General features: G+C 36.6%; 8 protein-coding genes, 1 long non-coding RNA gene and 2 other non-coding genes across 31 annotated transcripts; 8 read left to right on the top strand and 3 right to left on the bottom strand.

The window, feature by feature from the left end:
• The first annotated feature begins 8,910 nt into the window (after nucleotides 1–8,910).
• On the top strand, nucleotides 8,911–13,712 carry LOC126966707 (uncharacterized). Its single transcript, XM_050810915.1, has 2 exons — nucleotides 8,911–10,538; nucleotides 13,500–13,712. Exons 1-2 carry the CDS (start codon nucleotides 8,942–8,944, stop codon nucleotides 13,628–13,630), a joined length of 1,728 nt encoding a protein of 575 aa, XP_050666872.1. The 5' UTR covers nucleotides 8,911–8,941; the 3' UTR covers nucleotides 13,631–13,712.
• Nucleotides 13,713–55,318: 41,606 nt separating this feature from the next.
• LOC126966690 (uncharacterized) lies at nucleotides 55,319–77,276 on the top strand. Of its 18 annotated transcripts, XM_050810851.1 has the most exons (9): nucleotides 55,319–56,247; nucleotides 57,901–58,050; nucleotides 62,588–62,707; nucleotides 64,038–64,147; nucleotides 66,818–66,902; nucleotides 69,666–69,826; nucleotides 70,860–71,548; nucleotides 73,322–73,596; nucleotides 75,069–77,276. In XM_050810851.1, the coding sequence occupies exons 1-9, from the start codon at nucleotides 55,972–55,974 to the stop codon at nucleotides 75,327–75,329; spliced, it is 2,127 nt and encodes a 708-aa protein (XP_050666808.1). In that variant the 5' UTR covers nucleotides 55,319–55,971; the 3' UTR covers nucleotides 75,330–77,276. The 18 variants fall into 18 exon arrangements, with proteins under 18 accessions (XP_050666808.1, XP_050666825.1, XP_050666824.1 ...); XM_050810868.1 differs by lacking the exons at nucleotides 55,319–56,247; nucleotides 57,901–58,050; nucleotides 62,588–62,707; nucleotides 64,038–64,147 and adding an exon at nucleotides 64,201–64,268; XM_050810867.1 differs by lacking the exons at nucleotides 55,319–56,247; nucleotides 57,901–58,050; nucleotides 62,588–62,707; nucleotides 64,038–64,147 and adding an exon at nucleotides 64,322–64,389.
• Nucleotides 77,277–81,456: 4,180 nt separating this feature from the next.
• On the bottom strand, nucleotides 81,457–90,592 carry LOC126966708 (poly(A) RNA polymerase, mitochondrial-like). 3 transcript variants are annotated; one of them, XM_050810916.1, is made up of 7 exons: nucleotides 90,404–90,587; nucleotides 90,152–90,327; nucleotides 89,660–89,980; nucleotides 88,431–88,559; nucleotides 86,187–86,398; nucleotides 84,465–84,697; nucleotides 81,457–82,086 (listed from the first exon to the last, which is right to left on the bottom strand). In XM_050810916.1, exons 1-7 carry the CDS (start codon nucleotides 90,483–90,485, stop codon nucleotides 81,467–81,469), a joined length of 1,773 nt encoding a protein of 590 aa, XP_050666873.1. In that variant the 5' UTR covers nucleotides 90,486–90,587; the 3' UTR covers nucleotides 81,457–81,466. The 3 variants fall into 3 exon arrangements, 2 of the variants coding, with proteins under 2 accessions (XP_050666873.1, XP_050666874.1); XR_007729773.1 differs by having other exon boundaries at nucleotides 82,004–82,086; nucleotides 84,465–84,711; nucleotides 90,404–90,592; XM_050810917.1 differs by lacking the exons at nucleotides 86,187–86,398; nucleotides 88,431–88,559; nucleotides 89,660–89,980; nucleotides 90,152–90,327; nucleotides 90,404–90,587 and having other exon boundaries at nucleotides 84,465–84,711.
• Nucleotides 90,593–100,865: 10,273 nt separating this feature from the next.
• LOC126966752 (ribosome-recycling factor, mitochondrial) lies at nucleotides 100,866–101,946 on the bottom strand. The gene has a single exon (XM_050811027.1). The coding sequence runs from the start codon at nucleotides 101,820–101,822 to the stop codon at nucleotides 101,070–101,072; it is 753 nt and encodes a 250-aa protein (XP_050666984.1). The 5' UTR covers nucleotides 101,823–101,946; the 3' UTR covers nucleotides 100,866–101,069.
• A 3,118-nt stretch (nucleotides 101,947–105,064) lies between these two features.
• On the top strand, nucleotides 105,065–243,401 carry LOC126966700 (uncharacterized). Its single transcript, XM_050810903.1, has 4 exons — nucleotides 105,065–105,083; nucleotides 108,815–108,836; nucleotides 240,120–240,213; nucleotides 240,488–243,401. Exons 3-4 carry the CDS (start codon nucleotides 240,172–240,174, stop codon nucleotides 243,008–243,010), a joined length of 2,565 nt encoding a protein of 854 aa, XP_050666860.1. The 5' UTR covers nucleotides 105,065–105,083; nucleotides 108,815–108,836; nucleotides 240,120–240,171; the 3' UTR covers nucleotides 243,011–243,401.
• Trnaf-gaa (transfer RNA phenylalanine (anticodon GAA)) lies at nucleotides 108,657–108,729 on the top strand. The gene has a single exon. It is a non-coding gene; the product is annotated as a tRNA-Phe (tRNA).
• On the top strand, nucleotides 109,464–109,535 carry Trnat-cgu (transfer RNA threonine (anticodon CGU)). Its single transcript has one exon. It is a non-coding gene; the product is annotated as a tRNA-Thr (tRNA).
• On the top strand, nucleotides 150,523–153,463 carry LOC126966799 (uncharacterized). The gene is made up of 2 exons (XR_007729819.1): nucleotides 150,523–150,646; nucleotides 153,283–153,463. It is a non-coding gene; the product is annotated as an uncharacterized LOC126966799 (long non-coding RNA).
• LOC126966725 (interferon regulatory factor 2-binding protein 2-B) lies at nucleotides 230,109–235,896 on the top strand. Its single transcript, XM_050810990.1, has 4 exons — nucleotides 230,109–230,962; nucleotides 232,419–232,634; nucleotides 232,904–233,142; nucleotides 233,282–235,896. Exons 1-4 carry the CDS (start codon nucleotides 230,296–230,298, stop codon nucleotides 233,405–233,407), a joined length of 1,248 nt encoding a protein of 415 aa, XP_050666947.1. The 5' UTR covers nucleotides 230,109–230,295; the 3' UTR covers nucleotides 233,408–235,896.
• Nucleotides 243,402–248,589: 5,188 nt separating the features above from the next.
• Nucleotides 248,590–275,236, top strand: LOC126966717 (acid phosphatase type 7). Of its 2 annotated transcripts, none has more exons than XM_050810932.1 (10): nucleotides 248,590–249,257; nucleotides 253,120–253,314; nucleotides 254,643–254,764; nucleotides 256,306–256,490; nucleotides 257,947–258,147; nucleotides 260,152–260,270; nucleotides 260,576–260,711; nucleotides 268,770–268,831; nucleotides 270,384–270,475; nucleotides 273,393–275,236. In XM_050810932.1, the coding sequence occupies exons 1-10, from the start codon at nucleotides 249,137–249,139 to the stop codon at nucleotides 273,495–273,497; spliced, it is 1,338 nt and encodes a 445-aa protein (XP_050666889.1). In that variant the 5' UTR covers nucleotides 248,590–249,136; the 3' UTR covers nucleotides 273,498–275,236. The 2 variants fall into 2 exon arrangements, with proteins under 2 accessions (XP_050666889.1, XP_050666890.1); XM_050810933.1 differs by lacking the exons at nucleotides 268,770–268,831; nucleotides 270,384–270,475; nucleotides 273,393–275,236 and adding exons at nucleotides 266,999–267,060; nucleotides 267,477–267,568; nucleotides 267,984–268,219 and having other exon boundaries at nucleotides 248,609–249,257.
• LOC126966726 (speckle targeted PIP5K1A-regulated poly(A) polymerase-like) lies at nucleotides 274,281–281,790 on the bottom strand. The gene is made up of 3 exons (XM_050810991.1): nucleotides 281,433–281,790; nucleotides 281,185–281,349; nucleotides 274,281–276,526 (listed from the first exon to the last, which is right to left on the bottom strand). Exons 1-3 carry the CDS (start codon nucleotides 281,446–281,448, stop codon nucleotides 275,478–275,480), a joined length of 1,230 nt encoding a protein of 409 aa, XP_050666948.1. The 5' UTR covers nucleotides 281,449–281,790; the 3' UTR covers nucleotides 274,281–275,477.
• Between the last annotated feature and the right edge of the window lie 6,568 nt (nucleotides 281,791–288,358).

Below are 288,358 nucleotides of genomic sequence, written 5' to 3'. Positions count from 1 at the left end.
TATTATAACATCTCTTTAGTGTTCTTTAATTTATATTCTGGCACACAAAATTATCGTTTGAATAAATATTATTGAACAAGTCTTAATAAATCTTGTAAAACTGTTTCGATCTTCAAAAGCGATCATTGTAAATTAGATCGACCGTTGAGTAGCAGTATTCATAAAATAGTTTAAAAAAAAACTAAAAAACACGCTTTGGTTGTAATTAATGGTTGAAATTTAAAATGAACTTCAATTCCAGCCTTATCGACGATAGATCAAAAAATTATTTAAAAATTAACAAAAATCTTATTTTGCAAATTGATAAATGGAATAATTTTATCAAATTAATATATTGTCTTCGGTCCTCGATAAATCTACTAAGTTTGAACGAAAATTGGCCGTTTAAAGTGGGTCAAAATCGCGCCCAAATTAGTCGATTCATACGCCGACATGTAGGTTATTATTTATCTTTTCTTAAATTGAATGTGACTTAATACAACATTTTATGTAATTTTTTTAATTCAATTATGCATACCTTTAATAAGAAATGATAAATAAGTTTTAAAAAAATAAGTAGGATCATGGGTCTTTATCTATGGGGTTCCTATCACGTAGGATGGAGATATTTGTAAATTAAATGTTTAATTTAAATAAAATAAATATTTTCGTTAATATTATGCATACATTTAGTGTGCGTGACAAAGCTTACTACTAAGGTCTAACACTCGCAATTTGTATGATAATAATAATAATAATTTTTTATTTGCGAAAACTGCCACCAAATTTTTTACAAGTATAATACATACGAACAATAAACATTATATAAAGAAAAGAAAAATAACAATACAAATATTAAATAACAACAAAGAAAGAGATATTAAAATGCTTTAAAACATGTAAGGATTATTTAATAACTAGAATGATAACAAACGAGGCAGCAGCGCGATTCGCAAAAAGGAAAGTTCTCAGCAAACGTTAGGACGTATTTTCCTAACACTGATATTATGAACTTCCTATATTTTTTATGGCACTTAGTGTTAGTGTGCGTGAATTGCTCAAAATAGAGGTTAATTCTAAATTAAATTTTTTTCGACGTTTTCACAGCTGTCATAGTGTATCTAGACGTATAAATGATCTAAGTATAAAATGTACGTTACGCGCTACTTCTGAGAAATATTAGCAACAACATTGTAAGGAAACCGCAAGTGCTAATTACATTTACAGATAAATGTTACACACCAAAACATCTATTTACCAACTCTCTCCATTTTCTCTTTTAAATCTCTAACGTTAAGCCCAAAATTAATAACATTCCGCCATCGATTTTGTTCGTCACTAACAGATATCTATCAATTCAGTGGCTCATCTCTGCATTCTGGTATTATATAAGCAATAAGTTTATCACTGAGAGAAAATTTTGAAACATGTTCTAAGTAAATAAGACAGGCATCTAACTAGGCCACTACATAACAAGTTCGGGAAGGATCACGAAAAAGTTAACTTCTTTGACGTAACAAAACAAAATCCTATTTTTTTTTACTATTCATCGTGCTATTTTACGTTTGTAGAAAGAACAATATTGTAATAAAGAATACTGTACAACGTCAGTCAGTCTTCAACATCAGCACCAGCATTCATAAATGAAACTGCGGCGCCTAGAGCCAATTCACCATCAATTTTGACTGAGAAGGAATCGGAGGAAGTAATTGCAATATTCAGACAATCAGCAGAAGTAGCTCCTACATCTCAAGATTCGGATGTCCAATAGTCAAATGATAACGGTAGATTCTGAATCACGACAAAAACCGAAAATAGTTTCTACCTAAATTAAATGATTCGCCCATTTCCAAAAGCTGCAAATAGAAAAATCTTCGTCCTGGTAGTTATCCCGGAAAAACTAAAACTAGATCTAAAATTAATTTTTGTGGCAAATATGTCAATGAAATTTGCTTTATAGTCTCATTAATTTAATATTAAAGATGTTTAGGAATAGTTTATTTATCCTGATTGCTACACTTAAGAAAAGGAATTGATGTAGATGTATTTAATTATGTTGTTTTGAATTTAATTTTTTCTAAATTATGACAGTTATTTTAATTTTTGTTTTATTATTTTACCTATTTTTAAACCCGGGTAAAGGCTCCCTACTTAGGGTTAAGTCCACCACCCAGGCTTGAGGTATTAGCCGAATGTCACTTTGGTATAAATCGTTAATTACTCATTAACTATTAATGATGTATCAAACTTTATTAGGATAAAATATAGCTAAATAATGCAGCTTATGATAAAACTTATAGAAAATAGCGATTTGTAGATAAACAAAGATTTATGAGTATTTTAGTCGAAGACGGGTAAACTCTCCCGGATTCCCCCTACACATTGTTGTTTTGAACAAATTATATATTTGAATTTTGTTAAAAGCTAAGGAATTAATAAGGTAAGTACAAGTTTCTGAAGGAAACGACGAACTCGTTATGTTAAGCTACTTAACAGTTAATTTCATTAATTGCCATCAGCAAATATTTACAAAAAGTATAATTTGAGGTATAGTAACGGTACATTCAGGTTTCTACGGGACGAGGGGTCATTCACCGCCGAATGTTTACCAAACTTGACTCTTATTTTTGTTATAATATTAAATAGCAGTTGTCCGCGACTTCGTCCGCGCATAGTTTCTGATTTCCTATAAGATTATTTTCCTGCTAGAAGGGCATTCAAACTTATCGACATAAGTCCTACCGCTAGTTAAAACCGCACTTCATAGTTCATACCTAAACAGGTCGCAATTTACATTTTTTTTGTAATAAAGAGCTGACAGTTCTATTTTTTCCAAACTTCCCAGTAAACCAAATTTCAATTTATACGTTGTTATAATCCTTCACGTAGGTACAACTGGTCGTGAAAGAAACAATTTCTGAGATGTAGGTACAACGGCTGTTTTCAAAGTTTGATTCTGGCTTTATTATTATAATAACATTTTCTTAACCAGAAAATTGTTGCTAAGTTTAAATTTCAATTGGTAATTCATTGAAAAGAAAGCCCTATTTTTTTAAAACTTCCCTGTTAACAACATTTCTTGTTCTTCTTTCGGGTTGAATAAAAATCTGGTGAACTGACTCTGGAGCACGCCACATACAACTGGCCATGCAAGAAACAATCATTCCTGAAATCTATACCGGCTAGTTTCAAAGTTTGGCCCTGTGTTTTATTAACTATGCTACGCGATGTAGCATAGTTTAACCGGAAATTGCAGATGTTTCAATTCAAATTGGTAATCTGATGGTATCAAATGAATCCTAGGGATACAGACTTTTTCCTCTTGGTTAACGCCAGTAATAAACGGTGGCTTAGAACACATGTTTATGCAAGGTTTTGACCTGAAGTCTGGATCCATTGCAAAGTTTTGGAGGGTTTATATTGCGCATTAAAATAATTGAATCGCCAACTTTTAGGTATAGAATGTGAGGTGGTATTCCTAGTGGCTCAAAAGTGTGGAGAAACTCTACAGGATAATGCACAGCATAACGACCTTACAATACAGTGTCTAAAGATTCATATTTTATTTGAACTAACTAAAGAATATTAATTCTGTTGGCTGAGTCGTTTCTTGGAGAAAGAATAGCTCAATTTACTCCAGACTGAACAATATTGGGGTAGATTCTGTCTGTTAATTTATTTTATTTATTTATTTCATATAGGAAGACCAACAGTGTACAATAGTTTTAAATAAAATCTAAAAGTGACAAAAAGCCAATTAAAGGTCCTCACGGATAGCGACATATTAGTTTAGAATAGTTTCGAACACTTCAGTTAATACTGTCAACGATAGTGATAGATATACTTATATAATAAATTATACATACTTATACATTATTACATACTTATACTTATGCCCTAACAATTCCATGAAAGAATTCGTTACTCAACATGTGTCTAGCCGATGCTACGCTTGTGCAGAATAGGTCTAAGCCTACTCTCTTATCGAGTTTATTAAAGTTACTGCTCACTCGCCACAAGTAGGAACTTTGCCTGTATTTGGTTTTAACTAATTGTGTATGCATAAGAGGATTGAAACGCAAAAGGCTAACAGGGGTATCAAATTTTATCAAAGTTAATAATTCGGGACAGTCAATTAAATTGGAAGTAATTTTCAAGAGGAAAGATATATCTGCTATTTCTCTTCTCAAGGAGAGAGGGAGTATGTGAAATCGTTTGCAAAGATTATAATAGTTATCTTATTTAAAAGAAATTTTGAGTCGAAAACATAAATACTTAATAAAAGCTAGTCAGATCTCTCACAACATGACCAAGATTACTGGGAATGTTTATTTTACATCCCTCCTTCAAAATGTTTCCATCACCAATGTCTAGCAACAAATTGCTCCACTAAGAACTCCTCCGCCTTTGATTCATGTTGAAGATAGACCCCCATATTTACTTTTAAGGACAAAATATTAACTTTATGCCATAGAACTGACGACTTAAGGCAAGCCTTCACTTCATCTGCACGTGTCCCTCGTAAGACATCAGGCAACGTTTGTCTGAAGTTACCAGCCAATAGTACCGTGACTCCGACCATAAGTAGGTTACAATTCCTTATATCTTGGACAGTCCTATTTAGAGCTTCAATGCCTTTCTTATGGGCCATAGTATACTCATCCCATACAATAATTTTGGCTTCTCGAAGCACTTGTGTCGTATTCAGGTTCAAAGGTAATTTGAAAGCAGAATGAGCCGTTTTGCCTAGATCAAGCAATCCTTATTCTAAATGACTAAGTATAACAATTTTTTTATTTAATAATTTTATCATCGAGAGGCTACCACTACGGCCGAACTTCACAATACTTTTATCTAACATTTTAATCCTAATATAACGCCCTTAGGTGGGTTTTCATAAAATCTTTTCTTAGCTGATACCTAAAAAGACCTACTAAACTTCAATTTAACAATAATTAAATATTTTCTAAGCTTATACGTACTCCCTAAAAAGACCTACCAAACTTCAATTTAACGATAATTAAAAGTTTCCCATACAAAATTTCATCCCCAATTTAATCACCCTTAAGGGGAGATTATGTATAGGTCAAGATAACGTATAGGTACAGATTATCATTATTTATAGCGAGTAACCTAAATTACGATTTTTACGTCCCTTACTTAAAAAACATAGGACTTTCATACAGCCTTCAAACCCCCATTTCACGCCGTTTAGGGTGGGGGATTTTCGTAGCATGCTTTTATCCAGCACTTGTCCCCTAAAAAAAGTTGAAATAACTATATTTATAACTTTTCAATACAAACAATACCCCCCGCCCCTATTTTACCATTCTTAAAAGGGGATTCCCTAATATATAATACAGCTTAGGCAAAAGTTTATAACGAAAAATTTCAAATTATTTTCAAAATCTTTTGAAACCCGCAACCCCGAATTCCGAGCTTAACGCCATTTATAATACGTTCATTTACCGTTGGATTCTGGTGTCTGAACTAGTTTTCTATAAATCTCTAGTTTTCTATAGAAATCAAAATATTATTTCAAGTACGTATAGGTATAGCGATTTAATTACAACCGGGCTATGCGATACCAAAAAAAATACGTAGAGAGTGTATTTGTTATAAATCATTTATATAAATAGGTCAAAGGTAGACTACACACTTGCCATATACAATGTATTAGAGAATCAGTATTGCATTCACCGTCAAAATAAACGTCTCAGAATGGAACTGAAGAGATGTGCGAAGAATCTATAATGCTAGTACAATTCAAAATTGTACAGCAAATCTTGTGAGTAGAACAATTCATGTTTACGTTTATATCTACATATGTGGTTATCTATTTAAACTGTTCTGTGGTCATCTACACAGAATAGGTTTATCTACGCCAATTAAATTAATTATTTTATGTACTTGTGTCTTATGTGATGTGTTCTGTTTTTGAAAAACTTCAACAAGGAAGTGTGTTCCATTACAAAATAGCTTTAAAAGCGATTAATTAAATTGTATGCAGGTGCTTTTACTTACAACAGAGGTCAATTATGTCGAACAAGATGCCTCCTGAGAGGTTGACAGCTTTCACGACGTCCTCTGAATCAATAATGATTTCTTGTAATATATCTATATCGGACCTCTGTGGCATTTTTATCTTTTTTAGGAACCTTTTGGGGAGTTTTGGTCGTGTTGAGAGGCAGGATGTTGTTGTTTTTGCTATGTAATCATATTAAGTATTGCAAAGGTATGTATAGTTATAAACATTGTGATGTGAGGAATAAATGAAATTTAAATAACGGCACATTTTTTTTGAAGAGGAGGAAAATACATTTACGTAGAGACGACACATATAGCCGAACGGTTAGGGACGCTGACTTCTAAGCTAGAGGTCCCGGGTTCGAATCCCGGTAAGTGCAATCATTTATATGATGAATATGGATGTTTGTTTCCAAGTCATAGATGTTTACATGTATTTATGTATGTTTAAGTAAGTTATTGTATTAAAAATTGTGTTGTTTTATACCCATACTACAGGCTATGCCTAGTTTGGGGCAAGATAATTTTGTGGGCGGGAGCATTGTAGGCCGAAAATGTAGCTCACAAGTGACAGGCGCGGGGCGTCTCGGAAGGAGACTCGAACATCCGACCGCCTGCTCACAAGGCTGGGTGGAGAGAAGATCACTAACGATCTAATAGTTGTGAGTTAATTAATGTTGTTTTAAATATAAAGAAACGTCGAGGTAGGCCTACTCTCTACGAATACTGTACCCATACGGGACCTGATTAAAAGTACTAAGAATAAGAGATGCAGAACTGTTCGTTGCGTTAATGTACGTCCGTTCATCGTTCATCTGTTGGTTGTATCAATGTTCAATGGATATATTGTTGTATAAGAACGTCTTTGTCAAATGTTAAATGTTTAATTTACCAGTGGGAGGCTCCTTTGCAGAGGATGCCGGCTAGGCGCGCTATGCGCCGTATCTAGTGATATTACTGGGCAAATGAGACTTAACATCTTATGTCTCAAGGTGACGAGCGCAATTGTTGTGCCGCTCAGAATTTTTGGGTTTTTCAAGAATCCTGAGCGGCACTTCATTGTAATGGGCAGGGCCAGTGGCGTAACAATAGGGTGGCTGGGCTGGCAAAATACCACGAGCCCCCGACCCGAGAGGGCTTCGGCCCAAGAAGCCGCGAGCTCAAAAATATTTTTTTACATTGTACCTGAGTATTTTTCTTAATTGAAAAGTATATTTTTTATAATTTCTGCTTAAAATCCAGAGTAAGACAACTAATAACTACTTATAATAGAATTTCAAGTTATTCGTTAAGCATTTCAACCTAACTAAACAAAAAGATGTTGATTCGAAAAGCTAGCGAATAGATGATGAATATATTGAGATATTATGTTCTATGGTTGAATGTGAAGTCTAAGATAAGCATAGGGCGCAAGAGAGGCGGCCTATATTGGGACATATACAACGTGTAATCGAGTACGCTGAATATCTCGAAGTTTATTAAAATTAAACTGAGTAAAAATGTGATGATTTTTACTGATAGAGGCCCCATAAAAAGAATTTGCCACAGGCCCCAGATGGTATAGTTACGCCACTGGGCAGGGCGTAAAAATTTCCATCAGCTGAACGTTGTCCTCGTCTCCGCCCTTTTTTCATAAAAAAATGTTGACTAGAATAATTAAATATGAACGTCGTGATGTATACCGCGGACTGCGGGTCATCGATTATATCTGGTGGGTCAGTGGTGTCTGGGTCACCGACGCGCCGGGCCGCTGCTCCTCCAGCATACCAAGTGAGCTGGTGCACCAAACATTGTTGTAGCGATAGTCACGGCTTTGAGCTGCCAATTGATGAATCTGAATGCCATATGTGCAATGTTTCTGCACCTATTTGAAGCCTTTAAGTATATCAATTAGGATATTGTGTTACGTAACTACAATTATAATAAGTAATACAATCTTATATATTAAACAATATATAAAAAGTAATTATAAAAAATATTCAAATACGTATCTACAAAATTACATCATTAAATGTACCGACAGGATTAAAATTTCTTTACAGTAGGTGCAAATCCGACACCCTAAAGCCAGAACGTTACTAATTGTGTGTTTGCCCAGATATTTAATTTTGAAAATTTTTTGACTCAAGAATTTAGTTAAAACATACCTAAATAAGTTACTAAAAATTTCTCAAAATTTGCTTTTGATGTAACATTAATAATGCCATGAGCATGCTATACGAGTAGGTACTGATTTATTGTACTGATTACAGAGGACGATTTACTTATCACAGTGCAGTTATGATCTCAGGTCTGTCTAGCGAAATCATTTTTCACACTTCATGTTGTGTTATACGTTAGTTTGAAGTTTATTCTAGAAGCTTCGCAAATTTGGTTTTTATCCACTTTCTATTGACGCCTATCACATGATTGCGGGTCAGCTCGATGGCGGATGGATATTTTCACCAGTTTACAGAATATGTAGTATGATATCCAAATAAATTCTTCTGTTGTTTCAAAAGGCGACAGAGATCTTATATCTGTGAAAATAGTTTTTGTTTTGCGTTAAGGACAGCAATCAGTGAATTATTTTGCTTTTCAAAATCCATCAGATTTTGAATGACAGATTGCGGAATGGCAGGCAAGTCTCGTGGCACACAGGTGTCACTCGTCTGCCTGTTTGCCATTACTATAAAAACCGTCATACTATATATATTACGTAACTATAATCCCAACCATTTACAAACCAAAAATGTAAACTACTTTTACTATTGCCGCTGGAGAAAAGCGAGTGGAGGTCAGCGGCGCTTGCCGATAGTTTATAACACAAATAGTGACAAATACATTTAGCGTGGCGTTCCTCCGCGCACCGGGTCGGCGCCGGCACCGTTACTCGTGAGGACCGGTATATATGGAGGACGGCGGCGCCCGGCCCAGAGTACGAGCCCGTCGCGAGATGAAACTGTACGTGCTCCTCGCTCTCTGCGTGCTGCAGACGCACGCTGCCTCCATCAGCGCACCAGAAAAGAAACTCGACGACCTTTCCGACATCGACCTAGAAAACGTCGTCAGCGAACCTGAACTCGTACAGCAGACGCACGCTGTCAAGGATATTGACAACAGTCTCAGAAGTAGCCCCGTTAATATACCCGTTAAGGTAATCGTAGAAAACGTGAAACTAGACGAGAATTCTAACGACTACGTCCCTGATAACGATGACAGTATCAATCTTAAGCGAGCTCCTATCGACCTAAAGAACCCTGGCCCACCGCAACGGCAGCAACATGAGACACAGAATCCTGAACACTATACCGATGGTCAGAAAGCCGTTTTTACTATAAAACAATCGATTGAAGACACTCAGAAGATATTTAGCAGCGGTCTGAAAGGTATTTCTGATAATTTCAAAAAATTATTCGCAAATGACGAACAGTTATCGACCATTCAAGAAAACATAAATAAACTTAAAATTACGTTTGGAGATCATATTACGAAATTGAACGACACGATTCAGAGCCACATCGCGCCAGAAAAGGTTTCAAAACCTGAGGACAATTTTCAGGTTGTTGAAGCCCGTCTCAAAAATTTGGCAAGCAATTTCGATTCCGGGGTCAGTAAGTTAAACGAAGGCGTCGAATTACTCGCTATTATCAAGGAAGAAGACGAAGCCGCAGCAGCAAAGGCTGAAGGTGACGGTGCACCAGCTGAAGCTCAACCCTCTCAGCCATCTAGCTCTACCCAGGCTCCAACCGAAGAACAAACTAATTTTATATATCAATTTTTAAACAATTTTCAGAATGGAGTAGTTGGATCATTTACAAACTTACAAAACGCTGTACAGAATTATTTTGGCCAGAACCCACAGTCAACCTCAGAACAGCCACCTGAGGGTGTACAAGCTGACACTCCCCAGGGTGCTTCAAGTCAAGGAGGAAACTTTGTCACAAATCTATTCCAAGGTATCTCATTCCCGTCCTTGCCATCATTACCTTTCTTGGGACAACAGAACCAACCACAAAAACCAGTTCAGGCGCCAGCGGGAGTAGCGGCCGATGAACCCGCACCCGTCCAGACCGGTTGGAGGCCGCCGAACTTGGTCGAGCAGGTACAAAACTCGTGGAACAATATTGTCAGTGGCATCCAACAAGGACAAGCACAGCAACAAGCGCAGCCGGCTCCTCCACACTTCTCCGGTGGACCCATTGCGCAGACTATACAAGGCATAGTTTATAATTGGAATAGACCCACCAGCCCACCCCCTGCTGCGGCCGCGGCCGCTATCCCAGAAAAACCGGCTCAAGATAATAGTCAAAAAAAGCCAAATGAAATCGGGAGTAATTCAGTACCAACTTCTTCATCAGCGGCCCCAAAACCAGAAGAGCCAGCAAAACAAAGCGGGCCAGTCCAGCAGATAGTTCAAAACAACCCAATAGTGAAGGGCATACAGACAGCGGTGCAGAGGCTGCGGAACCCCGAACGACCGAGAGATGAAGTGCCGGCGCCGGTGGCTATCGACAGTGACGCCACAAAGGGCCACGGCGGCTCCCATAACGGTGAGATCGATAATTATCCATATTAAAAACACACTACAAATTAATCTTCTACAAATACTTACTATTTTTAACTATTTTAGCCTGTTCTTGCATCTTTTAAATTTCAAGTTTTTGATTTATCTTTTATAATCCCTTTGTCACCGAAACTACTAACTCACGAAAATCACCGCGGTAATCGTCTGAGCATTGTGAAGTTCACGTGCTGGCTTTAAGGATTGATTAACTCAGTTAAAAATACTATCAGTCGTGGCACCTGATTTAATTTTTTACCTTGGGATAAGGGATTTGGGGACACTAACAAGATGCATCAGATCCAAGTGGTTTTGACTCTGAGATTTATTACATAATTATTCTTAAAAAATAATTTAATTACAATGTGACAATGGGATAGTTATTCCTTGATATTAACTTATATAATATGTATTATAAAGTCTTACTCTCTCACCTATGGTAAAAATCAATATTAAATATCAGTTGAAAGTACATCCAACTAAACTTAACTGTCATTTTAATTACCGCTAATTACTATTTTCTTATGTCCTATATAATAATCTTAGCAATTTTCCTCTCTAGCGACTGCATGGGCGACCTTTGTAAATGGTCTAATAGGTACTATAGGTGCTGTTATAAACTCTACTACCACTTCAGTGTCAACTGCAGTTAACAGTGCCATTAATACATTAGGCACCAATATCCAGGTACAACTGAATGGAGTTGGGGAAACTCGGGGTGAATACAAATAGACTGTCAGTGTTTATACTGGGTTCAATTCAATGTAAGATACTTTACTATTGAAAATAATGAATAACACAGACAAATGAAATTTTCAACTTCGACATTATACACAAAATTCAAATTCAAATATTTTGATTCAGAATAGGATATCACTTATTGAAAGTCAAAAACTACCAACCACTCCAAAAAGAATGCCTCAGACCTGAGAAGAACGGACGCAACAAACTCAGCGGGCTTTTTTTACAGAGTACTATTGTACAATTAGACTTATCATTTAATAGCCTGAGATCGTTCCATTCCCAATCTGTGGAATCATAAAGAAAGTACATCCCTAGTAAACTAATAGCAAGCGTTAAGAATAGCGCAATTGCAGTATACATTATGCAGGCGCTACATAAACCAAAGATTAAGCCTTAATGGGTTCGTTTCTATAATCAAATACTAGTTGTTATTAATTAAAATAAATATAGAACCTTATAAGGACATATTAAACATTAATATAATTGATAATTGAGCTTATCTTAAGCGGCATCATCTTCACATACCAGTGACAAGAATTTGGAAAAACGTGTTTATTTCTCAAAAAAATGAACGGGTTTCGTCTCCCATTAAATGCCAATGTAATAAACTTCATCCAAGACGACCTAAGGCCTTAGATGATTTATACGTCTAGATAGTCTCTTGCTGTTAGACAACCGATAAAAACAGGCCAGGAAGATTAGTGTGCGTGACAGGCTTCCTCTTACACTTGCGTTTTGTATGAAGCTTTATGTTAGTGTGCGTAAATTGCTCAAAATAGAGGATAGTTCTAAAGTCAATTTTTTCGGCGTTTTCACAGCTATCATAGTCTATCAAGACGTTTATATGGTCTAAGCCTAAGGCTACCGCCACTTTTCTGTCGTTAATTAGATACCTACCCCCTAATTTAGATATTTTACCCATCCGCATATATCAGATAGTCAGAGCTCTTCATTATTCAATTCAGCATCACGGACTAGTAAAAAAATTTTTATGAGAATTGTCATCGTCTGTAACAGATCAGTTTGCATCTCAAAAGAATATTTTAAAAATGCCGTCGTGCGCTGTGAAAAAGTGTAAAAACGATACTTTATAAGTATTTGTGGCCATATATGATATATCCCTCGTAACCGCACACACACTAGCATAACGGTGCTTCACTTGATAATATCACGGCGCGGAGTCCTTCTTTTTTTACTCGTCATAAACCAATTAGAATTTGGTTGTACCCGCTTATGTGTATTATATTAATAATTATTTTGCAATACTTATTTGTATTCACTCCGAAGGTATTCCATCAGGATCAATGTTGCGGCGGTACACTGTGACGTGCTAAATGTGCTACATGTAATAAAAATAACTAACATCGCTTTATGCTTCTATATAAAACAAAGTGTTAACATTACTTACTTTGTATTAAATAATACCTATGAATTCTATGTGTATACTTTAGGTGTATGATGATTTATTTTACAATGCTATTTGTATATTTTATTAAAAAGAGGGCAAATAAAGAATGCTGGGTGAGTTTCTTGCGCCGTTTCTTCTCGCTCAGAGCGCCATTTGTATCCAATGCTGTGGGAGTGTATAGAAAAGTTCCAGGCCCAAGCAAGAGAATTTACCAGTGGGAGGCTCCTTTGCACAGGAGCCAGCTAGATTATGGATACCACAACAGCGCCTTTTTCTGCCGAGAAGCAGTAATGTATAAGCTTTATTATGTTTTGGTCTGAAGGACGCCGTAACTAGTGACATTATTTGGCAAATGAGACTTAACATCTTAACGCAATTGTAGTGCCGCTCAGAATTTTGGTATTTTGCTGTTGGGTGTTTTCGCTCCCGTTCTCAACATATTATACGAATCCTATTTCAAGGAAGAGTGCTATGGTAAACTAAACCTACAATTGGTATATTTATAGCTCATCGACGTGAATTTCAGTTTCTCACATATCCGGCGGTAACGATCGATTTTGTAGCCTATGTCTTATCCCAAGCTCTAGTCTATCGCTGTATCAAATTTCATCAAAATCGGTTCGCTAGCTGCGGCGTAAAAGCGTAACAAACAAATATACATAGATATTTATAATAGTAGCAGGGATTTTAACTACGTAGGTACTTGGTACATGATCTTGTACCTGCACTTGGGCGGTGCATTCCAAAATAAACTATGTATTTATATTGTTGTTCATACTATATTCTTATTGATTTCAGGGGATATTGACAGCAACCGGATAAAAACTGTTGAAGAAGAGATCAATAAAATTGAGGAAAAGCCATCAACGAGCGAAGAGCAAGCTGCCGATGACATTTTGCCGTTAGCAGAACCCGCCAAGACTGAGTAGAAAGTAGTGTTATAAGTTTCTTAAATTATTTAAATGTAAATAATGATATTTCTGTCTAAATAAACGGAAGTTTTGTAATTTACTAATGTTACATTTATTCATTGTCCATTAGTCAATATGGTTCTAGTCTCTGTTGTCTGAGTGAAGCAAAATTTTGGTAAGGCTGTTATCCCAAGAAACCTTCAAATAAGCGCATAAGTGAAAACATTTCATGGCGGTTTATATTAAGCTCATATTTAAAAAAAATATATACATCTACAGAATATGAGAAGATATTTCATTTTTTCTTTACATTTCTATTTTTTTAAGGCAGTGCGAAAAAAGTCACCAAAATACCTCTAACATTTACAGTAGGAGCCTTGCTATTCGTTCATTCTAGATAAAAATTGTACGTAAGTTTATTAATTGTACACCAATACTATTTAATATAATATAATTTTGTTAGTTTTGTAAAGAAAATTGTATTATGTTTGTTATAAATTCAAAATATTTCTTGTTGAACTAAAACTATGTCGATCTTGTGCGAGACAGGTAACATAACTCCGCTCGATTCCTCAAGGCCATTGGCTCGATCCCCAGCCTAACTAGATAACTAGTTTTGTGAAACTTTATTTTTATTAATTAATATTCATGCAAAATTTTAATTTAATCTGTTTTGTAGTTTTTCAGGGTAAAAAACCCAACCGACAAACTTAAACAGACAAAAATTCGATAAAGTTGTAATGTTTTATTTATTAAGAGCATTGGTAACAAGACCATCAGCTCCAAAATACAATAAGAAGAATATTTATATTATTTTTCAATATACTCGATTACAAGAATAAGCACCGTTAGGTTTATGAGCAAAAAAATCTATATTCATTTAACTTATTTAATTCCCCCGCATTCCCTCCCCCTTATGAGTGTAATTTCGTGAAATCCTTCTTAGCTGACCACTACTTGCCCAAATTTCAAGATGATGATTCAGTACATGGTGCATGGGTGGAAATCTCTTATATAGACTAGTTGTTACCCGCGACGTGACGCCTTAGGCAGCTGTAAAACTATGTCTGATAATATTCGTGCAAAATTTGAATTAAATCTCTTCTGTTGTTTATGCGTTCTACCCGGACATAGGTATAACCTACTTATACAAATTACAAACTAACCAACAAACGGACAAGCAGAAAAAAAATCTATAAAGTAGGTACTTTTTTACCTTACCGTTTTTGATTGTTTAACACACAGCAAGTTTTGACTTTGTTACGATTTCATTAGATGTAGGTATTATTAGCACCCGAGTCTTCTCTCAGCTGATCTACTACTCGATGAAAGGAATATTCCTACTAAATTTCAAGTCTCTGGATATGATGGTTTAGGACATATCGTGATGAGTACATAAGTGGAAATCTCTTATATAGGTACTTAGTCTGGCCATAAATACTGTTACAATTAAAAATAAACAAAATATTACATTTTAATGTGGAATCTGTCATTTTTATATGATTGTTCATTGAGTTTTCTCATTTTGGCGCCAGTAGATTGTACTATATTTTCCGATAAATTGAGTGGGATGTCAAAGAGAACCGAATTGCTGTGATTGCATTGAAGTAGGTATGGAGCCAAATGCAATTTTTAAAACTCTCCATACACTTGGTAATTGTAAAATGTTTGTGTACCGGGCTATTAATAGATACAATGAGGCCTCCTGGGGTCCTCTGTTTGTGACAGATCTGGCCGCCCACGTAGTGTTCGTACGAAAAAGGTGGTCAAAGCAGTAAGGGAAAGAATTCGAAGAAATCCTGTCTGAAAGCAAAGATTTTATCTCGGGAGATGAAGATAGTACCTAGCACCATGTCGCGTATTTTAAAACATGACTTAGGACTTGCAGCCTATAAGAGACGTACCTACTGGTCATTTCTTAACTGATAATTTAAAAAAGAATAGGGTGGTAAAATCGGAACAACTACTGAAGGGGTACGCACAGAGAGGTCCCAGAAAAATTTTGTTTACGGATGAGAATTTTTTACAATAATTAATTTAATAAAGCTCTAAGAAAGCTTCCCAATTAATCGACAGAGTGCAACGTGGGCACTATCCGACTACAGTGATAGTTTGGTGGTGTATTTTATTTATTTATTTGGATTCACCAGTGGTAATTACAATATTAAATATATAATTATGTTAATTAACAAAAGTCTTATAGCTATAAAGAAGTGACTGAGACATACTTTTGGGAAAAAGGTATCAAAACATCTGCACAAGTGTATTAAAATACCATTCTTGAGAAGGTAGTGAAGCCCCATAATAACACCATGTTCAATAATCAAGAATGGTTCTTCTAGCAAGACTCGTCGCCGGGTCTTGATTGAAAACGAACGTTTGGACTTCATCAGAGCTAATAAATATTATTTGCAATATATTTTTTTTGTTTCAGTATTTATGGCAAGACTAGATATTAATGGATAGATCAAGTTAAATATACAAACAAAATTTATGAACGATGGGGAACTTGACACCGCGATTCTCGGGTTCCGTCTGAGCGCTCTTCCACTGAGACAACCGTTCGAGTGACGTATCGTTCATAAATCTTGGTATGTCATGTTCTCTCAGGTTGTGGCTTCATCTACAGAATCTACTTTACAGTTGAAAACCTGCTCAACCCCAATATTTGCATATTAGGAAAGTGACTTGAGATGTCGCTCTTCGCAAATCTAAACAATTTGTTATGATATATAAAAAAATATTTGTTTTTTTTTTATACAAATATATAATATATTAATTATTAATCCCAGAAGTGAGGGTTATCACTTTAAAATTAAATAACAAATTGTACCTACACAAAGTTAAAGCAAATATTATACATTTAGAATGAATGCTAGGTAAAGCTTTTAAGTTAAAAAGAGGTTTGGGGCAACTTATTGATATTCAAATGTTCACTGCAGTGTTGGAAAACATATTTCGTAAATAAGACTGGACCTAATTTAGTCTCAATATAAATGAAAAGCTGTACCATTTTTGTATTTCCAATGATATAGTTAGGTAGTTAGTTACATTTAAAGAAAACCCACAAAACATAAGAATTTTTTTTGGAAAAAATTTGTGAGGATGTGGTACTTGTACTGAATTTATTAATAAATTTAAAAGAAATTGACATGTCAAAGTTTAAGTCGAATAAACTTTATCCAATTAGGCTTAGACTTAGCTCTTTGAATCGTCACTATGATGAAAATTATAACCTACCACTTGAATATGAAGAACAATACACCTGATTAACTATAAAAAAATAGATCAGTGCAAGTGGAGATGGACTGGTAAAAGGACAAGTGGAGCAAATAGGTGGCAGAATGGTACGTTACACTATTAAAGCTCCATCCTACGTATTTTCTACCACTATTATGTCATGTTATTTATAGTTATTGTTGTTTCGCATACCATTATTGACTGATTAAATTGTAAATATTATGTTGTAATGTACTGTGGTTAGCTAATAGCCTTGTTGTCAATGCTCTAAATAAATTAAAAAGTGTAACTAACGTCACGTTCACACGTCAGTCACACTCACGGCTCATGGCCTCACACTGAAAAATCAAAACAAATATAGAGGTTATGTTTTGATTCGAATTTAAATAAATTAAATTCATAGTTATGAATGGATTATCACTTAGGATTAGTGGTGGTGGGAGGAAACCGAAGAATACATTAGGATTCTTGCCTATCTCATTCCCTCAGGATGCTGTACAAGTCTACAGTAAGTACAAAAACTAGAAAACAAAGATAGTTCTATTTTATACCCAAAATAATATTTAAAATGATACCATGTGTACCCAATAAACATGCTTAAATTAGTATTATTGCAAATTTTTTTTTATTTATTAGCAATACGCATTCACGTACATCTGTATGTAATAATATTAATTTATTTAGTTCATATTTAGTTTCATGGTATCCTATACTGATTGAAAGAGGCAGCAATAAGAAAAAAGTTACCTAAATAATTAGGTATTGCATTATATTCAGGAAAACTAAAATATTCATAAAAAATAAACTATTATTGTCACCATTTTTCTATTTATTAGCAAAACATACACATTACACATACTTACATCTGTGTGAATTTATACATTAATATTTATTTATTTAATTTCATTGTATCCTATACTGATTAAAACAGGCAACAATAAGAAAAAAGTTACCTGAATAATTATTGGATTACAATATTCAGGAAAAATAAAATATTTATATAAAAAATAAACAAACTACTAATTACAATAAGGAATTTGAATTTGATTTAAATGCATCTTAAATCTGATACCAACCAAACATAGGATGACATACATTTGAAGTCAAGAATAAATATTAATTAATCACCGAATTTTTGGAATAAAAAAGTAATTAACATAATCTCTATATAATGTTAATGAAAAAATATCTTTACAGTCAACAGTTAGATTTAAATAAAAATTAATTTAATCTATCCAAACTGCTTACTGAACAAGCACAACCATTGCATAATAATTATGTTGATGTTAGATTTATTATTGAATTCATTGCCCAACACCAACATTTGAAATCCAACACATTTGTTTTCAAAATCCATTGCAAAACTGACATTGCCTATCCCTATTAAATACTATAACTAATTTAATGATATATTTTTAAACACAGGTAAAGACAACAAGTATCAGAAGTTTTTGGAGTCAACAGATGCTGATAATCAATTAACTTTCCTAAAGGGCATGCTCAGTGAAAATTGTGAATATGTAAGGGAGAATAGTGGAATTAAATTTTTAGTAGTTGTGTATTTATATGCTGAAGCAAAACATCCGGTAAAATGTTTTCTCTCAAGGTATGATGTGGTTGTATCTATAATTCAATCAAATTCTTGTTAAAGGTTATTCAATGTTAACTCTTATTCATTTTCTTATTAATCAATATTAAGGTTTTTTTTTTATGAAAATAATGGACGAGACTATCAGTATGTTTAGTTGATGGTTATTGATACTCCCTGCTCATCACCTGGAGACATAAAATGTTAAGTCTCATTTCTCAGTAATTTCACTAGCTATGGCAATCTTGAGAAACACAATAATGCTTACACATTACTGCTTCATGGCAGAAATAGGCGCCATTGTGGTCTTATCTAGCCGGCATCCTGTGCAAAGAAGCATTCTACTTATAAACTTCTCAGTCCAGAAACATAATTTTTGAACCTTTTTAATATCCAAATGTTGTGATTATTATTAAGTGTAAATTCCGTTTAGTTATACTTCAATCAATTCTATTCAATTATACCACTTTGTGATATATTTTATAAGAACAGCTTTTGGTTCCTAGTATAAACTAATCATAAGATTATATATTAATAACCGGACACCTGTATATGACCAATTTTTGATAGATGGATTTTGTATGGATATAATGTGCAGGTGTTTACTATTTTGGTTTTCATTTTATATTTGTAGATATATTACAAGAAATAACCAGATACAGGATGATTTTTGCGAACAACTCACTGAGATGATTAAAGGAATGATCGAACATAAGTGTACAGAACATAAAGAATATTTGGATGTATTGATGAAAATAGCTCCATGTGTTGAAAATTTTCCACCAGGTGCTGTGGCAATACACAATCTCCAGACACAGCTAGTAATATACATGAAGAACTGCTTGAACTGCTGTATAAATACATTATGGTGAGAGACATTTAAATACTATAAGTCATGGTAATAAATTGGCTTCTTTTTCTATTCATAAGTAATGAGTCGAGACCGGACTATATGCAAATGCATATTGCATATGCTTTTGCATATTTAGTACCTTTTCAACGTTAGTTGCATATTTTAGAATTTTTTTTTTTTTATGGAATAGCAGGACAAACGAGCGTACGGGTCACCTGTTGTTAAGTGATCACCGCCGCCCACAATCTCTTGCAACACCAGAGGAATCACAGGATCGTTGCCGGCCTTTATATTATGCATATTTACGCTCGATCTCGCCCATCGTTCGATGCTTTTCATAGTACGCCCAAACATTGCACTCAAAAAATTCTGCCCAGGAACCTCAGTAGACGTAGAACGCTCCTTTTCCGCTTATAAAAATTTATTAAGCGATCATAGACGACCTGTATAGCCGAGTGGTTAGCGATCCTACCTACTAAGCTAGAGGTCCCGGGTTCGAATCCCGGTAGATATGGATGTTTGTTTCCGAGTCATGGATGTTTACATGTATTTCTGTATGTTTATATGAATTTATGTATGTTTAAGTAAGTATATTGTATTAAATATATCATTGTCTTGTAACCCATAACACAGGCTTAACTTGGGGCAAGATAACTTGTGTAAAAAGTGTGTCAATATTATTATTATTATAGATACAATTTGTCTACAGAACATTTAGAACAGTCCTTAGAAGTACATATTTTTAGAGGTAAATCTTAAATTACATTGTTACTTAGTAGGTATATCTTGTAAAAGTTTCTTTCACAAATACGATTGTCAGTACAAGCCTTTATAAAATAAAATAAAAATATGACTTTTATTTTTTCCAGTTTAATTGTATGCATATTTGGGTCCTTTTTGTAGCATATAATCCGGTCTCTAGTAATGAGAAGTGTCATAATAAACGAGAAAATGAAATAAAAGCATTATTTGATAACAAAATAGTTTTAATCTCCTTATTAGTTGTTTATAATATATTCCATAAATAATAAATATATACAAGTCCGCAGTATTAACAATGATCATAATATTTACGTGATATTGTCTTATAAATCGATGAACACGCACACGCTCGAAAAAGCATGACTCATTATCACGTTCCGCCTTAGCTGAATGTGCAAGCGAGAGCGTGGAATAAGCAATAGAGAGGCACGATTGTGGTTACATTTAAATAAAAAAATATTTGGATTAACGAGTGCAAATAAATGTTAATTTATCGAAAAAAAATCTATTAACTCCTTTGTACTATACAAAATAATGTTAATTCAGGGATTATAATTAAATTCAATTCATGCAATTATTCATTAATGTTTTCTTATGACGTTATTATGTAAAATTATCGTCCGTAAACCGACTTTACAGACAAGCAATTGTTATCTCAAGTCACGTAATAATAACAGAAATTATTTATTTTCAGTGAAAACAACACTCTTTCTCCTACAGAGAAAAATGAAATTTACAATCAGATACATTTAGCATTACGTCTGTTGCTTTATATGGTACAAAAATCTAAAAAAGAAACATCAATAAATGATATATGGCATGTGATAAAAGTGCTATTGTTTGATGAAGAAGTACCAATGGACACAAAGTCAGTGTGTGGAATACTGGTTGTTACTATGCACATGTTGTTAAATGGAAAAGAGTCGTGGAAAGAGGTAGGTTCTGTTTTATATGGAATAAATATAATGTGTCGAAATTAAATCAAATGCAAATTGGCGTCAATAGGTATAACGCATTATCAAAAAATCATTAGACCAATGTCACAGGTATATATTATCACAATTGTATTTCCAGAACAGCATGGTTTTGTAGGTCGAAACTCAACAGAAAGTCTTTATGAATTTCTTGGCCACCTCTATATTGCTATGGATAGTGAACGGCAGGTTAATGCAGTGTATGTACACTGATTATACAAAAGCCTTCGATAAAATTTCACATAGCATTCTTATAGACAAACTAGATCAGATTGGTGTACATGGTGATTTACTTCAATGGATATCCTTATCTTAAAAATCGCAATCAGGCGGTTGCAATGAAACGATACTGTTCATCATTTGTCACTGTTTCGTCAGGTGTACCTCAGGGTTCGCATTTTAGTCCATTGTTGTTTATAGTATTTAAAAATGACGTCACAACCAGCTTTCATTACTTCAAAAGTTCTCCTTTTCGCAAACGATATGATCATTTTCAGGTCTATTAATTAATAGATTACATTCAAATATTTTTATTCGAAATAGGATGTGACATCACTTATTGAACGTCAAAAACTACCATCCATTCCAAAATGAATGTCTCAGACCTGAGAAGAACGGGCGCAACAAACTCATCGGGCTTTTTATTTATCATCGAATGAATATTTTTTAAATTATTACTTATTATTTAATAGCCTGAGGGTGGTCACTCCATTCCCAATTTGTGGTATCATTAAGAAAGTAATTTATGTTATAGTAACCTTTACACACACAAACGTTTTTCAACAATTCTTTTGAATAACGTAATACTTTTGTTTTGAACATTTTCTCGGATCTTGTTGTAAAAGCATATACATCGCCCCACAAAAGACTTACTAACTCGACTTATCCGAGTAGTAGGCATTATAAGTTTATGTCTGTTCCTGGTGTTAACATTATGGTTATGACCGTTTCTAGCAAATTCACTTACGTGCCTATGAACATACATTACATTATCAAGAATATATTGAGAAGCAACAGTCAAGATGTTAATTTCTTTGTATTTTGCTCCCAATGATTCTTTAGGACCTAGCTTATATAATACTTTAGAGGACTGCAATCTACTTTAAAAAAGATCTGTGTAGGCTAAAATCATATGGTCAAGCGAATAATCTTTACTTAAATGTCAGGAAATTTTACATCATGTCATTTACCAGAAAAAAGAGTCCCATTCTCTTTAATTTTAATTTTAAACTACTGGATGATAATTTACTACTGAGAGTTAATGAAATGCGTGAACTTGGTGTTCATTTGAATAGTGTAATAACTCAAAAGCTTACAAAATACTAGGTGTTTGATAAGAGACTTTTTCATCGAAAAATTAAAAAGTAATACCCCCGAAAAACGGCGTGATATAAGAGATCACTAAACTATGATGTCGTACATAACATCATCGACTCTCTCCTACTTTCAAGTAAAGTGAATCTTGCTTGTCACATAATGCACGAAATAAACCTCGTTTAAATACTTTAAGTTAAACGAAGTATGCTTCAAACTTAGATTAAGGATTGAAACTCCAACTAGATACCGCAGACGTAGTACCAAAATGCGGCAACTTTTACTACGCCCAAATGAGCGTACTCGAGCCAGTCTCGAACAATGTGTGACGTTGACGTGCCACATGTTCTGCTAAAATTTGCTAATAATTGAAACTAAAATGTAAAAGGTGCGTCGTAAAACTTTGTAAAAAAATTCCAAAGATGCCATTGAGTGTTAAGATGCCACGCACACAAGCAGCGATAGTTGCCATAATAAAATAGCTATTGTTCTTAGGTAGTGCTTTATCTTATCTAGTTGGAGCAGAGCGGAGACCAATCCTTAATCTAAGGCTTCAAATAATTTTGTATCTCATGTATGTAACAAATTTAATTTAAAATAATATTGTGAATTATCTTTCACCTTAAATATAAAAGTTGTAAAACTTAAAAATATTGTAAAACTTCATTTATAATAGGTAGTTTTGCTATAGGTTGTATTGTACTTTTGATTGTAGTACTTTATGTTTGTTTATGTAGTAGGTTCGTAGGTACCGTTCAGTTTATTTTTATATGATTTTTCATATGATATTATCATATCGTGGTGGTAAGCTTAAATTATGTATTTGATATATTCTGTGGAAACTTCGTTGATTTTAGAAGTAATTTTTTTAATATTTGTAACTATTTATTGTAGTTTTTGTTTCCCTTGGAAAGCGTATAAATAAATAATATAGATAAAAATTCATGAAAAAATAATATATCTTTTTTGGTTCAACTCTCGGGTTGTTAAGAGCGCGGGTGCGTATTCTGAGAGGCGTGGGTTCGATTCCCCCATCGTCCATAAATTATGACAAAATACTTATATTTTTTTCTATAAAGTATTCATTATTTATAATGTTTGTGATAAATAAGTAAATTCATAAAATATACGAACTATGTGAATATTTTGTAAAAATTCGTTAATATTGATTATTTCAGGTAGTTTACAAAAAGTCAGAAGATGAGATTCTACAAGAAATACTTTTAAATGATTCCGCGAAACTTAGTATATACTCAGCAATAGCCACAGTTGTACCGAGCGATGTCTTGTATGCGGTCAACGAGTTCCATGAAATTGGTATTGTGGTTCTGTGTAGACTCATAATGGATATTGGCGAGAGGTAAGCTATTCAAGTTTGCATAATTATTAAATACTACCGATAGAAGAGAAAGTCGAATATTAAATAGGCGTCGAATACTACTATAGTGATAGGTATAAAGAGACTCTGCATAATAAATATAATACTAGAAGGGTTAGGGAACAAAAGTTTATTAATAATAAAATATCAAATTATTACGGTAAACGTACAGATAGATATATGGTACCCTATGTATTAAATAATATAGACGTATTAAGACAGACCCCCAAGATAAAAATTGGATTACTTAAGAAAAAGCTTAAGAATGTATTATTAGACAATATTAGGTAATAAGTATAGAAATATAATATATCAAAATAATATAGTTATTCGCAGCTTGCATTGTTATACTTTAATTATAGAACCATTTTATGTTATGTTTGTCAGTCATCATTAGTTTATTAGTAGGTTATGTATAAAATTAATGAGTGCATCTCGCCGATAAACGTAATGTTTGGCGAGTAAATAAATGTAATTTAAATGTAAGTTGATATATGTTAATTAATAAAATAAAAAAAATCATGAACCTTGCTGGAAATGTTACATTTATGAATGTTTGGACGATGAAGAAATAATGGATGTTGGCTTGTGGTGTGTGAGTGTGAAGAGTGGATTTTAGGGAGGAGATCATTAATCATCAGGAACCCGTATTCTCGTTTGTCCTACTCTTCCATAAATACGAATACATAGTAATTTCGCTGTGAGTGATGATATGCGCAAGCCGCAAGAAAATGTAATGGTATATGTTATACGCCCTGGCGGCTATGCGGCCCCTCTCACGTTCTTGAAAACCCAAGCCGCTATTGCCACACAGTATTTTGCGACACAAGGGATTACGACTCAGTAGCCCATTAATTTCACTAACCTTTACCGTTAGCGCCGGACCCCAAACAATTATTTAGGATAATTATTTACTTCATATAAAGCAAATTGGCTTTACTAGGGGACGCTCGACTACGGATGCAGGTGTTGAACTCATCAGGAATATTTTTGAGGCCTGGGAGGAATCACAGAATGCACTTGATATCTTCTGTGATTTATCTAAGGCTTTTGATTGTGTTCAGCATTCAACGCTGGTCAGGAAGCTATGCCACTATGGTATAAGAGGATCTGCACTCGATCTTCTGATCTCATATTTAAATAATAGGATTCAGAGGGTCGAGGTGAATGGCAGGAGATCTCCTGGGACTCCTCTCGGTATTGGGGTACCACAAGGGTCTATTCTTGGACCCTTCCTCTTCCTAATTTATATAAATGATCTACCTAACCTTGTAGAAAAACCACAAGGTGGTATTGAGCCAAGTTTTGTATGACGAAGTAAACAATGCTCTATCTGACATCGTGTACTGGTTTAGCGCCAATAACTTATTGTTAAGTAATCATAAAACCAAATATATTAAATTCACTGCGCCAAATGTCAAAAATGTAGATGCGAATATTTTATTAAATAGAGAGGTGGTAAAACCAGTGGAATCTGCTATATTTCTTGGCATTACTCTTGATTCCAAATTGTAGTGGGGCCCCCATATTGAAGGATTGGCGAATAGGCTTACTTCTGCAGCATATGCGGTTAAGAAAATTAGACGGTTAACTGACATAGATACGGCGAGATTAGTATACTTTAGTTATTTTCATAGTATTATGTCCTATGGTATATTGTTATGGGGCAGTGCGGCCGATATTAATACTATCTTTGTGCTGCAGAAGAGGGCTATTCGCGCGATTTATAACCTAGGCCCTAAAGAATCATTAAGAGAAAAATTTAAAGAAATAAACATTTTGACTGTTGCTTCTCAATACATTTTCGATAATGTTTTGTATGTTCATAAGCACATTGAGGAATTTTCTAGAAACTGTAACATTCATAATGTTAACACGAGGAACAAACATAAACTTGTTATGCCTACTACTCGGTTGGGTCGAGTTAGTAAGTCTTTTGTTGGGCGATGTATATGCTTCTACAATATGATCCCAGAAAATGTACGAAAAAAATGTGTTACGAAATTTAAAAGAATTGTTAAAAAACGTTTGTGTGGGAAATATTATTATAGCATAAACGATTTTCTTAATGACACCACGGACTGGGAATAAAGCGAACACCCTCAGGCTCTTTAATTATAAATGTTTATTGTACGATATTACATTGTAATACATATTTTATATTTAAAAAAAAAAGCCCGCTGAGTTTCTTGCGCCCATTCTTCTCAGGTCTGAGGCAGTCTCTTTTGAATGGGTGGTAGATTTTGACGTTCAATAAGTGATTTTAAATCCTATTTTGAATAAAAATATTTGAATTTGAATTTCATACTTAAATAAAATTTGAAAACAAAATTTTATGAACGATGCGGGGAAACGAACCCACGACCTCTCGCATTCCGTGCGAGTGCTCTTACAACTGAGCTAACCGTTCGAGTGACGTATTGTCATGAAATCGTGTATGCTTTGTTCAACTCTTAGTTTGTGGCTTCGTCTACAGGATCTACTTTACAGTTGATAACCTGCTTAAACCCAATATTTGCATATTAAGAAATTGACTTGAGATGTCGCTCTTGCAAATGTTTTTTTTATAGTGATAACCCTCACTTCTAGGATTAATACACAAATAAAATTTGAAAACAATTTTTTTTTAACGTAATTAGAAGTATACTTGACTTCAAAACTGTTATGTGTTCAGGAAATGCTCAGACCCGGCATTCACTCTCAGCGTCGCTCGGACGCTAGTGCAGATCAGCGCGAGTCTTGAGCAGTGTGCCGCAGCTCAGCTGGGACTGGTGGAGCGGCTGCTGCAGTTCGTGTGGGCCCACCTGGAGCACCACATGGATAGCGTGAAGCATCTGGCGGCACAGGTGCTTACCAGCGTCGTCAGCTACTGTGTGCGCCTGGAAAAGACAGGTGTGGCAGTTAGAGAGTGTGGGTAGTATATTATATCTGTCGTCACTAATTTACGTCACGTCGGATGAATCGCTTCTCCTTGAGTCGACGGCACTTCAGGAGCCCTGTTATTGTTAGCAAATCTATAATATTCAAGAATCCTTTAACTGCATATTATTTTATTTCAATGTATACGACGTTATGTGCGAATATTATTATGAATGTAGATATTAGTTAAATTTATTGCGTACAATAGGTTTTAGCATCTTTTATAAAAACGTTAAAAGTACGCGGACAAAATTATTTTTTCACAATAATAGAATGAATGAATGTAATACATTTCTGCCATCTCACGGAAATGTTTCACATTTATTCAACTCAGTAAAACTCCGGAGACCTAGCCTATGTTAAGGAATTTTGTATTGCTGCTTAAAAATCATTATTAAGCAGATAAAAAAGCCGAATCGCGGATAAAATGGTATTCGGTTGGGGTTAGGTCTGGCGATTGCGAAGACGAGGAAACAATACAAAAATAAATACCCAAAACATTCCAAAAAAGGTCTATTTTCCCACGCTTCACGCAATCTTAATTTTTTCTATCTTTCTGTCTAGTATTAGGATAAAACGCATTGGTTCCAGTGGGAGCCTATCCCTTGCACAGGATGCCGGCTAGATCATGGGTGGTACCCATTCCTGCCACTCCGGCTCCTATTCCTGCTATGAAGCAATAATATGTAAACTTTATTGTTTTTCAGTCTGCAGGGCGCCGTAGCTAGTGGGCAAATGAGCGCAATTGTAGTGCTGCTCAGATTTTTTTTATAAAAAAAAAGTTCACACCTATACTGCTTCAATGCTACGTACGATAAAATGTTAATGGCACTGCAGGAGAGCGTTCTGGAGTTCAGCAGTTGGTGTCAGCGGTCCGAACGCTGGACGAGTCCCGCAAGAGTCTGTACGTCGGCCTCACCGCACTGTCGGAGCAGCTGGGCCCCACGCGGCTGATGCAGGAGTTCCCCGGCGTGGTGGAGAGCAGTCTGCGAGCGCTCACTTCTCAGCCAGTTCAGGCCAGTGTGTGTGTCTGGCTACTGTTACTTAATCTGTTCTTTTTGTTAATGATCTGCAAGAACCATGTGTCGCAGAATTTTTTATATAACAGACATGTTGTAAAGATCTGACAAGTCATCTCAAACTTTTTCACACACTTTTTTCTGAAACTATAAGTAGTATACTGTTGAAACTTGGTAAGTGAGATGTATTCTGTGAATCGCATTAAGATTTTCACATAAAAATAGAAAAAAAAACAAAGTCACAGGATGCATTGGGCATTTTTTGTGATTTGTCCAAACCATTTGACTGCGTCCACCATGAAACTTTACTCCTAAAACTAAAGCATTATGGAGTGAAAAATAGAGCCCTAAATCTGTTAAAATCATATTTAAGCGAAAGAGTTCAGATAGTCGATGTAAATGGCAAACGGTCTTCGGGTAAACCTGTGGGAATAGGTGTTCCACAGGGTTCTATTCTCGGTCCTTTCTTGTTTCTTATGTATCATGAGATTGTATTGTTTGCTGATGATACTTCACTTATTTTTAGAGTGGTACTACGGTCTTCTTGGGTATCACGTTAGATAAAAAGCTTCAGTGTGGTCCACATATTGCCCATCTAGCAGATACACTCAGCTCTGCGGCATATGCAGTTAGAAAGATTAGAGAGTACACGAATGTTGCGACCGCTACATTAGTGTACTTCAGTTATTTTCACAGCATCATGGCGTACGGTATTTTACTATGGGGTCATGCTGCTGACATTGAAATAGTGTTTGCTCTGCAAAAGAGAGCTGTTCGTGCTATATATCAGCTTGGTTATAAGTCTCTCAAAGAAAAATTTAAAGAAATAAATATTATGACTGTTCATTGTCAGTACATTTTTGAAAATTTAATATAGGTTCACAAAAATCGTCTTATTTTTGCTCTTAATAGTGATTTTCATTATTATAACACTAGAAATAAGGGATTGTTTGTAACTAATTCTAGTAGGCTTCCTAAGATATATAATAGCTTTAAGGGTAAATGTATACACTTCTATAATAAAGTCCCAGCCACTGTTCAGGCATTATCTATAAATAAATTTAAATGTTTTATAAAAAAATGGCTCTGTCGTAAATCCTATTACTCCACTGCTGAATATCTAAATGATCGGACAGCCTGGATTATGATTTCTTTGTAGCGATAGAAATGACTGTACAACTGTACAATTTTGTATATTTTTATTGAAAAGAGCGCAAAAAAAAAGAATGCTGGGAGAGTAGAGAAAATAAATAGATATTTATTATTTATTATAGATATTTATAGTTTCTTGCGCTGCTTCTTCTCTCTCAGAGCGCCATATGTTTCCGAAGCGGTAGTAGTATCTAGTAGTTATTAGAAATGACATCAAAGAGAATTCTAAAGTAATCAATTTTGAGAGAATAAATGCCTTTTATGCCTTTTAACTGAAACTCAAAAGTTGTTTTTTCAACACACCCATACCTATCTGTGGATAGGTCTTAAAAAAAGATATTGAGGTTTTTAATATCATTTTTTTTTCTAACCTGAATAGTTTGCGCAAGTGACACTTACAAAGTGGTAAAATGTGACTCATACAAACTTTCACTGATAATTTCACTGATAATGGTTTAAAAGACGTAAAAACGAAAGTAAGTAGTGTTTTTTAATTGAAAAAAAATACACTATTATTAAAACATAGATCAAAGTTATAAATACAAGAACTTTTATATTATTTTACTTGCTGCTACGCATCCCTTCGAATACCCAACTATGTTTACATGCAACATACTCAATACGATAGTGTAAGTTATCTTACTGTACATCATCTTAATATATATAAATTACGTGTCACGTTGTTTGTCCGCGATGGACTTCTAAACTAATGAACGGATTTTAATTGGGATTACTTCATGGAGTGCAGTTTAGTCCAACTTGAGAGATAGGATAGTTTTTATTTCGATTTGGGACCCATAATTATTTTTATTTTCAATATTTGTTTTGTATGGATTTTCTATGAGAGAATGTAGTGACGCATGGTTTGACAGTTCCTCTGTGAACCAATTTAATTTAAGCAACAGAGAGTTTTTTTACGAAATAATAATATTATTGATGTTTTGAAATATTATTGGCAAATTCCTATAAAACAGTATTTTTCTTTATTATCTACAGAACGACATCTGTCGGGTCAGCTAGTATTATATATAAAATAACAATGAATTAGCGAATTCATTAAAAAAGCATGAGAGTGTGTTAATTCGCTCGGTTGTTTGATGTATGTTCGTCCGCCCGTTAGACACGTCCAGCGGTGGTCGTAAATAACAGGTACGCATTCACATCAAGTGCAGTAGCCTTGGTTTTTCTATTTTACCTCTAATTTTTTATCTACATAAGAAGAGCATAAGGGACTTCTCTGTTCTAACCAATAACTAAGTGTCCCTCCCATACCCAGTACAAATCTAAAGAAATTGTTATTTTTAAAGACACTTGTCAATACCTCACATCTGGGAATAATTAAATTAAATTTGTAACCAAAATTTATGAACGATGCGGGACACGAACCTGCGACCTTTCGGGTTCCGTCCGAGCGCTCTTGCAACTGAGCCAACCGTTCGAGCTCGAGACCCGCATCGTTCATAAATTTTGTTTACAAATTTAATTCAGTATAAATCTAAAAGAAATGGGCTATGTAACCGACCAACAGACAAAACATCATTATCATTCACAGCTAGAGGTCCCGGTTCCAATCCCGGTAGGTGCAAACATTTATATGGTGAATTTATAATATATAATGTTTGTTTCTGAGTCATGAATATTTATATGTATTTATGTATGTTTAAGTAAGTATATTGTTTTAAATATATCGTTGTCTTGTACCCATAGTACAGGCTATGCCTTGTTTGGGGCAAGATAATTTGTGTCAAAGTGTGTCAATATTATATTATTATTAATCATTTGCTTTTTGAAAGTTGAAATAAATTGCGTTACTGACCAACGCCATTCACTAATGGTACTAATTATTGAGCCATTTACAAGTGGCTGCTTCACATCATCAAGTTGCAGTTATCTCAGGTGAATTCCTGCACAGTTGTTTGTACTTCCTGCTACCGCCTTATAGGTTTATAAGGCTACGAAACGAAATAGAAAGAGTGTGAGTAGCGAGGAGAGGGAAAGAAAGGAGAGAGGAGAGTGTTGAACCGAATTCAATTTAAATTATTAACGCTATTAAAAATATTAAAAGGCATTTATTTTTTCAAAATTGATTCCTTTAGAATTCTTTTTGATGTAATTTCTAATATACTAGACCGCTACTACCGCTTCGGAAGCAAATGGCGCTCTGGGAGAGAGAAGAAGCGGCGCAACAAACTCTCCGCATTCTTTTTTTTTGCGCTCTTCTCAATAAAAATATAAAATATTGTATAGTTATTTCTGTCGCTATAAAATAATTATTATCTAGTCCCAGGCTATCCGATCACTTAGATATTCAGCTGTGGAGTAATAGGATTTACAACAGAGCCATTTTTTAATAAAACATGTAAATTTATTTACAGATAGTGCCTGACCAGTGGCTGGGACTTTATTATAAAAGTGTATACATTTACCTTTAAAGCTATTATGTATCTTATGAAGCCTACTATAATTAGTTACAAGCAATCCCTTATTTCTAGTGTTATAATAATGAAAATTATGAATATTGTTTTTACTCAATACACGAATAATAATCAAACGAGGTGGTAACTGGCACCAATCTAATTATTATAATTTTTAGTGATTATTTTTACTATATTATATCTTTTAACATTATAATATTAAAAATGACATCGAAATTGTCGTAGATCATTTATACGTATAGACTATGACAGCTGTGAAAACGTCGAAAAAAAAACTTAAGAACTAACCTCTATTTAGAGCAATTCACGCACACTAACACAAAGTGTCACACAAATCGCAGGTGTAAGACGTAACTTGCCACGCACACTAATTTTTTATTCCTGGCCTGTTTTTATCAGTTGTCTAACAGTAAGATACTTTATCTAGACATATTAATTATCTAAGGTATAAATTATTGGTTAACGTAAAGTTGTATTTTTAACTTTAACGTTAGCTAACTTAATGGACCAATTATTTATTTATATTAGTTTATGTAATTAATTATAAACGTAACCACTAAAATAATTGCATGTCTGTCAAGACGATCATGTGCCTACTCCTAAATTTGTATCATCTCTAGCTTTAAATGTTTCTTGCAAATAAATAAATTTGACATTGAGACCCTTTTCTGTCTTTCGTTCGCCGTTGTATGCCAGCCTGATGGACGATACGATCTGAATCGATAGGTGACAAATTTCCTGAGCCTCCTGCTGGGGAGGCATATGAAGACGCAGTCCAGGGAAGTGATCTACAACAGTTGGGTGAGACCCGCGGTGGTACTGGCTACCAGCCCGGGGGCAGACTCCAGCGTACTGCAGGTGTTGGACACTCTACTGACCACAGCCGTGCAGAACGATCACACGCTCTTGGAATACATGTGAGTATTACGAACTAAACCCTTAATTAGGCGCCTTAAGAGAATCCCACAAGTCCTCCCAAAATTAGTAATAAAAGTGGAATAGATCCTTCCAATACTAATAAAAACAATTTGTTATGTTTTTAAAGTGATAACCCTTACTTCTGGGATTAATTACACAAATAAAACTGAAAACAAAATTTTATGAACGATGCGGGACCGCGAGCGCTCTTTCTAATTGAGCCAACCGTTCAACTGCGGCTGTGGCTTCATCTACAGGATTTACTTAACTACCTTTTACCTTTGATAACCCCTAATATTTGCATATTAGGAAGTAGATCCTGCAGATGAAGCCACAACCTGAGAGTTGAACAAATCATACAAGATTTATTTATAAGCGATACGTCACTTGAACGGTTGGCTCAGTTGGAAAGAGCGCTCGCGGTCCCGCATCGTTCATAAAATTTTGTTTGTGTAATTAATAAAATTGTCACTCGGTCATTCAGGGCCACGTATTGAACTCTTATTTTAAAAAAAGGTTCTATTACAAATCCGTTTCTTTCTGTTGTTTAGCGTCAAACTTTAGATGTCGCTTAAATAGTTCGACACTGTTTAACCAAACAGGTGTCTGAGCCATGTTTTAGTATTATTTTTTTGTTATTAATGTTTATACATTATGTTATATTACCATAATATGTCTTTTAAATAATATCAAATATATTTTTTAAACCAAATTCAAAGCAATGCAAAGACACCCAGTAGTTGACCAGCCATCGTTTCCCTCGCAGATTGTCACACATAGAGCGGGCAGTCGACGAAAGTGATATGAAATGCGTGCTCATGTTGCTAAGTGTGGCTCGCAAGTGTGGGGTGACAAGCGAGGACACAGGGGACAAGTGGAAGGGGCTGGTGGGCTATCACCTGCTGGAGAGAGCCGCTGTCCATCCCGTCGACGAGGTAATTGAGAAACCCGGCTTATATTTGTAGAAGGGGTTGGTAATTTAAACGCACTTGAAATTGAAATATCTGTATTTTACAGTTTCCACTAATAATAATTATTATATTTAATACAATTTTAGCAGCGTTACCCCTTAGAATTCGCAATATATAATGTCGAGTCGAACTTAGCGCTCTGGCTTATATAGGGCACGACCGTCTACCGTGATGATGCAACCAACTGTTACAGTGCCAACTAACTTACACGAATCAAGTTAACTAAAGGTCTAAATATTATATGCTATTATTATTATTATTATTAATTATAGTGATAATTATATTAAAGAGTATTTAAATATTAACAGTACTTAAATAAATGTAATTATTAATTGGGATATCTTAGGACATGTCGTTGGTAGCGCTTGTTAGCACATCAAGCTGACATTTTAATGACTGGCTTAATAATGAGTATTTTCGTATATGTCTCCTCCACAATGTATAAAGTTGTCTTTAATTTATTTATTTAATGGATCACCAACGTAAGAAAAGTCACAGTGTTCATAATTACATTGCATTAATGATAAAATCTTATTTTTCCTACAATTAAAGGTAATGACAGCATGCAAATATGGTTTAAATTAGTATATAGCTATTTATATTAATTAGTTCTGTGAATGCAATATTCCAACCAATTTATTAGTTAAGTCTTTTTTTTATTATTAAAATAAAGGACGAGACGAGCAGGACGTTCAGCTGATGGTAATTAATACGCCCCTGCCCATTACAAGTGCCGCTCAAGATTCTTGAAAATCCCCCAAAAATTCGAAGCGGCACTACAACTGCGCTCGTCATCTTAAGACATAAGATGTTAAGTCTCATTTGCCCTGTTATTTCGATAGCTACGGCGCCTTTCAGACCGAAACAAATTAATGCTTACACATTACTGCTTCACAGCAAAAATAGTTAGTTAGCCGTTGTGGTACCTATAATCTAGCGGGGCATCCTGTGCAAACGAGCCTCCCACTGGTAAATGTCTACCAAAGTATTACATTTGGAAGCTGTAGGTATGTCAGATTTTATGAGCTTTAATTTAAAGTTGTTAAGACAATTAATGTCAATATTTGGACTTTTCTTTGTACAGTCATTATAGTGACGAGAAATGCGTACCACAGGTGAATCACGTCCCAGATTGGTGGTTTTACAAAAACTTGGCTCAAACAACTTGTCTTAAACCAATTCCAGACCCGAATACTATCGCTGTCGTTGATAGTGGAGTCGCCCAAGTCCACGGAGCCCATGTCGCGTGCTGAGCTGCAGCTGCTGCTGATGTTCTTGAAGTACAACAGCAACGCGCAGGCACCTCACTGCCGACAGCTCATGCTGGCACTCCTCAAGAAGGTATTGTCATTCTTTGGTGACTTCACTTTAGGTCCTGTATATCCTAGGTGCCGCAATACTTGAAAATCTTAAAATAATAAATCTTCATATTTTACTCCACATGTTCTCCACTGTGACGTAGGTTGGTTAGAATAAAATATTATTTCCTATGATTTTCTATATACATATGGACAAATCATTCGCAATAAGATTATAACACTACTAGTGGACCCAACAGACGTTGTCCTGTACACATGTTTTAAATTTGAAAAATCGGTCCAGCCGTTAGGAGCAGTTCACTAACATACACATGAGCAGGAGAATTTTATTGTATGGGCGGAATTGAGAATCTAAACCAATCTCAAATTCACTGAAACAAACAAAAAAGTCATCAAAATCAGTCCAGCCGTTTAGGAGGTAGTTCAATTGTGAATCTAAACCATTATCGAATCCACCTGAATACACACAGAAAGTTTCATTAGAATCGGTCCAGCCATCTAGGAGGAGTTCAGTGACATACACACGCACACAAGAATTATATATATAAAGATAGCAATATTAAGGAGTGGATATATTAAACTTTTTAAAATTTATTTGTGGCCAGTCTCATTTTTGGTCATAATATTCAACCCATTAGAAATGGAGCTTCATTGATTTTTTTTTTTACCCGCTGAGTCGCATTAGTAGGTAGATACCTAAAACCTAAAGGATATTCATACAACTAAGTAGAATAATTCTGCCCGCAAATTCCGTATAGAAAGGATATAAAAGAGCTAGATTGGTTTTGTCTATTCTAAGCTACTTTGAATGAAATAATACTTTGGAACAGTAAATTTCCAATTACATAAATTATGAAAAATATCTAAGAAAATACTACAGCATTAAGTTAATTGTTAAGACTTTTACTTGGTTGTGGTGGTTACACTTTAAAATGAAATAGTTTAAACATGAAATGTTTTTATGGCAACTGCTCCTCTCCAAATAACAATGTTTACAGCCTTTTAGAGACATAAAAATCATTAATACGCGGAAATGCTGGATCATGGCATTGTTCCACTCATTTTAGTTCATAGTTTTAGACTAAATCAACAATTTGATGGAACTCCTGGACTTGCCTGTCCAGACGCTGGTATGTAAAGAGCGTCGAATAATGGCGTCGGTAGTGATTTTAAGTTTTATTTTATTTCTTTGGGATAACAAACAGTTCATACAATACATTTTACAATTTCAAAGTACAGTATTAAATTAATTTCTAGCGAGAAATTGCACCATTATCCACAGGTTGAAGTGATATAGTTGGGTCATTTGTAATGAGAAAACATCATTGACATATTAATCAGTAATATATATTTTACCGGATTACATGTTATCTTACAATACTGGCAGTTCATAAGAAGATTAGACAGCAGTTACCGAGTGCTGAAGCGAAGCAACACGACTGTGGACCACTACACGCAGTTTGTGGAGCAGCTCCGGGAACAGTGCTTCGAGGACCTGGTGCCAGGAGCCAACCACAGCCGCCGCACTGTCGCGCTGCAGGTGCTGAGCTGGCTCCAGGCTATATCCTGGGACGGATATGAGAGGTGACGCATCATTTTTTTTTTCTGATAATATGGGACAAGACGAGCAGGACGTTCAGCTGATGGTAATTGATACGCCCTGCCCATAGCAATGCAGTGCCACTCAGGATTCTTTAAAAACCCAAACATTCCTGGGAGGAAAGGGAGGCTCCTTTGCACAGGATGCCGGCTAGATTATGGGTACCACAACGGCGCCTATTTCTGCCGCAAAGCAGTAATGTGTAAACATTACTGTTTCGGTCTGAAGTTCACCGCAGCTACTGAAATTACTGGGCAAATGAAACTTAGCTTTTTTTGTCTCAAGGCGAGGAGCGCAGTTGTAGTGCCGCTCAGAATTTTTGATTATTTTGAAGAATCCTGAGCGGCACCGCATTGTAATGGGCAGGGCGTATCAGTTACTATCGGCTGAGTTTTATTAAATCTAACAACTATTTAAGAATAAATAATGAAAACCTTGTAAAATGTAGCGGAACATGAATTCGACCCGCGGTTTCGATTTTCTTGATAACAAAATTACGAAGGCGATTTTTCGTTACAATATGCACGAGTTAGATATTTTTTTAAATAGCCAGATGTGGTAGATTCATTGATTTTGTCGGTGTTCCTGGACCTAATCGCGAACGTGAGTATTAGATTAATTTGATTGTAGGGACTCGGATGTGCTGTGTATTATCATTGATGCGTATCGCAGGGCGATGTGTTATCTCCTTTACTTGAGCTTTTAATTGGAAACCTGTTAAACCGAGAAACATTAGTTATGCAGACATAATCTTTAAATAAAACACTTAAAGGACTAAATCGCGTGTATTTATTGCCTCTCATGACGCTAAACTTCATAATGAAAACTATGACAAGTACTATCTTTGACTCATTTCATCTCCCCTGAAAACGAGATCTGGAAAGTTCTTGAAACGTCGTCTTAACTAAAATAAAAAACAGTCACAATTTTGTCAACACGCGTTTTTATCCTTTAAAAGTGTTTTTTTTTTATGTATTACACTTGCGTTAAACAAAGAAAATACTATGTGCAGACATAATCTTGCTGTATTTCTTAAATGACCTAGTGGTGTTGTGTGTATATGTCACTGACCCATATAAATACCATTTTTTGTGCCTATTTGAAGCGCCACTCGCGAGCGTCCAGAGAACTAATTTTGACGTATAATGCAAATGGCTGCGAAGGAACGTACAATACTCTGAAGTATGTTTACATTTTGAATTAATTTCGTTCGTTTTCCATATTATTTATACTCCAAGAATCAACGTAATGAAGTACACATTTTTTTTTTTTTCAAATAGTTTAGTACCGCAGACTCTGGCTACATGGCCAACAGCGCCAAAATGGCGAATATCAAACAGTTCAGTGGTTTAAAGTAGAGGTCTGTGGTATATGTGTATATTAGTTGTGTTGATCCACAGCTTGTGGTTGGCTCCCCACGTGGAGAGCGTGGTGCGGTACCTGGACGACAGCTACGAGAGCAACAAGGTGCTGGCGCTGGAGCTGCTGCAGGCGTGTCCTGTACACCTGCTGCAGGTCAGATCACTTGCACCCAACATATTGGTATGGCAGGCATCAGCGATGATTGATGATTGATGATAGGTGTATTAACACTCTTCACTGTTTTGAGATGATACCTTATAATTATTAAAGATTGTATTGAGTAACAAATTACTGTAATAATATAATTTAAAACATTTTAATCGACAACGTCACATTGGTGTTGTCAGTTGACTGTCTCTATTTTACATTTTAGTAGATTATTACAATTTAACAATAAGATTGATTATGATGATAAAATAAATCATGTTAATCAAATAAAATCAACCAAATGTCAAAATTAAAATTATAAATGTGTTGGTAACGCTAACAGGTGATTAGTGGTAGTGTCGTAGGGTGGGTTCACTTCCATAAAATATGATCGAGACAAGCGATTGCTAGGCCATGCATTATCCTTGTGAGCGGGAGCCGCTTATGCTATCTGGTCGATCCTGCCACAAAAAACACAGCTTTTGTTCCCAAACCACCAAATCTTAAAGAAACAATTTGTTAGGTTTTTAAAGTGATAACCCTCACTTCTAGGGATTAATACACAAATAAATTATGAAAAACAAAATTTTATGAACGATGCGGGACCAACTTGTCGAGGACCGGTGGCCATTGGCCTCCAACTCGACTCTTGACGACAGCGGAAAAACACCGCCGATCATCCCGCGGTGTCAGAGCTCTATGCCAGAGTTCAGACAGAAAACTGTTAGGTGAGCTCTGTTTTAGTTGGACGTCAGGAAGTCAAGCGGGGCGGTTGGCATTTCTCCAATCGTGCTTAGAACGTGTGCCCCTGAAAATCATGGAGAGCATAATTAGCCGTCAGCTCTTGGTATACCTAACACATAGATGGGCTGCGGCTATTGAAAGCAAGGGGGAAGGCCTGGCAGTAAGCCTGGATATAGCGAAGGCCTTTGATCGTGAATGGCACAAGGCGCTCCTCTCCAAACTTCCATCATTTGGGCTTCCCGAGAGCTTGTGCAAGTGGACCTCCAGCTTCCTCACTGGGCGCAGCATACAGGTCGTTGTCGACGGATATTGCTCGAACCCGAAGCCCGTGAATGCTGGAGTGCCCCAAGGCTGTGTGCTGTCTCCCACGCTGTTTCTTCTGCATATCAATGATATATTGGACACCTCCAAGATTCATTGCTATGCAGACGACAGGTCTGGTGATTCCGTATACACGGGCCATGCAGGTCTCTCTCGGGAAATCGTTGACCAGTGCCGAGAGAAACTTGTGTCTTGTATCGAGTCCTCTCTTGAGAAGGTCGCGGAATGGGGAAAATTGAACCTTGTCCAATTTAACCCCCAGAAGACTCAAGTTTGCGCGTTTACCACTAAAAAAAACCCCATTTGTCGTATCAGCGCTCTTAGACAACACTTCCCTCAAAGCCTCGCCTAGTATCGGAATACAGAGTCTCGAAATCTTGAGCGATTGCCAATTTCGTGGTCATCTGAAAGGCAAAGCCAAATTGGATTCAAAGAAACTGGGCGTCATTAATAGAGCACGGCAATACTTCAAGCCGGCCCACATACTAGCGCTCTACAAAGCGCAGGTCCGGCCACACATGGAGTATTGCTGTCATCTCTGGTCTGGCGCACCCCAGTATCAGCTCGATCCATTTGACCGCGTGCAACGCAGAGCAGCTCGAATTGTCGGGGACCCAGTGCTCTGTGAACGGCTGGATCACTTGGCGTTGCGTAGAGACGTCGCTTCATTGTGTGTCTTTTACCGCATTTATCACGGGGAGTGTTCCGAAGAGCTGTTTAACCTGATTCCTGCCGCCAAATTCCACCTTCGCACGACACGCCACAAGTTAGGATATCATCCTCACAATCTGGATGTGTGGCGGTCCTCCACAGTGCGGTTTTCAAGGAGCTTTCTTCCACGTACTACAAAGCTGTGGAATGAGCTTCCTTGTGCGGTGTTTCCGGGACGATACGACATGGGTACCTTCAAAAAAAGCGCGTACACCTTCCTTAAAGGCCGGCAACGCTCCTGTGATTCATCTGGTGTTTCAAGAGATTGTGGGCGGCGGTGATCACTTAACAACAGGTGAGCCGTACGCTCGTTTGTCCTCTTAATCTGAAAAAACTGAATCAGTTGGTTAGAGCACTGGCACAGAACGCCAGTCGTGGGTTCGAGTCCAGAATCGTTAATAAAATTTTTTTTTTCAAATTTGTTTTGAGTAAGAGAAACAAATACAGTACAACAACACAACACAGAAACAACTCAATGGGGAAAGATACGACGACTACCCTCCAAATAAAAATAAACAATAGACCCAAAAAATCAAGAAATACTATCTATAACTAATATACCTAACTTAAAATAACTATGGCAAAAATGTTGTCACAAACAAAAGGCAAAAATGGTTTCTTAGACAGTTTTTCTGTATGTTATGATTAGAATATCCCCAAACGGACAGTGGTTAAAAAAATATTTATATCAAATACTTTATATAAAGTAATATTACTGTATCTGTATAAAGGCTTACATAATTATTATATGCTGAGGTGGTTTGGACATGTCGAGAGAATGAATGAAGAACGATTGACGAAGAAAGTGTATAAGGCCAGTGTGAATGAATGTATTGGAAAGGGGGTAGACCTAGGCGGACGTTTCAAGATCAAATCAGGGACGTCTTGAAAAAAGGCCAGGTCAAGAGTACCTTAACTCGGAGAGCATGTATGAAAGGAATAATGAAAGTGGACGAAGCGAAAGAAGTATGTAAGGATCGTAGCAAGTGGAAAGAAGTGGTCTCTGCCTACCCCTACGGGAAAGAGGCGTGATTTTATGTATGTATGTATGTATAATTATTATTAAGAAAAGATATAGAAGAGAATAGATTTAGCCTTCCCAATAACTGAAATCATTATATATTTCCAGGATAGTAAGTATTCAAATAGCTTAAACATACAACGCATCTTCGAGCAAGCTTCCTGTGTCAAACCAACGGAGTGTACGTCGGCCGCGTACAAACTACTGTTGGTCATCAACAGGCTGTCCTCTACTCTACTAACTGATGAAAGGTAACACTAACTCTATAATATTACAAAGATATTGAAGGCTGAATATACCTAAAAGTATCTATAATATTTCCTAACTGTTTTAGCAAAGCTCCGAGTAAATTTCAATTTATTTGTCCTCACCATCCAGAGACTGGGATACAGTAGTCTGTATGAGCTATTGTCCATTACTAGTAGTGCATTGTTAGTAGTGTCGAATCGATACCTAAAATATGTCGTACTCATGACACACACGCACAACGTAGTAGCTGAGCTCAGGGTGGCGGGTTTTTTTTATGAAAATACGGGACGAGACGAGCAGGACGTTCAGCTGATGGTAATTGATACGCCCTGCCCATTACAATGCAGTGCCGCTCAGGATTCTTGAAGACCCCAAAAATTCTGAGTGGCCCAATTGTTGTAATTGTGCTCGTCACCTTGACATATAATATTTAAGTCTCATTTGCCCAGTAATTTCACTAGCTACGGCGCCCTTCAGACCGAAACACAGAAAGGGTGTCGATTCGATGCCCATCTAACAAAAAACATCCTGTTTCCAGTAGATATTTATTGTTTATCTTCATATTACTCTAACAGCTCGTCAGTCACACTCCATAACTCGTATTAATTCAATTGCATGTTGGATTTCAGTGTCGAAGTAGAACGACCGGAGCGAGCGTCGTACATCGCACTGAGTAGAATCGCATCGGAACTGGCGCAGCAGGTGCGAGTGTGCGAGGATAGCGTGGTGTGTGCGGCACGGGTCGCCCCCATGTACGGGCTGGTGCACTGTGCACGCTACGTGATGGATAGGATCGACGACCGGTCAGTAACGGCTCCGAACTAGCTTTTTTTGGAGAGGAGGAAAATATATTTAGAAGGGCATAAAAATAATAATGATAGTGGCAATCCTATATTTTTGTCTGAGGGGTGGATCTTTAATGAGCCTTTTTTATATTGTAATATTTTTGGTGGACTGCATCTTAATTAGGAGCTAATACAGCTCAGATCCACACTACGGTATTTGCTTTTAATCTCAAAACCCCTTTTTATTTCACACAAAAATTATATACACAGGAATATAGCTGTCCGCGCACTGTCAGTAGAATGAAAAATGGGATTGATTATATCAGGAAAATTGAGGGACTCGCGTACGATGAAGCCTAATTGTCAAGGGTAGTCCACGCCAGCACACTGATTTTCTCAAGGTCCACTAAAACACTTTACACAGCAGGCCTGGTATAATTTCACGGTATCTCACAGAATTTATTATGTTTTAAGTTAGAATCGCACTATATTTTAAGCCAAAACACCGGTGTGTCTTAATTAGCGGCTCGCGGCGTACTAATTATCCAAAGGAAGAGGAAATGAAAAAAAGGCGAAACATGGACAGCTTATTCACTCTCTGTGATTCGCGCGATATTTGAATTAAACTCAACAATATTGAAGACCCGTTACGGGGCTCATATCTCGAGTGTAAACTCCCCCGACTACCGACTAAAAACCTCTGTGTTAATAGCCCTAAAGGCTTTTACAATGAATCCTGGCGCAGGCCTTAGAGGCCGAAGTATTATTAACAATTGTTTGATAGTTTCCTGACCTTATGAAACGCTCGTTCGTTTAAATACGGGAGCACTTTAGACCCTTTTAATTATAGACCGATATCTATTCCTCTGACGTTTAGTAAAATAAAAAAAAAATGTTTTGATTTAAAAACAGAAACATTATGAATTCAATAACTTAGTTCATCCAAATCAATTTATATTAATTTGCGGTAGATCTACGACTGATGCTAGCATCCGTTAACTAGAGAACATTTATGACGCCTGGGAAGAGTCACATGACGCTTATGTTTTTTTTGTGACTTATATAAGGCTTTTGATTGCGTCCAGCATCAGACGTAACTAAGGAAACGGCATCATAACGGAATCCGTTGTGTCGCTGTAAATTTTAAAAAATCCTAACTTTGAGATCGAATTTAGAGAGTTGATATCAATCGTAAATTATCATCTGGTTGACATGTAACAATGGGAGTGCGTCGGTGCTCAATAGTAGGGCCATTTCTATTTCTTATCTCTATATGAACGGTCTACCGTACCTTGTACGAAATAATCATTTATTAAAGATAAGATTAGTCAATTATTAACCAAGGGAATATAGAGAAGGCCCGAGATACTGTTTTTCTGGGTATAACAATAGATTATAAACTACGATGGCGACTTTTTATAAGCAAACTGTCGGACAGACTGAGTTCTGTGAAAAAGATCCGTCATCTAACAGACGTGAAAACCGAACGTCTCGTTTACTTTTGTCTACAGCATCTTGTCATATGGCCTATTTTTGTTGGGTATTGCCGCAGATATTACTGCAACTTTATACTGCCGAAGAGAGCTGTCCGCGCTATATATGAAATAGGTTAGCGTTTATATTTAAGTTCTTGGTCAATTATAATGAAATGTTCTTTATAGCAGCTATCGAACATTTGCTAATCTTAAAGAAATATAATAATAAGACATATAATAATCTTAAAGAATATCTTAAACATCCTTAAAATATGTCCACCCGATAGATTTGATAAATTTTGTTTCATTTGTATTTTTGTGTGCTTTTGTATTATATTCACTCCTTCTTTCTTTATATACAAGTGGAAACTTTATTGGCTTGTATAATATAATATCGTTGTGTTGGCAGGTCCATATCGCCAGACGCGGCGTGGCGCGGCCTGGTTCACTGCCTGTTGTCTCTGGGCGGGCGGGCCAGCGCCGCGGTGTCGGAGGTAGTCAGTAACTCGTCGCCCGAGGGACACCTGCCCATGGACCTCACGGGGCACGACCTCAACGACGGCCACGCCGTGTAATTATTGTCTTACATATGTGATTTGATTGAAACACCGAACAGACTAATAATTATTATACATGATGGTTTTCTGAGAAGGGTGGTGATGGCTGTGTCGGAAACTACGTGACTATAAGAGAGAAAATTCGTGAAAGAAGTCATGCCCTCGATTTATAAGAAACCAATAACTGCATATTCAGTTTTTTTTAAATTTCTTAAACTTTTGACGGAAATCGATCCGAATTATTTTTCAAAAAAATACAGCCTGTATTATTGGACCAACGGACACTGATGCTGATAAGGATCAATCTTATTATTAATACTTTATTATTATTAATTTTATTTATTTATTATTATTAATAATTTATTTAAAACTAAATTTTGCAGTTATTGGTTTCTTATAAATTGAGGGTATATGATTCCTTTCACGACTTTTGTCTAAGTCTTTTAGCTTCCGACTTGGCCATCATCGCCCGCTCAAAAAACTACCCTGTATTATTAGCTCCCGAATTGCTAAGAGAGAAGTCAGTTGTCCAAGAGCTGTGTCAAGTTGATAAATAATATTATTAAGAGCTTCGTTAAAGCCTTATAGTTTGGCCTTTCTAATTTGTTTCGTTACAAACTTATGTGTAACGAACACACATCGTCCAACCCGAGCTCCTTTTTATGTGCCCATATTGTGATTGTTTACAATTCAATTAAAATTGTGTAAATCATATTATAATTATTAAGCGTCATCAATATATCATTTGGTCTATAGAAATCGGTTACAATCGAATTTAAAAACGGTTAAAATCGCAAAGCAGGACATAATTCTGATTTAGTGGTGAACGGGCACCCTGACAGGTCTATATTAAAATACCTAAAACTGGAATTACATTAACCTTTGAAGTTTTAATGTTGATTTCAATACATTCATATTGTGGCTATATATTTATACATGAATATTAAATATCTTGCTGGATCAAATTCACTTTTTATTGAACATGCAATTGAGTAAATAGTGTGATACTTCCTTTCATTGGTACAGTAATAGGCACTCTTGAATTTGATTTTGAAATAATAAGGAATCCTATACATACGGCACCGCTGTTGTTATAATTATAAAAAGTATGGTTGAAGACAAAAAGATAAACTAGATCATAAATCAATAGGGCAGTTTAGTAAACATGCATTTTGTGTATTTTTGTTATTAAGTGTCTTAATAATCGTATTATATTGAGGTTATATGAAGATTTCTCAACTTCAATGTATTTTAAGGTATCATCAAAAAATTTTCAAGAGTCTGGCATATTTGTTTTCATTGTAAACCTATAAAAAAATAACGTAAAATTAGTCATGCCACACTCAAAATAATTGTAGTTATAATTTTTCAGAAAAGTGCGCGTCGGCTCGAGTCACGTTTCCGCACAGATGGTTCTTCTTTGTGGGTGGAGGACTGTCAAGGAGGTAACCGCATAGATTTGTTTTGATCTTTATTTATTGAATGTAAATAATACGATCTTATGATTGTGAATATTGGGACCTATGGCACCGAATAATCGCCTATGTGATTATGAGACGATTGTTCCCTTGTATCAGTAGGAGGCTCCTTTGCACAGGATGCCGGCTAGATTATGGGGTACGTGAAGCAGTAATGTGTAAACATTATTGTGTTTCGGTCTGAAGGGCGCCGTAGCTATTGAAATTACTGGGAATTACTGTTTGACATCTTATGTCTCAAGGTGACGAGCGTAGTTGTAGTGCCGCTCAGAATTATTGGGCTTTTCAAGAATCCTGATCGGCACTGAATTGTAATGGGCAGTGTGTATCAATAACCATCAGCTAAACGCACTGCTCATCTCGTCACTTATTATCATAAAAAAATATATATCCTTCATAATTTTCATTTGTTTCCCGTACTATTGTCTAAAAGGCTGGCAACGCTCCTGTGATAACTCTGGTGTTGCAGGAGAATGTGGGCGGCGGTAATCACTAAACATCACGTGACTTGTACACTCATTTTGCCTCCTCTTCCATAAAAAAATTAATTTGTTTTGTCATTGTTGAACGTTTCCGATCAGGTGTCGCTGTTGTTCGGGTCGGTATCGTCTCGGCTCACGATCTCGGAGGAGCTCGGGTCGGACGAGCGAGACGGCACGCTGTCCGCCGCAGATGTGAAAAAAATGGGCGAGTACTTCAGCCAACTGCTGGCGGAGACGAAGCACCGAGGCGCTTTCGAACAGGCCTACGTGGGGTTCACACAACTACTCTCCAGGTACTGTTGAATATAACAAAGATGAACGCTTATGACAATCTTTGTGGGTTGACAGGTATTGTCAACCCACATGTCATAAAAAGAGATCAATCAGAACGCATCTGTTAAAACTGCAAATCACAAAACAATTTGTTATGTTTTTAAAATGATAACCCTCACTTCTAGGATTAATACACAAATAAAATTTGAAAACAAAATTAATGAACGATGCGGGAGTCGAACCCACAACCTGAGAATTGAAATAAAGCATACAAAGTATTATGACGATACGTCACTCGAACGGTAAGCTCAGTTGGCAGAGCACTGGTACGGAACGCCACTGGTCGTGGGCTCGAGTCCCGCATCGTTCAAAAAATTTTGTATGTGTTCAGAACAGAACACTAGCCTTAATTTCACATGCTAGTAAAGTTCTACTGCGGGCTTCATCGACATCTTCGGAGCAGAGGCCGCAGCAGTGCTGTCAGTCTGGGCTGGGGCTCACAGAAGAGATGGCGGCGGACGAAGCCTTCGGGGTCAACGGCGGCGCTCACACTCCACAGCGAGTGATAGTCTTGGCGTCAGGTGGCAACCGGCCGTAAAAACAAAGCCAATCAAATACCTCCATATCATGAAAAGTACAAATAAGAAAAGGGCAAACAATGCTAGGGCGTCCCCCCAAAGCGACGCAAATGTCACCAGAGCACCCGGGATATTCCCGACGATGCGCATAGCAAGCTGGAACGTGGGCTCGATGACAGGACGCAGCTTAGAACTCAGCAAAGTATTAAATCGAAGACGCATCAACATTTGTTGCATCCAGGAGACGAAGTGGAAGGGGTCCAAATCGCGTAATATCGGGTTTAACTACAAGCTGATATATCATGGAACAAGGGCGCAGAATGGGTTCGGCATTATAGTAGACAAACACTTTCAAGAACGCGTAGTTGAAGTAAATAGAGTAAGGCTAATGTCAATCAAGATTGCCCTGGACGATCAACCGTGCATGAACATCATAAGTGCATACGCCCCCCAGTCCGGAACCCCAAGTTCCGAAAAGGAATTTTTCTGGGACGAAATTAGGGATCTCCTGCAGTCTATACCAAACTGTGAGTCTAAGTTCATCGGTGGCGACTTAAACGGTCACGTTGGTGAGAAAACTACCACTTACCAGAGAATAGATGACAACTACGGATATGGTAAGATTAACCCAGAGGGAGAGAGCATCCTTCAAATGGCACTGGCACACGATCTTGCAATTATTAATTCTTTCTTCACAAAACCTGTAGAGCATCTAGTAACCTATAAAAGTGGTGGGGCATGCACTCAGATAGACTACATTTTAACTGATAGAAAACAACTAAAGACATGCAAAGACTGAAAAGTCATTCCCCGGGAACCTCTCACCTCACAGCATAGAATACTAGTGGCAGAGTTCAAAATTCCAAAAACATACAAAGTAAAGAAGCAGAACATTGTAAGAACACGGTGGCATAAGTTGGAGGGTGAGGAAGGTCTCAGATAATGTGAAGATATCGCACAATACCTCCAAGAGCAGCAGGATGATACAGCTGATGCAATGTGGACAGATTTACAATTATACTGCAATGAGAAAGCAAAAGAATATTTGGGAGTATCTAAAGGTGCCATCAATAATAACAAGGACACTAGCTGGTGGAATGAAGAAGTGAGAGCAAAACTGGAAACTAAGAAATCACTTTTTAAGCTATGGCAACAAACGAAAGACGATGCTGATCACCAGGCTTATAAAATTGCTAATAGTATTGTAAAACGAGCCATCGCACAAGCCAAGGCAACCACCAGGGATGATTTCTATGCTAAACTTGAAACTGCCTCAAACGATAAAGAAATCTTTAGGTTGGCAAAACGCAAACACCAAAGTAGTAGGGATACTGTCACAAATAAATTTATCAAAAATGAACAAGGAAAACTACTGACATCAAACGAAGACATAAGAGACCACTGGAAAAAATAGTACACAGAACTACTAAATGAAGTATTCCCCAGTGAGGCACCACAAGATATCCTTGCTACAGAAGGCCCGTGTATAAGCCCTGAAGAGATAACTCTGGCAATAAAGCGAATGACAAATAATGAAGCCACTGGCCCTGATGATATTTCTGCTGAATTCTGGAAGCGAATAGGAGATACCGGAGTACTGTTTCTGACAACACTTTTCAACAAGTTCCTGGGTGATGGAATTCCCGACGAATGGCGAAAGAGCTTTCTCATCCCTTTCTATAAAAATAAAGGTGATATAAGACTCTGCAAAAATTACAGAGCTATAAGGCTTATCTCCCATTCCTTCAAAATATGGGAAAGAGTCATCAACAAAAGGCTTCTTGAAATAACTAACGTCACTGAAAACCAATGCGGATTCGTCGCCGGTAGATCCACAACTGATGCCATACATTCAGTCAGAATACTGATGGAAAAGTACAGAGACAACAAACAAGACTTGCACATGATATTCATCGATCTAGAAAAAGCTTTCGACCGGATACCGAGAGCATTAATTTGGCACGCTCTAAGGGCCCAGAGTGTCCCCGAGCATTACATAATGATTGTCAAAGATATGTACCACCAAGTATCAACAAAAGTGTGAAGTCCAGCCCGGAACAAGCGATGAATTTTATGTTAAAGTTGGCGTGCACCAAGGTTCCGCACTCAGTCCTCTGTTATTAAATATTGTAATGAACCATCTCACCTCAAATTTGCAGCGAGCGCCACCATGGGACATCTTATACGCTGACGATGTCGTCATCATCAGTGAAGATGTGAACAACCTGCAGAAGACTTTAGAAAAGTGGAGAGAAGCTTTGGAAACATCAGGTCTGCGAATAAGCAGAGAGAAGACCAAGTACATGCATTGTAACTTTAGTGGCATCAACAGCAAGAACACCATCTGTCTGCAGAACACCCAGCTAAAAGAAGTGGACCATTTCAAGTACCTAGGGTCAGTCATCAGTAAAGATGGGTCAATAGACACAGATATCACCCATCGCATAAATACCGGGTGGATGAAATGGAGAGAACTATCTGGGGTGCTATGCGATAGCCGAATGCCCGTGCGCATAAAGGGACGAGTATACAGAGCAGCCGTCCGACCGGCTATGACATACGGAGCCGAATACTGGCCACTCAAAAAGCAGCACGAACATCAATTCCACTGCGTAGAGATGAAGATGCTCAGGTGGGCAGGTGGTGTAACTAGGCTGGATCAGGTCAGAAACATACACATAAGAGGCACCTTTAAAGTAAGACCTATCCCAGATAAACTGCAGGAGAGCCGTCTGCGGTGGTACGGACATGTTATGAGGCGACCATACAACCACATGAGCAGAAAAGTGTTAGATATTGTAACTAAACCTCGAGGAGGAGGAAGACCCCGAATCACATGGATGTCTATAGTAAATAAGAACCTGAAAGAAGCCCACATAAACAAAGAGACGACCCAGGACCGAGCCACCTGGAGACACATGATACGGAGGGCCGACCCCAAATAAAATGGGAAAAGGCCATAACAAGAAGAAGAAGAGTAAAGTCCTGCTGCATATAATCAACTCGGGACTTAAAGCTTATCTTGATTGGCAAATAGCACAGGAGCAGGCGGGTTTTGTTAAGGGCAAAGGCACAAGAAAGCAAATTCTAAACCTGCGACTTATTATTGAAAAATGCCATGAACACTACATCCCGGCGTATATATTTATTGTGGATCAAAAGTCTTTCGACTGTCTGAAGTGGTCAAAGCTATGGGATCATCATCATCAGGATCAACCGCAAGGCTTTTTGAGTATCTTATATATGCTTTAATTCAAAGATATTGTTGAAACATTATACCAACAATAAGAAAATATAAATTACTAGCTGACCCGGCAAACGTTGTTTTGCCATATAAATTGTATTGATCTTTTCCTTGCTAGTTGATAAGAGATGGCGCCAGTTGTATTCATTAGTAACAATCACACTTCTTTTATATTTTGTATAATTTACACTACAGTTTTTTAAATTATAGCCTATTTGTTATTCTGGTGTGTAAGCTATATTATTGTCAAGTTTCATCAAAATCTATTCAGTAGATTTTGCGTTAAAGAAGTTCAAACATACATCCAGACATACAAACTTTCACATTTATAATATTAGTTTGATTATAACTATAGATACCATCCAGCTAGGTACCGCAGGTAGCGCCGGTTCACGATCATGACGCGTGGACTAGCCATCACCTCCCTAGAACCTTATTTTATGGAAGGAAACGACACGCTCTAAGGCGCTGCCAAAAGCAAATAACATTTAAGTGAGCATGACAAGCAAGAAAGTGTATCTACATATTATGCAATAATTACTAAATATCTCTACTTACAAAGTTGAGCATTTTGGTTCAATTTCTCTCTCTCGCCACCTCGTTGACTTTCAACACGCTACGGGCTAGCCGTAGTATAGCCTGCCGCAAGTCACTTCAGCCCGTCAATGCTTAAGTAAAACTGCACAGGATAGACTTCGTAGATACAAGGGGCACACTAAAAGTTTTGTACTTCTAGCTAATCGGAACTATTTGAATTTCGAATGTTATATTTTTTTAAACGTTGCAACCTTCTTACGGCCGTCCCCAATATTCAGTCTATCTCTTACTTGAGATAAAAATCGTAACTATCGTTGACTTTTCCGTCCCAATAAACTTATCGACGGTAACTCACTTTATCCGGACACGCTGTCTGTCAATGGGACGACGTATAGCTCACCAGCGATAGAAGTTTGTATGTAAATTTCAATTCACGCGTCCCAATATAAGGCGATAAGAATGACTTATCGGGTATAATGGGACAGATTCAGATTATTGACAGCTAATTACTGACAGAAGAAGGTAATAATTAACGTCTATCTGTAGATAGTAGATAGTATATTGGGAACGGCCGTTAGTTATAAAAAAAAAACCAAATTGGCGGGTAAAATTGTCAATTATTTTTTTATCACGTTCCAGAGTGTGGCGGTGTCGCAGCGCGGAGTTGCACGGACTGCCGCGGACGTGGCTGGAGGAGCTGCTGCGGGCCGTGTGGGACCCTCGGGCCACCAGCTGGTGTCACACGCGGCGCGGGGCCGGCGTGCCCTTCATGATACAGGTCACACACACACACACACTATTCACCGATTAACTTTAATCTTATATCTTAAAACATTAAATTGAGTATACAGGGGATTTCGGGGGCGATAAATCGATCTAGCTTGGTTTCAATTGCCGAAAATGTCGTTTCTATTTGTGTTTACAGTAATCATCTATATCGAGGTTTCAGTTTAAAAAAAATGCAGTTTTATCTGGGTCTTAATGAGAGGCAGCTACAATAACATTAGAATTAGAATACAAAGGTAATTTCGCCACTATATACAAGACCATAATAGCTCAGATGGGACATTGGGTGATCCGGAAAGCAGAGGATCCCGGTTCGAATCTAGATGTCGTATTAGTTTTTTTTTGTTCAGGTTTTGTACATTCTTAAAAATCTGAGCGAGGCTTCGTCGTCCGGATATTATATTATGAACATAGCAACGATTATTATACAGGTAAATAAAAAACCGGCACATATATACCTCATTAAATCGTGTTATTTTTTTAATAATAGAAAAGTGAATATTCTTTGTTGTAAACTTTATTATTAATAATTTAAATTTGGCAAAAAAACCCATAATAATTGTTAGTAAAATATCCTAAATTATGTTAAAAAAATATATTGAATTAGGCGTTACTTTGCGGAAATCATACAAATATTTACAAGCATTAGTATCGCATCAATAGCTACTCACAGTATAACAAAGATGCGCTTCAAGGATCCTAAGTTCAATTACCATAAAATGTTTTTTCTTTCTTTGTATTTGTATATTTTTTTTTTTTGCTTAATTTTATATAATGCCGCTAATGAAAACCAAATTTGAATGTTGTAACAGACAACTAAACTCTATAGAATTCGTAATTTGTCACATATGCAAGAAGAAATACCACCACGCTTGTATTAACACTACAAAAATACTCTTCACTGACCTGAGTGAACAGTATAAGGCTACATGGTCCTGCCCAGCATGCGCCCGCCCCAAAAAAAATAATACCAATACACCGGTTAGGGGATCTCCGCTACCACGTGAAACCACCTCAGAAAGCATATTAACCAACGCAACCTCCGCCGTAACCTCCGCCGTATGTCCTGAAGCCTTACGTAGGATTATTCGTGAAGAGTAAAACTCGGTGCTGGATTCATTCAAAATAAATATTTTGGAACACCTAAAGTCTGAAACTAAGCAAGTTATTGATCAAGTGTCCTGCATCACAGCTTCCTTCAATTTTCTCGAGCAGAAGTACGAAGCTACTGTCACAGATCTGTCTGAAAAAACCAAGTTAATAAACCAGCTTCAAACTGATAACGTAAACCTGACAACAGTAGTAAGGGCTTTGGAAACCAGATTAGTTTCTATGGAAACACAATCCCGTGCAGCAAACATAGAAATTCACTGCATCCCTGAATTCAAAACTGAAAGTCTACCAACCACAATTAATCAACTTGCTACCGCAATAAATTTTAATCTATCCAATACGGACTTAGTTGCATGTTCAAGGATTGCTAAGACTAACAAGGAATCCTCTCGACCACGAACCGTCCTCGTGAAGTTTTCTAGCCCTAGGATTCGTGACTCATTTTTTGCCGCTGCTCTAAATTTCAATAGAAAAGTGAAGTGCAACGAAGACAAATTGAACACAAGCCATCTAGGTATTAGCGGTGAAAAAAAACCCATTTACATTGGTGAGCATCTGCCACTTGCAGTTAAAACATTGCACGCCAAAGCCCGCATAAAAGCTAGAGAACTTACTTTACAGATTTGTTTGGGTCAAAAACGGTAAAATATTTATGCGTAAGTGTCCTAATTCTAATTATAAGTATATTAAAGATTCCGATTGCCTGAACAATATTACTGCTTAGCTTGAATGGTTATCCCTCAGTTATATTCAAACAAAGTCAAATCCCTTAATTGCTACTATCAAAACGTTAGATTTCTAAACTGTACTCTACAAAACTTTCGACAGCGAGTTATTTGTAATAATTTTGATCTAATTGTCGTAACTGAAACATGGCTGAACTGTAGCGTTTTTGATTCCGAAATCCTTGATGATCAATATGTGGTTTACAGAAGGGATCGCGAAACTTCTGCCTTAGCGAAACATAAAAAGTCGGGTGGAGGAGTTCTCATAGCTGTATCTAAACTGCTCCAGTCTCAACGGCAGCTTGAATGGGAAAGTAATAATGAGGATTTATGGGTCTCAGTCAGTAAAGGAGGAATAAAAAAACTTAATTTATGTGGCATTTATCTTCCACCACCTGTTAGCAAGACAACAATTGAAGCATTTATTGAAAATGTCAATATGGTTCTAGATTCCCTTCCCGAATCGTATGAAGACTCCACCTTAATACTAGGCGATTTAAATTTTAAATCAATCACGTGGTTTTCTGAAGACGGTAGCACAAGTATTATCAACAATGGAAACTTTGCCATTAATAGGTTATTTATTGATTTTCTCCAAGTGAGTGGTTTCACTCAATGTAATGGTGTGCTAAACTTTAAGGGCAATTCTCTCGACCTCGTATTGGGCAATGAACATACAGTAACAGTAACTGAATGCGTATCTCCATTGCGGGATGTAGACCCATATCACCCTCCGCTTCATATTAATATCCGTACTAGCTTACCAAAATACAACAGTTTCATGAAATCTCGATACAGATACAATTTCTTCAAATCTAACTTTACAAATATTATAAATAACCTCAACCAAGGGAATTGGCTTGAAGAACTGAACAAATGCAAGAATGTTAATATAATGATTGAAAAATTTTATATAATTCTAGAATCTGTAATTAATAAGCACGTGCCTAAAACCAAACCACGCAGCTGTAAATATCCTGTTTGGTTTCCACCTAATCTCATACGCCTGCTTAGGCTGAAAAATAAATGTCACAAAAGATTAAAAAAATACAATAACCCAATGGATAGAATTGAATTCCAATATTTAAGAAAAGATTGTGACCACTTAATAACTACCTCGTACAATAATTACATTTGCTCAATCGAACAAAAAATAGCTAATAATCCCAAATACTTCTGGACTCATATTAAGAACTTGCGTAGGAGCACTAATAACTATCCCTGCACAATGAATTTAGGTACAATTACAGCCTCTAACACTCAAAATATCACTGATCTTTTTGCATCTCATTTTTCTTCCGTCTACGACAATAGCTCAACTTTAAATAATAGAATAACCCTAACTAACAGTGAACCTAAGACATATGTTGGAAATATATATCTTACTGCTGGTGACGTCTCTAAAATACTAAAAAGACTTTATTGTTCCAAAGGTAGCGGTCTGGACAATATCCCTCCACTCTTCTTTAATAGGTGTTCTGAAGTTCTCTCGGTTCCGCTAGCAATCATTTATAATTACTCCTTGGGCACCGGTACTTTTCCAGACAAATGGAAAGAAGCAAAAGTTGTGCCTATATTTAAAAAAGGGTCCAATAACTCCGTGTCTAATTATCGACCAATTTCAATTTTAAGCGTAGCGTCAAAAGTTTTCGAAAGTCTAGTAGATGAGCATATCACTACAGCTATTAAAAACAACTTTACTCCTCATCAACATGGTTTTATCAAAGGTAAATCAACGAATACTAATTTATTTAGCTTCACCAATGAAGTAATTAATGCACTAGACAACAATCAGCAGGAAGATGCAATATACACAGACTTTTCAAAGGCTTTTGATAAAGTTAACCACAACTTGCTACTAACACAGTTAAAGAATTTTGGGATAACAGATACCCTGTTAAACTGGTGTGAAACTTATCTTTGTAAGCGACCCAACACTGTTGTTATTAATGGATTTAAAAACCTTACCTTGCAACATCTGGAGTTCCTCAGGGATCAGTGCTTGGACCGTTATTTTTCAATGTCTTTATTAACAGCATAAGTAACATATTTCAATTTTCAAAAGTATATTTATTTGCCGATGATCTCAAACTATTACGAGTGATTAGAAACCCTGCAGATGCTCAGCTACTACAAAGTGATATCGATCGTTTAATTCAGTGGTGCATAATCAACAACATGCAGCTCAATGCAACCAAATGCTTTCATATATCATTCACGCGCAAGATCAATCCAATAATTAGGCAATACAGTATCCTAAATGAAAGAATCACTAAAGTCCATAGCATACGCGATTTGGGAGTAACACTTGATTCTAAACTTAATTTTATTGAGCATGTTGACAACATCCTTGCATCAGCCTCTAAGTCTCTAGGATTTGTAATGAGAAACGCCAAAGATTTTAGAAAAATATCCACAATAAGATTCCTTTTTAATAGCTTTGTGAGATCTAAGTTGGAATACTGCTCCCAAGTATGGTGCCCTGACTATAATATCCACAGTGACAGAATTGAAAGGCTTCAAAAGAAAATAATCCGCTACCTCACCTACCGTACGCCTGACGTACGAGACTTGTTCTCGTATAACGATCGTTTGCGTCATTTTCAAACCCTTTCATTAAAATCCCGCCGTTTATACTTAGATATGATTTTTCTGTACAAAATAATAAATAGTAAAATTGAGTGTCCTGCTCTATTGAGTTTGTTTGACATCAATATTCCCCATCGACCTCCTCGTAAGGCAACTGCATTGTTTAAAATCCCACTCCGCAGAACGAGGCTTGGAGCCAATTCAACTTTAGTAAGGCTTTCGCGGTCATACAATTATCTATCTTCAAGGATTGAGGGTTTAGACATTAACCATAATTTTGAAAATGAATTTAGGCGTAGGCTTTGTAATTTTTTAAATAATAATTTAATTTAAATTTGTTCTTTAAGTGTACTTTTCTTTTTATTTGTGTAGAAATAGTTGTAGAATATGTTTTAGATTTATATAATACGTTATTAGTATCTAGCCGACAATTAACGTCAAAAAAGTATGTGTTTTTTTATTTACTAATTTAATTTAAATATGTTCTTATATATTTTTCTTCTTATATGTGTAGAAGTAAATGTAAAATATTTGTTAGATTTATATAATTTGTTATTATTTTATAGCCGACAAACAATCGTCATAAAATTATGTTTCATGCATGTCTGATTGCCTGTAAGTAGAATCGCAATTATCATTTTTTTAAGTATGTTGTAATTATAGTGGAATGTATGTTGTAGTTTCTGTAGGTAATCTTAACTAAATAAATAAATAAAACCTCGTTATATCGTAGAGTTGTTATGTATTTATCAGTGCCGCCGTTGCTTGGAAGGTATAATGAATGGTTTCAGGCTCTAATTAGCAGCGGGTTGGGAGTGGGGTCGGAGAAGTTGTTCGGCGAGTGCGCGCGGCACCTGGTGCGAGCGGCGAGGGTCGGTGAGCTGCCCACGAGGCTGCACGCCGCCAACATCCTGCGAGCGTTGTACCGCAGCTCTGGGCTGCACGAGCTGGTGGCCGCGCACGTGGGAGACGGCTTCCTGCTGGCGCTGCAGGGCTTTGAGGGCGCCACGTGGGCGGTGAGTATCGTATTAATACGTCTAAGGATTATTCTCAAATGATGCCGAACAGTGCAGCAAAAAAATCAATAAGAACAGTAGTAAACAACTTGTTAACGTAACAGTGGATATACTCTCTATGTCCGATACGAAACTTCGTATGCGAATGAAATTTAAACGAAGTTTCGATTGTGATCCTACTCTATTTTGTTTTCGGACAAATCGACGAATATGTGAACGAATGGTGAACGTTTGAAATGAACATTAATCCAACTTATTTGAATGTTCTATTTCATGTCGGTGGGTAGTAACTAATAACAACCAAAAATATCTGTATTTCATATGCAATGTAAACATGTCAAATTAGTACTTCAGATTTTTTGTTTAAATTCTTTAAAAAGAGTTCTCAATATATGGTGCTATTAAATGATCTTTTAAAATGTTTTTTATCAAACCGCGCAATCGCGATACCCATCATCTATCAGAATGTTTCAAGTACATATCAGTTATATACTTATTTGTTTTTTTTTTCACATAAAATATTGCCTCTACATATAGCCATCTATCTTTTAAGATACATCTTTTCAAATGGCTGCACATACGGAGATGAAGCTATACCTTTTAATTTGTACACCTGAATACCTACTTTTAGTTAGCTGTAAGTGAGTCTTCCTGTTATAATAAAATAAAATAAAAAAGAAATTTTATTCTTTTATTAATAACAAAATTGAAAATTATTTTAGAATATTACTAAAGATAGGAATACCACTGTTAGAAAGGAATATGTAAGATAAAGTTCTACCTTTATCCTTTCTATCAGTTGTAATGCACTTCACGCCCTTTAACCTACCTGTAGAGCTTAATGTCAAGATGCTGCCGATTAAGAGGGAACCCCTCTGCTTCTTTCACATTGGAGTTCATCCTTTGTCAACTCGAAAGATTAATACCACCCCTGATACATAATTCATCAGTCATTACAACATTGTTGGTACCGACTGGTGGCATGGTCAGCGCAAAAGCGGCCTAACACATTTTTTATTTTATAACCTAATAGACGCATACCATTCAAAATGAGTGTGGTTTATTTATTTTTAACAAAGATTTATACCTTGAATCCACAATAAATCTGTGTGTTATAGCTCTTTTGCGTGAATGTCTAGTATTAACTGTCTGGTACTAGTATTTTCTTTGATAAACGTGAGTGTCACAGATTTAAATAAAACACTTTTAAAGGATTAAAACGCGTGTAATTGTAACTTTGTTTTTACATTAGATTTTTGCGTAAAAGTTACATTTTTATTTTAGTTAACCCGATGTTTCAAGACCTTTCCATTTCTCGTTTTCAGGGGGACTGAAAAAACACCGTTACAAATACACGCGTTGTTATCCTTTAAAAGTGTTTTATTTAAGTCTGATACTAATTATTTAAACTGTAATAATAACAACGAATATGCTGAGTAGCAAACCTTGATATAGAATAAGCCTTACTTTATTTTTTTATTTGGTCCTTAATGTATGTTAGTTTTAAGTAGATTAGGCATGTATCTTATATTCGTAATTATTTAGATTAGTTTTTTATATTGTCCTTTATTACATTTTGTAAATGTTTACCTGTGTTTGTAGTGTTTGTACCAAATAAAGATATATCCTGTACTATAATATTATAACTAACAGGAACGTAACGCTTGGACGTTGGTCTTGAGTGCGCTTTTCGTGCGCGCGTTTGGTGTCGAGCGTACACGCGGCGGACGAGCGGCGCAGCGAGAGCGGATGACCGGCCGGATGTTCTTCCTGCGCTACCCGCAGCTGTATGACTACATGCTGGTAATATCACGCAGAGACATTTATTTATTTATTAAATTCCGCCAACAAGGTATACACTAATATAAACGCAGTATAATACAAAAACAATAACATTCACATGGTAAGTGATGCCTCAATTATAGGCGAAAATGACATGCTATTCAATTAAATTAAGCCACAAAATAAAATAAGAACTATAATATATTATATTTCTACGAATACAATCTTAATATAAATTTACACAAAACATTATCGAAAAATAACCATTGAGGCCCTCCCTTGAAAGAACCGTTTTAATATATTTTTTAAATTTATGTAAGTTATGATCAAATATGTCGACTTCATCGTGATGACTATTATATTCCCTGGTAATTCTATTCAAGGGAGAGAAATAGCCTAAATTAAATAAACATAAACAGCCACTTTTATGAAATCAACTTTAATAATTCACAGAATTCTAACTTAAAATTCTGGAAGCGCTCGTGTAATTTCTCTGGGGTTGCAGACAGAGCGGCGGTGCTCACTCACTATCACGACGTGACCTGTACGCTTTATTCGCTTCCCCTTCATAAAAACAAGCTCTCTTTTCCGTCCATCTGCCAAGACTGCTTCTTAGGAATTACAGGGAATCTGGAAATTATTTCAATTAGAGATGTAATTTAATTAGCTTCCTGCTTAGGACGACCAATAATGTCGCAGGTACAGGTGATACGTAATTAATGGTATCCCGATACTTGCTAGTAGAAGTTGAAGTGGCAGTTCACGGTGTGTTATTAATTTAACGGAAGACATAAAAAGTTAGCAACATAAAAATAACTTTTATATACAAGTAATATAACGAATTGCTTGCCTAGAGTTGTAGACGAATCGCGGCAATGCAATCTGTGCCTTTTTGCGGCAAAGTACCAAAGCATAATAAGTACAAACTATTTTGAATACGAACCTATGTAGAACTGTGACATTTTGATCATCATAGTTGTTGTAACTTGTTTTGTATATAAATTCAAATTGTATACCTAATCCCAAACGCGAGAGATATCACTTGACAATAACAAACTGATAAAATATGAATCTTAAAAGTGATATAAATATCATACTTAGAATAAAACTTAATAATCGAGGAGGGATTTGACGACTAACTTTACGGGGTTGACAAATCGAATGTGCGTTTCACAAAAATGCATTCTCCTTGCAAACGTGTCGCGAGTGTAAAAGCGCTTTACAAGATATTCGCCATATTTAAACTCAATACACAGTTCAATACCCAAAACTACCAATAAATATTTTTTTCGATCAGATTGTTCGTGGATAGATGATCTAACTTATAAATTAGATATTAATAATTCAATTGAAGCTGTTGTACTATTTTTAACCGACTTCAAAAAAGGAGGAGGTTCTCAATTAGTTGTTTTTTTTTTTGTTTGTTACCTCACAACTTTCGACTGGGTGAACAACCGATTTTGATGAATTTTTTATTAAAAAGCTGGTGCTTCTCGAGTGATCCCATTGTAATTTGGTCCAGATCTGACAATGGAATCCATGAGAAAACCATAAAAGTCTTAAATTTTGCTATACATAGGTATAGCAAAGTGTATGATAAATTTACGAATAACGATTTCGATGATTCTTTTTTTAATGGAAAGGATATACTTTAAAGATACTTTGGTAAGGTTCTGATTACGGAATCCATGACAAAGTAACGTAACACTGTATCAAATTGCAAAGTACTTACGTTCATTGCTGCATTGAAAAATTTAGTATATTTATACATATTTAGACAAATTGTTAGTGAGTATACTTCAAATTCACGAAAAACCTTAAATTTAAAAAAAAAAAAACATAAAAACAAAAAAACAACCGCCTTCAAAAACACTATTCCAAAACAATAGATATAATGTGCACTAAAAAGTATAAAAATAATTGCGTATTTTTATACAATCCAATTAATTAATCTTATTCTAGTTACGATTATTGTAATTTTTGGAGTCGGTGTCATGCAAGATAGGTTTGTTACTACATACATAGTTATAGGTGAGATGTGCTTGAGTCGTGAGGATGCGAGAGGCGAGAGCGGGTTGCGGCGGAAGGACACCGATTCCAAAAATAACAATAAATGTAACTAGAATTAGATTAATTATTTAGATTGTATAAAAATACGCAATTATTTTTATACTTTTTAGTGCACATTATATCTATTGTTTTGGAATAGTGTTTGTGAAGGCGGTTGTTTTTTTGTTAAAAATTTTTATTGTAAAGAAATATTTTATACATGGTTTATAAAATTATGCTTTTTATCTTTCTAAGACGCAGTAATGCTCTATAAAATTTGTAATGGCGAGATTAAATCATAACATTACATGAGATTAATTTCCGTGTACCATCTTTAGTCACTAGATCACAAAACTCATTCCGCGTCTCTAAAACTAGGACCAATATTAAACGTGCGCCACTTCACAGAATATGTACACTACTTAATCTCACGTTGAATAACAATGATATGTTTTCGTCCTCCCTTTTTTCCTATAAAACTAATTTAAAAAAACATTCAGTTCTAATCAAACTTAAATCTTATTATTTTTGTTTCTATATTCTAATTTTACAATTATATAGCTTACTTTTACCAAGCTTTACTTACATTTGCTGAGATTAACTTTTATTGTAAATTGTACGTGCACGCTTGCACCTTAGTAGATGTCGCTTTTATCTTTAACATCTATGTTCGTTCTAAGGGAACAATTGTAATTATTTTAGTTAGTTATAATTTTTTTTTTATATGAGAGGGGGCAAACGGGCAAGAGGCTCACGGGATGGGGAGAGGTGAGGCAACCGCCCATGGACATCCGCAACAAGGTGTGTCAAGAAATGCGTTGCCGGCCTTTAAGGTGGGAGTATGCTTTTTTCTTGAAGGTCCCTAAGTCGTATCTGTTCGGGAAGACCGCTGCCGGTAGTTGATTCCACAAAGTGGCTGTGCGAGGCAAGAAATTTCGAAGAAAACGCGCGTTTGTGGAATGCCAGACGTCTACGTGATGCGGATGGTACTTTGCACATAATGTCCGATGGTGGAATTCGGCCGCTGGAATCAACCCGAACAGCTCCTCTGAGCACTCCCCGTGATAAATGCGGTAGAAGATGCAGAGAGAACCCACATCTCTACGCAATGCTAGAGAATCAAGCCGATCGGAGATGACTTGATCGTCGATGATTCGAGCCGCTCTTCGTTGTATGCGGTCAAATGGAAGAAGCTGGTACTGGGGAGCACCCGCCCAGAGGTGAGAACAGTACTCCATGTGAGGCCGAATTTGCGCCTTATAAAGTTGCAGGCGGTGGCTTTTAGTGAAGTACTGTCTCGCCTTACTGAGTACACCAAGCTTTTTAGAGGCCAGTTTGGCCTTCTCTTCCAAGTGACCACGGAACTGAACGTCGCTCGATATATCGACGCCAAGTATGCCAATACAGGCTGTGGCAGTTAGAGGAGTGATCTCGAATCGAGGGGATACGACAAAGGGAGACTTTTTCGTGGTGAACGCACAAACTTGTGTCTTCTTGGGGTTGAATTGGACTAAATTTTGTCGGCCCCATTCCGAGACTTTGCAAAGCATAGTCTCGATTTCAGACACAAGTTTGATCCGGTTCTCGTCGACGCTATCCCGGGACATGTTGGCACGGCCGGTGTAGGAAGCATACCCCGTGCTGTTGTCTGCATAGCAATGAATATTGCTGATTTGCAGCATATCATTGATATGCAGAAGAAACAGCGTAGGGGATAGCACACAGCCTTGCGGGACACCAGAGTTTATGGGTTTTAAGTCGGAGCATGCACCGTTGATAACAACCTTGATGCTCCGATCAGCCAAAAAGCTAGTGACCCATTTGCACAACTTCTCGGGAAGCCCATAGGATGGCAGTTTCGCTATAAGCGCTTTATGCCACACCCGATCAAAGGCCTTCGCTATGTCCAAACTCACCGCCAACGCCTGTCCCTTCGACTCAACCGCTTGCGCCCATTTATGGGTGAGGTACGCAAGAAGATCACCAGCTGAGCGACCCTGACGGAAACCGTACTGGCAGTCGCTGCTCAGCTGGTGCCCCTCTAGGTATCCCAAGAGCTGGCGGTTGATGATCGACTCCATTACTTTGGAGAAAATGGAGGTAATGGCAATGGGGCGGTAGTTGGACGGATCTGAGCGTACACCTTTCTTAGGGATCGGGTGCACTAAAGCCGCCTTCCATAATTTCGGGACTACGCCTGATGAGTAGGAGAGCCGGAAAAGACGGGTAAGGACCGGCGCCAGTTCCGGAGCACATGTCCGCAGCACTATCGGGGGAATGCCATTTCTCCGGGCGTGCCGGCCCAATTCGGTTGTGTCCGTGAGGACCCAACATGGCACTACCACTCCTAAAAATTTGAATGTGTATTTAATCTTGTTTCTGTTTTTGTCTCCAATAAAGTAAATAAATAAGATTAACCATAAAAACACTGCATCTCCAGCATATTAGAAAGTTATGATTATTATAAGTAATATGACTTATAAAGTAATATTATATTTTTTGCTTCCAGCAAAAGGTTAATGAAGTTTCTGAAGAAGGCTGCACCGGCAGCGGCAGCGTGTTTCCAGTTCTGCTTCTGTTGGCTCAGTTGCAGCCGTCTGCTCTCGAGGGTACCGTCTCAAACATCAAGGTATGTCCAACTTAGTAGCGTAGGCTTCGGTTTCTCTGATTTAAATATTGTTTAAACATTTTAGAATATAACATATCAGAATCATACTTACATAACGATATTACAAATAGATATTTAAAGCAGATAATCTATGTCTAGACTACATTATTTGAACAAATAGGATAGATATGACGATGACGTTAAACAACCGAGTGCGTGATATTGTAGTGCGGTCCGGTGGCAGGCGGTGGGACGGGCTTGCGGGCGATCGCATGGCTGCGGGTGGAGGGGTTATTATTTTTAAACGCCTGCAGTTTCTATTAATTTGCATTTTCAATGATTATCAACAAATATCAGGGTCAAACCTTAAAAAAGAAGGCATACATTTGGATATGTTTTTCCTATTTTAATCGCAAAATCTGCATATACACATGCAGATTTTCTGAATGAAATAAATCGTTTCACATAATTTAGGAGGACATAGGAATATATTGCAGTAGCTACCTATAACTTTTGCATTACTTTCAACCATCATATACATACATCCGTACGTATCAATTCTATAATTTCTTTAAATAATCTACTCTATCTATTCTTACAAACTATAGCGTTTATAATACCTATTGGTGAAATCATCATAAAAATTCTTACTACATTAACATACATTACAACATAATATAGTTGTTCGAACACTTATAACTGGAGAACAGCTGGTCTGATTTTCATGATTTTGAATTTGTTGAATTTGCCACCGTTCCGAATCGCAGAATAATATAAAATCGTTGCAAAATTGACGAAACAAGAAAACACTTTCTTTCATTTAAAATCATCATCACAATTTTCTAGAGGGTTATCTTTTTTCGGAACAGGAGGACTAAAGAGCGTATGGGCCACCTGCTGTTAAGTGATCACCGCCGCCGACATTCTCTTGCAACACCAGAGGAATCACAAGAGCATTACTCTTTAGATTCCTCCGATGATTTAATTAATTAAATATATCTCTGGATCTACTAAAACCAATTTAGAAAATTCTGTTACCAATAGAAATTAAAAATTTTCTGTCATATAATATTATATATTAACCCAAAAACGAAAATACCTTTTCATAGTAGTTGTATTTGTAAAATACGTCGGAGAAAAAACCGTTGAACACTAAAAATAAATCATATGACAAAACAACGTTTGCCGGGTCAGCTAGTAAAGGTATAAAGGGAAAACACGCTAATAACTCCAAATCACCTGGATGTAAGTTTATTCGTTGTGCCGCCAGTTATGAGATCAAATTTACCTCGGGCACGTTTCATGGCGTCTCCATTGAATTATTAATCGGTTCCATTGTTCGTGAGTACAGTTGACGTCGTTCATCCCCGGCGTGGTGCGGTGCGCGCGCAGCCCGGCGCTCCACACGCGGCAGGCGGCCGCCGCGGCTCTACCGCCGCTCGTGTCTCCTGCAACTAACTGGTAACTATAATAGATATAAGTGGGGTACCAGGGGGAGGCTCCTTTGCCGCAGCCCGGCGCTCCACACGCGGCAGGCAGCCGCCGCGGCTCTACCGCCGCTCGTGTCTCCTGCAACTAACTGGTAACTATAATAGATATAAGTGGGGTACCAGGGGGAGGCTCCTTTGCCGCAGCCCGGCGCTCCACACGCGGCAGGCAGCCGCCGCGGCTCTACCGCCGCTCGTGTCTCCTGCAACTAACTGGTAACTATAATAGATATAAGTGGGGTACCAGGGGGAGGCTCCTTTGCCGCAGCCCGGCGCTCCACACGCGGCAGGCAGCCGCCGCGGCTCTACCGCCGCTCGTGTCTCCTGCAACTAACTGGTAACTATAATAGATATAAGTGGGGTACCAGGGGGAGGCTCCTTTGCCGCAGCCCGGCGCTCCACACGCGGCAGGCGGCCGCCGCGGCTCTACCGCCGCTCGTGTCTCCTGCAACTAACTGGTAACTATAATAGATATAAGTGGGGTACCAGGGGGAGGCTCCTTTGCCGCAGCCCGGCGCTCCACACGCGGCAGGCGGCCGCCGCGGCTCTACCGCCGCCCGTGTCTCCTGCAACTAACTGGTAACTATAATAGATATAAGTGGGGTACCAGGGGGAGGCTCCTTTGCCGCAGCCCGGCGCTCCACACGCGGCAGGCGGCCGCCGCGGCTCTACCGCCGCTCGTGTCTCCTGCAACTAACTGGTAACTATAATAGATATAAGTGGGGTACCAGGGGGAGGCTCCTTTGCCGCAGCCCGGCGCTCCACACGCGGCAGGCGGCCGCCGCGGCTCTACCGCCGCTCGTGTCTCCTGCAACTAACTGGTAACTATAATAGATATAAGTGGGGTACCAGGGGGAGGCTCCTTTGCCGCAGCCCGGCGCTCCACACGCGGCAGGCGGCCGCCGCGGCTCTACCGCCGCTCGTGTCTCCTGCAACTAACTGGTAACTATAATAGATATAAGTGGGGTACCAGGGGGAGGCTCCTTTGCCGCAGCCCGGCGCTCCACACGCGGCAGGCGGCCGCCGCGGCTCTACCGCCGCTCGTGTCTCCTGCAACTAACTGGTAACTATAATAGATATAAGTGGGGTACCAGGGGGAGGCTCCTTTGCCGCAGCCCGGCGCTCCACACGCGGCAGGCGGCCGCCGCGGCTCTACCGCCGCTCGTGTCTCCTGCAACTAACTGGTAACTATAATAGATATAAGTGGGGTACCAGGGGGAGGCTCCTTTGCCGCAGCCCGGCGCTCCACACGCGGCAGGCGGCCGCCGCGGCTCTACCGCCGCTCGTGTCTCCTGCAACTAACTGGTAACTATAATAGATATAAGTGGGGTACCAGGGGGAGGCTCCTTTGCCGCAGCCCGGCGCTCCACACGCGGCAGGCGGCCGCCGCGGCTCTACCGCCGCTCGTGTCTCCTGCAACTAACTGGTAACTATAATAGATATAAGTGGGGTACCAGGGGGAGGCTCCTTTGCCGCAGCCCGGCGCTCCACACGCGGCAGGCGGCCGCCGCGGCTCTACCGCCGCTCGTGTCTCCTGCAACTAACTGGTAACTATAATAGATATAAGTGGGGTACCAGGGGGAGGCTCCTTTGCCGCAGCCCGGCGCTCCACACGCGGCAGGCGGCCGCCGCGGCTCTACCGCCGCTCGTGTCTCCTGCAACTAACTGGTAACTATAATAGATATAAGTGGGGTACCAGGGGGAGGCTCCTTTGCCGCAGCCCGGCGCTCCACACGCGGCAGGCGGCCGCCGCGGCTCTACCGCCGCTCGTGTCTCCTGCAACTAACTGGTAACTATAATAGATATAAGTGGGGTACCAGGGGGAGGCTCCTTTGCCGCAGCCCGGCGCTCCACACGCGGCAGGCGGCCGCCGCGGCTCTACCGCCGCTCGTGTCTCCTGCAACTAACTGGTAACTATAATAGATATAAGTGGGGTACCAGGGGGAGGCTCCTTTGCCGCAGCCCGGCGCTCCACACGCGGCAGGCGGCCGCCGCGGCTCTACCGCCGCTCGTGTCTCCTGCAACTAACTGGTAACTATAATAGATATAAGTGGGGTACCAGGGGGAGGAATGGCGGTTGCAACCCTTACATCCCCACCGTAGGCGACAACAACTTTGACATAGTTGAGATATAAAAAAATGTGTCAGCATCAAAATGAGATGCCAACCAAACCGGCCCAAGTTACACTGCTACAGAACTATATATTTAACACGTCTTTTGAATTATAAAAAAATGTGTGTGTACTTATGTATGCATGCAAGAAGTTATACTTCTTTGGCCTAACGAAGCAAAAATCATTAAAATGATTTATTCCTCGTGCTATTCTACGATTTTAGAAAGAACAATTTTGTAAAAATCTTGCAAAGATGGCTTTGATAATTAATTATTAAATAATGAATGCGGCTGTATGGGCTTGAACCCTTTGCCTGTCCACATAATGGACGAAGAGACCAAAAATAATAAGGAATGACGCATACATCAGAAAATTTTAGAAACCAACTTCATCCTGTTATTCTTGTGTTACAGTGATGCGCGGGCATCTTTCAATTTCACTCTCATCATTTTTTCATAACCCACCTAAAGAAGTATAACTTTAAAAATGTCCCGTTACCGGATTTGTAGTGAATGAATTATTTATTTCAGTTACACGGAGCAGATAGAGGAATTGTTAACTCTCGTGTGTGATGTAGGAATCCCCACCAACTATTGCCACGGGATATTGCTTCAGGTGAGGATAAATCACTTATTCAACATTTATAGTTGAGGTGTCAGATTAATATGGTGATTTTATTAATTTGAAATTGTACAAACTCTGCTTGGAGTCGGGTCGATCCTCACCTAAAACATAATAGCTGATATAATATGTAATTAGATAATTAATATAATAGTATTAAGCATTTGATTCGCATACGTAACTCTCACTAAGTTTTTGATTTATATTTTACATAGCTACTCGTGAAAATCTGTGAATGGCTTTCTGTTATTTTATCATGTGACTATTGTAAAGTATTCAACTTAGCTCTGTAGATTTTCCAAAAATATAAATAAATAAAACTAAAAGTTTGGTTTTAAAGTAAGTGTTTCTAAGTAAATTCAATATTTTTCAATCTGTGTTCGATTACATAAGAGAACGGGCTCTACAAATTTAATATTTTTTTTATGATAGAACTGCATTACAATAAATCAAAATAAAAGCCTTGTGACGATACGCCCACACATAAGACATTAAAATGTAATGTAAAATTGTTACCCCACAAATATGTTTAACAATTCTTGCAAATATTACAGATTTACTGAACAAGTGGTAGGCATAACTAAATACTAATGTGCTATTGTATAAAAATAGTGCTTTACTTATGAAGAGAAGAAGAAATATCTGAAGATAAAATTATTTTAACCATGGAATAAACTTAAACTTCTTTACTAAGGGAATGTCGCCATATCGCCAAAACGTACAATTATGAAAATTAAAATGAATTTATTAATAAGTGTAGACAGGCCTTATGAGAAAGCTCGTTGTCGATTGGCAATGGAGAGGGCTATGCTCGGAGTTTCCCTGTGAGATCGAATCATAAATGAGGTAATCTCTAACTCTCTAAGAGAACCAAAGTCACCGACTATAGATGGTTGCGAAACTGAAATGGCAGTGGGCAGGGCACATAGCTCGATGGACATCTGGCCGTTGGGGCAGAAAAGTCCTTGAATAGCGACCACGTAACGGAAGACGTAGTGTTGTTTTTTAAATGCAAAATTATATTCCGGACCAGTTATTTTTGAGGTTGTGGTCTTTGTGTCTGCTAGATTCACTATTGATGCATTTTGGACTGTTTGTGCAGTGCGGTGTTTTTACTGCATAACAGACATTTAATATAGAAAAAAAAATGTTTTTCTATAAAATTCAAAGAGCCTTTGTCTAATTCTTCATAGCAGAAGGTTTTAATAACTATATAAAATATTGCATTATTATATAACTCATCAGAGATAATATTGGAATCGCACCATATTATAAGTACATAAATATACCATTTGTTAAAACAACTTACATCCCAAATTGGTCTCAGCTCATTTTACTGATAAATTACTGTGAAAAAAAAAGTTATTTTCATTACCCAATACATATCTACTTTTTTTAGTTCTGGCAGTAGGTACCTACTCTAGGTGATGTAAACAATTTTGGGTATTTATATAATAAAAATAAATAATTTAATCAGTAAGTCGTTACCTTAAAATAAGTTGTTTATTAAAATATATAAATGTAAAATACATCGTGTATAACAAATATATTTAAAAGTTAATTAATTTATTATCTTAATTTATAACATTTAAAAAGTTCTATATTTGTGGCATACTTACAAAATAAAGATTTTGAATTTGATTTCTAAATTCTAACTATACATAAAAGCTGTAGTGATATAGAGCGCTCAACCTCTGCCCATGCGAACAAAATTGTAAGAAAGAGGCTCAAACTGTTCACTTTCTTTCAATTTTAAAATTTTGTCCGAAGCTATCAGTCATTTAATATCAGTCTATCTTTAAAGTTACTCATATGTTTGCACACAACACATTTGCCAAGTTGCAATTCAGTTTAATTATTGGAAATAAAATGTTTAATTTGAAGGTCTTCAAAAATCTAGTTGCTGTGATTAAACTTATCGACCTTTACGATAAATACATATATTTTTTAATATTTCGACTGGTTCGTCTCTGTTGAGGAAGGCGTTTTTAATAAAAAAAAAATGTGAACGCAGTCTTATCATATGTTTAAAAATGAAATGAATTCTTATTTCAGTGAAACGTTTTACCTCCATATTTAAAATACTAGGCTTGTATTTAGTATCGTGTCGTGGGATTTGATATGTAAATGATATTAAAGCTAGTAGATATTGGATCTCTGATCATAACGCTACTATTCTTATGAAAACTTATATTTTATGAGAAATTACAAAAAAAATATTTCTAACCTCAAATACGATAAAAAGCGAAAATGGAGTGGACAAAAAAGTCTGAACGATCACCGAAAACGATTGACCGAGGTAAATGATGGCATATGGGGGTCGAATATAGATAGCCATTATTTAGAATTCAATGTCGAGTTTAATTGTCATTTAACATCATCTACATAGATCCAATAATAAATACGTAGTACATGAGAATAAATACTGATATTATATTATAATAAAACTTATAATTCAGCTCAAGTGAAAATAATCGTGAAAAATTGACGTGTTTGATAGTTAAATATCAATCACTCATCTTTGAATTCGAGAGGTCGACTCTCAAGAATTGACCCAAGCTGCCATTTTTGACATATTATTCTTTGTTTTTATAACAACTTAGTAATGTGCTTAGAAGAAAGTTAGTAAGCGAGCTTCAGACTTGAGCATACATACATTATTTTGATTTTCAAGAGAATTGTGCGTTACCTTCTCATGGGTGCCAGGCGAGAGAGGATATCTATCACTCCACTAGTAATTTTCTAATTGGTCTGCAGTTAATAAGCCTGGTCTCGGTGCGGGGCAGCAGTACGGGCATGTCGCTCGAGAGTGCTGGGGGCGTGTCCCAGCAGATGGCGCTGTCGCTGCGGCTCGTGACGCATGCGTGTTACGTGCTCGTACACGCATATATTACTCTCGTGCGGGCTTTTGTACTACAGTAAGTGTTTCTGTTAGACTAACTGCTCCGGGATTCTATTATGACGCCTATAATAATAATAATAACTTTGTTTTCCCAAACATTACATGTTAAAAATATGTTCCTTAATTATATTATTAATTATTTACATACAATACAGGCAAGAAAGACAGCTAAACTAGTATGAACTATGTTTCAGCTCTCAGTGATTTCTCGGTACCAGACATAATTACCTACAAAGTCAAATCAAAATCAGATAAAATAAAATAAAAATACTGTCTCAATACAAAGTGAAAATAAAAGTTTAACTTCTAAGAATGTATGTATGTGTGTGTGTGTATGTAATAGGGTGTGATAGTGTTATATGTTACGATTTAAGGGCATACATTGATAATAGAAGTAGTAGTAGTAGTCTACGTACGTCGTTTACTTTATCATTATTTCTGTTTATTTTAATCTTGTTCGGCTATTGTAATTGTTTATATATTTATATAGAAATACAAATATTTGTTTACATTGTTGCATTATATATTTATATTACAGGCTAAATATAATGTACATAATGTAACAAACAATTACAGGCATCTACCACGTATTTCAATAATTTTCACAAAGTAAATATTAGTTTAATATTAATTTTGTTATTTGAATAGTATAGTCAAAAATTATATTGAACAATAAACCTGCAACCAATGCAAAGAACTGGTCCTGTATTTCTCTACGGACCACGTTGCGTCTGCATGTATTTTTGACTGAATTGCGGGCTTATGCTCGGTTAAAAAAAAGTGATATTTTAACAGCCACGGACTACATTAAAGATCAATCGACTGGAAATTCATAATTAATTATTTAAATTTAAGTTATTGTTGTGTTATGTTTGATACCCCGATATTTATATCGTTGGAGTCAGTTGCACCACACTACATGAACCTACACATCCCGATTTCCGTGATGTTAGACAGTTTGTTAGTGACGTCTTGAATCTATTTTGGAAAGCGGTCACTAATATCGTTCCCTTTCTATCACAGTTAACATTAAGATTGTTATTTTTCAGCTTCCCTGCTGTCATTACCACAAAATACGTCACTGAAATACAACCGTTGCTAGATGACTTACTATTTGGAGAATCGAAACGTCCAAAGACTGGCCGAGAGTTGTGCCTCGCCGCCGCCGTCAGACTATACCTCACTATATACAATCAATATGACACAAAAATAGATATTAAAGATTTAATCCATCGCTGCATGAGACATACTACTTATGAAGTAGTTCTAGAAATACTGGACTATCTGTTGGTACAACGCGGGGCTGTGGAGGTCGACGTTGTCGTGAAACCTATTTTGGATAAGCTCGACCATAACTATATTGTTGATTTGGAACATGTTTTGAGCAGTCAGTACTTGGAATGCCATCGGAAGGCTCTACATCTGTTAATACTAGAGAACCATCAAGATACACTGATTCTCGCGAGATCTAGGAGTGATGTTGTGCAGGATTTGATAAATTTGATTAACACGGAACACGAGAGTGTAACACATTTGTATCTTTTGAAATTGACCAAATATTTATCGAACGAGGATAATTTGGACTTGCAGGTGTTGTTGCCGGCGATAAGGGCGATACTCGCGTGCAGCTTCTCTGAGAACGACGTTGATACGAGGAGAGTGGTGGTCGGATTCTTGGAGGCGAACTTCCAACGTTTGTTGCGGACGGACCGGAGTGGTGCGAAGGATGATGACAGATGTAAGTGTGATCGTAGACAACCTCTCACCCAGTGAACCTCATCTGTGGATGCCCTACATTCTTAATCCAAACACATTGAGAATCCGTTTCAGGATATTAAGTTAAGATTGTGTTAGTTACCGCGTACTTAGTTATATATGACGTGCAAGCGTGAGCGGTTGTGATCGTTTGCAATCAGGAAAATGTAAATATTCCCTTGTATAGTTATTTAGTACTTATTATTTTCTTTAATTAACGCGAGTGTTACACTATTACTAATAAAACACTTTTAAAGGATTAAAACGTGTGTAATTGTAACTGTGTTTTTACATTAGATTTTTACGTTAAACTTAGATTTTTATTATTATTTTAGTTAACCCGTCGTTTCAAGATCTTTCCAGATCTCTCAGAGGACTAAAATAATTAACGGGTTAGCTAAATTAATAATACAGTTAATATTACTTGTCATTGTATACTGTTTATTTGTTACAGACATACCAAAAAGGGTATATATACCTAAAGGATACTTAAAAAAAAAATTTTAATTTTAACACGACGATGTCCATATATTCATTGATTCAATATTAATCATAAACAGCTCGTTAAATAAGCGCACAGTGTGCTTTATTGAATGAACACCCATATTAGTCCTCAGAGTGGCAAGATAATTCACGATTAAGTCTTCCACCTTCACGGGTTGTATTGAAATTGACCTGGGATCACGATACATTTGCATTATTTTAATAACTTGCGATAAATTTGATTAATTTGAATGCAATCGACCCTGAGTAAGAACGGTTTGTTACGCCAGGGAATGTTAAATGAACTGTCTTATTAGTATTTGTATTGTATCAACAAAAGGTTACTCAGGTGAACAGAAAAGGAAACTTAAGAATAAAAAGGGCAAACTCGATACTCACCTCTTTTCCATGATTCTGGGTTCGTCTATATTCGCCTGAGTGTTCTGGCAAACTATATTATACATTTACGAGAAAATTAACCATGAAATCACTACGACCAACAGTAATACCTGGATTTTTGTGTATAAGTTGCGGTGCTCAACCTTCGCATGCGGTTACTTGGCAGAATGTGTTTTTATGCCATCCGACCATAAAATTGCGGTTCGCGGGACAATCTTAAGTTGTACCGGCTAGTTATCTTGAATTTGATGTTAGGGTGTTAGGGTAAAAGTTCTGTCTAACTTAGTGCAACTGGCGTTACCAAGGTGCAGCAGAATGATTTCATGAGGTTTTTTCCTTAAAGAGCTACAAAACCCTACAATTGATTTTATGTTTTAAGGCGCGGTCATATTCAATATTCACAAAAATTGGTTTCTTGGAGAGTCGATTACAACATAACGCAATAAGAATATTCCGACGCAAAAAATACATTACAAAAAGAAGAACTTAAAGAAAAATTTGAACCGAATAGAATATTTATGTATAATTTGAAATGTCCAATAAAAAATTTGGAAAATCGTTCCCAAAAATAAACTTTGCAGTTTAAAATCTCTGAATTTTCAGCGATAACAACATTCTTTTTTTAAAGAATTTAATAGAATTAGTATTTTTCTAAAACTTAAACCGAACAATTATTCAATTTAATATGTATATTTTGAATAAACAAAAGAAAACCAGTAAAATAAATGCCCATTTGCAACTTAGCTTCATGATCAACTCAAATATTGTGCTATTGGTTGTAGCGTTTACAATCCAAGTCAGTCCCCGCCTTAAGAATATAATATATTATAATTGTCATTTATTTCTCCGATTATAGAGTAATGTATTGTTACAGTTGAATACACGGCGACATTGTGGTCGATGCTAGCGATCCTGCTACAGGACGACGACGCGCAGATCAGACAACGGATATCCGACCTTATCACGTCCTTGTACAGCACAATATCCGAGCAGCAACATTACAGTGTTATACCGACCAAGTGTACCGAGTATTTGCTACAGTGCATAACGTTGGAACACACGAGAGACGAGACAGTGGAGCTGTTCACGGTTTTGGCTCTTTTGGACTTCAAGTCCGAGGTGTACATGACTGATCAGATCAATGATGAGGTATGTTTAGATCATTTATAAGAAATATATAGAATACTAGCCGTTCCCGCCTGCTTCGCTGGGCGAATTTTAAAAGGAAATAAATTAATGAAGCAACGTTGGAATTCGAAAAATAAAGTAGCCATAAACCATCTGGGATCAATTTATATCTATGGTGGTAGTTTCATGTCGATACGATCAGTGGTTTAGGTGTGAATGAGCCTCAAATAAAGACCATTTTCATTATATTACATATATGATATATTAGATAGATATGAGTTTATTCCATGACATAACCGCGCCAGAGGTACAGTAAAAGAAATTGGAAGAGATTTTTAAAGATGTCACATGTACCCTCCACCATCTAGGGCATGCCTTCTGCACTCGTCGCACCTTCATTTAACTTATAAATGGCATCATTTAAGTTACACGGCCTGCAGGAGATGTACACTTGCATGTCGTCCGTTATATTATATGGACATTGCAAGGAATCTGGTTCTTAATGTTAGCAGAGTACAAGATATACAAAATAGAGCCCAAAATAGATCCTTGAGGCACCTCTTGTCTCACTACGACTAACTTATTAGATGTCAGAGATTTGCCGTCAGTTATCCGCACGATAGCCACTACTCAAATAACTTTCGAACCATTGGTCAGCTTAGTAATCGGAACCATAGTAGCTTCATTTGCCCTGTCAAATGCCTATAAATAAATAAATATCCAACAGACCAAAAAAATCTTGTACATTTGTTTGTCTTGTGCTTTGAGCTCATTGTCGTTTACATTAAGATATGTAGTACTACGTCGCTTTCTTAAACCTGACGATACGTCTGGCAATACATTATTTTCCTCTAGAAACTGAATTTGCTTACAGCCTTTCATCATGTCAACTTCACGTGGAATGCCCCTACTGTCAATAAATTCAGCCACAATGAGTAAATACAATTAACAGTGAATACCAACACCAGCTGTCAACATTAGCTGTATTGTTAATGAAGCAATTAATAGTAATGTTTACGAGTCTGTGATAGCAAAAACAATTTTATTTTACAAACAGTATTACATAATATAAATAGGTTAAAGAAAGTATACATCTATTTACCATTGACAGTTTTCGCATATTAGAAATTATAAGCGTGTTACAAATAATGAACAAAAAACAAATAAATCAAGAAGTAGTAATAACAATAAAAGTATATAGATATAATACAAGAAGACAAAATGAATTGAACTTATAGTATTCAGGTATTCAACACTCAAGAGAACGCGCACTCAGCCAACGCCTCGTCAATGTGCCGCTTAACACGTTTGGTAACGTATAAAATAGATCGAAATCGGGCAAGTCAACTGATATGTGATTTGCAATGTGAACTAATGTCCGGGAACGTTGCGATCGAGGAGCAGAGTCCTCCTGGTCAACAGATCCGTTACTGCGCAGCTACATCGCGTGAGGATAATTATAATTAGCTAAGTTGTTTTTACGATGTTCACAGTGCCGCGTGTTCGACCACAGCGAGCGACACAACGTGCACGCCGAGGACACGGTGTGGACACGCGCTTGCGGCGCCGCACTCGCGGGGGCTGGCCACGCCCCACGCCTCGCGTGTGGCCCCGCCCTGCGCGCGCTGTGCGGCCGACACTATGTGGACTACTGCCGTGCGGCCAGCGGAGATGGCTGTAGCGTGAACCCCAGAGTACGGATATTGACGAGCATTGTACACGAGCACACGAGCCAACCGACGAGCACTATATAGAATTAACAAACAATTTGTTATGTTTTGAAAATGATAACCCTCACTTCTAGTATCAATACACATATAAGATTTATCAACTGTAAAGTATATCCTGTAGATGAAGCCACAACCTGAGAGTTGAACAAAGCATACAAGATTTTATGACGATACGTCACTCGAACGGTTGGCCCAGTTGGCAGAACACTGACACGGAACGCCAGAGGTCGTGGGTTCGAGTCCCGTATCGTTCATAAAATTTTGTTTTCAAATTTTATTTATGTAGAATTAACAAGTCATGCAGTTAAATGATTTGCATAGATTAACGTTCTTTCAGTGTTGAGCATTTTGTTACTAAAACTTAAGATATCAGAGAATTAGTAGGAAGTAACACGTACTTAGTACCTTACACCTAACTTTACCTAACACCAAACCTAACCTTAGTAAATAACACGTACTTAATACCAACTGGACTGAGAGTTGGTACAAGAATTTGTGCAGAACTTCACGCAGACGACGAGAAAGCAGGATGGTCGCCGAGGTTCAGTAGTTACTTTATTCATTATACCTCTGCTAGATGGCTGATGGAGTCGTATAAAAGCCGTTCGTCGCCGCGGCGTTTGGCTGAAGACGTTTGTTGTGTTGTTATTATTCAGATAATAAAGTTTTGAACGTACGTCACATGTCGAATATTTTGAAATAGCCAAGAGCTGGAGCGCTCCATTGCGGTACATACAGATCCCCAGATATATTATATGAAATATTTGAAAGTGTATTAATTTTTTTTTAAATAATATGTTAAAGAAGTGTATTATATATAATATTAGACAATTAACTGACATAGATACCTATGTCTCGCCATGTTTACTTTAGTTATATTCATAGTATTCTTTCCTATGGTATATTGTTATAGGGCATTGCAGCCAATATTAATACCATATTTCTACTGCAGATGAGGGCTGTTTATGGTCCAAGTCCTAAGGAATCATGTGAGAAAATTTAAAGAAATAATCTTTTAAACATATTCTTGATAATGTAATTTCCATAGGTATATTAGCGAATTTTCTAGATAAACTGTGATAATCATAATGTTAACCAGTAACAAACTTGTTATGCATACTACTCGGTTAAAAGTCGAGTATAAGTATAAGTCCTTTGTTGAGCGATAAATATGTTTTTACAATTTTATCCCAGAATATGCACGAAACAAATGTGTTACCAAAAATTAAAAGAATTGTAAGATAGTTTATGTAGTCAAGGTAATAACATAAATGATTTTCGGAATGATGCCTTACTTAGGAATGGCGATAGGCGATCTTATTAATAAATTTAATTTCAAAATAAGTTCAATTTTTTTTTTTATAGTGGTAACCTTCACTTCTGGGATTAATTACACAAATTAAATTTGTAAACAAAATTTATGAACGATGCGGGACTCTAACCCGAGACCTCCCACGTTCCGTGCGAACGCTCTTCCATTGAACCAACCGTTCTTGTGACGTGTATAGCGTGACAAATCTTGTATGTCTTGAACGCAAGTAGTCGCGGGTTCGAGTCAATATCCGATCATAAATTTTGTTTTCAAATTTAATTAGTGTTGTAAATAATGTTTTTAAAAGAGTGGCTATATATCCATGGTAGGGGAATATGGTAACGAAAAGTGTAAATTTAATATTAACTAGTGTAATTCATTGTGACTGATGAAATAATGTGTTTTAAATATATTTTATTTGAACTAGTGCATATTAGAATAGATTAAGTAATAGAGTTCATATCAAAGAATTCTCTGAAGGATTTTTTACTGATTACAATATCAAATATTGTGAATGATACTGCGCCTTCGTATATTGTGTATATAAAGTTTTTTATACGAATAAGAATTGTTTTTACTCACATACTTTGGTAATATGGTTTATAAATTATTGTATATTTAATTACAATAGAATCACATTAAATTTTGTTTATTACAAACTCTTTACTATGATTATTGGGTTGTATGCTGAGTTATTCGCGCCATCTCGCCTTGCTGTCGGCGCTCCAATTTTCTATAATATAAAAATATTTCCGATCGCAATGCGAAATGAAGCGAATTATTATTTTAAGCACTTTTTCGCTTTAATATAATTACAGCATGGCTCATGCTCATAAAACACTCATACATATAGGTATTATTATATTATAGTGATAATATATTGTTATTCCAAATAATCGTGGCTTGGCCGAGGGCCGATGCCATTGTACCTACGTAGCGTCATAGTGAGATCAGCTTAAAACTGGATAAAAAATACTAAAATATTTATTTCATTTAAAAGTAGTTTCTTTGTACATAATTGACATAATATAGTAATGTGTATATAATAAAATCATAAAATGATTTCGTTTGTGACAGTGTTCGCGAAAAAATGTTTGGCTCTATTGCCAACTACAAGTTGATGCTTATTTTTTTACACGAAAAATAGGGCAATCACAAAGAATTGGTGATCGCAAGTTTTTCAACGTAATCTTTAAAGTTACGTGTGAAAATACTTAAACTTCTGTTAATTTCTGGAACTCTGTGAACGATATTTGGTGCAACTGTCTGATACGCCAAGGTGTGAAGAAACCATTAGGACTAAACATACACGGAGACCCATACGACATATATTTATTTCTTTGTAACATTCTTTTACACTTACGAGAGTTTCAGTTTCCCATTTGTATTGAAGCGTTAAAGGAAAAGAAATACCTTTTACAGTCGACACTGTAACAGTATTTTTAAATGTGTTCAAGTCAACTCAGATCAGAGAAATGATCTGACTGTCGGTCAGTGAAGGCACCGCTTTAGATGCGTTGCAGCGTAGCTACCTCTTGACCCATGTATGTCGTGGGTCACTTACCCGACGAGACGAGCAGGACGTTCAGCTGATGGTAATTGATACGACCTGCCCATTACAATGCAGTGCCGTTCCGGATTATTGAAAAGCCCAAAAATTTTGAACGGCACTAAGTACAATTGCGCTCCTCACCTTGAGACATAAGATGTTAAGTCTCATTTGCCCAGTAATTTCACTAGCTGCGGCGCCCTTCCGACCGAAACACACTAATGTTTACACATTACTGCTTCACGGCAGAAATAGGCGCCGTTGTGGTACCCATAATCTAGCCGGCATCCTGTGCAAAGCAGCCTCCCACTGGTTTATATTAAAGAGCTATATAATTATATTATCAAGGGCTAGCGTGCAGTGGCCCGTGGTACTGGGCCCTGCGCGGCCACAGCCTCAATCGGCGCGAAATTAGAAATATACGTGGCGAACCCCCCGCCTCTAATATAAGGGACATCAAAAACGGGCAACGCAGACACTACTTATTTTACAGATCTTGTGCAAAACTCGACTGTCGTTATAAATTATGTATGTATTCTATTTTATTGATACTGTTCGAAGGATTTGGAGAGAAAGACCTGCTGACTCTTTTGAAAACTTTATTCACTAACACTAGGTCCAACACAAAGCACTAGGTCCAAACACTAAGCACTAACGATGTCCTAGGTCGTAGCCAAGTCGTAGGTTTCACTGGTATCACTTCAGTAGTTTTCACTTCGTAGTCGCCTCGAAAGTAGGTCAAACTGAACTGAACTGGCTTGCCTCCCTGCGGCTATTTATATGGGCCGAGACGAGTCCCAGACTATTTCAGAAAGTTTCTTTCTAGAACGTACCTGAGTCGCTCGAACGTGATCGACCGGCTTGAATGATTCTAGAAAGTTCGTGCATGTACCCGGTTTTCGAGACTATAATTCTATATAGTTCCACAGTAGTTCCTTAAACGCCATCTAGTATTGAGTTGTTGTCTTTGATCTTTGAGTGGATCTTTTTCTAGTTAACGCTAGATGGCGCTAGTTACTTTGTGTGTACGTAACAATATCTAACAAATGTAACATTTTTTGATTTCCATAAAAAAAATACAATATAAATCCAATTTTGTTTATGATCTACATTTGGTCCTTATTTCACATTATACCTAATATACATTCATAGAATATATTATCACATAAAAACAGAGATAAATCATATTAAGTTTCGTGTTATGACTTTTACATAAAGGAGACATTTTTTTTGGGCCCACTGGATATGGTGATGTTTATTAATCGTATTATGCTAGTAAAATTATAATTAATTTATTATTGTCAACAGGCCATATTTTGTTGTAAAATCTAACCGGGTTCTTGAAATTATAATAAAAAGGCAAACGCTTGATACGTTTCCTGTATACAGTTATGGTCACCATGGCAATAAAATGCGTACAATGAAACATTTGTGACATTCATGTGAGAAAATAAAAATATTACTGCAAAATGGGTGGTAACAGTGATTATCGATAATCGGCTTTTGAAAAGTAACAAATATGTATTGGATCCATGAACCTCATTTCAATTATTATTTTAGAGATTATACTAATTTAGCATTAAGTACATAGTTAAATATTACCGTGCAATGGAATAAAGTAACATAGACAAAGTCTAAATATCTGTGAACTGTGCATCTGTCATTTTGATTTTTATGTTGTTATATTATAATAATAATATTGACACACTTTTTACACAAATTATCTTGCCCCAAGTTAAGCATATATAGCCTGTGTTATGGGTTACAAGACAATGATATATTTAATACAATATACTTATTTAAACATACATAAATACATTTAAACATCCATGACCATGTTGTCAAAACAGGATTCCGTATTTTTCGTTTCTTTCGAGTTGCGTGAAAGTTTTCTTTGCATTATTATAATTATTTAATTTATTTCATAGATTTTAATACCGCATTTACAGCATATTATACTCCAGAGAGTGGTTGTGTAAATTGTGCAGTACGTTCATCGTAATGTGCGAAAACATTAATTAGTGTCTGGTCCTCCGGAGAATACAAAATTTTGTTCGAAATAAGTACCTTCTTCCGGGTAGGATACAATCAAGGCACACAATTAGAAAAACTTATCTGGTTGACCCATCGATTTCTAATACTCGAGCTGATCTTGCCAGTTGCCAGTTGCAATGGTTTGGTGGGTAGACATTCTGTTGGTTGCTGTGAACATGAAATGTCTGTTGGGTGGTATTTAGGGCAGGGCATCAAGATGAGACTGAGCCACTTGCATCGTTTCTGGATGAGATTCTAATTATAAAAGATGATTTTAAAAATCATGATTACTCATAAATATTTATACTATATAAACAATGCGTTCTTTATTCCTATGATAAAGAGTGTACAAAACCTTACCTCAATAGTATTTACTTATTTTATTAAGACACGACTTTGAAGTTACAATGATGGTTGTTAAGTATTTTTGGCAAGGTTTCTGGTATAGTGGTTATGGTGATTGCCCTGACTGCTAAACTGAATTTTTGGGGTGTCGGTGTACACACGCTTGGGACTATTAATATACTAGTGTGATGAACATTTCTGTTCTGTGCATCATTGTAAACCATCTTTTATCAGCTGTATCCTTACTCTTCCTACAGGCTCTGTTTATTTTGATATCAGATAGTACTACTTACACTCCTACTTAATTTTGGCCGTTTCTGTTTTATGTCAAGATATTACGTAATAGCTTATTACTAACATTTATATATGATTTTTAGGTTATTTTGACGTTCACATTTTGTCGTATTTCTCAGTATTCCGGTTAGACCATTTCTAAATTAAATATACCATTGTAATCTAGAGATTATAAGGATATCAATATATGTTTCATTACTATACATCACATTTCGTGGTGGGCCTATTCCTCGAACAAAAAGAAATGTCTCCTTTTGAAACATAGAAAGCACATGTGTCATGAAATTAGAAAGAAGTACCTATGCTTATCTGAGGTCCGTATAATTATGTATCATTTATGTTTGCTTCAAGTGAGCATATAGTCTCCAACGGCAAAATATAACTAATATATTATTTAATTATTAGAGGAGGACCCTTCTTTTAAACCAAAGGTCAATAAGCAAACTGTAGTCTAACGGGCTATTAGTATGAGACAATCAATCCCGTATATAAATCATAAGACTTCGAGAAATGCAAATATTTTCAATAAAAATTATAGTTTAGTATTAGTTTTAGGAAGATTGTTGATCATAACGTAGTAGGCTGTGTCCTAAATTCAATTAAATAAACAACAAGAGATCACTACAATCATAATTTATTCCTCTTTATCCTGTACACTTCATTGGCAACTTGTGTGTTCTTAAACTTTAATTGTCTTTCCTTGGTTTCTTTCTTTGTAACCATTGCGTTCTTAATATCTTTCACACTCGCGTCTATTTGTTGATCAGTCTTCCGTTTCGGTTCCTCGTCTTCAGCAAATAAATCTTTAACAGAAACCAACCTGTGGTTATGTCCAACCCTCAGAAGTTTTTTTACTCCCCGGGTGCTCTGTTTTTCAAGCAGCCCTAGGAGCCCCCAGTCTTCAGTCTTCTTTCCGTCTAACACAGCTTCTAGATGCCAAGCGGCGTTCCTCACCTCCATTTTCAGTCTCTCGCACTCCTCAAAGCTGACATTCCGACTGACATTCAAAGCTTGCTCCAGGGGGTTCACTATGTATAAAGGCAACGAGTTGGGTTTCCTGATTGGTACACCTTCTACTATGGATATGGCCTTCTCTTGGAAATCGAACTGAGCATAATATTCGAAGAAGTGATAGAGCAAAGTTTCTAGGTTATCTTCACTTCGACTGCTGTCGGCAGGAAGCTTGTTGAGGTCGCGTAGGAACGTGCAGTTGACAGATTCTTCTGCTATTCGGATATCATCTTTGCCTGAAATAATTATAAAATACATTAATTTATCAAACACATTTGGATGTTAAATTAAATTATAAATAGTTCTAGTTAACACATTAATATTTTTTTAGAGTGGGCTAACGGGCAGTTAGAAACCAGCCGCCCATGAACTTCAGCAATATCAGTTTTTATCATATAAGGGGGCAAACGGGCAAGACGCTTACGTGATGGAAAGTTATTAGGAGACCGCCCATTAACACTAGAGATCCAAAAATGCGTAGCCGGCCGGCCGGTTAAGCTAGGAATATGCTTTAGGCTTGAAGGTCCCTAAGTCGTGTCGGTTAAAGGAAAATGCAGCCCGTAATTGATTGAGAATGGACAAAGTTTCTCGCATAACGCGCATTTAGAATGACAGACGTCACCATGATGCGGGTAGTATTTTGACGTACTCCTTACTCTTGCCACATTTAACGCATATGTTAAAAACATCATAAATATCAGTACAGTTCAGACAGAAAACTGTTCGGCGAGCTTTGCTTTCGTTGGATGTAAGGAAGTCGAACGGGCCGGATGGCATTTCTCCAATCTGGCTTATCTGGCTTAATCTGGCTGGCGTTGACGCCAGTTCTTACGCAATTATTCCGGCACTCAAAACGCGTAGTCCATGACTCATGGAAGTCAGTCCTTATCCATCCGACCCTAAATAGGAGACAATATCATGAGAGAGGACAGTACGGCTTTCGCCATGGTCAGTCGGCAGGGATCTTCTGTTATACCTAACACATCCGAACCTGAAGCCCGTCAACGCCCCAGTTGTCGCTACCGAATCCGTTAAACCGCTCTTCGACAGGACCTCCCTTAAAGTCTCGCTTTGTATCGGAATACTGTATCTCGAAATCTCGAACGATTGCCAATTCCGCGGTCATCTAGAGAGCAAAGACAAAATGGCTTCAAAGGATATGGGCATCATAAATAGAGAACAGCGATACTTCAAGCCGGCCCACTTTCTAGCGCTCTACAAAGCGCAGGTTACTGTCATCTCTGGTCTGGCGCACCCCAGCATTAGTTCGATTCATTTGACCGCATGCAACGCAGAACAGCTCGTATTGTCGGAGTCCCAGTGCTCTATAAACGGCTGGATCACTTGGCGTTGCGTAGAGACGTCGCTTCATTGAGTGTCTTTTACCGCATCTATCACGGGGAGTGTTCCGAAGAGCTTTTTCACCTGATTCCTGCCGCCGAATTCCACCCTCGCACGACACGCCACAAGTTAGGATATCATCTCCACCATCTGGATGTATGGCGGTCCTCCACAGTGCGGTTTTCAAGGAGCTTTCTTCGACGTACTACAAAGCTGTGGAATGAGCTTCCTTGTGCCGTGTTTCCGGGACGATACGACATGGGTACCTTAAAAAAAAAGTACTTCCTTAAAGGCCGGCAACGCTCCTGTGATTCCTCTGGTGTTGCAAGAGAATATGGGCGGCGGTAATCACTAAACACCAGGTGACATCTACGCTCGTTTGTCCTCCTTATTCCATAATGAAAAAAAAAAAAACAAAAATACTGCTACAATGTAATATATAAAATTCTCGTGTCATGGTGTTAAACATTGAACTCCTCCGAAACGGCTTGACCAATTCTCATGAAATTTTGAGTGCATATTGGGTAGGACTGAGAATCGGACAACATCTATTTTCATACCCCTAAATGTTAAGGGTGGTCCACAGATTTTGTTTTTTATTTTTTGACATTTTTTTTTAATTTGTTTGAAGTCAGCATTAAAAAATACATACAACTTCAAATTTTCACCCATCTACGATCAACAGTTACTATTGTATCGCGATTTTAATATCGGCAATACATCGTTTGCTGGGTCAGCTAGTAATATTATATATATTAGCAAAATATTTGATTTTTTAATATTGTTATTGGCTCACACGGTTATATTAAAGAAAAAAAAATATTCATATTAAAGAGACATTGCTGATTCCTGCATAATATCGTCCCAAATTGTAAATTATGTGATATCATTTTTGTTTTTTTTTTAAATGAAAATAACGACGAGACAAGCAGGACATTCAGCTGATGGTTACTGATACGCCCTACCCATTACAATGCAATGCCGCTCAGGATTCTTGAAAGACCCAAATTTCTGAGTGGCATAACAATTGCGCTCGTCGCCTTGAAACATAAGATGTTTAGTTTAATTTGCCCAGTAATTTCACTAGCTACGGCGCCCTTCAGACCGAAACACAGTGATGTTTACACATTACTGCTTCATGACAGAAATAGGCGCTGTTGTGGTACCCGTAATCTCCGCCGGCTTCCTGTGCAAAGGAGCCTCCAAGTTTTAAACAAAGAAGCAATTTCAAACATATCTCCTACATTAAAAGGGACACCAACAAAACACTCACCCGCAGCCGCGACCAACTTGTTGAATGAAGGCAGAATAAAGCCATCGTGTCTCCTCTGCTGCAGGAAGAAAAGCACCATCAGCGTGAGAGGGAAGTTAGTGATCCAGCGGCCGGGGTGCGGGTTGGTAAGAGACACCGTGCGCGCCCAGCGCCGCACTGCGAACGTGAGCGGCCGCACGCGCGGGTCTCTCTCGCCCAGCAGCCATAGCAGCTCCGACATGTACACGCCAGACCTGCGGCCACGCGTCTGTACTCAATGTTGCAACTATTACGGAACATGTCTGCATCTCAACGCACGGGGATTACAATCCGCTCACGTTTACATCTTATTCTCTAAATTAGTTACGCAACTGTTGTGTAATAAGGGGTATTAAAACACGAATGTGGGTTCATCACACGCGGCAATGACGAGTGTGATAATAGTACCACATGAGTGTTTTAATACCTAATAATCAACAGGTGCATACAAGACTTTATCTACACCCATTTAATATGAATCCTCTATAAAGTTAGCTTATCGCCAACATTAAAACACCCAAAGTCCTAATAACCATTACATCATCCAAACGAGTGTTGTAATGAAATTCAGTACAACATTACAACACTCGTTTGGATGATGTAATGGTTACTAGGACTGGCTTTTTTAATGTTAGCAGTAAGCTAACTGTTTCAGAATCTTTTATGGAGGATTCCTATCATGGGTGTAGATAAAAATATTAAACTTTTTCTAAATGTCACTAGAGATAGATATATTTCTATTAAGCAGTTACTTTTGAGTATTAAGCAAGGGTTTGGCCACTCAATGCCAGAGAATGATGTAACCTAATTGCTATATTTAGCGCTCAAATAGTTTTGAAATACATATCATATTATTATTTATATACAACTGTTATCATTTACTCGAGCAGTAAATAACTAGTTTGTCTTTTTAGATTTTGAAGTAAGGACGGAAGAATAAGGTAGTTTTTAGTTCGCATTACAGTTATAAATATGGTTTTGTTAATAAAACTTCTTAATAACTAGTCTAGCCATAAATATTATTACTTAAAAACTTCTTCTGTTAATTTTTTGTATTTAGAATGTGTTTATTATATTAGAAACATCGGCCGTTACTCACTATTTCACATATTTTCTTCAAGGAATAAATTTAATCACTAATATGGGGTGTAAATTATAACAGATTTGCAGTGATTGCCTAGCACAAAGTGGACCCATCCACCAACGGCTCCATAGTCGTCGGTCATTGTCAATTTGACACTTTTGACGGAGAATATATAGTAGATATAGGAATACATCCTCTCTCGAAGATATATTACGGCGGTTCGGATATATTTAACCGAACACGTCAAAAGATAAAATATTACAGCTTGAAGGAAATGCTAGGTGCTGCAACAGATACACCGACCCCTAGTTTTATAATAATGTTTTAGAAGATTGGATGAATTGAGTAGGTACCCGATTAATAAAATTATTAAAATAACTTGTGGTATTATATCTAGTCAATAGTTTTCGTTTACTGCATAAAAACCATGAAGTTTAGTCGTTCATTCGTTCGATGGTCTCCCAGCTCTATGAATTATCTCTGGTTACCTGTACGCCGTATTTGCTTAAAATTTAAGACACGTAAGAAAAAATAGACTTTATGGTGGTCAATAATAATTATGCGAGCAGCCCCTCTCGTATCATAATGTATGTATATATGTATAATTGTACAATACTTACATATTATTATAACATAGATCACAATCTAGACTGGTCAGCTCGTGTGAATACTTGACAATAGGCACCCTGGCGTTAAGGATCTTCTGCACCCTGGCGGCTCCGGCCACCCTGAGCTCAAGCAAAGTGCCCACTAGCTCCATGTGCCTCTGCCACGGACTGCGGCCTCCTTCACATTTCTTCTCCTGGTACACTAGGCGACGATTCGAGTCCAGCTTTTAGACATTTTAGTTTTCATAAAGAATTATTATTACAAACTTATATTTTTTAACAATGAATATATTATTTTATGTAAACTGTATAGTTTGTTAACTCTGAAAAGCGTATAAAAAACAGTAAATTTTAAACAACCCTACATCTAGATTCCCAATTCCCATATTTTGGAATGGACCCACTCTTTTAAGTGACTTTTTGACACCTCTACAGTAAAAAACTGTCACTTTTCATAAACAGGCTAGACATAATTGAAGATTATTAGATGAGTAGCTAGCAAGCATGAGTTGAAAAATTTTTTTTTTGAGGCTTACAGTGCTAGTATTAATAGGTAATATCTTGTGTACAGTAGATTTTTATTCTCTTATTGGTATTTGCACGCAAAATGGACCAAACTAAGTGCGGCAGCAGGAGCCCCTTTACACTAGTGAGTGTTTATTAACAATTTAACATAGGTTGACTTCCAATCAAAAAGTTTACTAATATTACTTGCTTTCATACTAATTTAACTTAATAACCTCTCGATAATGGATATATCCTCTCCAGAATTAAAAAGAAAGTAAAAAAAAATTGAAAGACATTTAGTTTACAATATGTTCACATGGAGCAATCTTAGTTCAATCAATTATGATCGACTTGAGATGTCAACGATCAGAACAGACTTCCAACAAAATTGAAGTGACAAAAATCGGTTCGATTAAAGTTTGAATACTTTTATCATTTTCCACTAACTGCTGCAGTTTACATTCAACATATAAATAATAATATAATAACCAAAACAATAACCAAAGTAATAACCAATAATGTAGTGGTAACCAAGTTAAAGGACAAAGTTTTCACAGAGTGGTAGCTGTGTTCTACTTTAAATGAGATTTGGACAAAGATTAAAAAAAATATGCAACAAGAATGTATAGACACTAACTTAAATATTTATTAATTGAATGCTTCTTTGGATATTAATTTAAAATAACTAATAATGTACCTATTCCTAGTTTTACAATGGCTGTAGAAAATTTTTTTGAGCTGTTTTCGAGCTAGACTGCTACTGGTGCAGTACTAAAGTGCAGTAACAACCATCAATCTATGATATCAATGTTTAAACAATTCTAAGTCTAATTCTAATTCAATTCTTTACTTTTGAGAGTCTTTAAACACTCAACTAAAATCAATTTCTGTGAACCGGCTGCAACATTAAGAAACAACCACCGCAGTCACATAAGTAGAGAGAAAATTAAGGAGGCCAAAGATCAAAGATTTGGTTTAAACACCGGAACGCGTCGGATGCGCCGCAATCTTTGACTTCAAGGTCACCGATCTCACAAGATCATTTAGCAAATCTGAGGTTATACAAATTATTGTTTTCAGTATACTCATCTAGTGAATTGTATAGAACATCATAACAGAACAATTTCAATATAAACTTAAACAGCTTATTGTTTATCGACTACAACTCCCTTCAAAGAAAGCTAACCATCGATAGAATGTGTCCTTACCCTACGCCGTACGAAGTTCGACCTTGCCTTTGAATAGCGTCTCCGTCAAAGAGATACCGCCGGCACGTGTATTTGAAAGTCTAAACACATGGTCGGATTTGGTATGGTCCGACCATATAACGGTCCGTTGGGAGTGGGTGGACACCTCGCACCAATTGGTTGTGACGATAATAATAATAATATTAATATGGTTCGGTACCAGACCGCGTCCGATGATTCGGGCGAACTAAATCTGACCATGTGTTTAGGCTATAAATTACACGTGCCGGCGGTATTTATTTGACAGTGTTGCCATTCAACTTTTGCACGGCAAACCGGCAACGTCGCCTTATGATATTGAAATATTCAAGTTCATTGTCTCATTGACCCAGTTACCTACTCTACAATACTCTAAAATAAATTAAATTTGCTCAAATTGAAAAGTCTACTTTTTGACAAAACCAATGCACGGATTTCGTTAATTTTTGGTATATTGTCAGCAAATATGCTAACAAGGATGTACTATGAAAACGTGTCTAGTATTGGTAAATTAAATACATACCAATTCATAATTAACATTATTAGTTAAAACCAGGTCCAGATCACAGCCCATTTTCCCAAAGCCATTGACTGATGAACCGAAGGGATATATTGCAATGTTGGCATACAGACTGCTCATCATTACTTCTAGCTGTAATTATTAGAAAAATATCATCTTTATAACACATATAATTATTTTATCAGTAACTATCGCAGAACCACAGTAATAGCTAATTACGTTTTATACAATATTAAGGCTGGGTTTCATCAACTTTCTCTAGCACAAACATGTTGAAGTATGGGTTAAGCAAGAAATGTGTTGCACCATTTGACAATTTTTAGATGACATCATAACTTTTAAGTTTTTACTGTAACTGTCCAATGTTCGCCAGTTAAAGCTATTATTAATAGATTTAGCATTTTAGTACATTGCATACTCCTACCTACAGAATCAAGCAGTGGGATCTTGTACTATGATTTTAACTTTAACTTTGCCAAGGAATATGATGTTGCAACACATTCTGCAGTCTATGATAAAGTCAGTGTTATCATTAACATTAAATTTGACATAAACCTTAAACATAATAGCTAATATAATGCAACCCAGCCTAAGTAAATGTTATCTAAGAGTTAAAAAAAAATCATTTCTATCAATATGAGTTTAAAAATAAAATCAATGGTTAAAGAACATCCTGGTTTACCAAAATGATAACTTCTCATGGCCTGACATTAACTGTTGCCTCTCAATATATTCATGTTAAATGTAATGTATATGCATACAAATTTTCTAGAAATGTGTGAGAGAGAAGCAAATGTCTAATGGAGATACAGCAAGATAGAGAAGGCCAGGGAATCAATAGTTGCTGTAACCAATTTTGATTGTCAGGTTGTAATAAGTCAGCCTCATTTTGCACTAGCTCCTTAATTTTATTAATATATTATGAAACTTTTGTTTTAGAAAACTAAACCAAAATTTTACTAAAAGTGTGATTGTATACAACAATGGTTAATTGTTCAGTTAATATGTGTATCATAAGAATAATCCTGATAATTGCACATTTTACATTTAAATACTTGATGTCTTGGATGTCCTCATTACTTAAAGCTTTTAATTTGTATTAAATCATTTTTGTTCTATTATTAATATAAAACTTTGCAGGCATAGTATTATTGCCGGTGCCTCCATGCCAATGACCTTACAGGCAGCAGCTAGTACTATTTATATTAATATATTTAAGTACATCAACTCACCTGCCTCGCTAACATAAACCTTAACCTTATCCCGACATCATTCAGCTTTGTTTTGTCATACAGCATTTGAATTTGGTCTGACACTGTATGACATTCCATGAGATTTCCAAACAATTCATCTTCATCAACTTTGTTATTTCCATCCTTTACTGCTAAACTCTTTGTAGTTGCTTCATATTTGTTCTTATTCCCTGGAGTTGCTCTGAACCACACAAATGGTGACTTGGATGCCATAATATCTGCATCCTTTTGATGAAAACAACATGTTTGTAAAACTTCCTTCACATTGTCCTCGGAAGCAAACTCCATGAGCATAAAATGCTGAAATATAAGTTTAAGCTTATGAATCAAAGTTGTGGATCAAAACAAAATAAAGAAAAAAGTTTGCAAAATACTACAGTACTAGTAAATACTGTACCAGTACCAGAATTAAGATTGGGCAAAATTCAATAAAAGACATAATACTTCATAATATTTAATTGCAAAAAATACCTCATCATTAAAATTTTTATAATGGTGAACATCTTTGACCGTTGCATGAGTTGAACAGTAGTTATAAAGCTCATTGAATGAAGATTCTGAGTTCACTTGCACTACAAGACTACGACGAGCTTCTTCTCTTCTTTGAGCAATAACTTCATCAAATGTTTTAAATTTCTTCGGCACATCTGTAAATAAACATAACCCTAGGGAGAGTTCATGGGGGTATATTATACAACACCAATTTTATGAAAAATCTATCACCTGAATAATTCCTTACTAATAAAGACTTGCAGAATGATTTTGTACAAATGAATGATTTGGTTCTATTTAATAATACCGACATTTTATTTAAAAATTAAAAATCTTTCTCAAAACATTTTTTTTTTGTTATTTTTTTTTCTTAATTCGCCCAGCGGCCCATTATGGTCAGGCTATAGTCTATAGACCATAACGTCTAGTTTTTTTTGTTATGCTATGGCTCGGTTACTGGGATACAATTTGATGTTTGAGTATCAACATAAGTGTAATTGTTAACCGTTACATGCAATGACGTTCTATACATATAGACAATGCATCTCATACCTACAAAATCAAAGCTGAAACATGGCACATGCCACAAATGACACAATAATAAGTTTCGACTGCTATGTCTATATATTTCTGCGTTTACTCCAGTTTTTTAAAATATTGTTGGTCAATAGGCAGCAATGTAAACACTATTTCAGTTTCACCTGCGCATTTTGAATTTAGAACCCGATTTGGACAGTGACATCAGTGGAGTAGCAGTTAGGTATTTTTTCAATCCCAGACGAAAAATAGGGTTGCTATAAGTTTTACGTTCGTCAGTCTGCCCTTATTTTCCGGTCGAGATCTGTTCAGTCGGAGGTTTTTTACGTTTTTAATCAAAAATCACTTTCATTTTATAAGGGGGAAAGTTTGTATGTTTATCTATTGGCTTCTGTTTATATTTGTTACTTCTTTACGTGCTAAAAGGATTTGGATTTAATAAGTTAAGGTAAACTTTAATGGGAGAAAGTAATACAAACTGAAATATAATATTTTTATTCACATAAAATAATTAGTTAAACTGTTTATTTGGATGGTAGTTTCCGTGAATTAAATAAAATTTGTCTTTTAAACTTAGATATCTTTCCTTTGGTACCTATATCTAGTGTAAGCGGACATGAACATGTTATATTTGTATGACAGTATTTGTCAAATTATTAAATAAAAATCCAAAAAACTTAAATACTTTAGTGGTGAAATATAAATATGCTTATTTCGTTTGTAAATTTCTTCACATCTCACTTTTGCTATCAACTGGCACCAATTATTTTACATTATTTAGAGACTGAGCGTTTGGCGATTGAATAAAACAACTGCTTGACTGTGAGGAATATGTGGAAGATATATGGAAGATATTATTTATTAAAAGTTACACGATATATATACAAAATCCTTAAAACTAGTTACCCAATTACAATCGTTACTTAAAAAATATTTACAAGTTCAGAAAATACACACCAATACTAGAGCTTACATTTTAACCAATAGTAAAACGTTTCATTCAATAAGATTTGAGAATAATATTATGTGTTCTATCACGCTCTAAAACTAATGCTATCGCAGTTTGTGTAAACTCGCGTCGAACCTCGATCATATGATGTCAATGAGCATTCCGCACCTACGGCTGTTGCTCATTGATTAAAATTGCATGAATAGCGATCGACCCCCGAGTCCCGACGCTTCATTCGAGGACGCTCGGCCTTGCTGTGCGGTTGTGTAACGCGGAGCATATGACTGATCACGTGAGTATATCTGCGATCGTCGAGAGAAAGTACGATGCTTGAAACTTCACTGAGATGACTTAACTGGTGATCTGTATGATTCTATGAGTTGATGCAGCATTATGAAATGGTTCTTATCAGAGCTAATATTACGTTATACAAAATAAAATGTTCTTATCAGAGCTAATACTACGTTATATAAAATAAAATGTTCTTGTCAGAACGAATCTTTCGGCATACGCTTATTACAGTTATTATGCACGATTACTATTTCTACGATCTATAATGCTACGTTACAAGTTAGATATAAGACATTTGTGTTAATTGATATTATTGGTTGTAGGTACAGCTACAGGAGTCCCCTTCAAGTGAAACGCACCGGCAACTTGATGTCACGAATGCTCGCATAGTGTACGGACCTATTGTTAAGTCGCGAATCGCTTTTGTGTTCAAGTTTTCTGAGAAAATCTCTGCATAGAAGCACCCGTTGTTGAGGCAACGGAGGGGAGTGTCTGCGCAAGCCGAAGCCGGACCTAACATCACGCATGGTTAGGCCCCCAAGGTCACACGCATATGTCGAAAGAAGAAGCTACGATGGATCCTCTCGAGGAACCACAACCTGGCCCGTCACAAGGCCTAACAACAGAAGATGAGGAAGTCATGAAGACGCAATACGATGTTGAGGGTACTTCACAAAAAGTGCCCCCCCCCCCCTAGCACACCCGCCGCTGACATCCGCGCCGAGAACGCCATACCGCACCAATTATCGCCAACAGCACTTTATGAGCGTGATATCCTCACGCTCTCTCAGTTAATGCTAACTGAGGTGCTGTCGGACGGTATGCTGAGGTAGATGGCCATGTATCTGCGCATCCAGAAGGCCGAACAAGAAGGTACGGAGCTTTCAGTAGACGACCAGGTCGCACTTGAGTTCGCGCAGAAGTCTATCCTTACACTGCCGCCAGTAGCTGCCAAAACGTCGCCGATGCAAATAATCGACGACAACAACCAAACGTCTCGCAAGCGACCTCTGCGACGCTCGACATCACCAGCGCAGCCAACCCGCGGGAAGCAGACAAAAACCGACGTGTCTCCGGTTTCGTCTCGACCGTACACAGAAACACCGAAACCACAGAGGGTGACTTTCGCCAAGGCGACCGCTGCACGCCCCACGCAACCCTACGTTGCCCGTCCAGCGCCCGCACCGCTCAATGTCGCCAGACTTGCGCCATCCAAGGGCGCCGGGCAAGCACCGATAGCCGCAACCCGCCCATCGCAGCCCAACGCTGCGCTTCTTACGCCACCCGCTTTAGAAACGCAACCCAAGAAGCCTCGGTACCCGCCAGTAGTGATCGAAAGGCTGGAAAACTGGTCTAGCCACTTCAAGATACTGGCGGATTCCGATTCCTGCCGGACGATGAGACTGAGTTCAGAATGCTGCAGACCTATTTCTCGGATCTCGAGAAAGAGACAGGGCTGGAGTGGCATTCATACTCACCACCCGAAGAGAGAAATGTAAAGGTGGCCATCCGAGGGCTGCCAACGGAGACTTCTACCGAAGAGATCACTGAAGCCTTAAATGCAAAGCAGTTTGACGTTGAGGCAGACAAGGACGTCCCGGCAGTATACTTTACGTGTCACTTAGAAAGACACAAAATATACAGTCAATATACGGGGTGACTGAATTACTAAATATGCTGGGGATCACCATTGAAGCTTGGCGAGGCAAGAAGGGCCCTTCGCAATGTCACAGATGCCAAAAGTTTCGCCACAGCTCCCACAACTGCCACCGACAGCAGGCGTGTGTGCGCTGTGGAGAGCCTCACAGGGCCAGTGAATGCCCTCGCCCTAAGGACGAGGCCGCCACGTGCAGGAACTGTGGCGGACCGCACCCGGCAAACTATAAAGCCTGCCCGGTATTTGTAAAAGAGATGAAAAACAAGCACGGCGGTACGGTACCCGAAACAAGTCAACCTCGGGGGAGAAAGGGTACTGTACTGACCGTGCTATCGACGGTGGAAGAAACGGCTCCGACCTCCCTAATGGCCCCAGCAAACCCATACGACGGTTCAGTTGATAAGAAGAAGCGGGGCAAAAAGACAAAGTCAAAACCAAACGCAGAGGTACCAGCAAAATCGGCGGAGATGGGGCAGATCGTGTGAACGTGAAATGTCTTGAAAAACATGATGAAGCTGCTCCAGTCGCTAACTGACGAGGACAGGAACACCCTTAAGGGCTTGAGCCAGCTGATTCAATGAAATGGAAATGGAGGGTAAACTAAAAATAATATATTGGAACGCAAGTACCCTCAAAGGTAAAGTGCGTCGGGTGAATACCTTCTTACAAGATTATCGAGCTGACATACTGCTAGTCAGCGAAACACACCTGCGGCCTAGTGATAAATTTAAAATACCTAACTATCACATATATAGAAAAGATGAGGTATCGCCGTCGGGACAGGTGTACCGAGGACTAGCAGTATTAGTTCAGCGAAGAGTGATACACCCGTCACAGAATACGGAACATTCCAAGCATTAGGAATTCTTATCAATGTGGCGGGTAAAATAATGCGTATTTATTCAATTTACAGGCCACCCGGAACAAGCCTAGATAAGATGGAGTTAAGATCATTATTCGACGGGAACATTCCAACGATAGTGGCAGGCGACCTTAACTCCAAACACACCGCCTGGCACTCAAGCAAGATATGCACGACGGGGCGCATTCTGTGCAAGGAGATGGTTGAGGAGCGCTATGAAGTCACAGGCCCTACATCGTGGACCCACTATATGCCTGATGGAAGCGGTGACGTGATCGACCTGGTGCTACACAAAGGACTCGACACCGCAATTCCAGAGTTGAGCGTACTGCACGAACTCGACTCTGACCACAGACCGGTACTGCTCACTCTGGAATTCCTTCCCAGTAGGGTCTCACATCCCCCTGCGAGACGGAAAATCAACTGGGAAGTGTTCCGAAACGAATTGCACACAAGAAGCACAACAGGGCCTGTAACTACAAGCAAGGACGTAGAAAATCAAACCGAGGCACTCACGAACGCCATCCAGCTCTCTCTCAAGTCAGCAACGCGTACCTCCAAGCCGGGGAAAAAGCAAGAACAGCTCCCGGCGAAGATACGGATAAACTACTATAAACGATACTAGTTTATCCGTATCTTCGCCGGTAAATATTAATAAACGATAAGAGAGAGACAAGGAAACTATGGCAAAACACAAGATGTCCTACAATCAAACGTCGCCTCAACCATCTCGAGCTTCCGACGATAGCTCAACACTTTAAAGAGATCTCGCGACGCTTCTTTGACAAGGCGCCTAACCATCCCAACATCTTGGTTAGGAAGGCATGCGGGTACACCCCCCTTCACCATAGTCTCAACCCAATAAGACGTCCCAGACACGTAACGGTAGACCCGGATGACGACATCACCATCGCGAACGCGACACCCACACAAACACCGACACAGACACGCACACACCGCCTTCGCAGGCGTAGGCGCGGTCAACCACCGCAAACCACTGGCACTCGTCACTCTGACGATGGCCAGCAGCCCGCACCCTAGATACACCACACATTGTTTTGATGAACGAGACGTTAGTCCTCGTCCTGTAATCGCTTCACTACACTCACTCACACACGGACTGACTGACGGACTGACATACACTATATAATATGTACTAAAAAGTATAAAAATAATTGCGTATTATTATACACTCTAATTAATAAATCTTATTCTAGGAACGACTATTTCTAATTCTGAATCGGTGTCCTCCCACCGCGGCCCCGCTCTCACCTCTAGCCTCCTCACGTCGCGTGTGTGACTCAAGCACATCTAAACTATGTATATAGTAAGAAACCTACATTGACTGACACCGACTCCAAAAATAACAATAATCGTTACTAGAATACGATTTATTAATAAGAAATAGATTGTATAGAAAACGCAATTATTTTTATAATTTTTAGTGCATATTATGTCTCTTGTCTTAGAACAGTATTTTTAAAGTCGGTTGTTTTTTTGTTAAATTTATTTTTATTTTTAGATTCTAAGTGCTAAATTTGTGTATATCTACAAAATTTTGCAATGCAGCAATGAACGTAAGCGTACCTTACTGTATGTCGTAAAGGAGTTTTATTGATCATCATATTTTACTACGACAATTATTTGATCATGACGACGTTACGGCGGGTGATTGAAATATCTGTAAAAATATTCGGCCGATTTACGTTTATTTGCTCCTAAGAATTGAAGAATACCGTTAGTTTGTCATGGATTTTAAAATCAGAACCAAATCAAACTCTCACCAAACTATCTTTGAAGTATATCCTTTACAATAAAAATAGAATCATCAAACTCGGTTGGAGCGATATTGAGTTATTCGTAAATTTAACCTACTTATAGCAAATTTAAGACTTTTATGGTTTTCTAATGGTTGCCAAAAAAAGAATTATTAAAATCGGTTGACCCAATCGAAAGTTCTGAGGTAACAAATATTAAAAAAACATCCGACGAATTGAGAGCCTCCTCCTTTTTTGAAGTCGGTTAAAAAGAGCGACTCTATTGTTTTCATTTCTGACTGTGTCCTTTCATCTGTCCCATTCTGACAAGCGGGTCTTGCCTGGGAACTTGTCAATAATTGTACCATATTTAATGAAATAATATTCGTTTTTATTAAATTCTTAAATCTATTGTTCCTTGAATGTATTTTTGCACTTTTTATAGCACACTTAGGCTTGTTGATTGACTCACAGTTGACACACGACTAAGGAGAAAAGTGTGCTTACATTATTTTTAAGCACACTTTTACCGTTCCGTTATCAGACTGCGAATGACATGTCCATATGAAAATTTAATATACGTTAACAAAAATCGTCACCAGAAATAAGGGATTGCTGGTAACTAATTCTAGTAGGCTTAATAAGATACATAATAGCTTTAAGGGTAAATGTATACACTTCTATAATAAAGTCCCAGCCAGTGTTCAGGCATTATCTATAAATAAAAAAGACGTGTGGCACTCGGGGACTGCCGCGGTAAAGCTATTGTGTAGCATTTTTTTATCAAATTATGCAATTATAATTATTTATTTAATCTTCTTCATAATAATTCACGTTTTTTCTTTTATACTAATTCAAGTAACATTTTTTGAGCTTGGTGACCTATAAGATTTCTTTTTTCTTTTTTTACTTAATGTCGTTTAAAATATTTTTATTATCATACAATACATGTAGGTTTTTCAGGAATATTTATCATTGAAACTACAGGTTTATGGTAACAGAAATAAGAAACATAAGTTTGAGACTTGATATCCTCTAAATATCTAGAAAATACCGCGTCAATGGTGGTCCCATATTTTGCTGTGGATTCTTGTAGCAGTTAGTTATTATTAATTACATTAATAAACAATCTACCTACATAGATTTTTCGTATTTATGAATCAGTTACTGGGTGGTCTGGTCACTAGGCTTGGCTAGGGGTCCTAGCTGTATGTGTTGAATTTAAATAGACATCTATCAGTGAATTTTACTTCATACTTAAGCAGGCTTAGGACTGTCTACCGTGTCTTTGGTCAAAATAGTCCCATTTAGCAGCAAAACGTCGTCGTTCCGCCACAATTATAAATAAAAGCTTTTTCTACAGTTATTTGCATATTTTGAAGTTTTTGTACACTGTGATCACTAATTGCTAGCACTTATCAACTAGAAATAAGAATTAAATTTAATAACCAAAATGTACCTAACAACCAAAAATATTTCCGAACCCATGTTTGCTCGACTTGTCACGGCACCGCTATGCAAAAATTATGAAAATTAAGACTATTGAGATTTTGGTTGCAGTGGCATTGTCAGGTAAAGGGTACTAAGGGTGTGTAAAATACCGATCTAAAACATCAAAGAATAAAGTGCGATTTTTCGGTATTACCTTCAGAATATTATTGAAAATCATGTTATTCATTGTCAGACACTTGCAATCGTGGCAACCCCTTGCCAGACACCTATGGTCACAAAATTGTAATTTTACTCCATCTAAGTTGAATTTAAAAATAAATAGTGTTAGCTTATGCGACATCTAGTGTCACTTTCATAAACTATTTCGTATGTCCAAATCGAACGTTGAATCTATCGAGTGTAATACAACATAACAGTTTACGATAGATGGCGCTGATCACGGAACACTGGGAGATGTTACTTTTTATTTTCGTTACGGAATTTCTTGAATCGGTCGCCGCGCTCAAAGCTATGCAATAGCTTAAAAATTAAATGTTTTATAAAATAATGACTCTGTCGTAAATCCTATTACTCCACTGCTGAATATCTAAATGATCGGACAGCCTGGGACTAGATTGTGATTATTTTATAGCGATAGAAATGACTGTACAATATTGTATATTTTTATTGAAAAGAGCGCAAAAAAAGAATGCTGGGAGAGTTTCTTGCGCCGCTTCTTCTGTTTCAGAGCGCCATTTGTTTCCGAAGCGGTAGTAGTATCTAGTAGTTATTAGAAATGACATCAAAAAGAATTCTAAAGGAATAAATTTTGAGAAAATAAATGCCTTTTCATATGTATAAAACGTCATTGCTTGGTTACATGAAAATATTTAACTTACATACATACACTCTCGCTTGTCACCAATAGTAGCAGTCTGTAATCCCTACAGGTCGTAGGGTCAACCGTAGGTAAAAGGTAACCTGTAGGAATGACAGACTGCTAATAGCTTAGCAATTAAGGAACTACATTTGCCACAGTCTTGTCATACAACTGCGATGGCTTCGTTCATTAATTAATTACTACAATGTTATGTTAGTTTATAAAATTCTAAGAGCACCTATCCCGGCGTGTCTATTTTACACGACCTTTTAACGTGATCTTAAAAACAAACAACAAAAAATTCTAACTTGTGGTAGCGAATGATTCCGAGACTGCTTTACGTTTTTAAAATTAAAATTATTGACTTTCATTGACTTATGAAAGTTATTTATATATCTGGTAGTAAATCTAAAAAGAAAAGAAAACTTTTGACATTCAAGTGTCATTTCCTGGGCCTACATGATTATTCTTTGTAATTATAAAATTTCTCCCTATTGAGGTTAGAAGATTTTTTCGATATTTTCTTGTGCATTACCTTGTAATAAGTAGTAGCACTATAATCATGCACCAAAGCTCTACTAAAACTACAAATAATAAAAATTGGTTAGGTTGTGACATGTTAGAACAGTTAAACCACCGCACCCTTTCTTTCCTCCCCATTAAAATGTCCAAATCCTCCAAAATGTGTTATAATACTTATAATGCTTTTTTCTCTGGAACGGTGCATTACCTTGTAATATAAGAGTGATGGCAATATAATCGTGGACTAAAGCTCTATCAATTACAATTTTTTTTACCTCATAATTAATGCAAAAGAATACTAAGTTTTAACCATTTAAAATAATAATATAATAAAAAGAAACTAATTGGGCAGTTAACAAACCAGAATTAGTTGGTAGGAAATCTTATTCTCTTATATAAACAATGAAGTGAATCTCTTTTACAAAAAACAAAATCAAAATTGAAACAAGCTTTACACTAGGCCATTAAGAACTTGAAACAGTTACCTGTATTCGTGATCTTGGGGTATACCGAATGCCAAGTTGACACTTAATGACCACATTGATCACATAGCGAATAATGCGTATCGTATGTTAGGCTTTAGTACACGCGTCTCTAAGGCATTTAAAGATAAGAATACATACATGTGTCTTTATCAAACACTTGTGCTGTTACAGCTTGAATATGTAATTCCCAAAAAGGAATCCACTGTATAAGATATATGACCATCAGGTCGAGATGATAAAAAAGAAATTCTTGCGTATCCTAAACTTTTGCTTGGGTGGACGTCGAAACCACTACAAAAATCTCTTAAAACAATTTAATATTCTTTCATTAAGCCAGCGACGGAGTTTAATTGATTTAGTCACTCAGAGAAAAAAATGTACAAGTGAAATTATATCCTCAGAATTACTTCATTTAATCGATTTTCATATACCAGCCCGTGCTACACGCTCTAATAATTTATTTCATCTCTCAAACACCAGGACTAATACTGGTATATGTACGCCACTGCAGAGAATGTTTGCTATCCATAACTCTAGATTTAGTGATATAGATATGTTTTTGTGTTCCTCTAAAACTTACAAACTCAGAATAAAACATATCGTGGCACAAACAGAGTCAGTTACAATACACAAAATTTCTTCTTTATTGTAACAATGTCTACAACTGCATTATGTTAGATTTATTAATTAACTGGTTGTCTGCTACTAAGTGTAAATTTAAATATTAAGTGTACTTAGTGAAACTGTTTAAGGAGACATCCTAATGTCCATATTTCTATTTTTAATTTATCTACTTTATGTTTAAGGATGTATCTGTATTTGTTTCCAAACAAATAAATACTAAGTAAGTGGTATTTCTCTTATATTCAGTATGAAAAGTCAACTTTATTCATATATTCAGTGTGAAACTACTATTTAATTGTTCCAGCACCCAGTGTGTTAAGCAGATTTATATAGAAATATTTTTATCATGTATAGTTTTCGATTTATGACAAAGAATGTAAAAAGACCTTTTCCCTTTTTTTAAAGTATTGGTTGTAATATGTATGTAACCCTAGGTGGGTGAATCAGACTCGCGCTTGTCCGGTTTTTACTTCTATAGCTAAATAAAGGAATAATTCAAAACTATCATAATATGTGGTAAATTTTCACTCTAGAACTTGCACAAGGATGTTTTAATTTCAAAATATTAGCCTGTATACCAAAACGGCTTCACACTTAAACCCCCATTATATGCATACTATTTGGTTGGATACTTAATTTAAGGCCGCAAAGAAAGAAAAAATGAAAGTATTAAACCCTATTTTGAAGAAAGCAAAAAAGAAAATCACCAGAATATATTTCTTATTATGTTTTTGATCTTTATATTATAACAAAACTCAGGCTTAAAGTGACTAATAAATGCTAAATGTAATAAATATTGAACAGTAAATTCTATGTATGTATCATAAAGTTAAATAAAAAGGTAAAGTTGTGTGATGTAATACACAATACATATTTGTAGCTATCAAAACACATATTATGTGTTAGCCAACAAGTTCTGAATGCTTTTTTTCATATATTGTTTTAGCTTCTGTTTGATATTCCTCACACATTGCTAATATTTGTTTTGAAACACTAAACAGTAGATCCTCAGATACTCCTGTTTGTTTTTTAGCCTTTTTGATATATTCATTTTGTATATCTTTCATAGCATCTCTACATTTAATATATAAAGCTTTTGCATTTTTAGCTAATGCTTCACGGTGTTCTTTTGTAACTTTAGGTACAGGCACATAGAGTCGAGTTCCATCTTGTTGTGGGTTTAAATTCAATCCAGAGCTGTGAATGGCCTTCAACACTTCAGGAATAACTTGTGGAAATGATATAAAATCTATAACAATAGTTTTTGGATTCTTTCGTACCACTTGTGCGAGCTCTTGCAATTCATAATCTTTACCCTCAAATTTTACAGACAGAGATTCTATAGATCCGGTGCTTGACCGTAACGACAAGTTCTTCGCAAAATCGTCTTTCATTTTCTCTATAGCCGTTTGACATCTTCCTTTTAACTTATCCACGTCTACAACCTCTGATATCATTGATATATTAATCTCAACTTTAGCGCCTTTACCTTTTTTATCTTTACCTCTGTCTTTGTTTTTAGCATAGGTTCTTATTATATTTACATTGCATGGAGATAGTATAAATCTTTCATCGGGGCGCACTAGCTTATGCGTGGAGTTTCTTAGAATAGCAATCATTGGTATCCCAATACGTTGTAACAGCCTAGAACTCATTGTTATTTTAATGATTAGCACGCTGCACGCTTAGTTAAAATATTGAATAATTATCCATCACGGACGCGCGACAAGAAAAAATTATCTCTTCGCGCCTGTTTATGCTACTGTTGTCAGTAACTGACAAGTGACAACTGACAAGAGATGTAGTCGTTATCCCCATATTAAGTTACTCTATGTCTATAACTGTAAGTGAAGCACCACAGAGTAACTTTCACCCACAGACTACTTTTAGTAGAAGAGACTACATTACACCTTTGCGTTGCTTAGACTAGTCTAATCTTGATCTAGATCAAGAGTAGAAAATACAAGGAACAGAAAAAACTAGTGGAAGTGGCATATCAGCGTTACCCTGTCGCCCCTATTGTGTACAAATGTACCTACTTGAGGCTCAAGTGAGACCAATCGTTTGATGTCAGAGGAAGCATTATTATCTTTTAAAAAAATACAAATATGCCTTATTGTGCCATTTTTTACTGTAGAAATCATAGCCGCAATAAAAATATGGCCAACGAAGGGATTTCGTACCATCGGTAATCATAATTTTCCGATTTAAATTCAATTTATATATTTTATGTGTTGTGAAAAATATACAATTAAAAATGAACCATAAAATTACGACGTATGGTTCATAAAGGTACATCCTTTACGTTTAATTGATTTAATTTATGTTAGAATAATTAATGTTAACAATAAAAGTATCTTGCTACTCAACAAGTGCATACATGTACATATCGGTATATTTTTTATAGAAATAAATTTTATCTTTATGAATTGTGTTCAAGTATTGCTCTTTTCTATGGATCATGCGATAAGGGTGTAATTAAGTAAAATGTTATAATGTTATGGTTGTGGTAATTGTGTATAAGAGAGACTACGATAAATTCAAATTAATTGCTTTAACTGTCTCTTCGGTTCAGCTAGTTATTATTATTTAGAAAAATATTTGTAAGATTCCAGTTAAACTATATAAGCGTTAATATTTACAAACAATTTTGTAAATTAAAATTTAATATTTGGCATATACATGGATTGAGGAAATAAGTCATAGAATTGTAAAAAATTGGTCGAAAAATATGTATTTAAAATTCAAATTCAAATATTTTCATTCATAATAGGATATAAAATCACTTATTGAAAGTCAAGAACTACCACCCATTCCAAAAGAATGCCTCAGACCTGAGAAGAACGGGCGCAAAAAACTCAGTGGGCTTTGTGTGGCTTTTTGTTTTTCTAAGAAGAAAATTAGTACTTCATCAGTACTTATAGCCTCTCTTTTTATTAATCATTCGTTACTGCTTGTTTTGGAAATTTTCTTTCCGTGCGCGCATTATGTATGGAAGCAGTACAGTTTATAAAATATAAGCAAGAACTGGCCCCTGGGCTTACACAGAATAAAGATGAATACTTATAAAAAACAACTATGTTTTATGCGTGTTTTGCTTCCCAGTTAAATAATATTGGTATTGTAACTTTCCAAGACTATTCGTGTCTTGTCTTGATTTTATTTAAATATTTTAAATCCTTTTAAATAAAACTATACCTAAGAAAAAATATTGGCGGATTATGCTCAGTAATTGGATAACTACCTCAATTTGTTTGTATTGTGGTTAGCTGATAGCTTTGATTCCGATGCTATAAAGTTTTAATTAATAAATAAAAAAATACGTTTAGTAAACAACTAATAAAAACAGAAATTAGGATTCTCATTATAAAGTATACATTGAGCAGAATTTAATATTATTAGGACTAAATATCATTCCGTTTAAACATATCGCTTATATTCTGTACCATTTGTCAAAATTTTCCCACCACTTTGCAATGTTTACTATGCATGTAAACATTGTTATTTTGTCCTTTGTCAATAAAAGCGTTAATATTCCAATTACTAAGATAAAAACAGTCAACTTGTAAAGTTATAGCTTTCATTGTAACTTCGTGTTAGTGTCACTGTTTCAAGTTGTGACATATTTATTATTATTTTTAAATTAAAGTCGTACTTACTCGTACAATGAATCAAAAACCTTTTTCACGAAAAAATAATAATTACCAAAGAGTTATGTCCCGTCTCCATAATACATCTTCAAATCATAATGTTACTTCTAATTCAAAAATTATCCGTCACGAATCTTCTGATAGTATTGGCGGCAAACATAGCTCTTCAAAATTATGTTCAGGTCATTATAAAGAGTTACCGACTGTTCTAAATGATTATGTGATCGAAAAAGATGTCCACAGACCTAAAAAGATTACGAACGTAGTGAAACCCAAGCGAACCATAAAATCTATTGATACAATAAAGTGTTCTCTGGAGAAATCCAGAAAAAGTACTGTTAAAATTCGAGCGCACGACTCGGCTCCGACAGTAAGTAAATGTGATCAACCTGTTGCAACGGACAGTCACAGGCAATGTCAGTCTAGTGCATCACTTTCTGGATTAAAAAAGTTAAAGGTAATCATCATTATAAATTAATCTTAAAAATCTTTGATCTGAAAACATTTTTGTCACCTCTATTTACTAACTTATTTTAAATTAATTTCAGTAGAGCAAGTTATTATATATCATTTATTACAATGATCTGATTAATTAATGATGTCTTCCGCTTGTGAACACATTAGAAATTGGTTTTAACATTCTAGTTTAAACGATACCTTATCAGAGGTCACATACTATTTAATGAAAGGTCTAGTTTTAATGCATATCACTACTTTTCTACTATTATTAAGTTGTGAAACACACAACACTATTGTGCTGCTGTGTTGTGCTTTGAATTACTTTCTGCAGTGGTTTTGCTCAATATGACAAAGATATTTTACATAAACAACATTTGGCAATTATGTGTGACAAGTTATTATTTAAAATGACCAAATAATACTGCCTTATCAAATAGTATTTATTATTACTTTACACATTTATTTGGAAAACAAAACAATGATTGAAAATTATCCCATGAGAATAGCAAAACATTGACAAATTTTGTTCAATTCACAATAATAATTGATAGTTCTTCTCCCTGCACTTGGTACTCATTCCCCACGACCAGTACTTCAATCCTTTTTATATTAAAATAATATTTCACTATAATCAGTCCCCGGCCATTATAGATAATTTAACTATATTGTAAATTTCAGGAAGAAATTAAGGCATATGAGAAAATAGAAAAGTCTAAAAGATTTCGCAACCAGTTGTTTGAGTCTTGTGGCGTTTTAGTGGATGATGTTGGACAAGTTACAGTAGACAAGGCTGTGCAGGTGGAGAGTGTAGGTTTGTATGTTGCTAATGCAAATACATTTCTTGATACTGAGACTGTAAAACATTATTGTTAGATGTTAAATGCTGCATTTGAACCACATAGAGTTTTTCAGAAAATATGGCAGTATAGAACTACTTATGTAAAATAGGAAAACAAGTCTAGCTTTATGATATAGTACCCTTCTAATGGATGGGATGGATTTATTAATTAAATTAAATGTAGTCCAGTCCACTCACACCTACTTCCAACTAGCAGCTTTCAATTGAATTAGATAAAGAAACATAAACTATTTACTACATAGTACATAATTTTTACTTTTTTTTTCTCTTTTAGTATTTTATGACATTGACTTGGGAAGTATATGACATATTATTATATCCTAGTAACACAAATGGTAAATCAAGAGTGGGTTCTGATAATGACCGACTGTACTCTGTAACAGTCAGACTTTTTATAGACATAAAGGCCAAGCACTTCAACTATAGATTTTTAAGTGTTATAGATATCAGATTGATTTGAAATTAAGTGGAGGCATTAATGAAGATGTTTTAAAGTGATTTTCGAAAAAAAAGAACAATATAATTATTTTAAAAGTTCTTCCGGTCTTAACCAAAACTTAAGCAAAAAATTTAAACAATACCATTTCAAACTCTTGCAGAATTTTAACTTCGAATTAATATAATTATTTATTTATTTAATTCACACACACATAGCAACTATCATTACAGGTATTACCTAATGCGACAGTTACAAACAAACAAGAATAACAAACACAGCAAACAACAATCAAATCAAACTAAAACTAATCATACAATCAAACTACATTACATTACAAATAATATATCACACCAGAAATAGAAAAAACTTAAACATACTACTATTTACCATAACATACTACATATAACAATACCCTTGTGAGATCACTCCACGTACACTCAAAAATGTCCACTTTGTTGTGGAGTTCATTTATATGGCGAAGAGCTCTAGTTAAAGGAGACTTTGCCAACACATTTGTTCTCGCCATCGGAATGGATAGTAGTGGCGGATGGAGGCGCCTCCACACGTACCGGTCCGGCACACGAAGACTCAAGCAGCACAGAACTCCCGGGTTGTGCTCTTTCCCGCGCAGCAACTTCACCACATACGCTGCTAGAAAAAAATCCCTACGGACGCTCAACTCAGTATACCCAACCATACCCAGCACAAACAGTGTCGGATACATAAGTGGGTAAAATGGGTATACTCCATATAACTTGAAGTATAGGTGCCTAACGAATTTGTTTTGGACACGCTCTAACATCAACCTGTACTTGTCCTCATAAGGGCCCCATATCGCCGAGTTGTACTCCAGATGACTCCTTACCAGTGCATTATAAAGTACCTTGACGGTTGTGATATTAGTGAACTCTTTAGAGTGTCTCAAAACAAACCCTAAATTTCTATAGGCCTTTTTGCAGGTTTTAATTATATGCTCTCTAAACATCAAGTCCGATGTAAACAAGACACCCAGATCCTGTATCTGCTTCACGCGCTGCACTGTATCCGTGCCTATCTTGTAGTTATACAATATAGGTTTACTGGCTCGGGTAAAACTTAAGACACAACACTTAGCAGGATTGAAGTTCAATTTATCCTCCCTGCTCCAGTCTATCAATTTTGAGATGTCGTCTTGTAGGTGGTCGCAATCCGATTTTTCTCTTATTTGGAGCATTAACTTTACGTCATCTGCAAAAAGGAGACATTTGCTGTGCCTTAGGACCTCCGGCAGATCGTTTATCGTTATGATAAATTCAAGAGGTCCAAGGTTACTGCCTTGACTTACTCCAGATCTCGTAAAGTATGGCTCCGATTCGTATCCATTAAAGTCTACATACTGCTTTCTATCTCTCATGTAAGAAGCCCAGAACTGTAATGTTTTTGGCGAGCAACCTACATCCGCCAATTTCCTCAGCAATACGTCATTGTCAACAGTGTCAAATGCTTTTCGGAAATCTAGGTAAACCACATCTACCTGTATTCCAGAGTCCATTGCTGGGACCAAATATGTCATCAGGTTTAGAAGATTAGTGGCAGTGCTTCGGGCTGGACGAAATCCGTGTTGGGAGTCGCAAAATTGCGCTGACACTTGGGCGTACAGCTTGCGATGTATAGCTGACTCGAACACTTTTGCCGGCGTTGATAGGTCTGCCACCGGTCTATACCCACTGACATCTGGTCCCGCTTTACCCTTCGGGACTGGAATAACTCTCGTAGTTTTCCATAATTCAGGGAATGTACTATATTTCACGCATGTGTTAAAAATGCATTGAAGAGGCTCAGCTAGTACCCTACTACAATCCTTAAACAAGAATGCTGGTATGCCATCCGGGCCTGCGGAACGCTTTGGTTTGAGGCGCACCAGAGCTTCACTCACTTCCGCCACAGTAAGCTCTTCTAAGTGGACGCGCGCGCTGCTAGCCCCGTAGCATGCCGCCGATCCTGCGTCCAAAAGTGGCTTTTCGCAACTGTAAACTCTTTCGAAGAACTGAGCAAATTGCAAAGCACTTTCTTCATTCGTGAGAAGTTTGCCATCTTTCAAAATTAATTGCTTACTCGATGACCCCCTTCTTGCTTTTGTAAATCCCCAAAAGGATTTTGGATCAGCAGAAAACTGACACTGAATTTTTTCCTTGTGTTGTTCCTTGTGTTGTTCATATGCCACTTCAACTTCTTGTTTTACGGACTTTCTGTATAAAGAGAATTTATTGTATTCTACTTGTGAATTATAATAATAATATTAATTATAATAATATCAATTACATAATATTTTTAAGCATTTCAATAATCGAGGTTAAATAATTGTTTCAATAAACATGGAAATATTCTTTGTAAGTACTGTAAGTTTTAATTGTAATAAATAAACTACTAGGCTAAACTACTAACAATATTTAATATACAATTTAAATAAAAAAAACTGTATAGAAACTTGAAAGAATTCTATGACCATGCCACAAAAGTTCCTTTGCAAGGGTATGCTTTAGACTCCTGATTTTAATTCACACAGGATCAAGTATAATTTTTTTTTAAATTTATTTATCATATTATATATTACTGATTTAAAAAAAAAATTACTGATATACAAAATAAGTCAACTTGATATACAATTAAATGACTATAATAATTTAAAAACCTTTTAAAGGGCCGCCAGGCTTATGAGGATATTATAGGTACCTACTGAACAGAAAATGTATGCTCAAATCTGAGTTGCTAATAAGTTTGCTGCTGTTTGTTATATAATAAATAATATTATTTTTATGTGCCTAGGTTAGTTTATTTTATAAAAGACACTTTTGAAAGAACGCCATCTATACTTTTGCAACCTAAACATGCTAAAAGCAACAAAAGCATTTGAAATATTATGGTAGATGGTGCTGTGTGCAGAAAGAGGTAAACTGTATTTTATACACATTCATTATTCTTAGTTAAAATAATAAAGCAAGAGTAAAAAATAATCGTTGTGTAACTAACTGTGTATTTCATGTATTTAGTTTATTTTTATTTATAAACTAACTAGAGCTGGTTTTCAATGCTGCTGATAGTAGCCGAAATAGCTCAGTTGGGAGAGCGTTAGACTGAAGATCTAAAGGTCCCTGGTTCGATCCCGGGTTTCGGCAATTTATTTTGTTTTTAATACTTTCAGTTAAAAAACTATGTACATAATAGTTATTTATATTGAATCAATTTATATTTTTATTTCAGATCACCTTCAATGTTCAGTAAGGTAAGTGAATTAATTATTAAAAATTACGAGTTAAATAAATAGTTGTGCATAGATTCTTACGTTATCTGAAGTTTTAAGCAGTTAAAAAATAATTATATTCCAAAAATAAATGCGTAGAAGTTTTTTTGTAAACGTTAATCTTCACTTTTCTGTGGGTATTATCATTATATTAAACGGAGCCTTCACGCAATGTATATGTAACGCTCGGTCAGATAAAGTAGCCTTCATTCGATTTGAATATTGTCGAATAATCCATGTCGATAGCAAAAAGTGGAACAACGATTGACGGCGTTTCATCAATTCAATCAAAAGTTTTCAATTCATATTTTAGTTACTACAAACAAATGACGAACAAAATTTGCCTGAGTAATTTTATAAATAATATGCAACATTATAATTATAAAACATTTTGTTAATATTTGTATGAATATAGAACAAGAAAAATAAATGTATTTCGTATAACTTCGTCTTTTTCACTCATTTCGTGTATACTTTAACTTTATTAACGCGTAGTATTCTGTATTTTCGAAGTAAACTCGAATAAATTCACAGTTAATTGCTGCATAGTTAATCTTGATGACGTGGTGTGATATAAAAATGATTCTAAATTTGGAAGTGTAACTTGTCGCCTCTTTAGCTCAGTGGTAGAGCACTGGTCTCGTAAACCAGGGGTCGTGAGTTCAATCCTCACAGGAGGCAATACTTTTTTTATATTTGTACCTAATATTCTTTTTTGTTTTTATAATATATTATGTTTTGTTATGTATTTATTCAATGAATGATAAATTTTATTTGTTAATTTTAGTATTAAATATATACAAAAGACATTTTTTAAAATATATTTTTTTAATATTTGTCTTTCACATAATATTATATATTGTATTTGTTTTTAAATATTGTTGGGAAACTTTGAAATAATTGTTTTTAAACTTTGTCCGTTGAAGTTTCACTTGTACTATGTCTCCTAGCACACATTTCGGTTAAGTATTTCGTAATTTCATTTCGTTCTCGAACAATTTTATAAATTAATATTTAGTACTTTAGTCGTCTGGTATAAATCACACTTGTTTTTTTTTTATATTTAACAATGTTTGCTAATTAATATAACGTCTTAAACTTGATAAATCACAATTATTTGACTTTATAGAATAGTCTTTACCAAAAAGCCAATTCTCTGCAAAAGTCAGATATGGTAATAGTTCACCATACAACATTATATCAGTCACTTTAACATTAAGAATATAATTTTATCATACAATTAATGTAAGATAATAATATTGTATATTATGAACATATTCTTTTGTGTGTAACATAATGATTTTGGTTAAGTTCTGCTTTTCTTATGTTTAACACACACTCTTTTTTTATGTTCCTGATATACTTGTGTATGGAGTTATTAACACATTTATATATTTAATACCAACACTTATAATGTACCTATTCGAATAAATGAACAGAGAGCAGGCTAGGGTTGCCAAATACTATTAGAAAAAATAGGGTACTTATATCTGATTTCAATAGACGCAAATAAAGCGTTTTCCAAAAAAGAGTACCTATCATTTAATTTTATATTTTTAAATATTAATATACTTAATTATAAAAACAAAATGGGATTGCATAATATTACATGTCTGGCAATAGTATAGTAAATATTGTGTAAAGAAGAGTATTTTAGCATCCTCTATTAGTGTTATAGATGATAGAGTACATAATATACTTGAGAAATAATATATTTGAGAAGGCCAATCGCCAAGTCGGAAACTACGAGTCTTAGAGAAAACTCGTGAAAGGAGTCATGCCCTCGATTTATAAGAAACCAATAACTGCATATTTAGTTTTTTTAAATTTGTCGAACTTTTGACGGAAATCGACCCGAATGATTTTTCAAAAAAAAAATACATCCTGTATTATTGAACCAATAGACTCTGTTGTTGATAAGGACCAATCTTTGCAAAGATACGTTATACTAAAAATTAAAGGAAATAGAAAATTTTTACAATTATTTTTCATATCTCACTTTTACCTAACTAATAAGTTGCTCGGAATGGTTTTCTTTGAGTCCAATGCAAAAGTTTACACGTCTTTCTAATGACCTTAGTTTGAATAGGAGGTGAGTTTTTTTCCGTGTAAAAATAATAAAACAAAAATAACGTCTCGTAATTTCCGACTACGCCATCACCGCCCTTCTAAAAAAAACATTCTGTAGAGTACAATACTATATTTAAGAGTACGGTTGCCAACCCTAGCAGGTCACGAATTAGTACTAACTGTGCTGACGAAAGTTTAGGTATCTTTGAGTCACACTTCACCTTAAACTTGTAGTTGTTCCGAATATTATTGTCAAATCGAAACAGGCGTGGCTTATCTTAATTAAGAATGAATATAAAAGCCATATTATATTTTTCATAATAATAATCAGTTGAGTGAAAATATTTCTAGAAAATTAATGACAAAATTAACTTTAAACTTAATTATTTACTATTAAAACGATAAACAAATGTCAACTAAATAAAGTGTTTGATTAATTTGAGAAAATTTATTTTAATAGTGTTTGTACAAGAGTACTATTATTTATTTATTTAAAATTACGTACAGAAACATACATTCCACTTTGACTATAACATACTTAAAAAAAATGATAATTGCGTTTCAATTTACTTGCAATCAGACATGCATGAAAAATAATTTTATGATGAAGAATATGATAAAGTAATAACGAATTTTATAAATCTAAAATAAAGCTTAAAATTACTTAAAAAAAAAGTTTTGTCGTTCTTTGTCGGCTAACGGCCGTTATCAATAACGTATCTCTAGTTACGGATGCATTACTATCGCCGTTTAATGGCAAGATCTTATTTATCCATAACTATGGATAGACATAACTATGTCTATCCATAATAAACATTATAGTATTAAAAAAAATATATATTTAAATGTTTATTTTAATAGAACACATGAGAAAATAAGAAGTAAATCACAGTATCCAATAGAATATAGTTTTAATAATATTAATATCAAGTCAGCTGTGTTAAGTTACCGAGAACCGAGATCTGACCGGTCTTCGTAACGGGATTACGATAAGTGTACGCGCTTACACCCACACACACATTTAAGACTATCCGGTTTACGGTTTACACATAGCTAGTAATATGACAACGCGGACCGAGTACCGACGAGCTCACATACACACACTGATACATTACTTCACTATATTTTAAATAGATTTTATTAAATATGCTATTATATATTAACACATAACAGAACCGTGCAGAAATAAATATTATTACTGTTTAGTCACAGCATATGAATTATAAGTAATATTTTTAGAACAACAACCATATTTATGTGAAGACCAATGAAAATATTTATGTACCATTATTTAATTATTATAATAGTAATTATAGTAATGTAACGCTAAAATCGCGAGCGACAACTTATCCAGATAAACCCTTTAGGGGTTTTCGTGGTATTTAGATGTAGAAAGGAGACATTTTTTTTTGTTCGAGGAATAGGCCCACCACGAAATGTGATGTATATTAATTTATTCCGTATAATCTCTAGATTACAACGGTATATTTAGTTAGAAATGATCTAACCGGAATACTTAGAAACACGATAAAAATGTGAACGGCAAAATAACCTATAAATTATAAAGATATGTTAATAATAAGATATTTTGTACTATTTTGAGAAAACACAAACTGCCATAATTAAGTAGGGGCTATCTCCTACCAAAATAAACAGAGCCTGTAGGAAGAGTAAGGATACAGCTGATAAAAGTTGGTTTACAATGATGTACAGAACAGAAATGTTCATCACTGCAGCATATTAATAGTCCCAGGCGTGTGTACACACCAATACTTCAGTTTAGCAATCAGGGCACTAACCATAACCACTAAACCAGAAAGCTTACCAAAAATACCTAACAACTAAGTCTTAAAATATGTATTACATATAAATACTATTGAGGTAAGGTTTTGTGCACTATTTAACAAAGGAAGAAAAAACACATTGTTTATATAGTATAAATATTTATTAGTCATCATCCCATCCAGAAACTGTGCGATCCCCGTAGAAGATACTTATTTTGACTAAACTCATGTATATTCTTCAATTTGGTGTTATCCGGAGGCCCAGTTTCTGCCTCCAGGTATCTCAGACACATGTCACATTACGATGATATCGTACTGCACAATTTACACAACGACTCTCTGGAGTATAATATGCTGTAGATGCGCTATTAAAATCTATGAAATAAACCAAATTATTATAGTAATCCAAAATAAACTTTCACGCAACTCTGAAGAAACGGAAAATACAGTATTCTGTTTTGACAACATTAAAATCAAAATGACAGATGCACAGTTCACAGACTAGATATAGACTTTGTCTTTTTTTTTTATGGAATAGGAGGACAAACGAGCGTACGGGTCACCTGGTGTTAAGTGATCACCGCCGCCCACACTCTCCTGCAACACCAGAGGAATCACAAGAGCGTTGCCGGCCTTTAAGGAAGGTGTACGCGCTTTTCTTGAAGGTACCCATGTCGTATCGTCCCGGAAACATCGCACAAGGAAGCTCATTCCACAGCTTCGTGGTACGAGGAAGAAAGCTCCTTGAAAACCGCACTGTGGAGGACCGCCACACATCCAGATGGTGGGGATGATATCGTAACTTGTGGCGTGTCGTGCGAAGAAGAAATTCGGCGGCAGGAATCAGGTTGAACAGCTCTTCGGAACACTCCCCGTGATAAATGTGGTAGAAGACACACAATGAAGCGACGTCTCTACGCAACGCCAAGTGGTCCAGCCGTTCACAGAGTACTGGGTCCCCGACAATTCGAGCTGCTCTGCGTTGCACGCGGTCAAATGAATCGAGCTGATACTGGGGTGCGCCAGACCAGAGATGACAGCAATACTCCATGTGAGGCCGGACCTGCGCTTTGTAGAGCGCTAGAATGTGGGCCGGCTTGAAGTATTGCCGTGCTCTATTTATGACGCCCAGTTTCTTTGAAGCCAGTTTGGCTTTGCCCTCCAGATGGCCACGGAATTGGCAATTGCTCGAGATTTCGAGACCCAGTATTCCGATACTAGGCGAGGCTTTAAGGGAAGTGTTCTCGAAGAGCGGTGATACGGCAAATGGGGTTTTTTTAGTGGTAAACGCGCAAACTTGAGTCTTCTGGGGGTTAAATTGGACAAGGTTCAACTTACCCCATTCCGCGACCTTCTCGAGAGAGGACTCGATAGAAGACACAAGTTTCTCCCGGCACTGGTCGACGTTTTCCCGAGAGAGACCTGCATGGCCCGTGTATACGGCATCACCAGTGCCGTCGTCTGCATAGCAATGCATGTTGGCGGTGTCCAACATATCATTGATATGCAGAAGAAACAGCGTGGGAGATAGCACACAGCCTTGGGGCACTCCAGCGTTCACGGGCTTGGGATTCGAGCAATAACCGTCGATAACGACCTGTATTTAGAAAATTTTCGCATACAAAAGAGAATTTTTAATTTAACATAACAAAATAATAGCTTAAAACACGCTTTCATAAATAAACCAAACTAAAAGTAGGAAATATTTTCTAAGTTTTAGTACGGTTTTTTATAAAAAGCCACGGACTAGTAAAAAATGAAGGACTCCGCGCCGTGATATTAGCAAGTGAGGCACCTTTAAGCTAGTGTGCTTACGAGGGATACCAGTATCACAATTTTTTCTCCCTTAATTAACGTCATATATGGCCACAATTACTTTTAACTTCGATTGATTTAATCTTGGTTCTGATTATTTTAGGAAACAATCTGTTTCCTAAAATAAAAATAAATATCTCGGAGGCGTATATGAGTAAATAGATAAATTACATAATAAAAATGTACTAAAGTATGTACTAACTTTTATTATTTTTGAAAATAAGTTAGTACCTACAAAAAATCATCCAGGTTCTGTAGTTCATTTGCTTGTCACTGACGATACAAAATAAGTAGATTTTTAGAAAAAGAACTATGTGCGTTATAGTTATTTATTTGCAAAGTACACATATAATATGAGAGTCTTTAATTCTGTTCGTGGTACAGCGTCATTTAGGAACGACAAAATTACATTTAAAACTTTTTAATTTCTTTATATTGTTATTTCTTAATCCTAAAAAAAAAATTACGTTTCTGCTATTTATAATTGATCTTTATCGTGTACGGGTAAATACCAACAAAATAATAAAAATAGGTGTGTGTGCGCAAGCCACACACGGTAGAAGTGAGACTTCTGAAAAGTTCCCGATTAAAAATACTCATTAAAAAGTATTGAAAAAATAAACCATGCATTTTATAGAGGTTTCACCGCAAAACCAGCTATATATCCAATTATTTGCTATAATAGCTAAGTTATTTATAATATAACCGTCACTTTTATTCTTATTTGCATCATCAGTCCGTGAAGATGGAGCAGTTGTATTATTATAAAAGAACACATCAAAATGCTGATTTTGTAGTGTTTCGTGTTCGTATTCGTTAGCATACAGTTTCCTGATTTCAACGATTTTAGTTCTATTTGTCACAATCATTTCCGAAAGATGCCTTTTAGGTTTTTTGGCATTAGGGTTATTATTTAAACCACCACGCAAATGTATAGCCCCAAAAGTCTAATTCGCCTCTATCGTCTCGTTTTTTAAATAATTCTAAAAAAGTTTCACTTCAAATATTATGTATTTGGTATTTGTATTAGTAAAGGGCACCTGTTTCCGCAATTAGACCGCTTAATTGGGTCCATTTTGAGTGCAGTGTTGGCCAGTCATTCCAACCAGCCCAGCTCCTTCCAGAAGTTCAGAACACTCCTGGGGTGTTCGCAGACTTCCTGGAGCGACCTTGTATTTACTAAGGTTTGTGCCCGTTGGTTGGCCACCCCAGCACATTCCAGGATTACGTGAGTGACCGTTTCATCTTCGGTTAGACAGCCCCTGCACTTAGGACTGTCCGTAACGCCGATTGTAAATAGGTGTTTGTGCAGTGATGTGTGACCCGTTAGGGTGCCGACCATAATTCGGATGTCATGTCTGTTTAGGCTAATAAGTCGACGTGTAAGTTTGGGCGATAGTGCAGGAATCGCCTCTTTCGACTGTCTGCAGCCTGAGACATTTGTCCATCGGGTTCCATGTAGGTTGTTGGTGAGAGAGCGTATCCATGACCGCATTTGGCTTAAGGGTAGCGGCAGGACTGGCCCTGGGCCAGCCACTTGCGTTTCCGACCCCCGCCTTGCAAGTTCATCCGCTGCATCGTTCCCCAACGAACCGCTGTGTCCTTTGATCCATTGCAGAGTTACCCAGTTGTTAGAGGCAGCTCGTTCTAATGATCGGTGACACTCGTATATCAGCGCTGAGTTATAGGTGTTGCTCCCCAGCGCAGTCAGTACTGCCATACTATCGGATAGAATACGGATATAATATCCGTGTATTTTCCTTCTTAGTATCGCGTCTGCAGCTTCCTTGATGGGTATGCATTCGCATTGGAATATGGAGCTGTGTATGCCTAAGGGTATAGAGGTGTGTATATTCAGTTCCTGTGAGAAGATGCCAGCTCCAGTTCCGGCTGCCATTTTGAGCCGTCTGTGTAAATTCTGAGTTCATTTACACCTGACTGGTCTGCTCCCACTTCGAACAGTTGAATACGGTAATTCTTTTGAAAGATGTGTGTTTCGGGTATTCTATCACAGGGTGCCTCACAGAGTGGGAAATCCTTCCTTACTCTGTTCCAGAGGTTTCCTGTGAGGCAGTCATCATTCTTGCATACACCCATCAGCTTCAGGCGGAGAACCGACATTGTCGCCTCACGTTGGATATGTATGTCAAGCGGTGTGAGCCCTAGAATGGTTTCTAGGGCAGATGTTGGCGTAGTGCGCATGCAACCAGTTATGGCTGTGCAGGCCAGCCGTTGGAATCGCTGCAGCTTAGTTTGTACTGTTGTTAGCTCTGTCCTGGGCCACCAAGCTATTGCTCCGTAGGTGATAATTGGTCTAATAACTGCTGTATATAGCCATTTTCATATCTTTGGAGCAAGACCCCAGGTTCTCCCTACGAGTCTTCTACACTGCCAAAATATTATACATGCTTTTTCCAGCTTGTGGTCTATGTGTTTATTCCAAAGCAGCTTACTGTCCAGTATGACCCCCAGGTATTTAACTTCTTTAGTAAGGCTTATCTCGGTATTTAACCGGAAATAAATCGGTGTAAGATTGCCAAAATTGCGTTTGTTAGTGAAAAGTATTAGCTCAGTTTTTGATGGATTAGCGGTTAGCCGATGTTGTGTGCACCATTCCTCGATTATCTTAAAAGCAGATCTCATGAGATTACATAGGACATTCTCGAATGGACCTGTTATTAGAATGGCGAGATCGTCCGCATAGCCTACTGTGTATAGTTTCTTTCTGTTTAGCTCCGCGATGAGCTCGTCCACCACAAGGTTCCAAAGGAGTGGACCCCTCCTTGTGGGCATCCAGTTGCCACCACACATCTTGTGCTGGTGTTCACAGTAAAACGTAACGCTCTGTGCCTCAACATGTTGTCTATCCACTCGGCAATTGTAGGATCGACATTGTGTTCAGCTAGCGCTCGGCCTATGCTAGTAAAAGGAGTTTTGTCAAAGGCGCCTTCAATATCAATAAATGCACCTAAAGTTGATTGTTTACGTGATAGACCTTTACCTACAAGTGGTGTTACGCAGTAAAGGGCAGATTCAGTTGATTTGCCTTGACTATAGGCATGTTGGTTGATGTGTAGTGGTTTGTAGGAGAGCATTTTCCCTAATATCCCTATCGCAAAGTCTTTCTAAAGTCTTCATCAGAAAGGATGTAAGACTGATTGGTCTGAACGATTTGGGATTCGTGTAGTCACTCTTGCCGGGCTTAGGGATAAGTACTACTTTCACCTCCCTCCATTGGAGTGGCACGTATCGGTGTGCTAGACAGGCCCTGTATATAGCTGTGAGATGCAGGGCCAGCACCCCGGTGTCTCCCCATTGTAGCAGCCCCGGAAAACGGAAAAATACCGTCAAGGCCACCTGTTTTAAATGGAAGAAAGCTATTGATTGCCCACATTACCTTATCTGTGTCTACCACCCTGTGAGCTGTGGTCCAATCCGTCTGATCCGGTGTGCTACTCTGCGACGCCTCATTCCACGACTGGTTGTTGGTGATGCGGCAGCCAGGGAAGTGAGTTTTCAGGAGCAATTCGCAGGTCTCGGTGTCGGATTTGGTGTGCGTTCCGTCAGATTTTTGCAGGCAACCTAAGTCTCGCTCTGGGTCGCGTGAAAGTATGTTTTTAACTTTAGCCGCTTGATTAGTGGATTCTATACTGGTGCAGAAGCGTCTCCATCCTTCCCTCTACCTATCGCGGATACGCTTCTTGAACCGGTACTGGGCTTGCTTGTACGCGTCCCAGTCGTCTGGTGCCCGGGTGTTGTTGGCTCTGTTGAACAGCTTCCTTACTTTGCCTCGCAGCCTTTCCAGCTCTGGACCCCACCACGCAGATCTGTTGCTTGAAATGGACTTTGTCGAAGTAAGAGGGCACGTCTGTTCATAGCTGTTGATTAATGCATGAGATAAGTCAGTTATATGTGTGTTAATACCCCCCGTGTCGTTGTATTCATACGGTATGGTGATGGACTGATGCTCATTCCTCACCAATTTGCTGTACTTGGCGCGGTCCGTTTTGCGCGGATTGCGCCTTGGTAGGGCAGGTTTTATGTTTATGTGTAGGTTATACCTAATCCACCTATTGTCCGAGCATGAAAGTTCATCCGACACGTGCCAGTCGGTGATGTGTGTGGATACATGATCGGTTGCTAGCGTTAGATCAATAACGGTTTGGGCTCGCGTTGTGACAAAGGTCGGCTCGGAGCCCCTGTTTAGTATATTAAGGTTGGTTGAAAAGAGAAAAGTAAGTAGATCCTCACCTCTTTTGTTGGTGTTCTGGCTGCCCCAGATGGTGTGATGCGCGTTGGAGTCTGCGGAGATGATGAGCTCGAGATCCTCTGTCTCGCAGTATGTCACCAGCGCAGAGAGCTCCGACGATGGTACTTCTTCGTCGCCTGGCATGTAGACCGATGCTAGGACCACACTTGGCAGGCCTAGGCGGTCATCTGCTTGTAGCTTGACAGCGGTTAGATCTCTGGAACATAGGTCGTTTATAATGGTAGTCGTTACATGCTTTGGTGTGTAGATACATGAACGTGGTTTACCTTCGGTGGCAGTGTCCACTAGAATTTTGCCTCCGATGTTATTCAGACCACATATTTTGCCATGTCTAATCCAGGGCTCTTGGATTAGGGCTATGGTCCCGGTGTTTTCCTCCAGCACCCTTCGCAGGTTAGCCGTTGCGGTATAACTGTGCTGGAGGTTTGTTTGTAGTATTTTAAGGAGTGGAGGTGGATGGGTCTGGGCTGCCATCACTATGCAGCAGACTTTCCTCCAGCTCCTTTAATTGATGGTCTTCCCCGACTCCTTGCTGCCACCAGTCCTTGGAGTGCGGCTTGGTCTCTGTGGGAGCTCCACCCTCTTTAGGAGTGGTGGTCACAGAGACACTGTCTGTCCCCTGACGGGTGGCCGCAGGGGCTGTTCCTGAGGTGAGGTCTTGTCCACCCTCCGGCTCGTCATCCATACGGATGTCGGGCGATGCCTCAGGAGCAGACGAGGTAGGCAGTTTCGGCTGCGGTGCCGAGTCCGATTTGGGTTTCGGAGGCTCGCTGCCCTTACCTTCCTCGTCGGGGAAGTGTACATATATGGAGCCACATTTGTACGAGACTCGTCGGTCTCGTTTTTTGAGCTCCACTACGTCTTCTTCCGGAATACCAAGGACGATGCGAACTTTGCCATTTTCGTCCGGCTCTGGAATATGGTACAGACTCCAGGTGCGGACGTTGTACCAGGGATTTTGACCGGCGAATCTGGTTTGGAGTAGGCTCAGATTTTCGCCCTTGGTGAACCTCGGAATGATCATCACCGCCTTTACCTTCTTGGGAATATCGGCTTGGCGCCGAACAACCAGTCTGGTGTGTGACAGTGGCGAGCTGATCTTTGCGACCGTTTTTCTAAGCCATTCCACGGTGTACGTATCCTCGCACCAAAGCTTGAGGGTACCCTCACCGTGGTTGGCTCTGCCTCTGAAGCTGGGCAGCCTAAGCGGGTCTGTAGAGGAGGTGGCGGCGCATATGTCTGCATCTATCGCTTCCTCTATAGCCATCTGAATTGCCTCGGCTTGCTCAGCTTTGATATCTTTAAAGGGCTCATTCATTATAGCGACTAGCAGGTCGTTGGACTTGCATATGTCCGCATAATTTATGAGACCCTTTTTGGGAGTGCCCCGCGGGTTCGTACGCGTGCGCTTTATGTCATTACGTGGTGACAAAGTGTCATCAGGACGAGCTCGTTTGTTGCCCTTGGGAGGGTGTGATCCCTGCCCGGAAGCAACTCGAGCTTCTGCCCTTTCGTAGACTAGTCTGCCCGCGCGTTTCCCGCGCGGCCTTTTCTGTGCCTGTTTGTCTGTTTCTTTCGGTGGGATTTGAGGCTGTCCTTGAGGCTTGCCTTTGTCTCCCACCGCACCACCTCCTTTAACCTCTTGGGGTTTGGGAGGGTTGGCTTTGGCGGCAATTTTCCTCGCCTTCCTAGCATCAGCTCGCGCGCGGTTGAGTGCAGCCTTACTAGATGCTTTGTAGCTGGGCTTGCTCTCTTCTTTCCTGATAGGAAGCGTCCAGGCATCGTCCGTGAAGGTTGTTGCCGGTATAGCTTCCTTAAGAGTGGAGAGGTCTAAAGTCTCTTTTGGCGCTGTAGGAGCAGCCGAAGTTTGGGTTTTAGGCAACTTTGCGGTCACCTGAATAAGCGCTCCCGGGAGAGCAGCTGGATCGATAGGCGTATCAGTATTTCTCTTTTTGTCCATACTTGAAATTTTTGAAAATTTTCATCCCCGACAGCGCCCCACCCGCCATGGAGCCTTAGTAGGGGACGCCATACACCCTGATGTGCATGGACGCCAGGACTTCTGCGGCGATATAGCGACCCTCACCGTGAATGACTGATGACTGACGGTCGAGAAATGCAGGAGCTGCATACGGGGAGAAGAGAGCCCCCCGCGCTCACCCCAGCACCCGCGACCGGGGCATAGGCACCCACATGGATTTTAGGTAGCTCGCCGGCAGCCCTCTGACGGGAAGCCACAGCCGATTGATCGAGGGTGGCTGGCCCTCGACCGCCCGTTTAAGAGGAAGCCCAGGACCAAAGAGGTGTGTTACGTCAAGCAGTTAACTAACCGACCCGCTATCCGCTCAACCACCAGGATTCCCTGCTCCCTCCGTACGGGTATCCACGCACGGCACAAACACGTGGGTGGTCGAAAGTCCCATACCCATTAGTGTAATGAGCCTTCGACCTCACGACCACATGAGGTGAAGTGAAGGAGGAAGGGGGGGAGGAAGGGATTAGGGGTTTGTAAAGGTTGTGGGGCGGCCAGAGGTTTTTGTCTAGCCAATTGCCGTAAGTATATGTGACTCTACAAAGGTAATTGGCCAAAGAACGGGCGGCAACCTCGTGAAGGATAGTCCAGTGGCCTTGTTTAGGGGATCACTTTAATGGAACTCCCCTAGGCCATTCGCCAAATCCAGCGTAGACGCTGGGAGTAGGGATTGCGTCAGTCAATATCTATATCGATTCACTGACGATACCCCCGCCCCATACAAATATTATGTATTACCACACTAAAATGTCCTAAAACCCTTTATTTTGAATCAATTTTCTATATACCTGCCTCTTACTATCCGTAGATATCCGATTCCTTCTATTTTGGAAATGTGGTGAAATCTGACACTTAAAAATTTTTCAGTAACACATCTGATTAGGCTAATTTTATGATCTAATCCTGCAAATTCATGTTGATCTTCTAAATTTACAAAAATGTTGTTCTTGGTAGTAAACTTTTCCAATATTTTTGTTAAAATGTATTTATGCTGATTTTCATTATATAATATGGTTATATTTCTTTTAATAAGCTTTCGAACCACCATTTCACAAATATAACATATTTGGTATACATCTTCAGATGGATAATTCACCCCACCCTTATTTTTTAAATTATTTGATTAATTTGTGGAAATAAAGTCTTTGAGATGTTGTTAAACACATGCGACACTTTATGCTCCTATTAATAAAATGTACAACACTACCAGCAACATATCCAACTATTAATTTTCTAAAATCAATGAACACTTTTATATCTATAGACGACCTGTATAGACGAGTGGTTAGCGATCCTACCTACTAAGCTAGAGGTCCCGGGTTCGAATCCCGGTTGGTGCAAGCATTTATATGATGAATATGGATGTTTGTTTCCGAGTCATGGATGTTTAAATGTATTTATGTATGTTTATATAAATTTATGTATGTTTAAGTAAGTATATTGTATTAAATATATCATTGTCTTGTAACCCATAACACAGGCTATATATGCTTAACTTGGGGCAAGATAATTTGTGAAAAAGGTGTGTCAATATTATTATTATTATTATCTAGCCGTTTTATGAGCTCAGCATCACATTCTTGCATTTCCTGAAGAAACATCAAAGATGAAACGGAGTCTTCATCCTCATTGTGGCGGTAAGATGGAGTAGTTGTATTAATAATTTGAGTTGCAGAACTGCAATTTAATATCGACACTTGCTCTAAAGGTACACAATTACCGGTACTTACGCATTTTATTTCCAAATATGCAAGTAGTTTTTTATAACTCCCAATAAATATGCATACCACACTAGTTTTGGATGGGATCCAATCCTTTTCATCTTTTCGTCCCTTATAATTTGAACCCAATAATTTTTCATGGCTCATTACCTGTAGGAAACAAAAAAAATAATAAAGAAATCTTTACATCTTGAAACAATTAATGATTTATCTAATTAGAACATCATTAAATGTATTACCCAGTTTTTCGGGTAAAGTCCCTATTTATTTACCGGCCACACTGGCTGTCATTATCACGCGTAGCGCAAATTTTGAGTTCCAGTTATCGAATAAGTTCGTATTATATAAATAACAGAAAATAAAGTTATAACTATTGGCCTGACTGTGAAAGGTAATTCCTTGACACTTTTTATGTTCCGTAGTATTGTTTTTATAAGTTTTCACAACGCACGTCGGCATTTTTAAAATATTTTATTGAGACGCAAACTGATCTGTCACAGACGATGACAATTCTCATAATGGCCGCCTATCGGCCTGTAGAAGTGTAAGTGTGTGCGTGGAGCTATGTATTTACACGTCTATCGGCTTGTTTTGGTGCTACACTGTTATGTAAGGTGACACGCAGTCCTTATTTTTTTACTAGTCCGTATAAGAAGCGTGTTTTTTAGAGTTTTAATCTATTATTTATTTACGTCCCGAGTTCGCGATAACACACGCACCCGTGTATCACACGACGTTTCAATACAGTCATGGGAAATTGTAAAAAACGAATCAAATCAAAAAATGTTTAGTTTAATATACTTTCGCATTCTTGCAACAGGACTTTTTTTAACAACGAAACTAGGCAACAGGATCGGTCGCATATACATTATACAGCCTATTCGATTTTTGGCAAATTTAATGTTAACGTGAAGATAATTAAATATAAACTGTTAGTTAAATATACTAAGCAAACATTTAAAAGACTTTTGAGAATTCATTGCTAAGACAGAAGAACGGAACATATTATATAAAATTTATCCGATTTTATTCTATGTATGAAAACTCTTTGCTGCTAAACTTTTTAAATGGTCGAGTTCGTAAAAGAAAGATTCCTATGCAAAATATTTAATTTTCGAATCATTTATTATAAACCTCTGAAAGTACACCGGGTTTAACAATACAGTTGTTAAACCGTTTTCAGGGTATTTATTTTGATAGCTACAACACGAAAAATAAGGATTTGCTTGTTACTAATTCTAGTAGATTCCAAAAACGAATTACTTTTGCCACATCTGAAGTTAGGAAAATAAGACATCTTAATGATTTAGAAACGGCTACATTAGTATATTTTAGATATATCCATAGTTTCATGTCGTATAGTCTGCTGTTGTGAAGATCAGCAGTCGACATTGAAATAATTTTAGTATTGCAAAAAAGAGCTATTCGTGCGATATACAGCCTCAGACCTACCGACGAAGACAATTATTTAGACAAATCAATATAGTATGGGCACCATTCCAGTACATTTTTGCATATAATAAATATGTTTACAAATATATCCATCTCTTATCTAAAAATCTGATGTACATAGCTTTAACACCCAGAAGTAATAATACTAATAATAATATTGACACACTTTTCACACAAACTATCTTGCCCCAAGTTAAGCATATATAGCCTGTGTTATGGGTAACAAGACAATGATATATTTAATACAATATATTTACTTAAATAAATAAAATAAAATAAAAATAGCCTTAAGTGCAGCAACTACATTACATTTAAATATATTGCATAACTTAATTATTAAAAACTTTTCTTGCTGCGTGTCCCTCGACATAGGCCTCCTCTAAATTTTTCCAATTCGTTCTATCTCTGGCTAGACGAGTCCACATGCTTCCGACCAAGTTTCGGATGTCGTCCTCCCATCTTTTGGATTGCCTGCCTCTTTTTCTTTTTCCGTTTCTGGGGTACCACTCCGTCACTTTTTTCGTCCATTTTCCAGAATTGTCTCTGATCATATGGCCTGTCCATCGCCATTTTTGCTGTTTAATAATTTTGCTTACATTTTTAAATTTTATTTTTTCTTTTATGTCCTGCAGCTTCATTCTGTCTCTCAATCTAACACCTAGGACGCTTCTTTCCATAGAATTTTGGCAAGTTTTTAGAGTTGTGAGATTTTTCTCGGTTAGGGCCCATGTTTGTGATCCATAAGTTAAACATGGTAGTATGCAAGCATTAAAAAAATATATTTACTTAAATATATATAAATTCATATAAACATACATAAATACATTTAAACATCCATGACTCGGAAACAAACATCCATATTCATCATATAAATGCTTGCACCAGAAGTAGACATTTAATAGCTTGCCGTTCCAAATCTTAGGCTCAACAAAGTTAGTGATTCATTAATGGGGTAAGTATAAAACTATTTAGAAGGTACGTTGCCACAAAGTATTCTTAACTTGCCTATACATAAAAATAAACCACATAAAAAATTGCTTTATGGAAAAAGGCTACTACAAAATTGAGGATTGTTTTAATGATAAAATATTTGGACAGGCTAATGTTGATCAACTCATGAATATTTTATATTTGTAATGGCCCGACAGACGTTGTTCTGAACATAATAAATAAAATACTGTTTTTTTTTATGAATTTGTCAATAATATTTCATAACATAGAGAATTATTTCGTAAAATATGCTCCATGTTGTTATAATGAAATCGTTTCACAGCAGAACTGCCAGACCGTGCGTCAATAAATTCTCTCATTGAAAATATTATGTCCATACAAAAGAAATATTGGTAATAAAAATAATTATGGGTCCCAAATCGAAATAAAAACTATCCTCTCTCGAGTTGGACTAAACTGCACTCAATGAAGTAATCACCATTAATATCCGTTCATTAGTTCACTGGAAACGAACATCAGGACACTGGATTTAGCTATATATTAGAATGTTTTTTTTTTTATTAAGTAGGTATGACGTGCAAAAGACTTTCCTTGAAATCTGCTTACCATTAAGAGATTTGTATTTAACGAAGATACAAGCAATATAAAAAAGTAACTGATTTTGATTGGAAAGTCTTAAACAATCACCCACGCTTGGCATATTCAGCTCCTTAATATTTTGAATTTAAACAAACTGGGCTGTCAGATCATCTAGATACAATTTTTTATTTTAATGTGATATCCTCAATTTTTAGGATTAATTATACAAATTAAATTTGTAACCAAAGTCTATGAACGATGCGGGACTTGAACCCGCGACCTCTCGGGTTCTGTCCATGCGCTCTTTTAACTGAGCCAACCGTTCGAGTACGGATGGATCATAGATTTTGGTATATCTTATTCAACTCTCATTTCTTAGCTCCATCTACAGTATCTATTTTACAGTTGATAACCTGCTCAACCCCAATAAATTCATATTAGGAAATTGACTTGAGATGTCGCGCTTTCAAATCTGTAAAGTTTTTTAGATTTGAAGTTTTGGTTACAAATTTAATTTGTATGGGTCAATGTCATATACGCCAGTATATTCTAAGTCAGCAATAAAATAATCTCTAATGCTTGGTTAATGTATTTTTGTTAATCTTCTTTTAAATTCATGCAAAAACTAAGTGTCACGGTGTCCGCAGGCCGTGCTATAAATCCTCTATTAAAGATTCTGAAACAGTTAGCTTATTGCCAACATTAAAACACCCAATGTTCTAATAACCATTACATCACCCAACAGAGTGTTGTAATGTTGTACTGAATTTCATAACAACACTCCTATTTTTTTTTTCATTCCCTTCATGCTCAAAGAGTTTTAACAGACAGCCACATTCTTATTGCTCGATGCATGGCATCTGTATGAATTTAAAAAAAAGAAATTTTGGTTTACGCGCGTTCCACACCACCAGAACGTCGTGCGCCATAAAAAAAAGTAAGTTATTCGAATCCCCGCCATTTTTCTTCGATATTTTTACTGTTTTGTTTACAAAAAATGAGCGATTAATTTCCAAAGGAACATACATAATATTCAAGTGAATTTTAATTATTGCACTGTACAAAATGTAAATTACTACTAAAATAAATAATACTTTCATTAATGCTTAGATTATTTCTACATAATCAGTAATGGATGATATTAGGTTACTACTAGGACTGGCTGTTTTAATGTTAACAGTAAGCTAATTGTTTCAGAATCTTCTAGAGGATTCATATTTTGGGTGTAGATAAAGTCTATACCCCTTATTACATCCGTATAATGGTGGGCACCCTAACGGGTCACACATCACTAAACAAACACCTTTTCACAATCGGCGTAGCGAACAGTCCTAAGTGCAGAGGTTGTCTGACCGAAGACGAAACGGTCGCTCACGTAATCCTGGAATGTGCGGGGGTGGCCAACCAACGGGCAAAAACCTTAACCAATACGAGGTCGCTCCAAGAAGTCTGTGAACACCCCAGGAATGTTCAGAACTTCTGGAAGGAGCTGGGCTGGTTGGAGTAACTGGCCATTACTGCACGCAAAATGGACCCATGCTAGTGGTTTAATTGCGGAAACAGGAGCCCCTATACCGTACCATACCATACCATACCCCTTATTACACAACCGTTGCATAAATAACTATTATAACAGCCAATGACGTTATATGTACATATGGACATATCGTTCGCAGTCTGAAAGCGGAACGGCAAACAGTGTGCTTAAAGACGTTCTAAATTCAACATACACAGCTTAAGGCTGGAGACCAAGCCAACGGCCTTGAAGAATCGAGCGGAGCTAGTTTACCTCCCTCGCACAAGATCACCATAGTTATAATTCAGAATTAGAAGCATTTTTAATTTATTACCAACATAATACAATTTTCTTTACAAAACAATGTCATGTTAAATAGTGTTGGTGTACAATTAAAACATTTTCGTAAATTTTTTATCTAGATTGAATTGGTAACTTTAGTGATTTTTTTTCGCACTGTCTATAAAAAATGGAAATGTAATTTTCTCCTCATATTCTGTAGATATACAATAAATTTTTTTGTAAAAATATAAGCTTTGTATAAACCGTCAAGACTTGGTTTCAATTGTGCGCTATTTTGGCGATTTCTTTGGAAAGCGGCCTTAAACTGAACCTAAAATGTGTACATTGCTGCCTATTGGCCAATAAAATTTTAAACAACTGGAGTAAACGGAGAAATGTATATATATGGCAGTCGAAGCTAAATATGGTGTCATTTGTGCCAAATTTCGGCTTTATTTTTGTATGACGTGAATATGTATATAACGTCCTTGATAACAGCCCAATTATCAAGCGCTACAAGAGGCGTCATTCATTCATGCTTCCTTCATGTTTATACTTTAATTTATTGGGCATCTTAATGTTAATTATTATAATAAAATACGGCAATTGGCCATTAATCGGCGCTACCTTATTAATTAATTTAATAATCTAATCTAATAAATATTTAAATGAAAACTGAGTCATTTTATTGATTTTTTTTTATTAAAAATGTTCTGAAAACCATTCATTCATTGATTCTTTCTCATGGCCATTGCTATAGACTATGTGGGAACCGTAGACAAGCAAACTACAATCAGATTTATGTAAGTACTGATAAGGGCCACCAGTTCCGGAGTAGGTACCAGAGATGAGAGGGATTGTATGACAGGATTCTTGCTAGTGGAACAAGTGTGGCTCGTACAGGTACGTGTGTTAATTGGATGACCCTGTCAATTGTCATTCGACAACCCTGACGCAGAATATGATATCTCGACAATATGTCTGCAGATTGATGTACTAATTAGATCCACAGTGCCTACCTTGCTAGAAAACTAATGCATGCCCCTGGTAGTATGTAGTAACGGGGCATAAAAGCTTACGTTAGCTTATATATTCAGTGATATCTCATGAGGCAACAAGAAGTTATCAGGGTTGTATTTAGCCTTGAGCCGAAAGGGCCATGTCCAGAGACGACGAGGCTACGAGTTGATTTCTTTTTGACTTTGTAAAACTTAAAAGATCACCTGCAAGAAGAATCTGCTCGTTTTCAGACATGGAAAAATATCTGCGTTTCAGTTGAGGCGAATAACGTTTGTTATAAAAGTTTAGCTATTCATAATGATTTAGTATATGACTTCGTAAAATTCGTTAATTGTCTTTTTAGTTTTTTCATTAATTATCATAGTTTTTTTTTAACTTTATTTTATAAAAAGGTCTCCATTACTATATGGGACGGTAAACCTATCGTATATTCTTAATATGCGTCACTGCATTTTCTAAAGTGGGGCCGGCCCTGCAGCAGGAGCCCGAAACAGCATCGCAGGCTGGTCGTGTGGTGAGTTGGTGACAGTGGTCAAACAATCAGAACATGCGGCGGGCGACCGCGTCACGTCCGCTGGTCGCTGCGCCCGCGCCCCGTCGCCTGGCAACTGTCCAGCCTATTTTTGATTTGATAGTCGCCGTGATTTATACCAACGTGTATTTCAATTTCCGTTATCAACATGAGATTCGATGTAATTGTTGAAGCTCCGTTTTTATGGCGCCATTACTCTCCATGTTATCTCGGATTTGTCTTGATTGCGTGTTACGTTTCTTGCCCTGCAGGATGTTCCTGGATATTTCACTTCAAGATTATAGATAGGTTCATAGGTTTTTAAAACTGCAGAAATATGCGTACCAATTATATTTATAGCTCAGATGTGAGATCCACGGTGCAAGCAAGAGATGATCTTTTTACAGGATTTTTATAAGCTTCACCTGTTGTAACTGACTCATTTGGGCGCGATTTTGACCCACTTTAAGCGGCCAGATTTCGTTCAAACTTTGATAAAATTATTCCATTTTACAATTTGCAAAATAAGATTTTTGTTAATTTATATAATTTTCATCTATCATCGATAAGGCTTTGAAGGCTTTGGAATTGATGTTAATATCAAATTTCAACCAATACCTTTCGCCGATTCATCTAATATTAAGAAATTATCGTACGTATAAATACCAAAGAGGATTTTGTGCATTTTATCGTGTTTTTTTAGTTATTTTAAACTATTATTTAATAACATCAAAGTCAATAACGTTGTACGAGGGGGCGATTTACAGCTGGTATTGTAACACATTACATAGTTGGGCTTAAATATATTTATTAATCAAGTTAAGCGAATTTTACTCAGAGAAACATTGTTACATACAGCCGGTGAGTAGGTACAGTACACAAGCGATACAACTGTTTGATCAACTTCAATTCACTATATTACTGTATATAATGCAGTGTCACTCAGGATTCTTAATTGAACCTAAAATTATTTGCGGCATCGCAATTTTACGCTCGTCACTTTGAGTAAATTTAACTTACTAAATCTAAACGAAAAAAAATCAAATCACACTAATGCTTGCACATCACTTACGGCAGAAAAAGGCGTCGCTGGGGTAACCAACTATCCGGTATCTTTTGCGAAAAATCCTCCCACTGCTAAAACCATTTCCGTTGCTATAGGCGTGTCAAACACAATAGGAATGATGATAACATACCATTTTACTGTAAAATAACAGTTTTTAAATTTTTTGAAATTGCTATTTAGTTTTAATTGTTTTGACATTTACTTTATGTAAATATTATTATTATTATTAGTAGCTACAGTATTTGCATTATATTTATATGTATAATAATTTTAAAAGAGCCATTGTTGAGTTTCCTGCAGCAACAAAAGCGGTTATACCAATCAGTGGTGGCGTAATTAATATGATTTACGATTCAAAAGTGTTTTTATAAACTTACTTGAATTATATTTATATATTACTAGCTGACCCGGCAAACGTTGTTTTGCCATATAAAGTATAATTCACGCGATAGTTTTATAAGTAATAAAATATTGCATATATGTACATCATTTTGTTCTATTGTCAATAGTTTTTGCAGCGCACGCAAAAATAGGTTTTCGATTTTACACCTTGTGTTGCAAAATAGCAATTTTATTACGGATCCCTAATTTTGAAAAAAAAGGCCTTAGTACCGCCCCACTAGCCTATAGCCTTCCTCGATAAATGGACTACCCAACACTGAAAGAATCATTCAAATCGGACCAGTAGTACCAGAGATTAGCGCGTTCAAACAAACAAACAAACACTGCAGCTTTATAATATTAGTATAGATGTATTATATTTGACTTACACTCGGACTTTGACTTTACGGATTAAGAGGATAAATAAGCGATGACTTCATGGGAAGTGATCACAGTCGGCCATGCTAACGATGACGCTGCTGGTGCTGCAAGAGCCCCAGCTCCCGGTATAGTGGATAGTGTCCCGACGAACGGGCATCCACTCTTGTAATAATATGAGTAGTTAAATTTAAAAAAATTGCAAACTCAATGATAAATTAAAACGCAGAAATGTATACATTCTCGAAGGTTCTAGATCAGTTTTGCATACTTTTCAGTGTTGAGGGTAATACTTTTTATGTACATATTTTATTATTAACAAAACGCAAGCAGTGGGAGGCTCTTTTGCACTGATGCTAGCTAGATTATGGGTACCACCTATTTCTGCCGTGAGGCAGTAATGTGTTAAATCTGTTCTGAAATCTTGTGTCTGTCCTAGTGAAATTACTGGACAAGTGAGACTTTACATCTTAAGTCTCAAGGTGATGAGCGCAACTGTAGAGCCGCTCAGAATTTTTGGGTTTTTCAAGAATCCTGAGTGGCACCACATTGTAATTAGCAGGGCGTATCAATTGCCATCAGCTGAACGTCCCGCTCGTCTCGTCCCTTATTTTCATAAAAAACATACAGATAGGTGATACTGGTACTAGAGAAATAGGTTAGTTAATTAAAACTGCTACTAATCCATTGATACCTAAACCGTGTACACACACACATATATTCGATTCACAACTCCAGATAGATCACAGTGCTAATTAGATAGGTGCACGCTCTTTTTGAAGGAAACCATGTCGTATATTTTCCTGGGAACATCGCACCGAAAATATTTTCAAGGGGCATATTTTGAGTCCCACCCATTTCATCAGTTACGTTGCACTGCCGATCGACTTCGTTTTAATTCTTAAACCAGGGAAGTTCACAAAGTGAGATGGAGATGTTGTTATTGTTTATAAGTAAAAAACTCAGGATATTCGACATAGGCTTCAAATTCTTACTAATATTAGTTAACATGACGTTACCTGTAGATAACCCGTAAAATATATAAATACATACGTATAAAGCACAGAATTTACAATACTGATATTATAAACATCGGAATTGATTCTAGAAATAGATGAACACGTCAACGGGGACGCACAAGCTAAATGAGACGCGACCGTTTCTGGACAAAGATCCAAATGAATCGGATGTTATTGACGCAGCGGCGAACCTCAATGAATCCACGTCACACAGCACGTGACACCGAACATGGGGATTGTCTTTCTTGTTCCCGTCTTGCCTGAAGAAGACGGACATATGTATCGGGATTATTAACATAAAACAGTGATGCAGTTGATGCAGTGCCAATATTCAGAGTGCTTTTTAATAATTTGACGCAATCTGTTTTAGTAACGGCCGATTTGGCAATGTTTGGGAGGTAGCTATGTAATCAGTTGCTTATGCGAATTCTGTTATTGTACATTTTTGCTACGTAAGTGAGAAGATCATCACATTGATGATAGTGAAAAGAAAAAAAGAAAGAAGATTTGTTAAGCGTAAGTTAGGGTCCTATCAGAAGGCTTCTATCAGAAGGCTCACTCTTCAACCATCTTCAGCTAGGATTACTTAACATCCTGTTTCGATATTCTCAACCCGAGCGATATATTTTTCTTGTAGCACTAAGGCTATATATAGATATAAATATAGGCAATACGGAAGTCCCCCTGAAAACATGCTCTGAAAGGTCAGGAAACGTGGGGTTAAATAAAAACACAGTCACACATCAAAACACATGTTAATATTGTAGACAAACGAATACCAGACTGAGCGCTTTATATGGATAGTTATCTGTTAAGGAAGTTGCGAGATATTCCCAATACAAGTGTCCTAAGACAACTTACTGGGAAGTCTCAACCACTAAAAAATGTATATGTAATCTTTGAAATAAACGAAATTTATTAAAAAAAAAAATATGGATATGACTAAGGCCTTTGACTTAGTACAGCATAAAATTTTACTAAATAAGTTGGAGAAATATGGTCTTAGAGAAAACATTTTAAAATTATTAAAGTGGTATTTGTGTGGTAGAAAGCATCATACGGAGATAATACGCCTCTGTGAAAAAATTAAATAACTTATCAATCTTCAGAGCTCATAGTAATCCGAGGCGTTCCACAGGGAAGTGTGTTAGGCCTTTTGCTCTTTTCAGAGACGGCCCTACCCTTTGCGAGGCTCCGGACGGCAGGTCTTTGCGAGGCTCTTTGTACTTCGTGAAAAGTATGCGTCGCGAAAGTAGGTCTATTTGTCATGTTCGAAAAGTTATATCAATAAATACAATTTGAGTTTCAAAATTTGTTTTAGATCAAAATAAATAAATAAATTTTTTAATTTGCTTGGGTAGTTGCGCGAGGCCCCTGCATGAACGAGGCTCCGGGCGATTGCCCTGCTCGCCACCTCCTAAGGCCGCCACTGGCTCGTTTTGATATACATATATGATAAATGATCTACCTAAATATATTCCTTATCCAATGACTTTATTTGTTGATCTTAGCACCTTAATTATTAAACATAATGATTAGAATAATTTTGAATCGGACATTAATCACGCCAAGGCGTGACAAAACAATGTATTGGCTCAGTGTAAATCAATTATTAGTAAATCTAACAAAAACTAATTTTATTCAATTTGAATTAAGAATTAATAATAAATTTGATAATCTACTTATATAACGTGAACGTCAATATATTTAATTAATTATAAAAATTGGTAATTAACTTGGAATCAGCAAACGGACATCCGTACGTGGAAGACACTGTGGCCCTAAAGTTGCGCAAAGATATTCATGATATGAGTTTGTCGGCTGATGCCTAATGTCGGCAGTTATACAAATTGGCCCAGGCTGGCGGCTGTATTGAGGAGCGGTCACGATCCGCTGCCAGCTTCCTAGTTAGCTGCATCACGACACGCCAGATAAACACCGGGGTGCGGATACCTACCCACAAGATGCTGCGCTTATTATAAAACAAGATAATTGGGAAGAGCAGAAACCTCTATCAGCCTGTTTCTTATAACCGTACGAATGAAACGTTACTATTATTTCAAATATTATCTGCATGCAATCAGACCTGAATTGATATTTTTTATCATAATCGTAACACACTTTAAACTGGCTTCAAAAACAGGAGGAATGTATCAGGGCGTTCCTATCTGTTTTAAGTAAAGAGTAACCATTCCTAATCTGCGGTTTCGTCACCGACGTGGTGACGTAGTAGTTTGATGCTAGTATTTTAATTACAGTTCCTTAAAGGTTGCTTAACTATCTTGTCGCCACACTGAGTTCCGGTAGCCATTTGTGGTCTTCTTCTTTTGGTCTGAGTGATACAACAACTCGTACACAAATGCTCTATAAGTTGTTGATAAAACTCTACTAATAATGGTAATGAAATTCTTAGTATACGGTCTATGAGGTTTGAAGAGTTCCCTCCATTATCCATGGTCATCTGATCCGATTTTTGACAATGGTACCACTATCAAAGTAAACCCTTACAAAGTAATATTTTTATAATCAATATATTATAATATATAGTCAAATAAATGATAGGGTTTGGAGGTAAAACACAAATAAATACACAAGACTATAAACACATCAGTTCTTAAAGTCGGCTAAAGGCAGTTCCGTCGAATTGATCTGTTGATGGAACAGAAAGGTAAGACATCTCAACTTTTTTATTAAATTGCGTGTCAGAGCCGGTTTTGGGCTTATTGGCATTATATTATCATATTATATTACAACCTGAAAAAAATGTGTTTTGTATTAGTATTAAATTATTGTCAATAAGTGTTTAGATACATTTAACTTGCAACCGTCACGTGGTCCACGGCACCCACACTCCACACTCTACTTGCTGACTGGAAGAAGCATAACCCCCTTATTCATAATAGTCTGCTAACTCAAAGCATTGCTAATTCTCACTCTGTCTTCTTCTATTGACCTAAGTCAGAATGAGAAAAAACACTCCTTAGCGGCTGTTTTAAGTTAGCGGACCATTATGAATAAGGGGGTTAGTCTTTACACAATGTTACTGTAACATCTGCAGCAAATGGAGTGAATTTGCGAGCCAGTATACTACAAATGACCGCTAATGCCCTACGTCCTCTAATAATATTATTGTTGTCGTCTTTTAGATCGTTAGTGAATAGTCTAAATCTAGGCTTATGCTGTAAAATTTCAGGTCTTTTGAATTTGAGATCGCCCTAATCTTTGGATCTAGCTAGCATTTGTATGCACCTCTCAGATACGTTAAAATATTGGTTTTTTGTGGTGTAAGGCTCGGTATTCACCATAGCATCTCTGCTCCTCTCGGAGAGGAGATGTATTTTGATAGCCAATTAGATTTCGTTATTTCCACATCTTCTCTCCGCTTAGGTTCAGTGGAAATGGATCAAGTGGAGAGGAGAGGAGATATCTCATTTGTCCATAGAATTTGGGCCGCGTCGAGCGATCAGGCCCGGTTTCCATCAAAACAGAGAGGAGAGAGGAGGTGCGTTTTGATAAACAATCAGATTTCATTATTTTCACATATCCTCTCCGCTTAGCTTCGGTAGAAATTGATCAAGCGGAGAGGAGATGCGTGTAGGTGAGCGGCCGGGCAGCCTGCAGTGCCTTTTCTGCGCTGCCTTTCTCCCCGCGCCTGGCACACCCGAAAGCGTTTCTTTATACACAGCTCACATCTTCTCTCCGCTTTGGTGGATACCGGGCCTAAGCCCGCAAGTTAGTAATACGTTAATATAAATCCTTAGTAGGTACATCTAAAAACAAAACCAGAATATCATTTCGCCTATTATAGACCTAGACAAGCCATTACAGGCTATATTATTATACTTACAATATGTACTGCGGGCCAGAAGAGCTATTATTTGATTAGGCAGCATCCCTCACACCTACGTTATCGCGTACATTGCATTAAACTTGAAATTCTTCTTGTGTATATTTCATTAAGTATACCTGGTTAGTTAGTTTTCCGACCACGGTAGTTCTCCATTGTCGAAATTAATTCAATATCAATTTATAACGATCTTGCATTCGTCAGTAATGTTTAAACTTTAATGTGTTCCTATTTTGAATCGAAAAACTAAACATTCATCAGGCCCACGAACATTAGGAACATAAAACTAATACATTAAGAACTTACGAACAAAACGCTGTATGTAAATATTGTTTATATATTCGTTAGTAGAACGTTTCGAATGTCGATTGTCGAGTAACTATTTGTGATTGTATGTTACCGAAAATAATTTATTTGTACTGAAATAAATAAGGAAACGTGGAGTGCTTAAGACGTGACTAACTATTTTGTTGATTTGTCCGTCAAATTCTTGGAGTGCTTATATATAATTTGAATTGTTTTAGCTTTTTTTAGCTGACTAATATCAAATCTTTTAACATATTCTTGACAGCCTCGTGGTCCCCAAAGAACTTTCTGAAATATAAGTTATATAGACGGTATATCTTGTATCTTTAAACGAGCAATTCTTGTATGTAAATAAATATATATAATCTGAATCGCGGAAACGGCTCCAACGATTAATGTTATTTAGTGTACAGGTAGTTTCGGGGGCGAGAAATCGATATAGCTCGGTTTCAATTTTAAAAAATGTAATTTTATCCGTGTTTTAATGAGAAACTGCTACAATAACATTAGAATACCAAGGTAAATTTCGCCATTATATACAAGACTATAATAGCTCAGATGGGACATTTGGTGATCCGGAAAGCAGAAGACCCCGGTTTGAATCCTGATGTCCTATTAGTTTTTTTTCGTTCAAGTTTTGTACTTTCTTAAAAACCGAGCAACGCTCGGTCGTCCAGGTACTATTGTGTTGAAGTGCGATCAAAATTAAACAGTCTTTCTCAACTAAAGCTCCCCTGATGGCTGAACTCCTTGAAACTGTTGTAATTTACAGCCGTACAATAATTTCGGTGTCGTTCACACTTTAACGATTGACAAATCGCTACAAAAAGGGCTCTAGAATTTTTATTGGCACGAAACGTGCAGCTACTGACCTTTCGGGAAGCCGCTCAAAAAGCGTACGTTCTCAATAAAACTTTTACAATCAGGCCTGGTCACGTGGCCGTCAATTTTCAGCAACAAATTTATATTATGGTTTAAATATTGAAGTTCGTTCTATAAATAATAGGACGAACTTCCACAAATTTTCTTCCATTTCTATAATTACGTAGTAATTATATTATTATATTAATTCGTCATGTAAATGTATAATAAAATTCGTTCACTCGTCATAAAAAGTTGTAGCAGTTATGTTTTGAAATAACGTAAAAAATGCTAGCGGCGGCGTCATGTGTCGGAAAGACGAGCGTAATACTTATAGTGACGACGAGTTTTACATTTCTATTCAAAATTGAATATGAAATCACTCATTGAAATTTAACTATCCATTCGGAAATTAATGCCTCAGATCTGAGAAAAACGGGCGCTAGAAACCCAACCGGCTACACCGTACAATCTTATGTATATACGAGCACAAAACATTATCGAATATATATTGAGAGGCAACTTAAAATGATTATTTCTTCTTCCTATCAATAATTTGTTACGATCTGGGTTAGAAATATCCCCTAAATAGACCCTGCCCCCTCCCGGCATCGAATCCCGAAAGGTACAAACATTTGTCTTACAGCCTTGCCCTTGTAAATGCCCGACATTACGTGCAGTTACACCTTATGCTTAGAATAGATAATTTGTATAAAAGTGTGTCAATTATATTATTAATATGTTATCTTTGCTATTATTACATATTTTTTTTTATTATTTTGTAGCAAGTTTGTAACTGTAATGATCGAGTAACCTAGATAAGGATGCAGCAATCTGCAAACATTTTTAACTTTCATCATGTTGCTTAGACTGCCATGATGCGTATTCACACCGCGGGTATCTCGTGAAAACTTCCTTGTAGGATTCTGTTGATTATGACCTATTGGTCCTATTCGAAGGTGGCTTGGCGTGAAAATAAATTTACACCAGCTAAGAGCTACCAGTGGGAGGCTCCTTTGCAGAGCATGCCGGCTACATTATGGGTACCACAGCGGCGCAGCAACGGTGAAGCAGTAATGTGTAAGAATTATAGTGTTTCGGTCTGAAGGGCGCCGTAGCTAGGGAAATTAATGGGCAAATAAGACTTCACATCTTATCTCAAGGTGACGAGCGAAATTGTAGTGCCGATCAGAGTTTTTGGGTTTCTCAAGAATCCTGAGCGGCACTGCATTGTAATGGGCAGGACGTTTCAATTACCATCACCTGAACGTCTTGCTCGTTGTCGCGATGATGCAAGCGTGGCGTGTCGCTGGCGGCTGCTCGCATGGCGAGTCGATACCGATGGAATGCAATTAAATATTCCTCCCGCCGCCCCGGAGCCCGCAGCCCGCGGCCGCCGCTCCGTGACGAACGGCTTATCAGCCGCGGCCTTGGCAATGACATTGCGAAATGCTTGCACTTGCTGCCGGCTCAAGCGTGACCGCGCCTTTGTTTCACATTACCATTTACCACGACCACGATACGAGAGAAATTTATTTCAAGGTTTTATTTGATACACACTGATGGATGCTAATGGTGAGTTTTACTTAGTTGACAAGTAAAACTTACCTCTTAGTTTACAAGATAAGAAAATAATGAAGAACTACCATATTTTTTTGTGGATTAACTAATGGGGCGTGAAAAGAATCTGGAGCGGCCCGACTGAGTAGAACATCTTCCCTACTAGCGTTGATTTAGCGCGAGACGCGTTGTCGGATGTAGAGTTGTCAACATCGCATCTACGAACCAATCTTCGATCGGTCTTTTTTTGTTCGTAGCCTCGCTAAAATCACACGTTAACTTCTGCAACGTTTTAATACGATTTTATTGAATAGCCTTCAACCTAGTAACTGTAAACATGAACACCTACCTAACTACACAAGAGAAAACCGAAAATTTAAGTATAAATTTTACACTTGAATTACCCATTTGCCGATTAAAATTTATTAATAGGCATATGCTATGCGCTTGTAATTTTTCAACTAAATTAACCCTTAATATATATATATGTACCTACGACTAAGTCAGACTTTTTAGCAACGAACACAAACTTATGTTCTCAGTTCGCAGCATCTAACGGGAATCGAGCCGGCCGATTACCTGACATTGCATAGCAAAGTCTACAGCCTGTTTAACTTGAAACTTTAAAGTAGGTATATTGTTTTAAAATAAATAAAAATTTATTATGTTCGCATCTGCAATACTCGCTTTATTTACATTAACTTTACAAAAATATAATGAATGAAATCACGTACATTTGGCACTGTTTAGGTCTACAGACGGTACCTGCAATATGAAGCAAATATATTTTTATATTGGCGTCGTGACAATCGTCAAGCGTTACTAAATATTTGATGATACTAAGGCTAGGTTGCATCATATTAGCTGATATAGTTAAGGTTTAAGTTAAATTTAACGTTACCGGTGACTTTAACATAGACTGCGGAATGTGTTGCACCATCGTGTTCTTTAGCATAGTTAAAGTTAATAAAAATAGTTTGAAAAAAACTAATAAACACGCTTTGGTTGAAAAGATAATGGCTGTAACTTAAAATTAACATCAATTCCTGCCTTATTAATGATATATAAAAATATTATTTAATATACATAATAAAAAATAATATAAAAATCTTATTTTGCAAATTGAAAATTATAATTGTTTTAGTAAATAGTGTATTGTCATCGGCCCTCGAAATCTACGAAGTTTGAACGAAATCTGGCCGTTTAAATTGGGTCAAAATCGCGCCCAAATGAGTTGGTGTAAAAAGTGAAATATCAGTCCAAAATCGAATATTTATATTATGAAACTTTTGACAGGTCGCTATTAAGCAATCTAAAATTAATCTGTCAAATTGCGCAACATATTTTTTGATTAACCGGTACTTTAACATGTTTGTTATTGCTAAAGTTAGTTAGTGCAGACCAGCCCTAATGTTTTCGCCAACCGGCTCTTGTGTGTGTACTGTGTTGTAGTAACATCAAACGACTGACGAGTGACGTAAGCGTCACCCGCACGATTGACATGGGCGCTCTTCAAAGGATTAAAGAGGTCTTACAAATCTATTTTATATTATCCGCTGTTGACTGTGTTTGAAAAATTTATATCGACGAAACAAAATTATTCCACCAAACAGAGCCATCACTTTTATATGGGTAACCTTTGCTAAAGAACATTGTTGCGGCCTTAGACTTGGAGTCAGCCATTGTGATGTTTGCTTGTCAATATCGTATAGAATCCCCTTTTCATCGCAGGTTACAAATAGTTCCAAAATTAATTCAAGTCTACGCTGGATCAGAATACAGATCTGTACTCGAAGTATGCCGGTTCTCTTCAAACATCACGTCGATGGAAATGTAATAACTAATTTTCATTATTTTTTCGTGTAGAAGCTGAATGAAAAAACAATTGCAAGTCCAACAATCCAATATTATACATTTTTATAACTAGAATGTTCTACTCTTTCTCTGAAATGTCGCACGAAAGAGGTTTTATTTTATACTGAAGTAGCCAGTACGCCAAAACGGCAACATTTCATTCATACTTATACCGCTGTTATTATTTCATAATTCGGCGTTTGGTAACGGAAATACTTTGTTATGTTGTTTCGGCTACCATTGAATAACTTCCCAACAATGCTTTGATGTTGTGTATTTACCTTATCAATTACCATTGTTGCAAGATGTTATCGTTGCACAAATATAAAACGCTAAATTTGACTTTAAATTCACCTTAATTCCTCTTTTTTCTTTAGCGATGGTCAATGCAATAGTTCTATTAGGTTATCTTTTTTCTAATAGAGACACGAAAGTCTAAAAATCATACCAACATGAAAGAATAATTGATTCTAGGTTAATAGATGATTCTTCTATTTTTATTTGGAGGAAAGGAGTCATAACGGGAAACGAATAAAATAAAACCATCAGCGCCCTACAGTACTTGTTCTGTTTGTCCGCTCGTGAAATTTTCTTCAATTTATATCATGTTTGCGGGCCGTTATCTCAGCGATAGGACTCGAAGGGTAAGGCTCGGTATTCACCAAAGCGGAGAGGAGATAAGCCGCGAAGATGTCGGGCTATTTTCACCAAAGCGGAGAGGAGATGTGCGCTGTGCATAGCGAAGATGTGACCTGTGGGAGCTCGAAATCAGCCAAGTGATGTCTACGAAAGGAAGACGTCATCATGACCGCTTACACGCACCTCCGCTCTGCTGCGCAGCTTGATCAGCGCGGCACAATTCCATAGACAAATGAGATGTCTCCTCTCCTCTTTGCTTGATCCATTTCCACCGAAGCTAAGCGGCGAGGACATGTGGAAATAACGAAATCTGATTGGTTATCAAAATACATCTCCTCTCCTCTCCACTTTGGTGGATACCAGGCCTTAAGAGCGAGTAGCAACTGAACACGTCCATAATTTATGGCACAAATAAAAAAAATTAAAAGAAAAAATAAAGAAAATTGCAGTACTTTATCGGTCAATACTTCTGATAGTAAATTGTCATAATATTAGGGTCACGGCAATATTAAAAAACGGTCTGCATGGCCTGTCTCTAGCATGATCAAAATAAATTAATATTAGATAGCCGATGCTCCGTCTACACAATAGTTACACCTCCAAACAATTACTCCATACATCCTCGTCTGTATGTCACGTATCACCTTATAAATATTCACGCGGCACGATAATTTCATCGTTCACATCGCCGCAAAACTTAGTTCCTTCTATTAATTCGCGACGTATTAATTGTATTGTGCTCGTAACTCACGCATTTGTATTCGCGGCGTGAATCCGGTTCCCCATTTAGGTATACTTTTATCGGCTTCGCAACGTTCGTGCTCGTGTGTGTAACTCTTTGTCTTGGCCAAGGTCAAACGGTCCCGGTCGTGGTGAGTCAATACGTCGTTTGCTTGTGTTAATTCCAACTTGATTATAACGTCTTATACCTATATTATTCATTATTCATTTTTCCCCCTGTTGAAATTAACTTTTATGTAGCGACTCGTTTGTGTTGTTATTTAATTTGGAGAAAGATTAGGATTAGGTTTTCAATGATGATAATTATATGCATGAGGTATAACAATAATTAGTAAGTAAAATGTTAAGGTTACCAATGAAACATAATAATTAAACGGATCCACAGATTTTTCTGTTAAATAACAGAAAAATCTGTGGATCCGTTACTAAATAGTAATACCTATTTTTGAATCGACATCGACAAAACCTGTTTTTCTGCCTTCTACTGGTTTTTTCAAACTTCTTTAGTTCAACTCGATCTTGTGCTATTAATAATGATTGGTCCAAATCTGGAATATTCTCTATTTCCTCCCTTTTACGAACGGTATCAGTTCTAAACATCAAAATCTTTTCAATTATACAAACTTTGGGCAGTACAACCAGCACAGCAAATATATTGTGAACAGAGTGTATGAACAGGACGTTGCAATTTTAAATCTTCGCAAAATTTAGTAAATTTAGAGACGCTCATTGACGAGGGCCATTTGATGAGCTGATTGATTATTATTCGATTACTTGCCACTTCCCCTCCGTCTGGTGTTTTTCTCGTTATTTTTCAGTTTTAGCATGCGATCGCTGTTGTTCATGGGTTCATGAAACACACATAGAATTATAACAGCGGAAGTAATCAGGTCCAATAGCTTTTTGGAACACGTCCCGCCGTAATAAATAGATTGCCAGTTAACGATGTACCATGAAGTGACGTGTTCATGTAATATTTGTTTTTTCGCGAATGAAATTATTTTTTATAACAAACGGGGCAACATATCTGTAAAAAATTGTCTAATGTTTTTAATCGAGACATTGATATAACGAGCCTCTGAAGGGTCACCAGCTATCAGCACCGATTACGCTCTCTTGCGATAAATGAGGAATAAAATGGTTTTTGCAGTCTTGGATTGAGTACTCGTATTCAGGGACTCACGACAATGTGAAATCGCTGAAGGTAGTTTGTTATCTGAATTGTGTTACCATTAGCAGCGCTCACATCTGTATGCTTCCCACCTATGTCTATCCTGGTGTTTACCGGTGCTATTGTCGAATATGGCTAATGTCGCGGTTACTATAGGCAAAAGTATACTAGCTTCTGTGTATACTGTAGAGTGCACTACTGCAGCGTCTCAGCTCACACTACTAGAACTCTATATTCTGCCAACATACCGTATGCACCAGGTGTCATGTTATTTGTTCTGTTTCATAAATTCCATGACATTTATATCAGTTTAATATTTTAAAATGATTGAAATTCTTGTTACTTTTTCTTATTTAATTAGATATCATCATAAGTAAAAAAGAAATGTAGGATTTTCCGAGCTTGCCAAATGGTTATCTAACTAATTACCAAAGCAAAGTTGTATGATTGATTGTCTATTTATATTATTCATGTTGAGTGAATGTATCGGTAGCGACCTTATTGAATTGAACGAGTCGGCCTTTAGGTGGAGTGGTATCGACTAGCGACTGGTGGTGGGGAAGTGGCAGTTTGCCGTTACTCAACTGGGCTAAGGCTGGCCGACGAACTGAGACCATTCGCTCTTGTAGGGTTTCCATAATTTTATATAATACTGTATATTATTTTAGTCTATAATAAAATATTATATAGATAACCCGATGGTAACGCTGCCAAAGAAAATTTATTTCATAGTTTGTTCCATGTAGAGTGATGACTTAATATTCATGATCATTTAAGGGCGTACAATCAAGATAGATTGAAATGGCATGGGCGTGATTTAACCGCGTTTTGTGTGTGTTCCAGAGTTAGAGAATATCTTAGATTCACAATTCAGTCCACTGGAAGGTGTTTATTTAATTATTTTTTGGAGTTTACTCCTTAAGAATCGATTTTCATATAAGGCACCCGGTATGAGAATAATTTGGAGAGTAAAGCGTTACTATGCCATTTGAAGAGTAGCTTCAAATGGCATTGTAACGTTTTTGGTGCGCATCATTTGTCGCGCGCCTTTCACTCTCTTGTATTTTGAAGCTTTATTAAATTATTGAAATTGATTTATTATTATACTTTCATAAAGTGAAGTGAAAATTCTATAAATTATGGAAGAAAGTGGTGAAAATAATAGTGCCGGAAAATCTGATAAGCAATGGGTACTAAGTAAGTTACAAATCATATATTAATATTACATGTTTTGTATATATAAACATGTGTGCTTTGTATTTATTAGATATTGAATTATCAATATAGTTCATACAAATTTATATGAGCTATGCACATAATTAAATGTTTAATTTAATATGGAGACTATATATTATTTAATATCTATAAGTTATTATGATTTATTTTCTATTAACTATTTTTGTAGTTTCAATTAAGAAAATTCATGATTCGATAGTATAATTACAATGATGTAATCATGTAAGATCTACTTAAATGTAAAATAGTTGATTTATATAATATTTCGCCGAATAGTCGTAAAAATGTTACTAAAATAAAAAAATATATATTCTTTAAGAATTTTCATTCATACGTTTATGTACCCTTACATGTGATGTCGATCTTTTTAATTAATACGCTTTTATTAGATTCTGCTGTATGTCTGTTTGTAACCGACTCCATTGTACCTACTTGATTTTGTTTAGTACCTGTTCAAAGACAATCGTTCTTGAGGAGTAAACTCCAGTCGAACGTTGGAGCTCACACACACATTTTTTTTTTATAAATTGTCGTTGATCTTGAAATGATTTACATTAATTAACATTGGATCCGGCACAAAGCGCTGCGATTGAAGTGTCGAATATTTTAAAATATTTAACTTGAATTTCAGTGTATCCCGATACTAGGCGCTGCGATCAGATTCAGCATCATTCATTGAAATTTTGTGATATTTTTTTTAAATAAATCACGTTTAGCTGCTTATTGATATATTACATTAATATATATTGTAATTAGTGTCTCCCTTATCTAGAATAAACTCGAATAGTCGTCAATAATTTTCAATACTATGACACTTTTAAAAGTTCAATTTAATTGATGGTTACCCTACTGTTTTAACGAGTCACAATATTCACAGGCACGTTGCTTTTAGTTCAGCAAAGCATAGCAGTGTGCTCTGCAGAATGGTTTACAGACTGATTAAAGAGTTACATATTGTGGGAAGATGCATTTGACACACTATCATTTATTTGCATGGGAGATTGAAAATTAACCTTAAGAGGGCTTATATTAGCTGGGGCCATTCTTAGATTTAAGAGATATAAGTGAATATTTCTGTCGCGGTAACACGGTCGAGATAAAATTCAGTGCGATGACGACACCTGCAGCTCTGTCTAAAAATCTTGAGTATTTATTAAAAATCGAGTTTTCTACTATTTCCTACTTCAAAGAAACGGAATGGAAAGGAAATATTATGTATTCGACATATTGACTGTTTTAATTATTCACACATCGTTATCGGATTTGCATTCTAGGCTTCTGTTTGCAGTCTGTTTGCTTAACCCGTCTTAAGCAATGCTTCATGTACGGCGAAAATATCAAAAAAGCAAAACAGATATACAGAGATACTGGTGTTATCGAATTTGTTTGACAAGAATATTGATATAGGGTTAAAAACGAAGGTGTAAACATTCGAGAAAATTTGCATGGAAAGAGGACTGCTAATGTAACTCTTAAATGTAGCCGTAATTGCGTGTACGTTTCGCAGCAGATTTAACGAAACGTGGATCAGGTACTATGATGGCGGGGCTGTAGCCTGTAACGTTGAGATGTTTGTGATATAATACAAGTACTTTCAGAGCGGGGAATGTATGTAATGTACCAATTGTGACTGGGGCAAGAACAAATGTAAAGATGAAGGTTTATGTAGTGTTTTAACTGGGCCTCATATTTTTCGGTTGATGTTTTTTTAAAGAAAGATTGGTGAGACGAGCAGGATGTTCAATAAACTGTTAAATGATACGCCCTGCCTATTTTAGTGCAGGGTAGCTCAGGAGTCTCCACTGAAACCAAAGTTCTAAATGACATCGCAATTGCGCTCGTCACTTTGACACAGCAGATGTTAAGTCCAGATCTGACTAGCTACGGCGTTCTTCAAATCGAAACATAATAATGTCTGCGAATTGCTGCTTGACAGTAAAAAGTGGCGTGGTTAACAGCCAGCCGGACCCCAGTGCGAGAAGGTTGTAAATATTAATGTAGTATTATGTGTATATACTGAAATATTTATTGACTATCACGTAATGTTTAGTTTCGTATAGGCCACAATATGGACGTAAAGCGGTGTCATTGAACGCTTTAAGACAAAAATAAACCTCACTGGCGGAGAGGGTGTGGGGTGAAATGCAAACATTGTAATCAACCAGCATTCGTTGTGCATGGTTATGTGTTTGTGCGCTAACCAATATAGGTATGAAACGACTAATTTCTTCTCAGCACAGGATGTAAAGGCATAAAAAGGCATAAAAGGCATTTATTTTCTCAAAATTGATTCCTTTAGAATTCTTTTTGATGTCATTTCTTATACTACTAGATACTACTACCGCTTCGGAAACAAATGGCGCTCTGAGAGAGAAGAAGCGTCGCAAGAAACTCTCCCAGCATTCTTTTTTTATGCGCTCTTTTCAATAAAAATATACAATAATGTACAGTCGCTATAAAATAATCACAATCTAGTCCCAGGCTGTCCGATCATTTAGATATTCAGAAGTGGAGTAATAGGATTTACGACAGAGCCATTTTTTTTATAAAACATTTAAATTTATTTATAGATAATGCCTGAACAGTGGCTGGGACTTTATTGTAGAAGTGTATACATTTACCCTTAAAGCTATTATGTATCTTATGAAGCCTACTAGAATTAGTTACAAGCAATCCCTTATTTCTAGTGTTATAAGGAACTTAATCGGGCCTTAACAGTGAATATCAGCTGTATCGGTTGTAACCAAGGTTTTGACTAGAGCACACAGTGATGATACTGTGGCTGCGACATACAAACTCAGAGATCTATGATTTAAAGAGCCCTTCTATAAATTTCTAATTGACAGCGTACCTACTTTTTAAGTCGCGTCATAGATTTCTGCCAGTGGATACGTCTTGTCGTCGTGATGTTTTTTTTAAATTCAGGAACACGTTTATTGATATATTTTTTCTAGGTTAAAATAAAACTACATCAAAGGAAATTGGTGTTAGAGTAAACAGAATTTGCAGTGCGATTGCCTTGCACAAAATGGTTATGGAGCTGTCGCTCGATTTAATTTAATTCAGTCCAATCCGGGTATGGATAGGTGGTAGTTCTTGACGTTCAATAAGTTATCTAAAATCATATTTCAATAAAAATATTTGAATTTGATGATTATCACGCCTCGCGCGTGCCAGTTATGACTCCTGAGACCATAACCATCGACAAGCTCCGTCTGTTATATAAAGTTTATATAAGCGAGGTGACGTAGAGCTCCAACGAGGGCAAGTGCTGTGGGTTCGGTGACCCTCGCGGCCGCGGTGACGCAAAGTAGGCAACTTTCTAAACGGGCGAGGGCCGACGTCAGACGGCAGCCGACAGACCTGTGAGGCTGCGAGCCGGGCGCTGATGGAGCAACACGTATGGCTTTGAATATATTTTGTTTTACTTACAGGTGTTTGATAAGTTGCTTTTACGAAGTGGGAGATGTTTCGATGCTCTATCCTCTTACAAATATAAAGTTACTAGCTGACCAAGTAAACGTTGTATTGCCGTATAAAGTATTAAAAAAAATTAAATAATTAAAATTTTTGGAGTATAAAAATAGATGACGACCGATTCTCAGACCTAACAAATATATCGTACATAAAATTTATTGTACTACAATTATCATTGTATTTGATTGCCATCTTGCAACTCTATTGCATATCTATAGATGGAATAGAATAATATTAAAATCGCGATACAAAAATAGGTGTTGATCGTAGACGGGTGATAATTTGAAGTTGTATTTATTTTTATGATAGATGTTAGCCGATTCTCAGACCTACCCGATATGCACACAAAATTTCATACAAATCGGTTCAGCCGTTTCGGAGGAGTTTGGTAACAAACACCGGGACACGAGAATTTTATATATAAGATAGTAATCCAAATCCCAATAATATATGCACTTATTAAGGAAAGTGTTCCGTACAGTTGTTTGACCTCATTTCTGCCGATCAATTCCACATGCCACTAACTCAAATATCATTCTTAACATCTGTTGTGTCATGTGTTTGCGGTTTCAATGGACTTATGTGCGGTATTTCCAGGTCGCATAAGTGGGTAACTTCAAAAAATAGCGTCTACAGTGCTGTCAACACTCGTATGATTCCTTGTAGGTATTAAGACAGTGTTAGGCAGCAGTAATCATTTAATATCAGGTGTCCCGTATGTTTGAATCCCGTTTCCATTATGTCTTCTTATGGTAGTCTTCGACAGACCAGCATTCGTCTGACTTATATGATGGGTCCCCACCGTCAGTAATTCACATACGCAAAGATGATTGACGAATAAAACTTAATATTTAAAACCCTGGTACGAGAACGCTGCGGACAGATTCGTTCGCCGGGAGTTGAGTTCGCCCGATTTTTATGTCCTACTTTCCTCCCCCTTCTGAAAAAATTGTTTAAGCTAGGAAAATAAATTTCGTTGTTGAGTATGTATACAAAAATTAGTAGACGAAATAATTGAGTTGGTGTTCTAAATAGCAACACAAGAGTAATTGTAATAAAAAAATAACAAAATACAATACTGTTATAGGAATGAAGTGAATGCGAGTCTGTCACGAATTAAATGCGTTTTGTATTTGGGGAACCAACAACCTGTCAAAGTTCTCTTGCTAGTTTGCTGTGTGTGACAGACAGGCGATTTCGCTGGGAATACACTCACTATGTTTTCCCTGTGTGTGATCGCAGCTTCATTACATTCTGAACGGTGTTTAACTGCAGTATGTATATTGTAAATATCGGCTAGTGGATTGTCATTCTAACGGGTATCTATGATAGATTTTGAGCAGCTGATAAAAAAAACAGGTATGCCAAAGATTCGATATCAGCACTCTTTGTAAAGTGTTGGAATAAATATTAATGTTTATTTTCTTGTTATCTTTTCACACTTCCAAAAATATAAACATAGCATTATATATGTACGAAGTTATCACTCTTCCCATTAGAATATACTGATGCTTCCCTGGTTGTGTTTAAATGTTCATTCTTAAAACAATGAGTTTGACTCCCGACAGCATAATCAATTTAGATAACGTTAGAAATAGAATATGTAATGGGCTTACGTCTAATTAGACTATTTGGATCACGCAATCAAGTAGGATATTGAACTGGTGTTCCGTTTTAAGAAGCACCCGTCTCTAATCATTCTCCGTATTTGTACTTATTGGATTGGCCCACCATTCGATTAATTTTGAATTTTAGTAGTATAAGTAGATTTATAAATAGTAAAACGTTCGATCCGATTTATCTGCGCTTGGCATAGTTTATTTAGTATACATTTAGACATTAGTATACATCGGATATCTCATCTGATGGTAGGTAATAAACAGACGAAATCAACGGGAATATCACTGGATAACTCATTTGCGTCTGACAAAAACAGTGCTGTATAAAAGACACTCTACCATCGACCACCGTAAGCGTCCATGGCAGGCTGACAGAGCGGAGCAGCCTGCATCCTGCTGCGTAAAGTGGTTCCAGCTAATCTTTAAATAGCAAGTTGTAGATACTTCATTTACACTGGCTTCAATTCTTCTTGAAATCCGATCTTATGGGCACTCTCTTTGCCTTCAGTTCAAACGAAAAAAGAAAGACAGCGCCGACCCTCTCGCGGTGTCAGAGCTCTATGCCTGAAGTATAGCTATATATATAACTCTATTTTCCTTGAGCCCTCGTTACGACATTGAACGAGCTGGATGGTCCGGTTCGGTTTATTTTTGCCACTCATACTCTAAAAAGGCATACTACTGAACTCTTGTAAATCATTTTCCATTTAATCCCCAAAAAGAGAACAGCTCATATCTGGCTGGCAAGACAATTTCCATAACCTCCCTGCTCTCGAAATCAGGGAGATAATCAAGAACAGGTCTCGGCATTTCTAGAGGAATCGTTAGATGATCAATGACTGCCAGTACGGCTTACGCAAAGGTCGATCAGCTAACACTTGTCTAGTATACCTTACACATGGATGGCTGAGGCCATTGAAGACAAGGCGTGCCAGTTACTCTGTATATGGCGAAGGATTTCGATCGTAAGTTTTAGGAAGTAGACCACCAGCGTTCTCAGTTGTCGCAGTATACAGGTCGTTGTCGATGGATGTTGCTCGAACCCGAAGCTCGTGAATGTTGGTTGACAATTCGTGAACTAAAATTTAACGCCCAGAAGGCTCAAGTTAACAATACTATAATTAATGCTTCTGCTGGTATACTACACTGGGTATGAAAATCTCGAGCGATTGCCAACTTAGTAGTAATCTGGAAGATAAAGCCACATTGAGCGGTGGTAATCAATTATCAAAAGGTGACCCGTATGCTCTCCTTGCATTACCCCAGACAGACATTAAAAACTGGGCCAAACTCGTAATAAAATTAAAACTATTATATAAAATAACTTATAAAATAAAATAATATCCTAACATTATCCTAAGATTTCTTTATTGTTACAAGTAAACGGTAGGTTGTTGTACTAAGTAGGTTACGAAACTAAATAAAATTTCAGTTCACGGGATAAGGACATTCCAGCGTTAAAAATAGTATACAAGAAACTATTAAACACAACAAAATATATATGAACACAGCGCGGCGTCACTGGCGTGGTGTGGTGTGTCTTTCAATTTCGTTTGTACGAGTCACGTCTGCAGCGCTCCGAACCGGTCGTCCCGAGACGCGAACGCGGACGCGTGCTTGTGGGTCGATGAACGGTACGTTTCGACTTTGTTTTTTAATTCCACCACAGACTACATGACGAATGACGTGGCTGTCGGCTGACGAGTCCTTTGTGTCGACATAGCGCAGGTGACTGTATCATGTACACTGCAGACGGACTTATCCCGTGGATTAAGACTTAGACTGGTCACATATAAAGTACCGAATCCCATGAATTTGTAACTTTTTGTTAAATAAGAGAATAAAGGTACAGATCACCGGAAGGTCATGCTCTCTGATAACATAAGAGCAATCACAGGCACATTGGCCGGCTCTTAGATAGCTGTACGCGGTCTTTTGAAGATACCATGTCGTATTGACCTGGAAATATGTTCATATGAGCACTTTCTGGAATACGGGCATAATTTTTTGTATACCTTCAACCTGAACCTGTACATTCAGAGGAAACAGCATTACAAGCGTCTTGTCCAAAGAAGCCATGACCACGAGTATGGTCACTATTATTAATTGTGATTTCGGAAGAGCTCTGTCTAAAACATAATCCATGAACGGGCCACGTCTTTCGAGTCACGATAGACGATTTATCTAAGAATACAAAACCATTAGGATTATAATAACGACTTGGAGATACTCGAAGAATTCTCATTAACCTAATGATAATCATTACCATTTTGAACTAACAATGTTAATATTATATACTAAGCGATGGACTCTAGCATTCATGTTCCATATTTTCGTACACAAAAGAGTGTCAGGCTCATTTAATGGCAGATTAACTGTTTTGAATATAAATACCGACATCTTAGCTTATAAGATAAAATAAATTATTCGCATATATCTTTACCGTTAGGTGTGGGAGTTGTATGCTTCGACCCGTGACGACGAACTCGTAACCTCGCGTCGTCACGGAACTTCCTTTAACCTTTCGAGTGTAACTGAAATATGAAAATATATATTTATTTTCCTTGAATTAAACCTGAAAGTTCACCATATACACAATCATAAAATCCATAATTCCCCTTCTCAAACGTCATGTTTTGAAGCAGCAAGTATATGGGTGTTCTATTCTATTTTAGCAGTACGTCATCATGTCCGAATGAGCCGCTCAATTGAGTTTCGGGTTGGTGCGTTGCGCTGGCTCCCGGCCAACACGATCATGTAGGTGCGGGTGTGAAACAATGTTCCCGTGATCGTAACGAACTACCGCGTTGAGTTTTATGAATCTACTGCGTAGGTACTTCTTAATAGACGGAGATATAGTTGATGCGGGGAAATTTGGCTGATTGGAACCAGCTAATCAGGGTTTTTATCAACGGTGCATGCTCCGACTTAAAACTCATAAACGCTGATATCCCGTAAGGCTGCGTGCTATTACTTTATACTGCTTCTTCTGCATATCATTGATATGCTCCAAATTATCGGTATTCATTGCTATGCAGACGTCAGCACAGGGTATGCCCCTTACACCGACCGTATCAACATCTGTTGTGTCAAAACTTCTATGCAAAGTCTCAGAATGGGGCCGACAATTTTTTTTCTAGTTGAACCCTAACCCTTGTGCGTTCACAGCTAAAAGGTCTCCCTTTGTCGTATCCCCTCGATTTGAGATCACTCCTCTAACTACCACAGCCTGTATCGGCATACATGGCATATCGAGCGACGTTCAGTTCCATGGTTACTTTTAGGAGAAAGCCAAACTGACCTCTAGAAAGCTTGATGTACTCAGTAAGGCGAGACAGTACTTCTCTTTAAGCCCCCGCCTGCAACTATGTAAGGCTCAATTTCAGCCTCACTTGGAGTACTATTTCAACTCTGGGCGGGTGGTCCCCGCTACTAGCTAGCTTCTTCACTTTAACTGAACAAAGGCTCGAATCATCGAGTCAGGGCAGTTATTCGGGTTGATGCCAACAGCCGAATTCCACCACCGGACATCACGTTAAAATCCGAAACTCCACTTGCATCATGTTGACGTCTGACGTACCACAACCACACTTATTGCAAGAAATTCTTGCCTCGCACAGTCACTTTGTGGAATCAATTACCGGCTGTAGTTTTCCCAAACCGACACAACTTAGGGACCTTCAAGGGTTTTGCGGATGTCCATGGGTGGTTTTCTCACCACTTCTCTCGTCTCTTTCCTGTTTGCCCCCTCTTATATAAAAAGGCTCGAGGCTTAAGACTTAGAGTTGTCTATAGACTATGTTGTCGTCAAACATAGAGCTGTAGAACCGGACACTCATAGAGACTTGGCAATTAAAATCAAATCAATATCACTTTGTTCATTTAGGTCAAAGAATTGTCACTTACAAATATCATAAGTTATACTTTTAACCATTTACTACCACTTTGATTGATGAAAAGAAGTCGCGTGAAACTCATTGGCACTCTTTCAACTCAACATGTACAGCTTCATTGTTTTACAAATTACAATCTATGTAAAGTAATGCAAAAAATAATCAAACGTCAAATACGTCACAAGTGTTAGTAAAAAGCAAAATGTGAATAAATAATAAAAAAACAGGAATTAATAAGTACAAAGTAGATGCATCAACGCTCACACAATGTAATTATGTATATGTAAAATTAAAGGTATTATGCGAGCATATATATATATATCATAAATATATGTATAACTACAAAAATATACGATAATTTTTACAACATGAAACAGAGTTTCTGCGGACAGGATCATTTAGCCACCAGAAGCGCCCGTTCACGAGCACGAGCCATCGCCTCCATCGACCATATTTTAGGGAAGGGAACGACCCGGACCACGACACCGCCACAAGCATTAACACTTCCGTAAATCATATGTCGGTATTAACTATTTGCAATAAAATATAATGTATATCTGTTTTGATCTTTTATTTCTTACAAAGATCCTTTGTTCTGTTTTGCAAACTTTGTAGATTAAGTATGTAAACTGAACTTGTGTGAAGAAAAGACAAGTGCGTTACGTAATAGAGGTGGTATGCAGTGGTTTGTGTGGTGTGTGAGTCGTCAGCTCGTCAGCTCGCCGCTATCGAAGCAGGCGGTATCTTATCACGCGGCTTGCCATACGCCAATATTTGCACAGCGCATTCCAGCTCGACATCGCACACAGCACGAATTATTTCAGAATGACGATATACTAATATCTACTAATAACTTTGAATTAACACGCCTTCTTTGCCTTGTGTTTCTCAAATTTATTTTGAGCTTCAAGAAAACTGCTGAATTTATCGCTTGCACATAATTCTAGGTCTTCGGAAGTTAAAATACCACAATTATTATATAAATATGTGGGTGTGTCTAAATTAGTATATTTATATAGTAAAATGTTAAAAAACTGTGAAGCGCCATTTCATTTATTTAATTTGTAAATAACAAAAAAATTAAACATAAGTATTTTAGAAATAACTTATCAAACATAACTGTTACGTAAATATTTCTCACCGAAACATTTTTCTAAAAACTATAAAGGAAAAGAAGTAATCTAAATACAAAATTTTAGGTTTTCAAGTTGGTTTATAAGTTGACTCATAAGACCACTGTGCTGCTCTGAAGGTACTGTTGGTGGTGCTCTTGAAGAGATCAATGGCAGAGAAGTTTTAATCGTAATTCTAGGCAGAGGCGCTCTTTGACCCGATTTGGTGCGTCGTGATGGATTATAACACAAGCTTCCATGGTTAAGAGTAGCGCGGTATCGAATTTGCGAGACCAATTGGGGACAGTTTAGATCACCTTAGTTAATATAAGCTCATCCGACTATAGTGCCATGTACTTCAGGATTCTCGGAAACCCAATATTCTGAGTTGCACTGCAATTCTGCTTGTCACCCTGAGACATAAATTGTTGAAGTTTTTTTAGCAATTCGGTATTTTCACTACTATGCTACTATCTTGTGATTGAAGCATATTTTTGTGGCATTATCATTTTAGACCTCATTTTTTATCTTTAAATCGGTAGACAAGGTGGTATCAACAATAACCTGTACTCACGAACGGTATAATATTCATAATTCTAATAGTATCAAATTCAAATATTTTTATTCAAAATCAGGATGTGACATCACTTATTGATTAAGTTAAAAACTACCACCCATTCCAAAACGAATGCCTCAAACCTGAGAAGAATGGGCGCAACAAACTCAGCGGGTTTGTTTTTTTCATCAAAAAATATGATTACATAGTAATATTGTACAATTAAACTTATTATTTAATAGCCTGAGGGCGATCGCTCCATTTCCAATCTGGTTACTATAACATAAATGATTAAGAAAGTTATTTATGTCTTAGTAACCTTTACCACACAAAAGTTTTTTAACAATTCTTTTGAATAACGTAATACTTTTGTTTTGAACATATTCTGGGATCTTGTCGTTAAAGCATATACATCGCCCCACAAAAGTTTACTAACTCGACTTAGCCGAGTAGTACGCATTATAAGTTTATGTCTGTTCCTGGTGTTAACATTATGGTTATGACAGTTTCTAGCAAATTCACTTATTTGCCTATATCACTCCCGCTAGCCTTTCGCAACATCCGTGGAAAAAGCGTTGTCAGTAGGTATTTTAAATGGAAACAAATATATTTTGCCATTAAATTTTCTATATATAGCAACAATAAGATGTCTTTATACAATAAACATAGTGCGTGTACAGGCATCACGCACTGGCATCGCACGAGAAGTTCACACAGAAGTACCGCGCGCCGGTGCGTGACGGTCGCGCCGCGATCCGTGACGCGTGCAGTCGACTCGTATCGCGGCGCGAACGGCGCGTAACCGTTCCGCTCGCCGTGGCCGCCATTCTAGCATCCTATCCCACTTTAGCTTCCTTTCTCTTTTAAACCAGTTCTAAGACGTTGTTCAATGCACATATAAATATTTACGCTTTGTACTCGACCAAATCCTAGCCTACATCTTACCTAACAGCTAACGCTACGGGTCTTCTATGGTTTGTTTATCTTTATAATTTTAAAATTACGTTTTTCCTTATTAATTATTCCTTATATTTAGGTCTTTGCTTTACCATGTTGCTTCATTGGGTGTGTTCCTTGGGTACATTGAAAAAATCTACATTTTAAAAATTTTTGAGTTTATATTTTTATATATATAGAATATTTTTGTTTTTGTATTTTTCATCAACAGCATTATTTATAAGGCCATTATAGATTAACTACTCATTTCCTATAAGTATTAACGGCTTAGTCATTTCGTTAGAACAAATTGTTTTCTTTAGTCGAGAGCTTCAAGACGTCGCTTAGTCGAGTTTTTAGAATATATTTTTATGAAGTAGGAGGACAAACAAACGTACGGTTCAGCCGACGTAAAGTGATCACCACCGCCCATATTATCTTGCAACACCGGAGGAATCACAGGAGCTTTGCTGATTTTTCAGAAAGAAACCCATCTCGTACCGGTCTGGAAACACCGCACAATTCAAATTCCTTGAAACCGCACAGTACAGAAACGCCAAGCATCTGTATGCTTGGTGGTGGGATAGATATCCTAATTTGTGGCGTGTCGTACGAAGATGCAATTATGTTATTATTAATTATAATTATTAATCGTGTTGTCTCTACAGTTTTAGCAAAATGTTACTAAAATCATAATATAAAAATAATAAAATAAATCCGCTATTATATTTCTTGTGGTATTATTATTTATACTATGCGTCGCTAAGCACTATTATACGGTGAGCACGAATATATATTTTAATTTATTATATTCTTCGTTTAAATGATAGCGTCGTGCAAGTTTACAGTGCTAGAATTATAATAATAATATATTGAATGGCAACGCTTATGTGGTTACTTTGTTGATCGTGAGCTGCGATCAAGATCATACCAATATCTAAATTCTCTCTTTTTGAAGTTCGCATTTCATATTCGTGTCAAATGTCGCATTGCGTTACGCTCATGTGATTAAAAATAAATTTCAAAAAGTTCATCATTCGGATGCATGATCAACTATCGTCAATAGAGTCCCTATTGACGATAGTTGATCATCATCTTCGTTGTACGGTGTACTGCGACCGCGGTAGTATGACATAGGAATCGACATATTTTATCTACCACAACGGGTACCACAACTGTGCCTATTTCTGCCATGAAGCAGTTATGTGTAGAATTACTGTATTTCGGTCTGAAGGGCGCCGAGGCTAGTGAAATTACTGGGCAAATGAGACTTAACATCTTACGTCTCAAGGTAACGAACGCAATTGTAGTGCCGCTCAGAATTTTAGGGTTTTTCAAGAATCCTGAGCGGCACTGCATTGTAATGGGTGGGGCATATCAATTACCATCAGCTGATCGTCCTGATCGTCTTGTCCCTTATTTTCATAAAAAGAAAAGTCTCATAGCATCTCAGCACAGCAGCCGTTAGAAAGCGCATCGCTCTCGCATGTCTTGGTGCCACTTGAGTCGCCAAAGCGAGCGTCGGCCAGCGTTCGCCACTGACCGACACTCGCTGAGGCGTGACCGCTCGCTGTGTGGAACTGCCAACATGACGCTGTTTCGTAATATGCTAAAAATGGCTATTCTTTTACGGACGCAGGAACAGACGAGTCTGTTTATCGCCTACCAAAATATGCAGCGCTGCCTATGTTCTTTTTATACCAGAGGAATTATTGGTGGTTTGTTCGACAATTTGTTTCTATGTGGGAAACCTTTTAAAATCTAAGTTATGGCGTCCGGTACAATGAGCGAATTCTGCTGTAGGGATAAACATAGTGATGAGAACAATTCCAGTTGTTCTTCGTAACATTTGCTCACACAGACAACTGATACCTAGGTATAGTTTCGAGACCAGAGATTGAAGCAACGCTCTATAAGGCCAGGCATGAGCTCTGTAGAGTGTGAGCCAACGTGATAGTCTTCCAGTATTGGATATATTTTTGAAAAGAATAATAATAATAACAGATTTGGGAACTTCGGGAGATAAGTAAAATCAAATTTAGTTAATACGGGTATATAAATTGTTGTATAAGAAGATTACCTATGTTGTGTTGATATCGAGAACAACTTGAAGTTAAACTTTCAAGCTAAGCATTTCGCATCAAGAATGCAATGCATCTCTACAACTGTGACCATCCCGTTTTCCGTAAAGCTCTCGTTGCGAAGTAGCGTCACGTACAGTTTATATGTAGTCGTGGGGAGGGAAAACAGAATGGGTGGGAGGCATCGCGATTTACAACACGTCTGTCCCTGCCTCCCCAGCCTTCCTGGCACGCGGCATCAATACCAACGCTAACAACAGAGATGGACTCTGCACTTACACCCAAAGGCTGATATACACTTTTTATCAAAAAAAAAGCGAAACTCCTCTGAAGGTTGGTTTGAATGAGTTTTGTGTTTTTATAGAATCGTTCATAGCCACTGCTAGTTAAAAAGTACTAGTGTTGTATCGTGCAGGTTTAGCACGTGGTCGCGAAAAAGTTGTACATCTTCCCTACTAGCGTTGTATCGTGCAGGCTTAGCGCGTGGCCGCGACTAAGTAGAGCATCTAATAATCTCTAATTTGTCGAAAACCATTTGGTTTAGAGAACAGATTAGGATAATTGATAAAAACGAGATTTAAAAATTAGTTTTCCAAAAAAGCTTCACTTCAGACCTGTGTACTTTGTACCCACGCCTTTTTTTTCGTTTCACGTTGAAACCGATAAAAATAATGATATATTTGGTCCAAAATTAATATTATCACTTGAGAAAAGCTAAGCTTAATTAATTGAAAAATTGATAAATCTAAACCACGTTCACATCTAAAAAGAATCAGTTGATAATTATCATGAAGTAAAACTGAAGGTTCATGGAATATTTAACAATAATATTTTCAATAAAATATTTGCAAATTAGCATCGAAGAGATTGACAATGATTTCCGGTTCGAATCGTGAAGCCAATGTACGACACGTGAAAGCACACCACACCACAAACACCATGAGGCAAACAATGTTTCGTGAGACGTGGAGATGTTGGGCCATTTTGCATTATCACGTTAACAAGTATACACACACAGTTTGACGCAAGTCGTCGTTTAGATGAGCTCTTAACGTTTCACAAATTATTACGAACAACTTAATACAATATTTGCTTGCGCTATTCAGCTCATGTGTGGCTTACATTGTCACATTTGCTAAATAACAATACGTTATATTAATATTGGAGAATTAGAAAAAGGAGCAAAACTGCTGGTAGAAGAGATCAAATTTCAATCCCAAAGTGAACTTAGACGTACAACCACGAATATCGTCATAGAAACGGATAGCATACAAAACATATATGTCCAAGATAGGTAATGTAAAACTTTTGTGTTTAAGTATGACTTAAGTACAAAAGTTTTGCAAGTTTCTGGATTCTTGTTAAATGCAAAATATTATGCCCATAACATATTTATTGTTTTTAAGTAGTACATTGTAATACAAGGGCGGAAAGTAGGTTTTTGCAAACGGGATGTCATTAATAAGTCTGTTTTGAATATTCTATCCGCCTAAGATATAGTTTAATGTGCGTCATAAGAAAATCGTCGCTACTAAAATAAATTTTACATTATTCTTCTTAACATTTCATGAATAAATAATATAGATGTAACAGTCAATGAAATGAAACATTTATCCGCATTGTAGTGGTAACAATCGTGTAAACATAATTTTACTGCAAAATTATAATGTTATACTATGATTCTATTTGGGGAACAAAAATTGGCAGGAACAACCGAACAACCAATAATAATTAAACTGAAGCACTTGAATTGTCAGCTCTTAAATAAATTAAAGTTGAGGGATTGATGATGGAAATGTGGCTTTTATAAGATTTTTATTTAGCATAATTCAGTTAGTGCGAAAATCATCTGTTGGATGACTTCCAACATCACCTGCAAGAAGTTATGTTGCTGAAAAATTTGTTATTAGTCCGTTACTCATTTATCTGCGCTTTTCTGGTTACCAAGAACCGTAACAAATCTTACTATTATTGTTCCTAAAGAAATTTTGGCCGAAAAAGTTGCAATCAGATATTTTGCAACTTCTTATTTAAACATATCATTTAAACTGTCTTTTTGACTTACATGAATTAAGTCTTAATGTCCTGTGTCCCTTAGATGAAGCAAATAGCATCCACAGTGCTTTGCAGTTCTGGATGGTCTTGAACTTCACTTCATGCCAGGTCTTGTCAATAGCCTTTGCCTGTATGTCTTTTTGCCAGTATGATCAGGACGGCTACGCGGCTTACGGCAGTACGTTTACCTTAAGGATTCCAATTTAGGGCCTTGGTTGATATTATATAATCAGAATTCCTTAGGATTTTGCAGCCAATCCAGTTCCATTTCTAGCGTTTCATCGAGGGATCGGCGTTTCATTGCACTGTTCCCACATTTTCGGCGAATACGGCGAAGGCAGCGGATTATAAAGACGTAGGTCGTTGGTAGTTGGTGTTACAAGTTCTTTGTGGTCTTCTCCACGTATCGCATCCGTAAAGCAAAATGGTATTGACGTTGGATCGGAATAACTCCTGCTTGGCTCTACAATCCTACATTAAAGAGCGCGTATTTGAATCGCAACGAAAACTTCATATTTTTGAGTTTTTTCCAGAGCTGTATCGGAGTGATGTGAGCAGATTATAACGATCTTAGTAAGTTTGAGTATGTCTTGATTTAGTGCACCACAACGTAAACATATATTTTTAATTGACAGTTTTTTAAAGAGAAGGCAATCCTTTCGTCTCGTTTCTCGGAAATCGACATCAGATTTATCTTTCAAGATGAATACAGCAATTATAATGTGTAACATAGTCTTAAAGTGCACTACAGAGCCCAGTAACGAAAATTAACAATAACCCTTAGATCACTTATACGTCTAGATAGACTATGACAGCTGTGAAAACGTCGAAAAAAATAGACTCTAGAACTAACCTCTATTTTGAGCAATTCACGCACACTAACGAGTGTAAGATGTAGCTTGTCACACACACTAAACAAATATTCCTGGCCTGTTTTTATCGGTTTTCCAACCGCAAGAGACTATCTAGATGTAGAAATTATCTAAGCAATAACCCATTTATTTTACACAATTATTTAAAAAATATTATAAATCCTCGTGCGCCACTATTTGTCGACCAGTTCGTGCCGGGGCCGCAAAATCGAATACGCACTTTTGACGTACGTGATTTCATTATGAATCGGAATTGAGCGAAGGTTGCTGTAGCTTTTAAAGTCCTACATGATATTATATTCTCTTCCGTTTCTCCATTCACTGACATGACATTCTCGAGGTATGTAACTGTGCAGCCTCTGTGCCGATGACGGATGAGCAATGGCAAAGAGCAAGTTGCCTCACACCTAATTTTACACATTGCTTATAAATTTTTAGCTTTAGCTTTATGGCTGGGCGAAAAGTAAAATATAACATATAATAGATTAAGAGCTAGTGGTAGAGCATTAGATTATTGAAATTATACTTGTTTAGGCGCGTTATGATAAAATGATGAGAGTGCAATTTTAAGAGCGCGCGCATCACTGTAACACAAAAGTAACAGGTTGAAGTTGGTTCCTAAAATTTTCTGACGTTTGCGTCGTTCGTTGTTTTTTTTTTGGTTTCTTCGTCAATTATTAGGACAGGCAAAGGGTTCAAGCCCATACAGCCGTATTCATTATTTAATATTTAACTGTCAAAGCCATCTTTGCAAGATTTTTGCAGAATTGTTCTTTCTAAAATCGTAGAATAGCACGAGGGATAAATCATTTTAATGATTTTTGCTTCGTTAGGCAAAAGAAGTATAACTCCTTGCGTGCATACATAAGTAAACACACACACATTTGTTTTTATTTAACTATGTATGATCAGTTAAAAAGTTAAGTTCGACCCTGTCCCAATGCACCTTAGTACAACGATGACGTAGAACGAGTACGCGCGGAGCCTGCTAAGTGGCAGCTCGGCACTCGCACCGCGTGGCGAGCATGGAATACGGATGCGGTGAACGTCCCACCGCGCCGCCTGCGGGCCTTGAGAGAACGCGAGCCGCATTCCGAACGGCCATTATGCCGTATGCGTTCACTCGATTGATCGATGTCTTTTATACGTTACTCTACTGTGCTTTTTGCTGCCTGCTCAGAATTACAAAGCTAACTTTCTGTATACGATATTTATGTTTAGATTAAATATAAACTTTTACTATTTGAGTTATAGACTTCGATCACTTACTGTTTCACTATTACATAGGCACATGACTTCTTTCTCACAGACAGAAGCATGAAATATATGTTATCGCGAACACTAGGAGTTTCTGCTAGAAATTGTAACATCTGATGATTGGGACAGCATCAACATAGAGGCAGCCAAAATTGTATTTTTTTCTTTCGCCTTTAAAGTCGACTATTAACTACTGTGTAAATGAAAATTATGATGAATTGAATTGAACATTGAAAATAGGAGTATTTTTTTTAATACGAGTTCTATCGTGGAACTTACGCTGCATAAACTGCTCGCAATATCATAGTGTGTTTGGAGATCTTGAGGATACGCCTCATTAGGCGAAACTTCGACCTGAATAAAACAACCCCCAGGAAGACAAGCCACTAACATAAATAATGACGAATTGATTGGTTTGATGTTAGCATACCCATAATATTGACTTACTTACATCAAATGGAAATCGGGGCGAATTGTGGCCAAATATAATCTATACGATTATCGCAAGTGAACAATTGCAATAAGCTGACTCCAGCGTTACCGCTTTATAATTCTCTTAAGCGATGCTTACCCATAGAAAAGTGATGTTAACTTTATGGTAGCCACTGAATAGATGTCTATTATCCGGGTCATCTGACGAGACTCGGGACTATACGGGAATAGACTAGTCTAGTGAGACAGTCCCGACTCAATAACCGATCTTTACTATTATTGCTCCATTCAAACCGACACCTTTTTACCCTTCTTGTATTCACATAGTTTATAGAGTCCAGGTCCCCAGAGCTCTATAGTAAATCAATAAAAGACCTTCTCCTGTAAGAAATATATAGATAATGTTAGGGTCATGCTGCTGACATTGATATAGTGTTTGCTCTGCAAAAGAGCTGTTCGTGCTATATACCAGCTTGTTTGTAGACAGTCTCTCAAAGAAAATTTAAAGAAATCAATATTATGACTGTTCATTGTCAGTATTTTTTTTTACATTTAATATACGTTCACATAAACCGCCACCGCCGTTTTTTATTTATCTTATCGTTATCGTTATCTTCACCAGATCGTCGGTCCATCTTGTGGACATTGTCGATCTAAAGTATATACATATTCGGGGTAAATTGACTGCACAATGATTTCTTCTTTCATGCTAGTAATATTATAATTATTGAACATAATATTAATGTACCTAAATTCATGGACGATGCGGGACTTTCATCCTGTTATATACATAATTATTATTATGTATACTCTGTTATTTAAATGCCTAATTTATATAATAATTTTAAAATAATATTTGGACACATTTTTATTATAACATAGTTCCCAATGATTTTATTATTGCCCAACACAAAGATTTCAAATATTTTTACTCCTTCTCTGATAGGACTGCAGTAGAGATCAGTCTGTAACTCTAGTCTGTCTTCTTTTATTGTATAAATTTTATAGTATTTTCGAGTTTTTCAAAATCCTGACCAGCACTGCATAGTGGACAGTGCGTATCAATTACTATCAACTGAACGTCCTGCTCGTCTTGTCCCTTGTTGTCATTAAAATCAATCAGTCAGCTTGAATTTAACGCGGGAAAAGGAAGAAGGAGGAGGGAGGCAAAATCATTGTAAACCATCATTGATGCTGTGAAAGAAACTAAAGTAAGCGAGAAATTTTTTCGAGAAGGTTTTCAGGTTCGTTAGAGTTTTAGTGTCCGTCTTCATTTCAGAGTTCCAAGTTTTCATGTACCTACAATCTTCGAGAATTAGGGACGTATCAGCCTCTTCTTATCTAAAATTATGTGTTATCAATTTCTGATGTGGGCCCAGCGACAAGCCTTTTTTTTTATGGAATAGGAGGACAAACGAGCGTACGGGTCACCTGGTGTTAAGTGATTACCGCCGCCCACATTCTCTTGCAACACCAGAGGAATCACAAGAGCGTTGCCGGCCTTTAAGGAAGATGTACGCGCTTTTTTTGAAGGTACCCATGTCGTATTTTCCCGGAAACACCGCACAAGGAAGCCCATTCTATAGCTTTGTAGTACGAGGGAGAAAGCTCCTTGAAAACCGCACTGTGGAGAACCGCCACACATCCAGATGGTGGGGATGAAATCCTAACTTGTGGCGTGTCGTGCGAAGGTGGAATTCGGCGGCAGGAATCAGGTTAAACAGCTCTTCGGAACACTCCCCGTGATAAATGCGGTAGAAGACACACAATGAAGCGACGTCTCTACGCAACGCCAAGAGATCCAGCCGTTCACAGAGCACTGAGTCCCCGACAATTCGAGCTGCTCTACGTTGCACGCGGTCAAATGGGTCGAGCAGATACAGGGGTGCGCCAGACCAGAGATGACAGCAATACTCCATGTGTGGCCGGACCTGCGCTTTGTAGAGCGCTAGAATGTGGGCCGAAGCCTTCCAGTATTTCTAAATTTCACCACTCCGTCTATACGTTACGTTACGTTACAGCAATGTCGCTAAAGAAGCGACAAAGAGCAGTCAACGCGTCAATCACGACTCTGGCTCTCGTGCTTCCAGTTAGCGTGCGACACTAATTGCGATCATTGTGCCTTCAATCAACATTTTATTATATTAGAGTTCGCTGGCGGTCGTATCCGTCAGCACATCAGATATATATCCGATATGTGCTACTTACAAGCCCTAGCAATTATGTAATGTACCTTCATAAATTTTTTACACGCTTTTTATTAGCTTCACCTGTATGTATGTTTGTTTGTAACCGACTAATTTGGGCGCGATTTTGACCCACTTTAAACAGCCAGATTTCGTTCAAACTTCGTAGATTTACCGAGGACCGATGACAGTACATTAATTAATTTTTATAATAAAATTACCTATTCCATTTTTCAATTTGCAAAAGATAATAGAAAATTTTGCGTCTATAAGGCAGAAATTGATGGTAATTTTAAATTTCACAATAAATTTTCTATTTTTTTAGTTTAGCGTATTTAAATTAAGCGCTTTTTTTGTAGTTTTTTTAACTACTATTTATTAACTGTCGAGTTTTATACTAAATGTTTCCTTGTAAATATAATTTTAAGGAATAACTACCGATGACGATGAGATTATATTGTTCCGAATGGAGGATTCGACTGCTGTAGGCGACTTTTCTTGTTATATTTTTAATCAGTAACCATACAATGCTGAGTGAAGATCTCATACAAACACCACCTTTTTTCACTGTCTGTGTGTTGTTTATTATTTCAGTACACATAATAGACTAATAATAACTATGTGATCACCGCTTTATGTGGTTTATTAAATTTTATTTCGCAAAGTGTTTCCCACATTATCCTCTCTTGTGAAGTATTTAGGAGACGATTTAGCCTATAGATATCGGCTCTTCACGAAGCATCTTCAGGAGATATTGACTCGTCTAATTCTGAAACGAGACCCTTGGCTTGTTGCAACAATTTGTTTTAAACAATATCGACACCAAAACCGCTTCTCTTATATATATTTTTTAAAACAAGTATTAGTCTTTCTGCCTATAAATTATTTTTGGCCAGATTAAGAATAACCGATAGTATATCTGTGGTAGCTACGTGTGTGATAACTGATAAGTTTCCGTGGATCAGACAGCGCGTTACCACGCGCTCGAGTCGTGATATTGTCGACGCTCTCATTGTACTTTGTATCAAGGTACTGGCATGTTAAATGTCATGCTACAGTCCTTGTTCAAGACACGGCATACAGCCTCAATAAACCTTTATCAGGATATTCTAAGCAACATTATAAAAATCTATTAATGCAAATGTCGCCTTACAGCCTTTAAGTAATTTTCAACAGAAAAATCGCAGTACAAATATCAGTTTTATTTGTGTAATTAATCCCAGAAGTACCCTCACTTTAAAAACTTAAATTGTCTATATGAGAAAGCAGCGCGAAGTCATTGAGAGAACACGCGTCATTGAATTTGCGCCCTCTCATTACGAATCAATACAAGAAATATTATGCTATGATTTCTTGACTAAATATCCACAATTATAATCTATATATATATATGAGGCTCAATCACGCCTAAACCACTGATCGTATCGACATGAAACTACCACCATTCCATGCGAAATTTATCCTAGATGGTTTATGGCTGCTTATTTTTCGAATTCCAACGTCTCTTCCTTTTGAAATTCGCTCAGCAAAGCGGGCGGCAACGGCTAGTTATAAAAAAATAATTCATAGTTAGCATCCGCTCGTTGTTTGTATTTGACGAATACCAGTTCAACAAATACAACAAATATATTACAGACGTATAAACAAACAGCGTGCGAGAGAGAAGAACATTTCTAACGGAGATACAGCAAGATAGAAAAGATAAGCGAAACTGTAACCTATTTTGATTGACATGTCGTAAATAGTCAACCATTCTTGGCATTAGCTTCTGAGTTTTTAAAATATTAAATGACTTGCTAACGCACACATTGACAAATAAGAATTGGTCACGCATTATCGGGCTGTCCGATCTTCTATACGCTAGACACGAATAGAGTTGTTAACTGTTTGGTAAATTTGTGGCCATGTTTCGCTGCCTGTTTTTAAGGTCTTTGCCTTTCATCTAGTTCATTATATGGCATCGATATATGTGTTCAAGCTAATTTCTTCCACGTGCAAACAAACGGCGGAGAAAACTTCCTTGCTCGGTGTTTCCACGTCGGTACGTCATGGGTATCTCCAAAGAAAAAACTGTAGGTCCACGTACTAAAAAGGCTTGCGAGGTTTTGCGATTACTCTCTTGTTGCAAGAGAATTTTCGGCGGCGATGATCACCCTTACGATCGTTTATCCTCCAATTCCGGAAAAAATTTAGTGAGGGGATTGATCTTCTTAATTATTGAGTTCTGAAAACCATCTACGCCTTATTAAAAAAGGTTAGCGTACACTGAGTAAGACACGCTGTAACTGATCATTCCGCTAGTGTTAAACTCTTGAAATTTTGCCGGCAATAATTGCTCCATAGCAATTACACCAATAATTGTTGGTGCATTTAAACGTCATCTTAACCCACAGCATGCGGTTATGAATAAAACTGTTGGTGTTGATTTTTTTGCATAGCAAAAAAGAAGAGTAGGAAAAACGAGCGAACGAGAAAGAAAGTCTGTAATTCATCTATAATAGAGCTCTTCATTTAACTGTCATACGGGTGTAAGTACCTTGCTATCGTCCTGGTCTACATTTGTTGCCTTGAGTATTTGTATGGATTCCGTATTTACTCCTGAAACCAATGGAAAAAATATCACTTCACCATGTACGCAACACAATTCAGCGGCTCATTTCTGTATTTCAATTCCTTACAGTGTGGGCTAACAGTTTTCATCGATTGAATAGCACCGAATTGGTATTCTCCTTAATCAATTGAAACACCGTTGCTGAAAGCGACCCGATTCAAGCTTGCAAGATTATTATCTGAATCTGGTGCTGAAAGGGATCTTCTATCCGAATTTTTTCAATTTGATTTCCTTCTTTCAGTCCGTATAGTCTACAATCCTTTGTGCTGTGCAGTCCGATTAGTTTTTAGCATAATATCGAGTTTTCCAACTTTCATCATTTACTTACAGTAGGTACATCTAGTGTGATAGTTGAACTTGTTCTTGCTTCACATGTTCCGTGGGATGTTGTGGTTATTTGACAATCCAATTAGTACCAACATTCAGTTATGATAATTTTAATATGATATTTTGTAACTTGTTAATATTATATTATTTTAGTTAGTAGATTTAGTATATTTTTAGTAATTGTAATATTATATACTCACATGCAAAATCTTAGTGGTGTCACTTTATTATTAATATGATGTTGGTAGTTTCGTATTATTAAGGTTGGTAGTAGGGTAACTGTTACGAATTGCTCTCGGCTATAGGGCACTTCTTGTTGGGGCAGTCGAAAGTATCGGACGTGCTGGCGGCTGGTCACCCGACTGCCCGTTTGTTATAAATCATTTAGTGTTACTTGTATATAGTTGTGGTAATAGTGAAATAATTGAATATAATATATTCTATTCAAGTGGTTCGTAAAAGTGTATTATTATAATAAGCACCTCGTATGTTAATAGTTTCGATATTATCATAGCGGTAATCAGTTCTGGCGATATCAACCTGGAAAAAAATGCCGGACTCAACCTTGGAAGGCAGCTGTAGAGGCAGGTGTACGAAACTGATGCCACAAGTCTCTTGCTTAAAGTAACAAAAACCAGATTCTCAAAAATGTAACGTCCGCAAAATAACATTTTTAATTCGATATACGTCATTTAGATTTAGACCTTGTCCAGAAAGGGCGAATTCGCGCGTTGTCGAGGTACTAGACATCAATACATCGCGTCCACAAGCATCGCGCGAATTCAAAATACGCGCGTAAATCGCGTGCACTACGCTAGACTCTCGACTCGCGCTTGATTCGCGCGTATTGTGCGCGAGTCGAGATACTACGGACGCCTTGTTGCGTCCAGTTAACGCGCGAACTCTAGAGCGAGTGCACGTATCGAGGGAAATGGAGCGCCAAAATTTTGACACGGAATTGTTTATAGACGAAATAGAAAAAAGACCGGCGATATGGGATTTGGAATCATCTGATTATGCCAATAGGTTTTTAAAACGTAGGTCTTGGGAAGAATTGGTGTTAATATTTTCATCAAATGATTTCACGGACATACGAAAGTAGTTAAAAAATTTTTTCTCATATTGTCTTAATTTCGGATACAAAGTTTCAAACATACTATGTGTCATTCTATCATTAAGAATTGGATGTACTAAATACATTCTATTTACCCTCCATTTCTGTCTCTTCCAGCGACGGTAAGCTAACCACAACGATACCGCTTCGTTCAACTCCATGTTTTCGACTGGCTCCGTTCGCAAATGCTCGCGAGTTAGTACGCTCCGTCTGGACGCAACGTACGCGCGTATTACGCGCGAGAGATTCGCGGCGAATTCGCCCTTTCTGGACAAGGCCTTAGGTTGCTTGTCTCATTACTATTACTCATAAAAATAATAAAAATAGTTTTAAAAAAAACTAAAAAACACGCTTTGATTGAAAAGATAATGGTTGAAATTTAAAATGAACATCAATTCCTGCCTTATAGACGATAGATGAAAAAAATTATATAAATTAACAGAAATCTTATCAAGCAAATTTAAAAATGGAATAATTTTACCAAATTAATCATCGGTCCTCGATGAATCTACGAATTTTGAACGAAATCTGGCCGTTTAAAGTGGGTCAAAATCGCGCCCAAATGAGTCGGTTACAAACAAACACGTGAAGCTAATAAAAAGCGTGTAAAAAAGGTGTCAATAGCCCTTCCGCTATTATTGATTCTAATAGAATACAAATATATAAAAATATACAAATGATTCTTTTATTAAGACCTTAAATATAGGTCCCATACTCAATTCCGTTCATGTTGCGGCACTCACTGAGTCACTGATCATGTGATCAACCTCTTCTCCGTAATTATAATCGATCTCAACTGCCGCCTTTTGATATAATATTTGAGCGGTAACTTTTAGTATAACGGGATATAAAAACTTTTAAGTAGCGTAATTACTTTATTTATTTAAATCGACTTTACTCACGATTAACGGTCTTTGTACCGCTTTGTTTGAATTGTGAGTAAACCCGATGTAAATAAATAAAGTTAATAATGTCTCATGAAAGTTTCAATAATTTAATTTAAGTACAGTTCAGATAAAAACTGATCGGCGAGCACTGTTAACCTTGCACTTGGAGCTTTCCAGCACTCATATTCAATAGAGGTCAACCCCTCATGTAAATCTGATCCAAAGAAAGGATACTGTTCGGATCCGGCTAATACGGGCCTATATCTGTTACCTCCCTGTTGGATATAGCGAAGACCTTTGATCGTGTATGACATAAGGCGATTCTCTTATTTTTAATTATAAACTTCCATCATTTAGGCTTCACGAGAGATAATGCAAGTGGACTACCAGCTCCCTCACTGGGCGCAGCCCACAGGTCGTAGTCGACGGCTATTAAAACTCGTGAACGCTGGAGTTCCCAAGGCTATGTGCTATCTCCTACACTGTTTCTTCTACATATCAATGATATATTGGACGCCATACATTGCTATGCAGACAACAATAGGTACTGGAGATGCCATATTATAACACTGGCGATGCAGGTCTCTCTCGGGAAATCGTTGACCAGTGACTATTGGAATACTGGGTCTCGAAATCCAAATGGCTTCGAAGAAGCTGGTAGTCAATACTTCATCGCGGCCCAAATTCTCGCCCTCTACAATTCAGTAGTTCGGCCTCATATGGTGTATTACTGCCATCTCTAGTCTGGCGCACCCCAGTATCAGCTTGAATCATTTGACCACGTGCAACACAGAGATACTCGAATTATCTTGAATCTTTTGGCATTGCCTAGAGACATCACTTCATTGTATGTCTTCTATTGTATTTATCATGTGGAGTGTTCCGAAGAGCTGTTTGACCTGATTCTTGCCGCCAAATTCCACGTTCGCACATCCTCAACATCTGGATGTGTGACGTTCTTCCACAGTGCGGTTTCGAAGGAACTTTATTCCACGTACAAACAAGTTGTAGAATGAGCTTCCTTGTGCTGTGTTTCTTGGTCGGAACGACATGGATACTTCCAAAACAGCGCGCACACTTTTTTTAAGGGCCGGCAACGCGCCTGTATTTCCTCTGGTGATACAAGAGAATGTGTGAAAAACCTCCTCTTCCATAAATAATTACTGCTATTTTTTAATTAGTTATAATATTAAGTAGGTCCCTCATTTTATATTTATTCAGTAACTCAGATTATATTTTCACAAAAAAGAACAAAAGATTGAAACCCTTTAAGAAAATCAATAAAAGTAAGATTTTATTTGATAATCAGGTATTACACAAGCGTATTTACGAAACAATGGTGACGTAATGATGAGCACATGCTAGTCTTCCTGATTGCTAGTCATTCGCCACTCATCAACGATCCGCTTATGTGCGATGACGTAGTAGAACTGACGCACCACGCAATAATATGTACTAACATTTCCAACTGCTTCATATGATGCTTTAGTTTTATGGAGACGCTAATATTCTTGATAATGAAGAATCAAAAAACAAAGATATGGTGCATGGGTATGCTGCTGAGTGCTGAGACAAATAGGAGACAATCATGTCTGAACTGGCGACTAACACGCGCATTGATGTAGGCACTAAGATTATATTAATGTTAGTACAAGAGCTCAAACCGCTGGGTTTCGAACTCACGAAACCTTGAAATGACGATGACTGAGGTGACATTGTTTAAACTCTCAGAGATATTTGTATATAAGTATGCATATTAACGATTGAACTTTATAAAGTGAGACATTGTCCGAGTTCATAATATCTTGATCCCACACCACTAATAGCTGTTGTAAACTTTCACGAGTCTGTACGCACCTTAAGGGTCGATCATAACGCTTACAGCACTGCCTGACAGAAAGACATACCTATCTGTCTATTGGATCGCAATAAATGTTCCTTCTCGTAATTTATTGTTAATAACTTAGACAAAGGATTGGTCTCCGCTGCGCTTCAACTAGATACCGCATTGCCTGAAAACAATAGCTTTTTTATTACGGCAACTATTTAATGATTGTGTGGCAGGCATCTTGACACTCAATGCCATCTTTAAAATTTTGTTTTTTGTAATATACGCTTCGTTTTATTTTATATTGAAATTAATAAAATACAGAATACTTACTGATGATATGGGATCCCAGTGTCTTTCTTATTTCTTGTTGTGTTAATTTTACAAAGATTTACTACGCAACCCGGCATTTTAGTTTCAAATATTAGTAAAGTTTAACGGAACACGTGGCACGTCAACGTCACACATTGTTCGAGACTGGCTCGCGAACGCCCACTTGGGTGTAATATTAGTTGCCCCACTTTGCGATACCGCAGGCAGATAATCTAAAGTTAATAATAATAAACAACCTTCTAATAGGGAAAGATGATTTCAAGTATTGTGTTTGTGCACACAGTAACATAAACAGTAAGATGTCGATATCAAACGTACTATTATTATAACCATCACGAAATATGTATCTGATCGGTCGTATCATTGGTATGGACATACATAATACCTATATATAGTTGATTTAAATTCTAAAAAGGTAAAACCCTGTCAGTAGTTTATGAGGAGGACACTACGGCCAGAAATATGCACGAAAAAGTAAAAGTATATTCTAAAAGTGAAGTGCGCGCCGAACGGGTTTGTGAGTCCGTTATTCTGTTTGCTGTGTGTGCGAGGTTTCGGCTGACCGGTAACGGGAGAGCGATGGAACTTGAACATGTTTTGGTAAAGTCTCTCTACGAAAAAGGATTGTAGGTTAATCTAACGATACTATGTGTGTTAAGTGTGAGTGAAATTTTAAGATGCGCGCGCATCACTGTAACACAAAAGTAACAGGGTGAAGTTGGTTCCTAACATTTTCTGACGTTTGCGACATTCGTTTTTTATTGGTTTCTTCGTCCATTATTAGGATAGGCAAAGGGTTCAAGCCCGGTACAGCCGTATTCGTTATTTAATAATTAATAATTGTCAAAGCCATCGTTGCAAGAATTTTACAATGTTGTTCTTTCTACAAACGTAGAATAGCACGAGGAATAAATAATTTTAAGGATTTTTGCATACATAAGTACATACACACTTTTTTATTAATATACCTACTGCCAAGTAGAAATTCCGAAACGGGTGCGAAGTGTTTTTTTGACATGTTACATGACAGGCAGCTTATGTCGGTCGTGTATTGAATCTTTTTTTTTCTTCTTTCGATGTATTGAAATCCAAATGTGAAACACGCCAATATCCACCCCACATCCCACGCACTGGAATATGTTATATTTCTATACATATACTATATTATGACATTTTGAAGCACAAAACAGTAATGCTACAGCTGTTCATCAAAGGTTCACCTACACAATAAACAGACAAATCTGTTGTATTTGTATAATAATTATACAATTGTAATACAAACATACTAAACAGGTATAGTTAAACATAAAAGGCGCCGTAGTTTCCGCTACAGCAATGTTATTATAGGAGAAAGTTTCCTGGAATGCCGCAGCCCGCAGACCTGTGTTCATGTTCAACAACAACGTAGCCTTTATTTGTAACAATTAACTGAGCAACGGTACCGAGTGCCCGCTCCGATTGTTCCACGGGAAAGTGATAAATGTGTACTGTTAATGTTATTGTTTTGTAGCGGGTCTGTGTGTGCTCAATAGGTAGTAGTGTTGCCTTTTGTGAGCGTCCTGGAGATACACCATGCCGCCCCTCATCGCTGGGGGTTTCTTTTCGTTGTATTTCGTGCACTATTTTTACTTTCGCTGTTATGAATGCTTTCGGAATTGAATATGGTTTTGTTTTGTTAGTTAGGAATAGAACCCCATACTAAATGCATTGCTCTAGCAACATCTGTTTTTAATTATATTTTCGCAACATATTTATATAGTCAGTCATACCTAATATTATTCGACAATACGCTATTTTAGTTTCGCCTGTTTGAAAAGATATAACTACTAATAGATAGGTACGCACACTTGTGATGCACTTAAATTAATAAACACTATAAAACGTAAAATACTTTTCACTGGATCACATTTTAAGTTTCCATACTCTTACTTTAAAGTGCTCAGGCTTACCTAAACTGATGAACCCGTGCATTTATCACTATATAACAGTTTGCCAAGCAATCTACTACTATTTTTAAAGATAGAGTGTTTATTGAAGTCATTCTCACTTCTCGAAGAAGACCCTTATTAATTTGTATATCCAACTTCTTTTAATCAAGATTCGAGTCAGCAATTGCGAGCAAAGATGGAACGTTTTTTTTTAACTTCTATGAAAAGCTGTTTTCTTTATTTGAATTGCGCTCAGTTATTCTATCATTCAGCCTGTTAAATGTTCATTGAATGTCCGTGATTGATATTTTTGGTAATTGGAATTTTAACCAACAATTTCCCTTTATAGCACCAACTAGCACTTTTTGAAAAGATGTGATGAAAAACTCATATTATTTATTAATTAAAAATCAAAATTACGATTTAAAGTGGTGGTCACATACACTTCCTAGTGCGTGACGCCGCGTCGGGCGGCCGTGCGGAGTAGATCACCTTCGACACCGGAAGCCTATTGGACTGCAATGCTGTTGGTAACCTCTAACAATTGGCAGCTCGCTGGCTCGATCGATTCTGTGACCTTGGCAGTGACTTGCTCATGACGTCACAGCGCCGCGATCGCCTTACGGCCATTCCCAATATTCAGTCTATCTCTTGCTTGAGATAAAAATCGTAACTATCGTTGACTTTTCTGTCCCAATAAACTTTTCGACGGTAACTCACCTTATCCGTACACGCTGTCTGTCAATGGGGGGACGTATAGCTTACCAGCAATTGAAGTTTGTTTGTAAATTGCAATTCACGCGTCCCAATATAAGGCGCTAAGAATGACTTCAGATTATTGCCAGCTAATTACAGACAGTAGAAGGTAGTAATTTATCTCTATCTGTAGATAGTGTATCGGGAACGGCCGTTCAACAAACTCCAATTTCTATATATTCGAGATTGATATTTTAATCCATTATAGATGAACGTTCTATGGAATGCTTTTTTAATCTCTTTTTTCAAGCCATCATGATGATATCATCCATATTTTTTATTAAACGCGTGTATTTGTAACGGTATTTTTTTACATGTCATAAGGTATTTACGTAAAAATTACATTTTTTCATCATTTCAACCGGAAGACGTGCACTGCTGGAGAAAGGCCTCCCCCAAAGATCTCCGCGGCGATCAGTCTTGCGGTGCCCTCATCCAACGTATTCTGGGGATTTTGACCAGATTGTCGGTCCATGTTGCGGGGGCCTACTATCACTGCGTCTTCCGGTACGTGGTTGCCATTCGAGGACTTTACTGACTTTACCCAACGGCCATCTGTCCGTCGAACTATGTGCCCTGCCCACTGCCACTTCTGCTTCGCAACCATATTAATTTTTTTTTTAATTTATTTAACCCGACGTTTAATGACTGTTGCAGAAGCACCTTTTTAGGTGATCTGTCCACGCGTTTCAATCCTTTAAAAAGTATTTTATTTAAATGTGCGACACTAGTGTTATTAATGTGAGTAAATAGCGCGAGTAATGCATGTACATAGGCACATAAGTGAATTTGCTAGAAACTGTCATAACCATAATTTAAACACCAGGAACAAACATCAACTTATAATGCCTACTACTCGGCTAAGTCGCGTTAGTAAGTTTTTTGTGGGGCGATGTATATACTTTTAAAACAAGATCCCAGAAAATGTTGAAAACAAAAGTATTACGTTATTCAAAAGAATTGTTAAAAAACTTGTTTGTGTGGTAAAGGTTACTATAACATAAATGACTTGATGATACCACAGATTAGGAATGGAGTGACCGCCGTCAGGCAATTAAATAATAAGTTTAATTGTACAATATTACTTTGTAACATATTTTTTTGATGAAAAAAAAAACAAACCCGCTGAGTTTGTTGCGCCCGTTCTTCTCAGGTCTGAGGCATTCATTTTGGAATGGGTAGTTTTTGACTTTCAATAAGTGATGTCACTTCCTATTTTAAATAAAAATATTAGAATTTGAATTCAAAGTAAATACGATGTATTTGTATTTGTCAGATTAATATTTGTATGAATGTGACACATAAGCTTAATATATCAAACATGATGGTGGCAACCCATGATATTTAAAAGTACAGAAAGGTTACGTAGACAACATTCGGTGTTTGAAAATGATACACTAACGCACACATGAATAATTTAACATTGCAATAGTACACTACATTACGATTACACGTCAAAGACTATCCTTCTTTCTAAATGCAATTATCGCAACCGAAAAAGAGATAACTCTAATTTGCTAATTGCTTCGTATTTCTATAGAAAAAATACAGATAATTCATCAGATATGATTTTTTACCGTATACCGTGATTTATGCCTAAATTACGATACATTCATGAGTTCATGTAGTAAAAGCTATAAAGTAGTAAAACTGCAATGAAATTAGGTAGACAATGTGTCATTGATTTTATAAAAAAAAATATTTAATATTGATTATAATATGTAGCCACATAGATGATATTAATTATTTATATATAAAATAATAAAAAAATACAGACACCAAAACAAAACCGAAAGGTATCTACAGTAAGGGTCCCATTTTTACAATTTTACTAACAACGGCTCCCATAAAGTTTTAAAGTTACAATTATTATTTTTTGTATCTTATATTATTTATGAATGTCTTTTTGCTGAGGATTTATTACAATAAGGTAATGGGAGAAGAAGAAAATGATCCATTGATTCTTCTGCAGTTAGCAAGGGATATACTGAAAGGGACAGTGTTACTGAAAAAACTCCTACGTAAATAAATAGCACTCACTGTCTACATCCGCTACCTACCCTAATACTTGTTTTAGTGGTTTGATAGTTCAGCTACCTATATACGCAATTGTTTATTAAAAATTTTTACATTTCGTATTACATTCACTCCAACAACGACTTTCTTACATCATTTCTTAAAACATTCTACCTCGATCATCCCGCAACAGACAGCATCAATATTTTGTCATTTCTGTACGTTAATCTATGATCGGCTTGGCGGCGATCGGCGATGTCATGGCGACATATTTATTTTGTAAGATAAATAATGAAATCAAATAAAATGTTATAATTCATGATTATTAACTGTGGTATGTAATTCTATGATTTTTTTAACTTTCGTAATTAGTGTATCTTCCCATGACACAAGACGGCATTTTAATGTTGTACCTATATGAAATTGTAAGCAATTCTGTCAACAACAAACGCGTGCGGACCGTTTTCGTATCGAGAGAGCGACTACGACCAAAGGAACCAATTGACTCCATTTAGGCGATTGATTTTCGGCGCGCTAGTGACTTATTTACCTCTTTTAATACTATACTTAATATCATTGGTGGCAACTAATTAATACCAGACTTATTGTATTTTCCTGGTGGTTATTAAGTGTAAGTCGGTCATGGATTCCGCTTCCAGCTAAATACTGTGAGTTGTCCCTTTTCCTCGTTCTATTTATGGCGTTATTCTGAGTGTTGGTTCCAAAGTAAAATATGAATTCCGTGGCCAATTGGATGACAAGAAACTGTTCTTTCAAAAATACTAAGATAATTTATACGTCTAGATAGTCTCTTGCTGTTAGACAACCGATAAAAGCAGGCCAGCAATATTAGTTCAGTGTGCGTGAATTGTTTAAAATCGAGTCACTTAACTCAATTTTTTTCGACGTTCGGACAGCTGTCATTGTCTATCTAGACGTATAAATGATCTAAGAAAAAATAATTTTAAGGAGTAATAATATTTTTTTACTCCTCCATAATCTCCACTAACACTTCTCCGTGTATCAAAGTAGAAGTCCACTTTCCAGGAATGTGCTCATGGAAGTTATTTGCGCAATGTGTAAGAACGCCTGAAGCAATTCACACTCAAATCTGCACCTGCAATTGTAAGAGTTTTATCGTTTGCTGTATTTTATCTTATATTTGGTAAAATGCCGGGACACATTAATGGCCGTTTTCAATAACCTATCTATCCTTAGTTTAACTTATTAGAGGTAGACAAATCTATCCTTTTACGCTTACTTAAATTTCAATAACCTATCGACATAACTATGGATAGATAAGATCTTGTCATTAAACGGGGATAACAATGTATCCGTAACCAGAGATATATTTTTGAAGACGGCCGTTAAATGAACGCTGACGGAGTATCGGGCACAACTAGTCATATTATTACGTAATCATCAACTATACAGCTGCCAATTAGTACACATATTGCCTCTTAGTTATTACTGTACGTGTTTCGTAATAATAATGAAGTCTTTTGATTTACTTACCTTTTTTTTAATGGAAAAGGAGGACAAACCAGTCACCTGGTTAAGTGATCACCGCCGCCCGTACATGTCGTATCGTCCTGGAAACACCGCAGAAGGAAGCTCATTACACAGCTTTGTAGTACGTGGAAGAAAGCTCCTTGAAAACCGCACTGTGGAGGACCGCCACACATCCAGATGGTGGGGATGATATCCTTACTTGTGGCGTGTCGTGCGAAGGTGAAATTCGGCGGCAGGAATCAGGTGAAACATCTCTTCGGAACACTCCCCGTGATAAATGCGGTAGAGGACACACAATGAAGCGACGTCTCTACGCAACGCCTTACATAATATAAATTTGTTGCATTACAAAGTATTATAATATATTCATTTTGTTTAACAGTTTAGGTCTCTGGCGGTTTTCTCCTCTAACAGTGTTTTGGTTGTCCTCGCCGACAGTTTCTTTATCCAGTCTCTTCCAAAAATCTTTATAATTTCATCAATCTCTGTCGCCGTTTAACATATAAACTATATTCTACAAAAAATCAAACGAAAATAAATCTGAAATAAACTTTGGATGAAAAACGTAATGTTACTGTACTCTCATCTACCTGTTCCTCTAATAATCAAAATACATCGCGCTCCGTTCAAATTTCGGTTCGTAACACGCGCTGTCGAGCTTTTTTAGATTATACAAGCCGTTGTATCAACATCACTTAAACGTTGTATAACTAAAACTGACGTAGGGATCCAGCTGGTTTCCGCATACATACACATACAATACACAGTATTTTGCATAATATTATATTCCGTAACGTAATACTGTATATTTCCTATATAATTTGTGTTTGTATCAACCCACGCGTGGCGCAGGGTCTGGCCTGTTGCCAGTGACGAAAAAATAAATGTTTCGGACACTTCTCGTTTCATAACGGCCGCGGCGAATCGTCGATGATGGATAGCAGTCTGCCAGTTGTGACGTCACACCTTGCGGCTCGCCCATGCTAATATCCAGATTCAAGGGCACTTGTTCAATGCAAACCAGTGGCTTTATATAGGAGCTAAAAGTGTTCATAAATTCTGTTACAACACTAGAGATCGTAATCGAGCTGTTTTAGACAGTTGTGGTGGTAAATAAAACGAGAATCAGAGTTACTAGTGGGAGGCACTGTAGGGCGCTGTAGAAAGTGAAATTAAGGCGTTAATTAAATTCAAATCTTATGTCTTAAGGTGACGAGCGCAATTAGCCCGTTTGCTCCCTCTTATTAAAAAAAAATTGTAGTGTCGCTCAGAATTTTTGGGTTTCTCAAGAATTCTGAGCGGCACTTCATTGTAATGGGCATGGCGTCTCAATTAGCAACAGCCGAACGTCCTGTCCGTCTCGTCTCTTACATAAAAAATATTAAAAAAAAAATTATCGGTGTCATACTCGTAAATGTAACTATTTAGATGTCGCGAACCTCATATGTAGGCACTGTATAGTAAAATATAAGATAGTTACATAAGAAAGATGCATTAACAGAACTTAATAAGGCTATATTCCTAGAATTAATAACAAAATATAACAAACTATAGGTAACTAAATAAACTAAAAATTGACGCAACTTGCATCAATATTGCAACCATCTTAATAAAGATTTCAATACTAATAACTTCAGCGTCTATAATTGCTAAATCTAATTTGTTAATGCGTACAGTTTGCTAAATATTACGTCGTGAATATTTTAGATAAGAAAGACTGCTTATTTTTTGTGAATGCAATAATCGCCACATCGCCATTAGTTGACATTATACATTACTAGTTTTTACCCACGACTCTGTTCGCGTGGAATAGTTACTTTGGGCAGATTTTTGTTTTGGTTACTTTGCAAATAATACACATACAAACTGCTCTTTCCGCTGCTCTTCTACGATACAGTGCATGTCCCTTGTCAATGTGGACAGTCTCTTTAATAGTATTTCCCCGCGAACTTCAATCTCCTATTTCATCCCCATGTAGGTCAAAGTTTTAAGAGTGCTCATTCATTCATAGTTAATTTATGGTGTCATCTTCGATCATTACAAACATTCATACGTTTCTATTCCGTCCCCTATCTCAACCCCTCCATTTATTATTTCGCAATAAAAAGTAGCCTATGTCCTTTTCCAAGCTCTAGAGCTACCTCATTCTTATGTCTCAAGGTGATGAGCGCATTTGTAGTACTGCTCAGAATTTATGGGATTTTCTGGAATCCTTTGCGGCACTGCATTGTAATGGGCAGGGCGTATCAATTACGATCAGCTGAACGTCCTGCTAAAAATATTTTCATAAAAAAGAATCTTTAATTGTAGAAGAAGTTATCAACAATCGCCCAGTGTTATGAGCTATCGCCGAGATGCCGTAGAATACAGTAATACACGCAATCTGAGCTAAACTCGCAGATCAAAAACGCTTGGTTGGATTGTTATCAAAATTTGTATTATCAATAATCTATCTTAGCCAGCAAAGCCTTGCTATCACTGACTATTACCTCGTCTTCATCTACAGGATCTACTTACAGTTGATAACCTGCTCAACCCCAAGCCACAACTTGAGAGTTGAACAAAGCATACAAGAATTATGGCAATACGTTACTCGAACGGTTTGCTCAGTTTGCAGAGCATACGCACGGAACGCGAGAGGTCGTGGGTTCGAGTCCCGCATCGTTCATAAAATTTTGTTTACAAATTTTATTTGTGTAAGATTTTGAAAAGCAAAGACTCATGCCCGTTTCGTTCTTACGTAATACTTGAATGGCCTCTACCTTGTGATAACCGCAGCAGTTGGTGGGTGACAGCTAGTAGCAATCATCATCGAGTCATCATCATCATGTCACACTGTCACGTACCGCAGGCAAGCTGCTCACGTGACATGTGTTGCGTTATTTATATGTGGTAACTCGAGCCACGGTCCGGTCATGTGTCACTAGTATAAACAAGCCGTAGTGGACGTACGATAAGCTGCCCAGTGCCTAGAAGTGTTACAACATACACTTACACAGGGTCCACTATACGTTTCTGGAACTGTCTATACACTCAACATCATCATCATCAGCCGGAAGACGTCCACTGCTGGACAAAACCCTCCTCCAAAGATTTCCACGACAATCGGTCCTGCGCTGCCCTCATCCAATGTATTCCTACCAACACTGCGTCTTCCGGTACGTGGTCGCCATTCGAGGACGTAAAGTCCTAGCCCCAACGGCAATCTGTCCGTTGAACTATGTGCCCTGCCCACTGCCACTTCAGTTTCGCAATCATTTAGGCAATGTCGGTGGCTTTGGTTCACATACATTAACAAATAAAGGATTTTTTTTCTTTGGTTGTCGAATACAGTTTAATTTATATGAATGTCTCTTAACATCGTGGCGTCATCTTATAGATAGCATGTGTCATGTACATCGCCGATTTTATGTGTTGTTTAAAAGCTCAGCAGATCTTCGTCTGCAAACTGCTTTTAGCGATTCTTCACCGTGCAACCTAGTATTTATAGCTGGTTTGCAGAATTCAAACGCAGTCAATCTGAGAGACGAGTTTCGTGATGGTCACACGTTTTCTTCCAGAACTATTTACAGTTTAACTAAGTCCAAAAATCAAAAATCTTTTTATAAAAAATCGACTCCAAACTTATAATAAATATAAATTTGTGCCAATTTATTCATAAAGATAATAACATTAAATACTTTAATGTAATCTTAAAGTGAAATAATATTTAGTCTCTGGTAGTTGCTACCACCGACATGAAAAATTTGCTGAGAATATTAATTAATAAAAAAGTTAGATACCATGTTATAAAGAACTTCTACTTAATATTTCTACTATGTTTAATGTTTTTATTTATTACGTTTAAAGTTAAGAATATGGGTAATGTGCCTCGTTAATACTCCATTAAGACCAAGTACGGTTTCGATACCTTCGTTGGATACCTTCCGACTTCATCGCCAGATTTTTTAAAGTTTGCTTTTTCTTGGAGATAATAAAAAAGTTGCGAATCAAATTTACACCACACTCTTAATTCCCTTGAGCCAATATAAATCCTTGACCGCAGTTTATAATCGGCTCGGGTCAATTAATTTAGCTCTTAATTCGTTTCAATTATACATAGCTGCACTCGTACTCCGTAACCATTTTGAAATGACCGCCTTCAATATTTTGTAATAGTAAAGAATTCTAATGAATTTCCACATAGCTACAAGTCTGTCTTGTTTTATTGAGTGTATACATAATTCTAGAGATATATACATAATTCTCCATGAAAAATAAAATACCTATGTAGGTATTAAACCGAAAAAGCGCCCAAGTGCGAGTTTGACCCTCCCATGAAGGGTTCCGTAGCAGCAAGTAACATAATATAAAAGTTAGATCGAAAGGAAAATGGTAAGTATTAAATTATTTAAATAGAAAAGGCAAAAGATCTTTGCTCAAAATCATACAAAGCAAATGAGCTCTCATCATTTAAACGAGTACCTACATATTACAAAAAAACTACTTACTAGATCTTGTTCAAACCAGATTTCGGTGGAACTTTGCACGGTAATGTACATCATATATTTTTTTTAGTTTTATTATTCTCTTATTTTAGAAGCTACAAGGGGGGGACACACATTTTAACACTTTGGAAGTGTCTCTTACGCAAACTATTCAGTTTAGAAAAAAATGGTATTAGAAACCTCAATATCATTTCGTTTGATGGTTCGGCCGTACCAAATCCGATCATGTGTTTAGGCGATAAGAGGTACCAAATCCGATCATGTTTGCAGGCAATAAGTTCAGGCCATAAGAGTAAGCAGACATCGCAGTCACAGCAGAAATATGGAACAGTAAGGATTATGGAAACTACCTACATACAAACGTTCGAAACGGTGCACTCACACAAACATGCGCATCGACAAGGCCTCTAAGCGGTTGTCGCGGTGATGCAGTAGCGAGTGCCGCGTCAAGACGAGTGGGCACATTGTTATTTGTTTCCGCGATCTTTTTAAAAATGCGAGCGTATTGCGCGGTATATGGCTGTTTGAACTCGGGCTTATCAAAACCGGAGCTATCATTTTTTAAACTTCCTGGTGATTTTGAAAGGTAAGAATGATTTATTGTTATAATATTATAATTTGTAGGTACTCGATTTATAAGTCCGTGTGATCGCTTGTAATAAATTCGTGAACATAATTCAAAAGTTTAGACCAAGATGGCGGCTGCAATAGATTATCAAGTTTATTTTTTGATATGGTTTAATGGTTTCCGAGGAAGTTTTGTTTTTGTTTTGGACAATAAATAGCAACCTACATGTGTTTTGTCATGATTCGAGGTTGAAATCAATGCCTAGTGCTGTCAAAATGAAAATTCAATATGGCGGTTGTAAAAAAATATCGTCATGGGTGACGTTTTCATGGTTTTCGTGGGTGCTGAAGCCGTAAGTGCTGTCAAATGTAGATCCAAGATGGCGGCTATATGAAATTATCAAATTTTTCGTCATGGGCGTCGTTTTAATGGTTTTCGTGGGTGCTGTTAAAATGTAAATCCAACATGGCGGCTGCATGAAATTATCAACTTTTTCATCATGGATGTTGTTTTCATGGTTTTCGAGGATGGGCCATTTTGGGTGGATATTTTTACTGTGTCATACTGCTGTCAGTCGCAGGTGCCACGTCGAGACGAGTGGTCACTTTTTGTGTTTAATTATATTGCGTGCGCTGTTCGCTATCTTAGATGCCACGCGTGTATTGCGTAGCGTACGGCTGTTTGAACTCGACCTCTGCAAAACCGGCGCCTTAATTTTTTGAAATTCCTGCTTATTTTTAGAGGAGTAAGATGCTTTTTCTATTGAATTAACGTTTGGTTGTTTAAGTGATATTTGGTGTATACTTTTTCGTGCGCATTCTTTCTTAATTGTGATAAGTAATAAGGAACTAAACTAGGAAACTTCATCGTTCGTTATTAAACTTTGCCTTTAAAATTGATATTTGGGGATTTGTGTGGTTTTCGACGGAGAGTCCGCTAACGGACTATTAATAGGATGAGACGTAATAGCCTCCCTCTTGAACTTTTTAGTTATTCCACCGATTGCTTTCATTGATATCCGGTGATTTCTGTCAATGAGTCCGTTAATATAATGACAAAAAGTAGCCGCCATCTTGTTTTTTTCAGTTATTGGACCGGTTTTTTTCTTCAAAATGAGGGTCCGTGCTCCAATTACTCTTGAATTAATAACAATTTTACCCATTTTTTTTTTATAAAAACTTTGACTGTTTGTAACATTTGAACATTAAATGCTATTATTAAGTGACAGTACATTTTACTATCTTTTTCAGACGTTCCAAATGGCTTCACTTAATATGTCGAGAAGATTTGATGAACAAGCCGCCGCAAAACTATACCGTTTGTGAAGAACACTTTGACGTTGAGGATATTTTACCAGGTACGAAGCGCAAAAAGCTGAAAACTAGTTCAATACCATCGCTCCGTCTCCCAGAAATACAGAAAAAAAATGTACAAACAAACACTGAAACTCCGACGTTGGCTGAGAAATGTACGCAAACAGAAGAAAATATAACACATTTAGCGAGTAACAGTATTCAAAAATCTATTTTGACGAACACAACACGGAAGAGAAAACTAAAACCCGGTCTTTTAGAAGCTAGAAAAAAAAGTAAGTCAAACGAAATGGACAATGAAACGGGAAAATGTCAAAGAGATATATTTTTTAAAATGTGTGACAGATTTCTAACAAAAGAGCTAGCTGACTCTGTAAAAGCACAGACTCACTTAGAACCTAATAATCCTGAAAATAAGTAGTACTCGATAAGCTTGCTCAGTCAGAGTCAGAAGTGCTAAGAAATTATTGGCTTTCCTGTAATCGATGGAGGACAGTCACTTCAACGTGCAATGGAATGGTTCGTGGAATATTTACTGTTCGTGGACTTTTTGATTTTTGAGGATCACGTAGCTAAATATGAGCACATTGGTAAATTTTACAAGAATGCTAAACAGAAGAGCTTAGAACATGCGCACAAGTTGGCAAACATGCGCATGAATGTGGCATTATATCTTAAAATTTTGAAAGAATGAAAGTTAACTATGCCGCACAACTTTTAGGTATTTTTATGCCACTGATATATAAACTTAAGAAAACTTTACACATCATTCTGGAATCCGGGAGGGACACTAGTGTAATTATCGTTTAAAGAAGAATCCCAAATTTTTTTTTTCCTTTAATTATAAGACCATTTTTGCAAGTATTCAAAAATTCTAATCTCACAATGCAGGTAATTGTGAAGGCAATTTGGGAAAACCTTCTTATTCAGACCAGAGCGTTAAGTTAATGAAATGACGAAGCAATAATAAAATAGAAGCAGTAATATATGAGGAAAAGATACGCCAGGTACTAACGAAATAGAACCAACAATACTCAGAATATTACGAATTGGATATTCCAGATAAAAACTCACTTTTTATGTTTGTGGCTATCTGCTAAGGAGATGCAGCTAACGCTATGGATGGCGTCGTATTGAATTCTGGAATCATATTATATCAACCGGTGAACAACTTCAGTTTAGATAGTCACAAATAATTGAGATACAGCAAACTGTTTTTTATGTCCGGATGGTGTTGTCCAATATGTCAAGAAAATGGACAAAAGTTTAAGCTGCTATTTTCAAAGAGAACAAATATATTGTAAAGTTTACTGTATAAAGAAAATATTTTTACAGTGCCGTGTGCACGTTTCCGATGGTTAATTTAATAAAGCTATTCATGAGAAATTTATACTCTATAAAATTTAATAATAAATCTTGTCGGATGTGTCACAGCAGGCGAAGTATTTTCAAGTGAGTAATTTATAATAACAAATAAATAATGAAGACTTAAATGTTGAAGATTTTTGAAATTACACAAACTACTAGTGTCTTCATTTTAATAGTGTTGTTCTAAAGAGCTTAAAGATGTTGGGGTAGTAAAGTCCTCGAATGGCGACCACGTACTCGAAGACGAAGTGTTGGTAGGCCTCCACAAGATGGACCGACGATTTGGTGAAGATCGCCGGAGTACGTTGCATGATGGGCAGCGCAGGACCGATCGCCGTGGAAATCCTTGGGGGAGGCCTTTGTGCCTTTGTCCAGCAGTGGACGTCTTCCGGCTGATGATGAGAGAGCTTAAATAAAGTTTTAATAAATTATAAAAATATCTTTTAATTATATAAAAAATAAGAGTGTCAACCCTAATGCTCTAATAGAGAGTAGCTAGTTATCTATAAAAGGCTTACGTAGCTGAGATACAGCATTAGCTGTAAATAAAGGAGTTTTCCAGGATACTAATGGGCTTGGGCCACGACTTTGTATGTCGCACACTAGAAAGATCAGCTTGGAATTGGATATTGTGAGTGCTCAAAATTTCACTAAAGTACACCTCGTTTCTGTGTTAATTTTTTTTAATATATAAAAATAAATAAAGCAACATTTGCAATGATTTAAATATGGCGTTAATGTGTATGTTATTATGTGTAACAATTTAATGATTGAATTTGTACACGACAAATAGGATAAATATAAAAAAATATAGTAATCATAAGTTATTTTTGCGTATTCTAATACTCTATCTATTATGTTAATTTTACAAAAAGTAAGAGGACACCTCAAACAGTCAATTGGCTTTTTTTTGGAGAGGAGGAAAATACATTTACGTATTGAAGACGCCGAATCGGAGCCAATATGTAAACACCCCCTACCGACTAAAAACATAACGTATCCTCTGTGCTCATAGCCCTAAAGGCTTTTACAGCGAAGCCGGGCGGGGCTTTGGAGGCAGAAAAAGGCTAACAGGCGCGGGGCTCGAAGCTCGGATCATCTGTTAGTAACCACTCGATTGGCGCGTAGATATTTATCTCAAGTTGAAGAACTAGTTTCATTACTGCCTTAGCTTATAATATACTAATCTCTGGACTATCTGGACGGCATATCTGGACGGCAGAGCCTTGCTCGGATTTTTAAGAATGTACAAAACTTGAACATAAAAAAAACTAATAGGACATCTGAATTCGAACCGATGTCTTCTGCTTTTCGGATCACCCAATAGCCCATCTGAGCTATTATAGACTTGTATATAATGGCGAAATTTACCTTTGTATTCTAATGTTATTGTAGCTGTTTCTCATTAAAACACGAATAAAACTACATTTTTTAAGATTGAAACCTAGCTAGATCGATTTTTCGCCCCCGAAACTACCTGTATACTAAATTTCATTAAAATCGTTGGAACCGTTTCCCAGATTCAGAATATATATATATTATACAAGAATTGCTCGTTTAAAGGTATAAGATGTAGTGTTGTTTATAGAACGCGTAGCTTGCTCTGAACAAGGTTGTCTGAAGAGGTTATACGACTTTTTTATTTTACTGGGTACGTTTTGTTCTATTTATATACAAAATAATTAAGCAAGTATCGGCACTAATGAATAATGATTCACAAAGACACGTCGCGGACATATTTTGATGAACACGACTTACAGCAACTACGTACTCATTACAATATATTAACATAGTGACTATGATTACTTTAATAACATCATTACGGCCACGGCTCGGCATATCAAAACATATATTTACTTTTTGTGGTTTATACACAGCTCATTACAGTAAACTGTATGTGTCATTATTGTAATTTTTGTTGCCATAACCAATATATTGGGTGCTTGAAGCTCGCTGGCTCGATTATCTGTCATCATCGGCTCATAACAATAACAATATATATATTATATCATTTATTTCGGTTTTTGAAGTAATTTCTTACATTTGATATTTGAAATAAAATAAAATAGTTAAAAAAAACTTATCAACACGCTTTGGATGAAAAGATAATGTTTGAAATTTAAAATGAAATAAAGGAATTGAAGTCAATTCCTGCCGTATCGACGATAGATGAAAAAATATATAAATTAACAAAAATCTTATTTTGCAAATTGAAAAATGGAATAATTTTATCAAATTTATGTATTGTCATCGGTCCTCGACAAACATTCGAAGTTTGAACGAAAGCTGGCCGTTTAAAGTGGATTAAAATCGCGCTCAAATGAGTCGGTTACAAACAAAAATACATACAGGTGAAGCTAACAAAAAACGTGTAAAAAGAACTTCACTAACCCAATTGTGCTAGCATAACACACAACCAGTCAGGTGCATTTTCAACGGTTTCAATGTATTTATAATGTGTTAAATTAATTATTAAAGCTGTATTTAGCATGCAGTGGCACACTTTGAAACAATAACAAACCCTAAAAAAATTTTGATAGATGGAATTCACAACATATCACAATTATTTTTCGAATTTATCGATTCGTCAATATATATGATATAGATACAGTTTTCAACAAAGTATTCAATGCAATTGGTTTTATAAACAAAATGTCAGAGATTATTATGGAGTGTTCACTATTCGCCTGGGCAATCAGTCCTATATTTGATTACACTACATTTAGTAGACTGTTTGTTTGTGTTAAAAGACTAATCAGAATATACCAGAGGTAAACTTCTATAGGTATCTTGGTGAGTCATTCCCATTGTTTATGTAAACAATTTGTTATGTTTTTAAAGTGATAACCCTCACTTGTAGGATTAATACACATATTAAATTTGAAAACAAAATTCTTGAATGATGCGGGACTTGAACCCACAACCTCTCGCATTTCGTGCGAGTGCTCTTCCAACTGAGCTAACCGTTCGAGTGACGTTTCGTCATAAAATCTTGTATGCTTTGTTCAACTCTCAGGTTGTTAATTCATCAACAGAATCTTCTTTACAATTGATATCCTGCTCAACCCCAATATTTGAATATTAGGAAATACACTTGAGATGTCGCTCTTGCAAATCTTACATACAAAGTGCAGTTTTGTGTATTTAATACGGTATTGTGCGGGGTCTGGGGTGCGTTCAGCAACGTGGTGGATACAATATTACATATATTATGATGATATAGATACTCAAGCGAGTGCTACTCGACTGTCTGAAATAGCTTCTTAAAATGTTAACGGCAAGCAACAATTCTTGTCTGAGCTCTGGGACACAGCACTTGGCTTCAAAACCCACGCAGCATCGCCTAGGGTAACTAGCTACATGGTCTCTATCTAAAGGATATCTAACTTCTACTACTACAACTTCTACTTTATCTATGTTTTTAACTAAGTTATTGAGTTTTATTTCTAGAAACTTCCGTTTCTTACGGTATGATTCTAATAGCCTGCAGTCTTTAACATTTGACAATTCATTTTCTAACTTTACTTGGTCCACCAGATCTTTACGTCTTATTTTTCTCTCTTAAATTCTTGATAGGACTTGGCTTCCTTGACACTCGTTCCATCTGTGACTTTCTCACGTGATGAGAAATCCTCCTGCTACGTCTGTTCAGTTCTTCCTAGACTTTCTTGATAAGTTTATATTTTATCCTTTCCGACTTGAAATGACATTGGCCTTTGATTCATACCAATCAGTGCGGCAAATTTGTCATTAATTGCTACTTCTAATTTTTCAATTCATTCGTGTGCTCCAAACATTTCAACATTTTGTTCTCTCGAACAATCTCATTTTAGATGGTTCCTTCCATCTACCTAGTTCCTCTACATAGTCCTGCATCGATCAATACGGAAACAACACTGCTATGTACATAATATTTTAGTTTTACGTAATTTATTGTGATGGTTTGTTATTTTACTAATACGTGATAAAACTGTTCAAAATCTCTGATTCTATCTTGTGTGGTTATTTTAACAAAATCAAATATTTTCCGTGTGAGGTACAAACTGCTATTACGCTCAGAGCTAAAGGCCTAAGTTCAAGAAAGGGCGTCCCATATCGTGACTGTGTACCGTTTAAGTGTAACCAACACGAAATGTCAGGGCCCGTATTAGATGTTAACACGACACACCGCTATTGTCTCGCGGCTACATCCAACAATACACTTTATTATTTATCGGGGCTGTGTTAGTCTCGGTATCGGTGCATCATTATCAATTTACTTTAAGTTACATTATTGAATTATTTAATAGCTTTTCCAATTCAGTTTTTAAAGATTCAATTCTTAAAGCAACTCCTAATTAGCTTATTTGTGCTTATGTTTTAATTTAATATCAGAGCAGTGAGGTTTTTTGAAAATACGATAAAAAACATATAAATAACTCATGAGCCGGTGGATAATCATCGCCATTCATATTATTTTCTACCAATGGCAGAGGAATTACGTGTGCCATAAAGAGTGTTGGCTCTTGTTTACAGCATTGGAACAGTCGTCGTTACTGTTGATGTAATAATCATTGAAGAAGCGCCCAGTGTTATTGTGCCTAAAGTAATATATTCAGAATGGATGTATACAGTATAACACTGGGCACACTAATCTGATTATTACAATATTCAAAAGCTAAAGCTGCCTTGACTAGAAGACCCTAGACCCGGATTGATAAGTGACGTCTTTGTGGATCGTCGTGCGTTTAATTGTAATCGGATATCAGAACTAAGTTAAGCACTCATAGATTTAGTCTTCGGCACGCTTTCTAGCATTTTGTGTGATGCGTGTCGCGTGCCACAGCTCGCGTGACGCGGCCGATATACGACAGTGGCCGGCGGCGGTAAGCACGCGATGCCACCGGTTACAATCATTTTGTATACAGTTCTCTATAAACACACGCTTGTCTTTTGGTCAACGGTTGACGATTGAAACCTCTTTAAAACACGCGAAACTCGAAGTACAAGTTTTATTAGTTCCAGCAATATACGTTGATTAGGTAGTAAAGTTGGTAGGTAGTAAAGAAGTGTTTACATGGGTTCCTGGCTTGGTACTACCATAGCGTGCGCCCCTTCAATTAATGCTGTACCTACACCTACCTTCACTTACAAGCTTCAGTTTTCTATGTGAAATTTTGTTGTAGAAAAAGAGTTCCTCAAATTTTGGAAGATTTTTTTAAAGTAGAGCGTAGGTCACTTGATGGCGAGTGACCGCGACCCCTTCCTTGTTAGACCAGAAGAATCACAAAAGCATCGGCGTCGAATAAACGCACATTTGATGAATTCTAAGACCGAAAACACATCGGCACGTGGCGGGCGAGATGAACATTACTGTGTTTCGGTCTGAAGGGCGCCGTAGCTAGTGAAATTACTGGGCAAATGAGACGTAACATCTTATGTCTCAAAGTGACGAGCGCAATTATAGTGACGCTCAGAAATTTTGGGTTTTTCAAGAATCCTGAGTGGTATTACATTGTTATGGGCAGGGCGCATAAATTACAATCAGCTGAACGTCCTGCTAGTCTCGTCCCATACTGTCATAAAAAAAACCATTGGCTCCCTGCTCCGTGTGAGAGTCAACGGTTCTACGTATTGCTCCACAGACGCTTTCTTTGGGTTTTTCCCTCATTAGAGCTATGTCAACAATGTTCATTTAATCGACATTGTCAAAGACTATTAGATTAATTGATACTTGAGTTTCTCTTGTTTAATTAGATTTTACTTCATTAGATCACAAAGCCCTATCTAAAAGTTGATACGCAATATTATAGCAATAGTTGCAGGGCGCGCCCGCGAGCATGCAATGGGAACGTTTCATCACGATAGTCGAAAGCTCTCCGTGGACGTTTAATGTTATGCTGACTGCTGATTGCTGACGTGTCTCACGCCATCCACTGCCTTGCACGCGATGCGGTTACATGATTCTACCGAGCTATTTTCCTGTACTGCCTAGACTTAGTACCAGCTCCGTGACTGATCTAAATCTTGCTATTATTCTAGTGTACGATAACAAGATTACATTTAGAACTAATGGATTCTAATGCAGCGAATTTTTAGTAAGCAGTAGATTTGATCGTTACGTATACTTTGAAGTATTGCAATTTGCAATGATTTTGATTGGAATAAGTTCAAAGTCCGAGTGTTGCCAGCGTGCATACAGGAGTGTAACATTTGACATGGTAATAATTATTATAATATGGATAAGATGGACGGGAAATTTTTATGTAACGTCATATTTAAATTACGAATTGAATTTATTATTAATTCATATGCAATACTAGACGGAACAGGCAATAAATAGGTTATCATTAAAATATTAAATTATACACTGGACAGCAAATTCTCTAAAAAAGGACTCTTCTTTGCAAAATCCTTATTAGACACTTAATAAATTGATTAATCCCAATGAATTCATTTCAAACACCATGAAACGCACTTTCTGTAGGTATAGCTTTGATAGTTGTAAGTTTTATACTTTTTGAGAAAATTAAGTGTGAGTTCAAAGTAGCGGGTGGCCCGGTTTATTTGCTGTCCAGTGTATAATAAGATAACATGCGATGAAGGGCTGAGTTTAATTTTTAAAAAAATTCGTAAAATCTCACAAATGTTGTTTTGATTTCGACCTCTGGTTGTGATGATCACTTGTTCGGTATATTATGCCTAGTAATTAACCTTGTTTAAAACCTTAGGAGAACCGTTTTTTTTATTTAACGCTTCCTTAGATGCATGAAATCGGATTTTTTTTAAATAAATGTTTTTATTTGTTTCAGGTAATGGCGACAATTCAATCAATTAAATACTACCTACTTTTACCATGTTTGGAACTTCAGTAGTTTTCAAAAATACTGACGTTACAAATATGTCTTTACGTAGAGCGGTTAGTCAAATGTAAATATGTGTGAATCGTTTATATTTTTCGATATATTCACCTCTTAGAGTAATAAACTTGGAATATCTTTTTTCAAAACATAAAATCTCATCCTGCCCACCTTAATATTCCTGTACTGTAGCGACTGCGGCTTCATCATCTTTGAATCTCTATACTTTTAAATAATCCTTTAACTTTGGAAATAGATAGGAAACACTATGCTAGGTCGGTGTAATACGGAGAGCGCTAAAGAGTCTTAAAGCCAACATATCTAATTGCAGTCATTGCAACGGTGGAACTGTGAGTCGAGCCATTAAGTTGATGGAACAAAACAATTATTAGTTTGCCTCGCTGTTTCGTTACAAAGTTTTTTATTTATATTTTCTACATATTTAGAATCAGTTACAGTAGTTCCATGGTCGGGATTTTCAAATTCAAATATTTTTATTCAAAATAGGATTCAAAATCACTTATTGACCTTCAAAAACTACTTCCTCAGACTCGAGAAGAACGGGCGCAAGAATATCAGCGGGCTTTTTTTTTATAAAAAAAATTGATTACAATGTAATATCGTACAATAAACATTGATAATTAAATACTGCTCTGTGAACGGCTGGATCACTTGGCGTTGCGTAGAGACGTCGCTTCATTGTGTGTCTTCTAACGCATTTATCACGGGGAGTGTTCCGAAGAGCTGTTTAACCTGATTCCTGCCGCCGAATTCCACCTTTACACGACACGCCACAAGTTAGGATATCATCCTCACCATCTGAATGTGTGGCGATCCTCCACAATGCGATTTTCTACCACGTTTTCGTTTCGTTTTCTTCCACGTGTAGCAAAGCTGTGGAATGAGCTTCTTTGTGTGGTGTTTCCGGGACATTTAAAAAAAAGTGCGTAAACCTTCCTCAAAGGCCGGCAATGCTCTTGTGATTCCTCTGGTGTTGCAAGAGATTGTGGGCGGCGGTGATCACTTAACACCAGGTGACCCGTACGCCCGTTTGTCCTCCTATTCCATAAAAAAAAGAGCCTGAGGGTGTTCGCTTCATTCCCTGTCTGTGGTATCATTAAGAAAATCGTTTATATTTATATTTTATATATTTATCGCTATAGTAACCTTTCCCACACAAACATTTTTTAACAATTCTTTTAAATTTTGTAACACATTTGTTTTGTTCAATTTTCTGGGACCGTATTGTAAAAGCATATACATCGCCCAAAAAAAGATTTACTAACTCGACTTAACCGAGTAGTAGGCATGACAATTTTAATTTTGTTCCTCGTTTTAAGATTATAATTGTCACATTTTTTTGCAAATTCCTCAATGTGCTTATGTACAACCATGACCACTCCTTAACTATCCCAGAATAGATAGTCATCTTACGGGTCATCAGTTTCAAAGAAGCTCGAGAAATGTTCAGTCACATTTGTTTTTGTGCATCGGTAAGCATTCGGGGAACTCAGCGCAGCATATATTTTTTTCATCCCTAAACGTTCATGTAAAATTCTATGCTATTATGTGTTTCTTCACCTGTAAAACTTGCTGTGACACGTTCAGATAAAACATTTTTCATTTTTTCAAGTTCTTTAACTGTTCTATCACTATCATTGTGGAGATACCCAAGCGAGAGTCATTTTGGTGGATGTTTTTCTACGTTTAAATATGGCGCAATGTGCAACAGTAGATATGGTAGAATACGATTTAGCATTTGAACTACTAACCCGTAAGTCTCGATTAATTTGGTCCATAGTGAAATTTTTCAACGACTGATACTTAATAACCGAACGCAAATCAACTTTATCCATTGTCGACATCACACAAACAACTCTGATAAATTGAAAACAAACGACTTCCATTAATAAAAAGAAAAAAATGTTTTCCAATTATTTTTTTAACCTTATCAATCAGCTTTACCAACCAGTATTTACTTTTTTAGTTCACTTCATTGCTTCATGGATATATTATTGTTTTTATATATTATATGTATATTATAAATCCACATAGTAGGTACATGCTATAATATGTTACCTACGTTTGACTAGGTTTAAATTTAATTAAAATTTCATTGGTTCACGGAAATATTATACTAAAAAAAAACGAAGGAAAAGACAGATTGTACATTTGGTCAAGGTTTCAAAACTAAATTATAGTCCTTAGGTCGTTGTAGTGTTAGATAGTTAGTTGCTTACAAAGTTTACTAAAAGATAACGAATAATGAAGATTTTAGATTTCATTATAAGTCATATTTTGAGACATATTAACGGCTGTGGCTTGCTAGTGTGTTACAATTGAGGTGTCCTTGAGATGAGTGGTATTGCGTGGTATTATATTATAATAGTCCGCATCACGTCACTTCCCTCCGACGATAGTTGCCATTGTTAATCCGCAGTAGGTACCAAATAAGCGATGTCGAAACATCAGCTGAAGGTCAACCACGTCTCTGTGATGTCGGTGTCTGGTTATGGGACCAACCGGCGCGGGCGACCGCCGCGGTATGCGCGTTATGTAAGCCTGATTACAATATCAAAATAGTTTTGTTTTGTAAACTTAACTACAAGGTCGTTGTCCAGAAAATGTCGTTACTATACCTAAGTGATCGGAAATTGCTGCTTCTCGGCACGTGTACACGGTTCAGATTGTTATATTAAGTACTTCATAAAAAATAGTTGTTAAAAAAAACTAAAAACACACACTAAAAATTATAAATTTATTTTTAAATGTAAAATTAACATCAATTCCTAATAGCCTTATAGACGATAGATGAAAATTAGATAAATTAACAAAAAAATGATTTTACAAATTGAAAAATGGAATTATTTCATAAAATTTATGTATTGTCATCGGTTCTTGATATATCTACGAAGTAGATACGAAATCTGGCCGTTTAAAATGTGTCAAAATCGCGCCAAAATGAGTCGGTTACAAACAAACATACATACAGGTGAAGCTAATAAAAAGCATAGCGGCCGTAAGTGAATATTCAATGCTTTTATAATAAACATGAATTACTACACTCTCGACTCTATCAAACAGATTCACTTTAAATTCGTATATTTTTTTTTAAATAACCGTGCCAAACAATTGGTACGAAATACACTGAGTGTTATAACCTTTGTCAAACATGCTGAAACATGAAATATTCACAGGCCAGGTTTAAGCAATCTAGATAAAATCGACGAAGCGTCTGCATCAACCGGTCGCGGGTACAAAAACGTTACCTATTTAGTACCTACTGCCTACGAAAATGATTCTCAGTGTGGGAATATTCACACGGGCCGGGAGTTCTTGTGGAGCCTAATCAAATCTAGTTTTTGTCCCGCTAATGAGCTTTGGCAACATACTACTTATATTGGCCAATAACACTGGTAATTAATTAAAAAAAAACTAATTACTCAATCGCTCGTATTACAGTTACAAGTTGAAGGCTCCTTTGCACAGGATGCCGGCTAGATTATGGGTACCACAACGGTGCCTATTTCTGCCGTGAAGCAGTAATAGGCACCAAAGTACTGGGCAAATGAGACTTAACATCTTATGTCTCAAAGTGACGAGCGCAATTGTAGTGCCGCTCAGAATTTTTGGGTTTTTCAAGAATCCTGAGCGGCACTACATTGTAATGGGCAGGGCGTATCAATTACCATCAGCTGAACGTCCTGCTCGTCTCGTCCATTATTTTCATTAAAAAAAATACAAAAACTGGACAAAGGCATCTAAAAAATTTAAGATTCCCAAATAGTAAAATGTAGTTAGTAAAATTCACTCCATTTTCTTATGAATAGATGGCATGCAATTCACTATTGTCTTAAAAAAACTGGTGGTTTCGTTTCGGTCGTTAATTGGAGTAAGATTTTCCACTTGGCTGAATTCGCACAATGGTCCCGGGAACTGTTTAGCATTTGAAACAATTGGAGCTCACGCAACCCACGCACGTCTCGCGTGAGAATCAACCAAGTTCTGTGATTGCATTGAAATTATATTTAAATGCAATCAGAGAACATGCATCTCTTTGAACATCGTCTATTTGAGACATTGAATCTTTTTAAAGTCCTGCATTGGTCCTTTAGCTTTGCCATGATCGCAATCACTACATAATATAAAACAAAGTCTTCCGCCGCGTCTGTCTGTCTGTCTGTTCGCGATAAACTCAAAAACCACTGCACCGATTTTTATGGTGTTTTCACAAATGGGTCGCAGGGTTCTCTAGGAAGTTTTAAGTATATAATTTGTTAAGTTTTTGTATATATAATATATTTGTTTACATTAACGATATTTGTTGGAGGTGTCGGTAAAAATTTGCCGTCTGGGAGCTTTCAACGAATACGTTGTCTAAACCCTTTGAAATATAACAAAATAATGTATAGCAGAATTGTGTATCTTATATAGATATACAGAAAAATCCGCGATGGCATATTATGTCAATCTCTTAAGGATCCTATATCCATGTTAATAGTTTTACAAAATTGGCAATTTTAAAGCGATACAAATACGATATTAATCATTATTATTTTAATAGTACGTATTATTATTATTAATATTATTACACATTTTCGTTGGCTTTAGACTACCTTTTTCCCGAATACTTACATATATTTTTTTCTATTGACAGAACAGCGTGTGTCGGGTCAGCTAGTCTATATATATATCTGGAACCATAAGGCGTAGAGACTTGAAATTTGGTATGAATATTTCTTTCGCCGACTAGTGGTCATCTAAGAACGGATTTTACGAAATTACACCGGTAAGATTTTTTTTTGTTATAAACAGAACGTCTGTCGGGTCAGCTAGTATATTATAAAAATAACTGTATTCTGGGAAGGAAGTTGACAGCGCCACACCGTTTATATTACGTGTTTTTGGCAAGCACTTTACTATTTGAATAACACTCTGCATGTCAGTGGCATTTTCGTGACTAGGTTTTGTAAATGTAGAAAATATTTGTCAATTTGAAATAATTATTTCGCTACCTTATCGTTTCTCGGTCAATATTTGGTACGCTTACGTACCAAATATCTCATTTTGCTTGTTAACATTTTACTTTTACTAGCAAGGTAGTGTATCACAATAATATAATATTGACCAACTGAAGTTACGCTTAAAGCTGATCTAGTAACGTACAAACAAGTTTATAGGTAACAAATTCTTTTTTTTTTCAAGCTATTAATAGTTTTACTATGACAATGATTAGTCCTATTGAGCCTGTTGTTTATGCAAATAAATATCGGTGGTATACATATTTTTATATAATGATAATCTTTATTTGCGAAAACTGCTACCAAATTTTTAACAAGTAGTACAATAGATATGAACAATTAATATTATATGAATAAAATAAATAATAACAAAAAGAGATATTAATTCTATAAAAACATGGAAGGATTACTTTAACAACTTAAAATCATATAAACAAACGAGGCAGCAGCGCGACTCGCAAAAAGGAAAGATCTCAGCAATCGGTATATAGTAGTAATAGTATATAGGCGGATGATTGCGAGTAATCTATATATATAAAAACGAATTGCTGTTCGTTAGTCTCGCTAAAACTCGAGAACGGCTGGACCGATTTGGCAAATTTTGGCCTTGAATTATTTGTGGAAGTCCAGAGAAGTTTTAAAAGGTGAATAAATATGAAAATGTTCGGAATAAAAAGAAACAACAATATTGTTTTTCCTTTGATGTGTCCCCTGTCGTTCAGAAATCAAATTGAAAGGATAGTTTAAAATGAATAACTAATTAGAATCTTTGTATCTTTCTAACTTTCTCAGGAGGCTTACCTCCTTACGTTTGTTTCTTAAAACAAATTTAATTTTAACTATAGTTGGCAGAATAACTACAGATGTTAACTATGATGGCAATACAACGCTTGCTGGGTCAGCTAGTGGAAAATAAATATAAATAGAGTAAGATAGTAAGCACGCGATTCATCTAAGCATCAGTAATAATAAATGAATAATGATGCATCACGCACAGCGGACGAGCGACTGCGTCGACACGTTCTCACTTCTCGTATCACAGACAAATGTCAAGGTGAAGGCGGCGCGAAAGGAAACGTACGATGACGTCACCGAGCGTCGCCGCCATCTTACGATGACAACTATGAACCTCTGCGGCCTGCGGCGGAGTGAGAACAATTATTGTGGTTACTGCTTTGTTCGACACCCAAATCTAAATCTTGAGTTTCAACTATTGATGCTAATTGATCTATCAATGTCAAATGTTACTTATTTTTATTTATTTATGAAAATAAGGGACGAGACGAGCAGGACGTTCAACTGATGGTAATGGATACGCCATGCCCATAACAATGCAGTGCCGCTCAGGATTCTTGAAAAACCCAAAAATTCTGAGCGGCGATACAATTGCGCTAGTCACCTAGATGTTAAGTCTCATGTGCCCAGTAATTTGACTAGCAGTAATGTTTACACATTTAGGCGATAGGTGCCATTGAGGTACCCATAATCTAGCCGGCATCCTGTACAAAGGAGCCTCCCACTGGTGAAATCTTAATTGATTATTGACACTATCATAGCTCTACGTAAACCTAGATAGGTAGCGCAAGGTTAGGTGACCTGTAATATTTATAAGCTCTTTTTAAAACTAAGTTTTTCTCCGAAGATATTGTGTGAGTTGTTCTCTTGCTTCACATTTTTTTCTTCTTTTTCAATTATCATAAATAATTGATTTTTCGGGGCTATTTTACTTTATTTCAACATTGATAATGTATTGTGCTGAATCAAGTCTTTTTTAAGATTCAAAAGTACCCACAATCTGCCCTCTTCGGAATTTCGAGTCCGCCTCGGTTCGTTTCTCCAATGAAACATAATTGTCACGCATTCATGACACTCTGGTGATGCTCGAGATAGCATCATACGAGGACATTAATATTGTGTTCCTCAGACTGTTGGATGTATCTAACCCGACAATAGGTATTTACTTTTAGTCTAAGTAATTTTTATAAATTAAATTAAAAGTTTTCAATATTTAAGTAAATTTTTATACACAAATTATTTAGTAGTCTTGTCACAGTTTGCCGTATATCACCATTCTGAATATTTATTTACGAAACAGATAATATACCGAAGTATTTAAATAACGCAACTAATCGTATGTTTACCGAGCACTGCTATGAGATAATATTATGTTTACGCAATGACCTTCTGACAGCCACTATCAGAGTTTATATTTGGCTACGAATAACTTTCGATATTATTTTAATGTAACGAGCTTGCTTCATAACGTTTGTATATCTATTCAGTGGCGTAGCGTGCCTTGGCGGGGCCCTGTATAAAAATTTGCTTGGGGGCCCTTATGAAGGATAAAAATTTCTCACGAAAGAAAAAAAAATGTTTGCATAAAATTGAAACAAATATATTTTCATCATAATATCTATCTGTCAGTTTTTACAAAATTTTTAATTAATTTTCTTATTTTACTTTGTGGTGTTTGAATAAAACTTGATTGATTACCTTCTCAATGTTCAATATGAAATGCGCTAATTCAATTGAGATTAGTTCTATGGGCCTTTTGACAGATATATTCACAATAATATGATTTCAATTTTTATATTTTTTAATGAACTGGACTTTAGATTCGATTTAGGACGTTCTGGATTCTGGTGACCAACCTGGTGATTATATAAATTTGAAATACATTTTAACCAGTGTCCAGTTAAATATATAATATCGATATTAAAATTATTCAAAGACAATTCTTTCTATATGTATACATAAGTTCTTTACATACAATATATCTTTATCTCGCCTTTGTATCTGCGACCTATTGATTTGGTTTGAAGTCGCCAGGCCCAATGTAATAGCAGGTACCTACACTCGCCACGCGTGACTTTGAGCGGGATAGCTTCGTCTAGAATCAATCAACCCAAGCGGGCAAGCACTGACTTTAACCCTATCAATAGGTAGCACATACAAATAATAGTATTTTATTAATATGAAAGGTATAAGATTTGCATAAGAGGTGTATTAAATTAAATCTCAATTGAGTTATTTTATACTTTTGAGTTTTTCAAGTCGGTTTTTCTAAACGTAGTTTTATTAGTGAAAATAAATAAAAATTAATGCAAGTACCTACTTGTAATGTTAGTTTCTATTAGTGTAAGATCTTAATAATATCCTATCCATGAATTTTTAATTTAAAAGTGGGACATAGGACCTGCTGTTAAGTGATCACCGTCACCCACATTCTCTTGCAACACCAGAGGAATCACAGGAGCGTTGCCGACCTTTAAGGAAGGTGTACGCGTTTTTTTAAAGGAACCCATGTCGTAGCGTTCCGGAAACACCGCACAAGGAAGCTCATTCCACAGATTTAGTACGTGAAGATAGTTCCATGTAAACCGCACTGTGGAGGACCGCCGCACATCCAGATGGTGGGGATGATATCCTAATTTGTTATTGTATGTTTGTTACATGTATGGTTTGGTTACTTTACAAGATAGACTCAACAACGTTACATACCGACTACGATATTGGGAAAGTCAATATCTTAAATTAATTTCCACGAAAACATAAATAACTCGTCTGTTTTAATTAATCAAAGAATAACCCCCTTATTCATAATGGTCCGCTAACTTTAAACAGCCGCTAAGAAGTGTTTTTTCTCATTCTAACTTAGGTCAATAGAAGAAGACAGAGTGTGAATTAGCAATGCTGTAAGTTAGCAGACTATTATGAATAAGGGGGTAAGTGTTTTCTTTTATAATATATTTATCTATTGTAGGTTACCCACGAAGGTAAGAAAGATCACTGAGTTGACTTTGCCTTGCTGTAACAGCATGTGAGTGTTATTAACCTTGTCCCTTTATAACCAAATTTAAATTGAACGCTATAGCTAATTAATTACTGCTCTACAAATGTGGGAGTGAAAGAGACGCAAGTTGAACATTTTATAAAGGGTGCAAGAGCGAGTCGGACTCGCCCATGAAGGTTTTTTTATATTTTTGTGTGAAAATCATAATGCGGTTCACAGAATACATCTACTTACCATGTTTCAACAGTACAGTTCTTATAGTTTCGGAAAAAGTGGCTGTGACATACGGACGGACAGACAGACATGACGAATCTATAAGGGATCCCTTTTGGCTACGGAACATTTAAAAAGCGCCGTAACATCCGTTCCTGGGCTGGCATTTTTCTCATATAATATGAAATACCAGTCGGTTGTAAAAGTCACTAAATAAATAAAGAATAGAGGCATGACAAATAATTATTACAGAAATCTCTTTTAGATTCAAAATGTATGTAAACTGTAAATATTCTAGCTCATTCCACTGACATCTGATAGTGATAATAAATATTCTAAATTTACAACAGGATAACTTCGATTGTAGAGATAAAGAGTGTTGAGTGCGTTGGTTTGACGCAAGTTGGGATTATGTTATCGAGATTGATAATTTCAGTGATGGCAATGACATGCTTACACGGGGAGCCGACGCTGCTTCTGAGGCAGGCTCAGATCCCGAACATTAGATTCTACGTCCAGATCACTGACTTGTATAAAATACCACGAGACAGGTTGTTCCATATGTTTTTCAGCAATTTATTTGTGCCTATTTGGAGCGCCACTCGCGAACGTCTAGAGAACTAGTTTTGACGTATAATACAATTGGCTGCGAGAAAAGTGTACAATAAATTAATAATTAATTTCGGTCGCTTTCCGTGTTATTTATACACAAAAAATCAACGTAATAAAGTATACAATTTTTTATTGTGAATAGTTAAGCTGAATTTGTCAATACTGGTTTTAATACCGCCGACTCTCGCTACATGGCCAACGGCGCCAAAATGGCGAATATCAAACAGGCGCAAAAGCACTTTGATAGCCGCCAGTCTAGTGGTAAATAGTAGAGGTCAGTGGGCTAGATAGACTATGACAGCTGTGAAAACGTCGAAAAAAAAAGACTAGAACTAACCTCTATTTTGAGCAATTTACGCACACTAAACAAATATTCCTGGCCTGCTTTTATCAGTTGCCTAACAGCAAGAGACTCTATCTAGACGTATAAATTATCTAAGGTCCGAACAATATCTCTCAATAACGTAGTACCAGGCGCATTAGTTATGGTTAACGCAAACGAATGACTTCTAGATTGTAAAATGTCGCCGTAGATTTTTATGAATAATCTGTTTCCGTACGCAGCAATTCCTGACGAATACACACTCGTATTTGTAATGTGTAATGATATAATTAAACAAAGAACTTGTATGCGTCATTTTTAAATATATAATTTATCAGAAAAAGTTATGTACATTCAACAGTGAGTGCCTGATAATCAAGTTTGGACCTTGTGTACAACTGTATATAATATATATTTCGTTACCTAGATGTTTTGTTTCGTTATAAATAAATGTTCTGCAAACTCCAAATTCTGTGACTGCAAATTCCAAAGCTCAACTAAGACTTGTTAGATGTACAGTGCCCACCTTGCTAGATGGTTTTCTATGGCGTGCATTGGTTTTCTACTACAACTGACTACAACTATATCATATGGTTGGAATATAATAGTGACGGTAGTCAGTTAATTGTGGAAACACGTGTAACGAATTCCAGATTCTCCATACAAATAAAGTGTTGTTTGGTAAAGTGGCATTAATGAGAATAGCCGCGGGGCAAAAGCAGGATGAATTAAACACAAGATAACGATATTGTAATATCTGTGTCCGGGGTCAAGCGTGATACCGTCTGTTTGTTTGTGTTATGAGCTGTTGCATCGTCGCACACTATCTGCTCACAAGTCACTCGATACTTCAGTAACGTATCAACATACAGTGTACTTGTTGGCACGTAACTGATATGGCGCTAATCGATGACCTACCGACATTGTGATGTCATCAGCTAATGAGACAGTATGGACGGTTATATTACTTGTTACTTCATAACACTTCAAGAGTATACAGGGTGTAATCGTTAAGTGTGCACAGAGGCGATTATTCCGTGACTATTACAGATATCAAAAAACTTTAAACTGATATCGAAAGCACTTTACCTAATGAGTTAAATGACAATAATAACTTTTTTAAAATAAAACGAGAAATATCCAGAACTTTAAACTAACTAATACTAGCAATGCCACGCGGTTTCACTCGCTTAGATACCGATCTCGTGGTACTGGAAAGTTAACTAAGTTTTTTTTATTTTTATGAATTTAAGGGACGCGACGAGCAGGACGTTCAGTTGATGGTATTTGATACGCCCTGCCCATAACAATGCAGTGCCGCTCAGCATTTTTGAAAAATCAAAAATTCTGAGCGGAAATACAATAGTGCTGGTCACTTCGAGACATAAGATTTTAAGTTTCATTTGCCCAGTAATATCACAGCTGCGGCGCCCGTCAGATCGAATAATATTAACACATTACTGCTTCACGGCAGAAATAGGCGCCGCTGTGGTACCCATAATCTAGCCGGCATCCTGTGCAAAGGAGCTTCCCACTGGTAAAGTAAGTCGGATTATAGATTTATTTCTGTTAACATAAAAGTTTTATTTCACCTAGTTATTATTTTACTGTTGCATTATATTCTTTTACATTGACAACTTTAAATTCGTTATATCTTTTGAATGGAATGTCCGATTTTAATAGATTTTAAAAGTATTTTACAGATATTGAAACGGACTTTAATATAATATAACTAGCTGACCCGACAGACATTGTTCTGTTCATAAAAAAAAACTTGCGGATGGAATTTCGGAAAATCCGTGATGAGTGACTATATACGTGGAAATCTCTTATATATGTATATATAGATTGAACATGGGAAATGGATCGTCTTGATTCAGACCACAAACTTTCAAGGATTGGCCTTAAGATTTGAATGGTCAGGGCGAATGCGAGACGGATCGGAAATTAAAGATTTACGGGCTAACTCGACATGCAAAATGATCTCTTGACATCGATCAAGTTATTTGTCCATGTTGCCCATGAAGTATAAGTGTAAATATTTAAGCTGTGCATCTTCGAGAGGTTGCAGTGATCCATTACGATGGTGAATCTGTCCTTACATCTACAATATCAAAAGCAATATCCGTATTACTGATTTATGAACACTTTTTTTAGAATTAGCGTATACAATACATAGGAATAAGTATAGTAGGTATGTTATTCTTCTACTGTATTGTGTGTAACTATGTAAATAAATAAATCCCTTGAATGTCGGATTAAATCCTCGTTCTTAGATGTCTGCCCCAAATGACGTCATTTGGAAACAAACATTGTATTTTTGAGTGTTTTCTAGAAAATGGCAGCACAATTCTTCCGCTTCTCCGCAGAATACTCGCAAACAACGTCTATCGGCCCAATGCGAAAGCTAGTATGCAAGCAGTACTACAGTACAGCATGAGTACTGCAATCGTATCGAAACGCTGTTCGATTCAAATTAGTACTTCATAAATTTCTTCTTGTGCGTCGAAAATTATCTATAAGTTGTTGATGTTTAAGGTTTTACTGGACGATTTCGTATTGCCAGCCGATCCGTTTTACGGGCTGCTACGCTTTGCTCTTGTGATTCATAGCACGACGTCGATCCATACTGACGCGGTTCTTTTCTTCAGTCCTTTCATTCGCAATGTTTCGAATCCTAGTTGCATTACGTCTTTGTCAGGAATAATTTGATCGTCTTAGTGGTGACATTGTTAATGATAATATCGGCACAATAAGTGTGAAGTGAACGAAACGTGTGAAGATAGCTCTTGTCTTTTTAATTAAGTTTAATAGTTAAAAGTGGATATATTATCATTATTATTAGTGTTTTTGTTTTAAATAGTACCATAAAGTACGAATAAATAATTTTTGTGTGTATCTATTAATTTGGACGGATTTTAAAAAATTTGAAGTGAACAATTGTGAGATTTTTTGACGGTGAATCTAAAATACACGTTAAAAGAAGACGCATAACTCGTTTACTACGTTGTAAAGGCATCATACGACTATAAATTTCAAACTAGCTCGTATCGACTACGTAGTCGAACGGTGTCAACTTCAAAGATAACCTTCGGGGGCCGGAGATCGAGTCACCTCGAAACTTTCGATTTTTGGTTTTTGTTTTTTTTTTTTTTATAATGCCCCAGGAATGTCCTAAGTGCTCCATATCTATTTTGGTTACGCAAAAAAGACTGAAATGCTTGAGATGTAGTAAACAATACCACATGGAATGTGTCGGATATAGCAGTGATTCACGACCGAGATCTCAGTGGACTTGTCCCAGTTGCTCGCCTTACTCTAAAACGCCGCAAAATATACCACCAACGTCTTCGGATACTCATATCCCACCTAATATAATTAGAAAAATCGAAGACAAAATTGTCACTGCTATCAGAAAGGAACTACAAAATATAATTCACGAAGTTCTGGCCTCTGAATTGCAACCATTAAAGGAGCAACTCCAACTTTTAGAAGATTCCAATACTTTGCTCAATAATCAGTACAAGGAATTATTGGAAGTCGTCAGTAATAAAACGAAGGAGATCGGTGCCTTGTGTACAGAAAAAGAAATTCTGAATGTGACAGTGAACGACTTGCAACAGAGACTTTCTTCTATGGAACAGTTTGCTAGGCAAAGTAACGTTGAAATAGTTGGAATTCCAGAACACCGGAACGAGGATACAAATAAAATTATTAAAAAAATTTGTAACGTGGTCGGTTTTAGTCTTCCATCACCGCAGGATATTATATTCACCACAAGGGTCGCTAAAATTAATCGGGAATCAAAGAGACCGAGAAATTTAGTCTGCCAATTTTCGAACAAGTTAGTACGTGATAATTTTCTCGCAGCTATCATAAACTATAATAAATCGCACAAGGATAATAAGCTTTCCTCATCACTCCTTGGAATCACGGGCTCTTCAGTTCCAGTTTATGTTAATGAACACTTAACCCCCGCGAACAAATCACTGCATGCTGAAACACGTAAATTAGCCAAAACTAACGGCTATAAGTTTGTTTGGGTAAGAAGTGGCAAAATTTTTGTTAGAAAAGAGGAGACAAGTCCTGCTAAGAACATATTGAGCTCTGAACATCTACATCAATTATTTAAACAACAATAACTATAATAGAACTCATATATTATAGTATTTAGATTTTAATTATTTTAATTTTTCTCTATTTTTTGTGTTCCATCTTATTCTTTTTATGAGTTTTTCTAAACAAACTAATAATGAACTCATTAGCTATGAGAATATGCTATATTACCAAAATATTAGGGGAATGAGAACTAAGCTTGACTATATTAATAAAAATGTTTTAACACAAAATTACAAGATTATTGTGCTGGTTGAAACCTGGCTCAATGATAACATATTAGATGGAGAGATTTTTGATAATCGCTACGAAGTCTATAGAAGGGATAGACAGTCCAATCCATTGCTTGGCCACAAGGAGGGGGGAGGTGTTTTGATCGCCGTGCATAAATCTATAAAATCGCACAGGGTTCCAAAATTCGAAAGCAAAGCCGAAGACTTGTGGGTGGAGCTAGAGTACTCTAACTTTAAAGGTCGATCTCAAAACATAAAACTATGTGCTGTTTATATACCACCTCCAATAAACACAGTGATACTTGAATCGTTCATGACAAACGCCTCAAATATAGTTAATGACTCGGGGAACCATCTTATACTGGGGGATTTTAATATGAGTAATATTATTTGGACAAGAGAATATAATAATAAGTTTTTAACACCTACGGCTCCTGATAGTTCCATAGGCATCTCATTTATAGATTTTATGGCTCTTTGTAATAGCATGCAATTTAACTCTGTGATCAATTGCAAAAACAGAATATTGGACTTAGTACTATCAAATATAGAGGACGTGACAGTCTGTGAATCTTCGGAACCTATCGCGAGTGCCGATAAATATCATCCACCTTTAAATATCTCTTTGAACTTTATGCGTTACAGTTATTTAAAAGAAAATAGGGAACCAGTAAACAAGATATTTAATTTTTATAATGGTAATTACGAAGCGATAAAACAGACACTATCTTCAATTAATTGGTCAGATATTTTAGGTACATGTCAAGATGTCGATGACATGGTTTTCGAATACTACACAATTTTAAAAGACCTGATTAAACAACATATTCCTAAAAAATACAAACGAAATAATAATTACCCTCCTTGTTTTAATAATAAACTTATACAAGTATTGAATGAAAAAGAAAAATATCGAATACGTTTTAAAAATATAAAAATGAAATGGACAAAATACAATACAATATTTTAAAAGAAAGAACACGTAAAATTATAGATAAATCTTATTCGGGCTATATTGAAAAAATACAAGAAAACATTAAAAGCAACCCTAAATCTTTCTGGACATATATCAAATCTAAACGTAACAACACTAGTACCATTCCATCCACGATGCAGTTACATCATAATTCAGCCAATGGAGGTTTCGAAATTAGTAATCTATTTGCGGATTATTTCTCTTCGGTTTATAATAAGCCACTTCATACAAATAACACGGAGTCAGTAAATAAATCAAACACTAATCAAAACACGCAATTTTTTACGGTAAAGGACGTTGAACTGAAGTTAAAATCACTCAATAAAAATAAAGGTGCAGGATGCGATGAAATTCCTCCAATATTTTATAAGTACTGTGCTAAAGAATTGTCATATCCACTAAGTTACATCTATAACGCCTCAATAAATAACGGGTTATTTCCGAGGGAATGGAAAAAAGGCATAATAGTGCCTATTTTTAAAAAAGGTAATAAATGTGATGGTGTTAATTATAGACCGATAACTATTTTATCAACTCCTGCAAAGATCTTTGAATCAATTTTATATCCTCACTTGTTTTGGCAAACTAAGCACCTTTTATCTGACAAACAACATGGCTTTATAAAAAAAAGATCTGCGACGTCAAACTTGTTAAACTTCACTAATAGAATTATAAATGAAATGAGTAATAATCATGAAGTTGACGTCATTTATACCGACTTCAGTAAAGCATTCGATAAAGTGGACCATTTCCTACTAATAAAGAAACTTAGGGACATCTATGGCATATCGGATGAATTACTGACATGGTTAACATCTTATTTGGCTTCTCGACCACTTATGGTTAAGATTAGTGGTTATCATTCTCGGGATTTTTATCAGCTATCCGGGGTACCACAAGGCTCACACTTAGGCCCCTTATTATTTACCTTATACATAAATGATATCACTAAATTAATAAAATCAGAATATGAACTATACGCAGATGACCTAAAATTATACAGGACGGTAAAATGTTTTGAGGACCAAAAAATGCTTCAAGATGATATCGACTATATCTACTTATGGTGTCAAAATAATAGTATGGAACTGAACGAAGGCAAATGCAACTTTTTAAAATTTTCCAGAAAACATATTAAACTTAAAACTAGTTACAAGGTAAATGACGTGTTCATTGCTGAAAAAAAATATTTTAAAGATTTAGGCATTATATTAGATAGTGAACTAAGATTTAACAAACATATAGATCACATTGTTCGTAAGAGTTTTAAAATGCTAGGTTTTATTTTCCGTAATACGAAAGATTTTAGAAGTATTTTACCACTCAAGATACTTTTCAACTCTGTTGTCAGATCTAATCTAGAATATAACTCAGCTGTTTGGTGCCCATATCACAAAATATATATATCACGAATAGAATCTGTACAAAAAAAGTTTCTTTCAAAGTTAAGTTTTTTTGCAAATAAATATATCCGTAATGATAGCTATGAGAATAGATTAAATACATTTCAAATGAGGTCTCTGCGAATACGTAGAAATGCTTCACAATTGCTGTGTTTACATAAACTTTTAAGCTATGATATGGACTGTCCTTCGCTTTTATCACAAATCGGTTTGCATGTGCCTGCCTTTAATTGTCGGCTTAGTACTTTTTCCCCATTGCACATTAAATTCCACCACAGTAATTATGGCTTAAACTCTCCTCTACAGCTAATGTTAAAATTATATAATTGTATTTTTAATATAGATGAAAACACTGATATCTTCTTTACAAACTTTCTTAATTTTAAAAAACAAATTTATATTGCTCTCCAAAATTTATAGATTTTAGATTTTAAAATATCACATGTATTTCTTATAGTAATGTTGTGCCTACCTATAATTTAAGTACATTTAAACTATTTTATTATATTTGTTTAATTCTTAGTGCATAAGTTAATAAATTGTATTTAGTTGGTAAGCCTTTATAAATAAATAAATAAATAAGCTAATAGTCTCTCGCACACTCGAAACAAACACACCAATCAGTCAACTTGAATAACATGACGTGCACTGTCAGTTGTATTTTATTACTCATGTAGCGTGAAAGTAACAAAAAACTTCATTGAAATCTTTCTATTCTCGAGATGTCATGAAAATGTCAATCCATACAAAAAGTATCAGAAAATAATTCTTTCTTATAATAATATTATTTCGTGAATTTTTTCGATTTTTTTTACTTATTATCCTATTCCGGACTAAGAGAAATCCAAAAAAACAAACAACAGAAAAATTGGTCTAGCCGTTCTTGAGTTATAAATGGTGTAACTAACACGACTTTGTTTTATATATATAGTATATATAGATTTAATGGGTTAAGGATTAATACAGAGGTATAAATAATATGGTTTGATTATTCTCGGCACTCATATCAACTTTAAAATGGGAAAAGGTAGTTATATTGGCATAAGTACAGTAGTTGGACATATGGTATCGCGAACTTTATTGTTGATATTGATACGTTCTATAATATCTACTGAAGAAACAATTTTTTGTTCTTTCTTCAATAGTTGCCGCAGCTCACGCGATGATGTGTTTTTTTACTAATTTTTTAACACCTTGGGTTATATTATTGAATTTTTATTAGGGATCCCTATTTTTTTTGATAATCTAATAAAGCCTATGCCACTTCACACACAGTGAAGATGCAGCTTCCTAATGGGGAAATAATTTTTGAAATTGGTTGAGTAGTTTTTGTGTGAAAACATTAGAAAAATACATACAAAAACACAAATGTTTCCTCTTTATAATATTAGTTTAGATATACCTCAAGACATATACGTGGTGTTCTTTACGCACGCTTAACTTGGGAAGTAATCTGGTGAATGCGTGATGAGAGCGTTACGAACTAACGTTAGCGTTACGCGAACGGTGCTTTCTTAATTAATTCGTTATTGATTAATTTTTTATGTTCATATTTTGATTTACTTCAATCGTGTGGTCTAAAGCATACTCGCTTGTTTTCTTCGGGCGCTTTTAGAGTTAAGAAATTTTATAAACAGAATATTTAACTATAGCTACTAATCATCATACAGTCTCAGTAACATGAAAAAATGAAAACGAAAATATATGTTTATTTCAGTAACAAAAATGGTACAAACATAAAAGTGGATGTGACCTTCTATTAAGTGAGGAACACCTGTGCCAGAAGGCCACGCTCTTCCATATCAATTAAAATTAACAGTACCAAAAACTAGGGATCACAAATTAAGTCTATAAAAATATAATATAACAGAAGTATAATCTTATACGAACAGATTGTCTGTGTGTTTGTGTATTTGTGTATGTGTGTGTGCATGTGTGTGTGTGTATGTGTATGTTGCTAATGAAAACTAAAATTAGAAGACTTATTGTTGAGTTTGCTATACATATTAGCCGATGACCGCTCTGTGTATATAAATATCCTTGTAACAGCAAGCCCATGAATCACTAGAGTATGTGGTTCCTTAATTATGATTACAAAGCCAAATGTTAGAGGTCAACTAAGTTCATCGTAACGTATTCATTAGCTGAAACTCAGTTCTGATATTAAATAGCAGAATCTAAATAAATAATGGATACGTAAGTACGTACTGTACATGGGCGTGTATTGGTTTTCTATCACGGTAGGCACTGTCGATTAACGGCCGTTTTCAATAACCTATCTATCCTAAGTTTAACTTACTAGAGGTAGATAAATCTATACTTTTACGCTTACTTACATTTCAATAACCTATCGACATATAGCATTGGACTATAACTATATTGGACATAAGTATGGATAGATAAGATCTTGTCATTAAACTGTGACAGCAATGTATCCGTAACCAGAGATACGTTATTGAAATCGGCCGTATAACTATATTGGACATAACCATGGATAGCTAATATCTTGTCATTAAACGGTGATAGCAATGTATCCGTAACTAGAGATACGTTATTCAAACCGGCCGCTATCTAGTTTTAATTGCGCTTTAGTAAGGCGTAAGTTGTATGAAACGCTGCATGCTTCGTATGTGAAATCTGTAGACTGCCTGCCGTAGGTTGTAAATTAACTTTAACATTAGTGCTATATTTATTTAGATTCATAACGAGTTAGGCACTGCCAAATTGCCTATATGATATGCACGTCCCTGCGTACCTATACATAATTATCTAGCTCTACCGTGTCGAATTGATAGATAGATACCTAATCCTCTAGCCTCACCATAATTATTTACGTTGCAAACTCAATATTAACAGACGTTTTAATCCAAGTAAATAGAAAACCTTGTTAGCTAATAATATGGCTTTATGAATATTCCCTGAAATCCTTCTCCTTTCGCTCTAAAATAATTTATTTATAGCTTTCTTTTTAATGTGTCATATTCAGTCTTCTACCTGGCCCAGGTCGTTCAGTTGATGGTAATTGGAACGCCCTGCCCGTTACAATGTCGTGCCGCTCAGGATTCTTGAAAAACCCAATAAATTCTGAGCGGCACTGCAATTGCTTCTACTCGTCACCTTGAGACAATATTTTAAGTCTGATTTGCCCAGTAATTTCACTAGCTACCGCCGTTGTGGTACCCATAATCTAGCCGGCATCCTGTGCAATAGAGCCTCCCACTGGTAAAACGTTGTCCATGTTCTTTTCATATTTCTGCGCTATCGACACAACTGCCTTGTTCCATTTTCTCCGCCTCTAAGGGTATGTTCTAGTGGTATGCTTAGACCAAAATGAAATGAAAACATTCATTAAATACTATCTGCAAGTAGATATCAAATTTTTTTTTTTTTTTTAAAAGCAGGCTGAAGACGAGTTACACTTTATTACCTCGTGACAATCGATAAAGCTATCTCATGATAACGCCGCGGGCCGCTATCCCTGATATGTTATCGCTTGTTTTGTGTTTGTCACCGAGACACCTACGCTTAAGACATCCACCTCCTTATCAAATGTTTGACCTCATGGTTACTTCTTAGATTGTGGCTTTACAGCTTAACTATAAATAAATGATATTGTACGTATTTACTGACACTCTTATCTGCTTATATTTCTCCATAGTTACAGCTGTGTTGGATTTTGCAGTAGATTTTTCTTACGGAAAACGAAGAAATAACCTCGCCATGTGTATGTGTGGTGTTCCTCCCCAGGTCTGCTCCCAAGGAACCATCACGCTGTTACGAACTCCCCTGCCGGGTGCTTCAATATAGCTTACTTTTTTTTAATGAAAATAAGGGATGAGAGTAACTAATACGCCCTACACATAACAGTGCAGTGCCGCTCAGGATTCTTGAAAAACCCAAAAATTCTGAGCGGCACTACAATTGCGTTCGTCCTTGAGACATAAGATGTTCAGTCTCATTGCTCAATTTCACTTGCTACGGCGCCCTTCAGGCCGAAACACAGTAATGTTTACACATTACTACTTCACGGCAGAAATAGGCGCCGTTGTGGTACCCATAATATAGTCGGCATCCTGTGCAAAGGAGACTCCAACTTGTAATTTCGCTTACTTAACGTGCAACAAGTTGCTTACCATTACTACTAGGTGACACCTATTCCATATAGTAAACTGTAACACAGGTGATCACATCATCTCATCCTCTCTCGTAACACTAGCCGTGCAGACCTTGATGAAGTGAGTAGGAACCTGTGTTTCATACCCAAGTGTTTCATACCCTTGCGTAATGCAATATTGTAAATGGCATATTTGTAGTTATTAAATGTTTGTGAGGTGAATGGTAAAAAAGGCAAGACACTACTACCGCTTCGGAATCAAATGGCCCTCTGAGAGAAAAGAAGAGGCAAGAAACTCTCCCAGCATGCAGGCTGTCGCTTATATCACCTTGATCTTCAGCTGTGGAGTAGTAGGATTTACGACACAGCCATTTTTCATTAAAACATTTAAATTTATTTATAGATAATGCCTGAACAGTAGATGGGACATTATTATAAAAGTACCTTATATACCCTTAAAGCTATTTTGTAGCTATTATGTATAGGTATTGGAATTTTTCAGGAGTTCTTGATGTGTGAAGCCTCTGAAATTTAGTCAGCTTACCAAATTGTTATAATTCACTTCTCACTTATTTTTTCGCAAGCAAAGACCGTTTGTACAACTAGTAGTAGTTTGTCTGATAGCATAATGTGTACAGTGCGCGTCACGAGCGACCGGCGTGTGTGATAAGCTATCACCCCTGGAACTTTCCACTCCGGATCAGAACTCAACACGAAACGCAATCGTCCTCTGTTCCCCGACGTCCCCGTCACAGCCGGGTGGACGCGTTGTATTTCTCATACTCCCCTTCATAGCTCCTTGTATTATGGAAAAAAAAGTTATTTTTCAAAGTATAAAAAAGCGGTCAAGCGCGAGTCGGACCCGCCCATGAAGGGTTCCGTAGCAGCGAGTAACATAATACAAAAGTTCTTGTAGTTCGTTGTAACGATTTATGACGTATTAAAAAAAATACTTACTAGATCTCGTTCAATAGTTTTTTTACAGTTTTATTATTCTCTTATTTTAGAAGTTACAGGGGACACACACATTTTACCACTTTGGTAGTATCTCACGCGCAAACTATTTAATTTAAAAAAAATTGTATTAGAAACCTCAATATCATATTCGAAGACCTATCTATAGATACCCACTGGAACTGGATTGTGAAAAGACAGACAGAAACAAACAAGAAACAGACAGACGAACATGACGAATCTATTATAGACAAGATTTTTATGCACAAAAGCCTTCTGTTAATTTTATCTAAGCAAGCATTACATATTTTATTAACGATCGTGTTTGAGTTATTTAGTTTTCGTGTATCTATATTAGTTGTGTTCTTGAAGCGTATTCTACTGCTGGACAAAGGCCTCCCCCAAAGATTTCCACGACTATCGGTCCTTATCCAACGTATTCCGGCGATCTTGACCAGATCGTGGGTTCATCTTGTGGCGGGCTACCAACTCTACGTCTTCTGTTACGTGGTTGCCATTCGAGGACTTTACTGCTCCAACGGCTATCTGTCCGTCGAACTATATGCCCTGCCCACTGCTACTTCAGTTTCGCAATCATTTGGACTATGTCGGTAACTTTGGTTCTCCTACGGATCTCCTCATTTCTGATTTGATCTCGCCGGGAAACTCCGAGTATAGCCCTCTCCATTACCCTCCGAACGACCATGAGCTTTCTCGTAAGGCCCATAGTTAACCACACCTAATTAACATAAATTAATAATAGACAATAATGATAAATTTAACCTTTATTCAGATACATAGTAATCTACATCATTTATTTGATATCATGTTACATCGGCAACTGCATTAATCGTTTGTCTCTCGAAGGCGTCTTGAAACGTTTTAAGATTTTTTTTAAAAGCAGGCTGAAGACTCATTTCAAACGTTTTTTTTAATAAGGGACGAGACTAGCAGGACGTTCAGCTGATGGTAATTGATACGCCCAACCCATTACAATGCAGTGTCGCTCAGGATTCTTGAAAAACCCAAACGCTCTGAGCGCCACTACAATTGCGCTCGTCATCTTGCGACATAAGATGTTATGTCTCATTTGCCAAGTAATTTCACTAGCTACGGGGCATACATTACTGTTTCACGGCAGAAATAGGCGCCGTTGTGGTATCCATAATCTAGCCGGCATCCTGTGCAATAGAGCCCACTCACTCCCACTGGTAAAACGTTGTCCATGCGATTCTATTCTGTTCCAGGCCATTTACATCATTTGTATAGTCATCCATGTTTTCTTTTCATATTTCTGGGCTATTGACACTTAACTGTCTTGTTCCATTTTCTCCGCCTCTAAGGGTTATGCCCTGTTCATCTCCATTTGTTACTTCATAGTGTGCGTGACGTTTACCACTTTGGTTTCCAAACTGTTGTGTGTCTTATTTTATCGGTCTTATAACGTAACATTCTTATTTCCATGTTTTTCACTATCTTTTTAAATGTCCAATTATAAAGGGTACAAATACTTAATTCTTTTTAAGGCTCTATTACAATGGCATCGTTTTCTACGAATTTGATACGCACGACTCTATGATACTTGCACAACAGAAACTAAAATATTGACCGAAGGTGCAATTTTGTACTTTTGTACACACCGCACCTTCTCTGGGTTAAATATAGTTAGTTGGTTTGGTTGTGAATTTAATATGCCTTTTTTTATGAATATTATTTTAAATAGATGTCTTGATGTAAGGAAATTTCTCTGGTGAGGACGCTTTTTTGGTGAGCGTTTCGTAGGAAACACGGGCACTAAGAGTCATCTGCGATAGTGATAATGGTACGAAAAAATATTCTACCTTAACATTATTTAACGTATCCCAAACAGCAATAGCAGTTTAACACATTATATAGCCGGTTATATTTCATTCTGGGCAATAAATAGATAGGTTCTTTAATTGTACTGGTATGAGGTCATCTCGATGTTTTCCTTGAAGGCGCTATCAGTTCAATGGCGCCTGCCAGATGCAAAACCACTCGATGGCATACATACTGATTACTAAGTACCAATAGTTGCCCATATGTAGTGTTACAATACCGCATGTACTCTGCTGGTTTCTGAATGGTTCTTCACTAACAACATTATGGTATGAATTGATATTCTGAAACGATTTTCATATCATTTATTACTCATCTGCAATTTTTGATTTTACTATGTAATCAACAGATCAAAATTACAATATATTTTTTATTTATTTTAAGAATTTAAAATTTTACATAGCCGTGGGACTGGGGAGTTGGTACCTAGGATCGTTCGACGCAGTGGAGGACAAAGTGGAGTAATAGGCTTACGTAGAATTCTTAGACTAAATTTATTTAGCAATTTAGGGCAGTCTGTATCTAATATCTATATATATCTAATATCTGTCTGTTGACTGAGTAAAATAATAAGGAGATGACATCAGATGAAACGAAACAGGAGTTTAACGAATATTATTATTTTTTTAAATAAGAAATAGGTTTAAATTGTAAAATAATAATAACGTTAATGCAATCGTCGATTTAGTTGTTTTACAAATTGTTACTTGATTGTATTTCTGTTCGGGACATGGTGCTGTTGTTATCTTAAACGGAAACGATTATCAGTATCTACCTACAGAGCGCTGTTGTCTGTAGCTCTACAAGCACTCGTCTGTTCGTCTGACCTCCGCGGCTTAACGCCTTCCACGAATATGAATTATTATCACTCAAAGGATACTTCTGTCCATTTCCATTATCTATTTCGTACAACTTCGCTCCGAATACAAGATACATTGTCTACAAAGGGTTAATACCATTTATTCATCAGCTCCAGCTCCAAAAGTCAAGCTTAAATAAAAGAAGTGTAAATTTTAATAAATCGCCGAACATTTGGCTTAATTATTTTACAAAATAATAATTATTAAATTAATTTATTTGTATGAATCGTGGTAAGAAAATATGGTAGATGCACAGCTCAATTCGCCAATATGTCGGCATACAAATATTTGAGTGTCAATATTGGAATTTTTATATTTATACGTCATTAATACACATTACATTATATAGATATAATTCAATAATCTTAATATTTATAAATCCAGTGTCCTAATGTTTGTCCCCAGCGAACTCCTAAACTAATGAACGGGTTTTAATGGGTATATTACTTCATGGAGTCAGTTTAGTCCAACTTGAGAGATAGGATAGTTTTTATTTAAATCTGGGACCCATAATTATTTTATTTTTCAAATATTTGTTTTGTATCGATATATCTTCTATGAGAGAAATTATTGTAACACGGTTTGACAGTTCTGCTGAGAAACAATTTCATTATAACAACAGGGAGCTTATTTTACGAAATATATCTTGAATCTCGTTATGAAATATTATTGACGAATTCATAAAAAAAACCAGTATTTTATTTATTATGTACAGATCAACGTTATAAGATATCAGCTAGTATAATATAAACATTAGATTGGAGGCACCTCTCAAATAATAACTTTTATATACTATTATTTTTGGCTAGAGAAATATTTTGAACTATAAGAAGCATTTATTTATGTAACGTAGGCAAGCAAGTTACAGCAAGAAATAGCAGGTAAACGTTTTAGAACGCTTGCCTAAATAAATAAGTAACACAATATATATTGGCACCTATATAATATGAAACATATATTATATAGGAGCCAATCTTGCCGGACGGTATGTTATTAAAGATATTCAAATTCAAATTCAAATATTTTTATTCAAAATAGGATGTGAAATCACTTATTGAAAGTCAAAAAAAACTACCACCCATTCCAAAGTGAATGCCTCAGGCCTGAGAAGAATGGGCGCAACAAACTCAGCGGGCTTTTTTTTTCATCAAAAAATATATGTTTTACAATTAAAGTAACATTGTACAATTAAACTTATTATTTAATAGCCTGAGTGCGGTCACTCCATTCCCAATCTGTGGTATCATTAAGAAAGTCATTTATGTTATAGTAACCTTTACCACACAAACGTTTTTTAACAATTCTTTTGAATAACGTAACACCTTTGTTTGTTGATACACAGTAGAATCGCTGTAACACGAGTCTCAAGGAAAATGGGAATAAATTCTTCATATAGTATTCGAAAATAATAATTAAAACACAAAATAATTTATCACGATTACTATCGTATAATAATAATAATATTGAAACACTTTATACACAAATTATCTTGCCCCAAAGTAGGCATATATAGCCTGTGTTATGGGTTGCAAGACAACGATATATTTAATATAATATACTTACTTAAACATACATATAAACATCCAAGACTCGGAAACAAACATCCATATTGATCATATAAATGCTTGCACCTACCGGGATTCGAACCCGGGACCCCTAGCTTAGTAGGGAGGATCGCTAACCACTCGGCTATACAGGTCGTCGTATGAATCCAATAATAATTAAATTTGATTTCAAACATTTTTCATATCTATTTTAGAATAACATTCATTTATTGTGTATTATTTAAACTGTCAAATATATTATTACATTTGGAAAACGATATCAATATGAAATTGCGTTAAAGGATTTGTGATAAAATTCAATTATATATTCAAATAACAACACTCTTAGTCATTGCAAAGTTAAAAACAGGTAAACCACTGCAATAAATGGCTACAGGAAAAGACACATTAGTGAATGTATTTAATATGTAGGCAGGCTGTGTACCTCGTATTGTAAGTAAACAATAATCGTAGTTAGAAAATGTGTCATCGACAACCTCCTTACGGCCGTTCCCAATATTCAGTCTATCTCTTACTTGAGATAAAAATCTTAACTATCGTTGACTTTTCTGTCCTAATAAACTTATCGATGGTAACTCACCTTATCCGTGCACGCTGTCTGTCAATGGGACGACGTAAAGCTTACCAGCGATATAAAGTTTGTATGGAAATTGCAATTCACGCGTCCCAATATAAGGCGATAAGAATGACTTATCGGGTATAGTGGGATAGCTTCAGATTATTGACAGCTAATTACTGACAGTAGAAGGTAGTAATTTATCTCTATCTGTAGATAGTATATTGGGAACGGCAGTTAGTCCTCATACTATGTGTGATAATACCCTGCTGAGGAACCTTGTATCTGTTAGATCTACTTTATAATAAGTTCTGTTTCGATTCCAAGCGAATTTAGAAAATGGACGAGACTGGAATGACGTCTATTAAAAAATACTTGCTCTAGCGCTACATCGGACATTTAGTAACGGCAGTGCTTTGCCTATCTGCAGTGGGCGATTGTGGTCCACCGCTTATGATTTTTCCTAGAATAAGAATGAAGAGTGAGCTTTTGGATGGTAATGCACCAGGTACAGTAGCAGTAGGCCATCCAAGTGGATCCTACAATTACATAATTAATTAATAACCAACCACCAAGTAATAATGATCCTGTGTTTCCATTCTTACTTAGGCCACGTTTCTTACACTAAGAACTTGGAAGCTGTTGAGCTGCCTCACTGCACGCATTAGGTACAGCCACTCCATGTTGGCTTTATGAGGCCTTTGAGCACGTTTTAATCACAAGACTTCCAAATTATGGCTTCCAAATTATGTAAGGCGTATTTTCACTCGATTTTTGATATCAAATTTATTTGGAACAGATTATAAACGGTAATTATATCTTTTTTTTTTTTAAATACGGGACGAGACTAGCAGTACATTCAGCTGATGGTAATTGGTACGCCCTGCCCACTGATTACAATGCAGTGCCGGTCCGGATTCTTGAAAAGCCCAAAAATTGTGAGCGGAACTACAATTGCGCTCGTCACCTTGAGGCATAAGATGTTAAGTCTCATTTGCCCAGTAATTTCACTAGCTACGGCGCCCTTCAGACCGAAACATAGTAATGTTTACACATTACTGCTTCACGGCAAAAATATCGCATTTCGATTTCGATAATATCAATTTCTTAAAAAAGTGTTCGGCCAAATAATGTTGGTAAATTGACTTTACTACACTTAAAATATATCTCTATATTATACAAGGTTCAGCATCTGAAGCAGCACGTTCTGGTGTCAGTCGACCGGGCTCGTAACCAGGCCAAGGATACTCGGCGGGTGCCGGGTCACACTCGGTATTGATCTGGTTGACGCTCTCGGGTCACCGGACCTGTCCGGGCTCCTCCACTCATTTCATCCAGCCACTCAGCTGTATGGACTATTACTTGCATTATATAATTAATACATGATGCATAGATTAAATTTAGTACAAGATATTTTCGTGTGCCGGATCTCGATCTAGTAGAAGATATTAAAGTTCCCAACCGTTTTTTAGCCAGGGACCACATCGAATTCTTCATTGTCATCAGGGACCATGATGTACAAGAAAATTAAACTGAATCAATCCGTAAATAAACTTAAATCGAAAACTAGAATTTAACATGTTTATTTTGTGTGAAAATACAAATCAATATGATTATTGAGCTTGCATCTTCTGAACAAGTTCAGTAATCCTAATTGCTAACAAATCAGAAAACCCTTGCCCTCATAAATAGGTAGTAAAAAAAAACATTATATAGCGCAGGGAGATTTCACGGATTTTGGTGTAAGAAATTTCCTTTCTACACCAAAACTTCTCCAGTGAATTACATTCAAACGCATCCTTAAAGTTCCTATCATTTTGAAATGTTATGAATTTTTCTTGGATTCTATTACTTCACCAGCATCCATATTAAAAGGGTTTCGAATCAGTTTTTGATCAACTTTAGCTTCTGTATGTATTCTATGTAATCTTATATTTTTGCCATGTTTGCGACATACTTTACCTACATCCTACATAAGCACTTTTAATATCGCAAACAACAGCCGGGACACCTCGTTCTCCTATTATTGATAATCCTGTCTGGAGGAACATTGTACATTCACCTGAGATCCACCAAATACATTTTATATAGGCATTGATTTTGTAATATACCTGAACACATAAGTATTTCATTAACTGGTGAGGATTAAACCCAAAAAATATATTCAAATTCAAATTTTATTATTTAATATCCTGTGGGATGTCGCTCAATTCCCAATCAGTGGTATCATTAAGAAAGTCATTTATGTTATAGTAACATTTACCACACAAACGTTTTTTAACATATCTTTTGAATAACGTAACACTTTTGTTTTGAACATTTTCTGGGATCTTGTTGTAAAAGCATATACATCGCCCCACAATAGACTTACTAACTCGACTTAGCCGAGTAGTAGGCATTATATGTTTTATTCCTGGTGTTAACATTATGTTTATGACAGATTCTAGCAAATTCACTTGTGTGCCACACCATTACATTATCAAGAATATATTGAGCTTCAACAGTCTAGATGTGTATGTTGTCTTGTCATGTTATATGTCATTATGTCCTTAGTTAAATTTAGTTTTATCTTATGTGACTCTTTTTTGGAAGTCAGTGGCAAAATAAGATCAATCAAATAACAAGCTAAGGCGGAGAGTAAAGCTGAGATTACAGATGGAATGTGTGATGTACCTATCGTATAGTTTTTTTAAATTTCTCATTATAAGACAAATGTTCACAATCATTTTGTAATTATCTTGAAGAAAAACTCATTGAATCCAGTTAAGATAAAACTCACTGAATCTTAGCTGGATTCAATGGGTTTTTCTTCCCATTTGCGATAAAGTTGCAAAGTGGCGATTGGTACTTTAATAATTTGAACAATATATTTCACTTGCGCAAACTCTGTCTCAGACATACTTAGTTTGTATGATATAATGCACAGATACAATGTTATGTATCGTGAAGGTTATCGAGGTACGGCGCTCGGCGCTCGGCACCCAGTGAGTGGGATAACCGGGCCAAGGATCCAGAGAGCCGTCAGCCACTCGCGGCTATTGATCCCGCACCCCCCACCCTCCTCCCAGCTCCCTCCTCTCCATATCTGATATCGACTGCAGCTACCTCTCTGGCTATTGTCTGCTGCGAGAGGAAAACATATATGTGCACTGATTTATATAACATAAAAACCGGCTTCCCCAACTAGTTTCGATTATCGTTTATTAATATTATCTTAAGTGAGAAATTATCGCAAAAACACAGCGCCATAAGTACTATAATGTATAGCTTTTGTTAAATTTTCAAGTTTTTTTTTTATGAAAATAAGGAACGTGATGAGTAGCACGCTCAAGTAATAGTAATTGATACGCCCTGCCCATTACAATGCAGTGCCGCTCAAGATTATTGAAAAACCCCAAAAATTCTGAGCGGCACTACAACTTCGCTTGTCACCTTGAGACATAAGATGTCAAGTCTCATTTGCCCAGTAATTTCACTAGCTACGGCGCCCTTCAGGCCGAAACACAGTACTGCTTACACATTACTGCTTTACGGCAGAAATAGGTGCCGTTGTGGTACCCATAATCTAGCCGGCATCCAATGCAAAGGAGCCTCCCATTGGTAGATAATTGTACAATGCTTCGTTTAAGTGTTTTTTTTTTTCACTGAATTCAAAATTGAATTGAGGTTATCGAGTCTATCAGTCTCTACAAATTTATAAAGTACCTAGTTAAGTTAAGTTGCCTAGTGTAGGTACTGCAGGCCTTGATCGTCGATATATAGAAGTTGTATATAAATATTAAATGTTGATCGTTGCTAGCTCATTACTAGAACATCTTATTCCTGTCGTGTGCTATGAAAGCTGCTCACCAATTTTGATGAGGTGTTTAGATTGTGCACGGGCAATTCCTGACACGGTTGCATATCCATTTTACAACTTTATAGTACGGATTAGTTTTTTACCAACGGCTTCCCAAAATGTGTTGTGGTCTCACTTAGTCAACAGCAGCAACAGTCTTTACATTCTTCATTAAATGTACGTAATGGCATGCAAAAGCCCGCGTATGTGGCATTATTATAGACCCGAAAATAACACATTGCATCAACCCTTTGATCGTTCCACATGTACTTACCCGGAACAGATGGTCCGTGGTACCCTATTCATCCCGCACCAATCACATCATTCCCGTGTGATAACAGCTGTCTACGAGACATTCGAAATTCTCTTATAAATAATTGGGTCATAGATACTCGTACAGTACCTCAATATATAAATCTATGTATGCTAAATTACTATTTCGAATGGGTGGTAGTTTTGACATTGAATAAGTGATTTTAAATTAATGAAAAAATGTTTGGATTTGAATTGGTATTAAACTTTTTGTGATTACATTTTTGGTTATCAGTAGAAAATAAATTAAGTATAGTAAATTATTAAATTAAGGTTCCGTTATTAGAATGTTCTAGTAGTACATCTATCTGTCACAATCACATCAATAACGGTATAGTTAGACTAATTTTCACAGTATCTACATTTTAATTTCAGCCTATGTATAGTCGTGAAAACATAATGCAGCAATGCTCTGGATAGATAAAAACTTTTAAAAATTTCCTTATTTTTATTTTTGGGCTAATGCAACGTCTTAGCCGGTTAAAACTGGCAAAAATTGTAGTTAAATATTCGAGATTCAGGCCGATGTCTGGGGAGAATTTGATGCAAATGTGCTTGGAAAACGTAACCGAAACAACTTCCCATCAAGTTTTCCGTATCTTTTGGCCACTAGCAATAACAAACACGCGCCTATTACGACATATTAAGCTGGCTAGCTATCACATCGAGCTGGCTACACCCCAGTCCCTGTCAGTCTGCGCCACACAGATCGATGCCGATGGAGCATGCGCGTCCCATCACCAGATCAATACTAGGGAATGATTTTCGCGTCACCCGAAACCCTTGTTGCATGTTGCGGGGTAAACGAATCCCTACGTTACGATAGGTCTACAACTACATTAGTTACTCTTTTTCTCTTGATAAAGTTGCCTGGTGTACTGCAGGCGTCCATCGTCGATGTATAGAAGTTATATATCGGAAGTTAGATATCAATAAATATTTAATCCTGATCGTTGCTAAGCTCATTACTAGAACGACGTATTCCAGTCGGGTGCTTTGAAAGCTGCTCACCGATTTTTATGAGGTGTTTAGATTGCATTTCCTTTTTAGAACATAACAGTTCAGATCCTTTGTACCCAGCGCCGCAACGAAGTTTTGACGCCTCTTTTTTGCAGTCGGCTAGTGGTTTAACTCACGCATCGACCAAACGCTGTGATCTGCCACTACAACGGCACAGGCACAGGCACTGGAATTATTCAAAGGAAAACAAACTCTGCAATCATTTGGCCCAGACCATATGCCAATGCAAAATTATGCACAGACTTTGTTGTCTGTGGTGCGCGACAAAAGCTATTTGGCATTATGCCCGTTGAAGTCACCAAAGACTTCGATTTCAGTGGAGGGGAGCTGTGCAAGAACGTCGTCAATTGCCGTTTGAACGCAACCCGAACAAATGGTCCGTTTCTACGTTATACTATGAGGTCCGTAGACACAGGCGTAAATGCGGACGTGGTCTTCAAAATCTAGGCGCAGCAAGAGAGTAGAGAGGACCGTACCTTCCTTCCCCCCCCAACGAACACACATAGCCCTGTATGAGGCAGAAGATTATGCTCAAAGTTGTACCCGGGGTATGTCAAATATACATCATATACTGGGTACGGGTATCTGGAGAGGGGGCGACCGGGATTATCTCAGTCAAACTGTTTTGACTTGATGGTGATAGGGATGAATGCAATAGGGTTGACCGCTCATAGACTGAAGAAGTACTAGAAGAAAATAACAGAAGAAATATTATTTTTAACTAATTCTTTATCCCCTGGATCTTGGCTTTGAATAATCAAAGAAAACTAAGTTATTTTTAAAAATTTCATATCTGTTTGATAAATATTTTACTCCAATATCTAATCTCAATATCTAGTACTGATATCCATCCTGTTACTTTTCATTAAAATTATCAGACAACGGCGGTTGATAAAACTTTTGAAAAATAAAATGAAATTTGTATCGATTTTTTTTGTATGGTTGAACGAACTGATAAAAGCAGATATTTATTATTTCCCGTTTCTATAAAACAAGTTGATGTCTTACGATATAACTGATAGCTAATTTGCAATCAAAATAATAGAAACCAAATACCACCCGCAGTCCCCTCCATTTGGTTAGTGGGCGTGCCGTAGCAATGGCTAACCTGACATTTTCAAAGTTTCATCCATGACTATAAGAACGGACATTTGCCGCTACTGCTTATTCAATGTATAAAATGGCTACCTAACAGTGCCCGTCCTTGACCATATCCCCTTTGTAATTTCAGAATTTTGCATGTTATTTGCGAAGACGTGTACGATCATTCACACCACCCAAAAGCCTTTTTGTCTACCTATTTCATATCAATTTGTAAAGATTTGAGATCGAGAAATTGTCGCCATTGATAGCATTCTTGTGTTTCAAGAGTAAGTTAATGAAATTTGTTTCCTATTCGTTTCCTTTGAGACATTGTAGTAAGCAGCGTATTGCACCACCCGAACCCTTATATATTATCTTGTAAATTCGATATTTTCAAGTATTTTATTCTCCACCAAGTTGATGTAGGGGCTATCACAATACTTACTAATGAGCTCTCGAAAGCGCATGACGTCACGAATCAATACTATCTCCACTTTACATAACCCTAGTGCGGGGTGGGGTGGGGTACCCTCGACTTTGCATTGTTGCCGAGTTCATATTATAAAGTATTATTGTTTTGCGTATCGACGTGTATATATATCATCGTTATAATATATTTCAAGGGTTTTAGATGTGGATTGTGCTTCTACATTAGTTTTATAATTTAAATCAGCAGGCAGACTGTAGTACTGGAGCGATACATTTGTAATGCGTTTTGCTTCTTACCAGCTCCAGGTAACAAACTACATATTATAAAAATATTCATGCACATAAATACATAAAAAATGTCTCTATACTTAGTTACAACTAGGTACAGCTTGTTCGCGCTACTTGTAGTGTGTCTATACTAAATCCAAATGATTAAACATGTTGATATCCAAATGTTTTGAGTTCTCTATTATGGATTTCCGCAAAGTAACGCCTACTTCAATAAATTTTCTGAAATATATTGTATAAAATTGATTTTCCGTAGCATATTATGCCAGTTATAGGTAACTTATTAATTAGTGTTAAATGAAAAACTTTTAACAAAAATTGCGTATTTAAATATAAACTTAAATACTTACGTACATACTTAAGGACAAAATGATTAACGGACACATTTAATGGTTGAAATATTAAAAAAACAACTATTTTCAGTTTAATAACTCACAAAATGAAGATAATGTTGAACAGTGTAAAGCTTTTTTTTAAATTAAAGCCCACAGATTAGGATTGCAAGAGATCGTAAAGTTATCGCGGTGTACTTTACAATGAAAATGCAGACCGGCTGGCAGACTTATTTCAAAGAGAGGTCGATATTCTTTGTATCCCATGCAATGCACACTTGACAATATCTTTGAGGGGATACATTCTTCCTACTACTTCTACTCCTACATTCCGAGGAATGTTGATCAGCTCAAAGATATTGCTACAATTACAACGGCGTTACTGAAAAAAGTTCATATACACACCAGAAAGGGCTATCATTTAGAATTAAGATGATATAATTAAAAAAAACTGAAGTTCCTAACTAAAAGACCGTAGGTTTAAGTGTATCTATCCGATTTATATTTATTTACTAGAATATATTTGAATTACGCACGTTTTATGACGCCACCTATATAAATATAGAATGTCATAATTTTAGTGTTTAACTTAGCACCAATTTCAAAATGAGGAGAAAATTTTAGTCACCTTGTTTTACAGCAAATTCATGTTTGAAGTCAGCTTTTTGTATAGTATATTTTTTAAGTAAGTAATTATAAATTGAACGTTGATGTGAGTGTGTGTAATATAGGCTGCAGGTACTGTGTGTGCGGTCGGTGGTTATTAGTGTGGGAAACGTAAATAAACATTGACACGTGGTATGGGAGTGGTCGCATGCGCCGTGCGCCCGGTACCGCCGTCAGCTATCGATCCATCCACTCACGTCGTGGTCCTTCCGTGGCAGCTTCGGGATCTTCCTTCTGCTGCATAAAAGTGGCAAATGACGAGATTTATAACACACACTAGTTCAATCGTGATGGGGATAATAGAGTATTACACCATTTTCTTAATAACTACTGTGTACTCTGTGGTGTGACCGTGTGATTGACTGCATAGTGCACTCTGACATTTTGACAGCTGATAGAAGGTTTAAGCGTCAAAATATAATGGCGGCTACCATTAAAGTAATAGGACAGATCTAATAATATATAAAATTCCCGTGACCCGGTGTTTGTCGCCAAACTCCTCCAAAACAGCTGAACCCTATTTGTATGAAATTGATATTATTATTTATTTTTATATTTATATTTTTTTGACAATTTTTTTTTAATTTAATTTTATTATGATTCAGCATAGAAAATTACATTAAGAATTTCGCCCTTCTACGATCTACAACTATTTTTGTATCGCGATTTTTACGTTATTCTGTTCCATCCACAAATCCGCAAAAGGGTTGCAAGATGGCAATCGAATACAATAATTGTAGCATGATAAATTTGGTAGGTCTGAGAATCAGTCGTCATCTATTTTTATACCCCAATAAATTTAAATTATTGAATTTCTTTTTATCTATACTTAATATTATAAAGCTGCAGTGTTTGTTTGTTTGTTTGTTTGAACGTGCTAATCTCTGGTACTACTGGTCCGATTTGAATGATTCTTTCAGTGTTGGGTAGTCAATTTATCGAGGAAGGCTATAGGCTGTTTTTTTTTTCAAAATTAGGGATCCGTAATAAAATTGCTATTTTGTAACACAAGGTGTAAAATCGAAAACCTATTATTGCGTGCGCTGCAAAAACTATTGACAATAGAACAAAATGATGTACAGGCTATAATATAGGCAATATTTTATTACTTATAAAACTATCGCGTGAATTATACTTTATATGGCACAACAACGTTTGCCGGGTCAGCTAGTTACTTTATATGGCAATACAACGTTTGCTGGGTCAGCTAGTAATAAATTAAATTTTTTAAATTAGTTATAAAAATTTAGGTAAGTAGGTATATACTTTTATTTTTTCTCATATAATATACCTACTCTATTGTATCTACTTGCTATAGTAGGTACACGAGAGTACAAGTAGGACCCTACTCTGTTATGGTGATAGTGTTAGGATGACGAATATTATTAGAACTTGTAATATTTGTAGGTATTTAAGTTGATTGTTATTATCGAAAATAATAATTATAAAGCTGAAGAATTTTTTTTGTTTGGTTTGATGGCGGATTAATTAATTAGCTTTGTATAGGTATGATAATTAGATTTATCAGGAATACCATATGCTTATCTTATTTATTGTTTACTATAAAGTAGCCATTATATTAAGTGCCTACCTGCTAAGACAAAAAAGTATAGGTACCTACCCAGTTGAAACGACGGACAACCTAAAAAAAGGTAAATGAATTTTATATTGAGTATTATAATATTATGTTAAAGATAATTCAATTCTTTGTTTCATACAACTTGTATACTAACTATTCGTATAATATACCTACTTTTTAATGCACACATTACAAATACATCTAAATAACATTAACATAGGTACTTACCCAATCCGAATAACATAATTATAACTCAAAAAACACTCAAATCTCTAAAATGTCTGTTGGTTAAACAGATTGATTTATTTTTTCTGCACTATGTTTATGCATACAAAATAATTTAAGCCGTGTGTCTCTATGGTGTACCTATGTAAGTACGTACCTATCTTTATGTCAATCAATAAGTAGGTACATTGTGTTGGCGTCATTTTAAGTTACCTACTTGTTATATATTATTGACTTTATTATGTACTTTGTACGTACTGACTTTTTCCTGTTAAAGATAAAGCATTTTGTAGGTATATAATGAGCTTGCTAATTAATGTAATCTAAATTTATTACATACTTAGTTAAATGCGTCGGGTAGGTACCTTTATCTTGTAATTTTATAAACCTGTACTTACAAAACAGGCAACAGAAACAAAATTATAATATACTCAATACAGATTATAACAATTTTCAGAAATGTTATCACAGTTCATTTTATTTCATCCGCTGACATAACTGTTCACATTATTGGAGCGCTCAGCGCATACAAAAAACGATCTTTCTGAATTATTATTAAAAACAACAAAAACAACGAGGCACACTGCGCAGCATGTCCGCGCTTTATGCGACGTTGCCGCTCCGTTGTGAGTTAACTCGTCACGTGACGTCACGTCTCAAGATGGCCGCGGTACCGGTTGCGTGCCCCGCTCCCGTCCTCTAGCCGGATTCGTTCGCGTTACTTGATAATAATAATTATTTAGAATGCAGCCGACTTGAGAGGAAACCAACTGCAAATGGATTGAGAACGAAATGCGTTGAAGTTGAACACAATGGTTACACGATAGGGCTTATTATTACTAGTTGAACATTATACTCTTGTGTTTACTTTCACACTTTTGAAAATTTTACCGACTTCAAAAAATATTTTTGTTAAGTTTATCTTATACCTAATTTAAACGTTGAAGAAATAAATATATACTATACTTAGGAATCAATTTTTTGTTTCAACAAGTATAAATTATTTATACATATTATATTATCTATATCTATTACATTACAACACGGACAAATAGAAATACAACATTAAATTTAAGTTCATTTTTTTTTTTATTTAATAAGAAGTCAACAAAAACCGTCTGCATAACTACCTATATATTAATATTACAAAAAATATCGATAGTCTATTACTGAGTTTACGGAATAAAAATATTGAAGTAGGTATGTAGTACACGTGGACAGGCATTTTACGTTGTTGAGGTACCTGGTCCAGTGGTAGTGAATATTGAGTATTGACTATATTACCTATAATGAGCAGTGGAGAGTAGCCAGGAGCGGCAGCGGGGGGTGCATCCGCGTCGGGCTAACGGCTTGTCCCCAGCGCGTCTGCGCTGACGTCACCGCTCGATAATGGCCGCTGATGCCGCGCCCGCGCGCCGCACCCCGCACCGACCCCGCAGGCGACCCGCCGAACGAGCTACCTCAGTCTCTCTCCGACGCGCGACCCACGCTAGTGCCTCAACATAACTTTTGAACGTTGCTAGTGTTACATGTGATACAAGGAAACCAATAATACCATGGTGACTCTGATTTGTCTAATAATATAAATAAGTGATATTTTATTTCTGTAGTGATTTATATCGTACTGTTATTACTAAAACGACGAGATGTCGGTCATGCAAAAGCGGCAGCACTGTTATCTCTGCGATTTGCCTCGCATGCCATGGGCAATGCTACACGAATTTTCCGAACAAGTGTGCCGCGGATGTGTTAATTATGAAGGTGCAGATAGGATTGAAGTTGTTTTAGATACCGCCAGACAGTTAAAACGAGCACATGGTTTTCAAGAAGGACGTGGACCTACACATGCAAAAGGTTCGCACCGTGGTCCTCTAGAGGCACATCAGAACGGTGTGGAGAGTCAGTCCCGAGGACAGCCGGCCCCACCAGCACATCACGCGCCAACTGCTGGCTTTGCGTTGCATCACTCACGTCCAACTGCTAGCGCTGGGCTATTAGCTGAATATGGCGGCCGAAGAGATGACCACGAAGGACGAAGACTCGCACATCTTCCTCTCGCGCACCTACCAACGCACGCCGGTGCTCGGCTCGCATCCGGATTGACTCTCAAAAGACCTTTGGACGATGATGATCATCAGAATCACCAAGAACCAGCAAAAAGGCTTCTGGAGGAACATTCCAGGCCACCACTAACCCGTGGCGAATCTCTGCCGGCTGTTTCATTGGCCGCACCTTTTGCTCCTGACCGTGTGTTCAAACAGGAAAAACACCCCTTACGTACACCTTCCTTCGATGCTACTTTCAAGTCTAACGGTAAGTGTGTTTAAAATATAGATTTCGGCTTAATAATACTATTAGCATCAGAAACTTAGGAAATTTTAACTGATTCAATTTTCAAGTGGACCTTTGTTTCCGTGTTCTAAGATTTAAAATATTTTTGCCACTATTTATTTTCCCTTTATTCTTAGTGTTAGAAATGACATCAAAAAGAAGTCTAAAGGATTCAATTTTGAGAAAATAAATGCGTTTTATGCCTTTATCCACATTTTCAAATGACTTTTGCCGACAGATAAAATTTACAAGGGTTTCTTTACAATTTACAAAAGATTTTACCCGGTCAATAGGAATATTATTAAGACTGCTTAAAGATTTAAGACTAAATATGATTAGATACTATTTGCGCAATGTTATCAAAATGAGTATTGTTCTCTAATGGGTTTCTACACGGCTAGGTAGATGCATTAACTTGCTCCATAAATACAAAACTGGTTCGACTGGTTAGCGTTCTCGAAAGCGTGCTAGTATCGCGGCCTCTCGCACACAACCAAACAGATTACAGAAGAATCGTACAAACACCCACGTCTCACGTAATGTAAACTCCGCTTCTGGCGTGAATGCATACACGATGCGCGGACTGCGGAGCGGCAACCTCGCGTGACGACATTTTCGCTCGCGTACGTATACATGTAGATAGGCCGTCGAACGAAAAAATACAGTGCCTGCCTACGCTTGGCAGAGTCGCCCGACCACATTCCGCTGGCGAAGTGTGAGTAGGGAGTCCACAACGACACTCCACTCGCAATCAGCCGACGCGGACGGCCAAAAAGGTCACCGCGTATGACGTCACTGTTACCATATGGTTGCGCCTATACTCGCATCAAGAAACAACTCATTAATTTGATGTTACAGGTTACAGTCAAATTATGCCACACATCACCAATTTATTCTTCCATAAGCAAACACAATCTAAAATATGTAATGTAAACATTACGAACAAGATGTCTTCATTTCGTAACCCACTGGTTCTTGTAAATTAAGATTATAATGCGTAATATAGGTATTATATCCAGAAGTGGATGCGATAATATTATGAATTCAATCGGAAATATCCCAATTTGCGCCGTTTCGTACAGCGATGAGTTCAGGAACTAGAAAGTTGTTGTTGAAGTGCATCGCAGTCACCCCTCGCGCCCGACCGTCGACAATGACACAGGCTGCGGGCCGCTGCGCACTCTACGTAAGCGTCTATTACCACACGTTGCTATTTATAGGTGGACGTGTGTGTGTTTACTATTGCGGCCCCAGCGCCGCCCGGCCACGGCAGGCGATGTGTCATCCATGATCTCATGTCCAGACTGTCCCGAATAATGTTTATTGCAACAGTAGCCTACTATTTAGCCTACACTGAGTGTTATATTTCCGTTGTTTCTGATGTAAAACTATACATACACTACTTTTCTGCCGATACTTTGAATGAATAATGTTTCAGGATACGGAAGCAGCGCCCCCCTCACGAACGGGTCGGCCGGGTCTCCGCCCGCGAGCGCGGCGGGCGGCGGGGCCGGGCCGTCCCCCATGGCCGCGCTCATGTCGGTGACGGACACGCTGCCCCCGGGCTCGCCGCGCTCCGCCGGGGGCTCGCCGCCTCAGCCTCCCCCGCAGAGGTCCGCCAGCCGCTCCAGTCAGCACTCTCCAAACTCGTCAGGTACGTCGATTGTTCTATACTTGATCATATTGTCACTGACGCTCATTCAAAATATCGTTTTAAAGACATTCCGTCTTTGCCGTAACGTTTATTGTTGACTCGTGCGGGCGACCGATCGCCACGTCTGCGTCGGCCGTGCCTGGCGCCCGACGACCGCCAGCGCCCCGCGCCCGCACTCAACGGCTCAGTCTGTCCTTTACGAGTTGTCTTGTGCCCTGCGTTTGTTGCGATTGGCAGACGGTAGCTAAAGTGATGTATCCGTCCGACAGGGTCGAACGGCGGGCGGCGGTCGTCGGGATCGCGGCACGTGTCCTCCACGACGTCAGTGTCGTCGACGGAGGCGGGCGAGGGCGGTGAGGCCGCGCCGACGCCCGCGCCGCTTCTTAAGTGCACGCTCTGCCAAGAGCGCCTCGAAGACACCCACTTCGTGCAGTGCCCCAGCCAGCCACATCACAAGTTCTGCTTCCCGTGCTCCAGGGACTCAATTAAAAGACAACAGGGATCAGAGGTAAGGTTTTGTTGCCTGTTTTAACTTTTGATTACTATTCTACACGAAGCCGAGGACCAGAAATAGGTCTTCTTCAAGATTCATTCATATTATTAAAACTGACGTTTTATAGGATTTAATTTTTTTTTATCTTTTTCAGGTTTACTGTCCAAGTGGTGAAAAGTGTCCGCTGGCAAACTCGACAGTCCCATGGGCCTTTATGCAGGGCGAAATCGCTACAATCTTAGGCGAGGAGTTCAAACCTAAGAAAGAGCGGGAGACCTAGGGCATCGTTCTGCCGACTCGATCTTTATCACTTGTCCCTCTCACTGTAAACTGATCAGGGGAGGAGTGCCAGCCGGCCACGTGCTAGCGGCAGACGCGCATCGCGTACTTTTCTCGCGGGTCGGGCCCGAAGGCCACCGCGGCCAGAGCACTTCGTGTACATACTGTTGTAAATATTATAATCGTACTCATAGTCGACACAAGTCAATCATTTGGAATTGAACTCCGCCTACTGTCCAATTTCTTGGTCAGATGTAGCCATGATGGAATTGCTACCTATCAAGTCGATACGGCCAAATGTATTCATTGCAACATAATATGGTACATATCCATTTTTTATTATCTTAAATGAATATTTTATACCAAAATGTTATGGACCATCGTAATGTTCTAATTTTTATACTTTTTGATCTGAGGACATTCTCGTTCGAGAGTAACAGAAGCCTGGCTATAGTGTTGGTGTCGAGAACTCTTCAGGTGCCATTGTCTTAGTTACCTTTAGGTTTGGAGCCAAAATGAACTTGGCATTTATCAATGTGATTCACAATACGTGTATTCTCTTATCCTCGTCGTATATTAATGATCATGACATTATGTAGTCCGTTAGCGACTGTAAAGATATTGACACTTATTACATTTATTGGAAGTGCATCATTCTTTGTACAGGTTTTAGCGCTTAATATGTAGTTGCATGCGTAAGTTATTGAATATTCTATTATTGAACACAAATATTTTAGAGTGGCTCGAGTTCCGTTACTGTATTATCTATTTGGCGACACGTTTGGCCTAAAACTGTTGGGATCTTTACGTTTTGTATATTTTAAGATTATTTTTTTAGGATTGAGAAAATTAAATTCGATTAGGAATTTGTTACGCTCCGCTATTTTTGAGTTGATTATTTTGTAAGTTTAAGAATGTTGTGTCGGCTGCAGTATTAGCGAGGCGCCTGCGCATGTCGTCACTCGTCAGTCGGGAGTCGACACGCACCTAGTCATTTTGTGAAATGTCAAACTGATCCGCGGACGCCGGACGCGCGGCTCTCATAGGAACTCTTAAAACTCGCTGCTATTTGTATAAAGTGAAGTAATTATCATTATATTATGATTGTCATATTGTTGTTACATCTCGTAGTGTGTCAATTTCGAAGGCTATCAGATGGCGAACACTGAACAGTCGTTGTGGACTGGTATTGTGATGTGTCACACGTCACGCGGACGAGCGTCCGTCTGCGTGTTCGTTGTCACGTGTCTTGTAGTTAGTCGCTTGTAGGCCACACTCATACTATTGTATTCTTATGTAATACAGCAATGCATGTATCTTGCGTCACATCCGTTAGACGAGTCGTGACCGTACTTTACTTTTTATATATTATGTACCTATGTTCAATTAAATTGACATGTCCATTATTTATTTTAGATTGTCTGTACATACTAATTTGAACTTTACTCTGTAAATACTACTATCTATAATTGTACATACTTATATCTAATAATTGTTTAGCCGCTAGTTTTTCAAGGCAATCGAGTCAGTATTAATACTATGTACTGTGAGTCTTGTAGTTATTTATATAATTTTCAACTGCTTTCATTCGCAACAAACATACAAAAATTGTACCTATTTGTTTCCAAAACATCTTAATTCACAATTATTTTAATTTAATGTCTATATTTTATGTAAATCACATAATTTGTTTCCAGAACGTTTGTCAATGTTTCTCATGATTTCTGTACAATAACGTTTTCTGATAGATTCGAAATTGAAAGGTTAATTGTCTGGACAAGTTTCCCTTTGGTTTATGTTACATATTGTGCTATCATTTTGAAACAGTCAGAAATACTGGCAATATTCGATATAGTGTTACTATTGATATCTACATCTTTGTCAAATGTATGCCACACTTTATAAAACAGTCCGTAGGTAATGTCTTAAATACCTACAGTAGTTCTACCGAACTAGTACCTAATCCTTTTTGTAATGCGTCTCTAAATATTTCAGGCTCATAGTGCGAATCCATATTTTAAAATAACTTTTTATATAAGTACAGTGATTGCATACATTCGGTATATGAATGATGGTGGTCTGTCTGTATGGGCTTGATGTCGAATATTGACAATAGCTGCAAATGGTATAGTTTCAAGACTTGGAAACTGGACGTAATTCCAGAAAAATGTTCCAAACCACAATCATGTCGAAATTGAGTTAAGAACACAAAACTGGTCACGTGATTCATATTAACGGACTGACAAAAAATGGCAGCCCTACTGTAATAATTCTTTAAATGACATCATGACTAGTAGCCCAACCCACATGTATGGAATACACTAATACTTATTAAACTTTAAACACGAATTCCTTAAAATGTGATGTTTGTGGCTTGGAACGTTTTTCAGATACTACGTCCAACTATCTTATTGTTAGTAAAAAGTGAAATGCTTTGGTTAAGATGTTAATGTAAGTGTTGGTGAATTACAATTGATGTGATTTTGTAAATTTTGTTTTATTAAAAAAAAATCCGATTAATGGGTTTAGTTCCTGTCACTCGCGAGAACGATATTGGATCGTTATTTACTTTTTGTGTTAGCATTATTATACAATTGTTAAAGGTTCTGAATGTCAAGATACAGAGGTGAGAGAGCTGATGTAGTGAGACAGGTGTTGCTTGCAACGGTGACACAGTGTTTCTGTCACCAGTACTTGTTCTTGCTCGGCCATTGAAAGGAGCGCTCCGATCAAGTACAATCGAAATAATGTACTAGTTCGGTATCGTAGTGCTATTAGTACACTATAGTACATTGATCGATAAAGTTTTGCGGTTGATATATGATTTTCATTCATATTTCGACTGTCATTATAATATTATTACACCCAGTATATATTCACTGTAATAATCTTCTAACTATATAGTTAAGAAATTACTAAAAATAATTTGAAAAAAAAACACAGTAATAATAAAATGGCGACCGCGCAACATTAAAAAAGTTAACTAAAGTAGCCATAGTTATACTATTATATATTATTTGGTATAACTGTAGTTATGAAGTCCTAATCCTTTATAAGTAGAACAGCTAAGTGAGAGGACCGCGGAAGGTATAATTATTGTCTTACTCTTATGTCCTACGCTTCGCGCCTCTGATAATGATTCATAGATCTCGTTCACCGTTGCATTAGTCAGTCCGAGCTCAGTCGGTACTGTACTACAATGTACTAGATGAACGAAGTCCTATCAGCTGAAGTAATAGTTCATAGTACAAGAACTATGTATGAGTCACTCATCAGCGACAGTCTCTTAATTCAGAGCAAGCGGATGTCCGCGTTGTATGTGGGAGAGTAAATGAATTTCGATTATCTTTATTTACGAAAAAGAAAACGATGATTTGTTATGTTACCAATATTGACGAATAAATAATAGTTAAAAAAAATAAAAAACGCTTTTTATAGAAAACCGAACTAAAAAATAGAAATTCACTCAACACCTGCACTATCGATAATACATGGAAATTATATAAATGAACAAGAAACTTATTTTGCAAATTGAAAAAGGAATAATTTTATTAAATTAATGCATTGTCATCGGTCCTCGATAAATCTACGAAGTTTTAACAAGATCTAAGCATTTAAAGTGGGTCAAAATCGCGCCCAAATGAGTCGGTTACAAACAAACATACATACAGGTGAAGCTAATAAAAAGCGTGTAAAAAGACATCCCTTTAAATCAATTTTTATAAAGCGAAGCTGGAATGGTTAAATATTTACTGAAACCATTTTATATTTAATTTTATTTCGGTAATTTTTTTTGATCTTTACATATAAAATCCAAGCTTCCACTGCCCCGGGTTCGGAAGAAGCGTTACTGCGTCGCGTGCGCATCTCATCAGTGTAGGTGCAGGTAGCATCAATGTTGCCAGGCAACACCTTCGCAGGGCCCTTAGTTGCCTTTGAAAGTAAACCTCTTTTGTTTTATATAGATGATTTTCGAATCGTGTGTGGCCTACAACTTTGTTCGTTACTGATGTATTGGGTTCACCAACATAAAATTTACAGAAAAGCTGTAATAACAAAAACTTAAAAAGGCTGAATATTTTGAAGTACTAAGTGCATTTTATTTATAACATCTAATTAAATATATTTGCATTAACAATAGTGATTACCCAGATATCCATATAATATACTCTCTTTAAGACTCAAGCTGAATTGAGGCTCATTGTACTACCTACCTACTAATATAATCCACCTGCATGGATGTCAAAACGAAAAGCTTATGCATTAATTAGCTGACCCGACAGACGTTGTTCTGTATATAATAAATAAAACAATGTTTTTTTTTTATGAATTTGTCTATAATATATCATTACATCAAGAATTACTTCGTAAAATATGCACCCTGCTGTCGTAATGAAATTGTTTCACAGCAGAACTGTCAAACCGTGCGTCAATAAATTCTCTCATAGAAATTATGTATGGACACATCAAAGGAAAAACAAATTTGTTGTTTTTATTTAATTCCGTGCATTTTCCTATTTATTCATTCCTTTTAAACCTTCTCTGGACTTCCCACAAATAATTCAAGACCTAAATTTTCCAAATCGGTCCAGCCGTTCTCGAGTTTTAGCGAGACTAACGAACAGCAATTTATATATATATATATTATTAATAATAGAACAGATAAATAGATTAACTTCACCATATCCACCAGACCTCCATACAATCCATAAAAAAAAAAGCTATGAAGATTAAATCTTAATGTCAGCTTGACATTGCCAAAATTGGGATGTGTTGCAAAAAAATACTATCTTCAATACAGTAAGCTATCGTTTTAAAAGACATATACAATATCTTTTAGATCTAGATTAGTGTATACCTTCAAAAAAGGGAGTACACTTTTCGAAAAGGCTGGCAACACTTCTGTGATTCCTCCGGTGTTACAGGAGAATATGGGCGGCGATAGTTAACCGGTACGCTCGTTTATCCTCCTCTTCCATAAAAAATACCTAAATCATTTTAGAAATTATATTTATTTAAAAGTGTGAGAATCAAGAGCTTATTGAACACAATGATTCTGTAATTCAATATTTTGTTTAGTATCATTTAATATTTTTTGAGTATTTTATTTTAAATAATAAATGGATTGTTACCAGAATATTTATTAAAAAACAAAAATAATGCACCCAAATTAAAAAAAATCGATATGATATATATGTGACGCATTTTATAACAAGTACCTAGGTACATAATTTATGATCCGCGAAAAATCAAAAGTAAATTCAGTTTTTGGCGAGATGAGTAAAGCGAAGAGCTACTTCTTGCAATGTATACAAAATTGTTAGCAAACTCTTATAAAACTAATGCTGTGTGTTTTTTTAAGCAATTAAGTCTCACTAAAAAATCCTATTCAAGCCAAATAAATACTGTTACAAGTTGGTACAGCGTATTTAGAAAGCATCGTGAATTTCTTATCTCATTAGAAACTAGAAATCTTCATATTTTTTAAATTAAACAGATTTTGGATGTCTTGTTAGGTATCCAAACATGTTCCTGTCTCTAATTGAACAGTTTTTAAAATCCCGTCCGACCAGGATTTGACCGTACTCACACGCCTGAGCAAACTGACTTTTTGACAGCTCACGCCCATGAAGTTTCGTTTTGTTTAAGTTAAAAAATTCATACAAATAATATTGTACTTCATGGACGTGTACCGCCCCTTAATGATGTGCCACACATAACGATTACTACGATTATGCCACAGATTACAAATAATCGGTAAAAATAAATGTTTAATATGTAAGGAAGACAACAAAATTTTAAGTTGAAACTAATAAATTAAAATATTAAAATTATATAAAGTTTTAAGTATTTTCTTTTTAGTGTGAGACATACAAACAAAATAAAACAACTAAAATAGTTTACTTAATTCCTTTTATTAACGTGACTAGTCAGAATCATCATTTATACTAGATTCGTCCGATGAAGTGTTCAGTAATATTAACGATTAGCTCTTGTGTGCATAAATTATCAAATGCAATGTCACGGTCCCAATCAGACATTATGACGCTCTTAGTTCTCTCCATCACACTTAGTGTGCCTTTGGTAAATCAATATATATTTTCTATTTCTTTAAAATTATATTTTGAATAGAGGTGATCCAAACGACAGGTTGTGGGAAAAAATTTGGTCTCCCTCTAAAGTTACTTGTCATTTAAATTCATCTCTCAATAATAAAATCAACTCATTCAAAAGATTTTATGAATCCTTACCTCTTCCCTAACAGTGTATATTATCAAATTTGTTAATTTTGGATGGCACGAAGATCAACATACTCTAAATATTTTTTTCTTAGTATTGTTCTCTGTATAATGATTTTATACATTGATTTATGTAGGGGTAGCCATTTTAATAGCAGATTCTTGCTTGGTGATGTTTAATTAATGTTAACCAACGTGACCGATATTGAATATATGAATATATATCTCAAAATCACTTTAAGCAATTAAGTTCGTGGTAATTTGTAAGTTTCTACGCCAATTACTAGAACTCAATAAAGATATTATCTTCAACACCTTCTTTTATAGTCTAACCATACCTAGCCACAACAATTTTTTCCTTCTCAAATGATTCCAAAATATGTAATTCCTTATTAGCTGTTGTGTAAAAAATAAAATTTCGGAAGTATTATATCTGACATATTATATTTAATGTCCATTCTAACTTGTCCACAGATCGGAACACAACAGCGGACAGGATGCCCGAACCACTGTGCTTGACGAACAGATGAAACCTTCTACTCAGCGTTATCCACTCGATCGATATTTGGTAGGTTCTGTCACAGACTGACAATTTTTTATTATGGTAAAGCAAAAAATAAGACCAGATGGAGGGTTAAGTCGAGCAACGCTGCGTTATTTGTCTTACATCACTAAAAAAGGGAATCAGTGGAGCGATTAAGCTATTTGTGATTAAAAACTGAAAGGGCAACTCTTAACTCGATTCTTGAAATATAAGGATATTTATTTTGGTTAGTTTATAATTTTACAGTTTCAATAGGTAAAATCGCGTAATTAATCATCTTTGTTGATATATTTTACAGGCTGAAAGCAGCGAGGACATGGATATGGCCAAAATTATAGGTAATGATTTATGGAAATCTGAAGCAGCTTTAAGACCTGAAGATGAAATTCTACTAAGAAAGCTACGCGAAATGTTACAATCCACTGCAGATGATCTGAAATTATTATCTGCAGAGTTTTCTAGAAATCAAGAATCAGCTTTAAACATTCTTCCCACACCAATGGACGAAGAATTTAATGAGAAGATATATATTGAAGAAGTTGTCAAAGCTAAGTTCCTAGGACAGGCCCCGATGAAAAGTCAAAATTATGTAGCTAATAACAGACTCAGCGAAAAAAAAGCGTCAACAAGAAGCATTTGTCCTAAGCCGGACAGCAAAAAACAAAACAAGAAACTGAGTTTTTCCCGAACAAAAGTAATTGACATAAAAGAAAGTACAAATAAATCAAGTAATAGTAAAGAGAGTGATAAACAACCTGTTATTATGGGACCTGAAAAGATTAACCGAGGCCCAAAACAATGTGCATCGGTTGCATACAACGAACTAGTTCATAAATGTGAAAAAGAGAGTGGTAATATTTTAAAAAAGGAACTTAAATTACAAGAAATGCCAAGTATAAACATAAGATGTGAGTTGAAAATGCAAAAGGTTTTACAACTGGATATATTACCCAATACAAGTGATTCGGTTACTTCTCAAAACAAGCGCAATGTGGCTGTTATTGCTGTATCTCACGAAGACCCCAAATTAATGGTAAAAGAAATTATTCAACCCAGTGAAATATATAAACCAAGACCTAATGATAAAAGAGACTCTAAAAGAATTATTTCTAGAATGTCAACTTATGATAGTAGTGAATCATCAAATAACTATGATAACAATCATTGCAACTATCAAAAGTATAATATAAAATTAACTATTCCTAAAGATCCAAAAAAGATAAAAACTATAAGAAAAAAAGCAGGCAACGTTAACTTTCCTGTACCCAAGAAATCTTTAGATGACTGGAGGAAAAAATTAAATGATGTGTATGGTCAATCAACCTCTAAAAACGATGGTAAAATATGTGAAAAAGTTAAAAACAATAATAGACGACTAGCGCAAACAACGTCCGCCGGACAACAACGAGAGCTTAATAATACTGAATATATTCCATATTCTAAACTTACTTTAGGTGGAGTTAATGTTAATGAGATCGAGAAGGAATTATCAAATAATATCTATAAAAATGACGCCCCCTTAAGCCCTGTCTTAAATAAAATAACAAGCAGAATACCATCCTTGCATGTACAACAAAATCACGGTAAATACAAGAACTCAGGCGATGTTAATCTTTTAACTACTTCGGATGAAAATTTACTACAGGAAGTATTAGATATCGAAGAGAAAGTTAGTTTAACACTTTCCAAGTCCGCCAAAAGTAATAATCTAACTGCTGAAAGACTCCAGGAACCTTCACATAGATCAGATAATAGTATGAACGACTTAAATACTTACGCAGATGACTTTGAAATCGAGAATTCTGACGATGGCACTGAGCACCAAGATCAACAGCATTCTAAAATAAATGGTATTCAAACTCTTGGCCACCAAGACGAAAAAACTGTCACGTATAAAAAAAGTCCTCAAAATACGTCTTCGAAAATTCTTAATTTATCATTTAAGAATCAGGTGGATACTTATGAATATATTCATACCATAGATGTTCAAGACATTGCAACCCAAAGTAATTATTTAAATAAAATATCTCTTAAAGAAACTCAAACTTCGCCGAGGTTAGAGAGTTCCAAAGTACAAACAATACACAATGATCTATGCTCAACTTTTACGCCAAAGTGTGACATCGAAAAACTTTTTGCACTTGAAAAGGATTTCATCAAAAAAGTCATAGTCGAGGAATATGCAGATGTTATCGATAAGAGCTATACAACTCAAGAAAGAAATATCGCCAATACGCAAAAGAATACACAAACCTCTCCAGCCAGAGTTAAAAATGTTATGACATCGCCGACCAAAACTAAAACGAGGGCTACATCACCACTTTCATTACAAGTTACGATAAATAAAGAGACAAGTCCTATAGTTATGGTTTCAAATGACGCAAAAAATGTTCAAGATGAAAGAGACATCGAAAGGGAGGATATTTCCATTAACTTATCTTCGCCCCGGTTCAGTTTGCGGCTTCCAACATCATCCCGTGAGTTATTGCAAAATGTTAATGATGTTACGCGACCCAAATCAAACCTTAAAGGAAAATTGATTAGAAAACCTTTAAGCAGCTCTAGTTCTTTGGACGGTGATTACTCATCATCAGATATTAGCAGTATCGGTGAAATAAATTTACAGTATAAAAGAAGTTTGAGGGGACACGTATTTCCATTGATCTCGGAGCCAAGTTCTGTATCAAAATATAGTTCGGATGAGTGCTCTGGTGCGCAGCCCCTCAAAAGTGATGGTGAAATAAGTTTTGGACAAAGAAGGAAACAAAAAAGTAATGTTAGTAAGAGTGAAGGAGAAGTGAGTCAGGGACAGTTAAAATAAATAATGCAGGGTATTGTTTTTATTGGGCTACTTTTGAATAAGTGCGAACACTTGCGAAATATCAAACAGCTCGATTTTCGCACTCGTGAACTCTCTAGAATATTATATGACATAATTGATATAAAAAGCTTACCTGAACGCTTTGAAAGTGTAATCAATAACGGTACGATAAGTATTTTTAGTACATAGAGTAAATATCAAAATGCCTTAATATTTTACTACGCAATATTTTATTAAAGCCTGAAGTACAAACAAATTAATATTTTAATAATCGTAATATGTTTATCATTGTTATATTTTTTACCTTATTTAATTCGCGTTAAGTGGATAATATGTGTTAGTATTATGATTTACATTATAAGTATAATTAAATATTGAATTTTCGAAATTATCGTTTATTTTTTTTTTGAGATAATGTGAGCACATAATAAATTTGCGCCACTAGATGCAAGCAGTAAGTATAATATGTATGTAAATAAGGCAAAAATACATGTACTTATTTATTAAGTCGTTGCCCGCTATAATATGAGATCTTTATGTAGGTACACTAAAAAATATTCTTTGAGTGATGAGTGTGTGCATAGGTAAATTCAACGATACTCCAAGCATTCTTCTCCACCTTCACATTTTACGAGCATCTTTTTCTTTCCAGCATATTATACGTATACAGAAATATGGGTAAAATTAGGGTTCTCACGAGGTCTTTGTGGCATTTGTGATGTTCATATTTCTCCATATTTTACTAATTTTGTCTTCCGCCGTCCTTGGACACCTCTCAATTTCGTCATGCACCCAACATTATTGAAGGGTGAGGATATGAGAGAATAGTAAGTGGCCCTTAAATTTCTAATCGTGTGACGTAGGTGATTTATCTACGTATGATCTTGAATAAATTATCAGTAACGGTATCATTATAAAAACCCGGACAAACGCATACCCTGACAATAGGTTAATTGCGCTGGACTGATACCAATGTCATTCCTAGCTGCTGCTATCAAACCAAACAAAACTTTTGGGAGTTCTTTAACCCACGATGGGAAATCAAACGAGCTGTTACGGCGGCGGATGATAAGCCGTCGTATGAATCTGTTAAATGCCCATTACTTTCATTAACGAGAAAATAATCTACTCTCAAACTGGTGACCCTGGTCGCTGGTGAGCCTCAACGGACAACCAAACCTAACGATCCAATCTTCATAAATATTTTTTGCAACCGTTATGAAGATGTAGGCCAGGGTCCGACTATGTCAAAACGAATATGCTCGAACCTATCACGATCAGAAAATTTTTGGATATCCGACACCGGACACTGTATGCCTATTCACTTTAGAACGTTGACATGGAATCCATGTCCGATACTAATCGACTATGTCCTTGTTCATACTTTGCTAAAAATAATTTTGTCGAATCCTTTTTTCGCGTTACCCTAATGCTAGAATGACTCAAACAATGCAATGCGTCTAAAACTTAGCATTCGAAAACAAATACGGTCTAATACGGTTAGTTGATATTTCGCAATGCAATTTATTATAATTATTTTTTATAAAAATACATTTAGAAAATACAACAAAATCAACATATTTCAATATATATTAATGCAACAAAAATGTAGGAATGTAGGAGGAAGGAAAGAGGAAATGCCGTGTTTGATAAAATATGTATGACATAATAGGTACTGTACATATAATATAATGGTCTAAGAGCACACGAACCCCAGATCTTCGTTATTTTCTAAAAGCTGAAAGATGTTCAGCAAACAACACAGGTAAGAACGATGGACCATTATGTTTTGCGTTACCGTGGCTTCGTCAGGTAAACGGTACTAAAGGCGCGTAAAATAACCGATATAAATACATCAAAATATAATAAAGTGTTATTTTCTGGTATAATCTACAGATTATAAGAATTAAGAAATCACGTCACTCATTGCAAGATAGTTAATATCGTAGGAAACCCTTGCCAGACACCTATAATGTTCATGAAAATATAATTCTTTTTACGTTATAGTATAAAGATGATGTTTCCTCTTTAGCCAGACATTTTTGATAGTTCCTACCCCTTGCCAGACAAATATGTTGGGTAGGTAGATGTAGGAGCGAGCATGAGGCAATATATATATGGGTGGGTTATAAGATAAACTATCACACTCAATGTAAGATTCAGTTTAATGATAAATATCTTCATCGGAGGAAATATCTGTCAAAAGCAACTGGCATCATCATCGAGAGTACAACCAAAAAGCTTTCAATGAAATTAGTAGCATCATAGAACAAGAACGGCCGCCGTCTTATTTTGATTTATTTACATGAATTATATACTGATTCATTGGAAAGCATTCAATTTATGCCGAGAATTCCATTGAAATGGAACGAACACGACCTAGAAGAAAAAATTATAAGAAGTTTTTTATATATGTAATAATGGGCAAATTGGCAAGAGGCTCACGGGTTGGGAAGTGGTGAGGCAACCGCCCATGGACTTTTGCAACAACAGGTGTCAAGACATGCGTTATCGGCCTTTAAGGTGGGAGTATGCAGTAATTTACTAAAATGATAATAAAAAACGATACTTAATTTATTCCGCAAAGTGGCTGTGCGAGGAAAGAAATTTCTTGCAAAACGCGCGGTTGTGGAATTTCAGACGTCAACGTGTTGCGAGTGGTATTAAGCATTTTGACGTAATGTCCGGTGGTGGAATTCGGCTGCTGGAATTAACCCGAACAGCTCCTCTGTGTACTCCCAGTGATAAATGCAGTAGAAAATGCTTGAGAAATTCTGTCACAGATCGCACCCACAATTATATATTTTTATATAGTAAGCCGTTAAGGAGTACCATTGATCATCATATTCGATTACCACAATAACTCAATTACCATAATGACGTTACGGTAGGTGACTCAAATAGCATATTAAAGATTTAGCCCTAATTTGCTCCTAAGAGTTGCGTTACTTTGTCATGGATCCCATAATCAGAACCTTACCAAACTACCGTTGAAGTCACAGACGAGTAAAAAAAGAAGGACTCCGCGCCGTGATATTATCAAGTGAAGCACCTTTATGCTAGTGTGCGTGCGGTTACGGGGTATACCAGTTACACATTTTTTTCTCCGTTAAATAATCATATATCCACACATAATTTTATATTATTGTCTTTACACTTTTTCACAACGCAAGACGGCATTTTTTAAATATTTTATTGCGACGCAAACTGATTTGTCACAGACGATGGCAAATCTCAAAATGGCGGCCGATCGGCTTGTATTAGTGTAAGTGTATGCGTGGGGCTATGTATTTACACGTTAATCGGCTTGTTTTGGTGCCTCACTGTTATGTAAGGTGAGACGGAGTCCTTATTTTTTACTAGTCCGTGCGTTGAAGTATATCCTTTCAAATAAAAAAAGAATCATCGAAATCGGTTGGTGTGATATTGAGTTTTGATTGATACCATTTGTCGCGCAATATTTAGTGCAAATTTAAGACTTAAGTATATTGTTTTCTCATGGATGCCGTTGTCAGAACGGGACGAAATTAATAGGACAAAAGAATCATCAAAAAAATAAACAACGTTTAAAAAAACCGACTTCAAAAACTGAAAAGTATCAAATAACTAAAAATTTAATCTCTCTAATCTCTTATGCAAACCTTTAATATTAATAAAATACTATTTATTAGTACGTAGTTTATTTTTAATCTTTTGCATTTTAGTGTCAGTTACTAATTTATTTATTTATTTATTAGGTTTATTTACAATCACTTACAATAATACACACAAATATAAAAAGTAGAACTAGAAACTAGGAAGTAAATGTAGTGATTATTACTTACAAATAAACACAGCATGCAGAGAAGTAATTAATTTTAGGTATTATATAGAATAAGTTACGAATTATTTTTTTAAATTAATAAATGAGTTATACACAGTTACATAAATTTTCCAATTATAACATTATTAAAGATTACCAATGATGCTGCAAATGGTCTTATGGAATTTGGCTAATAATAATATATAATAAACCTGAATGAAAACTCCAAAAAAAAGCCGTACACAGAAAACAATTATGACATCCAGTAGACGAAAATTTTCAAATAAATGTTCATAAAATGAAAACTACTGGGCCAAACTATGTAAAATTTTATGGGACCAAATGGCATCTATTTCGCATCAAACAAAAGAAGAGTCACATAAATCGGATCAAAAATCTCAGACAAATCGGTGTACATACATAAAAAAAATACCGATCGAATTGATAACCTCCTCCTTTTTGAAGTCGGTTAAAAATCGGTTCACCCAGTCGAAGGTTCTGAGTTATCAAACATAAAACAATACCGTCTAATTGAGAACCTCCTCCTTTTTTGAAGTGGGTTAAAAATACAGATGAAATACATTATACAATACTTCTATAAAAATTTTATGGAGTAAATAAGATAAACAAAAACTGCCTTACCTTTATTTCGTCTCTCAGAACTTGGTTAATAGATAGGATACGTAGACAACATTAGGTGTTTGAAAATGATACACTAACGCAAACATGAATAATTTAACATTGCAATAGCACACTACATAACAATTACACGTCAAAGAAGGATAGTAAATGCAATTATCGCGAGCGAAAAAGACATAACTCTAATTTACTAATTGCTTCGTATTTGTATAGAGAAAATACAGTTAATTCATCAGATATGATTTTTTACCGTACACCGTGATTTATGCCTAAATTACGATTCATTCATGAGTTCATGTAGTAAAAGCTATAAAGTAGAAAAACTGCATTGAAATTAGGTAGATAATGTGTCATTGATTTTATAAAAAAATGATTTCATATTTATTATAATTTATAGCCACATTGATGATATTAATTATTTATATATAAAATACTAAAAAAAAACATACAGACACCAAAAAAAAACCGAAAGGTATCTACAGTAAGGGTCCCATTTTTACAATCTTACTAACAAAGGCTCCCAAAAAGTTTTAAGATTACAATTATTATTTTTTGTATCTTATATTATTTATGAATGTCTTTTTGTTGAGGATTTATTACAATAAGGTAATGGGAGAAGAAGAAAATGATCCATTGATTCTTCTGCAGTTAGCAAGGGATATACTGAAAAAACTCCTACGTAAACAAATAGCACTCACTGGCTGCATCCGCTACCTTTTTTTTCATGGAATAGGAGGACAAACGAGCGTACGGGTCACCTGTTGTTAAGTGATCACCGCCGCCCACAATCTCTTGCAACACCAGAGGAATCACAGGAGCGTTGCCGGCCTTTAAGGAAGGTGTACGCGCTTTGTACCTACCCTAAAACTTGTTTTAATAGTTTGATAGTTCAGCTACCTATATATGCACTTGTTTATTAAAAAATATGATATTCACTGCAACAATGACTTTTTTACATCATTTCCTAACATATTCTACCTCGATCATCCCGCAACAGACAGCATCAATATTTTGTCATTTCTGTACGTTAATGTATGATCGGCTTGGTGGAGATCGGCGTTGTCATGGCAACATATTTATTTTGTTAGTTAAATAATGAAATCAAATAAAATGTTATAATTCATGATTTCTTAAATGTGGTGTGTAGTTCTATGATTTTTTTTTACTTTCGTAATTAGTGCATCTTCCCATAACACAAGACGGCATTTTAATGTTGTACCTATATCAAATTGTAAGCAATTCTGTCAATAACAAACGCGTGTGTACCGTTTTCGTATCGAGAGAGCGACTACGACAAAAGGAACCAATTGACTCAATTTAGGCGATTGATTTTCTGCGCGCTAGTGATATATCTACCTCTTTTAATACTATAATATTATCATTGAGTTACGAGGCAATTTTAAATTGAGATATTTACTGTAAGAGTAAAAATATTATTTCATCTTTGTGTCTTTGTCTTACGCTCTTAGGCTAAAATGTTTGCTTACATTTTATGTTATTGTTTCCAATGCTCGTAATCTAAGTAGGTATCTAACTATAAACTATGTGATAAAACAATGTTTGTTGAACATTATAACTCATCGAATTAAAGTCGTGCCCGTGATTCATTAAAATTATTACAAATCTACTTTGAAACAGCAGCAATCGCCAATCAGTCATTTACAAGAATTATATGGATTATTAATATGAAATCGTACATTCATTTATCCTATTTTTGTGTGCTTTTGGTAAAAATAAACATAATCACCGCTCAAAAATATGATTGTGGGTACTGCCAGCCGGAACAAGTTCATATTGCATTTGGATGTAAGTAGATCTACACTGATTCTATAATATCTTTGTGTTGTTGCAAATTGCTATTGTGTAAGTATTTTAATAGTGCTTACTCATTTATCACTACCACCCAGGACTTGTATATGATGTCGTTGGGCAGGAGTTAGGGCTTGGGTAGCCCAGCCATAACTTCCATCAAAAATAACAATAAAAACAAAGACAACAAAAAGAAGCATCTTTACTTACTATCTGATATTATCTCTGTTCATATTAATTGAAGTTTCTATATGAGGACCATTAGCTTTGATACAGGTCTTTAATTTGTATGGCCAGATATTAGTGGTCTTACAAGAAAGCAGTGGCTTACTCACACAGAGACTCATGGCAAGGAACTTTTCTCCGCAAGTTTGCACTCTTCATTCTTTAAGCGACTCATTATTGGAATTTTATCTTGAACAGGCCATGTCCTCCAAAAGAACATAATTGTAGTAGTAATAGTCCAAGTGCTTAAGATCTTGGCTAAATGAGGGCCAGTCTGAACTCTGCAGCTTGAGACAGGTTTGGGTTTTTTATACCCAATTACCGGGTTTTGAAGAACTAAACAGAAGGTCTTACAGCACAATCTAAGACATTCTCTTGATACATATTGACTGAAGTCTCTTTTCTACTTAGACTGTGACTTCATGATAAGATCCTTCTATTTTGCTTTTTGTAATGTAACCATGAAATAGTTTAATCACTTATGAGGAAATTTGTGTGCATTTTACCTACATTTTGGGATATCACATGTGTTTGATTTAGCTATAATATTGACAAAAAACATCAATTGTTGGTATTGGTCTGAAATATGTGTTAGTGTATAAAATAGGATTTTTTGCGCACTTTGTGCTATCTATTTTATTAAACTCCCCATTTTTCCATTTTATTATTGAATGTATTTTTTGTATCTGCTGAATGGTTAGAGTTATATTATTATTAGACTTAGAGTTATACTTTATAGATTTTTTTTTATTGAAATAAGAGATTTGGTAAGCAAGTTAAACATTATATTGTTAGACTCACAAAATTCAAGTGAATAGGTTAAATAGATTTAATGTAATGGAGTGTGTATCAATCTGTTATCTTGAATTTGGTTGTCACACTCGCATATCTGTAGAATAATAACTATGAGTCCAATTAAATATATATTTTATATATGTTATAAGCATCAACAACAAAACCCAGTTGTCTCCTAATTCCTCTATGCATTCACAAATACAAACAATTCAGTCTACCAACAAAAGTAAGCAGGTACAAGATCGTGAATGCTCATTAGCCAGGTCATTACCTGTGACCACAACATATTGGAAACAATTACTAATAGCTGCTATAGATTTATAGAAGTACTATGATCCTGAAATTGCTCACCTTTATTAGGCTTTTATGGATTGTAATGTACTTTCAAGTCATTTATAATAATTGCTACAAGTTTTTATAGCTACACAATATAATTGGATCCAGTATCTGAAACAATTAATTTGACTGTGGAAGCCATTATCAGAAGACGGAATCCATATTGCTGGGTTATCTGACCTATGTGCTGCCTGGTCAATCCCCAATACTGATGTTTATTGTCAGTAACCATCTGTCTGAATATTATTTAGACCACCAATGTCATAAAAAAACGACTTGCATTTTTTCATGGCCCTTTTCTAGTAACATTTTTTTTTTTTTTATGGAATAGGAGGACAAACAAGCGTACGGGTCACCTGTTGTTAAGTGATCACCGCCGCCCACAATCTCTTGCAACACCAGAGGAATCACACCAGCGTTGCCGGCCTTTAAGGAAGGTGTACGAGCTTTTTTTGAAGGTACCCATGTCGTATCGTCCCGGAAACACCGCACAAGGAAGTTCATTCCACAGCTTTGTAGTATGTGGAAGAAAGCTCCTTGTAAACCGCACTGTGGAGGACCGCCACACAACCAGATGGTGGGGATGATATCCTAACTTGTGGCGTGTCGTGCGAAGGTGGAATTCGGCGGCAGGAATCAGGTTAAACAGCTCTTCGGAACACTCCCCGTGATAAATGCGATAGAAGACACACAATGAAGCGACATCTCTACGCAACGCCTAGTGATCCCAGTATATATGAATTGACACACACAGTAATTAAAAGTAAGATAATAGTGAATTATATTATATATATTTATTATACATATTTTTGCAAATCTGTCTGACATCACACTTTATGAAGAATATCAGGAATTTGTACTTTGTAGAGTGAGGCAAGAACCATTTACCTTTGCTCAGAGAAGTTAGCCTTCACATCTTCATATTTGCTTTTTCTTTCTAATCTACATACTTATTTTTTTATTTCTATAAACTGCAACTGATCGATTACTATACATGGATAATTTTAGAGGATATCTTATTATTATGTTGGGGGAATTACATTCTTGATTCCACAACAAACACTTCATTTAATTTAGTAATCTTAGGGTGACATTAATAAGTGTTCCTATAATATCAGCTTGGTCACAAGTACCTACCACATTTTCTTAAATCATAGTCCCTTAAAAACTCTTTAAAAATATGAGATACTTTACAAAATGTATCCTCTTTTGTTTTGGAACCCCTGATAAATGTATGTGTAAAATTTCATAATAATTGTTTATTTAGTTTGAATATGAGAGTAAAACAAATTTTCATTCACATTAATTATAATATTTGTTAGATGATTAATTGAAAAGTAATGTCCAAGTCTTAACAGGTAAAATTGCAGGCAAAAGCTTGTTTGAGTTGTATTCAGTACATACAAATATGATTTAGATAACCAACTGAAAGTTTCAATTTGCTCTCAATTGAATAAATTATTAAGTGTCCTATTTAATATTTATATGATTACGTAATTATCAAGCTCTGTATACTGATAGTAAGCAGTTGGTTTATATGATGTAGGTAAACAAGGATAAAACCTTAATTTAATTTTACCATTGTTTGTATGCATGTAACTTATATTTATTTCAATTGTTATTTTTTTTAATCTCTACTATTATTGACTTTATCTTAATAACAGATCTGCGGTGCATCAATGGTACAAGTATTATTCCGATCGGTTCAGTAGTTTTCACAGTATAACCGAAGGAAACAACCGGCCATATATTTTATAGTACAACGTCACAGAAACCCCGCGCAAAATGGCGCGTTTAAATAGCCGAAATATATTGCCCGAAAAGAATATATTTTTTTAATTAAATATTCTTATCTGTTTTTAACTATAATTTGATGTGTTTGATAACTTTTAGGATGTAAAAAATCAATTTAATTATTTTTAAAAAGCATTCATATACCCTATTCAACTACTCAATATGCGTAGACCCACAATTAGGAAAATCCGCTTTTGTACTCCCAATTCCTAAGGTGTACGCTAACCACTACCATTGCCATTAGATACCTCCATTACCTCTCACACCCATAAATGCGAATATTTTAAAGTAATTGTTTGAGAGTGGTACAAACTTATGTTTTGTTATTAGATTATATACATACATATTACATATATATTTAGAACAAAGCTTTACATATTTTATAGATCATTGGAATGAAAATTTTATAGAGATAAATAATTAGGAGGTCGCTTGACTCGATTGTCTGACCGAGCGGAGATATTTAGACAACTTGCTGTTAGGCAACGCATAAAACTGGCCATGTTTTCTACTTAGTGTGAGTGACAAGCTACATCCTACACTAGCGATACGTTAGTCACTTTGTTTTCGTGTGTGTGCGTTGCTGAAAATAGAGGTTAAACAGTTCGCCGTTATTGTTTCGACGTGTTCACAGCTGTCACAGCCTATCTGTAGAAGTAAAAATAATCTGAGTTTTCGCTTTGTGACAATTTAGTGTGATGTGTTTCAGCCAAAAGTAACGACATAGTTGTAACATGGACCACATTCAACGACACGCACGAGTCGCGTGTGCAGTACGGTGCCGGAGCGCTGGACGAAGAGGCGAGCGGTGGCCGGAGCCGCTTCGTGGACGGCGGACGACTGCGCAGGAGCATGTGGATACATCGCGTCACGCTGGCGGATCTCCGATACGATACTAAATATGGTACTTCAAAAATAAAAATGAATAAAGAAACATCGTAGAGACGTCGCTTCATTGTGTCTCTTCTACCGCATTTATCACGGGGAGTGTTCCGAAGAGCTGTTTAACCTGATTCCTGCCGCCGAATTCCACCTTCGCACGACACGCCACAAGTTAAGATATTATCCCCACAATCTGGATGAGTGGCGATCCTCTACAGTGCGGTTTCAAGGAGCTTCCTCGTACTACAAAGCTGTGGAATGAGCTTTCTTATGCGATGTTTCCGGGACGATACGACATGGGTATTTTCAAAAAAAGCGCGTACACCTTCCTTAAAGGCGGCAACGCTCCTGTGGTTGCTCTGGTGGTGCAAGAGAATGTGGGCAGCGGTGATCACTTAACACAAGGTGACCCGTACGCTGGTTTGTCCTCTTATTCCATAAAAAAACCCTCCCAACAAAAGCTGGCAACGCACTCTTTTCCCCTGGTGTTTTGAGCCTCTTGCTTGTATGCTCTTTCTTATATAAAAATGTAAACAGTTAATAATATAAGCTGTAAAGTAGAACCTTTAGATGAAGCCTCGATTTAAAATTACGAATGTGTCACGGGAAGGTTTGCTTAGCGCTAACTTCCGTTGAAAAACCTCATCGTCTATGTAAGTATTTAATGAAAATTTGGATGTTATAAATCAATCAGATATCATTACATCCATACAGGTACACTTATAACATCCCAAAGTTATAAGAGAAATTAATTTTAAATCAATATTGACAGTTTAAGTATTTCAGAAAATATTTGTATTATGTATACAAAGCAATGGAACAGAAATACTGGTCGATTCATCTCGAAAGGTCAAGTGTGAGTGATGAAGGAAACGAAGGGCTGTCTTCAAGATATTATAACACTATATATTTTTAAGTAGGTAATATCTTTTGAATTTGCGTGGCGGCCATTTAGCAACTGCCTTTTTAGTTTTTATTTATTGTTCTTATAGCGTAATAGTAAAAATAAATATATATAGTATTATTTACAGATGGTAGATTTTGACGTTCAATAAGTGATTTTAAATCCTATTTTGAATAAAAATATTTGAATTTGAATTTGATGAACAGCGGACTCTTAGGAATAGGGTTTCCCTTTCGGCACGGGACTCTTAAATAAGGAGTTTTCACAGAATATGTTCCTCTGTCAGGGCCCTTCTTACAGGAACGTGAGGAGACAACAATGTCTGCGGTCCCTGAAGCTCTTAAAAAAATTAACTTCCAAATGGAAAGAAATCGATACTAAAAGAAAGATAAAGGTAATGTAAATAAAAATGATTGTATTGTAACAATATTATATTTGCCGTGCAGTGTACCACGCGGGGTCAGTGTACGGCTGGTCGGAGAAGTTCTCGTTCAAGACTCCGCCGCGAGGGGATCAGTGGATGGTGCGCGCTGCCATCTACGGAGACATGGGCAACAAGAATGCACACGTAAGTTACGTTGTCGGAACCTGGCCACTACTGACGTCTTGTAGGAGCAGGCTCAGCACTGGCTCAGTCGCGGTGACAACATGTTTTGAACGTAACGACAGAAATTACTACCATGTCTTATTGTGCAATTTTTACATTCTTACTGGAAATGCCTCACCGACGCCACGACCTATCAGAATTTTCGCCTCGATGGTGTTTCTCTACAGTCAGACTTTAAGACGGGCCCAGACACAGCTTCGGAGGACAGAGATTTAGAAGAAGCACAATTGGGACACCGACCTTCAGCTAAATAATGTGCGGTGGGAGAATTGAGATATTCTACGGGATAATGTGTTTCGTCATCTTAATCGACTACAGCTTCTCTAGAGCTGTAAACTACTCCCTTACCCTCTATATCCGAGAGGATGTTTTGGTTAAAATGGCCCGATCGAAATAAAAGGATACGATTGGTGTGCAATGTGACTGATTCTTGATTTGATCTTATTCTTTTGAGCTGGCACTACTCTACTTCAAACTGGATGCTACACTATCGACCAACGCAGCTAACCTCCGTCTCGTGACCATACACCTGCAGCAGGTATCACTCTCCGCCCGTGGATACGGGCGGCTCATTGGGGTGGAAACGGTGTCTGCCTGCTGACTTCTTCTTTCCTTTAAAGTCGCTCCCCTCCCCTTTGTATTTATTCATGGCCAACATTCATGAGTTTTCATTCGACTTAATTTTGAACAAAAATAAAAAAGCTTTACCCAAAGATGCATTTATAATTATTTGACGATAATTAGGTCATTGTTTTGTTTTTAATTCAAATACATTTTAATTTTCAACTGTATTTTTGTGGCTTTTGCCGACCTTGGTTCCTGTACTAATGAAGTTTAAGGGCACTTTCATTTGTAGATTCTATTGCGTGGTGATAGCATCCAACAAATGGTATATTTTATAAGCGATTTGTTCACGTCTCCGATTTTACTATGATAAATGATGCTTCCTTATTACAATTGCAGAAAAAAATAATTCTAGTAGGGCTTTGTTGCAGACCCATTTTAACAATTTGCTTCTAATGCCCCTTCAGTCATTAAGGTAGGCCTTCAGCTTTTCTACATTATCCCTGTCACATTTAACACAGAACACTTGTTCGATTGAGATAATCCCGGTTTTTCTGAAGCCCGGATTTCCTTCTTCGCCCAGCGCGTCTCTCTCCACCTTGCCCATCCCGATGAATTGAAGCACCTTATAGGTATTGTGTCTAAGCTCATGGCCTAGATATTCTATTTAGCGCTTCTTGATATGTAGTCGCGCTGAAGCACAGCTTCATTGCTGGCCTTTCATGTTAAGCTAATGCGCAATATTTGGTAGTAGCATTGCATCTTCTCGTAGTATCCTGTCTCATTATTTGTGGAATTAGCCTGCTCAACCTCAATAATTGCAAATTACGATATTCAATTGGTTTCTGTGAATATAACATCAAAAATTTTAATAAATACTGCATCATTATGGATTACCAAGTTTAGCACCACAAGTTCAACTCGGTCGTCACCCACAGTCACTGTCGTACTTGCAAGACGAGGCGGAGCGCGGCCACTTCGACGTGATCCTCCACGTGGGAGACTTCGCGTATGACATGGACACAGACAACGCGCTGGTGGGCGACGAGTTCATGCGCCAGATACAGCCCCTGGCCGCCCTGGTACCCTACATGACCTGTCCCGGCAATCACGAAGCTGCTTAGTGAGTACCACGCACACGTTCTATTACTGGGTCACATCGTCTCTGCAGTTGGCGTCGATGACGTCATATGGCCGCTCTGTGGAGAAAATTCTCTAGATATATTAAATTTCTACTTCATACCTACGTTGTATGTGCAACATTATATGTTGTGTGTTGTATGTTCGTCCGGGGCACTACTGCCATCAAACATCAAAATTAATATAAGCTTGTTATGCCTATAACTCGGCTTTGTCGAACTAGTAAGCCCTTTATTAGGCGATGTACATCCTTATACACGAGTATCCCAAATGTATAAGAAACATATTGTGTAGTAACATACAAAAGATAAAAAAAAAGATTTTTTAAAACGTTTTGTGTGTTGAAAGCTACTATAGCACTGATGAATTTTTAAAGCCATTTAAAAATATTTAATATAATGAATGAAATATGTAAGTAACATATGAATTTCAAGGTCTTGAATAGAAATCAAAAGATATGCAATTAAAATTTACTAATTTAAAAATAAAAAATTAGGTTGAGTTTTCGCCGCGCTTTCCGAGAAATAAGAAGAAAAAAGAAATAAAAAAAAGAAGAGTATCATTTTTGGAGTCGCGTAATGTTTACATCGTCATCTTAATGGCGCGTGCGATTTTTTTTACGTTATTAACAGCTTCGTGTTCTTAGATGTTTTAACGAGACTTAACTTGAGAAATATTGATATTGTCTTGTTGGAAATGTTAAAAGTCTTGTTTCATTTAACAGATTTTTGATTCTTTTATTGTCACTCAAAAAATTGCCAAAAAAATTTTGTTTAGTTTTTTCTTATACCGAATAAGCCGAACTTCGGCTGAATGTCGAAGTTCTGTTCAAGCCGCCGAAGTTCGGTTAAAACCGTAAAGCCCGCCCCTAATAATTACATTTGAACCGATTATTTGAGAAATCCTGCAAGTCAGTTTTTTGATAAAATTATTATTTTCGGAAATGTGTTCTATGGCGGTAAATACACATTTCAGAAAGAAACCCTACAAGTCAATGCGACAGAAAGGAAATTATAATTAATTGAATATGTGGTTTACTTTAGTAACCCATTAAGTCACTGATTAATGGGGTTTCTCAATGGAGTGTAAATAATAGCGGCCGGTGGACGGGTCGGACTTGGAGTACAGAAAATTAATGCTATTCCTGAAGATATAACAATTCGCTCTTCAAAGCCTATGGATTCGGGCTTTAATGACAGGTTTGTTGCCACGCCGGAAGCCGTTTATTAAAGACTGATGGAAAGCCCCTCCTTTGCCCGGGTCGAAATAGAGTAAAAAAATTTTCAGTGTGAATTATTCTTATTATTTTAACAGGCCGACCTTAATTTCAGAGTTCTAGTTTAAAATAATAATCTCGAATCGCCATTTTAAGAATGTCACTGAATATAGAATATTCCTCTTCTCATAAATAAGAAACGGAGTGTTTGTGTTGGTTGCAGTAACTTCAGCAACTACAGGAGCCGGTTCTCGATGCCTGGCCCCTACGAAAGCATGTTCTACAGCTTCGACCTGGGCCCCGTGCACTTCGTGTCTATCTCCACCGAGTACTACTACTTCCTGGAGTTCGGGCTCAAGATGCTCTCCACTCAGTTCCAGTGGCTGGACCGAGATCTTCGCGAAGCGAATAAACCGGAAAACAGGTCATTATGTGCATACTTCGCTATATCATATTATATTACCATGTCATATTATATGATATAATGGTGATACATGGTGATCCATGTCATAATATTATATTACCATTTTATATAATCTGCCACTGAACAGCAAATCACCGCTTGAGCACTGAGTACATACTTACAGGTGCTTAGTTACAGAATTACAGTACAGTGTAATTTATTTATTTATTAGGTTTATTTACAATCACTTACAATAATACACACAAATATAGAAAATTAGAACTAAAAACTAGGAAGTAAATGTAGTGATTACTTACAAATAAACACAGCTTGCACAGAAGTAATTAATTTTAGGTATTATATCCTACAATAAGTTACAAATTAAACATTTTTTTTTAAATTAATAAATGAGTTTTACACAGTTACATCAATTTTCCAATTATAACATTATTAAAGATTACCAATGATGCTGCAAATGGTCTTGCGGTAAGGAATCAGCAAATATATCAATATCAGCTACGCTATAAGAATTTAAAATTTTACATAATCGAGGGACTGGGGAATTGGTACCTAGGATCGTTCGACGAAGTGGAGTAATAGGCTTACGTGGAATTCTTACTGGTACTCTTAGACCAAATTTGTATGACACCTCTTCAGTGTTAAGGTAAAACTACTTGACCGGCGCGTAATTCATGTGGTGGGTGGTGGTGATCGTTCATCATAAGACGCACCAGACGCATGTTCGTCTTTTGATGCAATAATAATCTATTTATTAAATCCCAGAATCAAATTACGCTTTACACGCCATATGGTCGATTATTGTATGTATATTATGAACCGTGAAAATTAAAAAGAAAACGTTTATTGAACTTATAAAATTGATTAACAATGGCTTAAGTTTAGTCTTACAATTAATTTGATAATTATAAATAAATCAAACAAATAAGAATAACATAAATACAATTCCAGGCTGCTTTATGATTTAAATAATCTTTGATATTGTAATAGTCTTTGCTGCTTAATTTACTTTTTGTGAAGGCTTTGAATTTATTTATAGACATATTAGCTCCGTGTTTGGGAAGTTTATTCTAGAAACGCTTACATTTACATTTAAAATTACTGACTTTATGGATTCTGTGACAGGCATGGCAAGTTTACTCTTATTTCTAGTATTAATAGTATGTAAATCACTTAGTTTTATTATATTATTTATCTCTCTGAAAAAACATCAATTTCGCATAAAAGTATTGTGTCAAAATAACGTTTTCTTTAAATTTATCCTTTAACGACATTCTGAATACCAACCATGTTATAAATGGCTCTATCGGCTTTCTTCTGCAGCACAAATATTGTATGGATCTCAGTGGCATTACCCCATAGAAGGATACCATAGATCATAATGCTGTGGAAGTAACTAAAATACACTATTCTGGCCGTATCTATATCAGTCAGTTCTCTTATTTTCTTAACCGGATATGCTGCAGAGCTTAATCAGTTTGCTAATGCAGATATTTGGTCGCCCCACTGAAGTTTCTCATCTAGACTTTCTCATCATTATACCTAAGAACACTGTCTTATTTACAAGATTCAACACTTCTGCGCTTAATTTAATATGTGTGTTAATCTTTTTCACATTTGGTAATATTAATTTAAAGCATTTCGTTTTCTTACCATTTAAAAGAAGATTGTTTACATTGAACTAATGTTCTACTTTAGAAATAGCATTGTTTACATCGTCAATAGCAGTTTCACGTTGATTATTTTTGAATAACAGTTACGTATAGCCGGAAGACGCAGTGTTGGTAGGACCCCACAAGATTGACCGACAATCTGGTCAAAATCGCCGGAATATTTTGGATGAGGGCAGCGCAGGACCGATCGTCGTGGAAATTAGGGGAGGCCTTTGTCCAGCAGTGGACGTCTTCCGGCTGGTGATGATGATATCAAACACTTTATAATTAAATTATTCTTTAATCTACAGGAAGTAAAATACTTGATATTAACTAAATGTCCCATTGTTCACAGAGCGCGCCACCCATGGATTATCTTGTACGGTCACCGGCCCATGTACTGCAGCAACTCGGACGACATCGACTGTAGCGTGGAGTACACCAGGAAGGGGCTGCCATTGTTCGGGGCGTTCAGTGAGTATCATTGGCTTACTCTCACTACCAACAACATTACGGTAATATTGTACCCATAATTACTTACGTACATACATACTAACCTCAAGCAATCTTAACCCATACCACGTCTATCAAGACTTTATAACTCCATCTGCGGTGAGGTAGATATTTTTAAAAACTCGTTACCTGCTTATAAAAATTGTTACGAGATTGTTAGGCGCCAAATAACTTAGGTTCTTCTTCTTTTTTTTATTTTCAAATTGGCATATATCTTGATTTTGTAATAAATATATAGATGTACGGTTCACTTGTTAATGATAAAGGTCTGGAGCCTCTGCTGCAGCAGTACGGAGTGGACGTGGTGATCTGGGCGCACGAGCACTCGTACGAGCGAACCTGGCCTCTCTACGACTCCAAGGTGTACAACGGATCAGTCGACCAGCCCTACCGCAACCCTGGGTAATATGCGCACCTCATACTTTGAAGTGCCTTATATGTTCAACTAGATGATACAAACATCTTCGGACCTTGGATTTCATGAAGAGTTGAAACGAGTGGTATAATCCCGGGAACGGTGTCAGGAGCGTGGCACACTTCCCCGGATATAGATTTATAATGTCTACCTCCCCTTTGGAGAGACGGCGAGATTGTATTTTATGTCAAATAAGAATTCATAATGGGCGAGTTTGAACCACAATATGCATGATGGCTGTAATAATGAATTTTACAATTTATTACTACCTATTGATCACTGTTAACAGTTATATAAGTGACGTCACGGGCAGACGCTTGGCATAGACAAATTTTTTTTTTGGTATTTTATGGAAATAGTCGATACTTCCAGACATTATCCAATAGTTAGCAGTTTTCCAATATTTATACCTCTTCGAACTATTTTTTTTATATAAATATTGACACGAAGTTATATATAGACAAAAAATAATACTTCATGGACGCTGTTTTGTTCTTTTCTATAGTGTAGAGACGCGCTCTGAAGCTCCGATATTTATTACGTATTATCGTCTGTTTATCACTACATATTTTAAAACAAAGCCCTCCACCGCGTCCGTCTGCTAGCGATAAACTCAAAAACTACTACATCAATTTTCATGCTCTTTTCACCAACGGATAGCGTTGTATGTATAATATTTTAACGATATTTCTTGGAGGTGTCGGATAAAAATTAGCCGTCTGGGAGCTTTCAATGAAAACGCTGTCTAAACCCTTTGAGATATAAGTAACTAACAAAATAATGTATCGTGGATTTGGGTACTTTTTCCTATTGACAGAACAGCGTCGATCGGGTCAGCTAGTATGTTCATAAATCAATGTTGCAACTAAAACATATATGTTACCAGTGGGGAGGTTCCTTTTCACAGATTATGGGTACCACAACGGCGCCTATTTCTGCCGTGAAGCAGTAATGTGTAAACATTACTGTGTTTCGGTCAGAAGGGCGCCGTAACTAGTGAAATTACTGGGCAAATGAGACGCAACATCTTATGTCTCAAGGTGACGAGCGCAGTTGTAGTGCTGCTCAGAATTTTTGGGTATGTTTGGGCACTACATTGTAATGGGCAGGGCGTATCAATTACCATCAGCTGAACGTCCTGCTCGTCTCGTCCCTTATTTAATTAAAAAAAAATATGTTGTTGTAAATTACGCCGATTGTTATAAAAATAGAAATGGAATCGGAACTCTTTATCTTTCATAAGTATAATTATTGGCTAGATGAAGTATAACACGACGCTAATTGTATTTTAAGCATATTTTTGTGTTGCTTAGTGTGTGTAACAGTTCTACTAAATACCGCTATTATGTTTACGCTTACTAACTGGTGGGGGCGCGGGTAGATCGATAAATTCTCAATAACTTGTTATAATATGGGAAAGTGATTCGAAAAGGAGCGTTTCGGATGTGAAACTTCAAATGAAGAGTTTAGTCGAAAGGAAAAATGGAATCCTCTCTTCGAAAAAATATTTGTATTGGCTCAAAACTTGTAAGATCCAGGTAAATAAAATCTCAAATATGTAAATAAATTCCCTTTAATAATAGAATAGTAGTAGAGTTTCTGTTGTTATGTATTTTGTATAGATCACTGGACATATATATAACATGTAAATAAATTGACACTATAAAATATATAAGTATACCTAGTAATAACTAACTTTATGTTATAACACAACACACACGCAAGAGTTTGTGCAATGAATGTAATTGTGACATATTTGACAGTCGATCGGCGGCTCAAGGTCCAGTGCTGCCAACACAAAAATAAAATACCTTATCTCATCCACAACTGTGCTTAGATTATTTTGAAAGTCGATCTGTTGTTAAAAATTACGCGTGGATGTATCATTTGATTTATTTTCATTTGATGAAATTATGTATATTTTCACAGACTTCATAATTTAATTTAATTTCGATGAACTGGTGTCACACTTTATATCATTTGCCATTAAAATTAAGTTTCAAATATTACACGTTTACAACGAAAACAGAAAAGTTAAATAGATTGTATATTTACACTAACTACTATCTATATTAATTTACACTAATTGAACGACCACACACAGTAATCAATCTTGCGCCACAGTAGATACGTATCACATCTAGTAAATTGAGCGCGACAAATGAAACTTCATTACAGGCAACTATTATTACTTTTAAAATTCATTTCATTTCTCTGCTTTGTAATAATCTGTGATCTACTACAAAAACAAATTTATAATCGCCTGCGGGCCAAATTGAACTGCTTTGCTATTTCATACCACGACGTCATTAGAGCGATCGAATTTAGGTTGACGTCAAATCAAGTCGGAATTTTGAATCGCAAACTGTTTTAGTTCGTTCATTCATTCGTACCATGAGGTAATATTTCAACCTAAACTGGATATCTTGTGACAAAGTGAGCGTTTCAAAAAAAGTTGCTACTTTCTTAGCGGAAAGTGAATCGTACTTTTAAAAAATAGTGAAAACATACATATAGGAAAATGGAATTGATAAAAGATGAGATGAGAATACTTTATTGGACTTTTTTGTAAAAAAAAATACTGAAAATTAATACCTATAATGAAAATACTAAAGATGAGGCAGTAAAAGGCCCCTGGCTATAGCCTGTTCGCAAGAACCAATCAAACCTCATGTCAAATCAAACATGAATCAATCAATTAATCAGATTATTTTTACGAAAACACCTGAGCAAACCTTTAATTTGTAACTCAAATAACTATAATAATTGTTATATATATATATATATATATATATTACAATTATTTAATAAGTACTAAAAAGGGCTTAATGGTTTATAATTTGACGCTATAAAGTGTAATTTTGAAATGTATTTGTAGTAATTTCTACATAAAAAACCGCTTAAATCGTATCATTATATGTTTCGAAACGCAACGTATATGGTTCGAGTAAGAGAGACAGACTTATGCAACGACTGTACAGCATCATCTCTTTCTCACACCGCGGACCAGACAAATTTCTTTCGTTCATTCTTCCATAAGCGATTCAAACGCCATTTTTTTATAGACACTTCTTGATACTAATCTTAGCAATTCAGTTTAGGTACTTAAACTGAAATGCATCGGAATTGAATCGCTAATTAATAGATGATGGTGCCTACTATTCTACCTTCTGGGCTTAAAGTTTATTTTTAAACGTCCCGAAGTAATACTTTGACAGTTTAATACTGTTTACAAGTGGCCGTTCTATCTTATTGGTATTATACAACCTGAATCAAAAAGGGTATAACATCCCTTCAATGCTACGTTATATAAGTCATATGCAATAGTATTGTGATGTTTAAATTTGAATAAATAAAATAAATAAGAATAAAAAAAGCCCCTACAAAATAAAAATATTATTTTTCAATTTCTTTTCTCAGGCAACCCTAACTTTTTAAGAGACTGCCATTTAATATGGGCGGAGCCGTTGTTTGTATACAAAATTAGATAACCTACCTACGCACTTAAACATTAGGTATTCGATAATAATAGTACATACCAATCTTGCTGCGCAGCTTTTAAACACTCCTTGAGTTTCACAATAAATACACAGAAAACACCACATCACGTCATGTTGATTATGTTTTAGGTACCTAAGTCGATACCTAGTTATTTCATCACTAGTACATTCAAAACAGCCCAGGTACATCACACATGATACAGTTATAAGGAGGTACGTAGGTTTTGGAGCAACACCACTAAAGGAAGGGTTCAATCATGCACCAATCTTCGGAAACAGGCGTATGAGGGAAGCCTCCTATTCCGGTACCGACGGTGGTACAATTCGCGAGCTGCGACCAGATTGTTATTTGTCACCGCACCAACACATATATGTCGTAATATTCATTGTTCCCATAATCTGCCATGATTATCATACGAAAATACTGCAATCCAAAAGTCCAACGTGACGATCTAAAAAACATGAATGTCGGAACATAACTAAAGTTTAAAAATTATTAAATAAAATGTCCATTGAATTTGGTATTATGATTAAGGGGTATGCACACTCGCCGAAATAACACGCGGCTTGTGGGGGAGGGAAGACAAACGAACGTACGGGTCACCTGGTGTTAAGTGATCACAACCGCTCACATTCTCTTGCAACACCAGAGGAATCACAGGAGCGTTGCCGGCCTTTAAGGAAGGTGTATGCGCTTTTATTGAAGGTACCCATGTCGTATCATCCCGGAAACACCGCACAAGGAAGTTCATTCATAGGAAAGCTCCTTGAAAACCGCACTGTGGAGAACCGAATTTGGCGGCAGGAATCAGGTGAAACATCTCTTCAGAACACTCCCCATGATAAATGCGGTAGAAGACACACAATGAGGCGATGTCTCTACGCAACGCCAAGTGATCCAGCCGTTCACAGAGCACTAGGTCCCCGACAATTCGAGCTGCTCTGCGTTGCGCGCGGTCAAATGGATCGAGCTTACTGGGGTGCGCCAGACCAGAGATGACAGCCTATTTGGCTTTGCTCTCCAGATGGCCTCGAAATGAGAATCACTCAAGATTTCGAGACCCAGTATTCCGATACTAGGCGAGGATGTAAAGGAAGTGTTGTCAAAGAGCGATGATACGACAAATGGGGTTTTATTTGTGGTATACGCGCAAACTTGAGTCTGGGAGTTAAATTGGACAAGGTTCATATTTACCCACATAATAGGGGCAAGCCTCCACATTTATAAACTCTGGGCTGCTACTCAGAAATTTCTTACTAAAACCCCAATGCTTTGCAAATGCCCGGCCCGGGAATGAAATACCTACCTATCTATTATTAATACGAGAATGGTCAAAGACATCCATTTTGACTAAAGTTATCCGTGAAGCACAATTTCTTAATAGGAGCCTATTAGAATTATCTTTATTGGATAATACATTTTTTTGTGTTAAGAAGGGACAAGACGAGCTGGACATTCAGCGAATGGTAATTGATACGCCCTGCCCATTACAATGCAGTGCCGCTCAAGAGTTAAGAAAAACCCAAAAACGCGTGCTGAACTACAATTGCGCTCGTCACCTTGAGACATCAATCATTCAAATAATCCTACATTAAAGTGCTCAGGTAATAACATATCAAAAATGAGAACTCATTTAATTTCCAACACAACAAAAATATCTTGAATTAAAAATGGTCCGGTGTGTGCCTTTACAATCGGCAATCCCTTTGATTTTACAAACACATAAACATTCTCCAATCACAGAGCAGTAAATATTTGAATCATGATATTCACATTCACACAATTCAAAGAGTAAAAATGCCGATAGGCCGAACTTTTTAACCTCAAAATATGCATTACAGAGTTTCATAATTGGATTAGAATTACCTATCTTTATTGGTAATTAAAGTAAATACAAATTTAGATTGTTTTTCAATGTCAGCTAAAGAAAATGCACATACAAAATAACTTCGTCTTCATGGCAAAATGAGATTATAATTTTCCTCACAGGTGCAATAAGCAGTAGGCATTTTACTATTATCTGATATTATGTCACATCTACGTTATTCATCTGTTTTAGGTCAAGGAGAATTCAGAAAAAGAGCTGATAAGGGTTGCGGGATGCATAGTTTTTGCGAAAACTGTGGACTTTAAATATTGTATTTAAATATAACGCTAATTCATTTCTGACTTCACATAGTCATTAGAGATGACCTAAGGAATGTCGGGTTCAAAGCATAGTATACCCTTTTTGATTCACGTTGTATACGTGTGGTTTTTAGCAGCAAATTCTCAATGAGAATATAAGTGCAGTGCGACATGAAAACGTATTTTATGTGAATTTTCACTTATAAGCTACTCACGCGCAGCATAGGTAAATTCTTATTAAAATATAAAAAATAATAATAATGCAATGAAATATTAAGTAACAGTTAGTTATTAATACTTTAAACTTTAGGCTCAATATAAATTAATTTATAAACTTTTAAAACTTATTGTTTAAACACATTTGTTTTTGTTCATTTTTGGGATATTTCTTTTGCATTAAATCTAAGTAGGTAGTAGTTTTTTGCTTTTGGCCGGTCATACAAACGTAATAATATGCGATTTAACACAATAACACAAAGCTTTTCAAATAACTAAGGAATGTCACACATCTGCATGAAGAGTCTCACCAAATTTTTTGCTTCCATGATTTTTCATAGTTATTAACGTACCTATGTAGAGTTCATACGATATATGGTGGTATTTATTTACTATATTATGTTTGTAATATATGTACTAAATGTTGCAGCGCTCCCGTCCACATTGTGACCGGTTCCGCGGGCTGTCAGGAGGAAACTAATAAATTTAAACGTGAGTACTATTAAAACTTGATATATAACAGTAAATTCTAAGTATTCTGTTGTGTAGAATTAGAAAATTTGTTTTAAAGTTAACTATTACTACACAAGTCACGATGCACCAGAATACAATATTACAAGTATTAACTAAGCTTTCTTCTTCTTATGTCAGTGATAGCGGCCACAACACAAGACGTGGCTTACTTTGGCAACGTCGCTTTTTGTTGTTCATTGAATCATTGATCTAGTGACCTAATTCTATAGCGCGTCATAATTTGGTCAAAATGAAAAGTGTAGTTTTTGACAAAATGAATGCAGCTATTTTGTTCGTTGATTGTATATCGTCAGCAAATGTGCTATCTAGTATGTAGGTACATTTATTGTGTATAATACTGTATAAACACGACTCACAAAGCTGTGTGTTACCAGCGGCGCCGGCGGAGTGGTCGGCCTTCCGAAACTCAGACTACGGCTACACCCGCTTCCTGGCCCCCAACCACACACACATATACTTTGAACAGGTACCCGCCTTAACTTATCTACTGTAAATTACATAGTAATAGTAACGAAAACTCAAAAAGGCTGTCTAAAACGCAATATGACTTGTAAGATGTATGTGAGGAGATGGGTCTGTCTGTGATGAATACGTGTTTGCAGCACAAGATGATACATATGTACACGTGCCGAAAGAAGGAAGGAAATGTTGTGTTAAGGAGTATGATAGATCTTGTGATAGTCGATGTAATAATGATAACGAAAGTAGTGCCTATTGTGGGCCAGATATTAGTATATATTACTATTTGGTAATTAGCAGAATAAGTGGTCTGTTGAAACGATGGCGTCACAGAGGGTCTACTACTGAATTAGAACAATTAGATCAATCCTTCTCATTTTTTTTTACTTAACAATTAAGCACTTGTTTATTATTAATTTCAGGTGGACGTAGAGAAAGGTGGTGAGGTCATAGATAGCGTGTGGGTCGTGAAGGACGCACACCGGCCCTACAATATATAAACCAACACGAGGGTATACTTGAGTGATGCCTACTATACCTACACTTACCTTACTTTGGCTCTTAGTATCTAATACTCTTGTTCAACCTTTACATTTCATGTAGTCAAATAAATTTTATTTTTTATTTTATTAGAAATATTATATTAGGTTAGTATTCACTCTCCAGTGTTTTATTTATTTCCTATTTGTACAGAATAAACTGTTAGATCAAAAATTGTATTTAACTATTTATATAATTCAATCTTCGCAAAAAAACACGTCCACCCATCTTAGGAATATCATAGCAATGCTCCTGTGATTCCTTCGGCGCTTTAATTGTCGTGCGAATTGGTCAGCGTTACATCCGGTTTTCTTGTAAGTATTTTTTATAATTTGTCAAAGACGCGCGTGAGATGCAAGGCGCGAACCTGGAGACACCCGCACATATTCTACATGCGGCTCAATCTGTGCAAGACACTAATAGCGTCTCAAAAGCACATTAAAGAGATAAAAATACACTTAATCATGGATAATGTAGTCGTACGCCTCCTAGAGTACGTAGTCTTATGGAATAGTGGAAAAACTCATTAGAATATATGAATGTCGTACGACGTATACGAGCACAATAATTGTGTTTAAGCCAAAAATGTACGATAACGTATTACAAAATTTAGATGATATAAATGGCAAAATTGACATTAATAAATAATCTATAATATGTAACTACAGCGCAACAGTTCACTTGGTCACGGGGTCGGCTGGCTGCCAGGAAGGCCGGGACCGTTTCAAACGTAAGCATCCATAGCTACCCACTTACATGTTACTTTTCTGGCTACTTTCATTACTTTGTTTTAATTTTTAATCTTATTAGTATACTGTTAGTGAAAATTTGTAATTAGCCTTCAGAACCTACTTGTTAATAAACTAGCTGTAAGTTTTCCGAAAAGAATAAAAAATAAATTACTTGTCTTTAATATCTCAGCTGGCCCGTACCCGGGGGTGGCTTATATTTGAAGTTGTTGTTTACTTTTTATTGTGAACATATTATTACGCCTGAACGTGGATCATCTTCTTGCAATAAGGTCCTGATTATAGCTTCAGAGTTGGCGATAGTCCTTGTTCAGGCAATAGTAAATTATTTACTATATTTTGTTTATAATTATTAACTAACGTAATAACAATATCATTATTTGACAATTTCTAGAAAATTTGGTACTGTGCCCTATTATCAACTTGTTCGCAGGCCGGATGGCATTTCACCCATCGTGCTTTAAACATGTGCCTCTGAGTTGTCGCCCGCGCCGGTTCGAAAGCGTTTATACCAGCACTCGTAATAAAAAGGCATAGTCCCGGAATTAGAATTAGACCCATGGAAGGCAGCCCTTGTCCATCCCATCATCAAAAAAAAAGGAGAGAGAGTTGGATCCGGCTAACTACAGGCCTAGTGGGTCAAAAGCTGAGCAACCTACATCAGTACTCCATTTGCCATGGTCGGTCGGCGGGCGATCTTCTGCTATACCTAACACATAGATGGGCGTCGGCTATCGAAAGTAAGCCTGGCAGTTAGCCTGGATAAAGCGAAGGTCTTGGATCCTGTATGGCACAAGGCGTTTCTCTCAAACCTTCCATCATTTAGGCTTCCCGATAGTTTATGGAAGTGGACCACCAGATTATTTATATTAGTGTTTGCTCAAACCCGACGCCTGTGAATGCTAGAGTTCCCCAAGGCTATGTGCTATCTGATACACTTTTTCTTCTGCATATCAAAGATATGTATATATAAGACGCCTCCAACAAACACTGCTATGCAGACGCAGTACTGGTGATGCCGTGTCAATCAAATCGTCGACCAGTTCCTGAAGAAACTTGTTTTTTTCTATCGAGTCGTCTCCTGAGGTCGCGAAATGGGTTAACCTTTTTCAATTTAACCCCCAAAAGGCTGAAGTTAGAGCGTTATTAAAAAGCCCCAACAACACTTCTAGTATCGGAATACTGGGTCTCGAAATCTCGAGCGATTGCCAATTCCGGGGTCATTTGGAAGGTGAAGCCAAATTGGCTTCGAAGAACCTCCGCCCGCCCATCTCGATAACTAAGAAGGCAGGTATGCGGGACTGAACTATGGCACTACGTACCTGCTTTATATCTAGTTCTTGAGTATGTGAAATTCAGTTCACGATACACGAATCATCCTCCTTCACGGTTTCCATTGGTTAACCTAAAAATGACATTAGTCAAAACTTAAATTAAACGCGGTGTTTGTGGTCAAAGCGACATAGGAACCTTTTCAAAAAATTACAAACTCGTGATAACATTCTTATAGAGTGATTTGTCCTTTTATCTCAGATGAGGGGATGCCGTGGTCCGCGTTCAGGTCCCAGGACTACGGCTACACCAGGTTCAAGGCGTACAATGACACCCATCTCAACTTCGAGCAGGTGAGACCTTACTTTGAGCAAGAACTTAAATTCAAAGAATCAGTCGCAGATTATATTACAGATAATTTTCTGGGATATTCCAGAAGAAAATAAAGTACGTCTAGTAATTCTAACATGGTCGAAAAGTATGATGTTTCATCGAACGCATACCGCCTGTTGACGACAAGCAAGAGAAAGCGATACCATTAAACGAAAAATAGTGCGCAAAAATTACATAAAACTTAAGTAAGTTCGTTTCGCCAGTTTGCGACCGATTTGCGGAACGTGTGGACGTAACATATATGTTCAAAAATTAATTAAAAATAATAGATTATTTATCTGATTTAGTTTAAAATTAAAGAACAATCTTAATTAGGCGGAAAAGCTAGTTTGCGACTATCATGAAGTCAGTTCACGGCCATCCAGTTCAATAAAAATGCGTGCTATGTTTGAATAATATAATTAATCTTATAAATCACGTATAACAGTACAAATATATTCAGTCTTAATATAAAATTCACGTTACCCGTATAATAGGCTTAATTAGGGTTTCTTAAGTATAAGAGTATCAATGTGAAATAGATTCAAAATCGTAACCAATATTTTTATTCATCGTCCTCTATGTCACTGTTTAATATATTATCGGTGCAAAATTTTCGTTCATTACTTGCACATTTTTTTTTGACTTGCGAGATTTCAAATTCTTTTCCTAAGCTTGATGCATTTCCAGTTTCTTTCTTTTTAATACGTCCTGGCTTTACAAGTTAAATTTATAAAATCATTACATTTTCCTTATCTTCGTAAAACTCACGCCACATTCTCCTTAAAATGGAAGCGGGAAGTCTAGGCTTCATTCATTCCTCCAATTACTTTTCAACGAGGCAAAAACACTGTCGTCGGCAGGTTGCAGCATGTGCGTAGTTTTCGGAGGGATATTTCGGGATTGGCCGCGGCAATCGTCCTTAACGGTTTTTTAATTTTTCAATATTTTTTGAAAAGTGTCCAAAAGTTCCTGTTTTTTAGGGGAAATCCACATTTTTCCTAAGTTCATGATTCACTGTACAAATTCCATTTCACCAGTTGAGCTAGTCCTCGGTTTTTTAACTCATCGGCCCTTTTCCCGATAAGCCTATCTTGGATGGTAGTCCGTAGGAATCCGATATTTTCTAAAGGTTTCTCTAATTCCTTTATTATCCTTTCTGATTTGTATAATTCCAGATTTTTTATGGATAGTTTTACTTTATTTAGACTTCTTCAAAATAACACGCGGTTCATTATAACATCTTCAAAATAAAAAAAAATATTATTGAAAAATTCCTTACATTCCCGCGGTGGCCGCATATTGACCTTAGCGAGCTAGATTACGGCCTCTCCAAACTCGCGTATAATGATTAGGTGGTCAGCACAAAATTTTAAGATTTAAGTATGATTTGGCGGCCGCCAACTAACTGTAGTGCTCTCGTCACGCCACAATATTAATAATATATTCGTAATCAAGACTAATTGTATTAAGTGTAAGAAAAAAGACAAATTATTTATGACTCAAGATGTCAGTTAACCGACCCCGGTCGCAAAATAAAATATCTACAAAATCCATATATGAGTATGCGACCACGTTGTTTTTTTCGATATTTATTTTATTCACTAAATAAATGCAAAAACGTATTAACCAAGCACTATAGCTATTGCAAAAACTATAATGACTCGCAGAAGTAGAAAAGTAAGGAAAATATTCACTTCGAAAGAGGCATGTGTTTCTTTTTTTTTTTTTTCCTATTTTGCGAGCTTACACACACGGCTGGCACTCGTACCGCAATTAACGAAAGCCTGTCGCTACACGTTTGATGTTATCGTGCCAATTTTAAGACACCCGAGGAATACTGTTAGCTTATTTTCGCTAGCCGAAGTTCGTGTGAAAGAAAACTATAAAATGCTTATTATTCAAGTTTTGCTGCAGTATTAAACTGCAGCTTAAAACGGTTGACAAATTGACCCTACCTAATTCTTACTAATTTGTGAATTAATTGTATATCATATAAATCTCCATTACATGTGCGAGGTGTCAGTCGCAATGTTTTCTTTACTTTTACAGTTTATGAGGACATTATGAACGACCAAAGTTCAGGAAAAATTTGTGCAAAAATACAGATGAATTCGGAATGATATATTATAGTAGATTGTTAACCGAGGGTCGATAGAATCAATTCCCGTGGTATTTAGACGCCCGAGCGCAGTAAGGGCGGCTATAGTCAGAGTAGGAATTGATTCTTTTACCCGTGTTAAACACTCTCCTTTTCATTTCGAATATGAGGAAAATAAAACTAGTTGGTTATCTTAACTTTTTATTGATAATATATAATAATATGAGTAGTACCTATTTAAAATTAATTGTCAAATTAGGACAATTTATGTCGACTTTATAAATTTTAAATATGGAACTCACCGCTTAATTGTTGCAGCTTATTCCGCTCAAAGAAGTTTGCGCTAAGTTCACACTGGCTGTTTAGAAAGTCACATGACCGTAGATTTTTTTTTTTTAGTTTTTTTACATAAAACTTCACAGCTGACAGCAGTTCTCTTATTAAAATTCATTCCGGCCCTTAAGTAGGAAGTAATTTATATGAGGATTTTCCCTCTCTATAGAGGGAAGCAGCATTTTCCACCCAATAATCAGATCAAAACATTACTTTCCGAGTATGAGATTTTTTTTCCTTAATACTAGATACCATACACAGGATATCTATCAGTAATTTTTGTTTAAGAAAGATGCTTTATAACGCCATAATCACGTACTAGCGTTTGTATTGAAAATTTGACGGGTTGGCTGCTCTTAATGTTCCGATTGTTCATCAACTGTGGACCTCAAGTGCGAGTTTGATATACAAGTGGCAGGTGGTGATCACCTTACCATAATGTAACCTATCTTTTGTGTTTCCAGGTATCGGTCGACCTTGGCGGCCAAGTCATTGATCAATTCTGGCTCATCAGAAATATCAGCAGAATCCCAACAATTACACACGACCGACGCACCTATCTACACTGATAATAAAATAAGTGCCTGTATGAAAACTTTTTAACCAAACATTTTACTAGTGGGAGGCTCCTTTGCACAGGATGCCGCGGCCGGCTAGATTATGGGTACCACAACGGCGCCTATTTCTACCGTGAAGCAGTAATGTGTAAGCATTACTGTGTTTCGGTCTGAAGGGCACCGTAGCTAGTGAAATTACTGGGCAAATGAGACTTAACATCTTATATCTCAAGGTGACGAGCGCAGTTGTAGTGCCGCTCAGAATTTTTTGGGTTTTTCAAGAATCCTGAGCGGCACTGCATTGTAATGGGCAGGGCGTATCAATTACCATCAGCTAGACGTCCTGCTCGTCTCGTCCCTTATTTTCATGAAGAAAAAAAAACACTGTGACCACTTAAAAGGTACCGTACGCTCGTTCTTCCTCCTTTTCCATAAAAAAAGAACACTTGAAATAGTCCTTTTTCAAAGACAGTGGGTAGAAACGTGATAATTGGGCACCAAGAGGGTAAATTTATCGTCGTTTCGAATAAGTATTAAATATATTGTTATCTAGCACCAATGCAATGGTACAGGCTGTGCGGCAAATTATTACCTGTAAGTAACATCAGCTTATTATGGTTTTTAGGAGGACATACCAGCATGTAGGTACATCCAAGTGGTGGGGGTGGAATTTACGGTGTACAAAATCTGCGGGGTACATTATGAAACTTTTAATATAAACTGTTTCTTATTTTTCCATTTCATCACAGCTGTATAACAATATAGTCAATTTATTGCCGAGGGTGAAAAAAGATATTTAATGAAACAATAAACAATATTTTTATTTTAATAAACACAAATAAAAAGAGCGCGCGGGTCTCTCCCTAGTAGGTATGTACCTGGGCCTTTCCGGTCATACAATAGTGTTGAAGTTACATTTAACCATAAATCATTATCAGCTGTAATATCTAGTGTGCTGCCTGTACAGTGACAGGCGGATAACAGGATGAATATAATAGGTAGCTTCCCTGGTAATACTTCAAAATTAACAAAAACCTTTATCAAATCTAATAAAATATAAGAATATATACTTACTGGGTGGCCGAGAAGTTGACGTCCAAAGCTAAAATTTGAATTTGGCTCATTTTATTGGCCAATGTTCTGGGAAGTTTTTAAAAATAGAAGTCATAGGCTCCCAATAGGTAAATTTATTTATTTTTTGATACCTCGGAACATTTTCATGAATTTAGCTGGAGCAGTTATCTTGAACTTACGACTCAATTTCTAAACTAGTTCCGCACTGTCTAAACTATTCATAGTTTCTTATGTGGTTATTGCAACTGTAGTAAATAATTATCAACAATAAAATTAACTAAAAGTGTTCAAAAAAATTAGAAAAAAGTCCTAAACCACAATTACGCGAAAGCGGATAAAAGGGGAAAAAAATCATTATCTCCTAAACTACGCAAAATCGTAGAACATACATAGATTCGGATACTCATCACTATGAGGCTTTTAAATTTTAGCTTTGGACGTCAACTTCTCGGCCACCCTGTATAACAAAATATGTTTGCAGAGCACTACACCCAGAGTCTTTGCCCCACAGTCCCTTTTACCAACTTACAGGTACGGTTGTTAGTTTAATTAACTAATACATTATTCATACTCTATACGAAAATAAATTGAAACAGAAATAAAACGAACCTTAGTCTAAATTAACTAATTATTCATAAAATAAACTTACATATTTGTCATTAATTTTTTTTATTAAATTGTTTTTTTTTATCCACCATGATTTGACATCATTTGTTTGAAGGTTGGTTATTTGACGCCACAATAATTATAATAGGTATTTTTACTTTTTCTTATCTTTATCAAAGCACAAAAAAATTGAAATCAAATGTGACCAATGGGCATGTCAATTTAAAAATCAAAATAAAACTAAAGTAGGCAAAAGCCCAAACTAGAAAGCCACAATTATAATTTAAAATATGCATAGGTATTAAAACCACATTACTTTCTTTTAAATTGATTTTGATAATATTTTCTAGACATTTGTATATTCTGTTTAATCTTTGCATTGCCAAACTTTTGTTTATTATAATTATTCTTAGCAATACCGCGATTGGTGTTCATATTTCTATTTGGCATATGTTTCAATGGCCTATTTGGTGGATGGTTAAGCAACAGTTTAGGGAGGAAGTCGGTGACATCCTCGTTGTCATACACAGCTGATGCATTCCTTATACAATTCATGATATTAATATACAGTCTGTTATGTACAGAGATGGCAACATTTCTGCTGTGGTTAAATGGATCTTGAACACACATAGGCGATTTCATTACAATCTCTTTACACACTTTATTCTGTAGATTAGTATAATATTGCTCAAACTGAGAATACATCTCACCCCTTCTAAATAATTCCTTATCTATAACTTTCCCATGATATAATGATATCACATACTTATTAAATGCAAAATTCTTATAATATTGAAAAAATCCACCTAACAGACTATAAAGTGTTTCTTTATTATTTGTTGTATACACTTCCTGAGTGTCAAACGACATGTTCCAGCAATCAACACTACTAGGTGCAACATTTTGTTGTAAAGTGAATACAGGAGGCACTATTTCTCTCTGTTGTAAATAGAATAAGACCAGTAAAGAAAGACAATAGTTTGACATGAAATTTGTGCCAGTTAAATTATTTAGTTTAGCCCAATATTTAATAATAATTGTAAGGGGCAAAATTCGTTCATCCATGTTTAGTAAGTGAGACACCAATTCAGAGTTATACACTGAAGCCGGTGATGAAAAACTGATATCACAATCAGTTCTAGTTGGCAAGTAGTGAAATTTCACTATAGGTACTTTAGCTTTGAGAATTGCAAGGATTTTTGTAAACAAGTGCTTGTGTCTCCGTAATAATTGTCGAGCTTCTTGTGCACAGGCTGCTGGCGGAGGTCTATCTGCTGTATAAATCCCTATGTAACAATCTACATCACTAGTTTTAATGCCCAAACCTGTAGTTATGGATCCAAATGGTTCAACTGTACAACCTGAAATAATTACATTTTTCATTTATAATATAATAGGGTTAAGTTGAAATAATTACGGATACCAACAACTCTCCATACCGTCTCGCCATTGATAGGGATGGATTTAAATGGCTAAACCTTCATGACTGAAGAGATCCTTAAAGAAGAACGAGGTTAAGTCGTTCCGACTTTAGGAAACTGGCTACTTTGGATTCAAATAAAACGGAGACTTCGGTTGTTTTTTCTTAGGATACATTAGGCATTATGCCCGTTTAAGTCACCCAAGACTACGATTTCAGCGGAGAGGATCTGTGCAAGCACGTTGTCAATTTCCATTTGAACACAGCCCTTAAGATGATCCGTTTCTGCGTTACCACTATGGGATCTGTAGACACACACGTATATGTACACGTTCTCAATCTTCAAAAGTATACGTCAAACCTACGCACACCAGAGAGTAATAACCAGGTCTGTACCATCAAAATTGAAGAGACGGCGAAAGCAGATATCGCCCTAACGAACACACATTGATAGCCCGACATGAGTCAGAAAATTATGATTCATTTTCTGCCTCACATATTCACGCACGGCCTAGATAACAGGGTCTCTGTAAATAACAAGGCAGCCAGCCTTGTTATTCTTTGCGCCGACTCAAGGTGGGGATGAACACCGATTAAATTGAAGTGGATTAAAGTTTTAAAAGTCCTCATAAAGCGTAAAGCAGGGTACCGTGGTGTCGTTGCTTCATAGGTCTTTGAAATGCGCGGTTCTATGCCCTCCCCAGAATAAGATCAAGTTTTTTTATGGAAAAGGAGGATAAACAAGTGTACAGGTCACCTGATGTTAGGTTATCACGGCCGCCCACATTCCCTTCAATACCAGAGGTATCACAGGAGGATTGGCTTTTAGGGAAGGTGTAAGCACTTTTTTACGGTAAGGTACACATGTCATGTCGTCCAGGAAACACCCACAAAGAACCTCATTACACAGATTGGTTATATGTGGAAGACAAATGAAAAAAAAATTGTGGTATGTTGTGTGAAGGAGTTCGGAAAATTATTGCATTCGGAATTAGTTCAAACAGCTCTTCGGAACAATTCCCATAATAGATGCGGTAGAAGATACACAATGAGGCAACATGTCTATGCACAGCCAGTTGACCAAGCCATTAGTAGGAAAATTAATTGAACTTTGTCTTGTCTCATGCCAGAATTTTTTGTGTCAACATCTCCTGAGGATGTGTCATCTAGAGGCAATGAATGTGTTCAATTGGTTAAAGACAATTCTTAGCAGGCTTAACACTCACGAAAAATCACAACATTTGGATAATTATTATAGGAATTAAATACACTAAAACTTTTTAGATCCTTATTTTGTTATATAATTAATTATTAATTGGGCATAAATTATTTGTTTTTAATTCTTCAAAGATACATTTTTCTCTTTGTGATTTGTTACTTATTTCACCTAAACAACTATAATATTGGTTTTTACTAACTATATAACAACTCTAATGCTGTGTTGAATGGTATGAGTAAAGTTAAAAGCTAGATAAATTCAAATATTTTTAATGCAAAATAGGATGTGACATCACTTATTTAAAGTCAAAAAACCACCACCCATTCCAAAGTGAATGCCTTAGGCCTGAGAAGAATGGGCGCAACAAACTCAGTGGGCTTTTTTTTTTTCATCAAAAATATGTTTTACAATTAAAGTAACATTTACAATGTAACATTGTACAATTAAACTTATTATTTAATAGCCTGAGGGTGGTCGCTCCATTCTCGATCTGTGGTATCATTAAGAAAGTCATTTATGTTATAGTAACCTTTACCACACAAACGTTTTTTAACAATTCTTTTGAATAATGTAATACTTTTGTTTTGAACATTTTCTGGGATCCTGTTGTAAAAGCATATACAGCGCCCCACAAAAGACTTGCTAACTCGACTTAGCCGAGTAGTAGGCATTATAAGCTTATGTCTGTTCCTGGTGGTTAACATTATGACAGTTTCTCGCAAATTCACTGATGTGCCTATGAACATGCATTATCAAGAATATATTGGGAAGCAACAGTCAAGATGTTAATTTCTTTGAATTTTGCTCTCAATGATTCCTTAGGGCCTAGGCTATAAATAGCGCGAATAGCCCTCTTCTGCAGCACAAATATTTTATTAATATCGGCAGCGCTTCCCCACAGCAATATACCATAGGACATAATACTATGGAAGTAACTAAAGTATACAAATCGCGCCGTATCTATGTCAGTTAATTGTCTAATCTTTTTAACCGCGTATGCTGCAGAACTAAGTCTGTTCGCCAATCCTTCAATAATCAGTGAAGTGTCGTCCGCAAACAATACTACCTTATGTTTGTTCTCTATAAGATTAGGAAGATCATTTATATAGATAAGGAAGTGGAACGGTCCAAGAATAGACCCTTGTGGTACCCCCATACTGAGAGGAGTCCCAGGAGATCTCCTGCCATTCACGTCAATCTTCTGAATTATATTGTTTAGATATGAAAACAGAAGATCGAGCGCAGTTCCCTTTATGCCATAGTGACATAGCTTCCTGACCAGCGTTGAATGTTGAACACAATCAAAAGCCTTAGATAAATCACAGAAGATGCCAAGTGCATTCTGCGATTCCTCCCAGACATCAAAAATATTCTTGATAAGCTCAACACCAACTTATGTTATTATTATTATGAGTTAAAGTAATTAAGCATTTGTCTCAAAATTATTTTTTCAAAATTTTTACTAAGGGTCGGCAAAACCGACACAGGACAATAGTTATTCGGGTCAGAAGAGCATCCCGACTTAAATATTGGTGTAATTTTACTATGTTTCAGAAGGTCAGGAGACACGCCATGATTAATACAATTATTAAAGACTATTGCAAGATATGGTGCTATGACATCAATTATTGAACTTATTATTTTAACAGAAATGTCCCATATATCAGCAGTATTTTCATGTCTAGAGATTTAAAAGTTTTAATTATTTCACCAGGGCTAACAAAACTAAAATTGAAACTTTGTTGACATCCTATAACATTTTCCAGAAGAAGAGACTCAGCAACACTGGTGGAGGAGACAAGAGTGTTTGTGATAGAAACTGGAATCTCAGAAAAAAAATTCTCAAAAGCAGAAATGCTACTGCTTTTGAGAATTTTTTTTCTGCAGCAACTTCCTGCTGAGATTGAATTATTGTATTGTTTATTGATAGATTATATTCAATGTTGTGGTCTTTCAATCTTCCAGATTCCCAGTTAATAACATTCCAAGTCATCTTTATTTTATTTGGTGCATTTTTAATTATTTGTCTGATATGTTTTAAATAATTTAACACTTTTAAATAATTTAGAGTATTTTTTAACATACTCGAGAAAAGATGTATCATGATTATACAATGATCTCTCACTATACAGTTCATATAGCCTTTGTCTGCTCCTATGAATGCCAGCTGTTGCCCAATCATTAAATGACAGGAGACCACCTGGTTTGACTGTCTTAGAAGTAAATATAGAAGCAAACTCTGTTTTAATTATTTTAAATAACATATCGTACATTTCATTGTGATTAATATTATATTTGAATAAATCCAAATTTGAGAGTTTAACTGACACATTATCTCAATATTTCTCCATTCGCCTATTCACAGGAACAAATGTAAACTTTTTAATTTTAGTACATTTATTGAACTCAATATTAAAGAGGCTAACTGACAAAGTGGTCTGAACTAAGTTTGTTAATTATTGCCAGAGAAACGGATTTATAATTAGTAAATATGTTATCAACAGAGCTTTTGGAGGTGCCAGTTACTCTAGTAGGCTCTAAGAACATATTGGTTAAATCATATGATTTGAATAAAGATCTGAATCTAATACTGGTGGTGGATTTTTCTAATAAATTAATATTAAAATCACCACATACAGATAGTATTATTAGATATTCTTGTATTTATATAGATATTCTTGTTTCCATGAGGTGGATCAAACCCAATGGCCTTTCAGAAGGAGTCCTATGTTGAACAACCTGGTCATGACTCAGATGCTGACTGATGTTAATAATTAGTTTATTTTAGAGAGTAAGCATTGGAATAAGATATATTTATGATATGATCACATAATGTCACAAATAAAAATCCTGTCCATCTGGATGAGTGAACTTCCTGCACAGTATATTTAAAATTTGAAAATGGCTTCACAGCCATTGTGCAGGTCACCCTGCTGCAACCTCTTGTAACATCAGCAGGCAGTTATCAGGTGGTACTTTTGATTTATAATTTTTGTAGAATATTGGCTTAGATTTGTCATTAAGAGATGGTGTCTGGTCCTCATGTCAATGTGCATGTGATATCACTTTGAGCTCTACTCATATGTCACCTTAGGACTTAAGGTGGAATATCTGATGTGCCTGTAAGAACACCATGTTCATATTGGAAACTGTTTTGCTAGGGGTTGTGGCAATACTGACCTGGACAAACACTGTACAATAAGCTCTACTGCTAGTACTACATAAGCAGAGTTGACAACTCTGCTTATCAAAGTGTTTATTTTAAAAAAAAAGGTTTAAGAGAGAGTTAAAAGGCATATGATAAGTGTAAAATGTTTCAAAGTATAGTGTGTAAATAAAAATATTATATTAATTATTATGGTAAAAAGATGCCTACATACCTGGCCAAATTTTTCCAAAAATAGCCCTTAGGTCATCAAAAAGTAACTGTAACTCTAAAACATCATCTCTAGTCAGTCTGACATATCCCAATATTTCATTCACTTGAGTATTGAATTCACCAACCAATGATAGCATAGTGGTGTCCAATATATTATTAGAATTACCTGAAATACCACGTACGCGACATAATGTAATGATGCTATGAATCAACTTATTATTAATACAAATTAATTACAAAATAACGTACCGCGGCCATAATTCATTGTCTTCAGCTTTATTTAAAATATTACTCTAAGCAAAGCTTTAGTAGTTCAATAAATTTTATTAAACCCAATAATCATATAATGTAAATTGTAATTATTACAGGAGAGGTAAAACTTTCTTTAGTCGATACTATAATATCATGAACAAGTCAACAATCACATTTTATGAATAAACTACCTAGAATATGTACATAACTACATACAAATACAATTAAAATTAACAATTTTAATAAAATAATAATTACATATTATTATTTAATATCACAATACTTTGACACTGCGACTGGGTGAAGAAAAATCAAAACAAAACAAGTGTTTAAATTCTCTTTGAAAACAACCTTGGACACAATTTATGGACCTGTTGGCTGTAAGGCCAAAGAGTAATTAATATACTATAAACTATAAAGGTTGGAACGCATTACAGTAGCGCTACGCTGCGCGTCGCTTCACGTCGCTAGGCGGTACCGTCGCACTACAACTGCAGCGGCAGCTCGCGTCATTTCTATAGCAGTTCGCGTGGGAGCAACATTAGAAGATGAGCGATAGTGACGAGGATTTGGTCACTATTTCTTTATTATGTGCAGAAGAAGAATTAATGAAAGACAAAAAAATTTCAAAGTTAAATAAACTTTATTCAATTAGGCTTCAACTTCTGTTCTTTTATATTACTATATAATGGTCGAAAAAAGGAGAGCTCCTGAAAAGAACATACAAGAAATACAAAAGCCAATTTTTTAAAATCAATAGAGTATTTTACAATGACTGTAATAAACAGAATAAGTTAGTTTGAAAGGGTATGCATCCAATATATTTGAATAAAATAATAATTAAATTATAAGATAAAATTCTATAGACTTAACAAATAACAGTATGCATATTGAAGCGACGCGCCGCCTGCTGTGTCGTCGTCGGTAGGTTTTTTGTATGTTTGTTACTTTCGACTAGGTGAACCGATTTTGATAATTATTTTTTTATTTGAAAGCTGGTGCTTCCATGTTCTATGTTACTAGAAATAGATCTATTAATGTTATTATTAATATGTTTATAATTTTTAGTGTATATTATATCTATCGGTTTGGAATAGTGTTTTTGAAGTCGGTTGTGTATTTGTTAAATTTTTTTAAAGGCCTAGTGAACAATGATTAGCAATATTGTATTTTGTGTAATATGAATGGCTTACAAGAACGTAAACGCTTACATACTAGTGCTATTTACACGTTATCACGGAAGAATCGTTACCTAGTGATAATTGATACTTATTTACATCGCAAATATGTAAAAGCTAATATTTTTCAGCTTTCCCGTACACGAGATATTGAAAGAAAATTGGCATCTGTGGCAGAATTTCTAACGGTCTGTAATAAAATTGCAATGCGCTTCCGTTAATTGCTGCATTTCAAAATTTAGTAGATCTACACAAATTTAGACTAATTATTAGTTAGTGTAGTTCAGATCCAATAACAATCTAAAAATAAAAATAAATTTAACAAAAGTAATATTAATGGAAGAGAATTGGCGCCAGTTGATAGCAAGAGATAGATATGAAGAAATTTACAAAACAAATAAGCATATTTATATTTCACCTCTAAAGGATTTAAGTGTTTTGGATTTAACCACATTTAATTTGACAAAAGCTGTCATACATATATAATGTGATGTCCGCTTACACTACATATACCAAAAAGATACACTGGAAAAGATATCTAACTCTAAAACAAATTTTATTTAATTCAAGGAAATCAACATTTAAATAACCAGTTTAACTACCTAATTATTTTATGTAAATAGAAATATTATATTTGAGTATTAGTTTCTCTCATTAAACCTTACCTTAACTTATTACATCCAAATCCCTTTCGAACGTAAAGAAGTCGGTAACAAATATAAACTCAAGCCAATAAATAAACATACAAACTTTCCCCTTTTTAATATGTTATTTTTGATTAAAAACGTAAAAAACCTCCGACTGAACAGATCTTGATCGGAAAATGGGACAGACTGACGAACGTAAAACTTATAGCAACCCACGTTTTTGTCTGGATTTAAAAAAATACCTAACTGCTACTCCACTGATGTCACTGTCCAAATCGGGTTCTAAATTCAAAATACGCAGATGAAATTGAAATAGTGTTTACATTGCTGCCTATTGACCAATTATATTTTAAGCAACTGTAGTAAACGCAGAAATGTATAGACATAGCAGTCGAAGGTTTTATGGTGTGATTTGTGGTATGTGGCATATTTCGGCTTTGATTTTGTATGAGGTGTCAGTCTATATGTATAGAACGTCATTTAATGTAGCTGTAGGAGCGAGTTATTAGTATATACAAAGATACTCTGTGGGAGCGAGCGCGTTTACTATGACACTGAATGTAGGATTGAGTATAATAATAAAATATCTTCATCGGCGAAAAAATATGTGATTTTTTTATGAAATTAGTAGCATCATAGAACAAGATATTACCAACAACGGTAGCTGTCATTGGCGGCTGTTTCATTGAACAGAATTCATGCTGAGAATTCCTTTGAAATGGATGTGTAGCTGTACCTACAACCAATAATATAAATTAATACAAATGTCTAATATCTAACTTGTAATGTAGCATTATAGATCGTAGAAATAGTAATGGTGAATAATAACTGTAATAAGCGTATGCCGAAAGATTCGTTCTGAAAAGAATATTTTATTTTATATAACGTAATATTAGCTCTGATAAGAACCATTTCATAATGCTGTACATCAACTCATAGAATCATACAGATCACCAGTAGTCATCTCAGTGAAGTTCAAGCATCGTACTTTCTCTCGACGACCGCAGATATACTCACGTGACCAGTCATATGCTCCGCGTTACACAACCGCACAGCAAGGCCGAGCGTCCTCGAATGACGCGTCGGGACTCGGGGGTCGATCGCTATTCATGCAATTTTAATCAATGAGCGACAGAGTAGGTGCTGAATGCTCATTGACATCGTATGATCGAGGTTCGACGCGAGTTTACACAAACCGCGCTCTCTGGCCGGCTTACTGCGATAGCATTAGTTTTAGAGCGAGATAGAACACATAATATTATTCTCAATTCTTATTGAATGAAACGTTTTACTATTGGTTAAAATGTAAGCTTTAGTATTGGTGTGTATTTTCTGAACTTGTAAATATTTTTTAAGTAACATTTGTAATTGGGTAACTTGTAAGGATTTTGTATATATATCATGTAACTTTCAAATAAATCATATCTTCCACATATTCCTCACAGTCAAGCAGTTGTTTTATTTAATCGCCAAACGCTCAGTCTCTAAAGATGCTTGTTTACCAAAGATCTTAAATTTTTTACAATCCGGGATAAAGAAATAATAGCACACCATTTATATGAAGACAATTGACATTATTTAAAAAAAGCGGCATTAACCTTACGAAAAACTATTTAGACAATGGACAGGAAAATTTTTCCATCTCAACATCGTTCAGTATCTACAGCATTTTATTGCAGATGAAGCTTCTGTTACCGCAAAAATATAACGGTTTTACACAAAAAAATAAAACCGATATTATGTGCCGAGAGGGAAAACATACAGCATTGTATATGAAGAAGCAGTGTATACTTGCCATCTAATTACGGTCTATGTTCTCTGTGGAGTATGTTATCTAAGCTCTCATGTGTCAAAATGTCATCGAATGTCAATCCAGCTAGGACACGGGTAACCGTTGTCACTTTGAATATCATAGGTAGTCTTCATCAGGAAGGACTTCCTGCAATGCTGTATGTTTTCCCTCTCGGCACATAATATCGGTTTTATTTTTTGTGTAAAACCGTTATATTGATGTGCCTCCGGAAAACATACAGCATTGTATATGAAGACGTGTTTGTTATCTGCTGGTGAAATATGTAGGTGTATATATATGTATATAAACACAACGCTATGATGAATAGTTAAATGTGAATAATAAAATTTAATCTGATATATAATTGTTAAAACTTTTTATTTTTAATTACTCTACAAATCACTTAATTATTAATACTTATTTAAATCAAAAATTCATACTGATGTGAATGTATTGAAAAAAGAATTATGATCATTTTTAGATACTTTAATTACTTTACAGTAATAATTAAAAAATGTACTGGATGATTTCCAGTTACCCCGTTCTAATATATTATCTAAGGGTTGATTATCTAGCCACCCCAGAGAAGCTACAGCTGACCTACAACTCCCTGGGGAAGCATCAATGCCACTGTCTTTAAGAACTGTGCGTACCCAATTGCCTATTACAGTGCGGGAAGCACTTTTTACCTTATTACAAATTGTAATGAAGAGGTTGTCTTAGTCTGTAATATCAGACCTTCTTTGTTTGGTTTTCTCTATTAAACGCCTAATTAAACTAACTGGGCAGATGTTCTTGTCAGGGTGTTCAGACAGCTTCCAAGCAGATTAGCGGCAGTCATGTTTGTCAGTCTTTGACCCAAATGCTGGTATTAAATAGATGGTTTGTCCGTTATCAAGTTAGTTATCTTTGGAAACTCGCAATAAGGTAAGATCGTGGACTCTACGTCCAGAAGCTAGTAATAAAACTGTTGCTGTTCTACGCGATATTTCAAAGAGTGTATCTTTAGGTGGATTAGCTGAAAGCCATTCCAGAATGACTGTCGGGTCCCAAGTAACAAATGATCTAACAGATTTTGGTTTAGGTACCCCAATTGCTTTAAGAGCATGTTTTAAGATGAAGTTTGTAAATGTTTGTTGTTCTACATAAGGTCCACAGAAAGTTAATACAGCCGACTTATAAACGAGAATAGTGCTATAAGATAAGTTTTCCTCAAGGAAAAGATTGATTAAGAATTTCGCAATGTCAGCGGGGTTAGGTGCTTTTGGATTTACTTGAGTACTGTTACACCATTTCAACCATCTCTTAATTGCAGGTAGATATGTTGTTAAACTAGACTTTCACCAGCTTTTTCTCAGCAGCTCTTTCTCTTGTGGAGACCACTCTTTTATTTGGGAAGCCCACCCCCAATTTTCCAAACTTTCAAGGTTAATAGATGTACTTGTGGAGGTGGCTGTGATGTTGTCATATCGATCATTGTTTCCGATAAGTTCTGAATCTCGTGTGGGTGATCCAACGCTCTGGACTTCAGATCTTGCAACCAGAAAACTTGAGGCCACTCCGGTGCCACAATTAAATAAGTACCCGTCGCGCTGTTTAGGTGTGTCAGAACTCTGGGTAATAGGCTCGGCGGGGGGAATACCCACGCCAGTTGGTGTTGCCATGGTCTGCTGAAGGCATCTATATAGCTTGGTGATCGATCTCTGTAATCTATTGATACGTAGTTTCTTACTACAGCACTTCGTTGGGAAGCAAACAGATCTATTTCCAGACGACCCCATTTCCGAAATACTTCTACAATTGCTTGCGGTAAGAGATGCCATTCCGCAACTTCTTTCCCTCGTGACAGTCTGTCTGCAATTGTGCTGTACCTCCCTGGTAGATAAAAAGCCGATAGAGTTATTTTGAATTGGTCTGTAAGGGTTAGAAGTTGGTAGGTCAAACTTAATAGAGTCAACGATCTTGTTCCGCCCTCTTTTCGAATATATGCTATTAAAGTTCGATTGTCCGATTGGATGAGTACGTGGGATTTGCTTAACGCTGCAGCGTTTGTTCTGATCGTTGCTATTACTGCATACAGCTCTTTTTTGTTGCTGTGCCATCTTCGTTGCCGAGGAGACCACGTCCCCAACATTAGACGACCATTTAGATGAGCACCCCAACCCAAATCCGAAGCGTCCGTCGCTAGGAAATGAGTGGCAGGCTTTTTGTGTATTACCGAAGAGTGACGTGTGGCGCCGAGCCACCACCTCATCTCTTGATACACCTCGTCGGGAATAAGTTGTCTCTGTCGTTGTTGCCTCTTGTTGAAATGCTGAAGAAATATTTGTGCTTTCCGACAGTGTAACCTGCCTCGGGGTATGACAAAGCTGGCGAAGTTTAGCTGTCCAATTAAACTTTGTAGGTCGCGAAGCGTGATCTGGCTTCTTAATAACGATCGATCTATGGTTGCTTTGAGACTCTGTATCCTCTTTTCTGGCAATGACATTCTGTTCCTCGCGGTTTGCCAGTGGATACCCAGATATTCTAAGTCTTGAGTCGGAGTTAAGATCGATTTTTGATAATTGAGGCTCCAGCCCAGGTATTCCAAGTGCCTCACGGCCGCCGAGGCCTGAAGACATAAATTGGACTGGTCTTGGTTGACCAGAAGGTAATCGTCGAGGTATACTAGTACTCGACATCCCTTCGCACGCAGGGTCTCCGCGACCCAGCATGTTATGGAAGAGAAAAGATGTGGTGCTGAGGCCAGGCCAAAAGGCAGACATGTCATCTCGTACAGCTGACCTAGGTAACTGATTCGAAGGGTAATGAGATTTTGCTGCAGCCACATGGAAGTATGCCTGAGAAATGTCTAATTTTATCATCCAGTCTCCCGGTTGGAGAAAATCTGGCACTGAACTGTGAGAAATAAGGCGAAAATGCTTTATCCTTACGAATTTGTTTAATTCTCGTAGATCGAAAATGGGTCGCATTGACCCGTCGCTTTTCTTCCGCAGAAATAGCTTGGAGATAAAACTGGGCGTTTCTTTTGTAACAGGCTGCAGTATTCTTTGATCCAAGAGGTCTTGCACTATTTGAGTCATTGCCGGTGACGATTTGGTTGCAAATCGATTCACAATGAGTCTTGTTGGCATTATTAGAGGAGGTTTCTTGTAAAACGGTATTCGAAACCCAGTTGTTGCAGATATTATAAATTTGTTCGCGCCAAGCGCCTGCCAACGATTTTTGAACGATTTTAGCCGACCTCCCCTGAATTGTGTCGGATAGTCATTTTTTCTTGTTTTTATTTCGAAAGGACGGGTTTCC

This window comes from Leptidea sinapis, chromosome 11 (genome assembly GCF_905404315.1).
Source record: "Leptidea sinapis chromosome 11, ilLepSina1.1, whole genome shotgun sequence".
Lineage (NCBI taxonomy): Eukaryota > Metazoa > Arthropoda > Insecta > Lepidoptera > Pieridae > Leptidea > Leptidea sinapis.
Note: the sequence above shows the minus strand (reverse complement) of the source record. Positions and strands in the feature narration are given on the sequence as shown.

What these genes read in the sequence shown, in the direction of transcription:
- LOC126966717 (XM_050810932.1), top strand. Translation starts at nt 249,137, where the DNA reads ATGAAATCGTACATTCATTTATCCTATTTTTGTGTGCTTTTGGTAAAA. An exon ending in GCCATTGTTCGGGGCGTTCA is followed by an intron (nt 260,271 to 260,575) that starts GTGAGTATCATT and finishes TTAATGATAAAG; the next exon opens with GTCTGGAGCCTCTGCTGCAG. An exon ending in CAGCCCTACCGCAACCCTGG is followed by an intron (nt 260,712 to 268,769) that starts GTAATATGCGCA and finishes ATGTAACTACAG; the next exon opens with CGCAACAGTTCACTTGGTCA.
- LOC126966752 (XM_050811027.1), bottom strand. Translation starts at nt 101,822, where the DNA reads ATGAGTTCTAGGCTGTTACAACGTATTGGGATACCAATGATTGCTATT.
- LOC126966708 (XM_050810916.1), bottom strand. Translation starts at nt 90,485, where the DNA reads ATGTCGGTATTATTAAATAGAACCAAATCATTCATTTGTACAAAATCA. An exon ending in ATTAGTAAGGAATTATTCAG is followed by an intron (nt 90,328 to 90,403) that starts GTGATAGATTTT and finishes GTTTATTTACAG; the next exon opens with ATGTGCCGAAGAAATTTAAA. An exon ending in GATCTATGTTATAATAATAT is followed by an intron (nt 84,698 to 86,186) that starts GTAAGTATTGTA and finishes GCGTGGCCGCAG; the next exon opens with GTCTGGCGTGTACATGTCGG.
- LOC126966725 (XM_050810990.1), top strand. Translation starts at nt 230,296, where the DNA reads ATGTCGGTCATGCAAAAGCGGCAGCACTGTTATCTCTGCGATTTGCCT. An exon ending in TGCTACTTTCAAGTCTAACG is followed by an intron (nt 230,963 to 232,418) that starts GTAAGTGTGTTT and finishes ATAATGTTTCAG; the next exon opens with GATACGGAAGCAGCGCCCCC. An exon ending in AAAGACAACAGGGATCAGAG is followed by an intron (nt 233,143 to 233,281) that starts GTAAGGTTTTGT and finishes TATCTTTTTCAG; the next exon opens with GTTTACTGTCCAAGTGGTGA.
- LOC126966700 (XM_050810903.1), top strand. Translation starts at nt 240,172, where the DNA reads ATGAAACCTTCTACTCAGCGTTATCCACTCGATCGATATTTG. An exon ending in ATCCACTCGATCGATATTTG is followed by an intron (nt 240,214 to 240,487) that starts GTAGGTTCTGTC and finishes TATATTTTACAG; the next exon opens with GCTGAAAGCAGCGAGGACAT.
- LOC126966707 (XM_050810915.1), top strand. Translation starts at nt 8,942, where the DNA reads ATGAAACTGTACGTGCTCCTCGCTCTCTGCGTGCTGCAGACGCACGCT. An exon ending in CCACGGCGGCTCCCATAACG is followed by an intron (nt 10,539 to 13,499) that starts GTGAGATCGATA and finishes TATTGATTTCAG; the next exon opens with GGGATATTGACAGCAACCGG.
- LOC126966726 (XM_050810991.1), bottom strand. An exon ending in TTTTGGAAAAATTTGGCCAG is followed by an intron (nt 276,527 to 281,184) that starts GTATGTAGGCAT and finishes TAATTATTTCAG; the next exon opens with GTTGTACAGTTGAACCATTT.
- LOC126966690 (XM_050810851.1), top strand. Translation starts at nt 55,972, where the DNA reads ATGTATTTATCAGTGCCGCCGTTGCTTGGAAGGTATAATGAATGGTTT. An exon ending in GCCACGGGATATTGCTTCAG is followed by an intron (nt 66,903 to 69,665) that starts GTGAGGATAAAT and finishes ATTGGTCTGCAG; the next exon opens with TTAATAAGCCTGGTCTCGGT. An exon ending in CTGATCAGATCAATGATGAG is followed by an intron (nt 73,597 to 75,068) that starts GTATGTTTAGAT and finishes CGATGTTCACAG; the next exon opens with TGCCGCGTGTTCGACCACAG.